At 40.8% G+C, this 260,099-nt stretch overlaps 4 protein-coding genes across 9 annotated transcripts; 1 reads left to right on the top strand and 3 right to left on the bottom strand.

Moving 5' to 3' along the window:
* Positions 1 to 39,137: 39,137 nt before the first annotated feature.
* Positions 39,138 to 78,716, bottom strand: AP3S2 (adaptor related protein complex 3 subunit sigma 2). Of its 4 annotated transcripts, none has more exons than XM_020965211.2 (7): positions 78,578 to 78,663; positions 73,091 to 73,201; positions 69,042 to 69,133; positions 68,560 to 68,671; positions 67,721 to 67,792; positions 49,845 to 49,952; positions 39,138 to 40,644 (listed from the first exon to the last, which is right to left on the bottom strand). In XM_020965211.2, exons 2-7 carry the CDS (start codon positions 73,160 to 73,162, stop codon positions 40,516 to 40,518), a joined length of 585 nt encoding a protein of 194 aa, XP_020820870.1. In that variant the 5' UTR covers positions 73,163 to 73,201; positions 78,578 to 78,663; the 3' UTR covers positions 39,138 to 40,515. The 4 variants fall into 4 exon arrangements, with proteins under 4 accessions (XP_020820870.1, XP_078007254.1, XP_020820878.1 ...); XM_078151128.1 differs by having other exon boundaries at positions 73,091 to 73,229; positions 78,578 to 78,651; XM_020965219.2 differs by lacking the exon at positions 78,578 to 78,663 and adding an exon at positions 78,312 to 78,571.
* Positions 78,717 to 79,587: 871 nt separating this feature from the next.
* ARPIN (actin related protein 2/3 complex inhibitor) lies at positions 79,588 to 104,447 on the bottom strand. Its single transcript, XM_020965202.2, has 6 exons — positions 104,290 to 104,447; positions 99,587 to 99,662; positions 93,719 to 93,851; positions 86,389 to 86,595; positions 85,739 to 85,902; positions 79,588 to 82,170 (listed from the first exon to the last, which is right to left on the bottom strand). The coding sequence occupies exons 1-6, from the start codon at positions 104,379 to 104,381 to the stop codon at positions 82,162 to 82,164; spliced, it is 681 nt and encodes a 226-aa protein (XP_020820861.1). The 5' UTR covers positions 104,382 to 104,447; the 3' UTR covers positions 79,588 to 82,161.
* A 43,702-nt stretch (positions 104,448 to 148,149) lies between these two features.
* On the top strand, positions 148,150 to 232,092 carry ZNF710 (zinc finger protein 710). Of its 3 annotated transcripts, XM_078151126.1 has the most exons (6): positions 177,587 to 177,690; positions 178,626 to 178,678; positions 220,913 to 222,395; positions 224,374 to 224,565; positions 225,465 to 225,639; positions 228,197 to 232,092. In XM_078151126.1, the coding sequence occupies exons 3-6, from the start codon at positions 220,941 to 220,943 to the stop codon at positions 228,364 to 228,366; spliced, it is 1,992 nt and encodes a 663-aa protein (XP_078007252.1). In that variant the 5' UTR covers positions 177,587 to 177,690; positions 178,626 to 178,678; positions 220,913 to 220,940; the 3' UTR covers positions 228,367 to 232,092. The 3 variants fall into 3 exon arrangements, with proteins under 3 accessions (XP_020820897.1, XP_078007253.1, XP_078007252.1); XM_020965238.2 differs by lacking the exons at positions 177,587 to 177,690; positions 178,626 to 178,678 and adding an exon at positions 148,150 to 148,324; XM_078151127.1 differs by lacking the exon at positions 178,626 to 178,678 and having other exon boundaries at positions 177,585 to 177,690.
* Positions 232,093 to 237,319: 5,227 nt separating this feature from the next.
* On the bottom strand, positions 237,320 to 259,889 carry IDH2 (isocitrate dehydrogenase (NADP(+)) 2). The gene is made up of 11 exons (XM_020965263.2): positions 259,657 to 259,889; positions 246,862 to 246,953; positions 244,783 to 244,948; positions 242,681 to 242,841; positions 242,456 to 242,599; positions 241,743 to 241,879; positions 241,350 to 241,501; positions 239,749 to 239,861; positions 239,378 to 239,475; positions 238,720 to 238,812; positions 237,320 to 237,772 (listed from the first exon to the last, which is right to left on the bottom strand). Exons 1-11 carry the CDS (start codon positions 259,778 to 259,780, stop codon positions 237,685 to 237,687), a joined length of 1,368 nt encoding a protein of 455 aa, XP_020820922.1. The 5' UTR covers positions 259,781 to 259,889; the 3' UTR covers positions 237,320 to 237,684.
* Positions 259,890 to 260,099: the final 210 nt, after the last annotated feature.

The following is a 260,099-nucleotide window of genomic DNA, read 5'->3' as shown; positions in this document are numbered from 1 at the left end:
AAAAACAAAACCAAAAAAAAAATCAATCTGGGAAGCAAGATCCTCAGTTTCCAGCCAAAATAGAAAAGAAATGCTATTTACACTCATTCTAAGCCATACCTAAATAATATGCCTTAAAATGCTTAGGGCTGGGCCTATTATTGGCCATTCAATGAAAGCCAGAATAATTTGGGTTTAAAAGTGTGGTTAAGCAGTTACATTTAAAACACAATGGGCTTTTTTTAAAAGACTACTTTTCAGAACTAAAGGTTAAGAAATCGAAAATGAAAACTGCACATCACAAAAGTAAATTGTCTCAGCTTTTTAGGAAGGAGAGAAGCAAGAAGGGGAGAAAAGGAAAAGAAGCAATTTGAGGGAGGAAGAGCTGCACAAAGTCATCAGAGTCTAGTAGCAAAACAAAGGTCAAGATGACTGGCAATGGAGTTTTGAAGTTTTGTGAGTTTTGAAAGGCCAAAAGAATGAGCATCCTGGCTTCTTAGCTTCTCAGATGACATCCCACATGTAACAAGTTCTCTCTGGCCTCACTCTCCTAGATCTGACTCCACCTCCTCCTTAGGATTTAGGACTATCTTGAGGGGCTCATGGGGTGTCTCTTCTGCTTCCATCAGCACAAGTGCCCACTGACTGTGTTTCCTCTTCCTTACTCCCCTTTCCCTTAGATGCTGGTGATTAGCACCTCAATTAACCAGTTAATATCAATTAACTTTTACAAAGTTATGTTTACATCAATGATGTAACAACAAAAGTACATACATCAGTTCCTACATACCATGGGTCTTATAGTCATGTTCAGATACACATGACCCCAAGATGAGTCTGAGTCCTTATTTCAGCTGCTATCACTGACTAAACCTACAAGTAAATGTTAGAAGTGGGATTTGAATTGATTCCTGACTGCAAGCTTAGCGCTTCAATCAGCATGAGAGACTTAATGAAACAATAATGAGTTATTATAATGTAGCTGAATGTGACAAAAATTCATGGTGGAATAGCAAATGGCCAAGAAAAGCAATATTTTGGGAAGAAAAAAATGTTGTATAAAGCATGAGTGGAACTACATAAGCAAGACATAAACAATGCAAGACACTGGCCCCATGCCTGGTATAGCTAAGAAGTAATTTTTGCTTTTTTTTTTTAACAAAACTTGCTGGGAAAATTGGAAGATAGTTTGCTAGAAATCAGATTTAGATCAACATCTTACAGTATATATAACAATAAACTTCAAATAGATATTAAAGAATATGACAAGATGAGGTACATTTCACAGATTTGGCTAGAGGGAGAATTCTTTTTTTTTTCCCCCCACTTAACAGTATTTTATTTTTTCCAATTACATGCAAAGATAATTTTCAACTTTCATTTTTACAAGATTTTAAATTCCAAAATTTTTTCTCCCTCCTTTCGCTCTCCCCCTCCCCAAGACGGCAAACTAGAGGGAGAATTCTTAACAAAACAAAGGATAGAGAAAATCATGAAAGACAAAATAGGCCATTTCAATCACATAAAACAAAAAGGTTTTCACAAATAGAATCAAGAAAGAGAGAAAAGAGAAAATGAAGATTTGGGGAAATGTCTTGTGTCCAAGATATGTAGAGAACTGATACAAATTTGTCAAACCAGGAATTATCCTCCAGTAGATATAGTCAAAAGATATAAATGGTTTTCAAAAAAAAGAATTACAAACTGTAAATATGCAGAAGTCAGTTACATTGGACTGGCCAATAGAGGAATAGGATATGGGCTGACCTTTTGAGTCAGACACCCAAACTTGGGAGGCATAGACGAAAGGATACCTGTTGCTAGAGTGATTGGCAGAAATTACTTTGGTAGTTCAATGGAGACTTGTCTCTGAAACTAACTGATGGTGAGTACTGTGGAAGTCATTAGGCTATCCTAGTCTTGTGATTTAAACAGTTTGGCTCAAAGACTTTATGGGGTATGATATCAATTCTATCCTGCCATTGCCAGGATTTCAAAAGGCACAGTGAAAGATGGGTGAGAAAAGTCAGAGTGGTATCAATGGCTCTTTAAGACTACAGGCCAGGGTGATAAAAGAAGCAGAATTAGAAACAATCTGGAAAACAGTCTAATATTTGCAAAGGTTAAAGAGGAACTAAAGACAGAACAAAAATTACTGGTGGCTATAAAGGACAGAACTGATACAGCAAGACAAACAATTAGTGATGTCAAAGGTACACTGGTAACACATATCTAATCACAGCTTCAGTACAGAAATAACAGTACAGTCTAAAGCATCACTCTAATCCAGGCCTTCTTTACTTCCCACCTGGAATATTACAAAGCCTTCCAAATACTGGTCTCCCTGCTTCAAGTATCTCTCCAGTCCATTCCACTCACCACCCTGCTGCTAAAGGGATTTTCCTTAAGCTTAGATCAGACTATATCACTCTCCTGCCATTAAAATTCAGTGGCTCCCCATTGCCTCTAGGATCAACTATAAATTCTTCTGTTTGGCTTTTAAAGCCCTTTACAACTTGGCACCAACCTATCTTTCCAGCTTCATTATATATTATTTCCATTTCCCGTGGTCCAGACAGAAACTGGCTTTTTCTCTTTCTCCCACAGCTCCTTTCTCTCATGCCCATGGATGGAGGGCTGACCTTGGATTCAGGAAGAAAGACTGAGTTTTTGAGTCCCGCCACACATATTGTGTATAGAGAGACCATGCCCTGGGCCAATGAACTCTTTCACCTCAGGAATCTTTTCCCCACCCCCCACCCTGCCTTGTTGGTAAGTGCCTACCATAGCCAACCTCCTTAAAGTGGATACCGTATCTAGCTGGCCTCCCTTTACACCACCATTCTTGTCTTTAACATCACTACCCCTTGTCCCCCCTCAGTCTTACACTCGTCTTGCTCAGAAATCATAATCAAATCAATATGGCCATTGCTACTAGAAAGGAGTCTCTTTACCACCACTATGACATCCCAAACCAAAATACTCCTGCCTGACTACCCCATATGCATTACTTCCCCCTATTAAAATATAAATTCCTGGGGGACAGGTATGCTCACTTTTTTGTTCGTATCCCAGCCTTTAAGCATAGCTTGGTAAAAAGTAAATGTTCAATAAATGTGTTTTCATTCATTCTAAGACTATAAGTTACAAATAATTTGCCAGATCTTCATTGGGATACAGAGTTTCAAAATCAAGTCAAGACAACAAACATTTATTAAGTGAGCAATTACTATGTGCCTGGAACTGTGCTACACCCTGGGAATACAAATACAAACAGAAAGACAGTCCCTGCCCTCAAGAAGCTTACATTCTAACGAAGGAAGATACTACATAAAAGGAAGCTAAAAAGCTAGGGGTGAGAACAGGCAAGGAGAGGTGAAGTTGCCCACCTGGGGCATGGTAAAGAAAGTCCAGAGAGTCCAGAGTGAAGCATGGAGAGGTTATGTAAACATGAGTGACCTGAGCATCCTCCTTAAAGGGGAGGTTCTGGAAGGAATCAGCCAATCATCGGGAGAGGCCCTGAGATAGGAGGTATTTCCTGCGGTTGAAGACTGTGGGTAGAATAGAATAAACTTTCAGGTGAAGAGGTTTTTTGAGACGGTAGAGAAAGTCCTGTCAGAGGTGCAGCCTGGAGCTTCTACACTAAGGAAATCAGATGTGTGAACTAGGTTGCAATAACCATAACAGCCCACCTAGGCTGACAGTTTCAACTATTCAGCTGTCTTTGTCTACTACAGTATAAAACTGAAGCAGTGGACAGAGCACAGGACCTGGGGTCAGTATCACCCAAGTTCAAATTCAGCCTAAGACTCTTACCAGCTGTGTAATCCTGGACAAGTCACTCAATTTCTGGCCGCCTCAATTTCAGCATCCAAAATGGGGATAATAATATTAGCTATCTCCCGGGGTTGTTGTGAAGATCAAATGAGACAGTATTTGTAAAGCGCTTTGAAAGTCTTAATGTGCTAGCTATATAAATGCTGGCTATTAGTATTATAAAACTGCCCAGTCCCTCACATCCACAAGTCATCTGATGGTTTGGATAGGGCTTGTTAGGTGTGCAGCCTAATTTTCCTAGAACCAGACAAAGACAAGGGATACAGAAATGGGTTTATTTATATGATTTGCACATTTTCCAATAAAGAATAGCTTAATGTGGGTGTGGCTATGTTTCTATTCTATGAAACACCACATTTAAGTCAAATAATTTGCATCAAAAACAGGATTAATAATTAAAAAATGATCTTTCTTAGTAATCATTATCTTGGAAACTCAGAGCTTCCCCAACCCCTTTCCTTTCAAAATTCAGTCCTTCTTCCAAAGGACATTAAGATGTAATCTAAATGGGTCTATTTCTACTCCTGATGTTGCCTAGACTGGTCTGGGAGAATGTGGATTCCTCCCTATTGTCAAGACAAGTGATATGGAAATTGATTTCTTTTACCTGATTTGAGTGACTGGACTGATTGAGTGAAGGACTGAAAGACCTTCATTTTAATATGGGCCACCTCCCAGAGTTGATTGGCATCCCTTCGGAACACCAGTTACTCTTGGAAGGGCATATAGGCTGTACCCCCCAAATCCAATTTGAGCCAGTTTTGGACTGAACTCCCATGCAAGGCTGTCAAGCCAGCTTGAGAGAAATTAAACTGTGAATACACACACCCCAATTTCATTTGTCTCTTTCTCAGAGCTGACTCTGTTCCAAAATTGGAGTTCTTTTTTGGGGGGGTTCACACTATTATTATTATAAAACTGTCCAGTCCCTCACATCCACGAGTCGTCTGATGGTTTGGATAGGGCTTTTAAAAGTGTGCAGCCAATTTTCCCAGAACCAAAGACTAGGGATGCAGAAATGGGTTTATCCATATGGTTTGCACATTTTCCAATAAAGAATAGCCCAAGGTGGGTGTGGCTACGTTCTGTGAAATGTCAAACTTAAATCAAATAATTTGCATCAAAAACAGGATTAACAATCTTGGCCAAAATTTTTTTTTAAAGTCCCTAAATAGCTGAAAAGGCTATCACAAAATCCACACCCTTGACTCTAATGGAGAAATACTCAAGGCCTCATTCAGAATCTATTGGTTTAGGGGCAGCAAGGTGGAGCAGTGGATAGAGCATTGGCCCTGGAGTCAGGAGGACCTGAGTTCAAATTTGGCCTTAGACACATAACACTTACTAGCTTGTGTGACTGTGGGCAGGTCACTTAACCTCATTGCCTAACCAAAAAAAAAATGGAATTTATTGATTCTTACTTTGTGTGCAATTCTAACTAGGTCCATTGAAGGACCTTCAATATTTATTTAACAAAGGGAAGCCACCAAGTCCTAAAAACATGAAGTAACTTGTTTAGGGTCACACAGGTTGTAAGTAGTATAACAGCTGTCTCAAAGCCCATTGGCCTGAAACTGTCTCCTTATTGGTAGAAATGCCCTGCTCTGTGTGAGGAACAAAGCCGAGCTAGCAAAAGCAAGAGAGCTTGGGCATTTTTACAGTCTTCTTCAGGACTCAAGTTTAGCATCAAGTTCAAATGCTTTGGGTGCTTTACATATGGTATCTCATTTGACAGCTCATTTGATTCTCATAACAGCTCTGTGACACAGGTGCCATTATTTTAATTCTCCTTTTACAGACAAAGAAACTAAGGCTGAGAGAAGTTAAGTGATTTGCCCGGAACCGCTCATCTAGTAAATGTCTGAGGAAGGATTCAAACTTAGGTCTGGCTGATTCCAAGTCTACTCACCCCTCTATCCACTATGCCAGCTGCTAAGAATAGCACCCTTTTTCAATCATCTACAAACAGTCATTTAGCTGTTGGCACTCTGAACACGAGCTGTATTCATTGACCAGCAAGTTAATCCACAACCAGTGCCATAACCATGTTGACATTTTCTCTACAAATGAGACCCCGGAAGGCAAAAACAAACCTAAAGGGAAAAGAAGTTTATAGGTTTTATTAGGTTTATTAAGTTTATAGGTTTTCTTAGAGGAGATAAATAAAGAGTCAACGGAATTAAGTTCACTGCGTGCCCATAGACAAGAAGAAACATCATTTTATAGGATACTTGGTTATCTTGCCTTACAGTGCTTAGATGAGAATACACGTCACAAAGATGATTGTAACTTATATACCAACATTTGTTGCAGAGAATGGAGTAGAGAAATCCTATTAAGAATTTGAGATCCTTCCTGCTCCGTCCCCAAACCAACTCAACATCTGCCTTGACATTCAATGACTTTAATACAAATATAGGCACGTGGGAGGTTGTCTCTTCCTGTATAATATATCATATGTCTTCTACAGATATATAGGTACACATATACATATATGTATATACATACATATGAAAATATTGTTCCAGAATAAGAAATAGAAGAAGCCAAAGGCTTATAGATTACTCAGAAGTCACACCCTTTTCATCATTAATATTTTTTTCAAGAAGGGAGTCAGGACCCAGAACTTCCTTGAAGTGGCAAACACTGAACAACCTTATCTAAAATTTTATTTCATATTTCATAACTCTTATCTTCACAGAAAGGAAGGACTTGTTACACAGAGAAGACATTTCATAATCCATTGTCCATGCTCGGAGAGATCATCGGACTGTTTATATGGAAAAGTCAAAGTTTATATCAAATTATTTTAAAAAGGATAAGGTGAGAGCAAGATGTGGTGTGAAATCATAGCAACTCTAACCTGACTAATTTAAATAGGCTTTTTACTCTGAAAAATGGGAAATGGATGAAAGCAAGTATGTTGATTCTGATTATATTAATTTCTTCGAGAAGTTTAAAGGATGTGAAATAATGACAACAACAAGGTCAAAAGAGAACAACAAAGGTATGGAAACCATTTCAGACAGCAAATACTTGATCTCCCTGTCAATCAGAGTGACCACTGCTATTCAGTCCTGTCCCACTGTTCCTGTCCCCATTTGGGGTTTTCTTGGCAAAGATACTGGAATAGCTTGCCATTTCCTTCTCCAGCTCATTTTACAGATGAGGAAACTGAGGCAAACAGGGCTAAGTGATTTGCCCAAGGTTACACAGCTCATAAGTGTCTGAGGTCAGATTTGAACTGACAAAGATGAATCTTCCTGACTGGAGGCCTGGAGCTCTATCCACTGAACCACCTCACTGCCCTAATCATAATGGCAAAACATCCCAAAATAACATAGGTTTAGCGTTATAAGCTTATTTGTAAACAAAATGACAGAAGATTATAGATAGGATCCTCTCACAAAATAGCAAAAAAAAAAATTGAAGGAAAACAAGTCTGAAGGTTGGCATGACATCCAAGAAAAGCAAAGCCTTCTTGGGAACGGTTACAAATGAACCTAGAAGGACAAAGCGTAGTTGTGAAATGGAAAAGGTCTTTTAATGTTTCTATAGCCATCTGTTCCCATGATTGGACAGTGTGCCACATGTGCAAATAAAAATAACATATGAGCAAACAAAGAGGAAAAGTGCCCAGATCTGGCCAGATGCATATGGAGGAAATCTGTGTGGAGCACTGCAAAAGTGAGGATGTCAGTAACTATCTAACTATATGCCTAGTTGTTTGCAACAGGGGTTATAGTTTCATTTCTATTGATTCTTTATGAGAATCATCTGTTCCCATCCAGGGTATATTTGATTAAACTATAACAAGCGAATAGGCAGGATTCCTCAGACAATTCTCTAAATAGACTGTCTCTTCATGGACACACAGTGAATCAACAATACAACATGGTAACAAACAAATAAACAAAAAGCTACTGCAATGTGAATTACAAGAGGGACAGAGCACTGCACACAGGAATGTCCTGCCATAGTTGGTGCTAGTCAGATTCCATCTAGAGTATTGGCTTTAATTCTGGGTGTCATGGTTTAAGAGGGATATTGACTGGAATGCTGAATGAATAGTATCCAGAGATACGTAAGTAGGATGGTGAGGGGGCATCAAGATCATGCCATGTGAGGGTCAATCAAGGAACTAGGGACGTCTAGCCCAGAAAGAAAAGACTTAAGAAAAAAAAGAAAAGACTTAAGAGAACATGACAGTTTTTTTCCAAGTATTTGAAGGTCTATCATATGGAAGATAGATTAGACTTGGCCCCAGAGGAGAGAAGTAATAGCAATTTGTAGAAATTGAAAAGAGGAAAACAGACTCTATATAAGGGGAGAATTCTTTTTTTTAAGTGATATTTTAAAATTTATTTTACTTATTAACAGTACCTAATCCCTTTTTGCTCTTGCTAAACTTATTATTAATTATTAATATTTTAGTGGGAACAATGTGATTTAATGTGTTTCATTACTTTAAAAAATGGTGTTTTAACATGTAACTCGAGGCTCAAGCCAGTCATTTATGTAAGATCTTCCTTATTTGTAAAGAGAATAATCTATACGTCTGCCTGAGAGGCAGAGTTGGTAAGAGCTTGGGAGAGGGGAGATTTGGGTCTTTGGGCTTCTAGAGTTTTTCCTTTGTGAGACATGCCATCCCCCAATTCTGGGCATTTTCCCTGACTATCTTTCATGTTTTCTCTCCTTATTTCTAACCCCTCTCTTCCCTGGCTTCCTTCAGGTCTCAGCTGAAATCTTACCTTCTGCAAGAAACCTTTCCTGGTCCCCATCATATCCTAGTGCCTTCCCTCTGAGAAGACCTCCAATTATCCTTTATTCATCTCATGTAGCAGGGCTTTGGCGTATGTCCTTCATGTGTTACATTGAGATACTATACCATGGATAAATGTTTATCTTCAGGATCAGGTAGGGTATCGACAATGAAGTAGTTGATCTCTCTTCAATCCACATCATGACATATTTTCTCAATTACACCATTTTGAAGGTCATAAGGGGAGAATTCTTAATAAAGCTATAAAAAAAAGGAGATGATAGATTCTCCTTCCCTGGGGGGTCTTTAAGTAAAGGATAGATAGCTACTTTGGGGACATGTTGCAGAGAAGCTTCTTCTTCAGGTAGACTGAAAGACCTCTGAAGTCCCTTTCAATTCTGAGATCTTGTAATTCTGTGACAATTAACTGAGTGGTACAAGATCCTGATTCGTTTGTTGATTCCACAATTTTTTAAAATGTTTTTTTAGAGGCAATAGGGGTTAAGTAGCTTACCTGGGGTCACATAGCTAGTAAATGTCTGAGGACAGATTTGAACTTCAGGTCTTCCTGACTCAGAGCTCAGCACCCTCCACTGTGCCACCCAACCACCCAAGAAAGAATGCCTAAGTGCTGCTATTTCTTTGGCTCTCCCTGAATCTGTAAGTAAAAGGTTCTGGATAGTCTCCACACTAACTTCTAACACAGGCATTCAAAGTTCTAGTCGCTAGTTGCTCTAACTTTGATCTAGCCTTGGCTCAATTATATCTCTTAAGTGTCTGGCAAACTTTTCATCCCACCCAAGTAAGAAATGGAGAGGACCAATAAAGTCAGTCAATAAATGCCAACCGTCCTTTACTCAACTTTCAGAACTCAAGCATCTCCAGCCAACATCATTTTTCACAAAGGTGGAAGCCTCAAGAGCCAGTTCAGGAGAAGGAAAGACAGGCCAGATCCCATGACTTGGGGGATTCTTCCCACCCCACCCCAGGACTAGGCCAGATCCTACAGCATTGAGGATCTGTTTGTTTCAGCATCCATGCTAATGAGATTGCTTCTTCGTTGCTGCCTTAATTTTGCTGGACAACTACAAAATCTTAGGAGCAGAAGAGATTGTGAATAGTCATTTGGTCCATCCCCTAGTGCCAGTCTAAATTGGTGTAGGAAGAAGAACACTAGATTTAGAGTCAGAGAACCCAGGTTCCAATCTCAATTCTACTGTAGTACTTAATTCTCACTGACCAATACTTACTGATTATTGCAGGTCAACGTCCTCTTTTCAACTTTATTAGAAAGTATTAGACTTTAGATTTTAAAAAAAGATTAAATTTTAGAAAGTATTAAAAAGTTGCTTAAAACAGGGAGAGGTTAAGCAACTTACTCAGCATCACATAGCTAGTATATGTCACAGTCAGAACTTGAACCCAGGACGTCCTGCTTCTAAGGGAAGTTCTCTATCTACTACTCCCTTAGGAGCATGCCCTTACCACGAATTAAGCTGAGGAGAAGGAGGGCTAGTCTTTTCAATTTCTCTGACCCTGAATTTTAGAGGCAATGTAGGAGAGGCAGCAGGTTGTAGAGAATAGAAAAACAATTTCCAAATGAGGAAGACCTGGGTTCAAGTGTTACCTCTTACTGGCTGTGAGACCATGGGCAAGTTACCAAACCTCTCACTGTTCTAAGCTGCTCTTCTAAGAACATAAATTTCAGAGAAGGCACCGACCTGCTCCATGCCCACGAGTTCCTGAAACCTATAAAATCATAGGTCCGTTCCTTAACACTATTCCTGTCTGTGGTATTGGGCAAAGAGCGTTGGACTGGGAGTCAAAAGGACCTAGATTCTGGTCCTGGCTTTGCCTCTAGTTAAGTGACCTCAAAGAAGTTATTTCATCCCTTCCTTCTATTTGAGAAGGCTTTTTCCCATGACTAAAATACCAGGATGTAAACTCCTAGATCAGAAGCTCAGTGTAAAGTTCAGATGAAGTTCAGAAATTGTCCTGCCATTTTTCGAAAACATGAGAGCTTTACACTGAAGGAGTACTTAGCCTGTAAAGAAAAAGGCAGCTATTACTTTTTATTACTATTTATTTACTATTTTTATTACTTACTATTTATTGTTTTTATTGCTATTTTATTATGCTACTATTACTAACTAATGGTCATTATATTAAAAAAGACTTTTATCTAGCTGAGTCAGATTTGTAGGTATATAGTAGATGAATATAATATAGACAGAAATATAGGGATATATAGTAGGGTGCTAGCAAATGCTTGTGGAGAAGGGAGTGGCAAACCATTCTAGTATCGTTGCCAAAGAAACTCCAAATGGGGTCACGAAAAGTCAGACATTACTGAAAAAGACTGGACAACAACAACAAATGCTTGACAATGTACTTGGATGTGTTCAGGCTGGTCTTGATCACTTGGCTCACAAGGAGAAATCTAACCCCAACCTGATCTGATTTTCCATGTCCCATCTACCAGTTTGGACCCCCTCCCTCCCCCACCTCCCCACAATTTCTTTCATTTAAAGACAGCAGTTTCCTGATCTCTAGATTTCTAGTCAGGTTGGAAGGCTGTGGTCATTTCCACTTATATACCTACCAGCCCTAAAACCTCAGGGGAAAAAAAACTGTTTCTAGCCCTTCTGAACCCCTTCATTCCCCTTTCTGCAGGAATACTAAGATAAAATTCATCTTGTGGTCACTTACTCCCCTGTCCTCCTTTTTTTTCTTCTGATACCAAAACAAACAAACAAACAAAAACTCAGTGCTCTCCAGAACCTCTGTTAACTACCTGTGGCTCAAATAGAAGACTTCTGCTGCCTCTCCTTGTCCCCTTCCTGATTCAGCATTCAGTTAATGTTTTCAAGGGGCAGTCAGGCAAGAAATGCCACTGGGGAGGGTTTCAGAGTTGTTTTCCCCAAAGATCCAAGTTCAAAGACCTTTAATTTCCCAGATGTGGATGGGAGAAGACCAAAGGTCTCAGCTCTAGGATCACCCTTATCTCTCAGATTGTCTTCCAGTTTTGTTCATTTAAATCTGCTAATTAAACTATCTGTCTGGGTCGATTGTTGATTTACAGAATCATGGAACCTCAGAAGTCATCCAACCCAATCTGTAATCAAACAGAAATCCTTTCTGTGACATTCATGGAAATTAAACATCTGCTTAAAGGTCTCCTTCAGTATGCAGCAAGGAAATACATGCCTGGCAGCCCATTCCACTCATGCACAGCTCTAATTATTAGGAAGTTTTTCCTTGTATCAATCCAAAATCTGCCTCCCTGAAACTTCCACTCACTACTCCTAGCTATGCCCACAATAACCAAGCAGAATCACTTGAATCCTCCTTCCATGTGCCTGATATTTAGAGTCAGCTTATGGCCTCTCTATTCTCCAGTCATTGGCACAATTTTAATAAGTATAAATATTTATTATTATAAATTAATATACATATTTATTAAGTATAAATATATTCTAAGTAGATACTGGGAAAAGATACAAAATTTAAATAAAGGAATCCACTCATCAAGTAAGGTGATAGGACTACAAACACAATAGGTATAATACACAACTGTAACCTGAGTCCCAAAGCCCATTGGTAAGAAACTCTCTCCTCATTGGCAGAGATGGTTAGTTCCTCTCATGTCAGCTTCTTCCCAGAGTCTTATTCTCCCTTCAGCGATTTTAAGTGAGGTTAGCATCATCCATCTTTTCTCTTGAGGCTGGAAGCCAGAAGTACCCCCAAGCTACTGCAGGGCCCCAAGAGATTCGAAGATACTCTCCTCTATCTTCTCTTCAACTCCACCCCACTCCTCTCCGCCAATGAGGAAGAGAGTCCTATACCAACAGGCTTTGGGACTCAGTTACTCAACAGTGGTAATCATAGAATTTTTTAAAGTGCTATATTATCGTTCTAGATCGGGAAGGGACGTCAAAGGCCATCCAGTTCAATCCCCTCATTTTACAGAGGAAACTGAAGTCCAAGGAGTTCAAGTGATTCACCCAGGGTTACTCAGTAAGTGTAAAGTGTAATACGTGTGTGTAACACAGTATGCAAGATATTGTGTGGGTTGTCTAAATATACAGACAGCTTGTGTGTGGTTTGCATAAATGTGATTTGAGGTTTGATCCACTTCTGTGGAGAAGAGTGAAGCTAGGTGCCTTGTCTGCACCACCAGAATGCTAACTGGGGATGGGGAGGAGAGCATTAGGGAAGGTGGGAAAGAAGCAGGAAGGCCCCAGAAATATTTCTGAGGTTCGGCACTCATTCCTTCAGTATGTGAGAAACAAAATGGCTTAGAATAATATCTATCTGCCACTCTTCAAATATCTCTAGTCTTAAGGTATGGGCCTGGGTTTAGGGGTATAAAGCTGTTTCCCAGGCCACTCTTAAAGGGAAGAGTAACCCTTAACTTATACTTACCAGCTTAGCTCCTTCTCCCCAAATGCTGGTTACATAGAAGACCATCATAAATAATGAATGAGTAGAGTACACCCATTTATACAAGAAAACAGCAAACAGAAATCAGAAAAGTTTTATGGATTTGAATAGATGAAAGAATACACATGCATAAATGAGCTCTTAATCTGGGAGTGAAATGAGATCTCAGCTCAAGCCAGAAGGAAAATAACCACCCCAAAGGACATCTATTCTAGCAGTCTCTAGAATCTCAAGCAAATCCAGAGATATGATGGTGCCAACTTCCTATACCTCGCTGTCATTCCAAAGTCTTTCCCCTTTTTCCTCCCTGTAGCCAACCTCTGTCCATGTGTCTCCCCAACACTAATGCCAGGAATCTCTAGAACCAATTTAGTAATTCCCCTTAAACAGGTATGCACAGTTGCACTTAGCATTCTCTTCAACAGTCAGGTTCACATCCCCTGCTACATATGCAGTAGCATGCAAATTATCACAGATTGAGGGGGAAGCTGGGTTACATAAGCAATCAAAGGATGAATCTGAACCCAGGTCTTCTGACTTCAGAGTCGGTCCTCCTTCTACTATACCAGAACAAAATAAAGTTTCATGAAGGACATAGTTTTTGAATTGAGCTTTAAAAGACGGGTAGTCAACCTAAATTAATTTACTTATTCAGTGCCATACCAATCAAACAACCAAAAATTATTTTATAGAGCTAGAAAAAATAATAATAAAATTCATCTGGAAGAACAAAAGTTCAAGAATAACAAGGGAATTAATGAAAAGAAATGCAAGGGAAGGTAACCTAGCCATACCAGATCTTAAATTGTATTATAAAGCAGCAATCATTAAAACTACTTGGTACTGACTAAGAAATAGAGTGGTGGATCAGTGGAACAGGTTAAGCACACAAGATACAGAAGTCAATGACTATAGTAACCTACTATTTGATAAATCCAAAGACTCTAGCTTGTGGGATAAGAACTCACTGTTTGACAAAAACTGCTGGGAAAACTGGAAAATAGTATGGCAGAAACTAGGCATAGACCAGCATCTTATACTGTATACTAAAATAAAATCATAATGGCTACACGATTTAGATATAAAGGCTGATACTAGAAGCAAACTGGGAGAACAAGGAATAGTTTACCTGTCAGATTTTTGGAGAACAGAAGAATTTATGACCAAACAAGAGACAGAGAACATTATGAAATGCAAAATGGATAATTTTGATTAAATTGAAAAGTTTTTGCACAAAGCCAATGCAACCAAGATTAGGAGGGAAACAGAAAACTAGGAAAGAATTTTTACAACCAGTGTCTCTGATAAAGTCCTCATTTCTAAAATATATAGAGAACTGAGTCAAATTTATAAAAATACAAGTCATTCCCCAGTTGATAAATGGTCAAAGGATATGAACAGGCAGTTTTCAGATGAAAAAATTAAAGCTATCTATAGTCATATAAAAAATGCTCTAAATCACTGTGGATTAGAGAAATGCAAATCAAAACAACTCTGAGATAGCACATCACACCTATCAGATTGGCTAACATGACAAAACAGGAAAATAATAAATGCTAGAGAAGATGTGGGAAAATTGGAACACTAATGCATTTTGGTGGACATGTAAACTGATCCAACCATTCTAGAGAGCAATTTGGAACTATGCCCAAAGGGCTACAAAAATGTACATACCCTTTGACCCAGCAATACCACTTCTAGATATGTATCCCAAAGAGATTATACAAATGGGAAAAGGACCCACATGTTCAAAAATATTTATAGCAGCTCTTTTCGTGGTGGCAAAGAATTAGAAATTGAGGGGATGCCCATCAGTTGGGGAATGGCTGAACAAGTTGTGGTATATGAATGTAATGGAATACTATTGTGCTATAAGAAATGATGAGCAAGTAGACTTCAGAAAAACCTGGAAAGACTTAAATGAACTGATACTGAGTGAAGTAAGCAGAACCAGGAGAACACTGTGCACAGTAACAGTTACAATGTGTGATGACTAACTTTGACACAGTCATCTCCTCTCAGCAATGCAAAGATCCAAGACAACTCCACAAGATTCATGAAGGAAAATGCTATCCACATCCAGAGAAAGAACTATGGAGTCTGAATGCAGATGGAAGCACATTATTTGGTCTCCTTTTCTCTTTTCTTTTCTTTTCTTTTATTTGTTTTGTTTGTTTCTTTCTCATGGTTTCTCCCATTGGTTCTAATTCTTCTTTATAACATGACTAATCTGAAAATAGGTTCAATATGAATATATATGTAGAGCCATTATCAGATTGCATGCTGTCTTGGGGTAGGGGGAAATGGAGAGATGAGGAGAAAATTTGAAATTCAAAATCTTATGGAAGTGAATGTTGAAAACTAACAATAAATAAATAATTTTTAAAAATCAATAAAATAGATAAACCAAAAAAAAAAAAAGACGGGTAGTCAACAATCAGCAAACATTTATTAAGCACCTACTATGTGCCAGGTGCTAGGCATAAAAAGACAGATATAAAACATTTCTGGCTCTCAAGGAATTTATATTCTATAGAGGAAAACAATGTGTACAGATGGAGACTGAAGAGGAATATCCCATACTCCACCTCCAAATGACGTAACTAACAGATGTTCTGTGACCTGATGCTTTTATTAAGTAAGAATATCTCTTTAAGTTACACAATCTATAATGAACCAATCAAAGGTATGAAATCAGTGAGCACCTCTGTTGTGAATTAGTAAGTCGAACAGATAAATTAGATATGAACAACTTAGTTATTCAATTTGGGAAGGAGTGAGGTGCTTGGAGACATTAGATAACTAAATGTATTGAAAGAATTAGATACGTTTCTGTGACTATATCAAAGAAGGAGATCCCAGCTGGATAATTCATTTTTTAAAATTTTACTTTATTTTATTTTCAGTTCCAAATTCTCACTTTCCCATCTCCCCTTCCCTCCCAACCACTTCCAGGCCAAGAAAAACTGAACCCATTACAAATACGTTATAGTAAAGCAACCTTATTGGGCTTTTGGGACAAATTTCTTTCTGGAATGGCTGGACCAGATCACAGCTCCACCAACAGTGCATTAAAGTACCTATTTTCCCACAGCCTGTCCCAGCTTTAGCATTCAAGCAACTGCTTTGGGAGTTAAGCTCTGGGAACATTTGGAGGAGCCAAATCCATGTACCTGTAATCAGAAGGCACTCAACTGGTAAGCCTCTAAACCCCAATTGAGGCTGAGAGAGGACAAAGTAGACACATTGAGCAAAGATAGCTTCAGGGAACTTGATCTCTAAGGGTAGAGAGAAGTGCACCTTTTGGTCCTGACATTCAGAGCCAATCAGAGAGCTGCTCACATCTCAGATAAACTTCATGAGAACTCCAAGGAGGGATGAAAATGACTTCTATCCAACCAGGATGTTACCCCTTTGCCATATGTGTTCTAGGCCTACTCTCGCCTCAGCTCTGTGTATACTTGTGGAAGATTGAATCATAGACTTTTGGTTTTTGTTTTTTGTGGGTTTTTTGTTTTTTGAGGTAATCTGTGTTAAGTGACTTGGCCAGGCTCACACAGCTAAGAAGTGTCTGAGGTCACACTTGAACTCAGGTTCTCCTGACTCTAGAGCTGGTGCTCTATCCACTGTGCCACCTAGCTGCCCTGAATCACAGACTTTTGGGGGGAAATGTTTTGTACCAGTAGTTCTTACTGCAACATCTTAGGAAATGCTCCTAATTAAAAGCTAATTAACCATGGGTAGTAAATTTCTATCAGTTGGATAATTAATGGGGAGCAAATTGGTGAGGCTTATATATGGCAATATTAGAAATCTTCCATACCCTAGAGTTAGCCCTAGAATCCCAGGGAGAGAAATAATTGGGCACCCTCTGAGGCCCCAATCCACCAAAATGAGTGGAGGTCAGAGGGTAGCCTAGTGACAGAGAAAGGAGTAAAGAAACCTGAACTTTGAAGAAAACTGAGGATTCTAAGAGGCAGAGGTGAGAGGTGGGGCTACATTACCCACATGGAAAAAGCCAATAACAAGGAAGGAAGGTTGGAACAGCAAGAAGACCACCGTGGGTGAACAGAGAGGAGTAATGTATAATGGGATAAAAATTATTCCAGATATCCATTGATTAGGTACTGCTGACAATCCTGTGACCCAGATAGTGGTTATTTGCAGATTTTATTTACAAGTTCATCTGGATGAAAAGTTAAACAGCCCTTTGCACCAGCTTTGGCCACCTTATATAGAATGGGAATACATAAGCAGGATAGGTTCAATAGAATTTTACAGAAAGCTAGAGGGAAAGATAAAAGTATGCATTTCAAAAGGAAGAAGATAAGGATTTTACATTAGAAAGGTCAGGGGCGTAGTGGTTAGAGCACCAGGACACTATCTTCCTGAGTTAAAATCCTGCCTCAGACACTTAGTAACTGTGTGATCCTGGGCAAGTAACTTAACCCCACTGGCCTTAGCGGCAAACCACTCTAGTATCTTTGCCAAGAAAACCCCACAAATAGGATGACAAAGAGTCAGACAGGACTGAACAACAACAAAATCAAGAAGGCCAGAACAGGAGCCATGGTTTGCTCCCCAACCTTGACTACGCAGCTGATATAATGGAGGCTGTGTGTAATGTTCTCTTCGTATCACAGTGGTAGCCAGATCTTCTTCCTATCCTAGTCTTCGTCTTACCACAGTGTCGGCCAGAGCCAGGAATTCTCTTGCCACAATTATAAGGCTGAAAAGGTAGTTTGAAGGTAGGTCATGAAGGGCTTTGAATGCTAAACACAGGAATTTGTCCTAGATCCTTGAGATGATAAGGAAGCTTTGTAGTTTATTGAGCAGGGGTGTAACAGGGTCAGAGCTATACTTTAGGCACTAGCATTAGGGGCAGTTTGGAAAGGTTTCTTGTAGAGAAGAGACCTGAAGGAATCCAGGGAAGTCGGGAGGCCTCCTGGGGAAGAACAGCTTTCCAGGAATGGAGGATGGGGGTGAAAATGTACAATCTCTTGTGCAAGGAACAGCAAGGAGACCGTGTGACTGGATCACAGGGCCACAAGATAGGAAGGAGTCAAGTTATGAATGCCAAACATATTTGATCCTGAAGGTGATAAGGAGTATCATTGGAGTTCATTAAGTAGGGAGGTAACACGATCAGAACATGAATATATTAGTAGGATGGGTACAATGGAATTTCCTAAAAAGCAGGAAGGGAAGATAAGAGTGTATATGATTTTGGGGTGTGTGTGTGCGGGTGTGGGTGTGGGTGTGTACACATATATATATATATACACATATCTGTGTATATATACATGTATATGTGTGTGTGTGTGTGTGTGTGTGTGTGTGTGTCTCAGAAGGGAGAAGATAAGATTCTGCATTCAGGAATCTGCCCTTTAGGAAGATCATTTTGACAGCTGAGAAGATGATAGACTAGAGTGGAGAGAGGCTTGAGGCAGGCTGATTCACTAACCAACCATTATAACAGACCAGGTGTGAGGCAAGGAGGGCCGGTACCACGGCGGTGTCAATGTCAGAAGGGACAATGGGGCACAAACTAGAGGTGTTGTGAAGTTAACATGTACAGGACTTGGCAAGGAACTCTCTGTTCTAGGTTTTTTTGGCAATTGGGGTTAAGTGACTTGCCCAGGGTCACACAGCTAGTAAGTGTCAAGTGTTTGGTCTGAGGTCACATTTGAACTCAGGGCCTCCCTACTCCAGAGCCAGTGCTCTATCCGCTGCGCCACGTAGTTGCCCCCTGAACTCTCTGTTCTAATCAAACTTGCCTGCTAACTGTTCTCCAAATAAATCCGGCATCCTATCGCCCATTTTTGCTTTTTGCACAGGTGTAGGAAGCACTCCTCCCTCATCTCTCCCCTCTTTGAATTTCGAGCTTCCTTCAAAGCTAAGCTCAGGAAACACCTCCTGTAGGAGGCGTTTCACCCTCCAGTTGTTAGGGTTCTCTCTTTCTTGAAATTACCTTGTAATTTCAGTGCTTTTTATTTATCGGTGTACATGTTATATCCCCTCAGCGAAAGGTAGGTTCTTTGAGTGCAAAGATCCATGATTTCTACCACAGATTGAAAGTTCAAAGGAACCTTGGAGGTCAGCGAATCCAATCGCCTGATTTTACAGATGAGGAAAACAAGGTCTAGAGAGGTCACATGAAACTACCTGAAATCACACAGATAGCAAATGGCAGAGTCAGGATTCTAACCCAGGTCTTCTGACTCCAAAACCATCTTTCCACTTCACCTCATCTTTGTATCCCCATCTAGTGGAGTGCCTTGCACGTATTAAGTAAGTCCTTAATAAGTAAATGTTTGGCATTAAGCTTGTTGAATTTTCCCATAAAAAATTGTTTTCATGGTACCCTACAAGTTAAGCCTGGGAGGCTAATCACCATTTAAAATTTTGCTTCCATGAAGAAGGATATTCCAAGTTTGAAACTACTGACTTATAAATGAACTCTTACATACTCCTACAAAGTGTCTGACTGAGGAACAGCCTGCATGCTATTAATCAAGAGAGAAATTGGAGTAACAAGTAGTTTAGCAATTACCTTCTTTAGGTTTTAGAGGGACTTTTTCCCCTGTAAGGGCAATTAAATTCCTAATCTGGGAGGTTTGGGGGAGTAAGAATTAAAAAATTAAAGGGTGAGCCAACCAACCAGGATTAAAATAGGTTGGAAATATAAAAAAACAAGACTTATGTGTTGTTTTGTCAAGTTGAATTAAATACCTGTTAAAGCCTAAATATAGCTTGTGCTTCCAAGATTTCTTCAGGCAGGAAAGAACTGAATTTTCATTCCAAATGTGGAGGGTTGATACCCACTATGGGGAAATCAGTGTACTACGTAGGAATACAGGGTTAAGATGTGCTTTCAACTTCATATTCTAAAAGGAAGAATCCCACTGCAGCCACAATTCCCCTGGGTAGCAATGGTAGAAGTGACTGGTGGTTAACCAAGTAGTATTTTCCATTAGGAAGTCCTGAGGGCTTTCATCCCAGTCCTAGTGCAGTAATTGCTCTGTCAACTCATGAGTCTTCTCATTAATCCCCTCAGACTCTGGAACTCAGCCAGCCCACAGAGATTGCCTCTTTTTTTCTTTTTCTTTTTTTTTGCCACATTTAATGGCTCATTGATTTTTTTGTAGATAGTATTTTATTTTTTCCAATTACATGTAAAGATAGCATTCAACATTCATTCTGATAACATTTTGAGTTCCAAATTTTTTTCCCTCCTTCCCTTCCCTCCCCCCTTCCCAAGACAGCAAGCCATCTGATATAGGTTATACAGGTAAATGCCTCTTTTGTAAGACCAGTGCAGCAGCTTAGATGTGCCTTGGAGCCAGCAAGAGCCACTAAATGATTTTGAAATCTGATTTGGTTAGCACTCTCATTACTTACGAAGACTCTCTTGTCCATAAAATCTCTAAACTGGGCTCTACTTTGTCCTGATGCTGGGAGAGTCAAAACTAAAATGCATTCTATAAAGACATGCCATTGAAGAAAGACAAGGGTCAACCTTCATGTTAAGAACTCTTATGGAGGGCTTGAGTACACCTTATTATATTTTCTCACTTCTTTTGGCTTATAGCCCCCACCCAGGATACCTCAGAAAATATATCCATGGCAGTCTTCAATATATGTAGATTGATTCCCCATTTGCAAGCATACAGTTCACAATCTGACAAAATTTTACCAACATTCTTAGTTACTAAGAGTAATGAAAACAAAACTGAGTCCCTTGAGTGAGAAAATATTTGTAACACAAGACTGGCCAGTATTCCCATTATACTACTGCACCCTCAATGGCCATTACACATTCATTAATCCTAAAGTTGTATGTAAATCTCTAAAGTGAGAACTGCTCTGTGATTCTATAGTTCTGTGATCTGTATCAAATCTTTTAATGATTGGTTGAAAGAATGAACAATTCAATCAATTATAAAATTATAGCATTTCAAAGTGAAGACTTCAGAGGTCATCAAATTAAATCTGAGTCTGACCAACACTTCCCTCTACAACATTGCCAAACAAATACTACAAAGAATGTAGTGAGTTCAAATGAGTATGAGGACTGGGATTAAAAAAGGTGGACCGGCATTGAACTTGGTCATTAGAAAGTCATTGCTGACATAAAAAAATTCATATAAGTAGAATTGTAGAGATGGAAGCTAGAGTGCAAGGAAATATGGAGAGAATGTGTGTGACCCAAAGAGTGCTATCATGCAGGCCTTGCTAGAAATTGTATGCACAATTTGAGAAGCTTGGGGATTTCAGACTTTTCATTTAGAAACCAATGATGCTGCTTGCTATAGTAAGTTCAAAGCAAAATTAGTCTAAAATTGGAAAAGCCCTGAGATATCATTAGTTTATAACCCCTCTCATTGTACAGATAAGGAAACTGGTCAAGGAGATCAAGTGATTTGCTCAAGGTCAAACATGTTTATTTAGTGAGAGCTTGAATTAGGACCCCATCTCCTGACTGCCACTCAAACATTTTTTCCACTTATAACAAGCTGCCTTTCTAAGTTAGCTCTCTATTTCAGCACGAGAGCCATCCAACTTTTTAATTTCTGGATGGATTGGAGAAGTAAAATAGATTTGGAAATGGGCAGCTCTGTCTCGGACTAACTAGATAATAAATTCTACTTGACTGATTGAGAACACTATGTCTTCAAAATTCAAACCAATAACAATAGGAGACCAAAAGAAGATGCAAAGGCTTCAGCTCCATGGTACATACAAACAGATGTTGAAATTCAGGAAATTCTGTTTCATAAAGAAACCAGGAAAAATATATCACTAATTCAAGTCTACCAAAATTGTACCAAATCTCAGAGTTGTAAGAGACATCAAAGACCATCTTAACCATTGGTTCTCAGTCTGTGGGCCATAGCTCCCTGAGGACCATAGAGTTATTACAAGAGTCTTGCAGATCTTTAAACACCCCAAGCATTTTATTTTGTAGACTGAATAAATGTCTTTTGCATGTGTTTGTTACTCCCGGCCCCTCAGACATACAGATGCTAGTGTGATGAACAAAGGACTCTATTCAAAAGCATTTCTGAGTTCATAGTTGCTTCTTGTCATTATGTATTTAATGAATCACCACATAAGAATAGTATAACTAGCATGTGGAGGTCTGCAAAATGTTTTGACTTTTAAAAAGGCATCCTTATTGTTAAAAAGTTCATTCCTTTACTGTTCTTACTCTCTATGATGCCCTTCTCAGTTTGGAAGTTCCCTCTCATCCTATGTCCTTCTTACCCTGGAACACCCATCCAGCTTTGTGGCCCCCTTCTCCCACAGGTGAGTTCCTCCCAGAATGAAGTTCCTCCATTTTGACAAAGGCCAGCCATTCTTCATTTCTTTCCCAGCTCTGCTTTTGACTCTCTGGACTTCATCACTATGTCTTGATGGGTGCCTTTCCCTTTCCCTTTCCTTTTCCTTTCATGTGTTGTCTTCCCCTATTAGAATGTAAACTCTTTGAGGTCAGGGGCTGTGTTTCTTTTTGCTTATATTTGTATTCCAAGCACTTAGCACGATGGATGTCTGGCATATAAAAAAGTGCTTAATAAATGCCAGTTGACTTGACTTAAAAAGGCTGGGAACCCCTAATTTAGTGCAACTTCTATCTGAATAGCAATCTCTTCTATGATATCCTACCAAGGGATCACACAGCCCCTGTTTGAAAGCCTCTACTGAGGCAAACTGAGGCAGCATTCCACTTTTGATCCGTTCTAAACATTAGAGGCTGACTCTCAACCAGGAGTCAGCTCTAGGACAGGTTTTAGTCCTCCATGCTTTGCCAGAAAAAAGAACATTTCTTTCCTCTGAAGTCCACACATACTGCCCAGGATTCCCAGAATTTCAATTAAGGATTGCAGATAATCCAGCAGTAACATTCCAACCCTACAAGCTCATCCAAGCCACCGCCAGACTGAAGCTAAGGAGATGATACATTGATCTTAAATTAAAATGTCATATAATTCAAATTTGGCTCATGCAAGCCCATTACTCTTCACTATAATCCCCCTAAGACTTCTGTGTTTGTATCACACACAAAGCATAGAGCTTCTGTAAACAGTTGGGTTTTAGCCTAGTCTTTCCTTTGGCTTCTGATGTCTTTAGAGGTACTAAGTCCAACCCAAGCCATTTCGTTTGTCTGTAGCACAGGACCTCTTCCTTTTACTAAAAAGTGAGATAGTATAAGAGAAAGAGCCTTGGATTTGGAGTCGTGGGAGGCTTGGGTTTGAGTCCTGGCTGTGCCATTTAAAGGTTGTATGACCAGGGGAAAGGCATGGGATAATGGATTTAGAATTGGAAGGGATCTTGGAAGCCATCAATTCCCACCTCTTACATGTGAACGAATGGAGGCTAAGACAGGACAAGCAACTCTTCTAGGATTACACAGTGAGCAAGTGACTGAGGCAGAATTTTTAAAAATTAAATTAGCTTTGGTTTTTGGTCTGTGTTTTCTTTTGCAACATGGCTGATATGGATATGGGGCAGCTAGGTGGCACTAGGATAGAATACCAGGCCTGGAGTCTGGAAGACTCATCTTTCAGAGTTCTAATCTATCCTCAGACACTTACTAGCTGTATGACCCTGGACAAGTCACTTAAGCCCCTTTAACCCAATTCCTCATCTGTCAAATGAGCGGGAGAAGGAAATAGCAAATCACTCCAGTATCTTTGCCAAGAAAACCCCAAATGGGGTCACAAAAAGTCTGACATGACTGAAACGAATGAACAACAAAACATGGATTGTGTTTTGCGCAACTCTACATGTATAATCTAAATCAAATTGATTGCCTTCTCAAGGAAGGGAGAGGAGAGAAAGAGAGGGAGTTTGAAACTTAAAAATTTTTTAAATGAATGCTAAAAAAGTTGTATATGTGGTTTAAAATATTTAATTAAATAAATACAAATGTATTGGGGGAAATTAAATTACTTATTTTTTTTCAATGAGTGAAAATCCATCTTCTCTCCCTCTTAGCCCCTTCTTCCATTGAAAAAGAAAGAAAAACAATATCTTTAAGAAATAACACATAATCAGACAAACAAATAAAAAATCCTATGTTGGTCATGTCCAAAAAATATGTGTCTCTATCTGGCCCTGAGTCTACCACTTCTGTCAGGTGAGTAGCATGTTTTATCATGAATTCTGAAGTAGAATTCAAACACAAGTGTTCCTCACTCTAAATCCAACACTCTATCCACTTTGCTTTCCAAGTCACTTAATATTTCTGAGCTTCACTTTATATAGGAGGATGGATAGACTTGAAGTACCCAGAAGCCCTAGGTTTGAATCCTGCTTCTGACACTTACTAGCTGGACAGTTCAAACTCTCTGAGTTTTAGTTTCTTCGTCTGCAAAAATGAGGATAATAATAACACCTAACACACAGGGTTATTGCTAAAACCCAAATGAGTTGTCATATGCAGAGAGTTTTGCAAACCTAAAACTATATGTGTCAGCTATTATTATTGTTACTAATTTGTTTTATTATTACTCATTTATAAGATGAAGATAATGAGATTTGTCTCCCTCCTTGAGTTGTTGAGAGAATTGAAAGAGATTTAAGGTACTATATAAATGCAAAATGTCATTAATGCTGCCATCATTCTTCTCCTCTCTACGCTCCCCACCCCAGCCTGGAAGGGGATAGGAGGGAAGGGGAGATAATAGTGAGTGTCTCCCAAGGCTACCCTGGACCCTCTTCTCTTTTCTCTCTATATTACTTCATTTGGTGGTCTCATCAGTTTCCATAGATTCAATCATCTTTACACTGATGATTTCCAGATCTGTTTATCCATAATTTCTCTCCTGATCCCCATCCTCATATAACCAGCTGACTATTGGACATCTTGAATAGGATGTCTTGTAGATATCTTAAACAACAAGTATTTTTAAAGTACCTACTATGTGTCAGGCACTGTGCTAATCCTCCAGGGTACAAAGGCAAAATTTAAACTTCTTCACAAGTATGAGGGAACTGTGGCAGGGATAGCAATCAGAAAGATGTGGCAAAAATCTATGCAAGAATGATGAGGAAGAGGTGTGGGTTTTGGGAAAAGAGAATCATTCTGTATTGAGTACGTTGAGTTTGAGATGCCTCTAGTAAATGCAGTACAAAATGTCTATGAGGCAGTTGGTGATGCGGACTAGATCACAGAAGAAAGATTAGGGCTGGATACATATAGATTAATTATTTATTGATATCTGTGGCACTTCACGCCTAGTCTCCTTTTCCCCACGGATTCTGGTCTCTCCCTCCTCCAATGCTCCCTTCCAAATGGCAAGAGCAACAGCTGTAGTCTGCCACTCCACACGGTCCCAATTTTGGGGTAAGAACGGGTGTGTGGTGGGGTTTGCTGTATTACTAAGCTAGCAATGCCTGGTGCAGCAGCATAGTACCTGATCTTTTCCTATCGTTAATTTTAACCCAGTTTCCTTCAAACTGCAATTCCTGAAAGAAAACAAAATCCTTTTGAAGAGCCAGAACCATCTTCTCTCTGCCCCAAGGCCCCAAACAGGCCTTGCATAGGCAACATTATACTTGTATCTGATCTAGCTCAAACAAGAATTTTTCAGAAAGTTCTGAATAGTATGTAAATGTACTCATTTGGCTTTCCTAAGCAAAATGCTACAAACACTGTTCACTAGTAGCGCTAAATATACTAGGAAAGATTTAAAATGTTTTGCAATTCCTTGAGACTAAAGCCATCTGACATTAATTTTCCCATTTTCTGGCCTGGTTAGTATCTACCCCTCTCATTTTGTCTGAAAGCTCAAGCATGTGCTCACCATGTCACCAAGTTATTTGCCCCAGGTCTCTCTAGATAGCAGAAGCAATAGAAGAGTTTAAAAAAAAAAAAAAACAAATGCAAGTGTTTACCCAACCAAGTGCCTCAGAGCAAAGGCTGTAACACTGGTTTCCTGCATTGAGATGATCCCTTACCCTGCCCTGGAATCTGGCTCTGCCTCCAAGCTCTGCACCCAACCACTAAGATTTAGCCAGCCCCAGAAAACAGAAGGCTTTAGGGCTCTGCAGGACTTCTCAAGTTCCCCTCAGCACTATGGTGCTGTGGACCTGGAATAATAATGCTGGATACCTTGGGGGAAGGCACGAAAGATTCCTAGAAAAAAAAATGGTTTCATCGCAGCTCCTTAAGTCTCAGGTTCCTGGGGTCAAGTATTGCTACAAAGTGGCTGCTAAAGTGAACCCCTAGCAAAAACTGGGAAAACTGGAAAATGGTACGGCAGAAACTAGGCATAGACCAACATCTTACACCGTATACCAAGATAAAGTCAAAATGGGTACACGATTTAGAGATAAAGGCTGATACTATGACCAAACTAGGAGAGCAAGGAATAGTTTACTTCAGAGTTTACTTTTACTTATGGAGAGCAGAAGAATTCAGGACCAAACAAGAGATAGGGAACATTATGAAATGCAAAATAGATAATTTTGATTACATCAAATCGAAAAGTTTTTGCACAAAGCCAATGCAACCAAAATTAGAAGGGAAGCAGAAAGCTGAGAAGCACTTTTTACAACCAGTGTCTCTGATAAAGGCCTCATTTCCAAAATATATAGAGAATTGAGTCAAATTTATAAGAATACAAGTCATTCCCCAATTGATAAATGGTCAAAGGATATGAACAGGCAATTTTCAGAGAAAGTAAAGCTATCTATAGTCATATGAAAAAAATGCTCTAGATCACTATGGATTAGAGAAATGCAAATCAAAACAACTCTGAGACACTATGTCATACCATCAGATTGGCCAACATGACAAAATACGAAAATGATAAATGTTAGAGAAGATGTAGGAAAATTGGAACACTAATAGATTGTTGGTGGAGTTATGAAGTGATCCAACCATTCTAGAGAGCAGTTTGGAACTGTGCCCAAAAGGCTATAAAAATGTGCATAGCCTTTGACCCAGCAATACCACTTCTAGGTCTGTATCCCAAAGAGATCATAAAAAAAAAGGTAAAAGGACCCATATGCACAAAAACATTTATAGCAGCTCTTTTTGTGGTGGCAAAGAATTGGAAATTGAGGGGAAATTCCCCATCAATTAGGGAATGGCCAAACAAGTTGTGGTATATGAATATAATGGAATACTGTTGTTCCATAAGAAATGATGAGCATGCAGATTTCAGAAAAACCTGAAAAGACTTACATGAACCGATGCTGAGAGAAGTGAGCAGAACCAGAAGAACATTGTGCGCAGTAACAGCTACATTGTGCGATGACTAACTTTTATAGACTTACCTCTTCTTAGCAATGCAAGGGTCTAACACAACTCCAAAAGACTAATGATGGAAAATGCTGTCCACATGCAGAGAAAGAACTATGGAGTCTGAATGCAGATAGAAGCATACTATTTGTTCTCTTTGTTTGTTTCTTCTTTCTCATGGTTCCTCCCATTGGTTCTAATTCTTCTCTATAACATTACTAATATGAAAATGTGTTTATTATGAATGTATATGTAGAGCCTATATCAGCTTGCAGGCTGTCTTGGGGTGGGAGGAGGGGACGGAGTGGAAAAATTTAAAATTCAAAATCTCGTGGAAGTGAACGTTGAAAACTAAAAATAAGTAAATAAAATTTAAAAAATAATAAAGTGATGCCCTAAAGATGTGCTTCTTCCTTGAAACTGGGTAGCTGTAAGGGGCAGCTAGGTGGCGCAGTGGATAAAGCTCCAGCCTTGGAGTCAGGAGGACCTGGGTTCAAATGCGGCCTCAGACACTTGACACTTAACTAGCTGTGTGACCTTGAGCAAGTCACATAACCCCGATTGCCCAGCAAGAAAAAAGAAAAAGAAACTGGGTAGCTCCAACTGGTTTAGGACATTTCCATAGTTCCATAGGGTCCTTGGTGTACTACTAGGAAGTTAGGAGGAAGCTAGCGTCAGAACTAGGAATTCAGTCTAAGGGAAAAACTCCTTTCCTTGATGGTAGAATTTATGCCTTCTTCCTTTCTCTTTGACTTTTCATACATAATCTTTCATTAACTAATGCTGCTTTTACCCCCAAAATGTTTCTCCCATCTATCTCCTTCTTTCTACTACCACCACCCTAACTCAGACTCTCATTACCTCTGCCTTAGTGTAATTGAAAGAGCTCTAGACTTGGACTCAGAAGATATGGGTTCAAACCCTGGATGGAAATCTTGTCATCTGCCTTGACACCTCTTCACCCTTACCATTCAACTGAAATTGCCCTTTCTAAGGTTACCAATGGACTCTTTGTTTTCAATCTTTTTTTTTATTCATATTGGATTTTGCTAAATTCATTGGCCTTTTCTCAGCCCTCCTCCTTCTTGACTTTTTTGTAGCTATATGCAGCATAGATTAGAGAGGAGAGCATGAGGCAGAGAGAGCAATTTGCAAGCTATTGAAGTAGTCCAGGCAAACAGTGATGAGGGGACTAAACAAAGGTGGTTTTGGTATAAGCAGAGAGAAGAGGATAGATATAAGAGATATTGAGGACACAGAATCAACAGGATTTGGCAAGTGAATGGATATTGGGGCGAGGTGTGCGATCTTGTGTGTGTGTGTGTGTGTGTGTGTGTGTGAGAGAGAGAGAGAGAGAGAGAGAGAGAGAGAGAGAGAGAGAGAGAAGAGTTAAGTAACTCAGAAGTTGCCAACCTGGATGCCCTAAGTGCTATCTTTTTCCACTGAGTAAACATGATTATTATACTCTCTCAATCTGATTTACATTTCATTATTGCATCCTTTTTTTATTTCCCTTAAAAGACTTCGAATTCCCTTTCCTTTCAAAGACTTCAAATTCCTTAACGCAAAGTCTTGTTTATCTTGCACACACTTCATTATGCCTGGTCCCTTATCCTATACAAAGTAGATCCTGAATAAATATTTATTGACTTGAACTTAGGACACAACTGGAGATCTCCAAGGCAGGCAAATACGGCCATTGTTTATGCTTGCTGTTAGCAGATTCCAGTCCATGTTGGCTTCACTCTCTCTCCCCTGCAACAGTTCTGGAAGAAATTAATATTATAAGAAGTAGGGTTCGATTCATCAGGCATTTGCTGGGTGCCTACTGAATACTCAGCACTATTCTAAGACTTTAGGTGGCAAAAGGACAACAACAATAACAATAACAATAATAATAATAAATTTCAGTACTTCAGAGATCTGTGATCTTGCTAGTTTGGGAAATTCCTGTGTTGACTGATCTCAGTCCCTCTTTATTGAGATGGTCTCAAGAAGTGCTAATTCATGAACAGATTCTCCAAACTTATCTAGGCTAAGCCTCAGACAATGAACAAGGCAGTCCTACTGGACTCAAGCATTTCCAGCTTGATAGGACCTGACAGATTTTACTGATATGACCCTCAAGAACCCAGGTTCACTTTCACAGCATCAGAATAGGACTTTACTGAAGGATGTTATTATTATAATAATAGAAATTATGGTCATTATTATTCCTCTACAAAAGTCTTAATGTCTCATTATGGCGTAAGGGTGACCCTGGTTTCTACCAGTGAAGTACTAGCTAAGGATAGAGACGTTCATTTCCAGAAGGCTGACCACCAGCCACCCACCGTGTTTCACAAAGACCATCTCCTAAACAACTGAGAAGTTATAATCTCATCTGCTTAAGGGGAGACAACACTCATAATAATGATACAAAAGATCCTTGAAGTATTATTATCATATTCTACAAGCTATGGTTTCTGCCCTTGGAAAGTTTATAAATTAAAACTACTCATATTCTGAAAAAAAATAATAGGTAAAGTTTGCACTTCGTAGCAACCTCTTGTTAACCCTTTCTTGAACAATTGTTTAAACCAGAGAGATCCTCTGTGTCTTTCCCAGGTCAGAGACCCTCTCCCTCTCCCTGTTAACCCTTCTCATCCCAGTTCAGATTTCCAAATTCAGGTGTTGAAAAAATGCTGGAAAAAGTAGGGAAACCTGAATTACATTCTGTTTGCAGAAATGTATTAACTATGTAAACTCAGGCAAGTTATCTTATCTCTGTTTGCTCCAGTTTCCTGATGTGTAAAGAGAAAAATGATCATGGTACTCACCTCCCAAGGTTGTTGTGAAATCTAAAAATATAATGATTGTAAAGCGTGTAATACAGTGCCTGGCATATACTAAGCACTACATTATTGTTTCTTTAATTGAATGTAATTGTTCCACGCCTGATAACTCTAAAATGGGTTTTAAATGCCAAAGGTAATAAAATCAATTATTTTTTTATATGAGATAATTTGGAAATGCAATTGTTGTCATCTGAAGTTTTGTTTCATGTTTTAAATACATGTTATTGTTTATATTATTATTGTATTTCTAAATTCTCTTATATTATGAAATTTGAGAGTAATTTTGTTGTAACAAAAATGCTGTTAGATGGGGCAGCTAGGTGGCACAGTGGATAGAGCTCCAGCCTTGGAGTCAGGAGGACCTGAGTTAAAATCTAATCTCAGATCAGACACTTGACACTTATTAGCTGTGTGACCCTGAGCAAGTCACTTAACCCCGATTGCCTCACCAAAAAAAAAAAAAAAAGAAAGAAAGAAAAGAAAAGAACTATATACAGATGTATATGATTGACTTCCAAATTTATCTGTCATGGAAATTCAGGCTTTGAGTATGTTTAGCAATAAGTTCTCAAAATTGGATTAAGGAAGTTACACATAAACTGTATGGATAATGGTAAAGAAAGTGATGTTATTTTCCCATTATTAAAGAATCTGTCTGATAATTTTAAAAGACAGAGTTCATTTTTACAGCTTGACCCTCCTAAATTTTTAAAAGATTTTTGTATCAGGTACAGGATTTAGGTAAGGAGAGAAACAAGTGGTATATGAACTGAAATTCTCTGAATTTTCAAAATTGGAGAACCAAAATTAAATGATATTACTAACAGAATTATTTAGGAACCTCTAGATTTGGAACCAGAGAATCAGAGCTTTTTTAGAGCTGTCCTGAGAAGATATCTAGGGACCAGATGACTACATGAGGCATCTGGAACTCAAAATGTGCTGGTTAAATGGACATTGAGAGCAGGTTACAAGGATACAAGGAAACTTGATGTCAGTTAATATTGGTGATAACCATTGTATTGCTTTGGTCTTTTGTTTCAAGATGTTTATGTTTAAGTTTTCTTGGTTACCTTGGTGACATGTAATTCTCCCTTCTCAGAACTAGTCCATTGTAAGACCTCTAAGTAGTTTGATCTGTACCTGACTTAATGTAATTATGCAATTATGGGAATTGTAAGAAAAATTTTATTGCATTGTTTGAACCTAGCCCTTTATGTCTAGGAAACTGGATCATCTCTATGTGTTATTTAGAGACTCTTAACTAAGGACCTGTGTTATGCTGACCAGAAATTCAGATTCAAAGATTGATGCAAGTAGTCCTTCTGACTACTTCCACAGCTGTCAAACTTGTGAGTGTGGCCTCCTGGATCATCTGAAGAAAGCCCCCACTCCTGAGTGGACGGCACAACCCTCCAGGGACCTTAAGGTTCATCTAATATGGACTCAGAAGCAACAGATATCCAGATGAGACAGCTGTGCCAAGATTCCAGATGAGGGCTGAGTATACTGTCCTTTTTTTTTTCCTCTTCCCTTTTGTTATGTGCCCAACCACCAAGGCCCTAATTCAGGTGTGTGTTGGCATTTTCTCCCTCTACATTCTCGTTGCCCTTGTCTTTTCTGTTTGCAAGCAAACAACGGCTAGCAATGATACCTGGGACATACTTCCCCATAGATCCCCTCAAGCAACTAACCCCTCGGGCAACATCTCATCCTGTCTAGCTGTGTAACCCTAGGCAAGTCACAGTCGCAGAACCTAGTTTATAGTGTTCAATTCCCATACAGTTGACAGAAGTAATAAGGCTCTCTGTAAGATTAATGGGCGTGAGAACGGAAAGGGATGAGAAAACAAATGTTTATAAGTAGAAACAAAGACCTTGGTATGAGAGTAGTTAATGGAGACGTATCAAAAAAGACTCTGCTGTTCAGTCACGTCCAATTCTTTTGGGGTTTTCTTAGCAAAGATACTGGAGTAGTTTGCCATTTCCTTTCCCAGCTCATTTTACAGATGGGGAAACTGAGGCAAACAAGGTTATGCGACTTCCCCAAGGTCACACAGCTAGTGTGTCTGAGGTCAGATTTGAACTCAGGAAGATGAGCCTTCCTGACTCCAGGCCTGATACGGTATCCGTTGTGCCTGCCACCTAGCTGCCCCCAAAAAAGACTCCATGAGCTTTGAGTGGGTCCAACCATCTTAGAAGACAATTTGGAACTATGTTTGTTTGTTTGTTTTTAAGTGACTAAAATACCCAACCTACCAAGTATACTGAGGAATCTAGTTCATGCAGAGACAGCTTCCTGGAGTTGCTGAGGAGCTTATTACCAGAGAGGTTGAAAACCTGTAAGTACATTTGAGAGACTGGTGCATGTGTGACATTCTAAAACTGGTTCTGATCATCTAACCACATGTGCATGGGAGGCTCTCTGATTCTCTGTGGAGGCATTCAAAAGGCTTCGGTCAGCTACCACCAAGTCTCTTGCTTCAGTCTTTTTGGCCACTTTGTTGTGTGACTCCTTTGCTAACGGTGAAAAACAATGCTATAGGAAGAGAGGACTTGGGGCCTTCTTCCCTCTCTGAGGCCATATGGCCCTGAGAAATGGGCCTCTGGGTTTGTTCTTTTATGTTCTAGGTGAGGAAATTACAGCCTCCAATCTTGTGGGCTTTTAAAGGTCCAGAAGACACCCTGGTGTACAGAGTCCAGGTGTGCAGCCAGTGCTGAATCAACATCCTTTGTTGATTGGATCATCTCTGTGTGTTAGATGATGTTCTAGTGACCTTCCAGTCCTTAGCCAAGATGAGAACTCTAATAGGTATTCTGCACTTGGACATAACCTTGGTGGGACCAGTGCTATATAGGAACTGAGCTAAGAGTATATCCCCCAAGGTGTGTGTGGGGAAATGTTTGCACATTTGTTCTTGCTCTGACTTTGAAGTAAATGTCCCTTCGTAAAAGCTAATTGACGGTGTCTGGTTAAATGGAACCAGGGTTCTCATCATTGGCACCTAACAATAGGGAAGAACACAGCTGATGGAAGTTTGAGCCAATGGCAAGAGAAGAGATACCACTAAATCCCTCAAGGTACCCTACAATGGAGGTACAGGTATAGCAGGTCTGGCTCTGGGAGAATAAGCCAGAGCATTCCCTGAGGACAAAACCCAAAATGTCCTACATACAGATGCTTGCTAACAACCAGTTCTTAAAAAGAGATATATGATACATTTTGAAGTTTAATCTGCCTTAGTAACATTTTCTCCATCACTTTAAGTCTGGACAATCAACAAAAGAGTAACTCAAGCCTTGATTTGAAGCATTTTGCTGATTTTCAAGGTTTACAAATGTTTATTCTGAAATATTAACAATCAGCTCAACCTGTACATATAGTTCTAGCACTCTACTACATCTACAGTATGGGAGGGAGGGAAGGGCATCTCCTATGGGCACTATTGCTCACCCTGGGCCTGGAGGTGTAGGTTAAGTATATTGTTTGCCCCCCCAATGCTGGACTAGTGAAAACCTATTGTAAGAGCAATGAAGGGGTGGGGAACCTTCGGCCTTAAGGCCACATGTGACCTTCTAAATCCTTAAGTGCGGCCCTTTCAACTGAATCCAACTTTTACAGAACAAATCTGAAAAGTTCTATAAAATTTGGATTCAATCAAAAGGCTGTACTTAAGTATTTAGAAGGTCAAAGGTTCCCCACCCCTGGCCTAGGCAATATTAATGCTTTAAATGAGCTTCAGATCTACTCAAGCTAGAAACATTAAACTGTATCTGATTTACATAAATCTCTATAGAGCTTGAACCTTGAGATTTCTCCACACAGCAATAGTTCAAATACTTTAGATAGGTACTTAAAAATAATTATGTGTGCTATGCTGCAATAGGAAGTATGGACAAGCAGAAGTAAAAAGGAGTCAAGACTGAATCTTAGAAGTCTGACTTGAAGAGGAAAAAGCTGGGTACTTCTCCACCCCTGTTGAATCCAGCAGGTAATAGCAACAGGTAACATAGAAAAAGGTGTAGCTTATTGTGTGGCCACCCAGGGAAACTCTTGCTTCGAGGTGGGGGCTGGGGGACGGGGGAGAAGGCATAACCCTGAAAATACCATTTTTATCATCTGGTGCAGCTATACAAAGGTACCTTGGAAATAGTTGTTTGCTATCTGGTTTCAGTTAGATAATCATTTCACTAATAATCATGACTCTCTTTGACAGCTGCAAAATTTTCCATGTGAGGTCTAAGGTTATTTAAGACAAGAGCTCACAGGGAGGGGAGGGGCAAACTCTAGTACCTTTGGAATGGGATCAGGGACTGGAATATAACATCTAATATCAGATGTCCAAATAAAGAGGCTGGGTAGAAACCTTCAATTTTATTGTTCTGGTTAAAAAGAAACAAAAAACACCATCAATAAAAACCACCACTACCAAGGAAAAAAAAAACCCAGCAATCTCATATACCAGGAAGTGCACTGGCTTCCTAATGTACTAGAATGCACTGAAATTGTATGTGGATGCTCTTTACTTCATCTGAGGAATATATCTGTATATTACTATTATAAATTTAGAACGCATAGAGTGCTGGGCTTGGAATCAGTAAGACTCGAGTTCACATTTGGCTTCAAACACCTCCTAGTTGTGTGATCCTGGGTAAGTCACTTAACCTCTGTTTGCCTTAGTTTTCTCATCAGTAAAATGAGAATAACAGCACCTAATTCTTAGGGTTGTGAGGATCAAATGCAATGTTTTTTAAAGCACTTAGCATAGCACCTGGCATCTAACAAGCGCCATATATCTGTTAGCTATTATTATTATCTTCCATCTCTGTGAGAATCAGTTTTATATTTTTGGAAATCATTTTTTACTACCAAAAATTACATCTGTTTAACTGTTCTAAAATGAAGGTACTGATTTCCTGTTGAATTTGGTCCATGGCAAAATCCCTCTTTAAAGTCAACAGTAGCCAGTAGGCATACTTGTTTTCCACTTTTCTGACACTGCTTTTCCATTTGGGATTATTCTTATTGGAAGTGTTCTTCATGACCAACACTGAGAATATCTAGTTTTTCCAGGAAGAAGTTCAAGTGTGAATCTAAAAAACAGATCTTGAGAAATATGTGACATCACTTAAGTTTACAGGCTTTGGAAAGATCTTTGACAAATTTTCAGTAATTGTTAGGTTGTGACTTATAAAAACAATTTTTAAAAATAATTAATTTATTTTTGGTTTCCAACATTCACTTCCATAAGATTTTGCGTTTTAAATTTTCTCTCCCTCCCTCTCCTCCCCCCTCCCCAAGACGGCGTGCAATCTGATATAGGCTCTACTTATACATTCATATTAAACATATTTTCACATTAGTCATCATGATGTAAAGAATCAGAATTAATGGGAAGAACCATGAGAAAGAAGAAACAAAATGAAACAACAAAAGAAAAGGAGAAAACAGCATGCTTCCATTTGCATCCAGACTCCAAAGTTCTTTCTCTGGATGTGGATAGTATTTTCCATCATGAATCTTTTGCAGTTGTCTCAGATCCTTGCATTGCTGAGAAGAGCCAAGTCTATCAGAGTCAGTCATCATACAATGTGGCTGTTACTGTGCACAATGTTCTTCTGGTTCGGCTCATTTCACTTAGCATCAGTTTGTATAAGTCTTTCCAGGTTTTTAAACAACATATTGTAGGATTATGGTTCTTAACCCACTCTGCTATCCACTTTTATTTTGTGGGAAAGTTCATCCTATTCACATTCACAATTATGATTACTATCTATGTTTTTCTCTCCTATTTTCCCCCATTTATGCTTTTCTCTCTCCTTTCTTCCTTTCCCTCCTCACTAGTTTTGCTTTTTACCACCACCTGCCTCAGTCTGCCCTCTCTTTTCTTTCCCCTTTCCCCTCCTACTTCCTATAGAGTAAGTTAGATGTCTATATCTAATAGAAATTATGTTATTCCCTCTTTGAGCCAAATCTGATAAGAGTAAGGTTCAAACAATGCTTATCTCCCTCTCTTCTTTCCCTCTACTGTAACAGGTTTTTGTGCCTTTTCATGTGATATAATTTACCCTTGTCTGCCTCTCCTTTCCTCTTCTCTAAGAACAATCCCTTTTCACCCCTTAGATCTTTTAACATCACATCAAAGTCAACTTATACCAATGCCCTTTGTCTATGTATACTCCTTTTAAATGTTATAATGACACAATTCTCAAGTTACAAGTGTCACCTTCCCTTGCAGGGATGTAAAGTTTGCCTTTATTAATAACATGTTGTTGATTGTAAAAACAATTTTATGAAACTTCTTTAACTTCATACAACTCTTCTTCAAAATGTTCATCTTTCATCATTTGCCTTGCAAAGGAATCAATAATATCTCCTCTTCGATTTTAGTCTGTTCATTGTTCAGGTAAAGAAAACATATATTATTTTGATCCATCACCTTGACAAAATTTTTCATTAAACCAAATCTAATGGTAAAGAAAGCCTTTCTTTCTCTCCCTTACATTTAATTATGAGGGTGGAAGGAGAGAGAAACACACACACAAAGAGAGAGACACAGAGAGAGAGAGAGAGAGAGAGAGAGAGAGAGAGAGAGAGAGAGAGAGAGAGAGAGAGAGAGAGAGAGAGAGAGAGAATCTGCATTTTGAGTCCATCACTTCTCTCTCTGGAGGTGGCAGCCTGTTTCATCTGAGTCCTCTGGGATCTGGGATTGTGACTAGTTATTGTGTTAATCAGAGTTACCAAGTCTTTTTAAGTTGTTTGTTTTTACAATATTGTTACTGTATAAATTGTTTCCCTGGTTCCATTCACTTCACTTTGCACGCATTCATACAGGTCTTCCCGGGTTTTTCTGAAACCAATGATTTAATCATTTCTTATATTCCATCACATTCATATGCCATAACTTGTTCAGCCATTCCCCTTTTTATGGGCACCAAATCGGTTTCCAATTCTTCATCATATTTATTCCAAGTTCCTGGTGGTTTTGATATAAACAGTTCTTCAACAGTTTTAATGTAAAACATATTGCATAACTGATGACAGTTTGAGATACTGTATATTATGTTATGACTTAGAGGAAATTCCTGATATGTCTGTTAAGCAAAAACACTTATCTGTTCAATGTTCTTTTTGTTATCTCCAACAAATTACAGGAGCTACAGGAAATTCATGATTAAATCTTAGTCTACAGTCTAACAAAAGTGAATCAGCACAAATGAAGGTCCACAGAATCTTAGTTATCTCCACAGTGCCAGCTCCTACATTCCAACCTCTACCTCCAACCTAACTCAAGCTCCCACCAGGAGACTATGCACTTTTGATTGGTGAGATTCAACGACTAAAATTGTCTTGCCGAGACCTATTAGCTTCCTAACCATCTTCATGCCATGTTGCTGTATCTATACCCCCTTTCTAACTCCAGCTCTCAAAACAGTAATCATATCAACATTAGTATTCCCAGAAAGAACATATCAATCAGTTCCTTATGATTCCATTTGACTTCCCTGCCCAAAACACTCCCCTATTTAAGCTGTCTTCCAATGTTCAAATGTAAGCTGTTGAAGAGAGGAACTGGTGTGCTTACTTGTATTTGTATCCCCAATGCTTAGCACAATGCCCAGCATACAGTAAGCACTTAATAAATGCTTTTTCCTTCTTCCTTTCATTCATTCATTCTCAAGCCTTATACTAATTGCAACCAAAAGAGTTCACATTCTTTACTGGAGTAAAGTTTTTTTCCCCCCCTGATACTTAAAAGTTAACTCTGCACATACCTAACAAAGATTTGGTGGAATATTGAGAATTTAAGTACATGATGCATTTACAAAGTACAAAACCCTTGACTAAAAAGGATTACAGATAATAACATTTACCAAATGACACCCAGCATACAAATGACAGAACAGTTAGCTTCACTGAGCTATTATATAATGACTGAACTTCATTGTATGACTGAACATATATGAATATGTCCCATTATGCCCTGCCACAAATATGGAACATAAATTAAGACTTCACGTGGCTTGGGGGAACAAGCCAACTAGTGACCTCTAACTGTCCTTAACTATTTCTCCACCTCTGTCTTCAAACACATAACACTTACTCCTACTCCTATTACTCCTCATACTCCATATTGCTCCTAATGTGAGTATTGCATAATCTATATCAAAATTCACATCACTCATTATTTCTGCTTACATTTTAAAATTTAGCATTTAAAATACATATAAGGCAACAAGAAATTTCCCTGTGACATAATGTATGTCAAAAGGTGTCACCTATCTTTATATCAAGCAGATTTGCTACATTCTCTGACAGATAAAAGAGGTCATTTTAAAATAATACCTTGGGCTTTTGGAAAGAGCACTGATTTTCCAGTCCAATTCAGGTGAACTGAGTTCAATCAAATCCTGATTCTGACATCACTACCTGTATATTCTCAGAGACTTCAGTTTCCTCAATTGTGAAATGAGTGGACTGAACCAGATGGCATCTGAAGTCCTTTTCAACTTTAAATCTATATATTAGTAGCACCCAATAAAGTAAATGTCTCTGTTAACTTCAATTTGTCGTCTAAGGAGGACTAAGTTATCAAAGAGAACCTGCTCTACAGGAACCTAATTTACTTCCAGGTCTGGAGTCAAAGTTTAGCCCAGGTAGGCATACTGGCACACAGCAGATATGAAATGAAGCACACATTTTTCAGACACAGCCAACGTATTGATTCGTTTTGCACAATTATATCTATTTATTATTAGGGAGAGCTCTGGGGAGGGGTTAGGGAAAGTCAATGCGATATGACAGTGATTTTCTTTCAAAGAAAAATGTGGTGGGGTGAAAAGACCAAGAGTCATGAGTTGCAGAATTCAAATATGGACAAAAATATTCTTCAACCATAGTTCTACAAGTAGAGTAAACTTACCTTCTCAGGAAGCTTAAAAAACAAAATAACAGCTCAGTTCCCCACACCCTCCCTCAGAGGGAAAGAGGACAGCACACACAGTTTTATACAAAACAGAGGTTCCACTTAGGTTGAAAAATTTATTACTACAATTAAAGGAAGCATGTGATCACACAGGTAACACAGTGTGCTGTGTTTTGCAGCCTCTGATCAGGTCCAGTGGAAAGGCAGGTGGGGAGGACAGGAATTGAATATTCCTAAGTGCAGTCTAGCTACAAATTTATCATAAAAAAAGATATGCAAGTCATGGAGGAGTATTTATTACCACAGAGGAGAGGGACGCACCCTATCTTGGAACGCTTTAAACGTATGAACACGTTATCCTCAACCAAAGATCAAGCTGACATTCCTCATTACAGTCCTTGCATATCTCCATTTCTCACCCTGACCCATAAACACAGGGCTCCTTTACTCTTACCAGATCCCTGTCCTAGCCTTTTATATGGAAATTGCAATGGGTTTGTGATATAGAAGAAGCAGAAGCAACATTCAGTACTGAACTTAGAACTGCCAACTGAAGGCAAGCCAAGGGAAGATTTCTCACAAAAGACCACAATAGAACTAGAAGCCTAAAATAATCCAAATATCATCTCACATTAACTGCTACAAAAGTAAGTCTCCCAAGACCCAAAAGTACTCCTTCAGCCAGGGCTATTACTTAGATAGGGAGCTTATTAGATCTATCATCTGTTGAGAAGTTGGGTGGTTGAAGACCCATTGTCAATCCATGGATAAGCAGCTGCTGTCATGTTTCTGACTATGGATTTCTCATAAAACACCAGAGAAAACAGATCTTGGATTCTTGACAGATGAGAAGATATTTTCTTGGGGAAAGAAATGTTATTTCTATAAAAAGGCATGGTCAGACAGAAGAATACTGGCTACAATCACCTTAATCCAGCTAGCAGGTGATTCAGATTTTTATGAAAATTAGCCCCCCACACCTATCATTTTCTGATAGACTTCAGAGGAAAGCCAGCTTTCCTGAATCTGAATCTAAAGAGCTGATCCTTGGCACCTAGCAAAAAGTATAATCACCACAAGAATCTTGTGGCACTGAGAATAATGACTCTCTAGATATCTGCCCCACTAGAATCTGTGGGGACCACCTCAAACAACCACCACCCTCAGGGAGATTCAGCATGCAGAAGAAAATGCATTTGAGAATGCTAGCTGATTTGCTTAAGTGGGATATGCATCCCCTACATGAATGTTGTACCCATAGGCAATGAAGAACTTCATGCTGGACATGTGCACAGAAATCATGATATGACATTGACTTTTCCCTAACCCCACATCCATGAGTCTGCCCAAACAAAAAGAGACCAGGCCTTAGGTTGTAACGCCACTAAGACTCAAATTCTGCTCAGATCCACGATCAGCCTGGCCTTGGGTTTTCGAAGAGATTCCTTTTTGCTTGATCTGTCTAACGCTACTTCAGTCCTCAGACAAACTGAGAGAGGTTGGGAACTTTGATGTTGATATCCCCAATATTGATGTTCCGAGGAATCTCAGGGAGATTAATGTTCTTCACTGCAGATACAGCCCGAGCAGGGGCTGCTGAAAGGCCGCCCTAGTAGAGAAAAGAGATACAAACATAAGACAAAAGGACTACATCATCATAGACTCTTGAGTTCTTGTTTAATGTTAAAAAACAGAAGACAAACGAATGCTCATGGTCAATGCTAAACAAATAAAGGTCCAAGGATCGATGATGAAACTGAGGAGCAAAGAGGCTAAATTGGCCTAAGTCATGTGAGTATTAAATACCAGAGTCCAGATTCAAACCCAAGTCTTTTGATTTCAGATCCAAAGCTTCCCACAGCACCATGGTACTTCCCAGTTCTGATTTTCTCCATCTCACTCTTCAAGTATAACAAGCAATTCTTCATATAATAATCTCAAAGTCCAGTGTAAGGAACTAAATTCTGCACTTCATTGGATATGGTTTCTCCATGCCTTAAGGCCAGGCAGATGTGTTATTACATTTGGAGAAAGATCACATACTTTCTTCTAGGCCAGATATCAGCAACTAGACTTTCATAGAAAACTAACAGTCACAGAGAAACCTTTTTTGGAAGGGAAATGAAACTATTGCTTTATTTTCAGTCATTTGCCAATGGGATTGCAAGGGACAAGAAAGAGTTGGCTGTTGGAAACTTCACATGGATATATTGCGGGAACCGATGACACGCATGTGAAGTTGGAGAGCCCTAAAGTGCAGTACAACTGGCAGGACTTGTAATGAAAAGCAGATGAAGGCAGCTGGTGGCCAAAAACTCCCCATCATCTACAATAGGCATGGGGAGGAGGGGAAGAGAGGGGAGATTAGGACAGGGACAGAGGTTGTCAGGGATGTTTCTCAAGATCTCTTTTTTCTGACTATTCATTTCCTGTATGTTAACATAGAACCTACCCTCACCCAGAAAGTCTATTTTTCCATCAGCTATAAAACCACTTGATCCTGATTCATTCGCTATTTCTAGCAGCCTGCCAACCAATACTCTTAAAACAACCACAACTGCCACTATGGCAGTAGTATAGAAAGAGTTCCACATCATAAACTTCCAGGCTTCATGGAAGAGAGAATTTCTTGTAGCTTAGCCAAATAGAGTAATTTAATTGCTTCAGGAAACTGGGAGAATTCAAGGGGAAATTTAGTATGTTAGATTCAAACATCAACATTAACCCAAATCTAGGTTCTTACAAAAGATAGGAAACAGAGAAAGAAGCAACTCTGATTTTTTCAATGTCATCTAGCAAGGCAGCTGAAGTAGCAAACTATCCAGAAGGCAGCACATGCCAGGCAGATCAAACCAGTGCCCTGATCTTGACCACATCTTCCTTTAGTTCCTAGTGGAAGCAACCCACACCACCATATAGCCCCAGGAATAAAAAATCAGCTCCCCTCAAGCCGCCAGCCCTGCTTCCAGCCTACTTCCACAACCATTATTCAAGGGTGAGATCCCACTGGAAAAATCTCACCATCTCAAAAGAACCAATGCCAACTACCACCACAGGTCAGATGAGCCCAAGTGTCCTCCAGACAATCCACCCTGCTTCCAGTCCTTCCTATGGAGATGTCAATGGTCCTCTTGCCTTTTTAGGAGCTACAGCTGCTAAAGAGCCAGAAAAGTTCTTGCCACCAAAGGTCTTAGCACAGTCAAATACATCAACATGAGATTTAATTATGATTTTATCAATGAACATGGCACTGAAACTAAAAAAAGGCATCACCATCTGCCTTGCTGCTGTACTCCAAGGAATACCTAGCCTCTCACTGGACTCAAAGCTGAAGCCTACTACGTGTGCTCAGGCTCTTTGAGATTGAGAATTCTCTTACTTTTCCATGTGTCCCCAGCTCTTAGGACAATGATTTGCACAATTATCACTTGATAAATGCTTGTTCATTCATCCATCCATCAGAGGGGGGATACTTTTCCCTGAAATGGAATTGTTTTAACTCTAAGTGTATGCTCCATTAAAGGCAGAAGACATACAAAGCAGAAATTTTCACCAGAATCTAGGTTAATCCAGGGCTCCTCCAGAAGGCCTACGGTATGGCATAGTTACGCAAGTAACCAAAGCATGGACTAAAACACCAACAGTCAGGGGTGGCTTCTCTCCTTGACATACTAATTGGCTTTCCCACCAATACTACAAGCATGAAAAGCCTGCCACTTCCAATTTCCTTCCTATCTGTTTGCTTTTTAGGTTTGGCTGCTGGTATAAGTAGCTTAAGAGGCAGCTAGATGACTTAGTGGGTCTGGAGTTGGCAACACCTGAGTTCAAATCTGACCTCAGACACTTCTTAGTTGTGTGACCCTGGGCAAGTCACTTAACCTCTGTTGATCTTAATCCACTGGAGAAGGAAATGGCAAACCACTCCAATATCTTTGCCAAGAAAACCTCATGGACAGAATTGGTGTGCTATGGTCCACAGGGTTATGAAGAACCAGCCTCATGGACATGTAGGAATGACTGAAAAACAACAAATAAGTAGCTTAACTGGAATAACTACTACCCATGTTTGTATACTGTTTTATGACTACAGGGTGCGTTGTATAAATTATACCCCATAAAGCCCCAAAAAAACTTTACGAGAAAGAGAAGTTATCCATTTTATAAATTAGGAAACTGAGGCCCAGGGAGACTGACTTTGGAAATAAATTTTTGTCACAAAGCTAGGGAATTGCCCTAGTGTCTAGATAAACATGTACAAAGTAAGCTAATAAGCAAAATTAACTAGGCATCTTAATGAAGAGGGCAAAGTTAGGCCTTTCACATAACCTTTGACCCAGCAATAGCACTTCTAGGGCTGTATCCAAAGAAATCATAAAAATGGGAAAAAGACCCACATGTACAAAAATATTTATAGCAGCTCTTTATGTGGTGGCAAAGAATTGGAAATTGAGGGGATGCCCATGGATTGGGGAATGGCTGAGCAAGTTGTGGTATATAAATGTAATGGATTACTATTGTGCTGTAAGAAACGATGAATAGGTAGATTTCAGAAAAACCTGGAAAGACTTACAAACTGATGCTTAGTGAAGTGAGCAGAACCAGGAGATGTTGTACACAGCAACAGCCATGTTGTGCAATGATTAACTTCGACAGACTTAGCTCTTCTCAGCAATGCAAGGATCTAAGACATCTCCAAAAGTCTCATGATAGAAAATGCTATCCACATCCAGAGAAAGAACTATGGAGGTTGAATGCAGATCGAAGCATACTATCAGCCCCCTTTTTTTTCTTCTGTTTTGTTTTGTTTCCTCTTTCTTGTGGTTCTTCTTACTGGTTCTAATTCTTCCTTACAACATGACTAATGTGAAAATATGTTTAATAGGAATGTATATGTAGAGCCACTGATTGTAAGCTGTCTTGGGGAAGGAGGAGGGGAGGGAATGGAAGAAAAATGTAAAACTCAAAAGCTTATGGAAGTGTTGAAAATTAAAAATAAATTAATAAAAAAATATATGTGAAAAATAATTTGGGCCTTTCAGTGATAGGAATCATGGAGAATTGGTGGGATAAGATGGATATAGTGACATCCAATGATATATACTTTATTCAAAAGGAACAGAACACATAAAAGAAGTGCAGAGTGACACTAGAAATTATAAACATATCTTCATGTAAGGAAATCCAGGAATTAGAAAAGTAAATAATGTTAGCAAGAATGATTCTTTAATATGGAGTTATACTGTGATAGGACCACATAGCCAGGAGAAAATAGACAAGGAATTTGGGAAACAGATAACAAACCTGGCACGGAGACGTGGTATAGCAGTAATGTGGAACTTCAGATACCCACATATTTGCTGGAACCCTGTTCCAAAAGCAAAGCAGCTGATAATTCTTGTCTTGCCTTAATGATAATTTAATTGTTCAAAAAGTAGGGAGAGTGACAAACGAAACTACTATTCTGGACCTGATTCTGAAAAATATGAAGGAACTTGTTGCTAAAGTAGAAATGATAACCTTGAGAGGAAGTTACTATTTTGTATTAAAAGCTATGATAGAAAAGGAGAGGGAAGATGGGTCTGACATGTACCCTAGATATACTGAAAGATGACTTCTCAGAGTAGGATGTCACAGCCAAATTTTCTACAGGGAAAGCTGACCCAAGAGAGAGAGATTATTCTTAGAACTGAATTCTGAAGGCAAAGCATACAATCTTGATGTGGAAGAAAAAGAAGGAGTTGTCTAAAGAGACTGATGTGAATGAATAGAAAATTTACTATTACTGATTATTATAGACGGATGGAAGCAAGGGTTAACAAATGAGAATACAAAAGCAACCAATTAACAAGCATTTATTTAGTGCTTCCTATATAGCAGGCATAGAATCAGGTGCTGGATACACACACACACACACACACACACACACACACCACACACACACACACACACACACAGACATCTGAGCTCTCAAGAAGCTTATATTCAATAAGGAAAGGAATGGTAGTGTTGTAAAGGAGCAGGAGCACTGAAGCTTTTTCAAAATGAGCAGAGGGTGGGGATGAAATTTTTTTATGTCTTTTTTGTCTTGAGGAGTAATCTTCTCTCCAAATATTTTTCTGAGTTCCAAATTCTCTCCCTCTAATCCCTCCCCCACCCACTGAAAAGGTAAGCAACGTACTCATTACACACACGAAGTCATGTAAAACATATTTCCACAAAAAAAGGCAAAAGAAAGAAAAGAAAGTGAAAACAATATGCTTCAATCTGTACTCAGAGTTCATCATTTCTTTCTCTGAAGGTAGATGGTATTTTTCACCATGAGTCCTTTGTCATGAATCATTGTCTTCATCATTAAACTATTGCTATTATTGTGTACAGCGTTCTCCTGGTTCTTCTCACTTCATGTTGCATCAGTTCGTATGTCTTTCCACGTTTTTCTGAAACTATTTCCCTCATCATTCTTTTAATAGTATTTTATTTTTTCCAATTACATGTGAAGATAGCTTTCAACATTCACCTTTGTAAGATTTTGAGCTCTAAATTTTTCTCCCTCCCTTCCCAAAGACGGTAAACACTGATATAGATTATACATGTACAATCATATTAAACATATTTCTACATCAGTCATGTTGTGAAAGACTCAGAACAAAAGGGAAAACCACAAGAAAGAAAAGAAACAAAAAACAAAAAAAGTAAAAATAGTATGCTTCCACCTGCATTCAGACTCCACGGTTTTTTTTCTCTAGCTGTGGTCAGCATTTTCCATCATAAGTCCCTTGGAACTGTCCTGGATCATTGGGTTGTTGAGAAGAGCTAAGTTCATCATAGTTGATCATCGTACAATGTTGCTGTTACTACGTACAATGTTCTCTTGGTTCTGCTCACTTCACTCAGCATCAGCCCATAAAAGTCTTTCCAGGTTTTTCTGAAATCCGCCTGCTTATCATTTCTTATAGAACAATAATATTCCATTACATTCATATACCATAACTTGTTCAGTGATGCCCCAATTGATGGGCATTCCCTCAATTTCCAATTCTTTGCTACCACAAAAAGAGCTGGTATTAATATTTTTGTATATGTGGGTCCTTTTCCCTTTTTTATGATCTCTTTGGGATATTGCTGGGTTAAAGGGTATGCACATTTTTATAGCTCTTTGGACATAGTTCCAAATTGTTCTCCAGAATGGTTGGATCAGTTCACAACTCTACCAAAAATGCATTAGTGTTCCAATTTTCCTACATCTTCTCTAATATTTGTCATTTTCCTGTTTTGTCACATTAGGCAATCTGATAGGTATGTTGTGGTATCTCAGAGTTATTTTGATTTGCATTTCTCTAATCAATAGTGATTTAGAGCATTTTTTTCATATGACTACTGATAGCTTTGATTTCTTCTGAAAACTGCCTGTTCATATCCTCTGACCATTTATCAATTGGGGAATGGTTCTTATTTTTATAAATTTGGCCCAGTTCCCTGTGTGTTTAAGAAATGAGGCCTTTGTTAAAGAAACTTGCTGTAAACTTTTTTTCCCGGTTTCCTGCTTTCGTTCCAATTTTGGCTGCATTGGTTTTGTTTGTGCAAAACCTTTTTAATTTTGTGTAATCAAAATTATCCATTTTACTTTCCATGATCCTCTCTATCTCGTTTGGACACAAAATCTTTCTTTATCATAGATCTGACAGGTAAAACTTTTCACGCTCCCCGATATGCTTATATAACCCTGTATATCTAAATCATGTGCCCATTTTTACTTTATGTTGGTATATGGTGTGAGATGTTGGTCTATGCCTTATTTCTGCCAGAATCGTTCCAGTTTTCCCAGCAATTTTTGTCAAATGATGAGTTCCTGCCCCAAAAGCTTAGATCTTTTGGTTTATCAAACATCAGATGACTATGCTCATTTATTTCTGTATATTGTGTGCCCAATCTATTCCACTGATCTACTGTTCCGTTCCTGAGATAGTATCAAATTGTTTTGATTACTGCTTTTTAACATAATTTGAAATCTGACGGGGATAAATGTCAGTAACTACAAACAGAGCTTTTTTTTAAAAGCTATGTTATGAGACAAGAGAATGCAGCTAGGTGGCACAGTGAATAGTGCTGGGTCTGAAGTCATGAAGATTCATCTTTCTGAGTTCAAATCTGGCCTCAGACACTTATTATGTGATCCTGGGTAAGCCACTTAACCCTGTTTGCCTCGGTTTCCTCAACTGTCAAAGGACCTGGAGAAGGAAATGGCAAACCACTCCAGTATCTTTGCCAGAAAAACCCCAAATGGGGTCACAAAGAGTCAGGCATAACTAAAAAAATGACTGAACAACAACAAAAAGAAGATGATTTATTAAAGGAGGGAAGATGGCTACTGGGGAAATGGGGAGAATGATGATAACAGCTCCCCAGGGAAGGAAGAACTATTTAAATCTAATTTTGCTTCTGTTTTCCTCTAGTAAGAAAAATGATCTTCAGATTAGAAAGAATCATGTAAAAATGGTTAACTGGGAGTTATCTCCTCACCCAAGACAAGTGTGGAGAGAAGAGAGAAAGAGAGAGAGAGACAGAGAGAGAGAGAGAGAGAGAGAGAGAGAGAGAGAGAGAGAGAGAGAGAGAGAGAGAGCGCGCGCATGAGCATTCTTAGCTACTTTCAGTAAGTAAAACCATAAGAACTGTTCAAAAACCCAGCACTCTTGCCGAGATTTTCTCTGCAGACTCCTTGCCTGCCACTTTGCTACCCTGGAGAAATGTCAGTCCTAAGGTTTCCTCCTCACCTTCCTATGCCATTTCACCTAGACCTCCCCAACCCCTTCACTTTCTAGGGCCATTTTGTTGTTGTTTTCCTCAAACAGAATGCAAGCCTGTATTTGTGTCCCCACACTGAGTGCGATGCCTGGCATACAGTACCATAAGCACTTAATAAATGCTCTATCAATCATTAAGTCTATCTATAGTTGAGAGGGGCCTCAGAGGCCATCTAGTCCAACCCCCTCATTCTATACATGAGAAAACCAAAGAGATCAAGTGACTTGCCTAAGATCATCCAGGTAACAGGCATCACAAGAAAAGATGTGAACCTAGTATCTCTGACTCAAGGCCAGAGTTCTTCCCTCCGTACCTGTCTGCCCCTTCACCAGATCTGGATGAATCACACGCCAATATTAAAAGACATGGAGGATGTGACTGCTGAGTTGTTTTCGGCAATCTCTGATAAATCACAGAGATCAGAAGAGGTGCTATAGGACTAAGAGCAACTGTTACATTTTCCAAAGAAGAGAAAAAGACAATTGTAGGGTGTGAGCTTGACTTCAATTCCTGGCAAAATTTTATAACACAGGATTAAGGACTTACTTTGACACCTTATGGTGCTGATGTAAGCTAGGTTCTTGAAGATTATGCCAATAGGGCATAAGCTCTAGCAGCTGGAATGACTTAAATTGTAGTCCCAGTGATGGACTACATGTAGGTTACTTCCAGGGATTGGCCTTGCTAGGTTTAGAGAGGCTTATCAGCAATTTGGCTGCAAGGGGATTAATTTTTCAGCCACAGAGACTCTTGAAGATGGTCTATTTAATTGATAGACGGTTATGATCTGCATCTATGAAAGCAGTAACCAAACTGATAAAATCAGATTGACAACATAATGACATAAAGGAAAATCTGCAAACATTTAGATAGGGAAATGATGATTATTAAGAGTCATCATGGCTTCATTAAGAACAGGTCATGCAAAATTAACCGCACTTCCTTTTTTGACAAGGCTATTATATAGGGAAATACTTTAAGCAAAACATTTGATAATCTCACATTCTATCTTTCTGGACAAGACAGATGCAGGCTAGATGACAATTAAGTGTATTTGGTAGTGGCTGAATGACTAGATTCAAAGGATAGTTGTTTTTATGATTAGAAAAAGTTTACATTTTAAAATAATTTAATAATATAGATACACATAAAGTCGTAAACTTGGTTCAAAAAAACAGATTCACTAATCTAGGACGTGGAAACTGTGATGAAACAATTGCTATAAAAAAGATCTGAGGGTTTTGTTGAACTACAAGCTCAGTAGCAACACAAAACTAATGCAATCTTAGGTGGCTTTAAGAGGGACAGTGGAGAAGAAGGGAGACAACAGTCCCACCTGAATCTGTCAGACCACTCTGGGAGTCCTCTATTTAATTCTGTGTGCCACATCTAGGAAGGCCACTGAAAAACCTGCACATCTCTAGGAGGCGGAAAGGATTCCACACCATACCCTCCAAGGGTGAGGAAGAGAACACTTCAGGGGCACATGATGATTATCTTCGAGTACATGAAGGGCTATTATGGAGAAGAGTATGTACTTAAGCTCCAAGCACAGAACTAGGAGTGAGGGATGGAAACTGCAGAGACAGATTCGACAAAGGGGGAAAAAAATGAATAATTCAAATCATTCCCAAATGGTGTGGAATGCCTTATGAGATAGGCTTAGCATGCCCCATCAATGGATGTTTTCAAGCAAACCCTGGATATCCACGGTTAGGGCTGTGATGCATAAGGAATTCTTCTTCAAGTACAAGTCGAACTGGACAGACTCTGAATTCCTTTCCAACTCTGAGATACCTTGACTGAGCCAGGACTCCAATCCAGGGCTTCTCCTTCCTCATCTGGTGCTTTTTCTATTACACCCCGCCCATCCCCACGGAAGAAGAAAAAGACAGCTGTAGGAAGGCAAAGTGAAGTAACAACTCTATATATCCCCTCTGCTGGCTGTCTTTCTCTAACAAAACCATACTCACCCCCACTGGAATGGAATCCCAAGGGCTTACTCACCTCTGATTTCTCCAATTTGTTTTGAGCTTCAATTTGAGCCACAATTTCATTCATGTTCGTTTCCAGTACCATACCACCCATAACCACCTCTTGCAGGATGTAATGAACCTAAAGAAGAGTCAAAGATAAGAAGAATCAGAGCTCCTGGGTCTGAGCTGGGGATCTCCCAAACAGCCTCCGGGGCTTTCCTGCAAACTGAGAGTGAAAAAAGGAAAGCTAAACCCCAGCTTCTAATCTTCAGGTCATACATTTCTCAATTGAGGACAGGATGAGTTTCCACCAGGTCTCGAGCAAATCACAATGACTAACCTCATTTTAAGCCACATCTAGTAGAGACACTGAATTATATACAAGGCCCAACTTATATGGACTTACCATTAATTCTGGTAACAGAACAAAGTCACATTCCTCCTTTCACCATGGCTGAGAAGTAACTTCATACTAGTTCTATATAAAAGATCTCCTAGGTACTAAAACCAAGTGATTCAGGCAAAATAAAGTTACTTCCTTACCTCTACACACCCTGGCAAAATTCATGGCAGGGGATGAGAAACCAGATTCTTCCCAAACTATTTTTCTTTCTTTTTTCTCCTTCAAAATAACGATTCATTGATAGCATTTATTTTTATATCACCTATATTATCCAAAGTATGCCTTCCCACCAACATACCCCCAGAGATATTCTATATAAAAAAGAGGGATAAAACAGTTCAGTAAAATTAAGTAATATTCTTAAAAAGTATGACATCATATATATACATATGGCACATCGGCAGTACCCCACCTTTACAAAAAAGCAGGGTGGGAGTGGTGAGAGGGAGGTACCTTTTTGGAAGCCAAGCTTAGTCAATATAATTTCATAATCCATCTACTTTTCAAGACTTATCAGTAGAATATGGCTCTGTTTTTCACACAAAAGGTGGAGGACATTCCATATCCTATAGCTACCAACTCAGAATAGATCCACTCATCCTTTCTAACAGTTACATACTTTGTTCTACAAGGGAAAAACTGGCACAAGCACCAGAAGGCCCAGAAATGTCCAGTTTGGGCTCTGACAGGTGATATTTAACATTTAACAATAGGTAACATTAGTGAAACACCATTTCCATAATACCTTTTATATGACATTCACTATAGGAAACAACAACAACAACAAAAAGGTAATAAGATGTTTCCAAATGTTGCCAAAGAGCTTACAGTCTGGTTTGGGAGAACAGACACATTCTAAAAAGATAACCTTAGGCACTGCTAGACAGGAACTCAGTACAGCGTAGTAGAAAGAGACCAGCATGGTCACTGTGCCCTGTGATCTCTGGCAGGTCAACTAACCAATCTCTCTCAGGTGCAGTTTCCTCTTCAATAAAATGGGGATAGTTCTAGCCTTGCATCCCTCACTGTGCTGTTCTGAGGACTCAATGAGGTAAGGTATGTGAAAGTGCTTTAAAAGCTGTAAAATGCTGTTCACATGTCAAGTATTATTGAGCAACTGAACCTAATCAAATCCAGAGAACAAAGTCATGCTGGAGGCCTCACGATTTTAAAAAGTCATGGATCAATTCAAGATATCCCCAAAGAGGGACTCTTGAGAACAGAAAAGATAGCCAAAATTTAAGTCAAAAAATGATTTAGAAACTCCGTTTTCTTATCTATAAAGCAAAGCTGTTGGACTGGAAGATTTCTACAGTGTCTTCCAGCTCTATCTACACCTTCAGTTCTATAAATCTTTACAAGAATGGTCTATGCATGAAAACAAGGAGTGTTTTAAGGAAAACATGATAAAGCAAAGTTAGGAGGAGAGCAAGAATAGTTAACCTGTTAGATCAATGGAGAAGGGAAGAATTTAAGAGACAGAGAGCATTATAAGTTATAAAATGGATAATTTCTATTATATTAAATTTAAAAGGTTTTGCACAAACAAAACCAATGCAAGCAAGGTAAGAAGGAAAACAGAAAGACAGGAAATAATTTTTACAGAAAATGTATCTGATAAAGGCCTCATTTCTCAAATATGTAGAGAACTAACTCAAATTTATAAGAATATAAGTCATTCTCCAATTATCAATGGTCAAAGGATATGAACAGGAAGTTTTCAGATGAAGAAATTAAAGCTATCCATAGTCATAAAAAAATATTCTAAGGGGCAGCTAGGTGGCGCAGTGGATAGAGCACCGGCCCTGAAGTCAGGAGCACCTGAGTTCAAATGTGGCCTCACACCAAACACTTGACACTTACTAGCTGTGTGACCCTGGGCAAGTCACTTAACCCCAATTGCCCTAAAAAAAAAAAATATTCTAAATGACAACATGATAAAGGAGGAAGCAGGCTTTGGAGCATGCTCTTCTACACAGAGGTCATCTTCAGTATCATACAACTGACTCAAAAGTCTACAAATATAAGATCTTACTATATCTATTGTTTGTTGATTTGAGAGGAAAAAAATCTGATTAAGTGGAACAAAATATTAAGAGTAAAGGCTCTCCTCAAACAAGATGCCACCTAAGTATATGTTAAAATCACAGGATTCTAATCTGTAACTTTATATATACATACATGTGTAAATAATAATAATAATAGCTAGCATTTATATAACACCTTAAGGTTTACACAACACTTTACAAATATTATTTCATTTTATCCTCATTACAACCTTGGGAGGCAGATGCTATCATTTCACCATTTTACAGATGAAGAAACTGAGGCAGAGTAGTTAATTGACTTGACCAGGATTACACGGCTAGTAATGTCCTGAAGCTGAATTTGAACTCAAGTTTTCCTGACTTGAGGCATAGTGCTCTATCCACTGCACCACCTAGCCCTGTACATGTGTGTCACACACATATGCAGCAGGCTACTTGCTGCAGCAAATGTCTATCTTTACGACCAATATTCTCCTGGTCATCTTATATGGCTATATATCATGGAACACCAGGTCATATATAATCAGAAAAACAGGTGAACTGTATATCCACTGCAAGTGGATATACTAGCTAGATTCTTTATGGCAGATTTACTGAATCTCACACACACACACACACACACACACACACACACACACACACGAATCATACAAAACACACTGTGTAAAGGAGTTGTAATCTGCACTAAAATTTATGATTCAACTGAACTCGACCTGCCTTCTCACCTCTCCAAGCATTTACACAGGCCATTTCCTATGCCTTGCTCCCTGAAGCAATGATATAAAATGACTAAGTGGCTGCCTCTATTCCCTTGGCCCTAGCACCTGGCCCCACACCATTCTCCCCAGGAATCTGTCAATGTCACCTACCTCCTCCTGGAACTTGTCTTCCTCTACTTCTATACTCTCCTCAATCTACCATCTTTTCCTCAGTGTCTTAGGGATTAGAGGAGTCAAGGATCGGGAGTCGTTGCTGTGCCATGGAGGAGCAGTACACCAGAGTCTCTGCATGACAGATCACTCCTATCTGGGTATGTCTATATTGTGCTGTCACAGGGCCTGGAGGTCCATGCCTTTCACTTGGGATACTTGAGGTCAGCAGTAATGGGCATGCAACAAGCCAGATAGGATTCTGAGGTCTTCTCATACCTTGGACGAGCATCTCCCATACTCCAACTCAACTTGCCCCAGGAGCTATAATGCCTACCTGTGTCTTTGGTCAGAAGGAGGGCTGAGCACAGCCACTACTCTCCATTGCTGCTTTTAAACCATCCAAGTACCACCATCCCTCAATGATCTCTGTTCTTTTGAGGTACATCTAGTCTTCAAAATTTATCATCATTATCATTAACTCCTTCCCTCTCTGGACACAAATACCAAGAGGTATCCATACTCCTCACAAAGGAGTATATTCTACCTATATTCTACCTATTCTACCTATATTCTTTTTATTTTTCTTTTTGTGGCAAGGCAATCAGGGCTAAGTGACTTGCCCAGGGTCATACAGCTAGTAAGTGTCAGGTGTCTGAGGCCACATTTGAACTTAGGTCCTCCTGACTCTAGAGCTGGTGCTCTATCCACTGTGCTACCTAGCTGCCCCATTTCTACCTATATTCTTTTCTTTTTTTTTTGGCGAGGCAACTGGGGTTAAGTGACTTGCCCAGAGTCACACAGCCAGTGAGTGTTATGTGCCTGACACTGGATTTGAACTCAGGTCCTTCTGACTCCAGGGCCGGTGCTCTATCCACTTTGTCTGCCTATATTCTTGATCCCATGTTCTCTTACCTCCTTCAGAGGCTTGCTGCAATAGTCATTGGCTTTCTCTTATGTGTTTATTAGTGAAAAACAACTTATTGTACATTGAACGTGAGGCAACCACCAAACCAAACGAATATTTGGAACTATTTACACTGGGACACAAATTTCTAAAAGTAGGATATTCAAAGCTTCTTCTGCCCTTTCCTGTTTGTTCATTTATAACTTTACTTTATTTGTATCTCAATTTCTCTCTCTCTAATGGCTCTTACAAATTCTCAGGCCTTCGCAACCATAACAGAAATCCTTCCTTTGACCTATCTCTCTCCCTTCCTATTTACTAGTAAATGTCTTCAACAAGTTGCCTATATCAATCTTCACTCCAGAGGATTAATGAACAATCAACACACAAGCAGTTATTAAACTCCTATGGGCTAGGCATTGAGGATACAAATACAAAAAAGTGAGATGGTCTCTGCCCTCAAAAACTTACATTCTATTAAAGGACAACAACATGTTCACAGGTAAATAAATGCAGGTTATAGACAAAATAAATACACAGAGATTTGGCAGAGAAGGGATAGTACTAACAACTGGAGGAACAGAAAAGAGGCATCTTGAAGAGGTGGTATTTGAGCTGAACCTTGGTTTTCCCGGAGGACAGACAGGAATTCTAAGCAATAGAAACAATGCCTGGAACACAGGAAGCCTTAGTAAGCTTGCTGACTGGCTCCTTTCAGCATAGGTAGTACACCCTGGGGTGCAGAATGGCACACGTATGGTTAGACATTGTCAATGTATACATTTGTTTTCTTTTCTTTTTTTGAGGGGATGTGAAAAATTTGCCCCCATACACATTTAAAAGCATTTTATTTTTTCCAATTACATGTAAAGATAATTTTCAACATTCACTTTTTTAAGATTTTAAGTTCGAAATTTTTTTTCTCCTTTCTTCCCTCCCTCCCCTCCTCTCTCCTTCCCTCCCTTCTTCTCTCCCCAAGACGGCAAGCAATCTGGTATAGGCTATACATGTACAATCATATTAAACATAGTTCCACATCAGTCATGTTGTGAAAGTAGAATCAGAACGAAAGGGAAAAACCACGAGAAAGAAAAAACAAAAACAAAAAGCAAAAATAGAATGCTTTGAACTGCATTCAGACTCCATAGTTCTTTCTCTGAATGTGAACAGCATTTTCCATCATGAGTCTTTTGGAATTGTCTTAGATCATTGCATTGCTGAGGAGAGCCAAGTCTACCATAGTTGATCATTGCACAATGCTACTGTTATTATATACAATGTTCTCTTGGTTCTGCTCAGTTCACTCAGCATCAGTTCATGTAAGTCTTTCCAGGTTTTTCTGAAATCTGCCTGCTTGGGGCAGCTAGGTGGTGCAATAGATAGAGCACCAGCCCTGAAGTCAGGAGGACCTGAGTTCAAATCCGGTCTCAGACCAAATACTTGACACTTACTAGCTGTGTGACCCTGCACAAGTCACTTGACCCCAATTACCTTAAAACAAACAACCAAAAAAAAGAAATCTGCTTGCTCATCATTTCTTATAGCACAATAGTATTCCATTACATTCATATATACCACAATTTGTTCATCCATTCCCCAACTGATGGGCATCCCCTCAGTTTCTAATTCTTTGCCACCACAAAAAAGCTGCTATAAATATTTTTGTACATGTCAGTCCTTTTCTATTTTTTGTTATTTCCTTGGGATACAGACCTAGTAATGGTATTGCTGGATCAAAGGGTATATCGATTTGTTTTATTTAACTGTACCTCTATATTAGAATGGAGGGTTCTTCTGTGTATGTGTGTGTGTGTGTGTGTGTGTGTGTGTGTGTGTGTGTGTATGTGTGTGTGTGTAGTGACAGCAATGTTTTTTAAAAGCATCAATGAGACACTAGCTGTGTGACCCTGGGCAAGTCACTTAACCTGACTGCCTCGCCTACCCCCTAAAAAAAGGACCAATGAAATATTTTTAGAAGATGTCTTTATTTGACACCTCTACTTCCTCACTACCTACCCTCTCCATCAACCTTTTACCAACAGCCATTTGCCATCATCACTCCACTGAAACTACCCTCTCCATGGTCACAATAACTTCCTAAGCCCAAAATTCAAATTTGCCCAATTTAAGAATAGATTGTACTCTAAAAGTTCATATATAACTCAATGGTTTGGAAATTTGAATATATTTTCCCTTAAAAAATCATGTTTAAAATAGTGGTTAGATCTCTAGGTCAGTCTACAAATCTATTTAACTCATAACATAGCTTAATATATTTAATTAAATATAGTATTAATGGTATTTATTTCATATATACTTAACAATCATTTTATAACTATGGGAAATTTCAAGTTTCAGCTTGAGACAATCAGAAACACATCCCAAACATTTACAGCAGCACTAAGGACTCCCAAGCTAGGGAATAGGGTTGAAGGGAGAAACAGAAGATACCATGAAGTACCACTATGTCAATCACTCCAGAATGCTCTTAATTAGGGAACAAAGGGCACCTGTTTTCCCCTAGAGGAGGAGTAGGGAAAATGGGCTATGACCTCTCCTGCCACTAATTCTTAAATATGGATATTTATCAATATAGTCTTCTACTGGGAGTTGCAAAGTAATAGATAATATTTCACATATCACAGAGCTCTACATCAGAGGTGTCAAACTTGCTGGTGGGGAGCCAAGTGACCCATCAGATTAAAATGCAATTGAGAAATGTTTAACAAAATAAATAATAATATAATAAAAACATAGATAATGTTAATTAGTGGTTTTCTAAGCCAAAATGCAATCTAAAGCAATCTGTTTCTATCTGAGTTTGACACTACTGTTCTAGATAAATTGCCAGAAAGCTGGATTCCTGATAGAGTGATCTTAAATACAACAAAGAATTATATTGATGTTACCTAATAAAATAAATGTTAGAAACTGTCTGAATACCAATTAAATAGTAAAGTGCAAAGTGCTAATTAACTATTGTTATTAAATCAAGAGAGTTACAATATTACAGCATATAAACTTTCCAAAAAAGCCCGAGATAAAAGGTTAACTGTGGGTTTCTTTCTGTCACTCAGCACGTACTCCAGTGATCTATGACCAAAAAAAAAAAAACCTAAAACATAAAGCATTTTATATTTTACAAAAGAGCCTTTACAAGGGGCCTGTTCTTTTGACTCCTTCATGGTTTAGTAGGTTTTAATGGTCAAACAAGATACTTAGCACAGTGCCTGGCACAAAGTAGATACTTAATAAATGCTTGTTCCCTTCCCTTCCTCTTTCCTCTTTTAAGTGTCCCAAGTAATTGCCTTCTAGGAGAACAGTAAATGTTCTGTGCTTGAGGATGTGTTAAATTTCAGTTCCTCTGGGAAGCTTAGCTATTCTGGGAAAAGCTTTAGAGGGTACTCAAAGCAAAATCAGGAGGAAAGCTCACAGAGCCCAGTTAAACATAATCTCTAGTTCTCATATTTCAACGGATGTCTAATTACACATTTTTAATATGAAGTGAAAAAAGAGAAAAGGATCCAGAAATATTATATGATCCTCCCAGAGCCCCTTGATTACCTTCCTCTTCTATTATCTATCCAACTAAGAATTACTTCTTTCATGGTGTGTTTTATAGTCTTCTCTCTCTGTTCCTGCTGTTATTACTTGGAAAGGTAAGGATCATTCCCACAAGAGGGAGAGGAGTCAAATCTCTAGCAATCTTGAATGTTTTATCTTTTTGAGGGAACCTAAAACCTAGTGGAAGGCAGCAACATCAACAACAACAAAATGAATACAACAGAGCTGGGGAGTGGGAAGGAGGATGTTACAAGTAGTTAGGAGGGAAGGGTGCCAAGAAAGACTTCTATAGGTGTAGCTTAACTGTTAGTGGAGTTGTGAACTGATTCAACCATTCTGTAGAGCAATTGGGAACTATGCCCAAAGGGCTACAAAACCACGCATATCTTTTGACCTAGCAATACCATTACTAGGTCTGTATCCCAAAAGAGGTAAAAAAAACAAAAAGGAAAAGGACCTATATGTACGAAAATATTTTAACAGCTCTTTTCTGGGGGTAAAGAATTAGAAGTTGACTAATTCTTCCTTAAACATGACTAATGTGAAAATATGTTTAATAGGAATGTATATGTAGAGCCTTTATCAGATTGCACATAGAGGGAGAGGGAGAAAAATTTAAAACTCAAAAGTACATGGAAGTGATTTTTGAAAACTAAAAATTAATTAATTAATTTAAAAAAAAAAAGAATCAGAAGTTGAGGGGATGCCCATCAATTGGGGAATGGCTAAACAAGTTGTGGTATATGATTATGATGGAATACTATTGTACTATAAGAAATGATGAGCAGGATGCTCTCAGAAAAGCCTGGAAAGATTTATATGAGCTGATGCAAAGTGAAATGTACTGTGTACAAAGTAACAGCAATATTGTAAGATGATCAGCCATAAATGACTGAGTTATTCTCAGCAATACAATGATCCAAGACAACTCTGAAGGACTTATGATGAAAGATGCTATCTATCCCTAGAAAAAGAACTGCTGGTGTCTGAAATACAGATCGAAGCATACCTTAAAAAAAAAAGCGTCGCTTGAGCAGAGTTTTTGAAAGGAAAAATCAAAGACAGTGATGGGGTGAGAATACAAGGGAACAGACAGTGCAACGGTACAGAGATGGGAAATGGAGCACCATGTGTTAAAATTATGAAGAGTGAGTTTGGCTGGAAATGATGTAACATCTACATGGCATACATGGAAAATGAGGAGGCAACTGGCCCAACTGGCACAAAGAGTTTGTGTTTGAGAATAATAAATGATAAAGTGAAATGGTTAAGTTGGGGCTAGGCTACAGAGGATTCTAAACACAGCAGAGTTGAATCTTGACACAAGAGGTATTAGGAGCCACTAAAGTCTTTAGCAGAGGAACAATACAACTAAAAGGAAACTAGACTGACAACAGTGTTCAAGGTAGTTTAGAGAGAAGAAAGATGTCGTAGTAATCCACAAATAAAGTTATTAGCATCTAAATTACAGTTAATGTGATAGGAGAAGAACGAGTGAAAAAAGATATCAGTAAAATTTGGTGAATTTTAAGAAAGGAGAAACAGGAAGAGTCAAAGATCATTCCAGGGTTTCTACCTGGGAAAAAGTGTATCACTGAAAGTTACAGGAATATTAGGAAGAGCAAGTATTTGGAAGACAAGAGTGAGGAAGGTTTATCAGCCATGCTAAATAACTGATTCTACCATTGGTTTTTCAGGACAAGCTACTTCATCTTTTCTTCAATTTCCTTAGCTATGAAAAGGACTAGTATTCCCATTTCACTTCTGAAGGTTTTAAAGCACTACTTAAAATAAAAATGATTGTAAAACTATTGATGAGTAGACTATGCTGTGGAAATATGAAATACTATGAAGATCCACAGAACAGCTAGATTGTGCAGTGGATAAAAGTCTGGCCTGCAGTCAGGAGGACCTGAGTTCAAATCCGGACTCAGACACTTCCTACCTGTGTGACCCTGGGCAAGTTATGTAACCCTGTCTGCCTCAGTTCTTCATCTGTAAAATGAGCTGTAGAAGGAGACAGAAAACCACTCCAGCATCTCTGCCAAAAAAAACCATAAATGGGGTCACAGAGAATCAGACACAACTGAAATGACTCAACAACAACAAATGAAGATCCATGTTGAGAAGCGATGCTTCAGAAACTGTTCATTATAAACCCTGAAGCAAATAAACAAGGGAAGGGTCACAATGGGGGTAAAGGGAGCAGGCAAAACAGGTAGGAGGGACAAGAGGACTTCTGATACACCAGCCCAAAAACTGAAATACTTACACCCCCAAGTATTCGGAACCAATGGAAATCAAAGCCTTCCTACCATTTTCACTGAGTCTTTTAGAGTTACCCACCTACTGTGCAAAGTCTCTTTGCCAATTCAACAGAGATAAGGCCCCACCAAGTTTTATAAATACTCGTTTTCCTATCTAAGATGCAAACCAAGTATCATTGTTTGATCCCAGTTCTACCACGTACATAAAAATACAGAGCTAACTATGTGTTCTCAGGTTCATAAAATGATTAACCTTTTTAAATTGGCTAGTAAGTGGTGGTGCTGAGAGCAGACTCAAGTTCTCCTGTCATCCTTCCCCCAAAACCACCTTATCCTTTGGACATCTCCATTTTTATCAATAGTACAATTATTCTTCCAAGCAAAATAATTCATCATTGTAGTCAACCTGGTGATAAGTTTTTCCTAACTCATCTTCCAAGCACCTAAGCTCAAAACACTGTAATTCTTCCATCTTCTTCTCCACACCCACTGAGCACTCAAGTTCTTTCTACCTTTTTTTAATGTCTCTCCTAACCTCCCATTTTTTTTTATCACCTTTGCTAAACACATTAGACCAGGCCTTTATCACTTCAAACTGAGACTACTTCAACAGTCCCCTGTGTTTTCTTGATGCCAGTCTCCCCTCCCTCTAAACTAAATGCAACAACAATTTTAATAAATGTAAGCACCAGCTATATATAACTCACTATGCCAGGCAATGGAGGAGACACCAAGATGAATTTTAGACATGGTTCTTGTTCTTGAAGGGAACAGTCAGTATAAGACACACGCAAAAATTACAATTAAAAACAGAACATAATCGAGTTGAAAAGTGCTGAGGAAGGAGAGATAATTTCCAAGAGAAGGAATATAGAAAGACTTCATGGAGGAGGTGCCATTTGAGCTGGGTATGAAGGCTGAACAGAACTTCAACAAGTTGGGGTTTTTTTTGGGAAGCAGTGTGATATTACATTATAAATATAAATTAGCATGAGATTATAGAGAGCCGTGAATGCCAGAAAAATTAGTTCTTCTTCCTTTAGGAAATGAGAAGCCACTACAAGATTCTGAGCAACCAATCAACAAGCATTTATTAAGTACCAGCTGTGTGACATGCACTACATTAGGAAAAAGAATGACATAATCAGATTTGTCCCCAAGGATAAATATTCTGGCAGTGATATGAACAACGTGCTGGAAGGATGGAGCCTGGAAATGGGGAGGCTGGTTAGGCTACTACAACAGTCCAATCAAGAGAGGATGAGAAAATGTACTAAAGGAGTGACAGCAGGAGTGAAAATGAAGAATGAAGATATGGTATCACAGAGGTAGAACTGAATAAATGTGGATGGTATAGGAAAGGAAGAAGTCAAAGATGGTACCAGGTTTCCAAGCTTAGATGACTTAGGTGATTAGTTAACAGAAAAAAAGAAATCAAAGGAATAACAAATTATAGGGGAAAGAGAGCAGAAATTCAGTTTTGAACATAATGAATTTCCAGATGACAATGAGACATCTAAATAGAGGTGTCCAGAAGACAACTGGCAACAGATGGCTAATGTTCAGGGATATAAATTTAGAAGTCTTCAGTATAGAGAGACTCAGGCGATGATGTGGGTATATGTGATCATCTATACTTCTTTGAGTATGAGGTCAGAATCAGAGTTGGGGTTTAAAAAGACAAAAATGGTTCAAATGGTTGCTGTGGAGAATGTGATAAGGAACTCAGGAAACTGAGGTGAATAAAAGGACCTGGAAACAGCAATGAGAGCCTATCTGAAGTTACGCAGCATAAATTTATAATGGGTAGAATTAAACATTTTGCACTTCTTCTTTAACAATCCTGAGTAGCTTCAGGGCATAGAAGGGAAATCAGGATGATTGATTGAGGATAATTTCCCCAAAATACTACTTCAAATTAGCAATTTTGGTCAAAAAGAACAGATAATGAAACAAACTTCCTCTTACTTGCTAGAGAAATAGAGAACTATGAAAAGGAATAGTCTATGCACTATTAGTCATAATCATTTTTTTGGTCATTCTGCTTAATCTGTTTAATTGTAACTCACTGTTACAAGGTTGGGGGTGGAGGGGATGAGAGAGAATAAAAGTGGCATAAAAAATAAAAACAATCAAAAAAAATTTAAAATGCTGTTTTACACATATCATTTTCCTATTCAAATATGTTCACTGGCTTTCTATCTGCTCTCTCTCATATACTCAAATGGATCTAACATCTCATAGATACAGATGTTTCCTCTAATAACCCAAGTTGCAGTCCATTCATATCTGCCCTGGGAGATTCTTGTCAATGTCTTTTCATAATTTTAGCACACAGTCCTCTCAACATGCTAGAGGACTCCACCATTTCTCCTGATGTCTTGAGGATACCAGTGGAGAAATCAGGCTGTCTCCCTGTCATCCTTCACCCTTACCACATAACCAGGGCACCTTTTCTTCCTATCACAAACTGTCTTGGTGACATCTTTGTTTTCTGTTCTTCAAAATATCTAACTGGTTTTACATTGTAAGCTGCTCACACCTACCATGCAATTATCCACTGCTCTCTGTGTGACATTCCTTTTCCAGTCCTTCAGAGACTTATGTTCTTATGTCTCACAGCCCTACAATAGCACTGGTAGAATGTTAGTATTAAAAATACGGCTCTTTCTTTGTTCCTGGGAGAAGCTTAGCATCATTAAAGGAGCCTTGCAATTCCTGAAGCCCATTGACCTTGCTGTCTTCCTCCTGTTTAATTCTGGGCCCAACTTTGTCCACTTGCACCATCTATTTCAGATAACACAAGCTCTATAGGTTTTCCATCCAAATGAATGCTATAATCTGGACAAAATATTCTTTGTCTACTTGATGTTTCCTATATGGATGGTCAGGATTTACAGATTGCTTCCAAGAGGCTCTATAGTGCTCTGGAGCCTGAGGGCACATCCTCCACAGGATATACCTAACTACTACAATAGAAGGAAATCCAAATTCTTGGCACTTAAGGACCTCCAGAAGTTGATCCCAAACTAACTCTTTCTGATGTTACATAAATTCAACTGGGCCTCCTCATTGCTGCTACATGATCCTTTTAAATGTCCCTAAATGATTTACTATCCTACTTAACTATGTGGCTTTTCTAGACTTTTTCATCTCTTCAAACCTTCCATGGCTAATCTTTTCCTCACCCTCTCAGCTGAGAACTTTTCTCATATTTCACTGGAAAAACTGAAGCCATTCACTGAGAGCTCCTTCTTCCCTTGTCATGTCACATTATTTAAATGCCTTCCCCTATCATCTCCTCTGTTACTCCAGACTCACACAAGAAGGAGGCCCTTCTCTTTGCCAAGGCAAACCCCTCTACATGCACAAGTGATTCCATTTCATCCCATGTTCTCCAAAAGATTCCCCTCAACTCCTCAACTCTTCTTCAAACTCCTGTCTACTGGCTGCTTCCTTGTTGACAAAAACATCCACGTCTCCTCCATCCTCAAAAAATCCTCAACTGATCTGTCTGATAGCTATAGTGCTTTATTTTTGCTTCCTTTCATAGCAGCCTTCTCCTTGAGAAGACTGTCTAAAGTTGGTGCTCCAATTCTACCCTATACTTTCCTAGAAACAGTTTAAAGAAAATTTAGGAGAATTTTATGTGCTGGATTATTCTATAGAGCTATTTTATCATTTGTAGCCCCATTAGAAAACTTGTATACTGAAAATATCATCCAGGGACTTTTGCTTACAATGAGTCATATAAGATCCCAGCTTTCCCACATATACTCTGACAAAGAACCAAAATGGACATCAGATCAAGTAATGATTGAGAAATCCAAAAAGAAATAAAAAGTATATTTCTTCATACAACTCAGGACCAAAAATTAAAAATCAATCAATCAATCAATCAAATGGTCTGAAGCCTGTGAGCTTTTGAAAAGGGGCCCTAGCTAGCCTCCACAAAGATAAGCAAGCCAGAAACTTGCCACTGTTCTGACCAGTGAAACTCCTGGGGGGCCCTGAAGCTTTCAGTGCTAGAAGAGAGGACCTGCAGCGTTTGGAAGGGGAAGCTGCTGGGGTGAGAGGTGATGAAAACTCACAGTGCTTTGTAGAAAAAAGACCAGACATCTGTACTCTTCTGACTGGATTTGTTCCTAAGGACCCGGCAGATCACAGAACTCTTACCCTGAATGATCCAGGGGGTCTTGCCAGTATTATGCGTGTAGACATATAAGAGGAAGTAGAAGACAGTGGTAGGAGACCAAGAAACTGAAGGTCAGGATCAAATGTGACTTAATTAAGAGTGTGGGAGGGGAAGAGGAAGAAGTCTAACTCTGGCACTAAATCACAAATGAGGAACTAAGGCAGGAAAGATGACTAAACAAAAAATACTGAACATTATAAGGAAATATTATGGGTTAAAACATGCTCAAGATTTAAATCCAGAGGAAGTGAATAATTCCACAATAACTATAAGCAAAGCCTCAGAGAAAAAACAGCTTGGTCACAAGGACAATGAAAGTACATGGAAGAAATGAAGCAAGAGATAAAAGATTAAATTATAAGTCAATTAAGAGTTTTGGTAGAAAGAATCATAATGGGAAAAAAATAACTTCAAAAGACGGTGGAAAATCCTCCCTAAATAACAGACTCTGAAAACCAAAATGCAGCAAAGAGGACTCAGTGACTCCATGAAAGAAAAAGAAATAAACAAAATCTAAAAATTAATTGAAACATAACATTGGCAACATAGCAGAATATAAAACAAATCCCTTCAAATCAGCAACATTTCTATATATTATTAATAAAATCTGGCAGAAAAAGATAGGAAGAGAAATTCCATTCTAAATAACTAGAGAGTCTACAAATATATAGGGGTTCACCTACCAAGATACATATAGGAACTATATAAATACAACTATAAAACACTTTTTTACAGAAATAAAGATGAACCTAAGTAATGGAAAGCTACTAATATGGATAGGCCGGATCAATAGAATAGAAATGACAATACTTGGTGTCCTTTGGTATAGGAACTCAGGAAATTTTCCTGGACCTTGACAGGGATCACTTAAGATACTAAGGTCCCTGAAGAAATCTGGTGTGTCCTGTGTAGAAAGGAACACCTAGAAATTTTGCCTTGACCTCAGTCAGACATCCTTATGGGCTGAGAGAATCACAGAAGAGTTTTACCTAAAACAGTTTGGTTTCTCACCTAATTCTGTAGGGATGATTTCTAGTCAACCCGTGTCCCTAATCTCCGTGGGGAGAGGACTCTTAGACCCATTTTTGGTTCTGTTTTAGCACTTGGTAATTGACTTAGTTCAGAGTAGAAAGGCTTCTCTATAGGAGAGAAAGGGTGAGGACCTGCTCCCACTGGAGTCAATGAACCAGTGTTACTACAAGAATCAATCTACTATAATTTTAAACTGTGTTATAATGTATTTGGAAGTATGGAAGAATGTTAATTACCAGCTCTGATTATGAACTGTGCTACATAGATTTTTCCAGAGGCACTGGGGAAGGCATTCAAAAAGGAAATGAAGAATGGCCCCAAGCACTAAAAAAGCTTTGTCAAGCACACTCTAGTAGATTTTCTGAGAATAGCAAACATCAAAACTGGAGAGAGAGTATAAGGGTGGAAGTGACTGCGCCCACTCCACTTAAAGTGATAAAATGCCTTAATACTTTAACAAGGAGAAAACAAGTCTCAATTAATCAATCTCAGCCATAAGCTTTCATTTCAATCAGTCAAACACAAGACTTGAGACTAAGTAGAAAATTTCTTGGAAATGGAAATGACGACGATGTTGCACAGTAATCATGTTTGGATTGGTTGAGGAAACTTGGTCATACGCTGGGGTCATTTATAAAATATCTAGCTAGTTTAGAACCAGGTTATTCCAGAGACTGAAGTATAGCATTCCAGTAAAAACTGGAATGCTATACTTCTGAGGAGAAACCACTCAGGGAGGTAGGGTGAAGAGAGGAGGAGGGGCCCCTAAAGGGCTAACTTTAATCAGATAAACCTGGGAATGGAGCCATTACCCTCTATTTCTAAATTTAAAGCAATAAAATACTTAAATCAAGAACAAGGGTGACATTTCTAGAGTCTTATTTTTTTTCCTTTATCTTCTGTATTTGAAGAGATTAAGTCTGTCTCAGAAAAAGAGAGATGAAATCAAAGATGAGTTTGAAGTTCTACCTAACAAAAAAAATCTTAGGCAAGATACCTTTCTGACACTCAAAGATGGCTGTGGTTTCTGATTCACTTCCTGCATTATTTGTTGCTCAACAATCTCAGGGATGGCAATCCTTTCTGATGACACATGAGTAAAATATAGTAAACCATCTAATAAGTGATAAAAAGAACTTGTGACATCAACAATATCCTTAATGGAGCCTTACATGAAGATAAGAACTTGTAAGGAAGAGCCACAACAGCTAGTTTGTGGCTATTTACTTCTCTTCAAGAACAAGTCTTATAATATGCCCAAGTATTTGAATTGCTTTATTACTTTATAAGAATTTTTACAAATGTTCAAAAAATTATACTAGAATGATAAGGCCAGTAATCACAGAGGGCAGGAACCATTACGTTCTGTGACATTCTCAGAACCATTTATTCTTGGCTTTGTCTCTGCAGTAATATGACAGGGAAGCAAATTTTCACTTTAGGTCTCCTTGCTAGATACATGATAGGAGAAAAGAAGCTTTAACAACTAGCTTATTCAGCATATAATACAAAGAACTGCAAATATTATACTAATAGCCCTTTGAGACTTTTAGGATCCTTTCTCATGAGGAAAGGGGAGAGTGGCTGCTCAAAAGTTTCCCTAAAGGCTCTGAAAGCTGGTATAACTATCCAAGAGTCCAAAGTAAAGCAGAGAAAGGGGGAGCAGAAGCCATGATTTTTCTGCACATGTTCTAGAATGTCTTCTAGAATTACAGGAAGGTCCAAGAACAAAGCCACATAAGAAAACTTAGTTCCATTACACAGTTTTTCACTGAGTTTACTGACAATCCAGGGCAATAATGCTGAGACAAAGAAACTTATTCAGAATTGAAAGAAAATTTCTCCAAAAACAATACTATCAATGATTTGCCTAGGAACATTTAATCTCATCACAAGAAAAGTCTTTTAGTGGACTCTAACTTATCTCAAAGACAAAATAAGAGTAGTCTTATGTAAGCAGATGTCCAAAAGAGCAAGCTCACAGTTGAGATAACAACATGTATATGCGTTTGTTCTGGTAATATAATATAGGCTCAAAGTTTCATACTGTCTTCCAGGTTCCACCTTTAAACATTTCATTACATCAGGTAGCCTGCCTTCCCAATAGGGTAGGGATAGCTAAACCATGTCCCACAGTTGTAGTTGTAAGATGGATCTAAGAACAAATTCTCTGGCCCATCCCCATCTTCTTCCCATTCGAAACCTGATCTTATCAGTCTATTCTCTTATTGGAATACAGCACAACCCTGAATTATGTCACTGTCATTTTAGTAACTACACTCTCCATGACAAATTCATTCTTTGAAAACTACAGCAAAAGTCCCCGTGGTTATAGTAAGCTTCAATTTGCCTCTGGCCAAAGCAAAGAATAACACTTTATAATCTGCCTAAATCTCAACCTAGTATCCAATTATTCTGAGTTCACTGAATGTCCAATTCTCTCTGCACAGATGAGCAGAGGGTACACAGAGTTTAAAAATAAAACACAAACTAAATATATTAAAGGCAGCTCTGGGAGCATTCCTAAAGTAGGAGATAGAGAAAAGAAGAATGGGTAGAGAGGGGTGGAAATAGCCTGGAGTTCCTAACTTACTGGGAACTTTGTTCTGGGACAGGATGTACCTTATCCATGTGGAAGATCAAGTCCAACTCACACACATTTTCAAAACACTTGTCCAGTGTCTCTACAAAAACCTAGAGAAAGAAGAGAAACAGATTTAAATCAAAATGGAAGGAGTTCATGTATTCTTGAATGTAAACTTGTTGGGGAATGGGGCAACTGTAATTTAAGCTTACCCCTTCCTCTCAAAGGAATTCCAGCAAATGATCTTGTGTACTAGGCTTTTAATACAGTATTAACTAAACATGGGAATGAAAAAAGCTTCTGGGGAAAAAAAATCTCATATTTTAATATGGCCCTGTTATTTACAGGCACAGGTAGCATACTTTCTCCTTTCACAGGGTACCCAAAAGTTTTTAAATAACAAGGAGTTTCCTCTCTATTTGATCACCAGTTCCTTAATCTAAACTTTTGTTTGCCTGCTTCCCAAATTTTACCCAGTGGGTTGTTCAGAAGGACTTAACTCATAGCACCACCTGCTGGTCATCTGACAATTCTGTCTTAGGTATCGACCTTAACACCAGTGAAAGGACCCACCAGACCAGTGACTCCAAGGGAAACCATCTGTGGAGCTTTCCACCGAGGCCCCAGGAGAACAAAGGCACAAAAGAAATGAATAATGATAGTGTGGGGCAGGCAACTTACAAGATTAATCACCACTGGCTAAAGCCTGGAGCCATTTTACTATCACCTCACCCCAGGATCCCAGAATGATAGCTCTAGAGCCAAGAGGGAGCTCAGAGGACCATCTAGCCCACCAGTCATTGGTTTACCAATAAGAAAATTAATGCCCAGAAAGTTAAGTACGTATTCTGCTTCTCAACAAGTCCATCAGACATACCTGAATGAGGTCCAAGATCCCCAGTTCACTTTCTGAAGAATCCACGCAAAACACAAAATACAAAGTGGCATAGTGCCGGTAAATCAACTTGTAGTCAGAACCGCCAATCAAACTGCAGGAAAAAAAGACAACCCCCAGAGATAGCTGAAATACTGTGCTAGAGTAAATGTGATTTCCACTATACCACACTGCCTAAAAATGCACAGCACAATTCACCAGACTCACATTAAAATCGGGCAAGTGACACATACCCCTCCTCACAGGGAGAAAAAAGGGGACCACACAAGGGAACTGAATTTACAAGCACAGATAAGCCCTGGAAAAATTAAACAGGGCCTCTTCATGAACATCTCTGTCGAGGCTAAAGCCAAGGTACATCCTGAATCCAGCCTGACACTTAAAGAGCACCAGCCTGAAGTCACAGGACCCATCAGCTGACCAGACCTTGAAGTAAACGGAGAAAAAGTAAGCTGCTGGCTTACCTGCCCCCCTCTAGGAAGTTACATATGTTGTCATCCCGCTTGAGGACAAGGTGGAAAGTCTCCCGGACAATCTGCTGTTGAATCTCTTCTGGCTACAGGAAAAAAGAAAGAGGCAGACAAATCGATGGGTTTGAGACCCAAAGGGGCCACAGTTATGAGGGGAGTGAAGAACTACCAAAATCTGTAAAGCACACCACTCTGCTATTCCATAACACTGGAAAGGAGAAGTTTCCAGTCTTCACCATACACCTTCCCTACCATGTTCTTTTTCCTCTCCTCTAGTATCATCAGGGATTCACACGACTTGCCCTAGAACAGCAGTTCTCAAACTACTTGGTATCAGGGCCGATTTACATTCTTAAAAAACTGAGGATCCCAAAGAACTTTTGTCTATTTAGGTTATATCTATTGGCATTTAACTTTTTAGAAATTATAGCTAACAAATTTTTAAATATTTAGCTATTACTTTATTTAAAATAATTACATGTTGATATAAATTTTTTTATAAAAAATAATTATATTTTTCTAAACAAAAAAAATTTAGTGAGAAGAGTGGCATTATTTTGCAAATTTTTACAAATCTTTTTAATGTCTAGCTTAACAGAAGATAGCTGGATTCTCATATAAATGCTCTGTGAGATGTTTTGGTTGATGTGTATGAAGAAAATCTGACCTCACACAGATATGTTGGAAGAAGGAGGAATACTTTAATAGGCAAACAATGTATTGGTAATGTTATTATGAAAATAGTTTTGACCTTAAAGGATCCTGGGCTCTCCAAGAGTCTGACAATCACTCTGAGAGCTGCTGCCCTAAAACATCAAGTAGCTGCTGGTCAAGTCTCCACTTCTAGCATTATCATGAACTATAAAATAAATAGTTCCATGAATACAATGAGACACAGATCTTGCAACACAACTAGCCCCAGCTCTATCTCTTGATTAATCTTTTTTGAGACTTTGAACGGTACCTTCCCATACATAGTTACAATAATACTTTATTGTCCAGGTCACGTAACAGCAGTAAGGACTATCTCAAAGTTAAACCATTAATCCAAAGAGAAAGTTGAAGACATAACATTCTACTAGGGATCCAGGAAAAACCTCTTTAAACATGGCCATCACTTCTCGTTAAAAGTAACTTATTAGATCACGCCACTCTTTCCTTAATCAAAACTTGCAATCACTGAGGAGGATAAACATGGACATTTAGCAATGTTCCAAAAATGTAATTCTTAGAACATTTAAGCACACTTTGACCTCCCCAAAATATATTTCCTTAGTCTGCAGACTATTTTCCTACAATGCTCATAACCAACAACTTTACAGCAAGTATAGAATCAGAGGCCTAATTCCCCAAATACTTCTTTAGAAGAACTGTCTGCTGAGCAAAAATATACTTGCTCTTGTCACCCTGTCCCCATCTTCTAGCAATTGCCAAAAATACACATTTCTATAGGACATTTTAGAAAAATCCAATTAGCCATTTCAGCATTAGGAAGCAACTGTCCCCTCTAACCTCACGATGTCTCTCTGCCCGATACATCACATGTGTAATTTTGTCATATGAGTAAGGTTAAGCTTTGCTGTCTTTCAGAACAATGTGTACTCCTTGATAATTCAAGTTCTGATTTAACCTTTTAAGACTTTTCTGTGGAGATAAGTCTATGTGTTTGAACTCCCAGTAACAATCCCTCTTCCTAGCTGAATAGCTGAAGCAATGAATGAGACCTTGAGACCTAATGAGCAAACCTCAAGGTGGCATTCACTTCCAGTAAGAGCTTAGTGGATAGATAGTTAAATCTCAATCTGAAGAGCTATCACCATGGGAACTGACCAAAGTGTCAAAAGATTTAAATTTTTTGTTTTTTCCAGGAACTCTGATTTGCTCTGAATTTACCTTGAAGATATACCCTACTTAGGTGTGTATTTCTTTTTTATATATATAACATTTCACATTTATGTAGCATCTTAAAGGCATTTAACTATGTGACATAGGTATATCAAATATTATCATTTTGCAGATGGAGAAACTAAGACTCACAAAGGTTAAGAGAATTGTCTAAGTTCACATAACTAGGAAGTGTCAGACTTGGGATCTGAACCCAGACTCCTCCTGACTCCAAGTACACCTAGCTGCTCTTGGATGGTTTTGGTTAGAAAAGTAGAGTACATATCCTACACTTTCAAAGCACAAGGACTCACACTGCAGCCCAACAGTATTGTTTTCTGGGGATCTTTGCTTCTACCAGAAGGGTACTCCCCTTTACTTACCTCCACCTTTTCATTGATTCTGGATGGCTTTTATTCTATACTAGCATATGGAGATAATAAGGGACCTAAGTTAGTGATGATGAGTAGATGAGGGGTATGAGAAAAATAAATAGTGGAAGAAAATAATACAATTTTAACTTAAATCTTGTCTAACTTACAAAAACTCAAATGGATCAGTGATCTCATGGACTGGATGTTTCTCCAAGGCTGCATATTGTGAACCATCTATATCTGCCAATTCTGTGCAATTCTTTTCAACAGCCTCCCATAATTTGCAACAGAAGTTCTACTCAAAATGTCAGAGACCTTCCTGAAATTCTGATACATCCAGAATCCAGGGTAGCACCCAGTCTGTCCATCTGTTATCATTCCTTGACTAAACCATATAACTGGCCCATCTTCCTGTTATCTGCAACCTCAATAACATCTTTTCCTTCTGTTATTCTTTGAAGTTATTCATTGCTTATAGTTGCAGCCTGCTCACAGGCACCATATACCTCACCACTTACCTCTACCTTAAGGAAATTGCAAAGTCATTCTAATGACTCTAAGCTTCTCCTCAAAATAAAACCACATCTTTTAAATACCAATATTCTACTAGTGTTCTTGTATGGAGTTATTTTAAGACATGAGACATGGAACCCTGTACCCTCTGAAGAATTAAAAAATGATTATCAGAGGTCAGTGGAGAGACGCATGCTGGTTTTGAGACTATAGGTAACAGATATAATTTACATATTTCCATAAAGGCTATACACACACTTTTATCTTTTTATTTCTTTGTGGACCACCAATGAATTGATGCTACTGAGGTAAATAGCTTTTCATCTGGCACACAAACCATCCCAGAAGTTAGCGAGATTTGGGAAATGCTCTAAAGGTGTGGGTCCAAATTCAGGTTCTTTTATATCTCAGGACAAATAGCTGACCCTGGCTTGGCAGCAGGACAGGAAGTCTAATGCTATAAATCTCTCATCTACAATGTTATCACTTCATCTTCAGATGTCAATCCATTTGAAGCTAAATCCTGTGGGGTTTGGTCTAATGAAACCAACTCACTTTTTTTTTTTTGGTGAGGCAATCGAGGTTAAGTGATTTGCCCAGGGTCACACAGCTAGTAAGTGTCAAATGTTTGAGGCTGGATTTGTACTCAAGTCCTCCTGACTCCACGACCGGAGCTCTATCCACTGGAAACCAACTTACTTCTAAAGCTTCTAAAGCTTCAAGAAACCAACATTAAGACATTCTAATGTTTAATGTCATCAAATGACCCAAACTCCTCAGGACTAACTTTGTCTTCCTAGGATCAGGAGTGGTATGAAGAAAATCAGGATAGCTCATGATTGCTAATAGTAAAACCAGACTCTTTCTTCCACCTCTCTCATGAGTGGATATATCCAGAACTAAGCCCATAGGGTATGTGCCTACTTGTCTAGTACAGCAGTGTAAACTTAAACCTATAATCAGTTCCTCAGTATTTTGGACTATCCATGATCTAAACCCTGAAGATAACAGAGTATTTATACCAGTGAAGATTCCTTTTATGATGTTGCTACTATGGGGATTATAACTGTCCAACCTACAACAAAAGAGACTGAAGCAGAGCTCTGAGCCAATGGCACTTTAGTAAAAAGTCCATGATCCCCTCTAATGAAGTGGACCTCAGACCTTCCTCACAATCTGAGATGCTGCCTTCTTCCAAGACCTTGTTTTTATACGGTTTCCAGATATGCAAAAAAGGCATGGTGAAATACAGAATCTCTTTGGTTGACAAACCTTGCTCCTGAGCGCCAAAAATGACAACAGGACAGGAGGGAGAGGGGGGGTATCACAGGCTGGCTGAAGCATAGGGCATCTCCACTGACTAAGTGGTCAGAAGATGGTCACCTGCTCACATTGGACAAGAGAGAATGGTCTGGAAATACAAAAACAAATTGGAAGACTTTCCAAAGCATCAAGGCATCCCACTCATGCTGGGTTTAGACATGGAATCTGAGTTAAAACAGCATGGAGATATCTTTGTCAGCATTCTAGTGGTTGCACAAGTGAGCTTCATAACCTGGTAAACAAGTAGTGAACATTACATTAAAGTTTGAGGCCCACTATAAGAACCTATCAATCCCTCTATGATTTATATAGTATATCAAACTGATTAATATTGATTGGAATAGAGCAGTGGTCCAAATGTATTATTTCTCACACTACTATCTAGAACAGGCCTACACGACCTGTATCCTGCTTATGGCCCACAAAAAAGGCAGAGGAAAACATCCTCCGGCAGGTTGGGCAGGCCTGATCTAGAACAAGGATTCTTAACCTACAGTCCATACAGTACCGATGATGAGAATGCTGCCAAACTCCTGAAAAAGAGGTGATGGACTAAATATGCAAAATGCAAATTTAAATATGCAAAAAAAAATTTGGACATGGCCAATATGAAAATTTCATTTGCTCAATTTTGCATATTTGTTACAAGGATTTTCTTTTTCTCTTTACTATATTCTCTTTTACCAGTTAAGGTTAGGGGAAAATAGGAAGAAGAGAAAATAAAATGTTTGTTAATTTTTAAGAAAAGTTTTTAAAAAACCACAATGAAGATCAGTGAGAGCTAACCCCTTAGGAGGTTATAAAAATTCCCTCTCTAGAGGGTGCTGGACCAATCCTTCTTTGGGCTTACAATACAGGGCAGAGGGGGAAATGAAATTTCTCTCCTCTTTCCCCAACCCCTGACCAGAGGCCCGTTCCCAGCTCCAGGGGAAGTACATCACTTTAGCTCTTTGCCAAAACACCATTTTCAGCATTCTTGAAACCTTCTCTTGCGCCACTTCACCCTTCTCTGATGCTGGATGAAAACCTGATCTTATTACAAAGGTAGAGGGAAGTATTGGGTTCTAGCTATAGCTCTTGTCACAGAAGAGGGATGACCTCAGGCAAATCACTTCATGTCTCTGAGCCTCAACCTGTAAACTGTCTGTTCTCTAGGATTCCTTTCAGTTCTGCCAATATACACAGCCCTGACCCACAGAGAAAAGTATCAGACTCAAAGACTTATCTCAAAGATAAGCTAATAGAAAACGCTGGGAGGTGAGGTGGTGGGGGGAGGGTTTCTTCATAGGTAGAGAAAATTTCCTAAATTCTTACATAATGCCAGAGAGTCAACAGAAAAACCTAGCACTGAAACACAGATTTGAGGAATTCATATGAAAAACAAAATACCCAAAGCAGGGCAAATGTAGGACCTAAGAAAAATGAAGATATGGCCCTATGTCATCTTTTAAATCCCAAAACACCATCTCAACACTGCTAATTTAAACTACCATAAGATACTATGTTCAATTTGCTTTAATCAGCTTCTAAGGTAGCATTCTGAAATATTCCTGATCCAAATTACCCTGATAGGAAGCTAGATGGCAAAGTGAATAGACAGGTCCTGGAGTCAAATCCAGCCTTGGACACATACTAGCTGCATGTTTACAGTTTCACCTGTTTGTCTCAGTTTCCTCAATTATAAAAATGAAGATAATACTAGCATCTACCTCCCAGAGTTGTTATGAGGACTTAACATAGTTTTTGCCACACAATATGTGCCATATAAGTGATAGATATTATTATTATTATTATTATTATTATTATTATTATTATAGACACCAAAGTTCTGGAATCAATCCCTCGGCCTCTGTTTCCTCAATTATGAAATGAAGGAATTAGACAAAATGGTCTCAGAGTTCCCTCCCAGCTCTAGATCTATGATCTAAGTGCTATGAATTGTCAATTACTACCTATCACTGAAATTGAAAAGAATTAGGAAAATTCTCTCAGGTTAAAATTCTTGAATTTGTCTGGGAAGCTACTCTAAGCACTAAAAAATTTCTTCCTTTTGGTCCACTTGCTATAAACTTGAAAAATTTTGACCCAGATCGAGTACCTTAAACCTGTTCTCAAAAAAGTCTGGAAAAAAGGAGCTAGGGATGACACCCTTCACATCAAAAATGATGAGAGGAAGGGATAAGAATGAACAGAGGTAAGAGAGAAAGATTCAAGTTGTAACCCTTCTCTCAACTGGACAGGGTAGATTTATACAATAGGAAGAGAGGACAGTAGGTAGTGGACTGCTTACTCACACCTAACTAATAAGGCTGTGAAAAATAACTCAAAAGAAAAGCTTGGCATAGGTTAACTTTATCACTGAATGAGGATTTTTTTCAATAATGGCTACCCAAATTTAATATAAAGTTGATATAAATATAAATATATGTTTATATGATATGATATAAACATAATGTTACTATAAGCACTGACTAACCCCTTGACAAAACATATATAGTATGTTAATAACAAATTCTTTTTTTTTTTAAGTCGCTAAAACCTTTCCCAAATTAAAGTCTGTTTTATAAGAGGACAGAGGTGGGGAGATACATATCTAAACTCCTGACCAAGAAAAAACAAATACCAATTGCTTATATGCCCTCAATCATCTAAACTTTATGAGACTAGGAGAATGTTCAACTTAGGTATCTGGAGAACTTAAAAGGAATGAATGTTGCCTTCTTCCCTCTTCATTGTTCAAGGGTCTTACAGCACTTCTTAAACCCCATGGGGTCTAGACTCACAGTTTTAAGAGGCGCTGAAGGGGTCCCAAGTGGAAAAAGTTTAAGAAGCCCTTTGTGACTACATTGGCTTCCCACTGGTCCCTGAAACCAAGTAATTTAGAAACCGTAAAAAACAAACGATTGTTTGCTATATTTTCCAGATGTTACTGTTGTGAAGCATTTTGGAAATCAATTCATTGGGTGAATATCCTTAATATACTGGGCAGCAAGGTGATGAAGTAGAGTGCTGGCTTGGGAGTCAGGAAGACTCCTCTTCCTGAGTTCAAATCTGCCCTCAGACACTTAATAGCTGTGTGACCCTAGGCAACATGCCAGGACTATCAGAATTGACATTTTCGTTTGTTATTCTTCAGTTGTTTTTGTCACGACTCTTTGTGCCCCCATTTGGGGTTTTCTCGGCAAAGATACTAAAGTGGTTTGCCACATCCTACTCCAGCTCATTTTACAGATGAGGAAATTGAGGCAAATAGAGTTCAATGACTTGCCCAGGGTCACCCAGCTAGTACATGTCTGAGGCCATATTTGAACTTAGGTATGCCTGACTCTAAACCTGGCACTTTATCCACTTTACCCCCCGACTACCCCGAATTGACATTTACCCACAAATAATTTAAATAGCAGAACCTGTGAAGTCCCACTAGCTAAGGTATTTTTATTTTAATTTTTTAACATTTTTTTAAATTTTGAAATCTAAATTATGTCTCTCTCTGGCCACTCTTCCATCATAAGATACCCATTTTACATATTAAGTCATGCAAAACACATTTCCATATGGCTAAGGTATTTTAAAAGGCGGTGTTTGGAGTTTAAAAATTATATTAAAAAATCTAAGCCATGTTGAATCTTACCTCTCTTTCAAAAGCTCACCTCAAATGTTACCTTTTCTATGCAGCCGTATCTAATCTTGCTCTAAGTGGAAAATGATGGCTCTCTTACCAACTTTTTTCATAACTCTTTTGTAGACATTTCATACACAAAGTATTCTATTTTCTATTAGTTATTTCTGCATCTCTTATATCCTCCATTCAAATGTCAACTGCTTGGAGCCAGAGAACTGTCTTGCTTATCATCTTGTACAACCATTGCCTTACATTTGGTAAATACTCAATTAATATTTGTGGAATTAAATGGACAAATCAAATTTTCAAAAGATGCTCTCTGCCTCTCTGGAAGACAGGATTCCATGACACAGGCCTAAGTGTGAGTAGGGCAAATGAAAAGTATCATGAAGGACCAAGGGAAAGAGCTAAGATGTAAGAACAGGAATCTGGTAATGACATGGTAACGACAGAAGAGTAAGAAAACATCTCAAATCAATAAAAAGAAAAGAACAAGTACTGACATTTTTATGGCATACAAGTTTGCAAATCACTTTACATACACTATCTCTTCCATGCCTCATAACAACCCTGACAGACAGGTACTACAAGTACTAGTCCAATTTTACAGATAAGGAAACTGAGACTCATATTAGTTAAATGACTTGAACATAACTAGTAAATGGTATTAGAGACAGGATTTGAATCCAGGTCTCCTGACTCCCAAATCCAGCATTGTGGTCAGTATGCCAATGCAGCATTATCCACAATGCTTTTCTTTTCTTTCTTCTACAGTCACACAGCTACTGTCATGTGTCTGAGGCCACATTTGAACTCAGGTCCTCCTGACTATCTACTGCACCATCTAGCTGCCCCTCTGCCCCCTTTTTTTCTTTTTGTCCACCATGCTTTTCAAGGAAAAGGACCTAGTCCTAAAAATCAGACTAGCTGGGGATAAGGGTTTAAATGCAGGTGGGCATATAGCAAGCCAGGGCAGAGGGCCACTGACCTAAGAAGGTCAAAACCAGGGAGGCTTAGAGGCCTGGAAGGGGACATAAAATAAGGAACTACTATCTCCAGTTTGCCGTGCCATTAGGATAGGGGGCTTCAATTCAATTCAATCAACATTTATTAAGCATCTACTAAGCGCCAGGCAAGGTAGTGCTAAACTGGAGATACAAAAAGAGGCAAAAGGCAGCCCCTGCCCTCAAGGAACCTATAATCTAACGGGGGAGATACGGGGGAAGGCAACACGCCAACAAACATATGCAAAGCAAGTTATGCACAGGATAAATACGGAATGATTAGCAGACAGAAGGTACTTGCAATTCCATAATATTGTTGGTTATGGTACATGGCAGTAGCATGACCACTGACAACCTGAAACGATTTTTATCCTCAACTATCTCGTCCAATCCCCTCCCATTCACGCCTATTTTACACGTAAGGAAACTGAGGATCCAAGAGACTAAGTCGCCGGTCCAAGGGTGCACTGGTAGTGTCGGGGGAGGACCTGAACGCTGGCAATCAAGGGCCCAAGGTTCGAATCCCAGCCCTGCTAATGCCTACCAGTACGCCCTGAGCCAGTCGCTTGCCCTCTCTGAGCCTCAGTCTCCGCCTCCGTAAAATGAGAGCAGAAGACCAAGTAATCTCACTATTCCGGGATTATAAAACTCCAATCCCTGCCCTCTTTCCACCACACCCGCCGCTTCCCGGGGTCACGGGAGGACTCGCGCGGCAGGTGTAGACGGGTAGGGAGGGGTCAAGGGTCGAGTGGCAAGGAAGAGGAGGAAGAGGAGGAGGTCCTGCCGCAGCGCGAAGAGGGCCGCACTCACGAAGCGCTGGTAGAAGCGAACCAGCCGTGGCTTCCCATGGTTGTTAAACACCAGAATCGCCTGGATCATCTTTCCGGGCCAACGCCGCCACCGATTCTCAAGCACCGCTTCCGGCTCCTTCCGCCAGGACTGACGCTTGCTTCCGGCCCGTCCCTTTGCCAATAGTGTCCCCCCAGAAAATATAGAGACTGCGTTTAAGGCCCGCCCCCTTCCCCCGTTCCTCTCAGCGTGGAATTCTCCCTGGCTGGGACTCAATTTTCCCACCAGCTTTTTTGTAATCCCTGGGAACCTATCACTGACCTTTACAACACCAAATAAATAGGGCGCCCCCACACTGATGCCCAGCGTCTGGGGGCATTTTTCTTCCTAGTCCAGTGTTCAAAGACCCATATCCCTGCCCTGCTCCAAATAAACTAGATGGTTGGACATGAGAAATAAATAATAGACCCTGGCTTTGTGCAGGGCCTGGAGTCAGGGGGAGCTGAGTTCAAATCTAGCCTCAGACCCTCACTAGCTGTATGACTCCAGGCAAGTGACTTCATCTCTGTTTGCCCCAGGTTCTTTATCTGTAAAATGGGGATAATAATAGCACCTACCTCACAGGGTTGTTGTAAGGATCCACTTGTGCTCAGCATGGTATCTGGCAAACAGTAGGTGCTATATAAATGTTAGCTATCATCATCATCATCATCATTATGAGGCATAAATAACATATCCTGTCTTCATTGGAGTAGACCCAGAGCTGGGGTGGGAGTCAAGAGGATTTGAGTTCAAAGCCAGCCTCCAATACTCACTAGTTATATGATCCTGGGAAAAATCACTTAACCTCTACTTACCTCAGTTTCCTTAGCCATAAAATGGGGACCATAATAGCACCATCCAGGATTGTTGTGAGGATAACACAAGATAATAACTATAGAGTACCTGGCACATAGTAAATATTACATAAATGCTATTATGTATTATTTGCTCCCATAAGTTTATCCACAAAATAATCTTGTAAGTATAGCAGGCAGTGAAATGACTTATTGTTTAATCAGTAACAAAACCAGGGTGGTTATATATACAGCACTGGACTTAAGAGTACATAAGACCTATGTTCAAATGTCACCTCAACTAATAGCTAGCTGTATGACCTCAGACAAATCAGTTAAGCTCTCTGGGCCTCAGTTCCCTCATCTGTAAAAGGAGAGGGTTGACAGGTCTATGGCCCTCTGATCTTCATGCATGCTCAATTCTACCAGACTAGGCTGACTTGACATTAAAGTCAGAGCCTCAGTATGACACAGAGTTTATTTATACTCAAAGCCATAATCCCCAGAATCAAGCCTCCTCAAAGACAGGTGGGAATATGTAACTTCCATAATGTGAAGATAGTTTCTAACCCTAACCGTAATGGTTTTTATAATTTTTTTCATCTATTGTGCACAAGTTTCATAAGAATTGAGAAAATGCATCTTCTTGCTTTTGGTATGAAATACTGCATATACTGTGGGACACAGAAAACTTGCTTTTGTTTGTTTACTTCTGTTTTCTTTCCTGACCTTTGTTACAAAGGATAGTTCTCTGGAAGGGATATATTCAGGAGGTAAGGTGACATAAAAACAACAGGTATCCGTCCCCCATCAATAAAAAACAAAATAAAAAAATTTAAATACACGTGATGAAACGTGCCTTTTAGGTAGTGGATAGGGCCCAGAGTGGTCCTGGAATCAGGAAGAAGACCTAAGCTCAAATCCAGCCTCAGACATTTACTAGCTGTGTGATAATGGCCAAGTCACTTAATCTCTGTTTGCCTCAGTTCTTTCAACTGTTAAATGAGGATATTAACAGCACCAACCTTGCAGAGTTGCTGGGAGGATCAAAGGCGATAATAATTGTAAAATGCTTAGCACAATGTCTGGCATATAGCAGGAGCTTTATAATGCTTATTGCCTTCCCCTTTGGAAGAAAATCATATAAAAGAGTTTAATCCATCAGTGGCACTATTTCAAGGATCCTGGAATGTGGAAAAATGGGGTTCCATCCTGGGCTATTGGATATTTTCTACTTGCCCATCTAATACTGAGCAGGAAATCTTCAGACAACTACATCATTTTTCAGAACTTTCTTTTCCTTCAGGACTTGTCTTTCTTAGTAACCCTAGCTCGTAACATAGTGCCTGGCATGTAGTAGGTGCTTAATAAATGCTTATTGACTGCCAGAACTGAGCTGTGAAGCAAAGGGCCAGTTACTACCCAACTTCATGTCCAGTCCAGTCTAGGGAAGGGCAATAGAGTCACTTCCAATCCCAAAGTTTATGTTTGTATCTCTCTACCTAGTGTAATACCTGGCACAGAGTAGATATTTAATAAATGTGTGCTGACTGATACTCTCAGCATGTTCTGGATAGAGGTTAAGTTATGGAGATGCCCAATGCCCCACCTGGGCCCTGCTCCTTTTTCAGGAAGAGTAGTTCAGATTCTGTTTTTCGTAGCATATTAACTGGCTAGTCAGCAACACCAACACTTAGAAATCACTTTCAATGAACAGAATCCTGAAACTAAGGAAGACTAGTACAGTTACTGGCACACAGCAAGCACTTAATAAATGCTTGTTGACTCAAACTGACTCGAACTAAGAATCACACACTTAAATCAGTGAATTGTTTTGTGTTCTCTTACCCCCAAATTTACTAATTAACAAAAACCATTGATAAAATTAGCTTGTGGTATAAAAGAGGCATAAATTTTACAAAAAAAACCCAAAACATTGTAGACTGGTAGGGTTAGTTCTAGAGCTATGGAACAATTAGATACATCAGCAGAGGTGGATAACTGCACCCCTTTGGCTCTTCCCTATCACTCACCAAATTAGTCCTGGCCAAATTCAAGGCATCTTGGAATCAGAAGATGGAGATTAAAATTGCCAGCTTCTGGGAGGGGACAATTACCGGAGGGATAAGGTAAAATTGGGGATGAAAGCTACAGTATAAATGGAAATACGGCTGCATTGACAATAGAGGTAAGAGGGGTATGGGGCTGTGGGAGACAGTATATGAATCTCTGCAAGGCCATAGAGAAGAGGAACACAGAGGAAGGAGAGAGGAACTGATATCCAATTTCAGTTTTTCAGGGACTCATGCAGGAAGTTAAAGCCAAAATGACCAATAGGGAATTCACCAACTTGTCCCCATGAGCCACTGTGTCTCAGCTGAGTGAATCACTTTTGTTTCCTCCAAGTGTAGTTAAAAATAATTCTAATTCATCTTGGAGGTATCTGGTCATTCCCCAAGATGACTCTTAGGCCACCTGAAGGAGGAAATGGTGACCATTCCCTGGACAAGAACTAAACTTGGGGAAACTCTAAGAAGAACGGGCCTTGAGCCACAATGAATGCACTTGCCCAACCTCAACAGGATTTTAGCAGAGGTGGGCCAGCCTGAAGCGTATTCCAACCACCTGCTAAAATGATGTGATGACATCTTCCCCTCCTACTGCCACTGTTCCGTAAGAAGCATCAAAGATGAAATTAGGGTGAAGGGATTCAAAAGAAGTTTCATGCTGATAGCAGCCACCAGAGAGATGCTCCACTTCCTGCTACTCTCAGTCATCCTAGAGAAACATTAAAAAAAAAAATAGGACAGTTATTAACAGAGCATTATCTGAAATGCTCAGACTGGTCAAGGATTAGACTGCAGCCCATCATCTCAGAAGATCAGCAAAAAGACTCAGAAGTCATTGATGAGAATTATTCAAGAGTCTTGGGACAAGCGGAGTATTAGGTGGATCAAACTATTGCCACAATCTCACCCACCACCTCCCCCTCAGGCCCAGGGGGAGAAGTCCAAGAACTCCAGGAATTGGAGCATCCCTTTCCCAAGGTCACTGGCCCTGCTTTCAGCCTGACCCCTGCAGCCACCAAGTGTTGACCAATTTCCTCCATTGGGCAGGGAAACCCAAGAACCCCAGGATACCACAGCCACCCACACCCCACTGGCTTTGGTTCTAGCCAACCCTCAACAGTCATCGTCCAAGGGAATAACCCTGGAGGAGATGCAACCTAAAAACCATCTCTGTAGGTGACTGCATTCCCTGCCTACTCAGCAACCGTGGTTGCCAAAAACCCAGAAGAAAAAGTTCTCTCCACCAAAGGGCACGGCATTACCAATCTACCCTGCTGCTGCTCCCTAAGGCCCACCATGCCTATCCATCAGACTTGAAGCTGAAATCTCCTAGATATACTGTCTTCTCCTATTAGAATGGGGGCTTCATGAGAACAGACACTGTCTTGCTTTTCTATATTAGAAAAATGCTTTGCACATAGTAATCGCCTAAGAAATGCTTGTTTATCCATTCATGCCGTGGAACATCTGGCCCTAGGAAGTGGCCCAGTGGTTCTCACCTTTTTAAAATCTGTAACTTGCTTACTTTTTAATAGTTTTATCAGCTGGTAAATTCTCAGTATGGAAACTGCCTCTATCAATTATAACATACTACCTTAGAAAGGTGAGAAATGACTTGCCCAAGGTCACATAGCCATTATGCCTCAGAAGCAAGCCCTGGACTCAGAGCTAACTGACTCCAGGGCTTCCTCTTCTAAACCAATTCATTAGGACAAAATACAGCAAATACCATCTAACCTGACTGCCATTACGAAAATAAATAATAATTTTGTGATTCATCTGCCTGGAAAAATAACCCACTGTTGTGGTTACTTTTCTTTAAATACTCAATTGAGAATTTTTTAAAAATATAAACTCAAATCATCAGTGAAAAATACACATAAAAAAAGAAAAGTCTGTGAATATGTCCTGCAGACCAATTAAAATTGGTCATTTCAATGAATATGAGGAATTCAAAGAAAGATGGAAGGAGTTGGTGGGAGGTTGACTGAATAAGTAAATAAAATTATCATACCCCATTTAAAATAAATGATAAAATGTCCTACTACCTTAGCCAGGTGAGAACACGTCAAAAACAAATAATCATAAGCTTCAGACTAAAGAAAGAAAAAAAATTCCTTGAGCAGCTAGTTGGTTTTTTTTAATTATTTTTATTTTCCAGATGAAGAAATTAAGGCTGAGAGGTAAAATGATTTGTTCAGAGTCACACAGGGACTAAGTTTCTAAGGGATGATTTAAACTCAGGCTTTCCTAACACTGAACCCAACACTCTACCTAATACACTACCTAGTTACCTCTAATGTATAATATGTATATTCACATATATACCAAAATACTTCATTAAGACGAGGATCTTAGAATTTATAAAGAATTTAGTGGTAGTAGGAGATGAGACTGGATTGAATCTGGGAAATGTTATGGTGCTTTCAAAGTTGATCAACTAGGGTTGCACAGAACTGTTTTCTGATTAGCTGAGGAAACTCGGTAATGCCCCATGGGGTTTATATAAAACCAGGTATCTAATTGAGAACCCTAGAAACTGGAATAGAAAGAAGAGAGTCTTCCACCTAAATCCTCAAGAAGGAATCAGTTAGAGGGGAGAAGCAGAGCTTTACAGCCTTAGTCTCTATCTGCTTTCTCCCCTTCCACAAAGGGACCTCATGAACTTCTTCCTGTCTTTCCACTGATGTCCCAATGGTGCCTCTGGATCAGCTGATGACAGAATCTGCTTCAGGAGGCAAGGACAAACCATATTCAAGACTGTCCAAAAAGCCCAATAGAAAAACTGTAACATATCCAATGTTACCACCCTGAAGTCAACAAGATTCAATTCAATTCAATAAACATTTATTAAGCACCAATTATGTGCCAGGCACTGTGCTAAGCACTAGAGATACAAAAAGGAGTTTATAATAGAATGGGGAAAACAACATGCAAACAAATATATCAAAGCAAGCTACATACAGGATAAATAGCAGTTAATTAACAGAGGGAAGGCACTAGAATTAAGGAGGGTTGGGAAAGACTCCGTGTAGGAGGTGGGATTTTAGTTGAGAGTTAAAGAATAATCTCTCACGTCCCTTCCAAATCCGAGCATTTGTGGTTCTGTGAAATATTTTGGTCAAAAAAAATTTTTTTTACTATTGATACTCATATAAATCCCAGCACCTAGCAGATTGCCTGACTTTCAGTTGGTGCCTCATAAATGCTTGCTGACTGACTGACTGATTAAACTACATGCAACAAAAACCGTTTTCAGGATTAAGGAATTATTTTTGTTGAAACACTTAAGGCTGAAAACTTTGCAGACCCACTTCCAACTCTGCAGCTTTGGGTAAGCTGGGGAGTGGAGGTAGGGAGAGGAGAGGGAGAAAAGAGGACAAATCAGGCGGCTTAGGGTAGCACCTGATGATTAAGGTTAACCATTTGGGTTTGCTTTATAAAAAGCTAATGCACTTACTAGCTGTGTGACCCTGGGCAAGTCACTTAACCCCAATTGCCTTTAAAAAAAAAAAGGAGGGGCAGCTAGGTGGCCTAGTGGATAGAGCACCAGTCCTGGAGTCAGGAGGACCTGAGTTCAAATCTGGCCTCAGACACATAATACTTCCTAGCTGTGTGACTCTGGGCAAGTCACGTAACCCCAATTGCCTCACACAAAAAACAAAAAACAAAAAACAAAGCTGATGCAGTGTCGTTCATCACATTATTCAATGAGTTTCATATAGTAGCAAGCCTGTGTGTGTGTGTGTGTGTGTGTGTGTGTGTGGTGTTTTTAAACAATGAGGAAAGTCTCTCCACCATTAAAGATCAACTACTGTTCTGAACCTTGTAGCCCAAAAGAATTGGTCAGGGTACTAAGGAGTTAAGGGACTTGTCCAGGGGTCACAAAGCCTGAGCCCAAGTCATTCTGAATCCAAGGACTTCCCTCTATTCACTCCTCAATACTGCCTCTCCTAGAGATGGATCACCACAAAGTGGTTAATTCCACTGTATGCTATAACCACAGTTCAAACTAAAAATTAGGAAAGTCCCTATTCACCAACCTCACTATACCTTGAAGAAATTAGAGGTGCTTTGTACGTTATAATATGACTAATAAATCAATGTTTGTTAAATTCAATTTGGATTCTGTCAGTTGCTAACTCTCTCCAAAACTGCACAGAAGAACTAACAAAGCTGGGATTTAAATGCACAACACTCTTCCTTGTCTCCACCCCCATCTCTCACCCTCAACTTTAAAACTCACCACAAGGGGTCAAGAAGCATTCCCAACTTACCCATTCATCATCCTCCGCCCCATCCCCTTGGCCTCGAACCTCTGACGCTGCTCCTTCTGAGGATTTCTGCGCCATGATATTGTCAGTCCACGATGCACCTGTCTGTCCATCACCAGCAAAATTACACTTGGTCACTGTTCCAGCCTCAAGTTTTGCTAAGGAGCCTAAAAAAAGAAAGGGTTAGAATAAATACTATCAACAGGGAGGAAAAAAAGATTCTTTTCTATTCATGACAGCTGGTTCCATTCTCAAAAAGTCAATCAAAATAGGGTTGTGCAAGCCCCCAAGCCCACAACTTACTACCATGGATATGTTCATCACGTAGATACCAACTTGGGTACTAGATGGTAGTTCTTAGATCCATGACAAAAATCCCATAATATCATGACACATATCACCCAAAAGAGCTTGTGAGAACCCACTGGGGACTAAGGGCTCTCAAAGGATTTGTCATAAAACTTAAAATGTCCCATGAAATGTCCACAGAAAAAGATCTGCTGGGCTTCTGTGAGTACTGAGGCAGGATGGGGTTGCCAAAGAGGTGAGGCCCATCAGAGCCCCTCCATTCACATAACCAAGATGTGGGGGAAGATGAGCAGTGAGAAAACTGGTAAGCCAAGGGGTCTTTGAGAAAGGAAATTACCACTCACTTATGAAAGGACTATCGCCCTGGGTTTTTAGACGAATTTCTGCACCCAGCTCTAGCTCAATCTTCTCCATCTCAGTCTCTGGAATCCAGAATGCCAGTGTCTGGTCCGGAGTGTGGCTTCCCGTCATCGCAAGCAGCTCTGGCTTTTCCACGAGCTCCTTCAATGCCGTGGGCGAGAGTCTGTCCGTGTCACCTTTGGCTTCCACCTCTGACCCCCAGACCAAACAAGATTCTGTTATCAACCTGGAACTCCCAGGCAAAGCAAGAACAAGAAGCCTGTGGAATCCAGGAGCAAACAGAAGCCCTTCCTGCTCACCTAATGATCTAGCCTGATCCTGCTTTCTGTTCGGAAGTCTTTCCAGGAGCAATCTGACAGTTTCTTCTTATTGTTAGGATCTTAAGACCCTCAAATTCCAGGGATTACATCTTGTCTGTTTTATCAGAAACTCTCAGCACTTAAGGAGAAAAGACCTACTCTGATATTGAATGTATTTTTATGAGGCAGCTGGACCCCAATAGCATGCAGGAGTAGGGTATAATGGTTAGAGAAACTGATTTGGAGTCAGGAAGATCCAACCCAGCCTCAGATACTTCCTAGCTGTGTGACCTGGCAAGGCACTTAATTTCTGTCTACCTTAGTGTTCTCATCTGTATAATGGGGATAATAATAGCACCCACTTCCCAAGGATGTTGTAAGGATCAAATGAAATAATATTTATAAAGTACTTTGCAGACCTTAAAGTGTTATATAAATGTGAGGAGGAGGAGGCAGCAGCTCGGTGACACAGTAGATAGACTGTCAGGCCTAAAATCAGGAAGACTCATCTTCCTGAGTTCAAATCCAGTCTCAGACACTAACTATATAACTCCTGTTTGCCACAGTTTCCTCATCTGTAAAATGAGCTGGAGAAAGAAATGGCAAAACATTCCAGTATCTAAGAAAAACCCAAATGGGTCACAAAGAGTAGAACAAGAATGAAAAATGACTGAATAACAGTGGTAACAGTAATAGGAGCAGCAGCAAGCAGTATATATTGGAGAGGGAAGATACTGGGGTCTAGGAGGGCCAGCAAAGCCGCTGGCACACTAATCCAGGTTTGACTAGAGTGAAAATGGAAAGAAAATGTAGGCAAGGTAAATATTTAAGCGGATGAAGTAGGGAAGACACCACGTTCTAGTCCCCCCACAAGTGCTCACTGAATACCAATTATGTACCCATTGTTATGCTAAAGACAACGGGGCTGTGGAAACAGTATATGATACAGTCTCTGCCCTCAAGAAGCTTATAATCTAGTGAAATAAAACTACTAACATGTGAACCAATGAAACTCTGTGGAGAGGTGGGGTGGGATGTGTGTGTGTGTTTGTGTGCGTGTGTGTGTGTGTATGTATACATATACCTAATATAAAAGACAAATGTATATATGTCTACACACACCCCCCAATAAAACAAAAGGAAACTACTATAATAGTAACAGTAGTAGCAGCAGCAGTAATGTTGGTAGAAATATCGATAGATAACTATAGATAGATATACATATACCTATTTATACATATGTATACATGCACATATACATACATATGTATACACACATACATACATATATAACAGCTCCCTTAAGAAGGTGAAACCTCAAAATCAATACATTGAAAGCTGGAAGGGACCTCAGTGACTATCTGGTTCAGTCCATGAGTAAAATCCACAAGAACTGGACCCAATTAAATACATACAAAAGAAATCCATGCTGGACGGGGCACAATTTTAAAAAGTCAGGGATCAATTGTCAAGATATTCTAAAGAAGGAACGATTCCAAAAGAGTTTGAAAAGATCACATTTAGTTCTATGACCCAATAAAAAGGTGACTAGAAAGAAATCCATGTCTCCTGACCCATATGGGCTTTATGAAAGCTTTCAGATAGGGTCAGCTAGGTGGTGCAGTGGATAGAGCTCTGGCCTTGGAGTCAGGAGGACCTGGAGTTCAAATCTGACCTCAGACACTTACTAGCTGTGTGAACCTGGGCAAGACACTTAACCCTGATTGCCTCACTAAAAAAGAAAAAAGGCTTTCAGAAGCACCTACACAAATACTGATAGCATTCCTCATGAAAACATGAGAAGGAAATAGGTAAGTTTTTACAGATGACTTTCCAATGCATACACATGTTCAAAGTCATACTGAAAGGTATAGGGAATACGCCTACTCTGTCCATTTTTTGTTACCAAAAAAACCATTTGAATGAGTAGAACAAAATAGAGCCTCAAACGCTCTCTTGAAAGGAAGTGTCTTCCACATGTGTTAATATCACACAGATTCTATGACAGAACTTTCAGTGATCTGCTGAGGATCACCATGAAGTGAGACATAAGACAGACATATGCCCAATAAAAGTATTAGCCAAAGTCATGGAATTAGATAGTCCTCATGGTGTACTGGAAAGAGCACTATACGAAGTCAGGAAAATACGAGTTCAAATCCTGCTTCTAACACTAACTAGCTGTGTTAGTGTGGGCAAACCTTCGTTTCCTCATCTACAAAATGGGAGTATTAAGATCCATAGTAAGTTGGAGGGATTTTGTGAAGATCACGTAACATAATATATGTAACATACTTTATAAGTTTTCAAGCACTATATAAAGGTCAGTTATTATTGTCATAAAGGAAGCTAAAAGATAAAGCCACTATTTGGGGCAAAGTTCTTCAGATGCTCCTTTTTGTATAAAATATTGTGTTCATCTGCAACAAAACCTAAATTTTCTAAATGAGGACCATATCTGCTTAAAAAAACCCCAGTGTAGCTTATCCATTTCTACCAGAAATAAAGTAGAGGAAAAATACAGATTGTCCAGATATACGACTTTCAGTTGGACTGGTAGCACACTGTTGGGCCCCCAGTCCCATGGGTACGTGCATCCTGGACAAGCACCACAGTCAGACAATGAGCTGGGCCCACCACTGAACAGGAGGAGGAGAACATCAGGCTGGAATGAATTTGGGAAATTATATCGTACTTTCAATTATTCCAAATGCCTCACTGACACAAAAGCCCATCCATCTAGTCAACATCATAATTCTTCTGGTGATGGGGCAGATGATGATGATGATGAGATATATATATATATATATATATATAGATGATCTAATGGATAGAGTAACAGGACTGGAGTCAAGAAAACCCGAGTTCAAATGCAACCTCAGACACTTCCTAGCTATGTATATTTACCAACATGACCCTGGGTAAGTCACTTAACCTCTGTTTGCCTCACTTTCCTCACTTGCAAAGTGGGGATAATGACAGCACCTACCTCCCAAGGTTGTTGTGAGGATCAAATGAGATATTTGTAAAGTGCTTACTTAGCACAGTGTCTAGTACACAGTAGGTGCTGTATAAATGTTAGTGATGATGATGACGATGATGTCAAAATGGCAGTGAATCATGGCATACCATAATCTCAGAAGAGTCTAAAACTGCAGGTGACCCTTAAGCCCATCAAACTGGCAAAGGCTGAAATATTCAAGACTGACAGGGCTATGGAAAAACAGGCATGCTAATTCACTGACAGTGGAGGCATGAATTGGTCTATTTCCAAAAGCAATATGAAATCACATAATAAAAATTACACAACTATTCCTGTCTTTCAACCCAGTTATTCATTAAGATGTTTCTACTCCAGGGAGGTCAAATGACAACAAGAAAAGACATTATCTTTATACAAGTTTCCAAAGAAGCCCTATTCATAAGAGCAAAAAGTTGGGGACAAACCGGGCACCCAGTGCCTAGAGAGTAAATGAATAAATTGTGGCATATGGATGAAATGGAGTATTCTTGGAATGACAAATATGAAGAATTCAGAGAAATGTGGGAACATTTCTATGAAATGATGCAGAAAGTAGATGCAAAGGACACTTCATACAGACTACAACTACGTAAATGAAGACGAACTCAAACAGCAACAGAATTCAGGCTACAACAATGCTCAGTGTTGTAGTACTTTGTATGAGTTAAAGGGCACAAGCATTTTTCTCTTTTAACAAATGGTCATTACAAAAGCAAACGGTAATTTACACCACTTAAAGTCACAATCCCTCCCTTGTGCTCTTCAGCTGAATTTTTGATGGGGCATACTTTGTTTTTGGTTTATTTGTCTTTCGGATTAAAACAAAGTTTATCAATTAATTTTTTTTTCACCTATCCTAAAGGCCAGTGGATAGATGTCTCGTAGGCTGCAGAATAGTATCAATGATGACTTTCAAGTGAAGAGTAGCATAAATGTATTCTCTGGGAAGTAGTAAAAGAGATGGTTTAGTCACATAGAAAAAGTGAGGGATAAGAGAGGGCGTATGTGCTATACTCATAACTCTGACGTGGCTAAAGAGTCAGAGGAGGATCTCCAGTGCATTGGGTAGGTCCTCCATGGAAAATTTACAGAAAGACATGGGCAAGAATCCCACAGGATAAGATGATGGGGTTGGGTCACAATCTGCACAATGGCGGGGAGTAATCATACTGACGAGCTCACAGAGCCATCAAAAGTCTAAGTAAGTGCTAAACTGTCTGTTGCACATTATGCCTGCCGTAGTTTAGACAAAGGTGACATCAAGGAAGACCTGGAGTAGTCAGGAAAGGTTTCCTGGATGAGACAGGACTGGATGTAGGCCATGAAGGATAGACAACATTTCACTAGGGGAATGGGAGCGAGAATGGTATCCAAGGCAAGGACAGATAATATGAATGAAAATCATGGAAACAGGAATTAGCATGATGTGTCTGTGAAAGGCCAGCCTCACTAAAGCTGACAGTGGAAGCTAAAAATACTTAGAAACATTGTAAAGTTGGATTGGTAGGGCAGGGACATGTTTCATTTTTATCTTCTTTTCAAAGCAACCTTGACATCTCTCTCCATTTGTTATTTACATTTATTAGTAAACTTTAACCCTAATATAGGATTGTGACTATACCTTAGCCTTTACAGAGTGGTAAATGAGCAAATGAGATGATAATTGTAAAGCACTTAGCACAGTGCCTGGCACATAGTAGGTCACCATCATTATTGCTATTATTACTAGGATACTCCATGAGTCAGGGACTAACTCTGGAATGAAGCCTAGTTTCTTGCTACCCAAACCTATGGCTAATCCAATGAGCCACACTCCCTATTCCCCTATTCTTATATCTGTTAGACAGTAAAATTAATCTAAATCGGTCTATATTTTTCTCATCTATGCAAATCCCATGGGAGATCAGGGTCAGGAGAACTAAAGATTGATTGGATGACCTACCCCATTCAGCTTCATCTTTGTAGAGGAGCAAGGATAGCAAAAAAGGTGAGAAGAAAATAAGCAGACCAGTTGTCATACTGTCAGACTCCATCATGTCTAACATCACATTAGATGTCTCTTGTATTGGCAGGTTATCCCTGCCTCAGAGATGAAAGCTCTAGATAATCCTGAGGGAAGAGAAGTGGTAAGGGGCAGCAAAAGGAGATGAATCCTCCTCCTCTTAAGTGATTGTCTCTGAGGGGCTTGGCTGGAACCCCTTCACAAATTAGACTGGTCCGCCACCTGACTGAATCAGCTTGCTCTTTTATTCATAGACCTTGAGGTGTTTCTGATTCTCTCAGCCAGTCACAATTATTTCCTGTGTGGCATCATCTAATTTTAATCCAATGATCAAAGCACTTTATTCCTCTCAAACTGATTAGGCAATTAAAAGTTAACACTTTTAATTGATTCAGTTAGACTGCCTGAGATTTCTTTTGTTGTTGTTGAGTCCTATCTGACTCTTCTTCACCCCATTTGGGGTTTTCTTAGCAAAGATACTTCAGTGGTTTGCCATTTCCTTCTTCAGCTCATTTTACAGATGAGGAAACTGGGGCAAACAGAGTTAAATGACAAGCCCAGAGTCACACAGCTGCTAAAAGTCTGAGGCCAGATTTAAACTCAGGAAGATGACTCTTCCTGACTTCAGGGCTGGCACTCTGTGCACTATGGTGCCACCTAGCTGCCCATATTAATTGGATTAATATAATCACCCCCTACCCTTACAACTGTATTTCTCCTTCCTCAAATAACTCATACACTTACACACACACACACACACACACACACACACTCACATAAACATTCTAAGGGAGAGATCTGTGATTTCATCACTGTATAAGATTCCTAGAAAACTTTTCACACCCACTGCAGGTCAGCATTGGTTCTGGAACTCATATGATCTTTGACAGTTGCTTGGGCCTCTTAGAGGTGAAATGATTGCCTCAGGGTTACACACAACCAGTCTATGTTTGAGAGAGACTTGAACCCAAGTCCTGACGACATGACTCTGAGGCTTGTTATTTATCCACTACAATGCCTCATATATATTTTTTTTTTTGGTGGGGGGGGCTAGGCAATGGGGTTAAGTGACTAGCCCAGGGTCACACAGCTAGTAATTGTCAAGTGTCTGAGGCTGGATTTTAACTCAAGTCCTCCTGACTCCAGGGTCAGTGCTCTATCCACTGTGCCACCTAGCTGTCCCCTAATGCCTCATATTTTGAGAAGAATGTGGAAAGGAAAAAACAAATGTGTTTCTCCCACTTAATTTTGTGTCTCCCTTCTTTTCCCCTGTGAAGAGTACTGACTGAAGACTTTTCTCTAAATGGAACTCATTTTTCCCCGGCCAACATGGATAAAGGGCTATATTACAGAATCAGCCAGTCTGTTTGATAGTGTCTAGAATAGAAAAAGAGGATAGGTAGTCAGTATTTTCTCCTCTCTGCACCCATCTATCAATGCTTCTCTTATTTATCAATTCGGACTTGGAGGATAAGATTGGCAGGTTAACCAATATGCCCCCAACCCTGCAGGGCCCCCCAACCAAGTTATATCTTAGGCTGCAAAAGCTTTCAGATGGTGTGTCTGACTTTTCAAGACTCGATTTGGGTCTTCTTGGAAAAGATAATGGAGCAATTAGCCATTTCTTTCTCCAATTCATTTTATAGTTGAGGAAACTGAGACAAACAAGGTTAAGTGACTTGCCCAAGGCCACACAGCTAGTAAGTGTCTGAGGTTAGAATTGAACTGACAAAGATGAATCTTCCTGACTAGAGGCCCGAAGCTCTATCCACTAAGCCCCAGTTTTTCAAGACTGATTTGATGCTAAAATGAAACTTCCAAGGTGTGAAGAAATCTAGAAGCAAGGGAAAAGAAAGACACGGCTGGCAGAAGGGATAATGATAAGGAAAGCCTGGGGGAAGGGGGTGTGTGAAGGGAAAGAGAGCTACAGAGAATAAGGCAGAAGAAATGTGGATGCTTAGACAGCCTGGAATTGTGCAAGAGATACCTACTATACGAGGACATGAGGAAGCCTGTGTTCACTTTCCTGGTGTTGCTGAAGTTTGGTTCTATCTCATTCCCCTCAGAGTCGAATTTGCGGTGATGGATGCGACTGGGTCTGATGTACAGCACATAGTAACGCTCCTAGAGTTAAGCAGAGAAAAAGTAAAACAGGCTTCCCTTCTTTGTCCTACCTGCTTCTGGGGATTGGCTTGCCCCATCAACATTTTCTGCCTTCTCTCTGTCCAATCAGTCTATTACAACTGCCCGCTCAGTGTTACATGCCACACCTAGTACCCAATTCTAATGATCAGAGCCAGGAGGAAACAGTCCATCGTGGCTCTGGAACTCTGACCCTATAAACTCTGATTCTCCTGCTGATATAATTCTGATAAGCAGGGTTAGACTGTATATGAACCAGAGCTGGAACTAAGCTGGGGTGACCAGGGCAATGCCCCAAATGGTGATACAGGAAGAGGGACTGTTTCCTCCCACCTGTGGAATACCTGCTATCAACAGGTCTCACTCCCTTGCCTGGCCCAGGATGCCACCCCCCACCCCAAGATCCCATTACTTTCACACACCTTCTCCTAGGGCTGCCTCCTGAAGTTTTATTTGCTGCCTAGCCACACTAGAATACTGAATACCAGCACAGAAACAGAGAGGAGAGTAATGCAAAAAAAATTTCACGCAAAGAAAAGCAACTTTTTTATTGTTGTTGGAACACAGAATTGGAAACAAAATGGATGCTTGTCTATTGGGGAATGGCTGGGAAAATGATGGCATACAAATGTAATAGAATATTATTGCACCATGAAAGAGACAGATTCACAGAAAACCTGAAAATTCTTATGAACTGATACAGGGTAAAGAGAACAGAATCAGAAGAACAATTTTGACAATGACTAGAACAATGTAAAGGAAAACAACTGATTAAAGCCACGACCAATCATGACTCCAGAAAACTGATGATGAAGCATGCTTGTGTTCTCTTAATAACAATAGCTAATATTTATATAGCGCTTACTACTTGCCAGGCACTGTGCTAAGTGCTTTACAATTACTATCATATGCAATCCGCACAACAGGATTAAATAGCTGAGATAGCTGCTATTATTAACCCTATTTTACAGATGAATGAGGTTAAGTAACTTGCCCAGGGTCACACAGCTATTTAGTGTCTGAGGCCACATTTGAACTCAGGTCTTCTTGACTCCAGGCTCAGTGCTCTACCCACTGTACCAGGTAATAGACTGGAGGCGTGGAATGGGACATCTATTTTTCAGAAAGTTAAAAAAAATTACCATGTCAAAGAGAAAATACTGCAAGCAGCCAGAAAGACACAATTTAAATATCATGGAATCACAGTCAGGATTACACAGGACCTTGCAGACATTAAAAGACCACAGGGAGTGGAATATGATATTCCATAAGGCAAAGGAGCTTGTATTACAACCAAGGATCAACTACCCAGAGAAAATGAGCATGATCTTTCAGGGGAGGAGGTAGATATTCAATGAAATAGGGGACTTCCAAACCTTCCTGATAAAAAGATCAAAGCTCAAAAGAAAATTTGATCTTCAAATACAAGAGACTCAAGAAAGACATAAAAAGGTAAACGGGACAGAAAGAAACAACATGTTATTAATAAGGGAAAACTGTTTACATTCCTACGAGGGAAGATGACACTTGTAACTCTTGAGAACTGTATTGTTACTACTCCATGTTAAAGGGGTATACATAAAGGGAGTGGGTATAAAGTGACTTAGATGTAATGATAAAAAAAATCTAATCAAGTGGGTTAAATGGATCTAAGTAGGTGGATTAATCTGATCTAACTAAGAAAATGTACTGAGAAAAAAGGAAAGGAGGAGACAGACAAGGGTAAATTACATTACAGGAAAAGGCATAAAAACCTGTTACAGCAGGGGGAAGGAAGGGAGGGAGATTAGCATTGTCTGAACCTTACTCTCATCAGATTTGGCTCAGGAAGGGAATAACATAATCAGTTAGGTATAGAAATCTAACTTGCCACATAGGCAGATAGAGGGAAAAGAGGAAAGAAAAGGGAGGGAGGATAGAAGGGAGGGAAGAAGGAGTAAGGGTAAAGGGGAAGAAAAGGGAGAGGGCTAACAGAAGGGAGACGGGACTGAGGGAGGCAGTGGTCAAAAGAAAAACACTAGCGAGGAGGGAAAAGGAAAAAGGAAAAAGAAAAGCATACACAAGGGGAGAGGGGGAAGGATAGAGAGAAAGACACAGGCAGTAATCATAACTCTGAATGTGATATATGAATGTAACGGAATACTATTGTGCTATAAGAAATGATGAACAGGCAGATTTCAGAAAAACCTGAAAAGATTTGTATGGTCTGATGCTGAGTGAAGTGAGCAGAACCAGGAGAATGTTATATACAGTAACAGCGACCTTGTACGAAGACTAATATTGATAGACTTAATCCTTCTCAGCAGTACAAGGATCTAAGACATCTCCAAAGGCCTCATAATGGAAAATGCTATCCACATCTAAAGAAAGAACTATGGAGTTTGAATGCAGATCGAAGCATACTATTTGCTAATTTTTTTCTTCTGTTGTGTTTTGTTTCCTCTTTCTGGTAGTTCCTCTTATTGATTCAATTTTTTACTTACAACACCACTAATGTAAAAATATGTTTAATAGGAATGTATATGTATAGCCTATATCAGATTGCCTGCTGTGTTGGGGAGTAGGTGAAGGGGGGGGGAATTTTTAAACTCAAAAGCTTATGGAAGTGATAAATCAAAATAAATTAATTAAAATTTTAAAAAAAGAAAAAAAGAAAATGGAAGTAATGACACTTATACTACCTACCTCAAAGTGCAGTTGGGAGGAAAGAGCTTTGCAAATTGTCAAACATTACAGAATGCAAGGTTAATGTGTAATACCCTCAGCTGACACCCAAAGTACCATTATTACAGTTACAGGGAATAGCACAAGGAAAAAAGATATATGACATGTGTGGGTTTCTAGAAAAGGGCTTACCAGATTCATCAATGACAATAAACATCCCTGCAGTTTATAGGAGGACCTTAGATATTATCTAATCTATCTTCATTCATTTGAGAAATTAGGAAATTGAAGCCCAGAGTGGTGACTTGATTTGCCTAGTATCATACAGCTAATTAGCACACCTAGGTGCTACCCCTGGAGCTGCCACTCATAATGATGCTAGCCCCAAGCTGAAGACCTTGGGAGGCACCTATCACAGGATGCCTTCCCCGTTAGTCATTTCTGTGTCCTTTGAGCTATTGAACTGTAAGCCTGACACATATCAGACAATAAATAAACTTCTTTTTAAGTGAATGAAAACTGAAAAATTATCAAATTAGGTAGCCATAGAGTTATTTCTTACAATGTTTGTAAAGAGTCTGAAATAAAGAATCTTAACCCATTGCTGTATGAGGAATTTAACAGAGAAGTGACTAGTACTAAGCACCCACTGTGAAAGAGTAGAGAATGAGAAACTCCTTACGGAGTTTTGGCAAATCATCAGAATACAAGCTCATTAAAAAGATGGGTAGGAGAAAGCCCATTCTCTTTCAAGTTTAGGGCTGGTCAGAGTCTCCTTTTATCAAACACTGATCCCTTCTTTTTTATTACTAATGTGTTCATCACTAAGGCCCTGAGACATGACAACAGAAAATTACATCCGTCAATGGATAACAGGAAATGATGACAGACTTATTAGAAGGGATGTTTACTATAATGCCAAAAGGATCTGTGATTTACTTTTTCCACCAACTTTGATCATAACCTTTCTGCAGCATGCTATATAGTCTTTGAGGATTAGTATGACCCCAAAACTAAGAAACCTGCTATCAAGGTGCAAATAAGTTTCTCTGAACTTTGTCGGTCCTCAGACAACAGATCTATGCAGCTATAGTAAAGATGTACTACTCTGATGCCTTTTTGTAGGTGGAGGTAACCCTACTACTGCTTAAATGAACTTGCCTCAGGTGTCAAAATTCCTAGTTACTGCTCTGATCTGACTTCAGTTTCATACATCACTTGCCCCCCAGACCAGTACTTGGTGTATGTGGGCTCACTAGCCTATCACAAACCAATTAAAATATTACATATTACAATGATAACAAAAGAAAAGAAATCCCAAGGCCAAACACAGAAGGAATGACAGCCTCAAAACCACACTGAGCCATTCAGTCTCAAATGAACTCTTTACAAGCTCTCAATCAATTGCCTCATCAAATAGTCTATCAGAGCCAAGCAATCTCTGTTATACCTGGCCTGTATCACAAAAAAATGGCCTACTGATACATCCCAAATGACTTATAAACCAGGAATCATCTACTTTCCAGTACCTTTATTTATATTTAATTTTCATTTATTAAGTATTTAATTTAATATTTATACTGAGATATTTATGGTTACTTAAGTTACTTAGTTTAGGTAACCTTATATACCCTAGGATAAATTGGCATATATGTGTGTCTGTGTATATAAATGTGTGTATATATGTGTGTGTGTGTGTGTGTGTTTGTATGTATTTATACATACACATATATCAAATTTTATAGTATATAATATATAAACACATCATTATATATCATATAATACCATAATTATATATGATCACATTATAATATATAATTATACAGAGAGAGAATCAGTTATAATTTTTATCTACTATGCTTGTTAGTTCCTTTGGGGATTTGCTGTGAACTTTTCCCTCCTCTTGTGTGTGTTGGTGATGATAGTATTCCTTTTATTTCTCCCTTGCAATTGCTTAAAAGTCTCCATGGAAAATACAGATTTCTCTGTGTTAGGTAAAGTAGGGAAAACAGGTTAGTATGAAAAGGGACAAACTGAATGTCTGTCCTGGGCCTCATGCTCTGTGTGGGCCCTTTAAGGTGTTCTATCCTTCATTTGGGCCTGGAATCTCCTTTATAATGCCCTGGGGCTTCATATTGCTAGAAGTAATAATATAATTACTCCATGCAGAGACAGCTCGCTCCTTATCAACTACTAGGGTCCCAAAGTGTATTTTTTTTGTTTGTTTTTACTTTTTTTTGGCGAGGCAATCAGAGTTATGTGACTTGCCCAGGATCACACAGTTAAGGTCAAGTGTCTGAGGCCAATTTTGAACTCAGGTCCTCCTGACTACAAGGCTGGAGCTCTATCTACTGTGCCACCTAGCAGCCCCAAAGTGTTATTTTTTTGGAACACATTTTTATTGATATCTTTTGTTTTTATATCACCTCTTTCTAACTGCATCTCTCCTATTACCCTTTCCTAGAAAGCTGTCCTTTATAATAAAGAATGAGAAAAGTCTGATCTGGCTGTGCCTTGGCTTTGGAAACACCTGGGTTCAAATCCTGCCTTGGACACATTTTATATACATACATGTATACACATAAACATATATACACACATATATGTGCGTGTGTGAGAATGCATATATATAGCACCTGGAGTCAGGAAGCGCTGAGTTCAAATGGATTTTTAAATGATTTGAGATCCAGTCTCAGACACTTGATAGTCGTGTGACCCTGGGCAGGTAACTTAACTTCTATCTACCTCAGCTTCCTCAACTATAAAATGAGGATAGTCACAGCACCTACCTCACAGGATTGTTATGAGAGTAAAATAAGATGATATTTGCAAAGCATTTAGCACAATGCCTGACATACAGTTGGTGCTTAATAACTGCTTACTCCCCCTTCCCTAAATATCTCAATATAAATGTTGGCCCAATCAGCTGCTGCCCCCAAGTGGCATATTATGTGCTCATATGTGCCTCCCTCTCCACATGGCCTGAATCTCCCGAAGGCTTTTCCAGTTAATGTTGCACAGACTCCCCCCGCTCAAGAGTACAACATGCTCACCTTTTTGCCACTGGCATCTGAGATATTATGACGAGAGACGTCAACCAGTTCTCCCTCCAGAAGGATACCATTTCCCCTGGTAAAAAGAGGACAAGGTGAGATCAGCCTAGCTGTAAGTCTTTAAGAAGGAGCCATAAGATGAAGACTCTAAGTTACAAGCTATACCGACACAGAGCTGTGACCTATGTCATCCACGTCTACCCTTGTTACCCAGGGCCAAAGAAAAACTATACAGAATGAAAAACGTCCCTTCTATTTACCCAGTGCGCTCACTCTTCTAAGGATTTCAGAGGCAAAAGATATCAATAGCTGATATGTGTATTTTGCTTTAAAGCTTGAAAAAGATTTGATATGCATTATGCCATTAGACCATAAGGAAGGAGCGAAAAAAAGGTAGACAAGGCCTAGTTATCCACTTGTCCATTTGTACATCTCCAACAGGCAGCTGGTGATGGGGACTAGAGCTGAGGAGAGGGAAGAGGGCTCATGAAGATCTGGGAATCATCTTCATGTAGAACACACACACACACACACACACACACACACACACACAAGGGACAGAATGGTGGTAGAGCAAAGGGTTATTGTTGATTGTTTAGTCAGGTCCAACTTTCATGCCCCCATTTGGGGTTTTCTTGGCAAAGATACTGAAGTAGTTTGTCATTTCCTTTTCCAGCTCATTTTATAGAGGAGGAAACTGAGGCAAATAGGGTTAGGTGACTTGCCCAGGATCACACAGCAAATAAGTGTCTGAGGCCAGATTTGAACTTGGGAAGATGAGTCTTCCCAGTGCTCTATCCACTGTGCCACCTCAGTGCTCCAGAGGAGAAGGTAGAAAGCCCTAATTCTTAGGCTTTTAAGATAGAGAAAAGCTTGTTCCAGGGCTCAACCAATCTTGCTTGCCTGGTCACCACAGCAGTGCTTGGCATTTTGAGGAAAATGTTTCCCTCAAACTACAGAACTGTACTTCATTCTTTCCACTTACATTTCTTCTCAGTCATGCATATTTAAATTATACTAATGATGTAACATGAAAAGGCTGTGCTGCTGGATGGATGCCCAGAGTAATGTGAGCTCAGCCCTGACTTCACCTACAGTAGCTCCAGCATGGGTTTCCACTAAGTCCCATACTCCGAGGAAAGAGATATACAGCAGAGAGGTTATTGGCCACCAGGGTTTGGGCTCTTTCCCAGTTACCCAGGAAATAATCTAATCAGATACTGTGAATCTCCCCCAACTGAGTTTGTAGAAGGTGGCCTAGCCTCAACAATAGCTATTATTCCATCTATTATCTGTCCCAACTGTGGTGTCTACATGTACACAGGGGAAGGGTAATGACACACTCCATTAGGAACACACATCAAACGAGGTACATTAAAAGCTTCCACAGGGGCAGCTAGGTGGCATAGAGGATAGGGCACCCCCCCTAGAATCAGGAGGACCTGAGTTCAAATCCAGACTCAGATACTTACTAGCTGTATGACCCCTGGCAAGTCACTTAACCCTGATGTCTTTCCTCTGTCTTAAACTGACTTTTTCCTTCCTGGTCATAACCTCTACAAGCCTTTGCTTTTCTTTTATCTCCTAATGTTATGCCTTCTCAAGCTGAGAAGCAGCAGATTATGGCAAAGATTTGCTGCCTTTCTCCACAATCACCACCACTTTTTAAATTTTTTTTCCTTAAAAGATGAAAATTAATACACTCCCAAGTTTCAGGGCTAGCTCCTAGACCCACGACAAATTCATCAAGCCCCGGTTTAGTCAATGACTACGTTGTCTACATCCTCTCTAAGACTAAAACTTCTTGAGAAACAAACGTTCTCTAGTTTAACCATGTAACATGTAGGACCAAATTGCACAAACTCAGCACTCCATGCAAATCAAAAGACTACAATGTTAATACTGTTACAGTACTTTGTATCTTAGCAGCCATTAACAGGACATTCACTATCCCAGCAGGAAGCTGGCACAAGTTGGCAGAGGAGGTATGGTCTGCACTGGGGAAATATTAAGCAATTAATAGGGTGTTAGACTGAGAGTCAGGTGCCTTTTTGGAGCTCCCCTCCTAATTCTTGATGAGAGATGTACCACAAGTTATTTTGCTTCTCTGTAATTTGGCTTTCCCATCTGTCAAAGCAAAAAATAATTCAGACCCAGATTATAGGGGAGAGTTACCTAGTGCTGGATTGTTTTGTTATTTAAAATACTTAAATCAGCCTCCTCAGTGCCATAGTGATGCAAAGCAGAACAAAAACAGTTTGACTAGAGCTCATACCACTGCAGTGCTTATGAACTAGTGCCCTTTGATCAAAGCACAGGAATCACCCAAAACAGATACTGCAGGATCTTGATGCCAGAGGTATTTTGTTTCCATTAAGTTTTAAATAATCCCTCTGGGGTGCCAAACTTTCCATAAATCTCCCCTCTTTCTCACAAAGTCTAGTTAGAAGCAACAAGGGGACACAATGGGGAAGGAAGGCTTGTTCTGCATAAAAAATTCACACAAGGTCAAATTTGCTAAATTTGACTTGCATGGGGGGAAAAAAAGGCCTACAAGTGATGCAAGTTAAATTTCAAGTGCTTTAAAAAAAAACCTGAACTGTTAGTGACCAAAAGCTAGAAATCTACTTAATGTCAAAATAAGAGCAATTTAATGTAGTGTAGTTGGAAGAACTGTGTTCAAATCATACCAGAGACATTATCACTAGAGCCACCAGAGCTCTTACCACTATTAAAGGGCAATCACATGGGAAGATCAGAAAACTCAAATTTATCATGAATTAATAAATTTTCCTAATATAGTTATTCTATGGGTGCTAGCAAAATGCTAAGCTTAAATAGTATGTAAGCTCTGAGGGCAGGAATTGTTTTTCCTATTGTCTTGGATGCCCAGTGTAGTGATTTGATTTAGTTTTAGGTAATTTTCTGAGGCAATGAGAGGCCAATCAGTCAATCAACAAGCATTTAACCTTAATAAACTGGCCACCCAGTGGAAGCCAAAGGATACAAAGAAAAAGGAAAAGCAGTCTCTGCCCTCCAGGTACTTACACCCTAATGGGACAGACAGGTATACACAGTGTGGATGGAAGGTAGCCATAGGGGGTTGGACAGAGCCAGGGAGTCTAAGGCAGAGGTGAAGGTGCTCGCTCTCCTGAGGACTCCAGGCACTTCAAAGGCACAAGAGAGCCCATAAGTTTCCTTTCTGAGGAAGAGAAAATAGGCCAGTGTGGTAAGATTGTAGCCAGCATGAAGAAGAGTACTGTGCAGCTTGCAGGCCAGGTTATAAAGAACTTTAGAAATACCAAACAGGAAACAATGGGGAGCCACTGGGGTTTATTGAGTAGAGCAGTAATATGGTCAGACCTATACTTTAGGAAAATCATTTGGTAACTCTATGGAAAAAGACATATGCATGTGATGTGAAACAGGGAGACCCATCAGGAGGCTATTACAAAAGACTAGGGGAGAGAAGATGAGAGCCTGGACTTAGGTTTCCAATCTGGAAAATGGGAAGCCAGTGGAATCCTCCAACTAATAGGGAAGAAGTTCAGGAGAGGGGTAGGTTTTGGCAAGCAAATAAAGAATTTGGTTTTGGACACACTGAGCTTGGTTCTGTGGTTATTAAGCTGTAGGACTTGACCCCAGAGCTTTCCAACTCTGGCCTGCTTTCTATTGTGGAAGCCAGAGTTCCTCAGACCTTAGGCACAGTAGGCACTTAATAAATGCTTTCAAAATGAATACTAAACATAGAAACAAAATAAGGTTACTGTCCATGGCAGCCTTGCCACTGTTCCATGTGACCCTGGCCCATTTACCGATCCTTTTTCGCTCCTCAGGGTTCTACTGGTACAAGAATGGTCCCATTAAAAAGTAAATTGTCTGAAGGGAGAGCACTGTGAACTATGGGGCAGTATTAAGACTGGAAAAGGAAAGAATTTGGGACTTGGTCTTTAGATATTTGGCATGAGTCTCCAGACTTCCACTGCCCTCCAAGAGTCAGTTTTGGGGCACTTAGATGGCAAAGTAGATAGAGCATTGGCCCTGGAATCAGGAGGACCTGAGGTCAACTCTCACTAGCAGTGTGACCTTGGGCAAGTCACTTAACCCCGATTGCCTCCCCCCAAAATAAAATAAAATAAGAGACAAATTTCTCATTAGCAACTTGGAGATACCTCACCACTCCACCGAAGCAGACTGAGGTGAGGACAGCCTCTGTACCTTAAAGGATTGTGTAAATGTGAATATTAGGGGGAACCGGAGCCCTCGAAGGGCTCAGTCGGAAGGAAGGACATGCACGGGACTCGAGCAGTGGCATCCCAAACTCCAGATGTTGCGCACACTTAAGTTAACCCAGGTAGATTACAGCACGCTTGGGAGTCCAGTCTTTAGCCAGGATGGATTTAACATTGCTTGGGCGCTTTAACCATTAAAAGTCATTTTTTTCCAAAGAAGGAAAGCAGTACAGCAAAGCTGAGGCACCCTCTGTCCCAATGCAATGACCTTGACCACTCCTCCCAAGCCCCCTTCTTCCCCACCCTCATTCAGCTGGGAGGAAAGGAGCCGAAGCCAAAGAGATAGAGAGGGGCAGCAGAGGCCCCGCCCCGTCCCAGTCTCCGGGCCAGGGAAAGACTCCGGGTGCAAAGATCCCGGAGAGCAACTGCCGGAGCCCCAAGCGCAGGACGGAGCCCAGACGGGAGCCCTACCGCTGGTACGCAGCCGGGTCCCAAGAGCCGGGCAGCCGAGTGCTGTGCACCGCCTTGTTCCGGAGAGCGCTGTCGTGATAGATGCGGCTCATCGGGATAGAGGATGGGATTTAGTTGGAATGATTTTGCAACTACTTCCTCCCTGGGATGGGACGATGGAATGCTTGAGGTGAGGGGTGATGAAGACGTAGGGACCTGCTGAAGGGTAGGTAAAAGCAGACAAGTCTCAACTTTCAGGACACACGGAGATCAAACTCCCGCCAGTTCAGCCCAGCCTAGTCCTCGAGGCCAGCTCTGAGAGATCACGGTCTATATCTTCCCTACGCCCCAAAACTCTTCTCCTCCCTGTTTCTACGGAATGGTATGGTCCAGGCCTTTCCTTTCCAAGATTTGGCTTTAAAGGAATAGAGCCCTTCCTAAGAGAACTGTGCAGTGTACCTTCTTCCCTGAAGGGGCGCAAAACTGAGCCCGGAATGGATTCTCTGACTATAACGAAAGAGAACACGGATTAGTGTGTATTTATAAGTAATAAATTAAACGAAGTAATAAAAAATCATGAATTAAGACCAGAAAACAACTCCATGCTTTCCTTTCTCCATGTTAGAAGACCACAGATCCCAGTTATGAATGAGTATATCTCAGAAGAGAGGACAGGGAGAGCTGATCTCAAAAGCACCAGAGCCCTAAGGTAGAGGATGATGGCTGTATCCCAAAAAAAGTTGTCACATGTTGCCTGCCATTGAACTCAGCTGCTTCTGAGCATATGGTATACTTTTTTTTTTAAGTTTTGTTAAAGAACCAGGAGAAACCATGCCATCTTCCTCAAATAGAAGGAAACCTGAATTGAATCACAAGGCAAAAGGCATGAGTTTCCCTGGCTCTGCCACTGACGATGTGACTATAGGTAAACTTCTTAATCTCTGGGCCTAGATTTTCTTATATGTAAAATTACAGAGTTGAACCTCTAAGGGCCCTTCCTGTGCTAAATCCTATCATTTCTCACTAACTGAGCTTGGGCAAGTCAAGTCACTTCACCTTCCACACCTAGAATTTCCTTCCTTTTAAAATGAGAGAGTTACATGGTTTTCCCCTTTTGTTCTGATTCTTCTTTTACAACATGACTAATGTGGAAATACGTTCAATATGATTATACATGTATAGCCTATATCAGATTGCATGCCATCCTGGGGGAGGCAGGAGGGGGAAATTTAGAACTCAAAATCTTATAACAGTGAATGTTGAAAACTAAAACAAAATTAACTAATTAATAAAAATAAAATGAGTGATTTAGACTAGATGCTATCTAAAGCATCTAAAGCAGCTCTGAAATCCCCTGATTCCAAGTATTGTTCTGCAGGGATGGAATTCTTAGCCTGGGGCTCTTGTCAAGCCTCTTAATCCTTTGGAAAAGGACACAAACTTCCTTCCTCAGTTTAGTCTACAAATATTTCAAAAGATTCATGATTTGATCAATGTGGGTACTCCCTCAATTCAATTAAATAGTCACTTCCTAAATCTCTTAATTCACCCAAATCACAACCTTCTACTTGCCTTAGTAGAATTTCAGGCATTGCTATGGCCAAAAATAATTGCCACCTACTTTAACTCTGGTCCTTGAATAACTAACACACCGATGCCAAGTCTTTCCCCCCAAAGTTTTAAGGTCTGGCTTCAACTTGGAGAACCCAGGTTCACCTTTACACCAAGATAGGCACTGGAGGACTTTAGTGGGGGAAATTAAGGTTACAGATGAAGAAACACAGAGTTCCACACAGTGAGTAGAATCAGGACCAAATACCAGTTTATCCTAAATATACTAGATATATACAGCCTCCCACAAATTGTATTTCCTTCTACTTGTAGAGGTAATAAAATTTGAATGTGTGTGCATCACATGTAAAAGTTGTAAAATAAAGCCAAATTGAGGTACACAAAAAAAAAAGAGAGAAAAGAGAAAAAATGTGTCCTCTGGCTTTATCCCATCTAGAGTGTCTTATTCCTTACCATTTCTCCTTATTTACAATCTAGTAGGCAGGCAGGTAGCATCAGAAAGTGATTTTGATAGTGTCAATTAAGTATTATTGGCTATTTTTCCATATTAGGATCCCACCTTTTCCTGACATAAAAATAACACATTCTACTTTTTAAAAATCTGTAGATTTCAGTAAAGGGGAAGAGGAACAGATGCTACAGTGTGCCAACATCTTGGCTATTAAATAAGTACTTTATGCTTGAACAATATAACTAAAAGGATGACAACATTCTTGACAAAGGAAGAAAGGAAGAAGAAGACGAAGAAGAAGAGAAGAAAACAATTTAGCAAAGTGATAATCCTCAGGCACAATCGTATCATTATCTTTCTGTGGCACTCTATCACCATAATACAATTTCTCCTTGGCATCACTGCTGAAGCAGAAGAGATTGAGTTGATTGTGGTCGTACACACCCTAAAATCAAACAAGTCCTTTAAGTCAAGGGAGTACGATGAAAAGTCTAGGAGAAACACTATCCAAGGGTTGAAACTGCATCAGGGTTAACTGAGTTAGTACCCATTTCTGGCCAATGAGTGTTTGTCTCTTGCAGCAGGATGCCGATGATTAGGGTTCATCCATCCATGAGACCTCTTCATTGACAGGGTCAGGCACTAGAAGGTGACTCATGGGGAGTAGTCCCTATCATACCACCCCCTCCCCAGGAGATTTCATCCATTCCTACACATGCAATCCTTACCTTTATGAAGAAGATTCCTAAATCATGTCCATTATACAGCTTGGTTCAGATTCCCCATTTCTAATCTTCCTGTTGTATATCTCTATCCAGACATCTCTCCATCACTTCAAACTCAAGATGTCTAAAACTAAACTTATCTTCTTCCCAAAACTAGCTGATTCTCTATACAATCCCAAAATGTCGATCTTGAAAGAGACATTAGAGATCAATATGTATAACCTGCTCTGTTTTACATGTAGCATCTTCTATAGGCTTTCCCCAGCTGGCACTGGCAGGTTAGGTTCCTGGAAGGGCTCCTGACAGCAATGGTCCTAGGAGTCTTTTCTTCTAACAGGGTAGCTCATTGGAGCCCCACCATCGTATTTCTACTTAACATTCAGCCAGTAGATTCTGCTGGCTTTTATAAAAGGCATTATTTAAATGATATAGAAAGATACAGAATCTATGAGGGGAAAGTGTGGGTCCATACTTAAAATACAATGGTAGTAAGGCATATACATAGGGAATACATGTGGCCAAGGCAGCTCACAACTCTGAAACAGCTGGGTCTCAGTGTCTTTTCTCTGGAGAGGCTTTATGGGGTTCACCATGGGGTGAAGCATTGGTGTTGGTGATGGATAAATTGTTCCACTGCTAGGCTGGGTTGGCTCTTCACAGGTCACATTGTCTCCAGTGGGAGGGCAGCTCGCCTGGACCTACAGCATCTCAGCCAAATGGTTCAATCTACTGCTGGGTTGGGTCAAGACAGTTGCTGCACTGCTGGATTAGACTAAAAAGGCTGGATGGAGCCAGATTACCAAGGGCTTTAAGTTCCAAGCAGAGAGGTTTGTATTTTATCTTAGAGGCAATGGGGAATGACTTATGGTTCTTGAGGAGGATAATGACATGCTTAGATTCATGCTTTAGGAAGATTATTTTGGCAGATGCATGAATGGAAGCTGGGAACCCAAAAAGAAAGCTGTAGCAATAGTCCAGGAGAGAGGTTATAAGGACCTGAACTAGGATGGCACCTTAACATATTTCATCTTCCCTGTGAAATCTTTGGTTTTTTATCACATCACATGGAAGTGATCCCTATACACCTATAAATTTTTTTGCTACTTATATGTTATTTATTATGTATTGCTTGTACTATAATTATGTGTATAAATAGAATGATGAAATCATAAAACGGGACCCAGAAGGGATACTAGAAGCCATCCAACTCTCATTTTACAGTTGAAGAAACTGAGGTCCAAGAAAAGTAAGTGATTTTCTCAAGTTTACACAGGTAGTCAATGGCAGAGATAGGATTTGATTTTTCCACCATACCACACTACCTCCTACCTTCCCTGCTAGATTTTAACTGTCTTAAGAGTAAGGCCAGTTTCTAATGCATCTTTCAGAGCATCTTATACATAATGGATACTCAATAAGTATTTTTAAACAAATTACATCACAAGTGGCACAAATGTGTAAAGTATATGAATTCAAAGATTTAAGCAAGCCCCTATCCCTCTTTTGCATGCCTCATTTGGACAACCCATGCTGAGTACATCCCACAGTTTAGAGGCTATCCCTTCCCCCACATTGTTCCAGATTCCTAAGGCCTGCTGAGATGATGTCAAAAGATAGAAAGATCTGCATTGCTATGAGGAGACCTCAACCTGCTCTAGGGGAGGGGAATCCATTGTAGATAGGAGAATGGGATTCTGCAAGCACAGAATGGCACATTCTGGATATCTTTTGTGCAAGGATCACTATGTGGGTTGACCTATCCTGTGAGGCCATAATGTGCTTTCATCAGCAAAGTCACTGGCAGGATTGAAGTAGATCCTTCCCCTTCCAGCTTGCCTTATCCCACCCCCTTGCCCCTCATCTTCCCTCTTAAACTAGGTTCCCTCTAGAATATAGACATGGAATTGAACTTCATCATCTGAAATTCGAAGAAGTCCAGATATGTCTTTTGAACTTCATAGCTCAAGGAGCTATCATTCATCTCTTACCACTCACTAGTCTCAAATGATCAAGCTATGTGCTTTTAAGTTGGTACTGTTTTAAATGGTTAGATTCTTGGTCATTGCTCATTGTGAGGATGCATTTCCTTCATAAGTTAGTAATATACTTTTTCCTTTCAGTTAATTTTCGGGCAGTTTTCCTGCCCCAGACTGACATTTCAGTTAAAAGCTGCCATGGAATTTGTTGTCCTAAGCAATGTCTCTCACTCTCATCCAATTGCAGAATATTAGAGGTGAATCAGTAGTCATCCAAAATGCTTGAACACTATCTTAAGATATAGCCCATTCATTGATAAACAGTCCTGTTTGTTAATTTAATTTGTGCGTTGAAGTTCTTCTTTCTAGTATTAAGTGAAGATCTGCCTGCTTATGATCTTACCCACTGGCCCCTTCAGAAATTGTTTTGTTTAGAACCACAAGGCAGAGGATGGGGTAAATGGAAAGTTGTGAATAAGGAGCATCTCTTAGGCCAGTTTGGTTGGAAAGGGGAGTAAAGTGAAATAAACTAGAACATAGGTGGGAACCATATTATGGAGGGCTAAATGCCAGGCTAAAGAGTTATATCTTATTCAAGAGACAACAAGGAATCATTGAAGATTTTTAAGTAAGGGAGTGAGTGATGTAATCAGATTTGTGTTTCAGAAATATGATAGGGGCAGCTAGGTGGTATGGTGGCTAGAGCTCCAGCCTTGGAGTCAGGAGGACCTGATTTCAAATCCAACCTCAGACACTTGGCACTTACTAGCTGTATGACCATGGGCAAATCACTTAACCCCTATTTAAGCCAAGAAAGAAAAAAAAAGAAATGTGATAGAAAGCTTTGTGGAAGATGCATTGGAGAGAGCAAAGAAGAGAACCAGAGAAAGCAATTAGAAGGTTAGTTAAAGAATCCAAGCAAGAGGTAATAAGGGGCTAAGTTAAGTCAGAGGTTTTGTGAGTGGAAAGAGAAGGACTGATAGAAGAGCTATTGTGGAGGTAGAATCAATAAGATGATTGGATGGGAAGGAAGAACCAAGGATGACTTTGAGGTTGACAACCATGATGAGAAGATAGTGGTGTTCCCCAACAGAAGTAGAGAAGTTTGAGGGAAGAATGGATTTCAGGGGAAAATATAGTAAGTTCTGCTGTAGACATATTGAGTTTGAGATGCCTGTGGAACATCCAAGTGGATATGTCAAGCAGGTAGTTGGAGATGGGGGGACTGGAATTCATGAGAAGGATGAAGACCTCATGTATACCTGGTGGTTATCTTACTAGAAATGATCATTGAACCTATCAGAACTGATGAGATCTCAGAGAGAGAGACAGTATAAAGAAAGAAGAGGAACCAGTACAGAACCTTCGGGGAATCCCACAGTTAGCGAACTGGAGCAGTTTGCGTCAGCAGAGGAAACTGAGAATCAATCAATCAACAAGCACTCATTAAGGACCTCCTACTGCCTGCACTATGCAAGGCACTGGGGACACAAATACAAAGAATAAAACCGTCCCTACTTGTAAGAAGTTTATATTCTCATGGGGAAATAAGTGTATGTGTGTGTGTGTACATATATGTGTGTGTATATATATATATATATATATATATATATATATATGTATGTATATGCACAATACATACAAAGAGAATAAATACAAATAACTACAAGGTAGTTAGAGAAGGAAGGCACTAGCAACTCTTCAGAGGGTGCAGGTGGGGATTGGGATCAAGAAACCTTTGGTGTAGAAGGTGGTGTTTGAGCTGTCTTAAAGAGAAAAATTCTGTTAGGCAGAGCTGAGGAGGGGGTATATTCCAAGCTTGGGGAATAATGAAGAAAGGCAAAGACATAGAGCAGGAGATGAAATATCACATATAAGAAAAGAGAGGGCCAGTTTGACTGGATCTCAGAATACTGGAAGTGGAGTAATGTACAATGAGGCTGGAGATGAGTTAGGGCCAGATTGTTAAGGGCTTTAAAAACTAAACAGTGGGTTTTATATTTTATCCTAGTCAATAGGGAGCCATTGGAATTTATTTTATTCAGGCATACCTTGTTTTATCATGCGTTGCAGATAATGCATTTTTTACAAATTGATGGTTTGTGGCAATTCTGCTTCAAGCAAATCTATTGGCACCATTTTTCCAACAGCATGTGCTCACATCGTGTCTCTATGTCACATTTTGGTAATTCTTATAATATTTTAAACTTTTTCATTATTATTATATGTTATGCTGATCTTTAATCTGTGAGTTTTGATGTTACCATTGTAATCATTTTGGGGAGACACAGATATGCCCAGATAAGACAGTATACTTAATCAATAAATGTTGTCTGTGTTCTGACTACTTCTCTGACCAACCATTCTTGTCTCCTCTTTCAGCCTGCCTATTCCCTGAGACACAACAGGATTGAAATTGGGTCAATTAATAACCCTACAATGGTCTCTAAATGTTGAGTGAAAGGAAGAGTCAACCAATGGGACAAACTTCATTATTGTCTTATTTTAAGAAATTGCCACAGCCACCCAATCATCAGCAACCAACATGCTGACCAGTCAGTAGCCATCAGCATCAAGACAAGACCCTCCACCATTAAAAAGATTATGACTTGCTGAAGGCTCGGGTGATGGTTAGCATTTTTGAACAATAAAGTATTTTTAAAGTAAGGTGTGTACATTGGGGTTTTTTTAGACATAATACTATTATACACTTAATAGACTACAGTATAGTGTAAACACAACTTTTACCTTCACTAGGAAACCAAAAAAATTCGTGTGACTCACTTTATTGTGATATTCACTTTATTGTGATGATCTGGAACCAAACCCACAATAGCTCTGAGGCATGCCTATTGAGTAATGACACGATCAGATCCAGCCTAAAAGGAAAAATGTAAAGGATAGACTGGAGAGACTTGAGGCCAGGTGAGGAGACCAATTAGTAGGCTGTTGCAATAATTTAGGCAAGAGGCGATAAGGGGTTAACCTAAAGTGGTGGCTATGTTTGTTGGGGAAAGAGATCAGATTGGAAAAATAGTGTGGAGGTAGGAACAATATGGTAACTTTGGATATGTTGGGTAAGTGAAAAGGAATGGTAGAGGACAATGTTATGGTCATGAACCCAAGAGACTAGAAGAATGGTGGTAGCTTGGGCAGAAATAGAAAAGAAGCAATCAGAGAGGTAGGAGGAGAACCAAGAGAGTTATCCATGCTACCTACATATATATTTACTCACTAAATGACTCCTACTCCTTGGGGAAACAGAAGGGAATATCTGCCCAAGACAGAAAATCACTTAATACTGCTCTATTATGGGACCAGAGCCAAATTATCCTCAGATTAATGGCCAAAAATATAAAAAACCTATAGAATATTAGAGCTGGAAGGAATCCTACTCATCCCCTAGCCCACCCTTTTGCATTATAAAAGAGAAAACAGAGTACCCAGGTCAGAGAACTGATTTTCCCCCAGGTCACACAGTGAATTAGTATCAGAGCCAAGACAGAAAGAGTTCTTGTTCTGGGCCCCACAGTATCCAATTCCACATGAATCCTAGGCAGTAGAGAGAGTGAGACTTTTTATCATGGCTTGGTCAGTAACAACCATTCCTTTGGGAGCTGACCTCCCTCTTTAAGGAGCCTCCTAACCCAGTGATAATGTCATATAGGTTGCTGCAGACACTAAGCCCAGTTTGGCTTCATTTTTGTTTTCTGTGCTGTGCAGCCTTTCAGAGATTTCTTTCAACATGATGCTTTATCAAGGCATATCAAGGATAATCATAGGAACCCCCTGATCTGCTGCTCTGGGGCACCTTCCATGGAACTTGCCATGCATACTCTGTTTCTGTGAAGATGGACATGTGGTCAGTCTCAGCACTGAAAGACTTCTATTCATTTTACATTATATTTCTCACGTATGTTGCTATTTATGTATTTTTTGTCTCCCCCATTAGTATGTAGGCTCCTTGAGGATTAGGGCTATTTTAGTGTGTGTGTGTGTGTGTGTGTCTGTGTTTTCCTTTCTTTTTTATCCTCAGTGTTTAGTTTAACACCCAGTAAGTACTTAATAAATGCTTGTTGATTGATTATGCTTGGCAATGGTACAACAATCACTTATTAGTCCATTGGGGAATTCTGTCAAAGTTAATTAGCAACTAAGCCATAAAGAGCTGCCCATTTAAGAAGCTAAGAAGAGAAGAAAGACCCAACCAAACTCTTCCTCCCTTGGACTTCTAGAAAGTGGGAACTTCCTCTCTGGCCTTCTAGCCTCCATAATGGCTATTAGTATATAGCAAAGAGAACATGTGCATGCCTAGATAATCTGGAGGCTGTACTTCAAGTCCCTTGCAGCATCTTCTTTATATATTTTACCCTTAGCACAGGGGTCACCAAATAGTAATCCCAAGAGAGAGCTATTTCTAGGCTTGGTGACTAACTCCATGATTTTGAGAGGTTCAGAGTTCTTAACACTGGTTCCCATTGTGATACCTACAAAAGGACCACTTCCTGAATGAGATGACAATTACCTACAAGAGGACTCAACAGCTGAAAGAACTAAGGAAGCCCAAACCATAGATAGCCCTTTCCGGCCAGAAGATCTAGACTTTGTGAGCTGTTTGTACAGAACAGATATGAGATATTAGATATCTATTATGATATGAGATATATCTATTATGAGATATCTGTATCTATGAGATACCTATTGAGAGAATAGAATAGGTACGATGGGTTATTGTTTTAGGTTTTATTTGTTAATGTACACTTATGAGTAATTTGCATTTTTATCAGTTCTTTTGTGGCAGAAGGAATAAATAGCTGTCCTATGCCTGATATTTGCTTCATACATTGTATACTTTTTCTAGAAAAGACACTGTTAATCCCTTTCCAGGGGAACCCTAAACGTGAGCCACACCTAAGTTGCTCTGTTTTTGCCTCTCCTTGTATTCCCAGTGTTCAGCACAGTGCCTTGGCACATAGTAGGTATTTGACAAATACTTGTTGACGACTTAACTTTTAGGGGTCAGGCTCCCACAAGGGATGGTGGATAGGATACTGGATTAGGAGTCAAGAACTCTTACCAGCCATATGAACCTAGGCAAGTCACTTAACATTCGCCATTTGTGGCTTAATTATTCCAATGTGACTTCACTTAGGTTTATGCCAAGCGTTTCCTTATCTGTAAATTACAAGGGATTAGAGTTGGAATTGATGGCTTTTGAGGTCCTTTCCATCTCTAATTCCATGATCCTCTGTGTCCACAGGTAAGACATGATTATTAATAACAATATGTAGTATAACAACCTAACCTCTCAAAAAGGAGAATCTTCCGACATCCCAAAGGCCTTTTGCTCTCATACTTAAGAGGCAGGTAGGTGGCACAATGGCCAGAGTGATGGACTTGAGTCAGGAAGATCAGAGTTCAGATTTGACTTCAGACTCTTACTGGCTGTGTGACCCTGGGCAAGTCACTTAATCTGTAGACCTCCATTTCCTCCTCTGTAAAAAGAGGATAATGATAACTCCTATTTCCCAGGATTGGTTCTTGTGAGGATAAAATGACACAATATTTGTAAAGCATTCTGTATACTTTAACAAGCTTTAGATAATGCTAGCTATTGTTACTGTTAACAACCAGAAGACAATTACACTGGGATAGGTACAAACATTATGGATTCAGGTTGGGGAGGGATCCCCTTCCTTTGATTCAGGAGTAGGGAGGAAAGTGGAATATGGAAAGGCTTCCTGGAAGGAACAAAACCTAGCTGAGCCTCGAAGGTCAGACTAAATCTAGGAGACCCCTGTTGAATGAATGAAGTTATTTTGTTAAATTTCTGAGGCTGCTCTGAGGGGACAGGAGTGGTTTCCCTCAATAGGCTGAAAGCAGGACTGTGTCAAATTTCTTTATTAGCTGCATGTGTTGTTGAGTTCTTTTGTTTTTACATCCCCTACGTTTCCTAATCTGTCCCTTTCCCCTCTCCTCTCAGAAAGCCATCAAACTGTGTCTGATTTAATCTTTAAATCTCTGCCAATTCTAGACCAGCATGCTGCACCCAGCAGGTGCTTTAATAAATGTTTGTTAAATTGAATTTTTGATTGAAAGGATCAAATATTCATTGCTGAATTATTCCAGTATTACATCACTGGGGTTCTGTCGAGTAACCTCACATGCCCCATCTCAGATTCAGCCACCATTTAACATCACTTAAGCTAATGCATAGCCCCAGCCTCACTCTGTCCCCCCAAACACCTTCTTCTGGGAACCAAACTGATGAGAAAGTCCATCTTCAATGCTCTCTGAATTTCCCTGGACACACAACTTCTACATCCTCCTAAATAAATAATACTATAAATAATAGTACTAAATAAATGCTAGCTATTATTACTAGATGTAAAGTGCTCCGCAGACCTTGAAATGCTTATATAAATGCTAGCTATTATTACTACTAGCTACCATTGTTACTACTGGTGCAGCCAGGTGTTGCGGTGGATGAAGTGCCAGGCATGAAATCAGGAAGACCTGAGTTCAAATCTAACCTCAGACACTTACTAGCTGTATGACCCTGTGCAAGTCACTTAACCCTATTTGTCTCAGTTTCTGCATCTGTAAAAATGAGCTGGAGAAGGAAATGGCAAACCACTCCAGTATCTTTGCCAAGAAAACCCTAAATGGGGTCACAAAGAGTTACACACAGCAAAATTACTACTACTATATTTGAAGTATTCTGCAAACTTTAAAGTGGTTATATAAATGCTAGCTCTTATTATTTTTATGATTATACGTAAAATGATCTGCAAATTTTAAAGTACTAAATAGATGCTGGCTCTTATTAGAATTACTACATGGAAAGTGCTCTGCAAACCTTAAAGTACTTAAATAAATGCTAGCTGTTATTAGTCAATAATAAAATGTTGATATTACTGTTGAACAGCCTGAACGGACCACACAGCAAGTATTTGTCACAGGCAGGGACTGAACCCATATTGTCCTACTTCCATTGGCAACTTTGTACCAGCTAAATCACATTGCCTCTCATATTTAGGATTATAATTATTCATTTTTCTCCTACTACCATCACCTATTTCATTGCTTTATTTGTATAAATACAATCCACTTGATTTCACTAGAATCAATCCAGTCCTAGTCTTTACACACACACGCACACACACCCCCCTGCACACTCGCACGCCTCCCTCCCAATATGAAATGCAGTACCAAATATTACTGGTATGGGATTTTCGGCACTCCTTCCCCTGCTCTACATAGGAAATTTTGAAAATGCTGTTTATATCTTTACTGACTTCCCCCAACTCACTCTTCATCTTTGATACCCAAACTCCAATGGTCTAGACCACAAGTCCAAATTTGTTTATTTTGTCTTTGCAAATCATTTTGCAACTGTTTACTTGATCTTCCTCTTGTAAAATGAGAGATCAAAGAAACAGCCTGTGCTCAAAAAAAAAATTACATAGTCAAATTCATTGTTTTAAAGATGCTTTATCTTGGTAAAGATAAACAATAAAGATAAAAACAACAAAACTTTAAAGATAAAACTTTTTGGTTTCTTAGATGGTATGGATATTAAAGATATTGTATCATAGATTTAGGGCTTGAAGGGATGTTAGAGAGCATCTATACCAACTCCCTTATTTCAGATGAGGTACTTGAGGCCTTGTTATGAGAAGTGATAGCCTTAGTCACATGGACCCTCTAGCTTCAAATCCAGTGTACTTACCACCACACCACACTATCCCAGGCCCTCCTCAGCTTTGGTTTCTTCTATAGAAATACCAAGAATTAATCAGATGAGTTAAAAAAAATCTGTACAATTTCCTTTATTTTCCCATATATCATATTCCATTTTTTTCTTTCTTTTATTTTCCTGAGTGAGAAATCTTTTACAATTTGGAGTGATGGTTTTTAGTATATGATATGTTTCTTCTCTGTCACTGACATTTTGGCATTCTTTGTGAACTTATTCACGTTAAAATGTCTTGTGATAGAGTAAGTTTCATTTCTAGAGCCCTTGATAATATAATTTCATTTTCTTTTATCTTTCTGGTATCTTCTCTTCAGTTTCTCTTAAGACATAATATTTCTTCATCATGCTGCAACTTTTGTTTTTGCTTACTTATTTTTTAACCAATCTTTTTTTGTGTGAGGCAATTTCCCTTATGAAAATTGTTTTGTTTTTTAGTTTTTCCTTTATTTAGCAAACCTCCTGCTGAATCTGAGGTCCTGAAGATCTGGGTTCGATCCACTAAGCAATATCTTTGATGTACTTAAAATAATTCAAGTCTTTTATTATTTTATTTTATTTATTAATTGTCTACTGTATGCAGAACATTGTGCTAGATACTAGGGGAATCATAGGACTTAGATAAGACAGAGTCTCTCCCCTAATGGAACTTACAATTTAATAGGAAGGCATGATATGTATAAATAAGGTAAAGCAAAGACATGATAAATGCATTACAAAATTACACATGTAGTATTATGTGAGATCTGAAGGGAAAAAGAGCTTTGCCAACGAGGGCAGAGGAAACCTATGAAGGCTTCTGGAAGAGAGGACATTTGAGTTGGGTTTAAAGAATGGGTAGGAATATAGCAGAAGTCAGGAAGAAAGAGGGTATTACAGACATAAGACCAAATATGAACGAGGTCATGGAGGTATGAAAGTGTGGACACAATAGGGATGAGGGAGTAGTCAATTTGGCTAGAATATAACACTTCAAAGAAAATAATAGGAGGCTGGAAAAAGCAAATTGGGGTCACATTGTAGAATGCCCTGATTGATAAACTAAGGAATTGGAACCATAGTTGCTAGACAGATTATTGAGGAATTTTGGTATGCATAAAGAAGATGGATGGTTTGTAGTAGGAAGAGAGTGGGGGTGGAAAGATTGTTAAGAGTTTATTACACAGGGCAGCTAGGTGGCACAGTGGATAGAGCACTGGCCCTGGATTCAGGAGGACCTGAGTTCAAATACGGCCTCAGACGCATAACACTTACTGGCTGCGTGACCCTGGGTAAGTCACTTAACCCCATTGCCTAGTCAAAAAAAAAAAGAGTTTATTACAACAATCTAGTTAAGTGATATATACTTGGGTGATAATGCAGTAAATGTAATGCAGATGATGCCATAAAAGTAATGTCAATGGTCAGTGAAAATACAGAGGAGGATGGACTTAAGAGTCACTGAAGAGGGAGAGTTGGTAACTGATGGACCATCTGAGGTGAGAAAGAGAAGAGTAAAATAATTATTACTTTGGTTGGGATCTCCTCTTTCATCAGCATAGCCATGGAGATATAGTGGGGGAGAGAGAGAGAGAGAGAGAGGAGAGAGAGAGAGAGAGAGAGAGAGAGAGAGAGAGAGAGAGAGAGAGAATGCAGACACCAGGTATACATATCACCCGGAGTTGTCTAGGTTTCCAAAGCTGTTGGCTTTGAGGGGAACTTCCTTCTGCAGAGAAACCATGCCATTCCACATGCTTCTCTTGGCAAACCATCAGAGAATAGGTCATTGGGTGTATCTCCCTACAAACAACAGCAGGAAAAACAAACAGAGCTGAGACCTCATTACAGATGGTGCATGGGAGGAGCCGAGGTAGGACCACAGTGAATGAGCTCACTTTCTTTTCTAAACCCTCTGCAGTCTAGCTCCCAACCTCATCATTCAACTGAAACTTCCCTCTCCAAAGTTACCAGTGTTCTCCTAAAAGACAAATCTAATAATAGCTTTGTCTCAGTCCACATCTTTTTTGACTTCTCTGTGTCATTTGCCAGTGTTGACCACCTTCTCCTCCTAGATGGTCTTCTCTCTCAAGGTTTTTGAGATCTCTCTCTCTCTCTCTCTCTCTCTCTCTCTGTATCTGTCTGTCTCTCAGTTTCTCTGTCTGTCTCTGTTTCTCTCTGTCCCTTTCTCTCCTCTCTCTCTAGGTTCTCCCTCATACCTGTCTGGCAATTCCTTCTCAAGTGTTCTTTGCTAATACTGGTAGTGAATATCCCCTGAGGGTTTTTTCCTGGATCCTCTTTTCTGTATATACTATTGTACTTGGTGACCTCATCACCTTCCAAGGATTCATTAATCATTTTTTAATGATTCCAAGATCTATATATCCAGACCTAATCTCTCTCCTGAGGTCACTTCCAACTACCTGCTTGACATCTTCATCCAGATATCCTGTGAGCATCTCAAGCTCAACATGTCCAAAATAGAATTCATTCTCTTTTTCCCTAAACCCAGGCCTCTTCCAAACTTCCCTGTTACTGTCAAAAGCATCCCTATTCTCCCATTTACCAAGATTCACAACCTTAGTATCATTCTTAACTTCTTACTCTCACTCACTCTATACTATTCAATCAGTTGTCAAAACTTGTCATTTCTATTTTTACAGTGTTTCTTGTATATGTCTGCTTCTCTCTACTCATGCTGTCATCACCCTGATTCAGGCACATATAACCTCTTGCCTGGACTATTGCAACAGCCTCCTGACTAGTCTCCCTGTCCATTACAATCCACAGCTGCCAAAGTGATCTTCCTAAAGCATTAGTCTGACCATCTCTTTCTGTTTCTGTCTCTCTCTGTTTCTGTCTCTCTCTGTCTCTGTCTCTCTGTTTTTCTCCCTGCCTCTCTGTCTCTCTTTCTCTCACACATACATACACACACACACACACACACACACATCCTAATCATTTAAGTCCAGTGGTTCCTTATTACCTGTAAGATCAAATATAAAACTCCTCTATTTGGCATTTAAACCTCTTTGCAACCTGGACTCATCTTATTTTTCCGTTCTTACACATTACTTCCCTCCACACATTCATTGGTCCAACTAGACTGTCCTATTTTGCTGTTCTTCATACAAAACATTCAGTCTCCCACCTCCATGCATTTGCACTGGCTGGCTGTCCCCCCATGACTGGAATTCTCTCCCTTCTAACCTCTGCCTCCAGAAATTTCTGTCTTCCTTCAAGACTCTGCTCAAGCCTAGCATGGTGGTATATGCCCATAATCCCTGCTACAGGAGGGCTGAGGTTGGCAGATTTCTCGAGCTCAGGAGTTCCGAGCTATAGCAAGCTAAGCTGATTAGGTGTTGGAATTAATTAAGTTCAGCATTAAGATGGTGAACCCCTGGGGGAAGTACCAAGTTGCCTAAGGAGGGGGTTAAACTGGCCTAGGTTAGAAACAGAGCAGTCCAAAGCTTCTGGGCCTGGGTTCGTGAGTAGCCCCTGCACTTCCATCTTGGGTGAGATAGGGAGACCTAGTGAAAAAAAGATGACTACTCTTGTGGGACACTTTTCCTAGTCTCCCCTACCTGGCTGAGCCTTCCCTTCTAAATCAATTTTTCATTTACTCTGTATGTCTCTAGTAGGTACCTATTTATATGCATTTTGTCTTCTTCATAAGAATGTAAACTCCTTGCAGATAGAAACTGTGTTTTTTTCTTTTCTTTGTATTACAAGCACTTAGGGCAGTGCTTGGCACATAGTAAGTGCTTAGTAAATGCTTGTTGACTGACTGATTGACTGACTTGAGGCCAAAGATTATTATGCTTTTTCCTTGTTTTCCCAGTATTTACAATGCTTGGTATATACATACACACACACACACACATATGTATACATAATATACATATAATAAGTGCTTGTTGATTGGCTGATTCTCAAGGTGGATCAGAATCCTCAAAGGAGCAGAGAGCAGATGAAGCCAAACAAGTAGAATCAGGGTAGTGTTTATTTGTGTCCCTATTGAGGGTTTTCCTGGCAAAGATCCTGGAGTGGTTTGCCATTTCCTTCTCTAGCCCATTTTATAGATGAGGAAAATGAGGCAAACAGAGTTAAGTGATTTGCCCAGGGTCACCCAGCTAGTAAGAATCTGAGGCCAGATCTGAAGTCTTCCTGATTCCGGGCTTGGCACTCTATCCACTGTGCCACCTAGCTATCCCAAAAATCAGGGTTGATAAGACTACAAAAGTCTAGAACATAAATACACGCACGTGCAAACATGCACACACTCCACTACTCAGGTAGCCAAGGGACCTAGACCAAAATAGCTCTTCCATAAAGAGGTCTCACCCGGCTCTCTTTCTCCTATTTCTTTCCCAAACCCACAGCTTAGCTACCACAGGTAGTTGGAAATGACCTCAGGAGAGAGATTAGGGCTGAATATATAGATCTTGGAATCATTATAAAGATGATAAATGAATTCTTGCGAGGTGATGAGGTCACAAGTGAGGTAGTACAGAGAGAAAAGAGGATCCAGGAAAAAACCTGAGGGGATACTCGGTGAGAGAGAGTAGAAACAAGCAATCTGAATATAAAGTGGTGATTCTGGATGACTGGGAAGTAAATTAGAGTGGCAGCTGTCAGGAGGAAAAGACAAAATTAACTGTCCACATAGTTCTGAATGGAATGTGGCATGCTGGTATTTTGTAGTGTGCTTTAAAAGCTGTACAGTTGCCAGGATTGTTTCCTGCCTTATCCTGCTGGTGAGTAGAGGATCATGTTTGGTGGTATCTCATATTTTGCAAGTATATTGTCAGTCATATGTGTCTCTATCAGGGATGGGGATTCTTACCTCCAGGAGTTTACTTGGCTGATCCAAGGGTCTCACTTCCAGGCATTTTCCAATCTATGTGGTGGCTACATTCAGTACCTCCAGGTTTCAGCCATCTATGGAGAAGTCTTTTATGCTTCTTGTAATTGTTCACTCTACTCCTCCTCTTCAAATTATTATGTATAGCCCTATCTGTTTATATACTATAACCTCTAGGGCAGCTAGGTGGAGCAGTCAATAGCACTCAGGTCCTGGAACCAAATTCAGCCTCAAACTCTTACTAGCTGTGTGACCCTGAGGAGGTCACTTAACCCAGATTGCCTCCCCCGAAAAAAAAAAGACTGAAATCACCACCCTCCACTCCTCCATGTAAGTTCTTTGAAGGCAGAGATGGCTTTTTGCTTTATCTTTGTATTCCCAGAAGCCATAACAGTACCATTCATATAGCAAGAGCTTAATAAATGCTTGTTGGATTGCAAACAGCAGGAATGGAAAGAATTTGTATATTTAATCTCCCATAAGTAATTTATTCAGTGGTGACTGAGTTCAGAAGTTCTGGGAAGTTTTCTTATAATATTTCTTGCATTATACTGGTCAGGTTGTTTTTAGCTTTTAATGTTCTTCTGGGAGACCTATAATCCTTAATCGCCTCTACCCATCCTAGCTCGACAGTCAATATGTTTTGCTTATACAGAGATCATATCTTCTTTTGCCGTTATTGCTTTTTGCTTCTCTTCTTCCAGATTATCTTTTATTTCTGTGTATTTTGCATTCCCAACTTATTATTTTCTCTTTTGTTTCTTTGGTGAGGTTGCCAGCATGGATTCATATTTTTCTGATCTGCCAATTACTTCTGCTATACATGTCATAAATTCTGCTATCGTAATTTTTATTTCTGTTTTAAACCATTCAGAAACATCCTGCTGTGGTTCCATGTTCTTTGGGGAATCCTCAGGGTTCTCTGCCTCATCAACTATTGATTCACTTTCCTTTGTCTTACAGTTTTATTCACAGATTTCTGGACTTTTTTTCTAACCTGATCTGAAGGCCATAATCCCTTCTGTTGCTAATGTCTTCCCTGTTGGTTTAATTAATTAAGTTGTCTTCCTCCTGAGATATTCGGTAATTTTAGCCTTTTTTCTTCTCATAGTACCATATCACTCACTTTCTGACTCCTTTTCCTTTGAGTTTTCCCTCTTTTCGTTGAGGTCCCCCTAACTGGCTAGACCTTGACGACATCTCAGACTCCTATACTGTGCAATTCACAGTTCACTGTCCTCGATGTCTGCCCCAAGTGACTTCTGGGGATGCAGAACTGGCCTCATTGGATGCGGGGCTCTTTCCCTCAAGCTGCATGCTACATGTGTCCTGCCCTAGTTCCCTCTGTTCCTCAGTTTCTCAGCTCTGTGTTACTGTAGAGCTCAGCCATGTGGCTGTCCCACCGAGAGCTGGGAGCAGAAGGCCGAGGTTGGGAGGGGAAGGTAAAGTGGACTTTTCTTTCAGGCCATTGGTTCACTTGCCTGTAGAGGGCAGTGGGGAAGAATGTGCTGAGGGAAGGGTTAGAAATTTTCCTTCTTTGATGTTAGTTCATTGAATTGTTATCCCCTTTGGTGTCATAAGACTATAGAGACAGCTTAAATTGCTTTTTAAGGTCATGAGGACCAAAGAAAATGTCTAGTCTTCCACCTAGTTGACCATGTCCATTCAATGGTAACTGAGTCTCAATCTTTTTTTTTATGTATAACGTTACCAGTGTGTAGCAATGTTTTTTTTAATTTTTTAAAAATTTATTTTTAGTTTTCAACATTCACTTCCATAAGCTTTTGAGTCTTAAATTTTCTCTCCTTCCCTCCCCACCTTCCTCCCCAAGATGGGCATGCAATCTGATATAGGCTCTACATATACATTCCTACTAGACATATTTTCACATTGTTCATGTTGTAAAGAAGAATTAGAACCAATAGGAGGAACCACAAGAAGAAAGAAACAAAACAGAAGGAAAAAAAAGAGTAAATAGTATGCTTTGATCTGCATTCAAACTCCATAGTTCTTTCTTTGGATATGGATAGCATTTTCCATCCTGAGACTTTTGGAGATGTCTTAGATCCTTGTATTGCTAAGAAAAGCTAAGTCTATCAAAGTTAGTCATCTCCCGAAGTGACTGTTACTGTGTACTTTCTCCTGGTTCTGCTCACTTTACTCAGCATTAGTTCATGTAAGTCTTTCCAGGTTTTTCTGAAGTTTGCCTGCTTATCATTTCTTATAGCACAATAGTATTCCATTACATTCATATACTACAACTTGTTCAGCCATTCCCCAATTAATGGGCATCCCCTCAATTTACATTTCTTTGCCACCACAGAAAGAGCTGCTATAAATATTTTTGTACATGTAGGTCCTTTTCCCATTTTTATGATCTCTTTGGGATACAGACCTAGAAGTAGTATTGCTGGGGTCAAAGGGTATGCACATTTTTATAGCTCTTTGCACACAGTTCCAAATTGCTCTCTAAAATGGTTGGATCAATTTACAACTCTACCAACAATGTATTAATGTTCCAATTTTCCCACATCTTCTCCAGCATTTATCATTTTCCTGTTTTGTCATGTTAGCCAACCTAGTAAATGTGATGTGGTACCTCAAAGTTGTTTTGATTTGCATTTCTCAATCAATAGTGATTTAGAGCATTTTTTCATATGACTAGATAGCTTTAATTTCTTAATCTGAAAACTGCCTGTTCATATCCTTTGACCATTTATCAATTGGGGAATGACTTGTATTCTTATAAATTTGACCTAGTTCTCTATATATTTTAGAAATGAGGCCTTTATCAGAGACACTGGTTGTAAAAATTCTTTCTCAGTTTTCTGCTTCCCTCCTAATCTTGGTTGCATTGGCTTTGTTTGTGCCAAAACCTTTCAATTTAATGTAATCAAATTATCCATTTTGCATTTCATAATGTTCTCTGTCTTTTGTTTGGTCATAAATTCTTCTGTTCTCCAAAAATCTGACAGGCAAACTGTTCCTTGCTCTCCCAGTTTGCTTATAGCAATCAGCCTTTATATCTAAACCACGTACCTATTTTGACTTTATTTTGGTATAAGGTGTAAGATTTTGGTCTATGCCTAGTTTCTGCCATATTCATTTCCAGTTTTCCCAGCAGTTTTTGTCAAATAATGAGTTCTTATCCCAGAAGCTGGGGTTTTGGGGTTTATCAAACAGTAGATTACTATAATCATTGACTACTGTGTCTTGTATACCTAGCCTACTCCACTGATCCACCACTCTATTTCTTAGCCAGTACCAAGTAGTTTTGACGATTGCTGCTTTATAATACAATTTAAGATCTGGTATGGCTAGGCCACCTTCCCTAGCATTTCTTTTCATTAGTTCCCTTGATATTCTGGACCTTTTGCTTTTCCAGATGAATCTTGTTATTTTTTTTTCTAGCTCTATAAAATAATGTTCTGGTAGTTTGATTGGTATGGCACTGAATAAGTAAATTAATTTAGGTAGAATTGTCATTTTTATTATATTAACTTGGCCCACCCATTATTTTTTCCAATTATTTAGATATGACTTTATTTGTGTGAAAAGTGTTTTGTAATTGTGTTCATATAGTTCCTGGGTGAGTCTTGATCTTTACCAGTCTTAGACAACTTTAAAATTATTATAGTTGCTGAGATTATTTCTTCCTTGATCACGCTGATGGGTAGGGAGTCAATTCTTGTAATATTTTATATTTTACAGAGTGGTATCAGCCCTGTCAAAAGTAGTCATAGTGAGCCTAGCAGTTCTGTGTCTTTAAAACTAAAGCCTCAGGATATTAATCAGCTTAGTAAACAAACAAACAAAATCAACCAAAGTATCATCCTGAGTTATCTAATACTTGGGTTTTGGCTTAAACATTCTAGTTTTCCTGCTGAGGATGCCTATTAGATTTAAAAAATATGCCAAATCACAGTTAGGGTGTCTGATGAACTGTTGGGAACATATGTAACTCACCAATCTGTAGGCACAGTGGAAACTGGAGATTGTTTAAAAACATTTCCTTCTCTTTCAGTTTTATGTGACTGCAATGCTTTTCCTCCAAAGGGGCTGAGGAGTAACTGTGTTTAGCTCATTTGTGAAAGAATTAGAGATATAAACTTGCTTTAAAAAAATACCTTGATAACTGTATTTTAATACAATTGGTTTCCTTTATAATCCTATGAATTTCATTTTATGCGTGAAAAAACCTTATTATGAGGATTTCATTGGCTTCACCAGACCGCTAAAGAGTCCGTGACATAGGTTAAGAGCCTCTACCTGTAAGGCAGCTTCCAAAATTGGTGCTGTCCAGGAACTCTCCTGCCTCTGTCTAGAAGGCTAGATTCTAGTATCACCCTGCCTAGGGGATTCACAATCTCTCTTCCTCCACCCAGGAATATATGGGTCATTATCTATGAACAGGACTCTTAGGTCAAGTAGGCCCACACTCTGCCATGTACTTCTACAGATCTATCAGTGTCTTGGTTGCTACCATCTCAGTCTGAGAGTAAGCAAAAATATCCACCTCCATCATGGGTTTTTACCACCAGTCATTTACCTCACTGCTCTTGGTGGAAGAAAGTTGTTCATGGGCACAGGCTGTCCAAACTTACCCCCAGAAAGCAGGTCAATTCTGCTACATGTGGCTTAAGAGAGAGCTTAAGGGTTTGTTAGCTCACTCTTTTTTTTTCTTTTTAGGCAATTGGGGTTAAGTGACTTGCCCAGGGTCACACAGCTAGCGTCAAGTGTTTGGTGTGAGGTTGGATTTGAACTCAGGTCCTCCTAACTTCAGGGCTGGTGTGCTATCCACTATGCTACGTAGCTATCCCTACCTCACTGTTATAAGCCACAGAGTAGGGGTGGTGCCTTTCGCAAAAATCTGTCTCCCTGAGTCTCAATCAGCAAATCATTAGGAGTTCTTAGTGTCCTACTAGCAAGCTAAGTGAACATAGGCAACATATTCCATAGGGTCATGCTCTTCAGATTCCTCCGAGCTCATGGCCTGCAATCTCAGCAAGTTGGCTGGGGAGCTCCTAGGTTAAATAAGGACTCCCTTGATTAACCCTCCTTATATTTGATACTCTGAAAGTATTTTTGAATAGAAACAACATTATAGGGTAATTTTGAAAATAACATATAGAACTCATTATATACTAAAAAAAACAGATGGCAAGAAATAGGGATTCACAGTTTCATATAGAATCCTCTTTTGTGTTCTGCTATACATATGGAAATGCCCTTTTTTGGTGGTTAAATTCAAAATAAAAAATTTATGTAAGAAACAGAAAATATCAATAAAAACTTAATTTTAAAAATTAATGGTGATAATGACACCCTATAGTACCTTCCAATGGTCTGTGGTGTGGATCACATGAGGTAATATTATGTAAGACCTTTGAAAAACGACATTTATATAGTAAAAGAAAAGACATTATTACTACTATTACCACCACTACTACCAATAATAATAATAAACAAAATTGAAAAATAAGGTAAAAAAAGGTTTTTTCAATTTTTGTCTTTATATCATGAATACTGGCACTTAATACTGGCACTTTTAATTTAAAAAAAAAACCTTTTCCTTTTATTCAGTTAATGAACATTTATTTTTTCTCCCTCCCACTTTCCCCCATCAAAAAAAAGAAAAAAAGAAAAGAAGAAAACAAATCCTTGGGACAAATATACATAATCAAACAAAACAAATTGCTGCATTGGACATATCTAAAAATATATATTTCATTCTGATCTTGAGGTATTGCCTTTCTAAGATGGCTCCAGAATAGAAAGTGAGGCTGGTGACTTTGCACAGTCCTCCTCACTTGCAAGTCATGGAATCACCTTCCTGTTGTCATGGTCCTGTTTGAGAACAAAGGATAAAGCTGGGAGTAGTGTGAACTGCACTGGGCCAATTGGCCAGTTCCAGTTGGGCAATGCATCCTCCCTTCTTTCTCCCCTCTCTCCTCCTCCTTCCTCGGTCCACATATGGGTGCCCTGCTCAAAGAATGTAAATGTTGATCACGGAAACCTTGGAGTCTAGCTAGGGCTAGATTTCTTTCTTAAGGATCCAGCCTTAAACCCTAATCACCCTGGCTCTATTAGAGCCAACAATAGGTCCCAGCCCAAGCCCCACCTGGTCATTATTTGGGCCCTGATGGCTCAGAGTGATTATAAATAGCAATTGTTTCTGTTTTGGCCAGAAATCCTGAGGGTCTTCCTCTCCCAGACTGATTTTTTTTGACTAGGTAAAAGAAGCCATTCTTTGCCACATTTCTTACCTAACCCTAATTACTGAATGGGCATTGCCTCAGTGAATTTGAGACCTGGGAAAGACCTTAGCTAAAAAAGGTCTCCCACTGCATGGGGCCATCTCCAATCATCCTGATCTATATCTTGCCACTATATGGCTCTGGAGGAGAAAGTGAGGCTGGTGACTTTTGCGACCCTCCCTCACCGAAATCTAATTCACTTGCAAGTCATGGTATCACCTTCCCGATGTCATGGTCCTCCACGAGAATGAAGGACAAACAACTATAATGTTTTATATGATTACACAACCTATATCAGATTGTTTACTGTCTCAGTGAGGGAGAAGGGGTAGGAGGGAGGGAAGAAGAGAATTTAGAACTCAAATCTTTTTTTAAAAATGTTAAAAATTGTTTTTACATGTAATTGGGGGGAAATAAAATATTTTAAAAAATCAAAGGCATATTTGCATCTGTTTCTAATGTTGAATACTCTAAGATAATTTATTTTCATTTTTCTTACACTGGCAATCTAGCTTTTCTAAAACCATTCATAAGAGTCATGGGATATTCAATCTTATAATATTTCTATCCTCCCTGTCAAGCTTCTTAACCATCCATTAGGCTAATCCTACAGAGTCAATGGAATCACACTCCTTATCCCATTAAAAAAGGTTCCCCATGTATGCCTAAAATCATCCAAGACTGGCCATCTAATTACCCAGCTCCCTTTTCTCATTACAGCTCTTTCCCCATCTCAATAATAAAATGAGCCACAAAGTCATTGTAATCAATTTCTGACAAGTAATTCCAAATATTTTGGGACAGACCTGGTTCAGGCAAGACTTCACTCAACTTACATAAAGGAAAAAAGGATCTTCCAAATCTCATACAATTTAAAATTTGGTTGTCTCTTAACAGAAGGAGGTAGGCCTGGCCTTCTCCATCACCTGGATTTATAGATGCAAAAATCTTCAGAGGGATCACAGGATTGTAGATTTAGAGGAGAGATCATTTCCTCAAAGCATCACAGAATCTCTCAAAGTTGAAAGTGACCTCAGAGGTCACCTAATTCAAGAACTCTCTCTACAACAGACCTGATAAGTGGTCATTTAGCCTTTGCTTGTAGATGTCCAAGGTGATTTGCCTGTCAGCCAGTTCCACTGTAATTTTTCTAAGATGAGTTCCTGGGATGATCTGAAGGAGACCTGGGCATTTGATTCAGGGATATGATAGGAACTTTAGACTGCAATTCAGATAAGAGTTTAGGGACCCAGAGCAGAGAAAAGGAGTCCAAAAAAACTGACTTTAAAATGCTGAAGGGCTTATCTAACTAGAAGGCTGGGTGTGCCTGGCTGGGGTTTACATCATAAAAGAGCTAACGCCTACTAGGCTTTTATAAAGAGCTTATAGTTCCCTCCTCTTACTGAGAAGCAGCCTTGTAGCAGCTTTGGTCCAACAGATGGCAGCAGAGAGTAGTTAAAGATCAGCACGTGAGTAGATAACCAAAGACGCAGAAGAGATACTGAGTCGAGAATTAAGTTTTTACCCCAAAGGAGAATAGGGCAGCAGAGAACTCCACCTCAGGCAAGAAAGTAGCTCATCTGATGATAATGCAGAGACCATCTGCAGTTCTGCAGTGCTGAAGATGTGAGTTTGCAACAGCCTCACTTGTTTTTCTATACATGTGCTAATTCATATGTTCCCTGGCTATACACATTCTTTACATTTGTATTGGTACATTCTATGTAAGTTCTATGAGTATCACCTGATCATATGTGTTCTTTGGGTGGTAGTGTGGTCTCTTATGACAAAGTGTATTCCCTATGGGTATGGGGGGACATGCAGTGACACAGCTAGGTGGTACAGTGGATAAAGTGCTGGGCCCCGAGTCAGGAAGACCTGAGTTCAAATTTGACCTTAGATATTTGCTAGCTGTGTGGCCTTGGGCAAGTCATTTCATCCCGTGTGCCTCAGGTTCCTCATCTGTAAAATGAGCTAGAGAAGGAAATGGCAAACCACCCCAGTGTCTTTGCTGAGAAAAACCCCAAATGCAGTCATGAAGAGTTGGATATGACGGAACAACGAAAACAGAGTATGGGGGGAGAAATCATTCATTTTTGATACTTATTTTGTTGTGCCATGTAACTAAGTGTTTTTGGCTTAAATCTATGTCTTTTAGTTGGCCTACCAAAAGTAAATTCATTGGTGTGGGCTCTTGAGCTCTGTAGTTTTGTTTGATCTTTGAGGTGCCTTTTCCTGGGCAACTTCTGGAGGTAAATATGTAATTAAGCCCCTGGTTTCTACACTCACAAGGCAGCACATTCTACTTTGGGAAAACTCAATCGTCAGGAAGTTTTCACTTACCTCAAGATTAAATTTGACTCTTTGCAACTGATACCCATTACCCCCAGCTCTGCCCTCTAAGACAAAACAGAATAAAATAGTAAACTCCTCCATATGAACAACTTTCAAATATTTGAAGACAACTATCACATCCCTCTTAAGTCTTTTCTCCTCCTGATCTTATATAACCAGTACCTAGTCCAACCCATTTATCTCATAGTTAAGGAAACTGAATTCCAAAGACATGAAATGATGTAGCTAAAGTCGCACAAATAACAAATAACAGCTAGAATTAGAACTCAGGTCTTCTGACACCAAATCCACCTCTCTTTCCATAAAGGTCATGCTATGCCTAGTTCTAGAACTAGAATCTTCTCCCTCCCAGTTCTCCTTCTGCTCCAATCAGTCAACAAGCATCTATTAAGCACTTACTATGTGTCAGACACTATGATAACTCACTGTCCCTGCCCTCAAGGAATTTACATTTTAATGGAGAAGACAACATGTAAACAACTATGTACATACAAAGAGCTATTCAGCCTAAATGGGATGCAATCCGAAAGAGACAGGCAGTCTTGCAGAAAGTGAGATTTGAGCTGAGTCTTGAAGGAAGCCAGAGAAGCCAGGAGGCAGAGATGAGAGGGGAGAGCATTCCAGGAATGGGGGATAGCCAGTGAGAAGTTATCAGGTTCGGAGATGGAGGCCAGTGTTCCTGGATTATAGAGTCAAGTGTAAGAAGACTGGAAAGGTAGGAGGGGGTGGAGGGAGGTTGTGAAGGCTCTAAAGCCAAAAAGAGATTTTTTTTTATTGGATCCTAAAGGCAATAGGAAGGCATTGGAATTTATTGAGAGTGTGTGTGTGTGTGTGTGTGTGTGTGTGTGTGTGTGTGTGTGAGAGAGAGAGAGAGAGGGAGACAGAGAGAGAGAGAGAGAGAGGTAGAGGTGATCAGCTAGCCCTGTGCTTTAGGAAGATCATTTTGGTAGCTAATGGAGCATGGACTGGGGTGGTGGGGAGAGTGTTGAAGCAGGGAGACCACCCAGAAGGCTACTGTTAATAATCCAGGTTTGAGGTGATGAGAGCCAACACACAGCTAATCCCAGAAATGATTGGCCTGACTTTGTAAAAGTAATAATATAATTACATTCATTTGAGTCAGTCCAATTCAACAAGCATTTATTAAGTGTATGCTATGTGCAAGGCACTGGGGATTAAAAAAAAATTATAAGAAAAAAAAAGATGCAATTCCTGTTGGTCTACAAACTAAGACAGACAGTCAGATAGAGGAGAAAGGATACTGCATGTTGGAGACTAGTCTTCTCATCTGGAAGAAGAAAATAAGACCTGTGCTACCTATCTCAAGCTAAGGAGTTTCAACTTTATTTTTGTTTTATTTTAGGCTAGGCAATGGGGTAAAGTGACTTGGCCAGGGTCACACAGCTAGTAAGTGTCAAGTGTCTGGTCTGAGACCAGACTTGAACTCAGGTCCTCCTGACTCCAGGGCTGGTGCTCTAGCCACTGCATCACCTAGCTGCCCCCTACACTTTACTTTGTAGACAATAGTTGACCACTGAAGGCTTTTGAGCACAGAAGTAATATGGTCACACCTGTGTATTAAGAAGGTTATTTTGGCAGGTGGGGGAATAGGATGGAAGTAGGGAAAGGGCTGGAAAAGACAGATTAGAATCAGAGAGACCTAGTAGGAGACTCCCGTGTATAAACTAGGCAAGAGGTGATGAAAGTCTCTACCACCATGGTAATATTATGAGTGGAGAGGGGGGAATGGATACAAGAAATGTAATGCTTGGAATTTATATTTTATTATCGATGGTTTTTATTATTTAAGAAATAATGATGGGGCAGCTGGGTGGTATTCGAGGGCCAGATAGAGCACTGGCCCTCGAATCAAGAGGACCTAAATTCAAATCCAGTCTCAGACACTTACCAACCGTGTGACCCTTGGCACGTCACTTAACCCCAGTCACCTCCAAAAAATAAAGATAATGGTAATGCATATCACAACTCCAAATTTATTTTCTTGCTATGTTTTATTTTATATTAATACTAAATACTTATTCTTTACAGTTTGTTGCTCTCATAGTTTATAACTTTCAAAAGTTAGGATGGGAGACAAAACTGATGGGTTTAATTATATAAAGATAAAAGAATTTTGCACAACAAAAAAGCAGTATCTCCAAGAAAAAAAACAGATTAGAGGAAAAAAATTTTGCAGTAAATAAAAAAACTAAAGGTCTGACATCCAGAATGTATATGGAATTGATATAATATATCAATAAGAATAACAATCCTTGCTCCCCAAAGGAACAATGGTCAAAGGACATGAATAGATAGTAGAAATACAAGCCATTAGTAACTGCATGAAAAGATGCTCCAACTTCTTAAAATTTCTTTTTTACTGTGAACTCAACAATCACCAGCAAATGCAAACATTTCAATATACAGAGAAAAAGGAGGATTTTATAAGAAACTGAACTTGTGCTTATACATACACATACACACACACACATTTGTTGCTGTTGAGTCCTTTCGGTTGCATCCAAAAATGTCTTTTTGTGACCCCATTTAGGGTTTTCTTGACAAAGATTCTGGAGTGCTTTGCTATTGCCTTTCCAAGTTCATTTTACTGAGAGGAAACTGAAGCAAATAGTTAAGTGACTTGCCCAGGGTCACATAGCTATTAAGTGTCTGAGGCCAGATTTGAACTCGGGAAGATGTGTCTTCCTGACTACAGGCAAAGCAGTCTGTACCCTGCACCACCTAGCTGTATATGTATATATATTATAAATATATATATGTATATGTCTGTGTACATATATATGTACATGATATATATTTTATATACACACATATATACATACAGATATATGGAATATATCTCAGGAAATTATGTATATACATTAGGAAAAACAAAGAAAATTAAGAAATGTAAGGAAGACAGGGACTAGTTATGTGATTTCATTGGTATAGGGAATCCCAGATAAAGGCACTTTTTATGCCAGTGCAGACTGGTACCATATTTTAAACTTCTAATGCTAAAGAGTTGTGCAAAGTTTAAGTGACTTGCTCAAGGTCACAAAACTAATGTGTACTAGAGATGGGACCTGAATCTTGGTTTTTCTGGCTCCAAAGCTAACTTTCTCTCCCTTATATCATACTGTCTTTAAGAAATATGTATTACATTTAACAAAATAGCAACAAAATTTCTCTATTTGTTTGAGTACCTTTATGTACTTTTTTCTCCTTTTTTGTTTTCTTCTTTGCATTCTTAAAAGGTTTTACTGATACTTTTTTTTTTCTTTTTGTAAATCTATCATTACCTACTAACCTATTCCCTAATCCTAACCCTCCCTTGTAACAAATATACATACTCTAGTAAAACAAATCAACACCTTGGCTATGTCTGAGAATGCATATATCATTCTGCATCTCTAGTCTTCTAGACTTCTTTGCCAAGAGGTAGGAGGTATATTTCATCTAAAGTCTTTTGATGTCATTATTGTTAACTGCTTTGATCAGAGTTCTAAGGTCTTTCAGAGTTGTTTTCTTTCACATCATTATTGTAGTCATCGTATAATTTGTTCTAAAGAACTCATTTCATTCTGCATTGGTTCATATAAGTATTTCCATGTTTCTCTATTGTCACATTGTCATTCTGTATTGTCTCCACGTCACATTTGTCATTTATTCTGGTGCAATAATATTCCATCATATTTATATAATGTGATTTGTTCAGCCGTTCCCTAGTCAAGGGGCAACTATTCATTTCTTGGGTTTTGCTACAACAAAAAGGACTACTATAAATATTTTTGTATACAGGGTACTTTTCTTCTCCTTGACCTCTTTGGGGTATATGCTTAGTGGATGCATCACTGTATAAAAGGATATATTTAGTTTAGTAACTTTTGGATATGGGGCCAAGCTGATTTCCAGAATGGTGGAACCAATTCATAACTCCACCAGCCCCACACTGGTGTGCCTGCCTCCCACAGGTAATTGCTGTTTTCACCTTTCCATTCTTATCATTATGTTAGGTAGGAGCTAGAACCTCAGAATTATTTTCATATGCATTTTTCTTTGTAACCCAAGTCCCAGGTCCATAGATATGGGACTGCCTCCTTATCCTTTGAGATCAATGCTCTGAATCTGAGTGAGGAACAGGGTAGAGTTGGTGAGAGTGGGAGAGAGGAGAGTCCCAGTCTCTTCTGGCCTCTTGAAGCTCTTGGGCCTCTTTGGGTTCTGCAGTTTCTTCAGGTACTTCAGGCTTCCCAGCTTTGAGGGAGAAAATGAAAGATGTCAACTCCACTTAAGGTTGCTGAAGTTTCTCTGGGAAGAAGCTGACATGAGAGGGGTAGCAATCTTCATCATGTCCCTACCTCTAGCTTGCTACACTAGAGACTTCATTGGACCTCTCTCTTGGTTGAACTGAGTTTTTACCTTTCTCCCAATGGAAGAGCTCTTTCACTCTGGATTGTCTGACATTCTTCTCTTATGTATACTTTCTCTGACTTTTGTTTTGCTATCAACATGGATAAATGGGTGTCTTTGCAACCTGCTATGTGGGTTCATTGTGGGATTGGTATTTGGTGGTAAGGAAGTCTAGCCTTGAATATAGAGCTTGGGGTTCTCCTTCCACATTAAGAAACAGTGATGAGAAGTTTAGCTTGAATCTGAAAACTACATCCCCTAGACTAATAATATTTAAGGAGGCAGATAGATATAATTATAGTTCAGTACCCCTCTCTCTGAAGAGAGCAGAGTGGTCAAGCTTCTGGCCCCAACCTCCTTCTTCCCCTAATGGCAGGAAATCAAGTCTCCCTTGGTAAAGGATGGGGGGAAAAGAGGCTGGAGATGTCTATTCTGTCTCTCTTAGAGCCACACAAAGACACCCTCATGCTACATGTAGGGACAGCCTTGTTACAATTTATAATTAGTGATTTGGAAGATTTTTCATGCAATTGCTGATAGTTTGCATTCCTTCATTTGAGAAATATCTATTTGTGTGTTTTGACCACTTTTTCCTATTGGGGAATGGCTCCTGTTTTTTATGTGTGCATCAGTTCTTTATTTATTGGATTTTCTTTATTTCCCAAATCTATCTATTTATTTATCTATTTATTGGATATTAGACCTTTATCAGAGAAATTTGCTGTGAAGATTGTTTCTTTTTTTAGTTTGCTTGTGAAGACATATAAATATACTAATTATTACCCTTGTACTAGGCACTGTGCTAAGTTTTGAGGATACAAAAAGAAGAAAACAAGACAGTCCCTATTCTCAAGGAGCTTATATTCTGATGGAGGAAAACAACACATAAAGGAGAGCTTGAAAGTCCAGTCAGGCCCTATCCATTTTATCTTTTGATCATTGATTTTTTTTCATCACTCTATCCCTTTAGCTATTGTTGTGGAAGGTATTTCCTTCCCTTCTTTATTTTTTTTTAATGAAATAATCTTTTCTGTTTAGGTGATGTATCCATTTGGAGTTTATTCTAGAGTATGATGCATGATATTGATGTAGACATGATAAAACCTAATTTATACCAAACTACTTTCCGGTTTTCCCAAGAGTCTTTTTGTCCAATAGAAAGTTCTTACCCCCATTTGTTGGTGTTCTTGAATTTAATCAAGAGGATAAGATATATCAGTTGCCTAATTATCAGAGAAATGTAATTCAATACAATCTGAGTACCTTACACACATTAGAATGGAAAAATAGGGAAAAAATTATAAAATTCAATGTTGGAAGCTCTGTGGGGAAACAAGCACTCTAATTCACTGTTGGCGGAAGTATAAACTAGTTAAAACATTTTTTGAGAACAATATAAGAAAAGTGTCACTCACAGTATCTTGAGCTCTAAATACCTTGATGAGCAGAGACCCTGACAGAATTTTGTCACCAACTGACGATTGGTCCTACTGATGATGACTGGTGTGAGTTGAACATCACATGGTGACTATCCTGTGATACTCATTTGCCTGTATATTGGTCTAGAATTCTTAGGTCTGGATTGATCCTCTGTCTTGGGAGATTTCTGTTGTTTAGAAGAACAGCTCCTTGGCAGCTGCTTGGTAGATGTTTTCTCATTTTCTGTGTTTCATACTGTCTGTTGACATAGTTTGAAATAACATTTTTTCAAGTTTTATAAAAATTCAGAAAAATGCCCTGTTCTTGGGATATATTTGCTACACATGTCTAACCTCAGGTGTTACCCATTCGTACCATGACAGCAGTCTGACTCTAAGTGACCCACTATCCCCATGGGAATATATTTCTTTATAGTCCTGAGCAAACAAGACACTCAGATGCATTCTATAAATGTGGAAATCCAGGATAAGAAATCTCGAGCACCTCTGAATATACCAAGCACAAATAAGATGTGTAGGAACTCAAACCTGATTTGGTATAGTTTCTTTTTTTTTTTCAAGTTCCTTGTTTATTTTGGTTTTTAAAAAATAATTAATTTATTTTTAGTTTTCAACATTCACTTCCATAAGATTTCAAGTTTTAAATTTTCTGCCCCTCCCACTTATTTCCCTCCTCACCCCAACAGTGTACAATCTGATATAGGCTCTACATATATATTCATGTTAAACATATTTTCCCATTAGTCATGATGCAAAGAACAATTAGAACTAATGGGAGGAACCATGAGAATGAAGCAATAAAACAAAACAACAAAGGAAAAGGAGAGCAAAGAGTATGCTTCCATCTGCATTCAGACTCCACATTTCTTTCTCTGGGTGCGGATGGCAATTTCTATCATGAGTCTTTCGGAGTTCTCTTAGATTCTTGCATTGCTGTGCAAATCTATCAAAGTCAGTCATCCCATAATGTGGCTGTTACTGCTCACAATGGTCTCCTGGTTCTGCTCATTTCACTCTGCATCAGTTCATGTGAGTCTTTCCAGGTTTTTTTTAAGTCTGCCTGTTCATCATTTCTTATAGCACAATATTCCATTATATTCATATGCCATGACTTGCTCAGCCATTCCCCAATTGATGGTCAATTTTCAATTTTTTGCCACCACAAAAAGAGCTGCTGTAAATATTTTTTGTACATACGGGTCCTTTTCCTATTTTTATGATCTCTTTGTGATATAGACCTAGAAATGGTATTGCAAAGTGGTATCAAAGGGTATGCACAATTTTATAGTTCTTTGGGCATAGTTCCAAATGGCTCTCCAAAATGGTTGAATCATTTCACAACTCCACCAACAATGTATTAGTGTTTCAATTTTCCCATATCTTCTCCAACATTTATCATTGTCCTGTTTTGTCATGTTAGCCAATCTGATAGGTGTGATGTGGTACCTCAGAGTTGTCTTGATTTGCATTTCTCTAATCAATAGTGATTTAGAACATTTTTTCATATGACTATAGATAGCTTTAGTTGCTTGATTTGTTGCAATTTCTTTGGTGTATAAGTGGTTATACATAAAATTAATGTCCTAGCCATTGGCTATTTTTGTCTATAGGTGTCATGCCTCCCTCTGGAGAAAAGGACCAAAACTGACTTTTCTTGCCAAATTCATTAGTATTTTTTTAGTCCTCTTTCTCTTTAACCTTTGACATGACTATCTTCTTCAAATTTTCTTCTCTAATAGAGGCAGCTAGATGGTGCATTGGATAGAGAGCTGAGCCAAGAAAACTTGAGTTCAAAGTTGTGGTATATGAATGTAATGGAATACCATTGTGCTATAAGAAATGATGAGCAGGCAGACTTCAAAAAAACCTAGAAAGACTTGTATGGACTGATGCTGAGTGAAGTGAGCAGAACCAGGAGAACGTTGTACACAGTAACAGCCATGTTGTGCCATGACTAACGTTGACAGACTTAGCCCTTCTCAGCAATACAAGGATCTAAGACATCTCCAAAGGTCTCATGAGGGAAAATGCTATCCACCTCCAAAGAAAGAACTATGGAGTTTGAATGCAGATAGAAGCATACTGTTGGCTATTTTTTTCTTCTCTTTTGTTATTTCATCTTTCTGGTGGTTCCTCCTATTCTAATTCTTCCTTACAACATCACTAATGTGAAAATATGTTTAATAGGAATGTTTATGTATAGCCTATATCAGATTGCATGCTGTCTTGGGGAGTGAGGGGGAGAAAAATTTAAAACTTATGGAAGTGATCGTTGATAAATCAAAATAAATTAATAACAAAATTTTTAAAAGAAGACCTGAGTTCAAATCTAGCCTCAAATATTTACTAGTTATATGACCATGGGCAAGGCACTTAACCTCCATTTGCTTCAGTTTCCTCAACAGAAAAATGGGGATCCTAATAGTACCTCTCTCTGAGGATCAAACGAGATAATATTTGTAAAGTGCTTAGCATATGGTAGGTGTTTAATAAATGCTTACTTCTTCCTTTCCTACTCACTGCCATAACATGGTATTTTCCTTTCATACTTCCCTGCTCCTTTCCCATCTACTCTGCTGGCTTACCTTCTTCGACCTTAGCCTAAATTGTGGGTGTCTCTAAAAGCTTTACTGCCTAACCCCCAACTTGTTTCTTTTTATGGTCTCTCCCTTCAAGGAGCTCATTTACTAAGAAGGAAGAAAAGAAGGAAGGAAGGAGGAAAGGAAGAAAGGAATGAAGCTAAAAGAAATGAAGGAAGAAAGGAAGGGAGGGAGAGAGGGAGGAAGGAAGGAAGTAAAAAGGGAAGAAGAGAACAAGAGAGGGAGGGAAGAAAGGAAGGGAGAGGAGAGATAGAGAGGAAAAAATCAAGCATTTATTAAGGCTTTCTATATGTCACTGTACTAAGTGCCCTGGATACAAATAAATGGAAAAGACATTTCCTGTCCTCAAGGCATTTACATTCTAAAGCTGGAAGGAAATACAGAAAAGGGAGAAGGGGTCACGTCTTGCTGAGAGATATTCTAGATTGAGTAGGTTGTTGGGATGATTGGATATTCCTGAGCCAGGAGATGCTGAGGGAAGTTCCAAGATCAGACAGCAGCAGAGGCATGGTTTTGAAGGCCGGAAGTCAGGAACAGAGACTATGATCCATGCATGCAAAGACCATCCATGGTTCTAGAGAACCAGTGATAAAACATGCTCTCTAGCTCCTGACAGAAGTGATGGATTTAGGCAGCAGAATAAGACATATTTTTGCATACAATCAATGAGGGAATTTGTTTTACTTTATTATGTATGTTTGTTCCAAGGAATTTTTTTTTCTTTTCTCTATCAATGGAGGAAAGGGTGGAAGGAAGAGAAAACAGATTTCTGTTCATTTAAAAAAACAAACACTTTAAAAATAGAGGTTAGGGAACCTATAAGTGTGGACTATTGCATGCACTTTCAGTATATGTCATATATTGTTAGTTTTGCTGAACTGTTGGATGTAATCTAAAAATTTTTGCAATACAAACACCAAGAACATGTCAATAAAGCTTTTAACAGAAAAAAACCCAAAAAGCTCATTCACTTTCACAGCTTCAACTATCCCCTCAATTTTGATAACTGCTTATTTGTATGCTCGATTTGGAGTCAGAGGACCCAGATTTGAATCACAGCTCTACACATGTGCCCTTGGGCAAGTTACTTTTTCAAATCTCAACTGTTTCACTTGTAAAAAGAGGTAGTAGCATTGGAAGCACCCTAAGGTCATTTCGAGCTCTAATTCTCTGACCCTATATCCCACCACCTCCCCAAACTCCATATGACCAACACCAAACTCATCCTCTTCCTCCCTCAAACTGTCTAATGTTACCTCTTTCTTTCATGGCTGTCAACATCATCACCATTAATTAGGGCCTACTATATTTAATTGAAGTCTTTTTTTTTACTTGTCTCTCTCTTTCATCTTTTATCTAATCTGTCATCAAGTCTTTTCATTCTTCCTTTGAAATATTTCTAAAGCCCTCCCATGACTCCTTCTCTTACTGCCCCTTCTCTAGTCTAGGTTGTCATCACCTAATACATGGCAACAGATAGTGTCCTTACTACCTGTCTCTCTCCATACAATGCATTTGATATACTACATCACAACTTTCATTCTGTTACTCTTCTACTCAAGCACTTACAATGGCTATAGTTACTTGTTGCTAACTGCAGCACGCTACCCTGGGGAAAGTGCTCAATTTGACATCAGAGAACCAGGGATCAAATTCCAGCTCTGCCTCTTCATACCCATAAGACCACAGGCAAGTCACAACCTCTCTGGGGCTGTTAACCTTATCTGAGAAAAGAGGGGGTTGGGCAAATGACATCTTTGGTCTTTCCAGTTCTAAATCTGTAATTGATAGGTAATATATAATTTCTTCATATAATACATAATTTCTTTATATACAATCCATATTGTATATATGTATAACATATAATAATGTAATAATGATGTATAATATAAAATTATAAATATGAACATGAAACTAAACTGCTCAGCCTGACTTTCAGGACCCTCCACTATTTGATTCCAATTTACTTATTCAGTAAACCTCAGTGGTCCTTACTTAACAAGCACCCTCTTCCCTGGTCAATCTGGTCTTTCATTATCCCCTACATGTGCCTTCCTAATTCTCTCCTCCATGCTTTTGCTCATGTTTTATACCCTCCCCTTGAGCCACTCCAATCTAATCCATCTTTCTAGGCCCAGTGGAAGTCTCTCCTCCTTCATTTAGCCTCTCTTGGCTATTCTGTCTTCTAACAAACTCTCCTTGTTCTGAATTCTGATGGCACTGAAAGTTTACACTTTACTATCAAGCATTTGATTATATAGAGGCTTTTATTGTTATGAAATGTATTTTATTGTACATAGACTAAAACAGAAAAGAAATAAATCAATCAGCCATCTCCTAAACCTCTTCCTAGTTGTCCTCCCAGATATTTGAATATGACCAGGGGGACTCTCAATCACATGAACCCCACAGCTTATGGAAAGAGAATAAAAGAAGGGGAAGATATTTATCTCCTCTCAGGTTCTCAAAGGAAAGCTGGGAAGGCAGTGAAGAAAAATCATTTTTCTCTTAATCTCAAATTTGTAATAGTTGGTAGTCTCAAGAACTCAGGATCTTCTTTCCTGATAGGACCCCAGTTCCAGGTTCAGGTCCTCTTCTACAGCACTGGTCATTCATCATTTCTGCCATTTCAGGGCAGCAATGGTGATGGCCTCTTTACATCCTGCAGTGCTCTCAGTCACTAGCCATTTGTCTCTGGCAACAGCAAACAATGTAGCCATAGCTCTGGCACTCTGATTACTCCCAAGGAATCCCAGGAGTCCAAGTTCACCATCAGTGGAGAAAAGGGAGGAAGCTAGCTCTTAATGCCACAGTGTACAGATCATGGCCCCTGCTTCTTGGGTGACCGCATCAGGACCATTTCTATCGTCCTCTCCCCGTTCCTAGAGAAAATCAGGGCAGTCTCACTTCTGATGGTATGTCACAAAGGTTTTGGTCTGTTTTCCATTATGGAACCCCTTTAGGCTCTGGGACACCACAGAAATGAGAAAGGTGATGTAGAAACACCATCTACACTACCTCGTAGAGTTGTGAGGGAAGCACTTTGAAAACCTTAAAGTACTATGTAACTGAGTTATTATTATTAAATTCCATGAGTCTATAGTCTGGGCTAGTTTGATCTCGTTAGCTTGGCCAGTTATACCATGATGCAGATGAAGCCAAGATCACAAAATCCATTGCTCAGATTGTATGTATAACACCCATCAACCACCTTGCAAATATGAGCCTTGGTTGGACTAGAGGTCCACTCAGAGTTCCTTTCCAGCTGTAGCTTATGATCCTATGGAAGTGAGACCAGACAAGAGGTATTCATTACTTAGTGAAATATATAATCAGTACTGGAAAAACTAATGTAGGTAATGTTCTACACTATACTACTCTAAGCAGTATAGACCCTCAGGGCCCTTATCCAACTCCTACTGACATCCCTCAGATGGCTAGGTATCTCTTCCCTTCAAGGTTCTAGGGATACCCCTAAGGGGTTGGGATTATTCTCTAATGTTTGGACTTAAGTTCCCATTCAGCACATTTTCCCCAATACCAATCTCCAGTTATAGTTATCATTGATTGAACCAGTGATTTAAGAACTTCAATATCATTTACCCAATTAATATTCATTATCTTTTACAAAGGGATATTCACTTAGAACACATAGCAAGAATGGAAGTACAAACATAACCCTCCTCTCTTAAGAGAGGGGCATACTCTTCCCTATACCACCTTAATCCCTAGGAAGAGTGAGTTCAAATTTAAGCTATTGCTACAAAGCATTTGTCTCACCAAGTTCACTTCTGAATATAGCATAGCCAATGGACAAATTGTTCCCTTTTGGCTGCCTATATGCTGGGTCAAGCAGGAAGGTTGCCATCAAACTATGGCACAAACCCCAGTCCCTGAACCCCTGGTACTCTCTCAACCTTTAGAAGCACAAGGTCAAAGCTTCATCTTCTCCATCTCAATAATGCTTTACTTAAGGCAGAAAAAAATAGATAACAGGGACAGAAGCAACAGCAGTGAAGGCTTCGTACTGACCCTAGTAAGGAGAGTAAGTTATTTGTACTCTTCCTCCCTAGAGGCTTATAGCAGTTTTTACCTCCTTACTTGAATACAACAAGAGAGGAAAAGAAACTCAGGTTGAGTGATTGAGGCCTTTGTGTACACACCTAATTCTGGCTCAGTAGCAAACCAAAAGAGCTAGCTCTTTGAGAAACAGCAAATAGAGGGGATGTCTGTGCATGCTCTGAAGTACCTACGGGGGAACTGCAGCAGGCCACTCACGCTGCACACATTCACAAGGGATTTTATTGGCCAGCCCTCCACTGGCCATCCTATATCTATGCAACTTTTCCCCACTATCGTACTGCTGTGAACTTTGAATCTCTACTGAGACCACCCTCTGTGGCCCTACACTAATAGCAGCCTCAAAACTGGATTTCTAGCCACTTCTATACTTATCATTGTTATCTCTGATCAATCTGTTCTCTTATGAGCCACAAATTCTACCCACACTGTCTGCAGCCTCTCAGGTGGCTTACTGAAAGTTACAAATACAACATTTAGGTGCTGTGAAGTCGTTCTTGGTATCATAAAACTGACTGAAAGAGGTAGAGAATACAGAAGTAGAGAATGAGATCTGAATTGTCCCCCCAAGTGGTACTCAACTTGAATCAAAAGACCAATGGCCTTGCCAGTTTCCCTCTAACACAGGATAGCCTTTCTAAGAGGTTATAGTATCCTTATTGGGTATCATAAGGCATTTGGCTGGCAAATGCCTACCATTCTGGAAGCAGCATGTCCTCCCCTCAAACCCAATGGATTCTATTGTGCTTATAGTTTGTTGACCATAAAAAATAGTCAGTTTGGTAGAATAAAACATTGCTTTGGAGGCTCTCCTCCAATAAGATGTCTACCATGCATAAGTCAAATTTATATAAGATTCTTTGAAAGATATAACAACAGAGAGAACCTTGTTCAAAGATTTAATAACAGAGAGAACCTTGTTCAAAGACTGGACCCTTTGATTATTAGTATTAAACAAAGCATAAAACAGGGAGTTGTATGCTCATGAAAGGTGTGTTTACCACTGTCACAGAGCAGATCCACTGCAGATTCCAAGTCAAAGCAGAATTCCATATAGATGACGGGGAGGGGAACAGAAGAGAAGGTAATGAGCATTTACTAAGTACTTACCATTTACAAGGCATTGTACTAAGAAGCTTTACAAATACCTCATTTAATTCTTACAACAACAGTGGGAAGAAGTAGGTACTATTCTTATTTCCATTTTACAATTGAGGAAACCGAGGCAGACAGTTTAGTGACTTGCCCAGGGTCACATAACTAGTAAGTGTCTGAAACTGAATTTGAACTAAGGTCTTCCTAACTCTAGGTCCAGTGCTCTATCCATCTAGACACCTAGCTGTCTCAAATGGTAAAGTCCTCCAGATAACTCTTATTCGCACATGACATTGTGGTGATTGCAGCAAGGCCTAGAAAATTGTGGAGACTCTTAAAGAAGACTCAGAATCACTCAAAAGCATTTGGCCTAACTATCCACATAATAATCAAACAGATAAAGAATGCCTGTTGCCCAGGCTATGATATGAATTGGATAGATAATCTATAGTGATTGTCCCTCAGTTCTGCAGCATTTGTCCAGTACATATGTATGTACATATGCATATATGTACAAATTGAAGTGTTTTTAATGACCTCAAGCTTCTCCTTGAAACTAAGACCCATTTTTAAAATACTTTGTGTGGGTAACATGTAAGAAGATTGCAAATGGGGAAGTAGGTTATGAAGGGCTTTGATAGCCAAACAGAGGATTTTGTATTTGGTTCTGGAGGTGAATTGGAAGCAATCATTTTGCTGAAAAAAGTAGCACTAGATACATCGTCCTCTTTGGGTCATAACTTCAATAACGACATAATTTTTATGAAATCAGAAGGAAAAGAAGCAGAAGAGGAGGAAACAGTAGGAACAGAGCAGAGTAAGGAAATAACAGTAGTTTGAGGCTTAAGACACAGCTAATGGCAGAGTGGATAGGGCGCTGGGCCTAGAGTCAAGAAGATCTGAATTCAAGTCCAGTCTCAGACATTTACTAGCCATGTGATCCTGGGAAAATCATTTAACCTCTGTCTGCCTCAGTCTCTTCAACTGTAAAATAGGGATAAGAATAGCACTACCTCACAGGGTTGTTGTGTGGATCAAATGGGAGGTTTGTAAAAAGCAAAACACAGTGCCTGGCATATAGCAAGCACTATATAAATGCTCATTCCCTTTCCTTGAGGAGGAGAGCCTAGGAAGAATAAAAGAGATAGGGAAGAGAAAAAAGGGGATAAGAGCAGGGGAAGAAGTAAAGAAGGGCCAACATAGCAAGGACATAATCATTCCTGTCTCCGGACCTTTGCTTGAGCTCATCCCTCACCTGAATACTTAGGATTGATGGGTTTCAACTTGAAACAAGGGAAATCTTCCTAGAGCTTACCTATTCAAAAGTTGGAGAGGCTGCCTTGCCCGGTAGTACAGTCACTGGTAGTCTGGATAATCAAATGCTGGGGATGTTACAGGTTACAAAACAGATTCCTGCTCATGGACTTTTTGGACTAGGTAAATGCTAAGGCTTCTTCCAACCCTGAGATTCTATGACTACCCGGGCTTCTGCTCTCTACTCCCCCTTTCTGAATCCTATCTATACTCCCAGGCCCAGGTCAAATTTCACCTCCGTTAAATTCCCATACATTTTTTCCCCAGCCACTCTAGTGCATAGTGATGTCTTCCCAAGCTGATCTCCATATTTACTATCTGCATCATAGATCAAAACACAGACTATTGGAGCTGGAAGGGACCTTAGAGGTGATAGATATAGTGTGGCTACAGATTCATGAAGGAGCCCCAATGCCCAGCAATTTTTTACAGTTACACAAAACTTTTTACTATCAAAGGTCCTTCTAAAAACCTGTGGACTTGAAAAAAAAACTTAACTCTTCAATCTCCCTGTGTTCTATTCCTCTCACCTTGTAGGACTCCAACCCCCAGTTTCTGAAGAGTAAAAGCTGAGACTCAAGCCCATGTCTCTGGACTCCCTAGCTCATTACTCCACAGTGCCTCCTAGAGTGCAGGATTTGGAGTAGGGAATCATCTGCTTTCAGATACTAACACCATTGTGACCAAAGGCAAGTTATTTAACTCATCTATGTAAAATGTGGATAATTCTTATACTTAAAAAGATCTTCACTGGACTGAAATAAATCCAATGAGGTAATAAAATTAGCTAGCATTTACATAGAGCTTTAAGGTTTGCAAAACATTTACAAATATAACCTCATTTCACAACATTGGGAAATAAGCACCACTTTCCTTATTTTACAGATGAGGAAACTGAGGCAGGCAGTGCTTCGGTTGTCCAGGGACACCCTGCTAAGTAAGCTTGATCTGAAGCCAGGTCTTCCTAACTGCAGATCCCCAGCTCTATCCACTGTGCACCTAGATGCCAAGAATATATGTAACACAATTTGAAAAGACTTTTTAAAGTCTTATGTAAATGTGAGTCATTAAAATTTTTTGTATTGTTTGCTATTTCATATCTAAGTTCCTTCAGGAAGGGACTTCTACTTCTGTGGAAGCATAGCACCTAACAATGCTAAGTCCTCAAAAAAAAATACTTGTTGAATTAAAAATCGAATTGATAATGAGGTAAGCCCACCACTAGACTATTTTCCTACATTTCTTCTCCCAACATCCCTATAAAAGTGCTGAAGGTCTGGCCGATAGGTATTGGTCTGATGCAACGTTTCACTATTAATAATTTAAAAACAACCACTCCTCAGAAGAGAATGAGAGGGACATTCTGTAGGTCTGTCTCTCTTATGGGCAGATTATCCTTTGAGAAAGCCCTTTCCACCTTATACGTCTATAGTGTGTTTTCTCCTTCCAGGACTAGTTAGTTTGTCTGCCTAGCCCAGTGGATAATCTATCATTACCTGCTGGAAATCTGTTTTTAAGGAGCAACTTTTGAGTCTTGAATTCTTCCTGGAGATTGGAGGTATGTGTCCTAGAAGCATTGTTCTTGTGGAGTTGTAAGAAGAAAGGGCTCTGAAACGCTCATTAACCCAGTGGCACCTTTCAGAAAGCTGCCTCAGACAGCAAACTCCAGGAATATTAGCCCCCTTGTTTTAAAATGACTGAGGAAGTTAGTGATGAGAAGCCAGAGTCCTTTCAGGTCCATTCTACTACCTCCTCCCAAAAAGCTCAAGCATCAGAAGCAATGCCTCTTATAGCTGCTGGGAGTCAGCAAGGAGTTTTAACCTTCCCTGTACTTATCTGTTCCTGAAAGACACATCATCACTTCCCTGTCTTAGGAGACCTCACCCATAAACAGGGTTAATAGCAGCACTCCCTTCACCAGACACTTGCCTGTACTAACTCATTAGTAGCTGGCTAGTGCTTTGAAAATAAGAGTCTTAAAGGTGGCATATTTTTTCAAACTGTTAAATGTTCTAAATACATGTTTGTCCCATAGGCATAAGCCCTGTTTGAAAAAAACAAAAACAAAACCTCCAGCTTTATTCTCTTAGAAGAGAGGTTTCTAAGACTTCCTCATCTATCTCCACCCCTCTCTTGAGCCCAACCCTATTTTCCTCCTCCTTGCCATTTACAAAACCCCATTAACTTTTCTTTCTATAGGATGCACAAAGCTTAACATCTCCCCAGGACTCTGTTCCCTCCCCAGGGCTGGCAAAGCTTTCTTTTCCCCCTCTGCTTCTATTGTATTTATGGTGGCCAGAAGGCCCTATGTCCCCCAAACTCAAGTCACCCCATTTCTACCTAAGTCTCCTTACATAAAAATAGGTCTCCCTCTCCCCCACACTCTTCAGCTTCAGTTAAGTTTTGTTCCCTTTTTCTGCTCTGATGTTTAAAAAAAGAAGAAAAGAAAAAGGAAAAAAAAAGGCGTGACTTGATTTTCAAACGAAACTCCCACAGCAAACAAAACCCTTTTAAAGAAAAGAGAAAGGAGGAAGAAGGAAGAAAAGAGGGAAGAAAAAAGGGGGGGAACCCCCCTCCAGGCTTTCAATTAGAGTAGGAGAGTTGAACAGAAAGAAAGAAAGAAAAAGAAAGAAAAATCCTTTCTGTGGTGAAAAGAGAAAAGAAAACTTAGGCTGACCAGGGAGGGGGGGAGTATTAAGGGGGGGGAAAGGAAGTGAGAAAACAAAAGAGAGATAAAAGAGCTGCTTTTCTCTGTCTCTCTTCCTCTCAGAGCTGGGTTAGGAGGAGCTGTTTTGCATCCCTTCACGTCAGCCCTGCCTCATTCCCTTCTTCCTGAGAGGGAAAGAGAGAAAGAGAGAGAGGGAGGACAGAAAGGGGGGAGAGAGAGAGAGAGAGAGAGAGCGCGAGAGAGAGAGAGAGAGAGAGAGAGAGAGAGGGAGGGAGGGAGGGAGGGAGGGAGGGAAGAGGAGAGGGAGGGAGGGAGAGAGAGAGAGAAAGAGAAAGAGAGGGGAGGGAGGAAGGGAGGGAGCGGGGCGGGCGTGCTCGGAGGAGAGCCGGCGGTACCAGCACCCACATCAGGCGGTGGATAGCCAGAAGCGAGCCCTCTTCCTGCGGCCCCCCTCCCCCGGGTCCGGCGGAGGGACCCCCCGCCCAGGTCCCCGGAGGAGCCGCTCCAGAAGCCCAAGGGTGAGTCTCCAGCCCGAGCCCGTGGCTACCCCCCCCTCCTCCCGAGCGGAGACAGACCGCGAGAGCCCGGGGAGGGGGCCGGCGGGGAGAGGAGGGGGGAGGGGGCCGGCGGAGAGAGAGAGGGGGAGGGGGAAGCCCGGAGCCCAGTCCGTGCGGCCCGCCCCCCCGGGGGCTCCCCGGGGACCGGCCCCGCCACAGGCCCGGCTGCGGAGCGGCCAACATGTCGTCTTTGCCTTTCACTTCCACATTCCCTCATGCCGGGAAAAGAGAGCGAGAGAGAGCGAGCGAGAGAGAGAGAGAGAGAGAGAGAGAGAGAGAGAGAGAGAGAGAGAGAGCGAGAGAGAGAGCGAGAGAGCGAGAGAGCGAGCGAGAGAGCGAGAGAGAGCGCCAGAGAGAGAGCCGGGGGGGGGAGAGAGAGAGAGAGAGAGAGAGAGAAGAGGAGAGAGAGAAGAGAGAGAAGAGAGAGAGGAGGAGAAGAGGGACAGAGGGAGAAAGAGAGAGGAGAGAGAGAGATGGCGTCTGGGGAGGAGAGGAGGAAAGGGGGAAGGGAAGGAAGGAGGGGGAGAAGAAAGAGGAGAGAGGGAGGGAGGAGAGAGAGAGAGAGGAAGAAAGAGAAGAGGAGGAGGAGGGGGAGGCGAGGAGCCGAGGCCGGGCGGCTGCGGCAGCTGTCGGCTTCCCCCGCACGTGGGTGTCCCCGGCAGCCCCGCACGCTCCTCTCCGATCATCAGTCTGGGACTGGAAGTTTCTCCCCCCAGCACTGATGGTTGGTCACAAACTTTCTGCGTGTGTGTATGTGTGTGTGTTGTGTGTGTGTGCGCGCGTGTGTGTCTGTGTCTGTGTGTCCTCGCCGCCGGCAGCCCCGGGAGCTGGACCTCCGCCAAGGCTGGCTGGAGCCAGGGCGAGGGGGCAGCGGGGAGGGACGCCCCAGCGTGCCCGCCCCGAGGGCCCCTGGCACAGGGTGGGGGAGCCCGCCCTGCCGCGCGTTTGCGGGCTTGTCGGCTGCCGAGATGCACAGGGTCAGTTACCTGTTGAAAGGGCTCGCCCGGCTGCAGCCGCAGGGCCAAAGAGCCCCGCTGCGGTCCTCTGTCTGGCCGGGTCCCCGGCTCCCCTCACCCTGGTCCCCTCGCTCCCTCTTTTCTTCCCCTTTCCTCTCTCTGCCTTCTTTTTCTCTCCCCCCCTTCCTTCTATACATTCTCTGCCCTCTTTTCTGTCTCCCTCTTTTCTTCCCATCCCCTGCCCCATCTTTCTTCCCCTCCCCCTCTTTTCTTCCCTTTCTCATCTTCTTCCCCTCCCCCCTTTCTTCCCTTTCTCATCTTCCTTCTTCCCTTCCCCCACTTCCTTCTCCTTCCTCTTCCTTCTCTCCCACCCCCTTTAACTTCTTCATCCTCATTCTCCCCTCTTCTTCCTCATTCTCCCCTTCCCTCTTTCACGCTTCCTCCTCCTTTCTCCAATCCTTCTTTCTTCCATTGTCACCCTCCTCCCTCCCCTTTCTCTCCTCCTTCTCTCCCTTTCTCCCCCTCCTTATTTCTCCCTCCTGCTGGCATCTCATTCCTTCTCTTGTGCCTCCTCTCCTCTCTCTCCCGCAGTCTCCCGTTCTCCCCTCCCTTCCCTCTCCTTTTCCTTCAGCTTTCTTTTCTTCCACCCTACACCTCCCCCATATTTTCCTCTGCCTCCCATTCCCCCCCCCCATTTTTCTCTGTTTTCTCTTTGAGACAGTTTTGGGGTATGTGTAAAAAGGGGTTGCAGAAGGAAGTCCCGGCGCCTGTAGGATGGGTGGGGAAAGTGGCAGGTCCTTTAAACTCCTGACTTGTTAACAAGTTTGTGTGGGTTTTTTTTTTTCCAATATGCCTTTTAAGATGACTTTTATGGTTGTTGCAACTGCATCCCTGTAGTCAGAGAGTAGTTTGAAAAGATTTAAGAGGCAGAGGAGAGGCTTCCGCGGGTTGAAACTAACCCAGAAAAGTAATTAATTCAAATACATCTGTTAAGTATTGAAATCGCTCAGTGGGGCAGTTTTAAAGAGATGGGGGACAGGTGAAGTTGGGGGGGGTCATTTAAAATGCTGCCTGAATGGTTCCTGGTCAAACAGGAATAGCTTTTGAATAATGAGAAAATTAATGAAAACATATCACTGAGATAGGACTGAAGAGGCTGCTCAGATCTTATCCTCGGGACTGTGGGAACTGGCACTATTGTGTGGGCTGAATGGCTCCAGTTTAGGGAAACAACATAAACAGTCCCTGGCCAAACCCTGAGGAGTCTGGACTGTCCAACTTACTGAAGTCCTAGAATTCTCACACAGGTACAGTGAAGAAGGACTTTGTGCCCTTGGGAGAGTCAGACATCTGGCCTTGAAGTTGCTCACTCTTTCTTGTGCTGGTTTTGTACAGGTGTAGTTTAAAAAAAGTCAAAGGTCATTTCTTCAAAAGAGAAAGACTGTTGGACTCATCTCCACAGTGACTTTGCCATTTTTTTTATGAAGCTCAGGACTTCAGGGTCAGGTGGAAGAAAAAAAATATTCTTAAGAATGAACAGGAATAATTTATACAGCTAATTCTAATGATCAAAGCAGCTGAATTATTTCAGTTCCCATCTGGCCTCTGCATTTCTTTCTCACTGAAAATAAATGTCATTGCTTTTAAGGATTCTCTTCATAGCTTATGACCTGGCCCTTTGACTCAGTGCCCTACTCTAGTCACCTGTAATTCTTGATCAGACCAACTAATTAGTAACTGAGTTATTAAAAACCTTTTCCTCCTAAAATGGACTGTATAATGTGAAATTCCAAGATAAGGTAGAGAAATGGGAGTCAGGAGTGGGAGCCATGACAGTTGTTCTCTTTAAGGGAAAGAAGGGTCAAGTGGACATTTTCGGATTGGTTATCTTTTGACCCATATTCCAAGCCAATTCTGTTGCTTGGGAGCTCAATTTAAAAGTAAGATATGGGGCTAGGAGCCTAGAGTCTGAAATATTTTATTTCTTTCCTTCTCCTGTGTAGATTCTTTGGGTGTCTCCTTTCATTTTGGTGTTACATGCTTATTATTGTCCTGGCATTACATGATCATTGCATGCTTGTGTTATTTCCATTCTGGATACATTTTCTACTTGGGAGACTTATTTTAAGCATATTGTCTAGAGACATTGAGGTAACCAAGATCTGAAATGGTTTTAAAATGTGGAAGAAGGGAGAAAGGGTAATAGGACCACCAGAGATTTTGCAGAACTTCTATTTTGGGTTTGCTTTGGGGCTCAGAGATATTTCTAGTACCCTTTTGCCTGGGAAGCTTAAGTTTAAAATCATGCAGGATATTTAAGCGGCTCCATTTTAGTGTGTGTAAAAGGAAAGTGGTGGTGAGGAAGCAGGGGGCCTGCTAAGTGATGCACATTGGCCTATCGCACCTGGAATCCCAGGCCTTATGGAACTTCCACATTTATCCCCATGGTAAGTCTGGCACCACTGTGTTCATGCCCACATGTGGTCAATGACTCAGCCAATGGAAATCAGTTTTTTAGGGCATCTTATCAACCAATGTCCTGTGTAGTCAGCTGTCAGTCTAATCAGCTACTCATTGGCTCCAGTGCTGTTTTCAAAATGTCCCAAAATGCCAGATTGACCATTTTTAAATCAAATGTTTTTAATCAAGTAATTCATAATAATAACTAACATTTGTATAGTGCTTTAAGGTTTACAAAGCATTTTATAAACATTATCTCCCTTGATCCTGTGACACATAGGTGCTTTTGTGACTCCTATTTTATAGCTAGCCTATGTCACTGATAAGTTCAGCTGTGGACTCAGAAAAGAAAAGAGCACTAGGAATGATAAGGCCAGAGAGCTTCTCCCTAATCCCCCCCCCCCCAGATATTGAACTTTGTTCATAGAATCTTCCAATTATGGAAAGGTTCTTGGGCCTTCTCCCAGAAGAAGCCCCTGAATGACAGAAGGCAAGTAATAGGATGCAATAGGGGCCAGGAAGAAAGGTTTACATTGAGATTCAAAGAGGTACTAATCAGTAGTTCTACATCCTTAAGTTCTAGTTCTGGATAGGAGTGCTTACCTTGTCTTCACCTTGAGGAAGAGTCCAACAGGGCAGAACAACCCAGTGGACACTTCTTTAACACAGTAGCTTGAGTTTGAATTAGCTTCTGAGCTGGCTAGGAAGTTAGTGAATATAGGAGCAATTATCTCTTCATCTCTGCACCCTGAAAGTTATTTGGAACTTGGAATTTGGAGATTTATGAAGGTGAGAAGTTTTAGGGAAGATGACGATATTAGTAAAGGGAATTCTTTCACCTAGGAGTAACAATGAAGTCACAGATCCAGTGGCTCTCTCTGTGACACAGACCCCTAACCATAGAAAGTGGGGACATAGAGTGGAAAATGGTAATGTATTATGGAGAGTGTCACTGCTTCCTCTGCCAAAGGCTCCCATGGTAATGTAGGAATGGATATATACACATGAAGAATTGGAGTTACCTCATCTGTTAGATTGTAAGTGTTGTGAGAGAAGGAGCTATGCCTTTATCTAAAGATCTTCGCTTCCCCTATGGTGCCTTGCATGGAATAGATGCCTGTAAGTGTCTATTGAATGAACAAAGGATGTGAAGAAATGCCTTCAAGTCAAGGATGGTGGAAATGATAGGACACATTGTCTAAGTCACTTCTGTTTTATTGAAAGGTAGGGGTGGCATGAAATGAAAGCCTCCTCTCAAATCAGCTTAGTTTCTTATTAATAAAAAATAAAGGGTCCCAATTTATCAATTTTAAAAATGGGAACAACTTATTGAAATATATTTGAAATTGGTGGGAATTTTGAAGTATCATTGTAGGAAACAAAGATGCAGATGTTACTGTTGTTCCCCCTTCACCTTCCAAAAAAGAATCTTTATAGGATGTTCATTATCTAATTCTGTACATCATTATTCAGGTCCCTTCTTTTGAAGTCCAGTTCACTATGATCTTTCTGAATTCTTAGCAATTAGTTTACATGCCACTTATTGGGCAGTTTAATCAGGTGTTCCCTTCTGACGACCTTTGTATTTTGGTTTTATATTGTTGATGAATGTTTGTCCTGGGTCTTAATTTTCTTGTGTTTTATGTGTTGTCTTCCCACCTGGATTGTGAGGCCAAAGGCTATGTGTTTTGCTTCAATGTACATATATACTTCTTCATACATCAAGAATAGTACCCTGCACATATTAGGAGTGAAATATATATTTTTGGATTATTCATCTTGATTTTGAGTTCCCAATGACTTGGAAGTCTGAATCATTACAGAAGTTGGCAAGAACAATCAGAATTCAAATGGATGTGTATAATTATTCATTGCCCAAAGAAGCGCTGTGCTTCTTTGATATATCACTTAGCACAGTGCCTAGTATAGAGTAGGTGCTTAATAAATGCTTATTGACTTGAAATGGGATAGATTTAGCTGAGGGCAAAAGAAAAGGCCAAAGGTCTTTTTGACTTTAGGGGAAAATGATACTTTTTGCCCCTTAAAATATACAACTAATGGAGAATGAAATAATTTGTCATTTCCCCAATCTAGCAGACATCTCTGAACCTTTGTGATTTAGTAGTTAAGATCTAGGAAGTTGCTTGAGGCATGTAGAGATTAAGTGACACACAGCCAGTATCAGAGATAGGATTTGAACTCAGCTCTTTTCAATGCCAAGATCAGTACTCTCTTCACTTCACAAAGGAAGAAAATCACAAAGCTAATCAGTGATGGACAATACTCAACTGAGTTCTTGTCCAGGCATTTATTAGTCTAGTGGGAAAGTCTTAGTGTTGACCTATGGTGCTGGCTATCTCTAACAAACAAGTCACAATCCAAAATGTAGTATGTAAATTGGCTTTCTACAAGTTGGAATGTGTTTTCTCATAAAAATAATGTTATAAAATGTGTTTACATTCCTGGGTAACACACACATAAATCTATATAACCCATTTCAATATTTTATGGAATCATGATTTATTTAGTCAAAGAATGAACAACATAACCCTTCTCGACTTAGTAGTCTTCTTGAATTGCCTTAGTAGACAGTCTTGTTATGAGTTATCATAGCAGAAGGAAGATACCACAACTAGCATTTATATAGTGCCTACTATATGCCAGTCACTTTGCTAAGTACTCTATAGATAGTTGTCTCATTTGATCCTTACAGTAACCTTGGGAGATAGCTGTTATTATTATTATCATCATTTTACATATGAGGAAATTGAGATAAATAGAGGTTAAGTGACATGCCCAGGATCGTATAGCTAGTGTGTGTGAGGCTGGATTTGAGCTCAGATCTTCCTGAATCCAGGCCTGTTGCTTTCTCCACTGTGCCACCAAGCTGGTAGTCAAACTTCTAATGATGAGTCCCTCCAAACTTAGCTTAGCTTCTTTTCAAACTTTTCATAGTTTGTTGCTAAGTCTGAACCAAAGTCTTTCTAATTTGGGAGGATCTACCAGAGATTGTATTTCTCTTTAAAAGTCCAAGTTGTTTCCATGGCACTGTGAGGCATTACTTACAGTAGGATCTTACTAGAGTCAGTCAACTCAATCAGTCAGCTTGCATTTATTAAGGACCTATATGTCTGCACTGAGCTAAGTGTGGCAAAAAAACAGCCCTTGCTTTCAAGAAGCTCCTGGTCTTATGGGAGAGAGAACATGCAAACACTTATGTACAAATGATATATGAGGGGTATATTTGGAGATAATATTAGAGGGAAGGCACTGAGATTAAAGAGGATTGGTCAAGGTTCTTGTAAAGAGTGAGTCTTTAGCTGAGACTTGAAAAAAAGTCAGGAGGTGGAGATGAGAAGAGAGAGTGAGCGTTCCAGGCATGGAGCACAGCCATTGAAAATACTACCAGTGAAAACACACAGGAGTTGGAATGTCTTGTTCAAAAAACAGCCACAAGGTCAGTGTCACTAGTTTCAGCAAGGCTGAAAAGGTCGCAAGGGACCAAGTTATGAAGGGTTTTCAAAGCCAACAAGATTTTATATTTGAAGCTCCAAGGTGATAGGGAGCCACTGGAATTTGTTGAACAGGTGAGGTGATAGGGTCAGACCTGTGTTTTGACAGCTAAGTGGAAAAAATGTAGAAACCAATACTGTTGAATATTAGCACTTAACAAAAGAGAAAAATTACCTTAAATTTCATAAATATGGATTTTATTTTTTACTTCAACATTGCTTTTTTAAATTTTGAGTTCCAAATTTTCTCTCTACCTCCAGTCCCTCCTCCACTAAAAATGGATTTTATATTGAATGCTGGTGCTTAAGGAAAAGTAGCTTTAGTTAGAAGGGGAAGTAGATGGAGACTAATTCTTCAGAGATTCTGAAGGGCTTTAGATGTCAATGGCACTGATTCTAGATTATGCATAATTCACTTCAGCATTGATGGCTTCCTTTTCCTTGGTACAGGTATATCTCCAGCACTCATCAACAGCCCTACACTCATTAACCATGCTTAAGGTCCTTTTTTGTCTCATAAATGGAGTAAGGAGAGGGAGAGTTTTCTCTCATGCAGCTGGACAAGAGTTGGAAGAAAGTAGGGGGGAGGGATATAGAAGAGAAGAGGATTATAGAGATCCTGGGTATGTATATGAGAAAGAGGTTACCTGGAGTTGTCATGTTTTGTTGTGTTTCATTTGTGTCCAACTCTTCATGAATCCATTTTGGGATTTTCTTGGCAAAGATAGATACTCGAGTGGTTTGCTGTTTCCTTCTCCAGTTCATTTTTACAGATGAGGAACTGAGGCAAACAGGGCTAAGTGATTTGCCCAGGGTCACCCAGCTAGTAAGTGTCTGAAGCCAGATTTGAACTTAGGAAGAGATGTCATCTTGATTCCAAGCCAAATGCTCTATCCACTGTGGTGCCTGGATGCCCCATAAGTTATTTATAAGGTGTCATAAATAACTTATTGATATGAGTGAGAAGAAGGGGTGAGGCTACTCTATATAGACCTAAAATAAATAGAAAGTAAAGAAGGGAAGTGGTATGTCAGATTCTCCTCTACCAACTACTTGGTGATGTTGTTGGCCCAATACATTTTGGAGCAGGTAGAATGGAGTGGTGGGGACAAATGAGGCGCAGTACAACCATGTATGCACATGTGTGCGTGCATGTGCACACATATGTAATTACAAGTTATAAGTATCTTCATAGAACTATTTGTAATGACCGTCTGGGTTGAGAAGAAAGACAGCATATCTATCCCTAATAGATTATAAGCTTCATGAGGGCAGGGATCGTCTCATCCAAACTTTGTGTCTCCTACTACTTGGTTCTTTGTATACGATCATCATTTAATAAATTTTTGTTACATTGAATGTGCTTCTTCATCATTTGGACAATGACGAAGGAGTAAAGGAATATGCAGAGGATGTGGAGAAATATTGTGGTTGGGTAGACAATGCATTAGTTTGAGATCAGTGAGTAGGGGTAGAGAAAACAAAAATATCTTAACCCCGGGTAGAGGATGTTGTCTGTTCAAATGGGTCATTATTGTAAACCCTAGGTTCTTTTTTTTCTCTTTTTTTTTGTATTTTGTCTTCCTAAAAGAAAATCAGCCTCGTTTGGTATTCTAGATAATATTGTTGCCTGAGTCTACACTCTGCAAAAACAATAAATACCAAGTTTTAAAAATTTCATCGTCATCTAGCTGTTTCCCCATGTTTTTACATGCTCTGTTGTGCTCGTGTGTCAAAACATATGCGGTAGGTAATGTCAGGCACTGATCCCGGACCCCTGCCATACTCAGACACAATGAGGAGGATTAAGGATGGAATTTCAGTCTTACCTTTGAAGTTTTCAGCTTTTATCAGTCTATGTCAGAACTTTAACATTATTTAGAAGGAGCTAATGTTATCGTCTGTGAACTGGTCTCAGCTTCATACCTGCCACTGTCAAGCTCCATGAGAGAGCTTCATGGTGCCCATGGGCTGATGCCTGACTTTTTTTATGGAAGGGTTTTCATGACTGAAGTTTCTTTGTACTTTTGAGGTCTTTAGTTTTCTCCTGAGCCTGGAAAGAACTTGCCTCCCCCTCCTCCCAGTATGAATCCTTGTCTAGGGGTTCTTCTGGGAGGAATCTCATTTTAATTAAGAGTGTAAAAGTTTGTCCCTTGAACTTTCCCCCCTTAAAAAGAAGTGTCTCCCCCCCCAAAAAAAGTGCCTGACAAAACTAGCTGTACTCTTTTTTTTTCTTAATTTTATTTTATTTCTCAATTAACACAAATTCTCTCCCCTGCATGTATCTCCTCCGTTGGAAAAAAGAAAAACAAAACTCTTGCAACAAATACAGTCAAGCAAAACAGATTCCCACATTGGCCATGTCCAAAAAATATATGGTTCATTCTGCACCTTGAGTCCATCACCTCTGTCCAGAGGTAGCTTTCAGGATATGATATCTATTTCCCCTCTTTCTTATATAGAGAAATACTCTGTGTAGAGGAGGAAACTGGAGGTGCTGGCCGTACACAATGCCTGGCTGTAATTTATAAGATCTAAAACTCTGGATCCTGTAAAATACAGCCAGTTATAATATTATGGCTTCTTCCCTAGGGAAGAATTTAATGTCTTTAAGAGATATAAAATCATCCAGAACCACCTGCTCTCTCATGCAGTGTCATATTTATTTCTTAAGTTGTAGTCATCATTTCTTAAGTGAAGAGGAAAAAGGGAGTGTTTTAGCCATGGGTTCCACTTACTCTAAAAATGAATGTTCTGACTGTTGAGGAAATCTCAAGATCTATGTTGGTATACTTTTTGTGTCTATACTGTACTCAGAGGAGTGCTTGATCTTTTTGTTAAAAATGTTTCCTCTCCACCCTCTTCCATTTTTTTTTTGGTAGATTTGTGGAAGTGATTCGAAAAAAACTCTGTAAAGTACACTACAACAGTAAGGTTTGTGCTCTTTTGGGCCTCTATTGGAGACACTCAGTATATGTTTTTTGAATTAATAATTTTGAAATGTGTTAGGTCTTAAAAACTTTGCCTTTGACTATGAAGAAAACTGGAGTAATTTATATCTCCTTTCCTTCCTTCTTTTTTCCTGTTGGCTTGAATAATTAAGGTCCTGCCCAGTGGCATTTTTCCTTCAGTGGCATACAGAACATCTCTCTACCCAAAGTTTTGTTTTTTTAAAATTGCATGATTTAAGTACTCTTAATGCCCTCCCCTAGTGTTCCACTCCATTATCTTATTGGGTTCTATCTCATTATCCTGAAAAACTTCTGTATAATAACAGCCAAGTTCTTTTGCTTCAGTTAAGAGTTTGTCAGCATTTCTCTTAGAAACTCCTATTTTCAAGCCTTTATACCTTAGTTGTGTAAAAAAAAAAAATCTTTCCAGACAGCCACTTAGATTACCAGATCTCAGCCCATGAGCTCAACTTTTCCCCCCCTGCTCTTCTTAATCCACTTCTTTCTTTTCTTTTCTTTTCTTTCTCTTGTTTCATCTAAAGCACCACTGTTGTTCCATTCTAACATGACTGATAAAGTTTCATTTTTGTTCCTAAGCACCCCGAGACTTCTCTTGGCTCCCCACCTCCAGAAATGACAGTTTGCTTTAGCCACTGGTTGACAAGCATGCACTGGAAAGATGTGTGTTACTTGGGTTTTTTGTGTTGTTGTTTCTTCAGTGGAAATTTCCTGAGGATTTGGCTCTCTGCGGGTGGGCTGCTAGGCTGCCTCCCTCCTTCCATGCCTATTCCTCCTCCACTCTCTTAGGTCCCTGGCCCTCACCCTCCTTACTCTGGTCATAGCCTTCCTGAATACCCAGCTGCTGCACTAGGAACTCTTTAAGATTTTTTTTTAAGACCCTTTTCACAGTCCTTTGATTCCTTTTGGCTGAAAACTAATTCCTAGTCTTTAAAAATGTCCATGGATGTTTTTAGGGTGTATCTTTTCGATTGTGTTGTCTCTGGGAATAACTCTCCAGGGGCAGGGCAAAGAGCCCCAGCACAGACTTGTGGGCTAAGCCCGACTCCCCAGGACTTTATTATCTATAGAACAATCTCCAGATGGTACACCAAGGATTCCTCCAGGTTTTGTTTTGTTTTGTTTTGTTTTAGTGGGTTGGCAATGTGGAATAATAGCCAGTTTTTCCATAATTCCCTTCGCTCTAATTATGTCTCAGATCAGAGAGGCTGAATCAAAATGCTTTTTCTTCTTTACCTGTTCAAACTTCCGGACAGTGTTGCTCTTGTAGTACCTATCTTTTCTCCACACTCACTTGTGGAGGTCCACAGCTATTGCGCAGATTTGGCCCTCAGCTACAGCAAAGGAGAGAGAATGATTTCAAAACATTATAGGAAACTTGAAGGTCCAAATGTTCTTTGGAGTGAACACTTACAAAGCCAAAAGCAAACCCCTTGGCCTTCCCAGGAGACCATTAGAAATGCATTGCCTTTCCCCATTAGAAGCTGGCCAGTGATGTGGCCTGGATTGCTTTTTGCTTGGGGAGAGGGATTTAAACAATTCCTACTGTCCTTTAGCCATAAAAGCTTTCTAGGTTGTGACCCCCTCCCCCACTCCCAACCTGCATTGGGGAAGAGCCTTTGCTCAGAATGGGTCATTGTGCCATACACCCCTTGCATCTTGTATTTCTAGGCAAGCTAAGTCAGAGGACGGGAGGAAGGAGTGATAGAATTACCAAAGGAATAACACTTGCTTGTTCTAAATTTATCTTTCCTGTTCTTCGTTCTCTCCCTCTTCCTTTCCCTCCCTCCCTTCCGTCCGCCCTTCCTCTTTTTTATCTCCCCTTCTAAGAGAGTGGCCTTTCTTACTTGGCTGTTAGCAAAGGTTTTGGAGAGCCTCTTCCCCTTTTCTGTGCTCCACTATGACTTGGTTTATTCTCCCAGTTGAGGCAATGGGTATTTCCCTTTTTTCATCAACCAAGCTCAGTTCTTTCTCGGTGGTAGGGAAGGGGAAGAGCAGGAATCCGCCCTCCCTGTTTGTCTTTCCACCTCCCCTGAATTTCCTTTCGGGTTGTTTTTCTCCTGTGTCTTCACTCTATCTCTCATACCTGGGAGCTAGGGAGTTTGGTGCTTCTTTCCTTCGCTCTGGAGGTGGAGGAGAGGTGACTCTTCTTAGGGGGAGTATTTCCATGTGAATGGTCTCCCCTCCAAAGACTCTGTATGCCAGCTGCTATATGGATATTGGGTTGTTGTTTTTTAAACCCTTGAGATTAGGAACGTTTCATTTTATATGAACCTAACTGACTAACAGTACTGGAAATAAAAGGAGCAGGTTGGAGGAGGGAGGTTGGGTGTTTTCCCTTGGGGTGGTCTTTGTTTAAAATTTAATATGCTCTTCCTTTCTCTTAAAGAGCTAAAGAAGGATTCTAGCTCCTTTGTCATTTAGACACTTTATCTGTCTGATGGTTGAGCTGTTATCTTCTCATCTCTCCCTCTCTTTTCCTTAATGCATCGTTCTACCATGAACCCTCCCCCAAACATTTTCCCCCAATATTTGTGACAACCAATCCCTGCACACCTGCATCTTAAGCTATGCAGCTTGTTGGTTCATACCTTACCCAACTGACACCCTACCGTAACCTGCACCGTTCAGTTGTGTCTCATGGTGATCTAAGCCACAGCCAGCTTCCAGGTCAGAGCTTTGACGTCTTAAAGTTTGGAGGAAGAATCAGGAGCGAGAGGGTTGTGGTGGCAGGGAGATGTTTTCAGCTTCAGAACAGGCCGAGAGACTAAAACTGTTCACTCCAGCGGAAATCGCCACTTCAGATCTATTGAATGAAGTCTTGGACTTCTGGAAATTTCTCATCAAACAGGAACTTTCACAGCCATGCCTTGGGTTTATGACACAAGGCTCTGGCTCAAACAGAATAATATTACCCATTCTCTCCTCCTTTGTGGGCAGGAGCAAATTGAAAGACTTGTTTATGCCCAGAATATCTGGCCCTGACAAGTCATGTCTCTCCTTCAAGACATGGACAAGCCTCTGTTGCCTCACCGTCCAGTAAACTTCTAAAGGCCACCTAACTAGGGATATATTGACCCTCCATCTCAAATCATGAACTCCTTTTTCTCAGTAGCATCTTTCTGCCAGGCTGTAGAGTTGTATTTGCTGTTAAATCTGTGTGATCATATGATTTCGAGCATGGAATCCAAACCCCTCATTTTACAGATGAGGAAACTTCGAAGAGACACTTGTAGACATGAGGGCTGGAGGAAACTTTAGAGTAGCAGATGTCAACTTCTTGGTTGATTTCCTTCTCATTTTACCTAAGTCTTCTGATTGGAACCAGCTGTTTGCAGAGAAAATTTATGACATGCATTTTCTATGCTTGACTTTATTTCATAATAATCTCTGAGTTACAGCACCAAAATGATTATTTCCATGGTGTCACTTGTTCTAGATATGCATTTGATTTCCCCCTGCCCCCCAGACATTGTTAATATAGAGACCTCTCTTGAGATCTTGCATTATACCAAAAAGCCTTAGTAGCTAGACTCTTCCTCCTAGCAAGTAAAAATGACTATAAAATGAGAAACACAAAGCAGCAAAAGTAGACACATTTCTTTGAATTATAAATAAAAATGAGAATTAAAGATATCCTCTCTTCACTAGTAAGGATGGACCAAATTATTTATTGGATAACCCTTTACAAATGATTTTTTTTTAACAGGCTGATAGAGGAGTGCCTGGGCTTGGAGTCAGAAGGACCTGAGTTCAAGTTTGGCCTCAGACACACACCAGCTGTGTGACACTGGGCAAGTCACTTAACCTCTGTTGCCTCCGTTTTCTCAATTATAAAATGAGAAGAATAGCATTTACCTCACAGGATGATTGTGAGGTTCAAATAAGATACTATGTGTAAAATGATTAGTATGAAGCCTGGTACTTAGTAGTTGTTCTGTATTAGTTCTTGTTCCCTTCTCCCTCCTGAATTACCCTCCAAATGGTAAATCTGATGATTGAATCCTCTTGGATTCTTTATCATTTCAGAGATTCAGTTGTGTGCTTATACATTGATTGCTTAGAGAAGAGGGAAGGAAGGCCTAACTTATAGGAGACAGCTGATTTGAAAGTGAAAATAATTGAATTTAGCTTCAGAATTCATTGAGAGCAGCTGGCAGCATTCTCACCAGATGTGCCTGTCCTGTGTTCTGTCCAAAGTAAGAGAGTAAAGTTTATACAGAAAGTAAGCGTATATTGCCTTAGTTTCTCAGTGTCATCAGAGAGAGTCAGCAAGTTGTCCTTGAAAGTGTTTTGGATTTGGTTGGAGTTGAGAGTGGAGTTCGAATTAAGGTTCTGCTACTTAGAACCCTCAGGTACCTAAATGTGGGCAATCACTTCCTGTTTCTAGTTCTCAGTCCCTTCTCCTGTAAACTGAGGTAATTGGATTAGCTGACTTCTGAAGAGCCGGTTGCAAACCTGTAGTGCCTGTGTAATCAGCCTCCTCTGATACATGTACCCACCTCACTACCATACGGTATGTCAGAGCTGCATGATCCTTCATGTCCTGAGAAGGCACAATATGCTTAATAAATTTGAAAAATAATTTTCCCACCAGCCAGACAAGTTCATTCCGCTCATGTGATGAGCATCTGACTTTTGGAGCTGTTTATTTCCTCTGACTCAGTGAGGTCAGGGCACTCTTTGGTGTGTGGTCTGGGGCTCTTTAATGGCTAGGGAGAGATTTTTGATGACCCACATTATTCCCCTTCTCCCTTCCGTATTTGTGTGTCTGCATGCCCTTCCTCTCTGATATTCAGAGATGAGCAACGTCAAAGGATCTGGGTCACAGAAAATGGGTAGATAATATAAAAAAAAGGAGAGGACTCAAGGTAACTCTCTTTTTCAGGAACTTGCCCCTCATAGTGATCAAATTCAAATGTAAAAAATATCTAGTTGCACAGCCTGTGAATGTGTAATGTATATGCAAATCATATGCAAATAAACCTATGATCCTCCCAAATACCATATTTCACATACCTATCTGAATATTATTCCTGAGAAAATTCTAGAAGAGACTTCTGGGCTAGAAATTCTGACTTGAATCTTGAAAATATTCCAAGGTGAAAATATAACAAAATATTTATATATTTTGATCATGGTAGTTGATCTCTGACACTAGAACCACTGACTGGAATTTGAAGAAACTAGTGGCATTCTACTACTTTCTACCACATTTTTTTCTCTTCTACTTCATCCTTCTGTTTTTCTTTCTCTCCTTTGCATATGGCTTCCTGGTACCCACTGATTAACCCTGCTGTTCTTACTTAAGGTGAAGGAGACTGTTCATCTCTGGAGGATTGCTCAAATAGTCAGTTAATTGTCATAGATGCTAGTAGGGTGGCATTTTAAAAACATGACCACTTACATTAGCAGGTATATCCCTCAGCAGTACTACTGATGCTACAGGGAACAAGCTGTTAGCATACTGTCAAATCCAACATTTAATAAACACTCTCAAGGTTGAAAATGTGGGGGTTTGCTAGAGCCCCACTGGCAACGATGGCATCCGAGGCCATCTCTAGTCATCTTGATCTGTATCTTGCCACTGGACCCAGATGGCTCTGGAGGAGAGAGTGAGGCTGGTGACTTTGCACAGCCCTCTCACATAAATCCAATTTGCATGTAAGCCATAGCATCACCTTCCTGATGTCATGGTCCTCTTCAAGATCGAAGGACAAATAACAACATTGACAATGGCAGACCACAGATTAAAAGTAAAATTCCTTGAGTGGGTCACAGAAGATGCATTAGGTTCACAGGCTTATAAAATATATAAAGAGGAAGAAACACATACCAGAATTGGGTAGTTACAGTAGTTGAATCAGAACCAGAATGTTGTGATTTTTTAGTTGACCATTTCTAATGCAACTAATGTTTGCCCTTCAGTGGAAAACTAAGCTGTCTTCTTTTATTAACAGAAATAATGCTTCTTTTAAGAGTATGATGTAGTAGTGAGAAGAAATGAGAGAAACTACTATAGGAGTTGTCTACAAAAACCTTTTCAGGATATTTTTTAGTAAAGGACCTACTTATTGCTGTACGTGGTCCCCAAGGAGGACATATTAAAATAGAATGATTTTGGTTTTATGTTTTTATTGGGGTTTTATGTTTTTCATTTTAAAATAAAGGTTTCTTTTTGTATTCTTTTCTTCAGGTTCTGATACTACTATCGGTCTGATTCTCATAGGCTTTCCTCTCTCTGTTTTCACATCCTTCCCAGTGGGGCTTCATTGGCAAGTTCACCCTGGCAAGTGGAATGTTGAAGGATCACATAGATGTTTTTATAATGATTCAACAGGGCATCTTTAACTGTCGTCAAGTTGGCCAAACAGACAAGCTGAAAAATACTTGAGCTGTCCTAGTGAAAAGTGCCTTGCAACCATTTCCAGCTCATAGTATGGGGATGGGTGGGAAGTGACCTACTGAAATCTGCAAAGAATTTGGGTCTGCCAGACTACCCTATAAGAGACTTAGACTTTATATGTTTTATGGCCTATTTGTATATAGGCCAGAGAACCACCTTGATCACCGTAGTTGTGATCTGAGCAAAGTAAAATAAACAAATTCCTGCCCAAATGAGGACTTGTTCAGTGCTTTGTTTTGATCATCAGAGTAAAGTTCTCAAAGGCTAAATATCTCATAAGTATAAATGTATTAAAGTCAGAGTTGATTTGACATTTTTTAGCCAGAGTGGAAAGAGCTGCCTGAGCTAGAACTATTGGGTGTGTTTTTTACCTGCTTGGTCACTAAATGACTACATGACCTTAGGCAATTCACTTGACCCTTGCAGAGCCCAGCTTCACATCCTCTGTAAAATGACAACGTTACATATAATCTCCAAAGTCTCTTTCAGCCCTAAGATGATATAAGTATTTATTCTAGCAGTCCTTGTTCACTGTGTGACCCTGGGCAAGTCACTTAACCCCATTGCCTAGCCAAAAAAGAAAAAAAAAAAGGAATTCTAGCAGTCCTTGTTCAAATTGTGTAGACATTTGGATTGGTTGTGAATGACTCTGAATGAGTTTTCATACTTGAGCCCATCTGGCCATTCCCAGATAAAACTAGATAATAGCACAGAGGCACATTTCTAGATGATGAACATTTTAGCCTAAAAGAAAATCAAACTGGTTATATGGTATAATGCCGAAAAAAATTGATTGAAATTTCTACTTCCAAATCGGTGGTTTTAGCCTTATAGAGAGAGTTCAGTTTAAGGAGTTTATTTGATGGTGGTTTTGTTTTCTTGGTCTTGAGAAGAACTTTGCCCATTATGAGCAAGGGAAGTAGTAAAACTTCATTTGCTTACAATATTATCTATTTTAGAGTGCCTGCTTAGGGGAAACTTACCTTTGGGAAAGAACTGACTGGAAGAAAAAGGACATTTAAGCTGTTTATATAGTTTGACCTTTTCTTGGATCTCTGATCAAAGTGAATACACCCTCCATTAGTGCCTATCTATCTATCCATCCACAACTTCTCATCCTTTGTTTCTTGCTTTTGTCCTCTTATAAATCACCTAAAATATAGGATCTCCTTCCCTCCCCAACATGCTTGAGAACTTTCTCTGTTAGTGTTTTTTCAGTATGGCTGTTTTAATATCAGATATTTTATTGTGGAGACCAACATAGTAATACTTATCCTCTCCTCTCTGTTATTCTTTACACATGCCATGGGGCTGGCCCACCTCCTTTTCTCAACATGTGTATCCTTGGCATCTTTTACAGAATTTGTCAGACCAAGCAAACCTTGATCTTGACCTTTTTTTTTTTTTAATAAGACTTGTGATTTTGGGGGGATAGGGAAGTACCATTAAGGAAGTTGCCTCTAACAATGCCCATCAGCAAATGCTCTGAAATTTGTAGTTTTTAGAGAGTTCCCTGGGTGAGGGGTATTGAGAGGTTGGATTGAATGTCTTGCTCAGGATCACAGTCCAATTTAGAGGTAGAATTTGAACTCAGGACTATCCTGACTCTGAGGTTAGCTCCCTTTCCATCATTTCAAATTTCTACTTCTTGGGAATCCACAATAATAAAGTCAGTTAATTTGAGGTTGGTCATTAAAAGTCTTAATTGCTATGCTGGAGTGCTTGGTATGATTGAGTTGAAACACTTAAGTAGCTTTCAGATCACACTGGAAGTGATTTGAGTCATTTTTTTTCAGAGTTTAACCAGAAAATATTTAATTTGATTAATAGTAAGAACTTAAATTTACTTTCAATCTGAAGAACTTACACAGTGTTAATAAGTACTTAATGAGTGAAGAATATACACTAAGTCTGATATTTGCAAATTCTTCATTTTAAAAATCTGCTCTGGAGGGCATAGCAAGCTTATGTTTAGCTAAATGTGAATTGAATGGATATATAGGGAAGACACAAATAAGATTCCCCCCCTCAATTTTTGTCTCTTTTGTAGGGGGCCAGGCAAAAAATTAAATGCAAAATTACATTTTGGAAATATTAGAAAATTACAAAATTAAGGCTCTCCTAGCTATGATAATTAATATTTAAATTAACTAGAAATAGAAAATTCTTCATTAATGGTTCCTTAATTTATACAGTACTATTTGAGGGCTACAGTTCTCATAATAACTTTGTAGTTTCTGGATCTAAAGTTTGTTGAAAGTTGGCAAAAGTTGTAAAGATTCATGTGGTTTAAAAACACAACAACATAAAATGGACAGCAAAAGTAGTTGTGGGAAAGGAAGAAAGAAACTAACCCATCAATCAATGAGTGAAAACCCTAGTCAGGGAAAATTAGAGCTGAAAGAAGACTCCAGAGGTCATTTAGTTCATTCCCCTGCAGCTAAGCAAACCTCAACTTTAATTACAGTGACCATATTTCTCAGCCAAAAATAGGGACACATGGTCTGATAAAAGGATATTCTTTTTGCAAAGCCTTATTAAGAGTACTTAAAAAAAACAACAACAAAAAAGTACTGGCCTGGATTTCCTGTCACATATGGTTGCCTTAGCTTTAAGCCATGTCATATACAGGGAAAAAATGATATTATTGTAGTTAAATAGATATAAATCTATTTTTCTCCTAATCTCTTTCTCAGTGCCCTTTAGTTACATTGATCATATTTTCCTAACCAAAAATTGAGACTGAGGACCAATTATCTTTGCTTCGTTGCCCCATTTGCATGGGCTTTTATTTTAGGTCACCCAGCTTGTTCTTTGCAAGCTTTACAGCTAAAAAAAAAAAACTTCACGACCAATTGTCTTCACAGCTGTGCAGCAAACAGTACATACACACATACTTTGAATATCGGAAGTGGATGAGAATCGAGGGAAGGAACATAGGGGGATATATAATGTTGGCTAATATATGCAAGTTTTCATGAGTAATCTTTATGTTTCTTCAGCCAGTGACTCTCAATGGAGTTAGTGCAATGTATTTGTAGTCAGAGAACCAGGCTTCAACTTGAACCTTTCTATCTCTGTGATCTTGAGTGAATCCCTTTACTGTACTGGGCTTTAGCTTCCTCTTGTAAAATAATTGAAGAGGTTGGACTAGTTGACCTGTGGTATCCCTTCTGATTCAAAATACAGAATCCTGTGATCTGTGTGATTTCTTAATCTTTTGTGATTACACATGTTTTTATTGTAATGCTTAATAAATTTATTCATTTGATTACTATTTACCAAAATATTGGAATTTCTAGGACATTTCAGTAGTTTATGGCAACAGCAGACTATGATTTAAAGTCTGGACTAATCTATAGTTTTTCTTCTAAATGTAATTGTTCACAAAAGTGAAATTGTGGTTTATGGGGGGAATATTGTGGTGGTGAGTTTACCTAGAGTATTTGCCTCCATTTGCCTCCAAGCCCTGAATTGCCTATGTACAATTGCATAGCCATTGTGTGCATGCATTGTATACTGCCCATGTAGGATTTATTGGAAAGATAACTTTCAAGAAATAGCCATAAGGTTCCCTACATATTTTTAACGAGAATTACTATTGTTAACCTAGTTATCTAGTTCATTTTTCTGCACCTAGGCAAAAGAGAAACTAAACTAATTAGGACTGAGCCTAAAGACATTGGAGAATTAGCAAAATACTGAAACAAAGGAAAGCAGAAAGTGTAATGATAATATTTAAAAAAGAAAATAAATGGAATGGAATATATAAAATGGAAATAAAATGGAATAAATGGAAATAAAAATGAAATAGATGGAATAAAATGGAAAATGAGAAAAAAGTCCTAGTAATAAAAGGAGAGCTGGGTTTTTGGAAAAATAAGTTTTAGCAAACAGAAAAGAACAAACAAATAAGCAAACTATTGAAGAGTTGACTACACATATGAAAGGAATTAAGAAAATTAAATGGGATAACTGAATTCTGATAAATCAAGGAACTTCAGGATAATGGATGAATACTCACAAAAATATAAAACATCCAAACTGATACAGAAGGAGATAATTAACTTAATAGGCCAATTTTAGGGGGGAAATTAGGCAAGACATTAAAAAAAAAGGAATCTGATCCCTTCAGCTTCATAGGAGAATTTTTAAACTTTTCAAAATCAAATAATCGCTATACTACATAGCCTGTTTATGAATTTAGAAAAATAGGATATGCTACCTAGTTCTACTTGAAGCAAATATGGTGTTCAAACTTTAAAACCTGGTCAAGAGAGCACCAAAAAGGAAAGTTATAGATTGCTCTCATAGATAGGCACAAAAACATTTAATAAAATGTTAACAAATAGAACATGTATTGAATTTAAAAATTAGTCACGACCCAGTTACATTTATACAAGGCTTTAATATTTGAAAAGCATACCAATGAGAAAAATATTAAAATTATATGATGATTTAAACATATACAGAAAAGGTAATTAGTAAAATATAGTACCATTCATGATTAAAAAAACAATAAAATTATCAATTGAGCATTTTTTCCTTAACATTACAGACAGCATTTGCTTGACATCAAGAGCTGATATTATTGACCTGTGCATTTTCTCTTGGTAAGAACAGACCTCCTAACTCATTCAGACTTCTCAAGGAAAAAAAAAAAGGCCAAGGAGACCTGGAAAGATATAACTTCTCAGACCCTGAAGGGATAACAAAACACTTTTTGTTGTGAACAAAGACTTTCAGGAAAGGTTGTAGTCTAAAACTCAGGAATGTCTAATGTGCTCTTTCCAAAAAATCAAGCTCAATTAAAAAAACCCTGACATATTTAATGGAGAAATATTGGAAGCCTTCCCACTAAAAATAGGTACAAAATAGAAGGGTGTCTACTCCCACCACTTATTTGATATTAGAACATCAAAGGGATAAACTTTGATAATAAGTTAATACAATTCTATTTCCAAATAGTTATGCTAGATTATTGCTTATATATCATGTATGTGGGAAATCCAGGAGACTCAAAACAATAAAACAAGTCAATTTAACAAGGTATTATATTTAAGATAAAGTCACCAAAATCACCCTCATTCTATACTTGCCAGTACGTAGGATAAGAGTTTATTTTTGAAAATACTTACTGCAACAATCAAATATTAAGTATTTGGGTACTAATTTACTAGGAAATACAAGTGTTTTATTAAAATAGTTACAAAGTTGTCATGACAAAAAAGAAGAGCTGAACAATTAGAGTGATAGCGCTCACAGAGAGATAAAACAAATGATGTCAATACTAAACAAATTAAAGATTTAATGTAATGTAATAACAATTGTTATTATGAAAGTTAAGTAGTAGTAGTAGAAGTAAGTAGATAGAGGGTATGTCTTGAAGTTAAAGTTCTGCTTCTGACTTAACTGTGTGTTCTTGGCCAGTCAGTTAACCTCTAAGGGCCAAGGGCCCTACAATTAGAAGTTCTAGAACAGTTGCAGATCTACTTTAAAAGGAATTTCCTTGTAAAATTATATATTTAGGATACCCTGCCCCCCCCCGGATTATTACATAACTATATAAAATGAAACTACTTATGTGAGGGGAAAGTGGGCAAGAATATAAAAAAGTACTTTGGGAAAAAAAAAAGGAAAGCTTTGCCAGACTTGAAAACATTCTATAAAATAGTAGTTATCAAAGCTATCTGATTTTGGCCAAAAAAACCTTTTCTGATAGATCAGTATGGGAAAATAGAGATCCCCAAAACACAGCCAAGTCCATACAAAAGGTTTGTGTCTCAAAACCTTCTAATAATTCTAAAACCTAGAAAAAGAATCATTATTTAATGAATGTTGGTGGAAGAAATTGATTGAAATACAGTCAAATATAAGTTGAGATTAAATTCATCACTGAAAATTGTCCAACTGGATCATCTTGTTAAACATAAAAAGAAAAAAATCATTCAAATGTTAGAAGAAAAAAGGAGCAATATATTTATTACATGTGAAGAGGGAAATACATTCTTGTTTATCAGACAAATAGAAGAAATTAAGATGGATTTTGGTTAAAAAAAAGATTCTCTAGAACAAAAAAAGAGTACAATCTAGGTAAAAAGAAAAGTGATTAGAGGGAAAACCTTCATGATAAATTTATCAGTCAAAAAACCTTATATTCAGAATTTGCAAGGAGCTGATTCAAATTCAAAATGGCAATATCTGGTCTCTAATGGTCAAGGAATTTGAGTAGACAAGTTACAAAAGAATAAATACAAATTGTAAATAATCATATGAAATAATGTTCAACTTCACTAACAAATGTAAATTAGAAAGATTTTGAGGTACCCATCAAATTGGCAAAAATAAAGGAAACTGACAGCTCGTTTTATTAAATAGTCATTGAGCAAAACAGGTAGATTTATTCATTGCTGATGGCATCACAAATTAGAACAATGTTTTTAGGGAGCGATTTACCAGTTTAGAACAAGAGTTTTAGAAATGACTATAACTCAATCTTTATGGCTTTTGAGACAGACACCAATAGTCTTATTGGAATTCTACTTTAAGGTTACGTGTGTGCACGTGTGCATGCCACTCAAAGATATTTATGATGAAATTATTTGGTAGTAAAACAAAAATATAAAAATGACCTAAATGTCCAGGCAGTTAGAGGAAGGTAAATAATGACTGGTGGTGATTCTGTGATTAATATGAAGGAATGTTAAAAATTATTATATAAGAAGAATATAAAGAAATTATGCAAAACTATGCTTTTCTGAGAATAACAGAAAATACTTGATTCTTGGTGCATAGTAATTCCCTAAGGCATTTGCTCAGAAAGGCTCTTGTCTTTAGGATAATTTCTTCCAGGCAGTTCAGAGCCTATGTCTTTGCCCTTTAGAGTATGACACAGGTGTCAGCTGTTTTGGGTTTAACACCCAGTGTATTTATTTCATTTGCTCTGGGGCTGACCACTTTAGTTGAGCACCTGTTCTTTATCTTTTTAGATTGCTCTAACCTTGCCCGCCTGAGAGGGACTGAGGTATCTCTCTGTCTCTGTCTGTCTGTCCCTCTGTCTCCCTCTCCCCCCTCTCTCTTTATATAATTAAATAAAATGAAAACGTGTTGGGGTAAAAGTGAGCAAGAATATAAAGAAAAGGGGAATAATATATGTTATATATAACTATATATACCTGTGTGTGTGTGTGTGTGTGTGTGTGTGTGTGTGTGTGTGTGTGTTGCGAGTTTGGATATAAAAGTCTCCGGGAATTAAGCTGAATTTGAAAATCAGTCAATAACCTTTGAGCAGGCTCAATGAGAAGTATGTCTGGCAGGTGCTATTCTTGTGCAAACAAAGGCATCACCAACTGGAAGTTTCCAGATTCATCAGAACTAAAGCAGCTATTAATTACAAGCCATTGGGGCAGTGGAAAGAATAAGTTTCAATGGGCTTCATATCTCTGACATTCCACAGTTTTGGTTGCTGGTTGTAGTGGAGTTCTTGTCACAGCTAAAACTCTGAGGCCTCAGAGGAAAACTCTCTAAAAGAACCCCTTCCCCTCCTCCCCCATGTACACACATATACTTTTGTTTTATTTCTCAAATCTCATTTTTACTTACATTTTTTTACACCACCATTTCCAAATTCCTCCCCTACCCAGAGAGTCATCCCTTGTCACAAAGATGAAAAAAAGAATGAGAAAAAAAGCTGTTCAGCAAAAGCAACCAGTGTATCAGCAACTCTAAGAGTACATATGGTATTCTATACTTAATAGTCCTTCTGCAGAAGTTTATTTCTTCAGCTCTTCCCTGTGACTCGGTTATTACAGTTACATAGAGTTGGGGGGGGTGATTGTGTTTCATTTACCTTGTTTTGTTGTCATTTTTCTGATTTTGCTTACTTCAATCTGTATCAGTTCATGTCTTCCCATTAAAAAAAAAGTGTTTATTGAAGTCTTTTTATTATATCACCATAATTTCCACACACTCCTATCTCTTCCTGCTCCCAGAGAACCATCTCATGTAACAAATGGTATTTTTTAGGAAAAAAAAAAGAAAAGAAAAGAAAAAGAAAACTAGGGGAAAAATGAGCAAAACTGATCAATACATTAGAAAAAGTCTGAAAATATATGCAGTGCAATTGTGGACCTTTCTCTTCTGCAAAGGGGTGGGTTCAGGGTGTCTTCTCATATCTCTTCTTTTGAGCCATGCTTGTTCTTTCTAATTTTGCAGCATTCATTTTTGAGGTATTTTTTGGTGGGTTTCCTCCCATTGACATTGTTGATTTCATTGCACATATTGTTTTCTTGGCTTTGCTGACATCACTCTGCATCAGTAATGTAAATCTTTTCATTCTTCTCTGACATCCTCTCCTACATCCATTCCTACAGCCAGCATAATAGTATTCCATTACATTCAGAAAGCTCAATTTCTTTAGCTATTCTGCAGTCAATAGGCAGCTTACTTTGCTTCTGGTCCTTTGATAACATCAAAAAATGCTGCTGTGAATCTTTTGGTGAAAATAAGACCTTTCTTTGTGTATCTAACCTCCTTAGAGTATGTACTTAGCAGTGGGATTTCTGAGTCAAAGAATGTAAACCTTTTTTTCTCCCCTACTTTAGTTAACAACAAAATCAGTAGATTTCCACTACAAAACTAGGTCCCATTACTGGACTCCCCCTTTCTGAGAGCAGTATCCCTGCTTACCTACTGTAGCCCTACTGTGACCCCTTGATTGGTCTCTCGAAGTCCCCTCAGTTTTCCTTGTCCCCAAACCATGCCGGCATAAGTGCTACTATATCCTTGCCCTTTTGTAAGTCACACTTCAGTCCATGGATAAGCACCTGCATTGGGCCATGGAGGAAGAAGCTATGGGTTGGACTTTGGGGCAGACACCCACACCTTTCAGGTGTAGGCAAGGAGTCTGTTGCTGCAGGGATTGGCAGAAACTACTATAGTAATGCAAGTGGAGACCTGCCCCTGAAACAGGGGCAGGCTGGTGGTGAGGAGTGTGGGAGTCATTAGACTGTCTCTGTCTTGTGATCTAAACAGTCTGGTTTTCTCATTGTGTGGCCTCCAGTCTTCCCCCCACAGGGGCTGAGCTTTGCCCAGTGCATAGCTTTGGAGCAGAACTGCTTGCCTCGGCTACCTAGTGTGCCACCTCCTCCGCGTGCCTGCACTTCCCCTTTTACCCTGTTTGTCCTAAGCAGTATCACTTTGTTGCTTTTCACCTCACCAAGGCCTCTGTAACCAAGTTCAGTGGTTCCCCATTTAAAAATAAACAAACTATAAAGTTCCATTAATTCCTTCATTTAGAGGTGGGAGAAACTGGGGACAGGCAACGTCCTCTAAAAAAAAATCATTTGATTACATGTATCTGAGCAAAGTAAAGAGATGAAAGTTTATAGCAAACAAGGGCCAATGTGATTGGGGGGGAGGAGAATTAGGATGTATTCTGTTTTTGTTTTTTTTTCTTAAACCTAAATTTGGATAATTAAGCCTAGTTTTACTGTCAGGAGTCAGGGTGAAGGTCATCTGTCTAGTAAGAAAGGCATCTCATCATCTTATAGGGATGGTTTAGTAGAGAGAAAAAGGGGGCAATGAGATGACTTCAAAATTTCTCTCTAGCCTGGTGATTATTAGCACTAGTTCCATTTACCAATCAAGCAGCAAGCATTCAGTAAGTGCCTCATGTGTCAGGTACTATGGTGGGTGCTGGACACACAAAGACAAAAACGAAACCCTTAATCTATCACTTTATTATTTACAAGAGAGATTACTGGGTGGAGAGCTAGCCATAGAGCCAGGAAAGCCTAGGTGCTTGTCTGGCTTTTGACGTGTTCCATCATTATGAGCCAGTGCAAGTCATATCACTTCTGAGTGGCTGCATTTAACTCTCTAAGACTACAAGTTACAGAATTCTTCTAGAAGCTCTTTAGCAGAATGTGGAAATAGGGATTGTCTCGATATTCTTTGTATTTGTGTCTCCAGTACATGGCACATAGTAGGGACTTACCAACAAAACTCTTGTTGACTGATTGATAGGGATTTCCCTACAGTAACTTTAATCATAGGTCTGGATCAAAAAAAAAAAAAGGCATTTTCCTCACAAAAATCCAGTGGGGTAGGGAGTGCGAGGTATCATATTTTGCAGATGGGGAGAAAGTCAGGGAGGGCAGGTGCCTTGCCCAGAATCACATAGGCAGGACAGGGACTTGAGCCCAGGTATTATGGTTCTAATCCCTGGTCTCTTGGCACCATTTCTCACAGCCTTTTTAGAATGTACTGACTTTACTTATGTATGGCTTTTACTATGTGAGAGTGGCTTAATAAACCCATATGTAAGTTGGTGACCCCACATGACATCAGAATTCTTATTCATCACTAATCACCCTTAAAACAAGCTGTCTGTTACCCAAACAGCTCAAATATACAAAGGGATATTAGGTTTTTTAAAATGAGTATACTTGAATAGAAAATTTACTAAATTTCAGGGGTAAATTGCTTCATCAACCTACTCACCACTTCTAAGAGGTAGTTGACTCTGCATGGTTCTTCTCTGCATGAACAGTTTACTTTGGGCATCTGGGATGGATGACTTGGACTCCATAGGTAGACTGAGGCTCAGATGGGTTGAGTAAGTGACTCGCTCAAACTAACACAGCTAGTTAATAACAGACCTGTAGTTAGTACCCACCTCTATACTCTTCAGCTCCCTGTAGAAAACATCCATATCTTAATACCTGATGGCTGAATGAATATTATGACTGTGGATTCCATCAGAGAACAAAATCAGTGCCAAATCTACTGTCTTCCTCCTCCTTAATTTTTGTGGGAAGTGACTTTTGGAAAGACTAGGCTTGTTGTTCTTAGTGTTGCCCACTTAAAAAAAGATTTGATGGCACAACTTCTTTAAAATGGTCTCAAATCAGGGCTCTCCTTGGTAAAGCAGGACATCTAAATCTGAACTGGTCAAAATATGTTTGAGAAGTATAGTTGCCTACACTGTCCTGCTAACATGTGTTTTCCCATGGGGCTAGAACAGCTTCTAGTCTGAAGAGAAACAAGTGTTTCTCTTCCCTTTACCCATCCTATTTTCCTCCCCTTTGCCTTTTCTTTTCTTCTAGATGAAGAAAGCTCTGGAACTCCCTCTCTTTTATCTCTGGGCAACAACAACAAAAAAAATGTGCTTCATGGGTTTGCTATTTAACATTCTCCACCCACTGGGTTTGGTGCTGCCTCTGTTCTCTGTCAGACTTAACCTTCTGTAGGATGACAACCAGTGTGATTGGTTCATGGGTTACTGGTTCTTTTCACTGAAGCTTCTTCTGCTCTGCCCCCTCCTCTCCAACATCAGAGATCTCTTCTGAGGCCTTTAGGTGCCTCTTGTCTGCAGGCAGCATGGAGTCCATTCTCTGTGGTTTCCATTTGGGTTGTTACTCGCTCCCCTCCCCCCAACAGTGAACATTTTAAAAGTGCTTCAAAAAGATTGCAAAGTGCTTTACTCACGTTATATTGTTTGATCCTCACAGTAACCTTGTGAGGTAGGTGTTTCTATCTTTAGTTTGCAGATGAGGAAACTAAGGCGGAGAGGGTCACACAGCAACTAAGTGTTCTGGGTGGGTTTAAACTCAGTTCAATGTTATTTCTACTACACCAGGCTGCTTCTCATATGGTTAGAGGCTAAAAGAAAAGTAAGTCTTTCCCATCACTGTGACCTGTAAACCACCCCATTTCCCTTGGGGAAGAGGAGCACCTGGTGCCATGATGAGTATAAGGTCCTCTTGGAAAGGAAAAAAACCGGAAAGATGTGTCTTTCCTAGGGCTGGTATATTTATACAACAGGTGATGAGAATGCAGACTGATCAGGAGGCAGAGGATTGGACTTAAAATTAAGGTTCCTTTTATTCTTGTGATTCTATACTTACCAATCAATTAAATGGTCAACTAATACTTGAATGGATTATGTGTAAGGTACTGTGCTGTACTCTCTTGGGGTTAAAAATCTAACTGAAGGAAACAAGGCATAAACACATGAAAAGTTAAATAGCAACATAAGGGTTAAATTACAAGATAACAATACACAAAGCCCCAGTGGGACAGTCTGCATCATAAGGCAGTGCATGATTAATTGCCAATGAGTGGTATGGACGAGAGGTGCCATGAGTTCAGAAGCAGGAGAGATCACTGTGACCTGTCGTGCTCTGGGGAATCAATCCTTTGTGGAAGAGGAGGGGCTTGAGATGGCTCTTGAAGGAGGCATAGGGTTTGAATTTGTTAATGTAGATGTTAGAGGGAATGGTATGAGCAAAGGTGTGGAGGTGAGAAAGTACATTATAGGGAATTAAGGACACTAGTTTAGTTAAATTTGAAATAAAGAAATAGTTCTGTAAACTGGTGGTGTCAAACTCAGTAGAAATGGGGCCACTAATCTGTCCATGAGGATCCCTACAGGCTGCATGTTGACTTTGTTTTAAAAGGTAATGTTATCTGTGTTTTATTGTATTTTTAAAAATATTTCCCAATTACATTTTAACCTGATTTGGGCTGCACTTGAGACTGTTATGAGCTGCCATTGGAGATTTTTGGGTGGGAGGATGGCATGATAGGTATCAATGGTTAGGAATATTAACCTGAGGACAATATACTAGTTAAACTGGAGCCAAACTGGGAGCCATCTGAGCTAGACTTAGACCTCCAGCATCCCCATTCTTCTCAAAGACTAAACAGTAATTTTCAGAGTCCCCACGTATTAAAATGGAAGGTTCTAAAATGGATAGGGAGTAGGAGGGAAGCATGAAATTTTAGAAATAGGTTGTACCTTACAGGTTACCTAATCCTACCCCCTTTTTATATGTGTATATATACGTATTGAGAGAGAGAGAGAGAGAGAGAGAGAGAGAGAGAGAGAGAGAGTGTGTGTGTGTGTGTGTGTGTGTGTGTGTGTGTGTAAATGTGATGAAGGAACTGAGGCGTTGGACAGGTATGGCTTGACACTGGAAGAACCAGGAGTGGAATTCTTGACTGTCAATCTTCTAACTCTGTAAGTTAGACATTATCGTATTTTATTATTTTCATTTTACAGACAAGCCACAGAGGATTTAAGGGACTTGCCCAAAGTCACATTGCGAGGCAGTGGCAGAGCTAACTTCCAGCCAGGTGCATTCTCCTCTACGCCATCACTGATGTCATTGCAGCAACAGTAGCATAAAAGGATTGGGCAAACTTCCTGCTTCCACCATTAGCTTGGCTAAGAAGTGACACAGCTGAGATTCCCATCTTTTCAGATGTGAACCCAAGCAAGTCCCAGAAAACAACCAGAACAGGAAATAATAATAGTTGCTGACATTTATATAGTGCTAATTTAAAGTTTATAAAAGCATCTGACATACTTTTCAGGGGTTGTGGTATAATGGAAAGAGTGTGAGATTTGGAGTCAGAACCTAGGCTGAAATTGTGGCTCTGTTACTTTTACTACCTTTGTGATTTTTGACAAGTCAGTTAATCTTGCTCAGCCTCAGTTTCCTAATTTGTAAAATGAAGGGAGTTGGACTAGATGACTTTGAAGTACTACCTACATGCATTCTTGGTCCCATTTTACAGGTGAGGAAACTGAGGCCTAAAGAGATTAAATGACCTCAGGATCACATATCTGTAAGAGCCAGAGGTAGAATTCAAACTCAGGTCTCTCCTGACTACAATGTCAGAACCCTTTTTCACTATACCATGCTTTGGACAAATAGATACCTTCAAGGCATAAGGCAATGATCAAGGTGAGAACCTGGAATAAATCAATCAACAAATATTTATTAAGCATTTACTATATGCGAGGCATTGTGCTAAGCACTGAGGATACAATGAAAAAGCAAAGACAAAAGCCCCCACCCAAAATGTGGCAGTGGTTGTTCAGTCATTTGGGGTTGTCTTGGCAAAGATACTGGAGTGTTTTGCCATTTCCTTGTCCACTTTATTTTGCAGGTGAGGAACTGAGGCAAACAGGGTGAAGTGACTTGTCCACTGTCACACAACTAGTAAGTGTCTGAAGCTGGATTTGAACTTATAAAGATGAGTCTTCCTGACTCCAAGCCTGGCATGCTATCTACTGTGCCACCTAGTTGCCTGAAAGATGCTTACATTTTCATAGGTGTGAACACATGTACATAAAGAGATATATAAGATATGCAGAGTAGATAAAAGGTAACATTTATAGGGGAAAATGATAGCAGATGAGGATGGAAAAAAGAGGCCTCCTGAAGCAGCTAGCATTTGAGCCAAATGTTGAAGGAAGACAAATTTGAAGAGATAGAAGTGAAGTGGGGGGAGGAGCTCATTCCAGGCACTGGGGACAAGGCACTGAGATGGGAGATGGAGCACTGTGTAAAAAGAACAGCAAACAGGCCAGTATGTCTGGACCATAAAGTATATGGAAACAGGTAGTGTATGAGGAGACTGGAAAGACATGAAGGCTATGAAGAGCTTTAAATGCCAAGCACAGGCATTTATAGAGAAGGGACCACTGGAGTTGATTGAGTAGGGGGTGGATAGTGACAGGCTCAGATTCATGCTTCAAGGAGAATAATTTTGAATGGAATGGGGAGAGATTTGAGGCAAGGAGACCAATGAGGAGGCCACTATAGTAGTAGCATAGCAGAGAAAGAGAAGTGATAAAAACCTGTCCTGGAATGGTGGCTAGTTGAGTGGAGGGAAGGAAGCTTAGACAAGAGGCAAGATGGAAGAGTAATAAATCATGGTGTTAGGCCAGGGTGAGGTAAATAGTGAATAGTCAGATGAAGGACCAGAACTGAAAAGGAAACAGGATCTACAGTTAGAATCATAATTCAGCGTAAGGGTCAAATAAGGAAATATAGAAATGCAGAATGTGAATTTTGGAAGGAATCTTAGATAACACCTAGGCTAATCTTTTTTTCTTTTTTGGGGGGTGGGGGGGAGGCAATTAGGTTTAAGTAACTTGCCCAGAGTCACACACTTAGTGAGTATCTGAGGACCGTTTTGAACTCAGGTCCTTCTGCCTCCAGCACTGGTGGTCTATCCACTGTACCACATAGCTGCCCCTATGCTTTTAATTTTACAGAGAAACTGAGACTCAGAGGTTGTGACGACCAGGGATAAAGATGAGGTGTCAGAATAGTAACAACAATAATAATTAATGACAATAAAGCAAATTGGTGTAGCGCTTTAAGATCTGCAAAGTTCTTTACATGCCTATCTGTTAATTTTCAAATTAGCCCTGGGAGGTGAGTATTAATGATACAGAGAAAGCTTTGGAGAGCAGCCTTTGAATCCCTGATGGTTCTCAGGCTCTCTGGTTCCCTTTTCTATCAGTAAGTCTCTGATTTACTCCATCAGCCTCATTAGGCCAGACAGAGCCTGCATCTCATAGCCAAGCCCCACTAGTCAGACCTTTGCTACATGGGAGCCACCTGGGCCGAGGACAGGGGACAAAGCAGCGGTGGGGGAGTGCTAGGTGATACAGAAAATTCTTTTTTTTTTTAATATTATTTGCATTTTTCCCCCAATTATTTATTTATTTATTTTTATAGGCAGTTGGGGTTAAGTAACTTGCCCAGAGTCACACAGCTAGTAAGTGTCAAGTGTTTGGTCTAAGGCCAGATTTGAACTCAGGTCCTCCTGACTTCAGGGCCGGTGCTCTATCCACTTCGCCACCTAGCTGCCCCCCCGTACAGAAAGTTTTGCTGATGGAATACATATCCAACACGGCACCTTGGTTCCACTCTCTGTCCTTTTCTTCTCTACCCCATCCTCTAAGCTCGAGTCATACACGCACCCCTTCTGTGCTTAGTGTCTCCCCTATTCTTGCAGCACAAAAGGACATGGGTCAGGTATTCATAAGGGATTGGGTCAGAGTATTCTGACCTCAGGAAGGGTTGTGGTCCTTTTTTGGGTGTGTTTCCTTTTCTTTTTTTTTGTGGGGGGGGGAAGGGTATGGGTGGCTTGTTAACAAGAGGGGAATAATTGATTCATGGATTCTTTCATCTTGCTAAAATGGTCCTAGGAGAGAAACATTCAAGAACCCTTGTTTTGTGTATCTTCACAGTGCAGGCCACTGCACCTGGCAAGTTTTCCTACAAATATAACTGCTAGTGATGAGATGATGAGTAGCAGCTACCTGAATTCTTCCTGGAAGAAAAATGCATTGTGCAACTAAGGGAATTTCATGAAGCTAACGTGTAAAATAATATCTCATCTGTCTGGCATTGGGGGGAAATGAGGCATCTACATGCGGTGAATTTTCCAGATAATTAATCTTAAGTGCCAAAACTTTTTTTAAATTTTGACTTTAGATTGGAATAAGTTTTTATTTGAGAAAGATAGGAATCTATCTGAAATACATGTACTTCCTTACTCTCGTAAATAAGTTGTTCTCCATATAATTTAACCCAGAGGTTCTTAATCTTTTTTGTATGGACCCCTTTGTCAGTCTGGTGAAGTCTGTGGACACTTTCTCAGAAAAATATTTTTAATTCATAAAATAAAATATATGAGACTACATGGGAAAATCAACTACTGTATATTAAGATAGTTATCAATTTTTTTTTAAGTTCACCAATTCTAGGTTAAGAACCTAGGTCAAGAAACTTGGTTTAACCTTTGTTTGATGACTCAGAGTCATTCTGAACGTTACTTATTTGTCCTGGGCAATGATAACCTTGGTGCTTTCAGGACCGGTTGAGATGTGGAGATCTGTTTGCCCCTGTTGTAAGCAGCCCCAGATTGCTGTGCTTTTTGAGTTCTCGAGTCAGTCTATCAACCTGTCATTTATCACTTCTTAGTGCTGCCATTTTACTGGCTCTCTTCTCTTCCTCGGCTCTGGCCCTTCCAGGTTGCAAGCTCCTAATCTGCTGTGGTCTGAGCTCAGATAGGCAAATTTACTAGAGTCATGGACACAACAAAATGAGTGAAGGATGGTGGAATTTTCTTATGAAGAAAGCCCGTGGACTTTGCAGTGAGTGCACTGACTCTAAAACTGTTGTTTTCCTTATTTCTTGTTTCTCAGCTTAGGTTCCTAGGTAAAAGGGTCTCTAGATAATTGAGGCCATATCCTAATATATAAAAACTCAAAATGCCAATAAAAATTGGAGCAGATAGTAGAAATTTGTATGCGTGTGGGGTGGAATAGAATTTTTTAGTTTATGTTAGAGGCAGGAGAAAGGGTAGCTACAGTGCAGAGCAGCTGACAACTACCCTCTTTACCTGTGTGACCTAGTTACTGGGTCACATACATCATCTATCACCGATTCTTTTGGCTCTGATGATGTGGAGGAAGATGGCTCCCAAGCTTAGGGCTCTGTGGAAGGCCATATTGAGTGGTGGGTAGGGCTTGCTCTAAGGAGTTTCTCCTGTATTCTTGAGTGATGTGGGTGGCAATGAAATGATTTTAGGTAGTGTCTGCAAATCTCCTGGGGAGGTGGCTCTTCTGCGAATTAGATTTTGTCAGAGAAACATGCCAATATCCAGTTTTTCCCTTAGTACTTTTCTACTATCCCATTTTCTTTCTAATTGTGTTACTGAACTTCTGTTGCTCTTGAGGAGCTTTCTACTGTCAAATATTTGTAATGCTGCTACTTCCTTCTGTTTCTCTGCTGAATTTCTCCAAGGAGCATTCCCAGCTTTGATTTCATTTTTGGTGTCTTTAGAGCAGTGATTCCCGGATCTAGTTTTGTGACACTCATGGCATCTCCATTTGTTGCAAAAGGTATAGTGAAATTCTGCAAAGATTTTTCAACAGAAAATTAATTTTAACTTATTTTAATTAAAACAAATATTTTTGGGAAGAGAGGGTAACCGTGGATAATTAAATATTAGCAGGATATCAATACTCCAGAAGACCTGGGAAATAAGTTAATGATAATGATAATGGTTATATTTTCCTTCTGGCTGGTTGTTTGACCAAGTTCTGTCCAAGTTCATACTCCTCCCTGCTCCTTCCTTCTTTTTTCTTTCATTCCTTACCCAGATTCTTGATTAGTTTAGTGGACCTTCTGGGTATGTTTCAATTTATCAACATCTTTTCCCAGGTAAGCATAACAAAGACTGAATTCTCTGTTTTCCTTCCTCAAGAGCTCCATCTATTCATTTTTTTTGGTTCTCTTTTGGCAGACTTCACAGGCCAGGCCAGTCAAATTAGTCAAAGGGGCAAGAAGATATTTTGTCTAAAGGGACCAAATTTCAGATATCACAGTGAAAGAGAAAAAGTGAGCCCCTGGCAAAACGTTAAGAGCACTGGACTGGAAGTCGGAGGACTAGATTCAAACTCAGATTCCACCACTTATTAAGTGTGGGACCTTAGGTTATTTTACCTTTTGGGGGCTCAGCGTCCTCATTTGTAAAATCAGGGGGTTAGACTAGATGACATCTGAGATCCCTGCTGGTGGTACCCCTGGTACTGCAGTTAACTTTGTATATGACTGATTGTCTTTAAAGTTATGAAGAGAGAAGAAAGAGGGTTGGTGTGGCAAAAGTGAGTGAAACCAAACAAGGGATGGTTGTGGCTAGAGAGGGATAGACCAATCAGCTGTAAAATTTCCCTACAAAGTGGAAATATAAGGCCTGTGGCTTAGGAAACGTGACTCTTGCTGAGTAATACAAGATAGGAGACAGAGCAGAAAAAAAAGGAAGAAGAAAAAGCTAGGGAGTATTTTTGTAGTCTACAGTCAGAAAAGACAAGTAGTCCACATCTCTGACTGTTCAGCTAAATGATATTGACCTTACCCCCACCCCCCAGTCCCCTCTTCGGCCATTAATGAAAGGGAATCTAAGGTATTCTGAAATGCTTTTTTCTGAGACCACATTTCTTCTAAGGCCCATTTTCAGTTCAGAACAACAAACACTGTCTTATGTCCTACAATATCCAAGACAACTGTGCTGAGCACTGAGGAGTCCAAAGATTAAAAAATGAAAAAGTCTTTGCCTTCAAGGAGCTTCCATTCTACTGAAGCATATTTAAGCTTTGCAAGAATACCACGTGGTATGTTCTGCCCATTCACTGTCAGATACTAGAATGCCTTTCTACTATCGAGCAGAAGGAAGAATACCAGTTCTGGGGTTAGCCGCTGATGGAGAGAACCTAACAGCCGTGATCGGACAAGTGTTTTAAAGGTCCACCCTGAGGACTGAGTCTTGATTATAGCTGTCATCCTGGTGGGTGCCCACTCAGACTCCTGCCCTTTCTAGAACTTTTGTAACCATCAGACTCATTTCATTTCCCTACTTCAGAAGAACACTTAATAATATGTCTTTTTGAGTGATGAACCCAAGAAATGGAGTTTGGACATTAGAACACTAAAAACTCATAATGTGAAGCTACAAAATACCCTGCAAATTATTTAAATATGACCAGTGGCTTCTTCCCCAGCACACCAAATTGGTGCTGGGATCGTTAAAGACCTGAAAAAATCACCAGGAATAAGGGTAGTGGGGGTGAGTGTATTAGCTCTGAAATGAGACGGAATGATTACCTAGATAATGACTGAGATAGGAAGAAAAGTCTACCCAGTTTTCATTTGGAAGCTGCCATTAAATTTAAAGCAAGGATCCCAGTGTGAACTCACCATACATATATGCAGTGTTCTTGTGCTGGAGCATTTTAAAGAAGCAGCTTGGATGTTTTGTTTCTCTAGCCTAACTGAATTTATTTTCTTCAGTTTTAGGAATTAACTCCCTTTTCTTGCCCTCTTCTCTCTTATGCTCCCTTCTCTCTCTCTCTCTCTGTCTCTCTCTCTCTTTCTCTCCCTCTCATTCTCTCTCTCTCTCTCAAAAAGAGGAGAATGAAAAAAGAAGAAAGGATTTGCATTGTAGTTGTGATTGGCACATTCTCTGAATGAGAGGTCATTTCGTGGGGCTGTCTCTTTTCAAGCATTTTTTTTTTCATGCACACTGTATTCAAGGCGAAAACATTCTTTCTTTTCAAAGCTTCTCTGTCCGTCTCTTTTTCTCCAATCCACCCTCCCCTCCCTTTTATTTTTTCTTCCCTTTTCTTTACTTCTGCTGTTCTGGCTTTCACCACCCCCTTGGGGCTCGCTCTCCTTCTCTCTCTTGCTCATTCTTTTCTTTCCTCCTTACTCTATTCAGTTTCTTTTTTTCTTTTTTCTTTTTCCTTTTTGAATAGCTCCTCTATTTTCAGAGAAGAGGGAGTGTAGAGTAGAGAAGTCATTTCATTTCAGGGAAGAAGAATTTGAAAATTTTTATTTTTCTCTTTGTTTCATTTATCTGCAAAAATCATTATGTAGCAAAGATTTTTTTCCCCTCTTTTGAGAGGAGAAGTTGTTTAGAAAGGAAGTCAGCCAAACAACAGGTGCCTGGTGTCTAGTTGGCTTCATGTTTCAAATAAGATGCACAAAATCAGTCATCCCAGAATTGTTTACTAATAGACAAGATTCCTCAAACAGGACTCAGTTGGTGTTGGGAATTCATCTCTCCTCCTTCTTTAAATGCAAGTTGCTTGACTTTATGATTGAGTTCAAATATGGAGATATTTATCTGAAACAAATATTCAATTCTCCTTCCATTCTCTGTACAATACCTTATTTCAGTCTGCCTTAAGCAGGATAGGTTTAGTAAAAAGGCAGTGAGAAAATGAAGGGACTGGAAGCAAAAGAGGATATTTGACTGACATGGGTAATGAGGATGTCCTCTTGCAAATTCCACACATTGGAGAGCTTTCTGTAATGGTGTTTCTTGGCTGGGCCTACAACCCTGGGAAAATTGGCAATTATCTGATTTAATTCAAGCTGTATAGACAGCCAGAATGGATATTGCAGGCCAAATAAAATTCCCCTTTGAGGCCTGAAATGTCTAAATTGGTTGTCTTTATTTGTTAAAATAACCAGCTGATTGCTTATGCCATAAAGATACACAACTGGTGTGAGTTGGAGGTTCGGTAGGTTGGAGAAAGGCAGCTAGACTTGTAGCTAGAAGACCCAGGTTTGAATGTAGACTCTGTTCATAAATAAGTCAAATCTCTTTGAGCCTTAGCTTCCTCATCTGTAAAATGGGGTTTGTAATACCTCATTACCTATATCATTAGGTTGTTGTGAAGGCTTATAAATCTTCAAATGCCATATAAATATATAATTTTGGGGAAAGAAAGGACTCAGGCATGTCAATTCAGGGCTGTGCCTTTTTGAAAAGTGTAGTTTTCTCCCAGAGCAGGGGTTCTTAACCTGGGATCTGTCAACTTTTGTTGTTAATGCTTTTATAGCTGTATTTCAGTAGAATTGATTTCCCTTGTAATCCTATGTATTTTAACTTACGCATTTGAAAACAGTCTTCTAAGAAGGGATCTATCCAAAAGCTTCGTCAGTCTTCCAGAGAGGTCCATCACACACAAGCAGGTAAAGAACCCCAGCTCTGGAGGGAGGATAAATGCACAAGGCTATTATGTGTTAGATTTCCTTATTTTTCTTTAAGCATCTAGTTAGTCTGGTATTTGTGGGACCCGCACCCTAAACCGTGAAGAACAGGTTACACCTCCAGGCCTTCTTACTGTTCCTCATCCACAACACTCCCATCTCCTTGTGTCCTGTCACTGGCTGTGGCCCATGTCTGGTATGTACTCCATGCTTATCTCTGCCTCTTGGTATCCCTAGTTTCTTTTAGTTCACTCCTCCCCCCCCAAACCCCAGTGGCTCCTTTTTTCCTCTAGGATCAAATACAAAATACTCTGTTTGGCATTCAAAGCCCCATATAGCCTAGCCCCCTCCTACCTTCCCAGTCTTCTTACAACTTACTCCCAAACCCATATTCTTTAGTCCAGTGATACTGACCTCCTGGCTCTTCCATGAACAAGACACTCCTCAGAACTCCATGCATTTTATCTGGCTGTCCCCCTAGAATGCTCTCCTTCCTCCATTCCTACTACTGACCTCTAGCTTCCTTTAAGACCCAACTAAAGTCCCATCTTCTAGAGGAAGCCTTCTCCAACCCCTCTTAATTCTAGTGCCTTCCCTCACAATTATTTCTTATGTTTCCTGTATATAGTTTGCTTTGTATATATTTATTTGCATAGTGTCTCCTTTATTAGACTGTAAGCTCATTGAGGGCAAGGGACTGTCTTTTGCCTCTTTTTGTATCCCTAGGACCTATCAGTGCCTGGGACATAGTAGGCACTTGAATGTTTATTGACTGTTTGATTAGTACTTGTTAGAGTTAGCAGGTAAAAATATAAAATAATAATAATAATAATTAATAATAATACAACCATAACTTGGAGCAGCTAGGTGGCATAATGGATACAGCACCAGCCCTGAAATCAGGGGGATCTGAGTTCAAATCCAGTCTCAGACCAAACACTTGACACTAGCTGTGTGACCCTAGGCAAGTCACTTAACCCTAATTGCCTAAAAATATAAAAAATAAAAAAATAATAACAATAGAGTTAGCAGAAAAGACTAACCAGCAATATGTCATAGATCATTGCAGTATCTAGCATCCACTTTAGTTATGCCAGTCAACCAAACATCAAAGCATAGAGTTTTAAAATTTAAAATTACCTTAGAGATCACTAGGACACACACATAGAGATGGAAGGGACCTCAGTCAAGTCAAAAAACATTTATTAAGCACCTACTAAGTAATCAGGCATCTTATCTTATAAAGGCCTCAGGTGATTTAGTACAGCCCCTCTCATTTTATAATTGAGTGAACTGGGGCCCAGAGAGGTCGAATAGTCTAAATGAGTTCTCAAGGCTACACAGGTAATAAATAGGGCCTCAGACTTCCAATCCAAGGTTAGGGTTAGGGCTCTCTCCACTGTACCAGGTCATCCAGTCCAATTTTCTACTTAGTGGAGGAATCTCTTTCTATATAGTGTCCTTGATATATATTTAACCTCGATTAATTATCTCTTAGAACAGGAACCTCACTCTCTCATAAGGCAGCACTGTGAGCCAAGTTCCATTCCCATCTGATTTCCATTCATTGATTCTAATAATGGTTTCTGCAATCAATAACAAACATTTTTTAACCAATGTTGCTTTCTGAGGCCATACAATAAACCTATTACTTCTTTTATGTGATAGCCCATCAGATTTTGAAGATTGCCATTCTGTTTCCCCTTTAGCCTTCCCTTCTCCAGACTGATAAACATCTCCAATTCCTTGAAATGTTCCTCATATAACATGGTTTCCAACCCCTCATCATTTTTTTCACTCTTTTCTGAATATACTTTGGCTTACCAGTGTCTCTTGAAATGTGTCACCAGTAACAAGAATAATGACAGCTAATGACATTTTGTGTGGAGTAGTGGATCAAAAGCTGCCTTTAGAGTCAGAAAGCCCTGGGTTCACATTCTGCTTGCCCCTTCCAAGTACAGGAGGTGTGACCCTAGGCAGGCCACGTAGCTATCACTACCCTAGGCAGTTCTAGGATTCTGAGTCTAGAGGTGCTCTGCTTTGGTACGAATTCCTCCCTGGTAACAACTCCTTACACCATTGGAATCACAAATCTGATATGGATAGAGATAGCACTTTGCTATGTTATCTCATTCAGTATTCCCTTAAAATGCAAATGCCTCCGAAATGGCCTGATGAAATGGACCTGCCCCCAAACAAAGAGCTCTTCTTGTCCTGAAGATTTATCCTTTGGCTCTAGCCTTCCCCCTGTTTTTTCTTCCTAAGCAGCTTTTCTTACTCTATTGTAATTGTGCATATGAACAACTATTCTTCCTTACCATGTAAGAGAAAAATGAGAAATAGCCTGGTTTTAGTTGGGGGAAAAGGACAAGATTTGGAAATACTTGTTCAAGAGTACCTGTTTGAGCTTGAGTGTCTCATTTTACCTTTGAGAGCCTCGATTTCTTCATCTGTAAAGTGAGGAAGTTTGAGTAGATGACCTTTAAAGTCCCTTCCAGCTCCAAACTTTTGATCCACTGAGCACAGACTATGAACAATTAAGGCAAATCACAAGTACAGTCTCATATTGCTCACTTACTTGGCACAGTTTTAAACCTCCAAATTGTCATCCCCTTTAGGTATTCCCTGTTGTAACTCTTCTGTTCTAAAGAGCGTGGTCAGTAGATGATTCCTTGTCTTCTTGTAGCATTGTTTGGCTAGGAACAAAAAAAATTGCTTGGAGCAAAAAAATCAAACATTAGGTATGGTTCAGAATTGGGAGTTTGTGTTTGGTCTTGGCCCAAGGTAGTAGAGAAGGTAGCATTTGCAGTAGCTGACTTAAGAGCCAAGAGTGGAAAAGGAATCAGTCTAGTGAAGCCAGGAAGGGTCTAATGGCCTGCATGAAATGGGAAGGGAGAGTGAAATGTAAGTCTTGGTACAGTTCAGTAGCTGTCCCCCATGCTCAATCTCTTCCACTCGAACTGCTGACCTCCCTAGCTTCCTTTGAGTCCCAACCAAAATCCCACCTGGTATAGGAAGCCTTCCCTCAATCCCTTTTAATTCCAGTGCCTTCTCTCTGTTTATTATTTCCTATTTATCCTGTGTGTGGTTTGCCATGTATATATTTGTTCTAAATCACTTTTTTTTTTTTGCTTTTTGGTGAGGCAATCAGGGTTAAGTGACTTGCCCCAAGGTCACACAGCTAGTAAGGGTTAAGTGTCTGAGATATGAATATATATTTATTTATATGTTGTCTGCCCCACTTGACTATGAGTTCCTTGAGGGCAGGGACTGTCTTTTGCCTCTATTTGTACCCCAGTACTTAGCACAGTACCTGGCACATAGTAGACACTTAATAAATTTTTATTGATTGATTGACTAAAATGACAGATGGGTTAAGAGGTTGTAGTCAGAAGTGAGAACACCACCGGTTTTCAGAAATAGAGCAGAGCCTAGTAAATGATGGACTGAAGTTGTAGCACTACCAGGGTGTAACTGATATTAAATAGAGATTTAGGAGAATGAGGTAAAAAAGACAGAGATGTCATCAATATAAGTTTATTGTGTACAGATATTGAGTCATTGAGGATGATGTCCGGAGACATGGCAGAAAAGGAAAAATGCGATCCATGTGCTAAAATTGGAAGGTCCTTGGAAGGTCGAAATAGGTTTTGAAGGTGGTTAGCATCCATTCATTTAACAAATATCTACTGGGTGCCCACTATGCACAAGGTGTAAATGGTAAAAAAGATGAATGTCATGGACTTCTAATGATAAGTGGAAAAAAGCCTGAGATTTGATGAGATGGGTAGAAGGTTGACCCCTACCCCTCTATTCTGGATCAGGTCAACGTATGTAAAGTGCTTTGCAAATCTTAAAAGTGCTATATAAATATGCTGATTATTATTATTAATTACTCAGGCTGGTCTGGTGGTTTAGGCTCGTTTAGAATGAAATAAGACACTTATAGACTATTTAACATCTTATAAAAGTAAATTTACTTAACAATAGCATGGGAAGGATATTTAACAAAGATATAGCTTTGCTTCAGTTGGCTGCAGCTCTCTTCATCTTTATACAGAGACATATCTTGGAGCAGCTGGGTGGTGCAGTGGATAGAGCACCAGCCCTGGAGTCAGGAGGACCTAAGTTCAAATCCAGCCTCAGACACATAACACTTACTAGCTGTGTGACCCTGGGCAAGTCACTTAACCCCAATTGCCTCAAAAAAAAAAAAGAGATGCATCTGTTTCAAAAAGCAGCATGGAATCCATTAAGGCTGAGAAGCTACTACTTTTCCTAATAGTTTTTTAAGCCATACGCACCTGGGAAGCTACTTCAATAGTTCAGGCCTGATTCCATTGGACTAATCAAGTCTCAAGAATGATTTCACTGCCTTTTTGGAGAAAAACTAACCTAGCCTATGAGGCATGTTGCAAAACCAGCCTACCCTACCTGGAGTTACCATACTCTTCTTTGTGAGTCTGGATGAACACGGCAAGCCCTTCTTAAGAAAACAATAGGAGATGAAAAAAATTGGGCAGATCCAGGTTTCCATTAAGGAGAGGATAGAAAAAAAGAAGTGATAAATAGGTCAAGAGCAAAAAGGAATTTCCTCGTAGTAGAATAGAGCCTTGACAAGCCACTGAGGAAAAGTGTGGTGAATGGGTGATGTTCCAGCAGAAAAGGGGCAAAGTTGGATTGGTGTATAATGATTCAAGTGGAAGATGTGGTGAGAGCTTTGGAGAGGGTGTGGGAAACAAGGATGAGAGAGAAACACTGACTTGGCGTATAGATGATACAGTTCATTTCTCACACAGACAACAGAAGAACCCATGTGAAGAAATCACCAACCTTCATAAACTGTCTGGTAGAAAAGGGGGGACATTATTGCTGGTAATGGTTTTCTCATGGTAGCCCATTATGTATGGGAACTTTTATGGGGGATGGATACACTTTCTGTCTTTTCTGGAAACTGTCTGCACCTCAGATCTCTCGAGGTCTTTGTCCCTTATCCTGTTTGTCCAAGAGCATGCTCAGATGAGGGTGAGAGGGGATCATGGAAGAAAAATAGCGGATTTTAGTGTTATGGATTGTGAAGATATTGCACCTTTAGAAAACCTAAATTTAAGAGATAGTAATAAAAGAAATTAACCTCCATTCATCTATCTCGATTCTCCCCCCCCCCCAAAAAAAAAGCTGGAAAGGGCTTAGAGACCAGCAAGTCCAGAAAGCTTATACTTTTTGTGGGCAGCCTGAAAACTCAAAAGCTACCCTGGCAGGATTTAGCTAGCTCAGCTTGTCAGGTTTTTCTAGTTTTCGAAAGGATATCTCCTTGTACCTCATTAATGTAATAGAACAACACCATAAGATCGAATTGTCCCCAGAGTTTAAAGAGCTATCGGGCCCTGATTATTTCTTGAGCCATATATACCTTCCACAGGAGACTCAGAATCATAGAATCAAGGTGTCAAAAGTCAAGCTTGATTCTTGGATGTCCTCTGCAGCATCCCCAGCCAAGAATTGACAGATGGAAAGTTTTGTGAGGGGGCTCTGAAGTAGTTCCCTCCCACTGCTTCTTTGTCTCTGCCCTACCTGACTTGGCATATCTCAAAAATGACAGTGTGACTTTCTTGGGCTTGGGAATTTCAGAATAGTGCTCCCATACCGAAATGACCACATGCTCAAAATTAAGCCTGAAGCAATAATGACAGGAACATTCGATAAACTGGCTCCAAATTCCAACATCAGAAAAAGAAAAAAGATGAACTCTCAATGTTGAAGAAATATCATGAATGCTATTAACTTGTCATTGTGGGAGACCAAACTGAACTGGTCTGTGGCCTATAGGGCTTGTAGGGGTTGGGGTGGTGGTTAGAGTCTCATCAGAAAAGATTTGGACCTGCAGAGAAGCTTGGATTGGAAGCATGAAATCCAGAGCTAAACAAGAACCATTAGCAGCAAAAGTAGAGCTAAGAAATTAGTGATCAACCCAGGAAACTGAGAAGAGTCGGTGTGGGTCAGTGGCAAAAGGTCAAATAGACAAGGGATTCAAGGGCAGAGGGCATTATTGGTTGAACTGTTCAACTCTAGGGTCAGGACTGTGAAGTCCAAAGGAGGGTCAGGGAGGAGTGGAGGGACTTAAAGGTCATGCATGATAAGGATAAAGAATCCTGGATTTGGAGCGAAGAGGTCCTGAATTCTAATCTTAGCTCTGTTACTACCTGTGGGGCTTTGGTAAGTCATTTAACCTTCTCTAGGCCTTGATGTCTTCATCTGTAAAACAAAGAAGTTGGAATAGATGACCTTTGAGATCCTTTCTGACTTTAAATCTGTGATCCTTTGAAGAAGGAAGTTTAGAGTGAGAATTTGAGAAGCTCAGATACAGTTGTACACCAGGTTGTACAACTGGTACCCAATCCCATTTGTATGTATGTGTACATATTAGTATGTATAACTCATGGTCTGCCCAATATTGCACTGAAGGTGGAGAGATGAGCTTTATGTTAGCTTGACAGGTAGCTATCTGCAGTGCTGTAGACTCTTTCTGTAGCTCCACATCCAGTACTTCTTCCTAAAGCCTTTCTTTTTGGAGAGGCTCATAAGGAAGCAGCTTTCTGCATTCTTCTGATCTGTAACCCTGAATCCAAAAAACGCTGTCCTTAGGATTACAGGGCATCAGCATCCTCATCTCTCTGGTACATTGACTGGCCATCTGGGCGATGACTGGGGGAGGTGCCCACTGAGGGAACAGGAAGCATCTCCACTAAATGGTGCTGCGTTTTTTTAGAAGGAAGAAAAAAAGATGAGGCTTCTCTATCTAAACGTAGCCCATAACTTTCTTCCTTCCTCCACCTCTGTACCCAAGCTCTTTCACCAAGGCAAAATCCAGGAGGATTATTCCATGCTTCCACACATACCCCCACAAACAGCCCTCTTGTGGCTTTATTACCTTTGTAAGACTCTCTTTGATGTCTGTGATTATGACTTGATGTTGCCCATGTAAGATGTTGGTGATGAGTAAAATGGATCCCACCCTAAACCCTATTCCTCGCTGCATCATATCAACCTCCCAGAGCACCAGCTCTTCTTTAGAGCTTATCTGGAGTTCCTTGCCCTTTTCCCAGGACTTTCAATTAATTTCCAAACATTTGTGATCAGTGAAACCTAGCTCAAGGCAAGCACTTCATAGGTGGTGATTTGCTCTCAGGCATTCCACCTCTTACTTGAATCACTTTGGGTGCCAAGTTCTCCCTTCAGGAATTTCGCAGTCATTTTTCCAGGGAGGATAACCTCCTTCTCTGTCTCCCTTCCCTTCCCAGGGGATAGCCCCAGCTATGATACACTTCTAGGAATTATAGTGAGCTCTGCAGGCCTCCAGGGGAAGGAGCCTAGGTCCAAGTGTGTGCTAGAAAATGGATGTCAATTTACTTTTCTCTGGGGGGAAAGAAGTGACTCTTCCCAGGTCCATGGATACATTTCTTTTGGACTTTGTAATAATGTTTTCCCCACATTAGCCAGCAAACTTAATTTGAGGGGCTCTTGGTTTAAGTTCTTTCTAAGGAGTCCAGGGAATAATCAACAACAACAAATGCATTTTTGTGTCTATTTGCCATGTAGGTATACTGGTAAGAGGCAGTGGATGGAGAGTTAGCCTCAAAGCCAGGATGGTCTGGATTCAAGTCTTGTGTTGACATATACTAGTTATATGACCCTGGGCAAATTACTTAATTCTCTCAATGCTCTAGAAAACTTTCTAAGACTAAGTTGCAGAGATTGTGTCAACCTGCACTGGTATCGAGAATTTTCCTTACCCAAGAGTCCCCTATACTGATGAAATAATGTGTATATAGTCCCTATTCCCATAGAATTAAGATAAAACATTTAGCCTATATTTATATGAATCATTTGTTTGGGGTGGATTTTTTTTTCGAGGGCGGGATGCAGAGTAGCAGGTCTTCTTCTATTAGTGAATAGAGTCTATGTTGGTTGATTGAATGCTCACCGAGTTACAAGTGTTTAGAAGATATTGAAGACACGAACAGTCCTAGGAGAAAATAGATATCATGTTCCAGTTAGGAGACTTCAGCTGTTGATTGGTTGGGGAGGGAGACTCTTTGTTTCTAAACTATAAAGATGGATTTTGAAATTTGAGAAGAGACACCATTCCAGTTTCCAGAAACTAGTGCCAACAGGAACCCTGGGTGTGGGCTGGTTAATCATGTGAGGCTTGTCAAGAAGCAGGTGTGACTGGAAAGCCAGGAAGGCCCAGTACCAAGGGAAGTACTCTGGCTTTGACCAGGGTTTGGCGTGAGGCCTCTGTGATAAAGGGTGAGGAAGGCTGTAACTAGGGCAGTACAGGCAGAGCAGCATCACTGAGCATCATACAGAAGAGAGGCACACATCAGAAATGCTTGGATGGAGTACCTCAGTAGCTGTACCATTCCATAGGCCCAGACCTGTAGTCTTCTCTGCAAGTTTTATTTCTTAATATTTGTACTTTAGCACCTGAACTTGGTTAATTTTCTTCTTAAATGTTAAAAAAGTAAACCATACCTTTCTGATAGCCACCGTATAGTAAACAGCAATATTTCTTCAGTGAGCTGCCTATCGGTTATCTTTGGGAACAATAAGTAATTCCTTATTTGAGCCTTTGATCCAAAAGAACCATAGAATCGTAGAGTTGGAAAGCGCCTCAGAGACTGTCTCATCTAATCATTATCCAAATCATGAGTCTTGTCTACGATACTGGTGGATAAAAAGCAATATAGGATTGGATAGGGACTGGTGTAGGAAATTCCCATTGAGGCACTCTACCAATGCAAGATCAGCATTTTCTCTGCATCTAATGGTCCTAACACATGAATATGATCATGTACCGGTTAATATCCATAGTGGGGTAAAAATAAAATACTTTTTAGAGGTATGCACAAATGATCTACACTTGCTACTTGTGTTTCCTTACCACTTACTTCCTCTTAACCCTATAATCTGGCTTCCTTCATCAATATATCATCTACTTGTGAACGTTCACAGTGACCTTTTAATTGTCAAGTCTAATGGCATTTTTCTCAGTCTTTATTTCTTATATCTTCTTCCTGATTTCTTTGAATCACTGAATACTGCTGACCATACCCCCTCCCTTTTTTTTTTTGAATCCTACTTAGAGATACAGTGATAAAGTGAATTAAACTCTAGATTTAGAGTCATAAAGATTTGGGTTGAAATCCTACCTCAGACTTACTAGCTGTGTGACCCTGGGCAAGTCATTTAACCTCTACGGGCTTTGGTTTCCTTGTCTGTAAAATGAGAGAGAAATGGATTCAAAGACCAATAAGTTCCCATTCAACTTTAAGTATTTGTTCCAGTGATCATCCTACCTTGGCCTCATGATATTATATTCTCCTAATTCTTATTCCTTCATTGTCTTCACTGGTTCCTTTTCCTTCTTTGTACCCCTGGCTAACTGTCACCAAAGGTTCAGTCTTTAAAAGCCTTTTGCTCTTCTCCATTCATTCCATTAGAGAATTCATTCAATCTTAATTGAACTCTGACCTCTGAACAAAGGACTCCCAAATTTCAATGGCCAGCCTAAGCTGTTTCTCTAACTCCATTTCAGTTTTCTCTAGGATCCTGGACATCTCTACTTGGATTATCAACCATCATCTTCAATCTTAACCTTGCTGAAATCAAAATCATCACCTTTGTCTCAGAAACAGGTCTGCTTCCTGCCTTATTGTTATGAAGTGATAAGGGCCTGCCTGAATTTGATTCTGGTCTTCCCTCATTTTTTTTTTTGCTCTTCTACAGTAGGTAAAGAAAGGGAAAAATGGACAGTAGAGGTGCAGCAGAAGGAATATCTATTCATGTTACCACCATTCTCCCAGTCATTCAGCAAAGAAATGCACTGGATTTGAGTCACAGAACCCTGGAGTTTAATCCTACCTCTGACCCTGTGGGACCTTCAAAAAGTCACTTAACCAGTGCCTGGGACTTCAGGTTCCTCAACTGTCAAGTGAGAGGATTGGACTAGATCACCTCTGAGGTCCTTTCCACTTCCAAATGTGTAATCTAATCTTCTGGCCTTAAGAGGTTAAGTTCTCCTTCCTGCACATCTCCTGTATCCAGCCACCAACTGCCATGTGCTATCTAGTCTTCCTTCTGCTGTACTTCTACTGTCTTGTTCTCCCTTTATCTATTCACTGTTGAAGGGGAAAAAAATGAGGGAAGACCAGAACCAAATTCAGGCTGGTCCTTATCACTTCATGACCATGGCCTTCTTAACTGCCTTAGCACCCCTCCCTCTGATCTGTCCCACACACTGCAGTCACATTGACCCGCCTAAAAACTCACTGATCGTGTCACTAGTGAAAAAAAACCTCAAGTGGTTGCTTAATGCTTATGGGACAAAGTTCAGGCCCTTGAGCTTGACCTTCAGAAGTTTCTAGCTAAGTCTGCCTGTCCAGCTGATATTCATCCTGCATCCCCACTACAAGAAGCCTCTCCTTAGCCTGTTCTATTCACTGTGCCCCAGATATGACTGACAGAATTCTGTATCCACATCTTCCCTAAAGAATGCTTCTTGCCTGTTTTCAACCTAAGCCCTAACCATCTTTTACAGACACGAAGCCTCCACTAAAATCCTGCCTTCTCTACAAAGACTTGTCATGCTGTTTCAGCACCCAGGGATCTCTCTTCTTAGACCTCCTGTAGCATTACACAGATTCCAAGAAATGGAAAGGACCCCAGGAGTCACATGGGCCAGACCATACCTGAATAAGAATCCTTTCTCCAGGAAAGGGGTCATCTATCTGCCTTCTGCTTGAAGACATCCAGGGAGGAGGAATCCACTTCCAACAGAGGCAGTGGTTGGATACCTGTCATTATTAAGGAAGTGTTTTCTTGACCTCGAGCCAAAATCTGCCTGGCTCTCATTGCCACATGTTGTTCCTAATTCTGACCTCTTGGGCCAGGCAGACTGCACATTACTTCATCTCATACATTCTGCATTCTATCTGATCTGGCATGCTTTATGTTCCCAGTACATCACCTTACATCACCCATCTTCACGCTTTTGTGCAGGCTGTATCTTGCCCCACCCCCATGCCTGTAATGCTCATCTTCTTGTAATGTCTGCTTCTTAGAACCTATAGCTTCTTTCAAGGCTCAGATCTAGTGCTACCTCCTGTAAGAGGCCTCTCCTCATCTGTACAAGGACTACTAGACTTCTCCACAGTTGCTAGTCCTTCCGTATCTTCCCCCTCTCCAAATCCTTTATATTCATTTTATATAAGTCTTGTATTTAAATAGTTGGAAGCATGTTGTTTTCTCCTCAGTGGAATATGAGCTCCCTGAGGACAGGGATCAAATGAAGGGCTTTTTGGGTTGTTTTTTTTAAGGATGGCGAACTGAACATGGAAGGAGCCATTGGATAAGCAGAGATTAAAAGTGAAAGAAATTATGGAAGTGATTGTTGATAAATCAAAATAAATTAATAAAAAATTAAAAAAGAGAAGAAGAAAAGGGGAAAAAGTATAAGAGATAATGATGGAGGTAAGAGTAGAGGAGAAGGGGAGGGTACAACCTCTTGTTGGAGATAGGATAGGATCAAGGATACATATAGAGAGTTGGCCTTGGCAAAGAGATGGGCCACCCTGTCCTCAAAGACTGGAGCAAAGAAGTGGAGAATGGGAATGGGAAATTATCCAGAGGGGTATGAAGTGTGGAGAAAAGAAGAGAGAGCTCAAAGAGGGTGGTCTTAGTTTTCTTAGTAAAGGAGGAAGGTCTTCTGTGGAGATAAAAGGGGCAGGAATGGTATAGGGAGAGGGCCTAAAGAAAGAAGGGAAGTTTTGGAACTGCTGCTGTTTTGAAGAGTATGATAGTCAATCAAGGAAGGAGAAAAGGCTTTTTCTGTGCAACGGTGAGAGCCCAGGTGGCCTACTGCAAAGAGCTCTGAGCTTGGAAGCCTTGAGATTAAACCCTGCCTTTGACATTTACTAGCTCTTTAATCTTGGGCAATCACACAATCTCTCTCAGCCTTTCTTTGCCAGTTTTAAAAATTATGGGGTTGGACTCTAGCTTCTAAAGGCCCTTCCAGCTCAAAATCAAAAGCGTTTGATTTTAGATAACATAAATTTATAGTGGACCCACTTGACACAGTTGCATAATTTCCTCCAGTAATATATAAATAGGAGCAGAGAAGATGGGTCATGGGGGAACTCAGAGCTGGGGTTTGGTAAGATGTAAACTGCCATAGGACAAGTAGATAAGAGATTCAAAGGCCAAGGAGAGCAATTCAGCTGCCTTGGTGAACCTAGGGTCAAGATTATGAAGGAAGAAATGTGAGTGATGGAGAAGTGAAGGATGGGTGGCGGGTCTAAAGGTCATCATGAGAGTAAAGACTCGGAGTGTAAAAAGGGGAGGCATGGAAGACTGGAAAGTTTTAATCAGTTATGGATCATGGAAATAACACAATTGTGAATGATGCTGAGATCTGAAAGTGCTGTTATCTATATGGGTCATGTAAAGTTCATGGGAACTGAGGAAGTTGAATTGGGAGGCCAGGGTGTTCTAGGGGACACAAGTGTAGATTACACTCCTAAGAGAGATCAGTCAGCACTGTGGACCTGCTCATTTGTTTTGATTTCATCATGCTTTGCATTGCAAACTTTTCATGTGGGCATGATGTCTCTCTGGATAGATTGTAAGCTCTTCGAGGGCAGAGAATGATGTCTTATGCTGCTTTGTACTCTAATGAGCAATGATGCAATAGAGCGAGAGAAGGAAGGAGCAGTTATACTTACTCTATAGCCATAAGTAGGTGTTTTTAATGTTTGTGTGTGTGTGTGTGTTAGAGTGCACACTACTAAACACAAATCCTCTTTTTACCCTTGCTTCTCATCCTAAACTCGCTAGGAATCTATTAGGAGCTAAGTATTTTTTTAAGACCTTCCTTACTATTCTCCTGGCAAAATCATTACTTTGAGTGAGTGATTTGAAAAGAAATATTCCTTATTTTATTAACATCATATCTTACATGTGTTGGGAGAGGTGGGCTAAAAGGTAAGTGATGTCCAGTGTTTATATAGAATTTTTTTTTTGACTCTGAGAAGTTATGCCCTCCGGCTCAAAACCTTGGCATCATCTTTGATACATCATTCTCCTTCATCTTCCATATATAATTAATTCCCAAATTCTGTCAGTCTTTCTTTTGAAATGTTTTTTCCATTCTTAAACCCACCATCCTATGCTATTAATGACTTTACCACCTCATACCTGTATTACTGAAACAAACCTCTTAATCACATTCCCTGACTCCAGTCTCCTCTTTTCATCCCTCCTGCATACCTCTACCATCTACTAATACTCCTAAAACCCATGAATATCCACACTATTTGCATATTCTCTCTTGTACTTGAAACCCTTCCTCATCACCTCTTTCTGTTTTTCATCTTTTCCTTCCACAAAATCTTCTAGGATTGCTTAACAAAGCCTCTCCATTCCTGTGCTCACCATTATCATCTAAACTATTTTCACCTGTACCTGGATTACTACCACTGCCTCCTTAACCACTCTCCCAGACTTCTGTCTCCTTTTTTCATCTCTCTTGTATACCTCTGCCCAACTAATGCTCCTAAAACTTGGCTTTCATCGTATCATTCCTCCACTCAAAAACCTTTCCTGGTTCCCTATCACATCAAGACTGAATTCTTCTGCCTGGCTTTTAAAAGCTCTCTGCCAGTTATTCTTAACCTGGGGCATGTGAACTTGTTTTTAAAGTATTTTGATAACTATTTCAGTAGTTTCCTTTGTAATTCCATGTTTTTACTTCGTGTATTTAAAAATATGATTCAGAGAAGGGGTTCAAAACCTTCTCCAGACTCAAAAGAGGTCCATGAAACAAAAAAGATAAAGAACTTCTGGCAACTCCTAACTATTTGCTCCTCCTCCCCAATTCTCATCTTCTTCCCCTCACCTGGGATTCCCTCCGTCTATCCACATCCTCATCCTTTAAGCCCTTCGCTATGGCTCTGCCCCTCATTAATTTCTCCCTTTTCTGAATTCATAGCTTTTACCGCATAAATTGGTTGCAAATTAGATGTAGCTTTGTATTATTATTTGTTTTGTTGTTATTTTTTTTTTCATTTTCCAAGCTAAATCATAAGCTCCTTGAGAGCAGCAATCATATGTAAGACTTCTTTTACATCTTCCTCTTACTAGAATGTCAACTACTTGAGGACAGGGACTGGTTCATTTTTGTCTTTTTGTTCTTAGCAGCACCTGGCATTGTGCCTTGTACCAGGTGCTGCTGGGTGCATCATAATCACTCAATAAATATTTCTTGATTGATGGAAAGGTACTCGGGAACATCTGCCCCATCGGCATATTTCCACCTGTACTTCAGATCCTTCTTCATCACCTCCTTCTCTTTTTCATCTCTTCCTTCCCCAGTGTCCCAGAACTGCTTAAGCAAGCAATTTGTGCAGGATTCCTCTCCTGTAAGGGAGAAGTCCTCTCTTTGTTGGCTCAGCAGTCCCTCATGTTAGAACTTGCTGAGCTCAGGAAGTTTGGTTTTGCTAGCTGCACATAAAATGGAAGTCCTAACAGCACAGATCAACTCAAGTCCTGGAGACCCTAAAACTCAAGTGGGCTCACATAGAGTCACTGTTTCCAGTAGGCTGATCATTTTCACCACCCGATGTTTTGAATAGATGTTACAGATGTCATGTAGCATGATCCTTTGATTGCAACTAAAGAGAGAGGTTAGGAAGGAGGAGACTGGAAGTGGGGAATTTGCGAAGTGGCAATTTCACTTTTTGGATTATGAAAAAATGGGCTTTCTGTATGAAGCAGATACCAAGCAAGCACAACCCATACAACCAGTCATAGACCTGGAGGCCAAGCTCCAAAATACCGTGAAGAATGTCAGCAAAGGGATCTGAGGGGTTTTAACACTAGAAGGATCAAGCACATCAATGTATCAATTGATGCAAGAATTTTAAAATATCTCCTATTTGTGCAATGTACTTTAAATACTAATAATTACAAGCAGATATAATTTTACTTTGAAAATAAAAATTTTTTCATCCTGCTGATATACAAAGGTATGACATCAGTTGACACAGCTTGGTTCTTGAAGGTATTCTTTAATTCAGGTCCTTCTTTAACCTCCCCCTCCCTTCTCAGAATACAACAATATCCCTCTTGGGACCACCTACAGATTTCCACTATGTGGTTGTATCATTTAGCTGAGGGACAGGTTCTTCTGTGCTTGTGAGCAAAAGGAAAGAACTGAAGTATGGTGTTGGGTGTAAAAGGAGAAGACCTTTCCTACCTTGTTCTCTCTTCTTGTCTGCTTACATTTGCCAGTTGTCTATTCTTCATGTCCAAATACAAACCAAGACATCTCGTGCTCCTTGTGATCTGTATGGTGTGGTCAAAAGAGAGACTGAACTCTTCAGACAAACATCGTTCAGAAGCCAGGAAAAATTCCCGTAGGTGTACAGACCAGCATCAGCTGTGTTGCCAGTAACCTGGCAAAGCACTTTCTTGCTCTGGTTGATGCCTTCATGTTAATGAATGTGTTTTGGTGACATTCCCCTTGTTCTCCAGAACCAGTACCCAAGGTTAAATCACACCCAAACTTGTCTCCTTTTTCAGGTAATTTTTTCCCCCTGAGGACTTTGATACCATTTTCCATCAGCAGCGACTTTTCTTTCAGTCACTTTGAAACTTTGGTTCCCCGAACCCGATCTTCTTTGTTTACTTTCAGCGGCAGTTCATTCTATGTAAAGAGCTTTGTCTGTCCTGCAATTTCTGATTGCTCTAGGTTAAAAACGGAAATCTAGAAAGCAGTAAGGACACAGAGCAAGGCTAGTACTTTTAGGTTAGAGTTATGGCCATTCTCAGAGAGTGCTTCGAACCCTGAAGTCTGGCATAATTCCCTTCATCTCTGAAAGTTAAGGAAACACAGAGAAAGAGGGTCTGAGTTTGTTTCCTTTTCTTAAAGGAAGTTTAGGATAATGGGAAGAAACAACAGGACTGGAGTCTCTTCCACTGCCTCTTTTGTAGTTTTGTTGCGATTTTTTTGTTTGTTTAATGGTCTTTATCTGGGGTCAGTGAGTTTGTTTTTAAAAATATTTTGATAACTATTTCAATATAGTTAGTTTTAATCAATGTATTTTATACTGTACATTTATTTTTTCTTCCAATTTTATTAATTTATTGATTTATCAACAATCACTTCCATATGCTTTTGAGTTGAAACTTTTTTCTCCCCCTTCCTCCCTCCAGTCCTCCCCAAGACAGCATACAATCTGATATAGGCTTTACATTTACATTCCTATTAAATATATTTTCACATTAGTGAAGTTGTAAGTAAAAATTGAAACCAATAGGAGGAACCATCAGAAAGATGAAACAAAACTCAACAGAAGGTAAAAATAAGTGATAGGGATTCGACTTCCATAGTTCTTTCTTTGGATGTGGACAGCATTTTCCATCCCAAGGCCTCTGGAGATGTCTTAGATCCTTGTAATGCTGAGAAGGGTTCAGTTTAACAATCTTAGTCATTGTATAACATGGCTGTTATTGTGTACAACGTTCACTTGGTTCTGCTCACTTCACTCAGCATCAGACCATATAAGTCTTTCCAGGTTTTTCTGAAGTCAGCCTGTTCATCATTTCTTATAGCACAATAGTATTCCATTACATTCATATGCCACAACTTGCTCAGCCATTCCCCAATTGATGGGCATCCTCTCAATTTCCAATTCTTTGCCACCACAAAAAGAGCTGCTATGAATATTTTTGTACATGTGGGTTCTTTTCCCATTTGTTTGATCTCTTTGGGATACAGCCCTAGAAGTGCTATTGCTGGATCAAAGGGTATGCACATTTTTGTAGCCCTTTGGGCATAGTTCCAAATATCATTTCACAACTCCACCAACAATGTATTAGTGTTCCAATTTTCCCACATCCTCTCCAACATTTATAATTTTCCTGTTTTGTCATGTTGGCCAATCTGATAGGTGTGATGTGGTACCTCAGAGTTGTTTTGATTTGCATTTTATGATCAATAATGATTTAGAGCATTTTTTCATATGATGGCTTTAATTTTTTCATCTGAGAATTGTCTGTTCATAAACTTTGACCTTTTATCAATTGGGGAATGGCTTGTAACTTTTGGGGGGGGGTTAGGCAATGGTCACACAGCTAGTATGTGTTATGTGTCTGAGGTCGGATTTGAACTCAGGTCCTCCTGAATCCAGGGCCGGTGCTTTATCCACTGTGCCACCTAGCTGCCCCCTATACTGTATATTTAAAAACATTATTCTGAGAAAGGATTCATAGCCTTTTCCACATTGCCAGAGAGGTCTATGACACAAAAAAGGTTAAATACCCCTCATCTAAGGCAAAATGGAAATACTGATCACAAGGAAAAAACATAGAAGTCTTGTGTACAGCATAAGATTTCAGGCTTTACTGGACAAACCAGTGAATTCAATTCCTACCATGTGAAATATTGGTCCCCATATTCCCAGAATGAGCCATGCAGCTTTTATACAGGATCTTGACTCCCTCATGATATATGGGTGGCCTAAAGTTTTCAGAGAAGGCTTAGCTCCGGGGTCACTGAATGAGATAAAGCCCCCTGGGACTACCTCCAAAGGAGGACTCAAACCATTAAGCCCTTTCCTTCTAGAAATTTTGCACCAGTCTCTTCAGTTTCCTTTTTTTAGGTGGGGAGTAAAGAAACTTTCATTCTGACAGGCAGGAGGTCGAGACTGGAAAATGGAAACAGTAGATTCATCCCCTTCCTTGTAACATCAGTAGGGAGCCTGAACCTTAGAGGTGACCTGCAGAAAGGACTGGCATTGAACTGGAGGAACTGTGGCTAATGAAATAGATTTTTTTTTAAAGAAAGAGACAAATAAATGTAGCCCCAAGATGGCAAGAGAACATTGGAGGAGATGAAACGAAAGAAAAAGAGTGAGGGAGCCCAAAAGCAAAGGGAGAGAGAGAGAGAGGTTTGGAATATACATAGAGATGAGGAGATAGATGAAAGAGAAAAGAGAAAGATAAGAGAGAAAAGAGAGAAACACAGGACAGATCCACAGAGCAGAGAGAGGTGTTGCCAGGGAAACAAAGAATGAGAGAGAGGAGAAATAGAGAGAGTGGGGAAAAAAAAAAACAAGGATGGAAAATGCTAAAGGCTGGGGGTGGAGAGGAGAGAAGGAAGGAGAAGGAGGAGGCGGGTGTCTATGAGAGTGGGATCAGAATATGAGGACTGGGTGCTCCAGGAAAAGAATGAGGAGAAAAACTATGAATTCTAAATTAGAAGCTAGGAAAAGAGGAAAGGGTAGAAGGTGAGTAAAACTCACAGCAGCCATCCAGGAATACAATCCTCCCATTCCCTTCCATCTCTTCCCCCTCCCCCAAAGCAAACAAAAATCTTAACTAATACCTTTGGGATTCTTAACTTGTAAGATCAGGGAACAAAGATCAATTTACAACCTTGGGATTTTACCCCCCTACCCCTACCACCCCAAGAAAACATAAACTCATGGTCTTCAGCGTCAGGCCCAGTTTAGCAGTTTGAGAAATCTAGGTGAGTTTTGCCTATAGATCTGTGAGTGAATAACTTACATTTATAGTACTTTAAAGAGTGCAAAGCACTTTGCATACATTATTTTCTTTGAGCTTACCCTGTGAGATAAACACAGTCAATCAATAAACATTTTTATTAGGTACCTACTATGCGCCAGCACTGTCCTAGATGATGAAGATACAAACGTGGAACCGTTCTTTCCTCGAAGGAGCCTACATTCTATAGACGTGCATATAGAAGTGATTTCAGAGCTGGGGGCAAATTAAGAAAGGTGCTGCTTAAATTGAGCTCTGAAGGAAAGCAGGATTCTAAATAAAGGGGATCGGGGAGAGGGAAGCCTGTTCCTGTGAATAAGAGGCATCCTGTACAAAAAGCCTAGAAAAGGGAGATGGAATAACATGTGTGAAAACTAGCAAGAATGTCAGTTTGGCTCAACCATGGAGTGCAGGAAGGCGTTTTAAACCTGAAAAGGAGGGTTGGATCCAGCTTACAAAGGATTTAAATGCCAAACAACAGAGTTAATATTTCATTCTAGAGGCAGTCAGGGGCAGAGGAGTAACATGACCAAACCCATGCTTTAGCATTGACTGCAGTAGGATGTGAAGGATACATTGGAATGGGGAGACAGCAAGACCATAGGAGCCTATTGTAATAGTCCAGACAAAAGTGTTATCTCCTGCTTTACTTAGGTGTTATTGTAGGCATTTTACACAGGAGGAAACTAAGGTCCAGATAAGTTAAGCAATTTGCTTATGATTACACAGCTAGTGAGCATATCTACTCCAAATCCTTCATTTAACACATGGGATAGCCAAGTTAGGTGATTTGTCCAAGATCATGTAGCTGGTTGGTGGCAAAATCAGAGCTAGAATATAGGCTTCTGAATTTCCAGCCCAAGGCTTTTTTCACTGTACACTACTCTTTCCTGTTTTCCTGTGGTTAGCCTCTGTTAATATTTCAGAATTTGGAGGTATAAGGCAGTTCCAGTGGGCAGCTAGGTGGCACAGTGGATGGAGCACTGGGCTTAGAATCAGGAAGATTCATCTTTATGAATTCAAATCTAGTCTCTGACACTTAACTAGCTGTATTACCCTGGGCAAGTCACTTAACCCTGTTTGCCTCAATTCCTCATCTGTAAATTGAGCTGGAGAAGAAAATGACCAATCATTCCAATATCTTTGCCAAGAAAAGCCCAAATGGGGTCACAAAGAGTCAGTCACAACTGAATAATAGCAGAAAGGCAGTTCCTGGAACAAAACCTCTGTTAATTCGAAATATGCCTAGCATTTTGGAATTGGGGGGTGCACAAAGTATTGAGCAAAGAAACAGAAAATGAACTCTTTCTTCCACTTCCTATACATACCCCTATAACCCCAAACAAACTGAAAGCAGAGCTCTTAGTCTAGGGAGGGAGGCAGGACCCTCCTCCATGATAGGCCTGTCTTATTAAGAGAGGAGTGTGAATTTTAATTTTTAATATTTGTTATTATTTTATGATGATGATGATTTTTATATTTGTTTATTTTTGATAACATCAATATTTTAAACCTATTTGAAGGTGATGAAGAAAGCATCATAGGGCAGCGGGAAGAACACTCCTATACTGGGGAGATTTGAGTTCTGATCCCAACTATGCCGTTAACTAGATATTGTGACTTTGAACAAATACATTTAATCTCAGCGCCTCAGTTAACTTGTGTAATAGGAGGATGATGGACTTGAATGATCTTTGAGATACCTTTTTCTATCCCTCATATTTTGAATTTGAGATGATGTTTCTGGAAAAGGCTAACCAGAAAATGCTCAAGGTAGTATATAGAATCTGAAGTCAATGTGGACATTTTGCTAGCTTACTAAAGCCTGCCTTGAACTTTCTCCTCCTTTAGTAAAAAAAATAGATTGATTAGGGGTGTGTGTGTGTGTGTGTGTGTGTTGTGTATGTGTGTGTGTGTGGTGTGTGTGTGTGTGTGTGTGTGTGTGTGTGCATGTGTTTAGGTACTTGGGTATAGGATATAAAAGTACTCATAAATCAGTAGCTTTGAGGTTCTCAGATAAAAGGTAATATGTCAACACAATTACAAGTGGGTGTTGTGACTCAAACCAAATTATCCTCACTGGTTTTTTACTGGACGACTTGAGAGGTAGGTTGTATGGGATAAGGTAGAAAGAATGCTGGGTGTGGAGCCTTTCTCAGATCCTAACTCAGGTCTTTGTCTGGATCTTGGTCAAATCACTTAACCTCTGTGAGTCCCAGGTTCTTCAACTATAAAGGAGAAGGTAGGGCTGGACTAGTTCATTTCTAAGGTTCCTGACAGCTGAAAACCTATGAATCTGGCATTCCTGAATTCTAAGTCTGATAACTTGGACTTTAGATTGTGTAAGCTGGGTTTCCTAAACTTCAGTCTCCTTACCTTTCTGTAACTCATTTTGAAAAGATAGTATCCTTAGAAAGCCAGCATCTATTAGGATCTAATGAGTGATTAATCAGTATGTATGGCATGACTTTGAACAAGCCCTCCTACAAAACACAAGGTGGCTTCCCTCTGAAAGGCTTTGTTTTAAAAGAGCCCGAAGTAACCAAAGTCGAGGGTCCTCTGTGTATTTTTCCATATGTTCCTACTTTATTGGGCTTATCTGGGACTCCACCCCTTGCTTCTTTGGGTTAAAGGATAATTTTGAAGATGTCAGGTTATGACATATAGATTTTCCCCCCTTTTAAACATTTTTATTGATATCTTTTGTTTTTGTTACTTTCATTTCTGAATATATCCTTCCTCTCACTCCCCTGCCCAGAAAACCATCCACTGTATAAGAACAAGAAAGACAAAGGGGGAGAAAAAAGCAGTTCAGCAAAACTAACCAACCCATCAAATAAGGCTGACAATCAGTGTTCCCCAGCCATTGTCCCTCTACCTCTGCAAAGAGTGTGTTTTGTCATTTCTTCTTTGGGATCAAACTTGGTCATTATCGTTACAGAGGGTTCGGTATCATTTGTTTTGTTCTTTCCATTTATATTCTTGTGTGTTCTGTTTTCCTGATTTTCCTTAATTTCTTTTTGGATCTAGCCCCTTAAGTGGTCCTATGTGTGTCTTCTTTCTTCATATTTATCATTTCTTACAATGTAGCAGTATTCCGTTATATTCATCTTTTCTCAACCCATTCAGGTTGCTTGGGAGGAAGATGAAACCTCTAAGTTGTTTTGGTTTGCAGTTATCTTATTAATGATTTGGAGCAGTGTTTCCTATGGTTGTTAACTATTTGCAGTTCTTTCAAGAATATTCTCAGACCCCTGATCCATTGGGGGAATAGCTCTTAGTCTTATACATTTGTTTGTTCCTTATGTATCTTATATATCAGATTATCAGAAATGGTGACAAAGATTTTCCCCCACTTGACAGGTTCTCTTCTTATCCTATTCATATTATTATTAGTGCAAAAGCTTTTCAGTTTCATGTGAGCAAAATTATCTCTTTCATCTTTTGTGATCACCTCTAACCTTTATTGGTAAAGAACTCTTGGAGCCTTAGGAGCACTTGGATAAGTTAATGTTTTCCTCTAGAGTGTTTTGGATGTGCCATTTGGGTGGTAGCTCATGATTTCATCACAACCCCCCCCCCCAGTGTCTTTTGTGACTGCCCTGTGTGAGCTGACGGAGACCATCAGCTGTTTCATGTTATGAAGGTTTTACTGAAGTCCTAGTTTTCATGTCATAGCTGGTGAATGGGAGACAGTGTAGACTACAGAAGCAGGCCCATTGCTTTAAGAGCAGGAAAGGATCCTTCTCAGAAACATTTTGTACCAGAAGAGAACAAGGAAGAGGAAATGAAAGCCAGACCCAAGTTCCCCAGGAGAGGAAGAAACAATGCTAGAGAAATTCACACTCCCAGTAGAATTGGGGAGCAGGAAACCAGGGACCAAGGACCATTGCCTGCCGGTTTCCAGCACCAAGGGAGGCCCACCTGAGACTTTAGTGTAAAGAGATAGAGGAAAAAGATTTGTTGGCCTCTTGGATAGCTGAGGAGGCATTAGTGGCCCAAAGGAAACAGTATGAGCTTAACTGGCCCAAGAATCTAGGCGTGATCGTAGTCCATCCAGCCTTGTGGGGAGGAGGGGAGGGGATCAGGAAGGGCCCATCAGGGAGAAAATCAGGAAACACTGACAATTATCTTATTGTTGCTAAAGAGGAAGTAGGGGAGAGAGCTTCCTGAAGAGTAAGTGATTTATGCTATAGCACTAAACCTGAGACTCATCTGTGAAGGAAGTGTGGAATAAAAGTTATCTTTGAGTCAGCAAAGAAGTGGCACCCATATTGTGCAGACTGAGAAAATAGGGTTCTTATAACCAAGGGTGGGCCGTGGGATGTCCCTGGAGCAGTGCCACCCAGGGGCAGTTTGGGGGCAGTTATTGTGGGGTCTTTAAGCCCAGAGTGTTTAGGAGACCAGGAGGTTGAGGAGCACGGGGTTCCGCCCCTCTCACTGAAAAACTGTGTGAGGTTCACTTCCCCTTTCAGTGATTCCATTTCTTTTTATGTAAGGAGGAGGATGTGAGTTAGAAAATCTGGGTTGGAGTCCTAGCTCTTCCATTCCCTAGCCATGTGGTCTTGTATAATTCACTTTTTTTTTTGGAGGGGGGAGGATCTCAGTTTCTCTATCAGTAAAATGATGGGGTTGTACTCTATTGCTGAGGCCCCTTCCAACTTTAACATTCGGTGGTTCTGACATTTACGCTGCGAAGGTACAGTGTTAAAATATAGCATAGAGCCCTGCTGGAGAGCAGGATTCCTAGTGAAGCATAGCCCATTTATTTCAGGTAGGAAAGAGAGGGGGAAAGGAGCCTCCTTTTTAAATTGCCTTCTGATCAGATTAGACAAGAACCAATCATTTGCATACAGGTGCTACATTAACTCCCCAGGACTGCTAATCAGTTGGCTATGTGAGATGGCAACAGATGTTCCTGGGTGAAGGTAAAGTCAATTGGAGAGCCTTAGCCTCTCTGTGCAGGTTGGTTTGTTTGCAGGCTCAGGATGTGATTCTGAACCACCAGCTCCTAAGCTATAGCCACCCCTAGTCCCATGATTGTCCTGGACTTTAGTTAGTTTGGTTTTTCACCCAATAATAGGGTTGTAGTGGAGAGCTAGTCTGCTGCTTTTCTTTTCTTTCATCACAGGGGTGGGAAAAGCTGGGAGTCAGAAAGCAGAAATAGCACGAAGAAGAGGTAACCTCAGGTCCAAAGAACAAGCCGTCTGTACACTTTTTTTTTTTGGTGGGAGGGGAGAGTGGAGTCTGGCAGCCAGACTGCCTCCTAAAACAGCCCCAGGATGGCACCACCAGCTGTCTAATGGGTCTGAAGAGGGGGGGAGCACCGGGAGATCCCAGCCTTTCACCTACCTGCTCTCAGCCTGCCCTCCTCCATTGTAGGAGAAAATCCTAGGCATCCTGCCACTACCATGATAGGGTGGAATATCCAGTTGTCCTTTGCCCACCAGCAAGGTGTTCTGGAAAGAACCCTTGATATAATGACCAAGTGTGTCCCTGAAGAAGCGATGAGAAATCACACCTCTCTCCTTTCATTGAAGAGATGAGAGACTGTGGGTATGGAATGCTCTATGTGCCGTCAGACACAGTAGATGTGTTGGTTTTGCTGAACTGGTTTTTTGTTTGTTTGTTTAAAATATCCATTGTAAGGGAAGTTCCTAGGTGGGGAGGAAGAGGTGTCTTTCTGAAATGAATGTGATTTAAAAACAAAAGCTTTCCATAGAACTTGAAAAAATGTTTTTAAAAAGAAGTGCACTTGACTAGGGTACCCAAGTTTGAGTTTTGACTCTGTCACCATCTAGCTGTGTAACCATAGGCAAGTCAACTGGGGCTTCAGTTTGCTTACTACTCAACTGAGGGAAGCAGTCCCAGCTCGGCCCCTTATTGCCTGTGCTGCCTGGACTAAGTCGTTTTGCCTGGCCTCCTCACCTGTTAAATGAAGTGATTGCAGTCGACCTCCAAGGGCCCTGCCAGTTCTATGTCTGTCTATAATCCCATGATTTGAGGATTGCTAAGGTCTTTTCTAGTTCTAAATTTTCTACAATTTGGCCAGAACTGACTGATCCATCCACCTGGGACCAAAGTACTCCTCCAAGGAGGCAGGGCTATTGTTGTCAGTCTCCAGAAACAGAATGTTCTTTGTGTATCTGCTGGGAAAAAGGAGAAGTTAAAACAAAGAGAGAATCCTGAAAGGAAGAGAAATGCATACTTCCCCTTCTCACCCTGGAAAGCTGCTAGGTGGGCTTCCTGGATCACCACAGCACAGGCTCTCTTGCATGTCTCCTTTGTAAAGAAACCCCAGTGAGAAGGCAGAAGTGAAAATGTGCCAAAGAGCCATGAGTTTTTCACAACAGACTGGGGTTTCACTTCCTTTTTCTCACTGGGGATAAGAAGAGTTTCCCTTCTAATCTAAGGTAAGAGCACTAGAAGAATTTATATGCTGGGGTATATATTCTGAAATCCATAAATTTTACATATGCCTGGGTCTTTATTTCTCCTTCCCTTACAAGCAAGACCCAGGGAGGTACAAAGATAAATAAGACATAATCCCTTTCCTCAAAGAGCTTACAGTCAATCACCTAAAGAAGGCCCCACACAGCTGCTTCATAGTCTCAGCCTTTGCAGGGGAATAGGGACCCCACATTTATGAAAGGAGCTAGGGATGTGAGCATAAGATCTTTTATTCCCACAACCTCATGGACTCTAAGCCATATTTCAGAGTCATAGATTGAGAACAGAATGAAACCTTAGAGAGGCTTTGAGGCTGACCCTCTCATTTTATATTTTACAATTATGAGGAAAGTGGGGCACAGGTTTTTAAGTGATGAGTTACACAGCTATTGTCTCCGAATAGATTTGAACCCAGGTCTTCCTGATTCCAGGGCCAGAGTTCTATTCACTACGCCATGCTGGCTCTATTTTTTTAGCCTCAGATCTCTTTAACCTGAACTATTATCTCACTGCTGTCTCCCATCCTGTGCTGGAAGTTGACTTTTTGAAACTCAACGTACATTTATCCTCATTTACGAGTCATCTGATTAGATTTGACCTATTCAGGCCTATCAGATTTCCCCCACCCCCTTCCCTTCCTCCTTCTTACATCAAGGACCATAGTGATAATAATGATATCAAAGACAAGAAGAATGAGATAATAATGGCAGCTCTCATCTAAGTACTGTCCCATATCGCTTGTATACAAATGACTTGCCAGTAAGAACTAGTAGCCCTCATCTTTCTTTTAAACTCCAAACTTTGTATCTCTAGATACCTATAGGGAACAACCTTGGCCTGGATGTCTCCTTAACACTTTGAACTCAAAATGCCCCAAACGGAGCTTATTATCTTTCTACTAAAACGTATTCCTTTTTCTAACAGTGGCACCACCATTCACTCCATCCTCTAGAAGAGTGTGGGATCCTAGAAACCAGAGAGGGGGAAAGAGAGAGAGACTATCCAGGAGGAAGTCAGCAGTGTCATGCAGGAGAGAAGCAAAGGGGGCAGAGAACTGGGAGGCCATTGGATTTGGGAGGGCTCTGAATTGAGAGAAGAGTTTTAGTAGAATAATGATGATGAAAGCTAGATATGCCAGAGGTCAAAGAGGAGAAGAGCCAATTTTTCTTTCCCTTTTAACATATGAAATTACAGAATGTCAGAATTGGAAAGGCACCTTAGAGATCTTTTGTGTTTTTGTAAGGTTGATGATTGATTTAGAGGTGATTGATTCATTCCAACTTCCTCATTTTCTAGATAGAAGCAATTGAGACTCAGAGAGGTGATGACCTCTCTGTCCTGAGTCCCATGGGTGGTGTGGGGTAAAACTTGACCCAAGGTCTCCTGCCTTCTAGTCCAGCTTGTCTCTGGGTGTGTGCCTCAGAACTGTTGGTGTCACTGGATTCAGGCAGCTGCTTGCTTTCTTAGCCTCTGTAACAGGGATGTGACACAGATTCCATGTTTATTCAACAGCCTGAATGACGATCCACAAATCTTCCTCATGCAACAGTGGGTGGGATGTCATTCTAGGGTGGTAAATGTTCTGTAAATGCTGCTTTCTTCCCCTCTTCTCCCTCCAGGATTAGATCCATGTTGCCTCCGACACGCTGCCTCCCCAGCTGGGTGAATAGCTGTCTCACAATCAGTCTTATGGTCCATCCGCATTGGTACCTCTTGTCATAGAGTCTTGATGCCTGAAATGTTGTGGCCTCTGGCATGTTGTATGAGGAATCTCAAGACCCTAAACTGCCTTGGGTTAAAAAGAGCCCTCCCTTATGATTCTAAAGGTGCCTCACTGGGGTGGTGGGAAGAAGTAAAATGGAAGTGGGACAGAGGTCAAAGGAAAGAGGTAGTGTGGCCTAGTCATTCAGTAAACATTTATTAAACCTCTACTGTGTGCCAGGCACTGTACTAAATGCTAGGGAAACAAAAAGAGGCTGTCATATCATATATACGTTTGGAGGGCATACCCACATAGAGCCATTGGCTTATTGTGGTATGGCTGATGAGTTAGGGACTAGCATGAGTCCAGAGTAAACCTAAATGCTGCCTACATTTTCATCCCTGACATATCAGTTTCTCCTAACCTGATGGTTTTTACTAAGAGAATAGAGGCCATCCCACACATAGCAAATGAAGCCAGTGCTATGAGACAGCTCTGACTGGTAAAAACTAATAGGAACCAGAGAGAAAGTGTGAGCCTCCTTGAACAGACATATGGTAAGGCCAATAGGGAATTGGAGTAATTGGTCTAAAATAGGGATGGTCCTAGAGGCACTAGGAAGAACATGGGGAAAGCAAAGTAGTTGAAAGAAATGAGTTCACCCTCCTTGTGGTCTCAGCTCTTTGCTTTGTGGCTCTGCCCCAACCCTATTCCCCTATCCCCTAGCTCCTTCATCTTTCCTCAGACTAGTTCTTCTGTTACAAGTCTGCTGACTTTCCTGGTATTAGTAATTTTTTTGATGGCTGATACCTGGAGCCAAGTAGAAACCTTAGTTTGATGGAGAGTCACCTGCTCTCATCTTACACTTTCTAGGATTCGGGGACTGAGACAAATGAATGGGTGACACCTTCAAAGAGACCATAAGACGGGTTCCTCTGGGCCTGTCTCACAGGGCCATTTAGCAGCACATGTGAGAAGGGGGTGAACCTTGCCAAGGTCTAGTTGCTACATCTCTGTCTTCTATTCTGTAAAACCCCAAACCTTAAAATTTGAAGAAAAAAAGTGGCAACAGTGCATAGAGTGTTTTATCACAGGAACAAATTTCTTTCAAAGCTCCCACTCCACTGTGCCTCCCTGTCCCTTCCACCACCTCCCCCATTCCTCTCCCCATCCCCCCTCTCCATTTTATTCTCCTCCTCTGCTTCCCCTCCCCCTCTCCTCTTCCTTTGTTTCTCTGCCTCCACAGTCTGTCTCTCTCTCTCTCTCTCTCTCTCCCTCTCCCCCCCCCTCCCTCCCTCCCTCCCTTCCTTCCTTTCTGTCTCCCCTTCTCCCCCTCCTCTCTCTTCATTCCTTCTCAGTTTTTGTATGGCTTTCTCCTCCCTGCATTGCTCTCTTTTCCTCCCCGCCTTCAGCATAAGTCTCTAAACTGTAATCAGGCAGCTACTGCATTTCACTGTCTTAAGATTTACTTTCTATCAAAAATGGAGGAATGAGGATGTAGAAAACACAGCTCCAGTCAGAGGTTCATTTTGGGGAAGAGCACTAGCTGAATTATCATGGTGGATTCATGCCTCCTGTGTAACTATTGCTCTAGTCCTGGTCTGAGGTTCTCTAGGTCACTAGCATTCTGAATTCCATTTTCTCTTTGACATAATAGAGTAAAAGGAGATTTCTGATCCTCTTGGTGTTGAATTCGGAGCATTAAGTAGAAGTGGTTAGATTGAAGCTGCTTCGTTCTGGAAAGCACTATAGATTGGTTGGGCAGGGGAAATGAATCCTCAGACCAGAAGGCACAAGTTCCACATAAAGATGGCTTGGGTGGGGGAAGAGAGAGACTTCAAGCTTAAAGATACAGGTGGTTGGGCATCACAGTAGAATTCTCCTTCTCACCATGGAGGGAGAGATGGAGGAAGGGAGAGAAGATGGAAGAAAGAAAGAGAAGAAACCATAAATAGATCAGGGTACAGAAAGAGGAAGAGGCACAGCCCAGACAGCCCTGGCTACCTTCATTTCCTTCTCCTTATTCCTTTACTGTGTTCTGTACTCATTGACATCTAGGGGCCTTGTATGTGCCAAGCAGGGAAATGAATGGAGTTCACAACATCACTGTGAGATCCTAGACAAAGGTAAATGAAAAATCCCAATTTTCATTCTCTCCTGTTCATTCATTCAACAAACATTCGAGTGCCTGCTGTGTCAAGGTGATGTGCTAGCTGTTTCCGCCCTTAACTGCCAACTACTTGAGGGCTGTGGATTCTCTGAGGAAATGAATGTGTTGGCACTGTCTCTCTTTCAGCTGACCCTTTATTTTTTTCCACCTTCCATTTGTGCCCCTAGTTCTCTATTTTATTAGGGAACAGAGAGGCTTGTTTCTCCTATGGATTTTAAAAAAAACAGAAAGGCTGTTATGTTCTGGGCTCCCCAAACCAAGCTTTCAGACTCTACACAGTCCTTGCGATTTCTTATGTGTTGCTGCTTTACTTGCCCAGGTGGGTGGGAATTATCCCTTCGTCCCCTCTGAGCACTGTTGTTTCACTGCATGCAACTTATTCTCTAATTTAGGTCTTAAGCTTTTTCCATTCTCGACCCCTTCAGCACTTCCTAAACTGTGGTATGAGATTGAGACCCACAGTTTAAGTCACTCCTAGCAGAGGGTTGTGCATCCTTCGTGTGATGCAAAAGTGTGCCCTGATCTATTTATGATTTCCTTTCTTTTTTCCTTCTCTCCATCCCTCCTTCTATGTTGACTGGCCAAAAGATAAACTGACTTTCCTTGAAAGGATTACAACTGCTATAAAAGGACCCCATGTATCAGTGGTAAGTGGAAGTAGGGATTCCTACTCCCAAGTGGAAAAATGGGTCCTTTTAAACTTCCTATATGCTTTCTAGTTCTTGGTCCCAACACGAAAACAACTTTTCTTTCTGTAGGGACCATTGTAGTGCTATGTCTCTTACCAGCTCCTCCTTGCCCCCCAACACACACATCCCACAGTTCACTGAGACTTGCTTACTTTTGCTTTTGAAAGTATAGTTGTCTCTCCAGTCCCATCACGTCCTCTCTCTGACTTTCTGGCTTTTCCTTTCTAAGCATCTATTCCTCAGAGGTCCCTATGGGAGGAAAAGCTTCAGGAAGTTGCTGAGAGGACAGGAAGCTGCAGCGGCTGTCCAGCTTCTCTACTTAGCTGACCCTGACTTTGTCTGAGGAAGTCTAGAAAATTCCGTGTGGTATTTGCTTAAACCTAAAAACAGCATAGGAGACACACATGTACCCTTGGTGAGGTAGTTTTATCATCATAAAGCTGGCTTCTCCCAAAGAGGTTGTGAAAGACTAGTTGGCTCCCCCCTCCCCCATCAGACTTGTGATTTCATTTATCTTGGGAATTCCCAGTAGGAAATGTGTTCTCTGCCAGGGCAGATTGGTAGTTGCTCTGCGGTATCTAGTCTTAGAGAGCTGCCTGAAAACTGACTGAGAGGATAAGTAACTTGGAACCCAGTGAGATGGAACCAGATCATTCTGACTCCTAGGTCATCCACCCTATCCCTGGTGTCTTCCTTTATTATCATTATTTACATACATCCAAATGTACAAATGCTCCTCAGCTAGATTGTAGGTTAAGGGGTTGTGCCTTTTACATCTCTGGGTCCCTTCATAGTATCCAGCCCACTGCTTTGCCTGTGGTTGGTGTCCAAATAAAGATTCTTTCAGCTCTCACTTTCTCTAGCTCTGTATGTTGATTCAACAAGTTAGTTGGTAGAGCCTTCTTAGTTCTCTAAAAGGAGGGTGACTCTAAGAACTCTCTACTGACTGACTTGTTAGCTGGTCAGTTACTCCATGAGAACAGTAAAAGATAGCTGGGTGGTGCAATGGATAGCCCCAGGCCTGGAGTCAGGAAAACTCATCTTCCTGAGTTAAAATCTGGCCTCAGACACTTATCAGCTGTATGATCCTGGGCGAGTCACTTTGCCCTGTTTGCCTCAGTTTCCTCATCCATAAAATGAGCTGGAGAAGGAAATGGCAAACCACTTTAGTATCTTTGCCAAGAAAACCCCGAAAGGGGTCATGAAGAGTCAGACACGACTGAAAAAAAGTGACTAAACTATGAGAACACTGCCTGAGTTCTCTCTGAAACCTTGCCCTTGATTTCTGGTATTTCTTGGCCCTCGTAAGAGATGTGGATTACTCTCAGAGAAAGCTTCAGGCTGAAGAGAAAAAACAATTGTATGACAGAGGAAAATAAGCATAACAATAATAGTAATAGCTGTTGGGTTGTTTTAAGATTTGCAAAATGCTTTATAGACACTTCCTCACCAACAAACACGTGAATAGCTGCTTTAAAGTCTATGTGAATCATCTGATTTGATCCACATAACAAACCTGAGAGGTGTAGATACTTATTATTATCCTGTTTTACACATGAGGACACTGAGGCTCAGAGAGAAAATGAGTTGCTGCGGTTACATCTGGGAAGTGTCTGAGCTGGGATTTGAACTCGGGTCTTCCTTGTTCCGAGTCCAGTGCTCTATCTACTCTGCCACCTGCCTACATGAGGACCACATAGGAATGAGTGAATGTGCCTTCCTCTCTCTTCACTCTGTTGATTCCTAATCAGATTTAGATACAACTCTTCCCTGGATGAACCCTGGAGTATGACAGATTTAGTTCCATCTGGATCTCTGTCTCTCATAGAGGACCCGTTTGAAACTCTATTGTTTAATCTCCAGCATTGGTTTCAAGGAAGCTAAATTTCTTTCTTGCTTATTTTTAGCTAAAATGCAGGAAGTGGAAGCTATGCAGTGTTGGAGTGGGGGAGGGAAGTAGTGGAATCCATGTGTGTTTCCTAAATAAGCGCCACTCTTGTTAAGAAATAAACTGTTCCCCATGCCAGCATGGCACTGACCCAGAGCTGAAACTCCCAAGTTCCCAGACTCAGTGGTAGAAAGGGAGACGTTGGTGATTCCTGGTTGTCAGAATCAATAAATCTGCCGGTTGGGAGGGACCTTTGAGGCCATGTAACCCTACCCATAACTGAACAAGAATCCTCTCTAGGGCATGCCCAGCAAGTGGCCATCCAGCCTGTCCCTATCCATCACATGGAAGCCTGAGGCTTGAGTCTCTGGGAGAAAAGGACCTTTTAGAAGAGGCCACAAGATGTTGTAGGGGATGGGGTGGGGAGACCAAAAACATTTAATCAGAAGTCGGGGCCCTAGGTTCTGGAGGACTACTAATAAGCTCTATGGACCTTTCTCTGGAGCTGAATTGTTTTCCTTTGTGAAATGAGACTCGCCTGACCGTAACTTATTCTTTAAGGTCCCTTCCAGGTCTGGGCTTCAGCATGTTAGTTCTAATTGTGGACCTTAGGGATCACAGGACAGCTGAGAAATGTTCATTGGGGTGGAGAGGCAATCGGGTTTAAGTGATTTGCCCAGCTAGTAAATGTCTGAGGCTGAATTTGAACTCGGATCCTCCTTACTTCAGGGCTGGTGCTCTATCACTCTGCCACCTAGCTGCCTCCAGAATTATTTACTTTTTTAAAAAGCCCCATTACTAACTGGTTTGCCACCTTGCTACAAGACTACTTTGGGTCATCTTCCTGGTGCCATGGACTCAGAAAAGTGGCTTTTTCCTCTTTATCTCAGTAGTGAAGTATCATCAGCAATGTACTCCCGAGTCAGTTGTCTTGAATGCTGCAGGCATAGCGATTTATCAGGGTGTAAGCAAGTAGACAACTTAGAAGTTTAAGGACAAACTGTCCTGCTGGCTGAGAATCATAGGATCATAGGTTTAGAGTTGGAAGAGACCTTACAGGTCAGTTGGTCCAACCCTGGCATTTTACAGAGGAAAAAACTGAGGTCCAGAGAGACCATAACCTGTATAGTGTCACACAGGTAGTAAACAGCAGAACTGGGATTTGAACCCAGGACCTTGGATTCCAAAACCAGTACCCTTCCCACTGTACTAACCTGTCCCACAATTTTCTTTATTTCTTCATTCTAGCTTGTTTCTACTGTCTGCCCATGCAGAGCTCCCCTCAATACTCTATTGGCCTTCTGAGAAAACAGGTCACTCTGCTTGTTTCCTCAGGCATTATTCTCAGCACAGACTAAAATGGGACCGTCTCTTTCTTGACTCTCCATAGAATTGTGGAGTTTGGGGCTTAGAATGGCCCTTGGAGATTGTATAATCTATCCCTGTTAGATGAAGAGACCGAGGTCTCTCAGGTTTAAGCAACGTATCCCAAGTCACCCAGCTAGGAAGTGTCGGCACCTGGATTTAAGCAGCAGCTGTAATAGAACTAACTCTCTTCTCCCTCCCCCATTTCTGCCTCTGCTTTCTCTCTTCCTTTTTCACCATCCTCTCAGATCCTTGAGTCCCATGTGTCTATCTTCTCTTTATCGGTTCAGGGCTCCAGGGCAGTCAGTCCCTTCTCATGCATAGCTTGCTACAAGTAGTTATGCTAAGTGGAAAGACTGCTGAATCAGAAGACTTGGGCTTGAGTCCTGCTCTGTCACTAACAAGCCAGGTGATCCGTGTTAACCTCTCTGCACCCTGTGGCTCCCCATCTGTAAAGCAATAATGATCACATTCATACTAGCTCTTTCACAGAGGAGTTGTGAGGCTCAGATGACATTATGCATCTCCCAAACACGGAGGTGGTACAGCTGATAGAGGCTGGACTGGACGTCAGGAAAGCCTGAGTTCAAATCTGGTCTCAGACACTTTCCAGCTCTGTGACCACTGGACTGGTTACTAACTTTTGTCTGCCTTAGTTTCCTCAACTATAAAATGGGGATAAAAATTACACCTCCATCCCAGGGTTGTTCTGAGAATCCAATGAGGTGATGTTTATTAAAAGCTCATAGCACAGTGCCTGGCACATAGTAGGGGCTTAATAAGTGCTTGTTTCTTCCATATCAAATGTTATATAGATGTAGGCTCTTATTGTTACTTAACCCCCCACCCCCACCTTCAGTTTTATTGTTTAGTTTTACATTATTATCATATTTAGAAGTTCTCATAGATGATTCAGGGGTGGGGAACCTACAGCGTCGAGGCCACATGTGGCCCTCTAGGTCCTCAAGTGTGGCCCATTGGCTGAATCCAAACTTCACAGAACAAATCTCCTTAGTAGAAGGATCTGTTCTGTAAAACTTGGACTTGGTCAGAAGGCTGCACCCAAGGACCTAGAAGGCCACATGTAGCCTCAAGGCCGCAGGTTCCCCACCACTGGATACAATAGGAATTAAAAAAAAAAACATATTCAAGAGTATACATGCAGTATTTATGTGCAGTGGGATTGGAGTGGAGGGAAGGACACTCCTTAAGCAGTGTCACGTAAAGCTGTGTTTTACTTTTATTAAATGAACACCAGCATAAGCTGGACACCTTCACCCCTCCATCACTCACCACCTTATCCCTTTAAGACAGGTGGAGCAGGGTGTGAGGGCAGGTGTTTGTCATCATTAGGCTTTTTACATGGATTATAAAACCTTACTGAAAGGTGGTGGTTAGAGAACTGACTTCTGAGGCTGGAAGACCTGGGTTCCAATCCTACTTCTGACATATGAGCTATGTGACTCTATGTGGGCAAGTCACTTAACCTCCCAGTATGCCAGGCAACTCTCTCAAACTGCATTACTGATCTCCCTAGGGATAAAGGCAGCTCCTTCACTGGACACGGATAAAATCACAGGTTTGAGGGCCTCTAACGAGCCTGAGGAATCATAGACGCTCAGTATTTTAAGACCATCTCTTCCACCTCCCTTATTTTACAGATGTGGAAATTGAGGTTGTAACTGACTGCCCATGGTCACGCAGAGGAATAAGATAATTAGGTAGAAAGAGGACTTTGTGTGTGCATGTTCTTTATTATTAGTAGATTCTGTCTGCCCTGTCATAGAAGTTTCTAGTGACAGTCACAGAGAAAGAAGTCTTGGCCAGATGGTGTCTGTACTCGGCCCACATCAACCCTGCCCTGCTCTGATCTTGATTTCAGGCACTAACTCTCGGTGATGGTGATGCTGGTTGAGCATGTGTGATGTGTAGACTGGTCTAGATACACATACAGAGTGACTAACAGACTTCTTCCTCTTCCCCACAGCAATGAAAACCTAGCCGGATGCTGAGTGATGGAGCGCTTCATCGACTCAGGGACGCAGACAGAGGCGGTGGTGGTGCTCTCCTTGGCCCAGGCAGCAGTGTTGGGCCTAGTCTCAGAGAATGAGCTCTTTGGTGCTACCATAAGCCCTGAGGCCTTCTACCCGATGCTGGGACATGAGCTCTCTGACACGGCCGCTGTGGAACCAGAGCCCCCGGACAATGACTACCAGCTAGAGTGTGCAGGGGGAGTGCCGGGAGAGCCCCCAGAGGAAGAGGTGCTAGAGGTCGAGGCAGCGTTTGAGAAACACACCCGGAGAAAGAAACGTCCCCCAGTGAGACTGGTGCCCAAAGTCAAGTTTGAGAAGATGGATGACGAGGAGGAGGAGGAAGACGTGTATGAAGTGTCTGTGCCAGCTGATGAGAGGCAGGAGGCCCTGGTAGAACCCCCAGAAGAGGCCAGCTGCGAGGGCATGGTACAGAGCAGCTCGGTCAAGATGATCGACCTCAGCGCCTTCGGCCGAAAGTCCCGGCATTCCCGGCACCTGCAGCGGGCTCCCCGGCAAGAGCTGGATGGGGCAGCGTATAACGCCCATTTTCCAGATTCCACTCCAGATGGCTACACTGAACCTAACATGGTGCTGACCCGGGCTGGGTCTGAAGCCATGCATCCGGAGTGTGGATTTGAGCCCCACGTGACCTCGTTGAGTGATGCCGAGGCGCCTGCTCCCGAGTCACCGGAGCCCGTGAAGAATGACCAGGGCTTTGTATGGCAGGACCCCGGGGAGTTCGAGGCAGACCCCGCTGGCTCTACCGCAGACCACCACAAGAAGGCCCAGCTGGACCGGCTGGATATCAATGTCCAGATCGACGACTCCTACCTGGTAGAGGCGGGCGACCGGCAAAAGCGCTGGCAGTGCCGCATGTGCGAGAAGTCCTACACCTCCAAGTACAACCTGGTGACCCACATCCTAGGCCACAATGGCATCAAGCCCCACTCATGCCCACACTGCAGCAAGCTCTTCAAGCAGCCCAGCCACCTGCAGACCCACCTGCTGACCCACCAGGGCACCCGGCCCCACAAGTGCGAGGTGTGCCACAAGGCCTTCACGCAGACCAGCCACCTCAAGCGGCACATGCTGCTGCACACTGACATCAAGCCCTACAGCTGTCACTTCTGCGGCCGGGGCTTTGCCTACCCCAGCGAGCTCAAGGCCCATGAGGTCAAGCACGAGAACGGCCGCTGCCACGTGTGCGTCGAGTGTGGCCTGGACTTCTCCACCCTGACCCAACTCAAGCGGCACCTGTCCACCCACCAGGGCCCCACCCTCTACCAGTGCCTGGAGTGCAACAAGTCCTTCCACTACCGGAGCCAGCTGCAGAACCACATGCTGAAGCATCAGAACGTGCGGCCCTTCGTCTGCACCGAGTGCGGCATGGAGTTCAGCCAGATCCATCACCTCAAACAGCACTCGCTCACCCACAAGGTAATGGGGCTCATCAGCTCCTCTCCTCCCCCCCCACCCCCAATACGGGGGGGTCTTGCCTCCCTGCCCTCCTAATTTGCCTTTCTCTCACCCGCTCTGGCCTCCCTGCTCTCAGCAGCATACTTTCATTTCCACATTCTTGGTCCTCTGCCTTTCCAGTGTGTATTACCCCATGAAGAGAGCCTTATGGGAAGGGCACCAATTGAACCTGTTGTAGGGAGAGACCTGGGTTTGTGTCTCTTCATATAGAGTGTCTAACGGTTATGAGCCATGTGACCGCAGGAAGGTTGCTTAATTCTCCGAGCCTCCTCTTTTTCAGCTGAGGGAAGTAGTACCCCTAGTACCTAGCTCCCAGGGTGGTTGTGTGGGTCCCTTGAGATCTCACGTGCTTGCTAAGGTTTATCAGTTCACTATATAGACGTCAGCTGTCATGATTCTTCTTCCCAGAAGGGGCAAAGAGGACCATTTAGATCCACCTATCCCAGCTGAGGCAATTGCTTTGTCCCATAGTGACAACCCCAAATCTCACTCACTAAGGCAAAAGCTAAAGTTGCAAATTCCCCTTAAAGAGCAATAACTTTATATTTATATAGTTATACTGTGTCCATATTCTATGTGTGTATATAGAAACATACATGTGTATATATGTACATGTATACATATGTGCATAAACCTGTGTATCTATGCATACACGCACACACACACAAAATCACTCTTCTATTACAAACTCCTGGAGGCAAGAACCATCTGGTACCTATTCATCATTTATTTGACAAAGATTTATGGAGTCTTGCGGCGCACAAGGCATTGTTGGGGCGCAGTGGTCTTTTTAGAAGAGTTTCCAGGATAGTCACGGAGAGAAGCTATAAACACATGGAACAGCTGTATATAGTAGGAGACAGAATATGATGAAGTGCCAAAAAAGGGCTACAATTCAGTTCAACAAGCTGTTATTAGGCACCTAGTATGTACCAGGCACCAGAGATACAAAGACCAAAACAAAACTGTCCCTGCTGTCACAGATTGCTGTCTTGGGGGGAGATGACACATACACAGATAAAACAAATACCAAGTATATACAAAGTCAGTGCCCAGTAGTTTTGAGGGGAGCACTGAAGTGCCCCTGGAGTAAGAATCCTGTACCCTATTGTTCTGAATATAGGCTGCACTCCTAAAATGACGTATACAGGTATTGATGTGGCTTTCACGCAGCCAGTATTTGAGTGAAGAGCGTGACCTCTATCTTAACCAATACTGTGTGTTCTCTTGTGGATCCAGCATATTTTGGTGCTCAGCAAGTAGTAAACAATTAAACTTGTTTACTATGATCTTCATCAACAAATATTTATTCAGCTTGTACTCTTTCTGGCATATGGCATTAAGGCCTGTGGATGATGTGCAGATGGCAAAGACGTGATCTCTGCCCTCAGGAAGTTTCCATTTTAAATCTGTGAATACAGGACAGATAAATAGACACAAAAAGAGCAGTAGAGACATAGGCACACGTATCTTTAGACATCACCACGTAACTCAGGATCCGTTCCTCTCTTCAGGTAAACCCGTAGGCCCCTGTATACGCAGGCAGAGAAGCACAAGCCAATTTGGGTGATGTTAAAAGGGACCCAGATGAGGACTCTAGGATCTGATGGTTCTGGGAAGGCACCATACACTTTTAGGGTGGCATCTTCCTAGTAGCCTTCATGGCAAAGCTTGTCCCACTGGGCAAGATGGTAGGGGTCCCTTTGACTTTACCCCACTAGTCAGTCCCTTAGGCTCCTCTGTGAGATGAGGGGGCCAGACAAACTGACCTCTCAATACTCATCCACCTGTAACCTTCTGTGGACCTACGACCCTATGTTGAAGGAGGTGTATTTTATCCCGAAAAAGGCTCTCGTCCCCCCTGGCTGCAGCCATGTTCATTTGTGCTCCTCATAAGGAGAGTTCACTCATGTCCCTGTTGTGGATTTGATCCTTTCAGGGAGTAAAAGAGTTCAAGTGTGAGGTATGTGGCCGAGAATTCACCCTGCAAGCCAACATGAAGCGGCACATGCTCATCCACACCAGCGTCCGGCCATACCAGTGCCACATCTGCTTTAAGACCTTTGTTCAGAAGCAGACCCTCAAGACCCACATGATTGTGCATTCCCCTGTGAAGCCCTTCAAATGCAAGGTACCATTAGTATCACCCCTGAGCACCCCAAAGGATGTGCACCCTCACAGAAGGATAAGACCTCTCAGAAGTGTGGGACTGTCACTTTGGCAGAAAGCCAAGTCGGCACTGAGAGTGGGGCCTGGGCAGGCCAGCCTTCCCTTAGCTCTGGCTTTTGGGGGTGAGGTTGGATGTAAGAGCCATTGGTCAGCCAAAAGTCTTTGGCTCTAGGGTAGGGTAGGAGTGTCAGGAAGGAATTTCTACATCTATAGTAATGGAACCACTGTGGTAATTGGACAAAAATGGACAGTAGATGGCCATAGAGCAGGGGCTCTTAATTGGTGGTCCGGGTATCCCTTGGAAGGGCCCATGGAAGAATTGGTCAGGGTGGGGATGGGGGAGGTGGGAGTCAATGAATTTGGATGGGAAAAAAATATTACACCTTAATTGCAATGTAAGTGGTTTCCATGGTATTCCTGTGTGTTTTTATTTCGTGCATTTGAAACCATTTTTCTGAGAAGGGGTCCATAGACTTCACTGGACTGCCAGTGGGTTCCAGGACACACACAAAAACGTTAAACCCTGCTATAGAGTGAAAGACCAGTCCTTCAGCTTGGAATGGCTAGTGGGGAGGCAGTGGAGGGAGAAGTGGTGAGATGTTTGAAGGGGCATCAGCAGATTGAGTTTGTGATTTTGCTTCTCAGTTCCTTTTTCTGGCAGCAGCCATGTGAGGATGAGAGTGGAATGGCTCTGTGGTGTCACTGGGGAAAGGAAAAACAAAAAATGAACGAAATAAATCTGACAGACAACCCGATTTTGTTTCTGGCCATGTGGCCTTGGGCCGGAAGTCCCACCCTGGCTCCTGTTTGGGAGAGAAGCAAGGGCCACTCCCAGAGTTTAAGGATGTCATTTCCCTACAGGTCTGTGGGAAATCCTTCAATCGTATGTATAACCTTCTGGGCCACATGCATCTACATGCCGGCAGCAAGCCCTTCAAGTGTCCCTACTGCTCCAGCAAGTTCAACTTGAAGGGCAACCTCAGTAGGCACATGAAGGTCAAACATGGGGTCATGGACATTGGCCTGGATAGCCAAGGTAGGTGTGGAGGACTGGGCACCATATGGGGGGAAGGCTGGGGCAAGAGAACAGACCCAAGTCTGGCACTTGTCTGACTCTCATCCCAGTGAGGGCAGGGAAGAGACAGTGGGAAGACTGCTGTCTCTTCTACAGCAACCCCTAGAAACCTTTCTGTAAGGTCGCTGATGTTGGCAGGCTTATCCAGGCCATGCTAATTTAGATTTAGCAAACAGCTGCCCTGTATTGGTGGTGGTAGAATAGGATAGTTCAGTGGAAATGAGCAGCTATGGTGTGATGGAAAAGGGCATTGGATGGGGGGTGATAAGCCTAGCTTGGCCTTTTACTAGCTACATGACCATGGGTGAGTCACTTAACCCTCCAAGTCTGTTTCCTCATCTAAAAAATGGAGATCAAAAGGATCACCTAGGATAATATGTGCAAACAGCTTTGTAAATCATAAAGCACTATATAAGTGTCAGCAGTTATTATTTCAGGCTTAGGAACAAGACCACATCCCTTTGTAGAGAAAGAAAAGGGACCACCCTGGAGGGACACACCAAGTATCCGTGATCCAGGGAAGTGAAATCCAAATCTTTAGTTAAGCTTTGGGTTCCAAGGTTCTAAAGAGAGGTATTGAGCAGAAATTCCTAACCAGCTAGGCAGGCTGGGATGGAGAGAAAAGCATTGTTTGTATCTTTGTGCCCTCAGTACTAATGCCTGTCTGTAAATCCACAAGTACTTATTATGGGCTTTTATATGCCTAGAACTGTGCTGGGCCCTATTGAGAATATGAAAGAAATGCCTTGAAATTGCTTTAAATTTCATTACAGTCATAAGACTGAAAGACTTCAGACAATGGCAAATCATCCAAGACGGTATATTTTGGTGCAAAATCGTTTTGGGAGAGCCTCTAATTTTCATAGGAGTTTAGAAAATGAGGAGATCGCTGAGAGTCAAAGTAATCAGGGAAGGCTTCCTGAAAAAGATGGTACTTAGTGGGACCTGAAGGACAAGTAAAATGTAGATCAGGAGAAGGCATCCCAGGTGGAGGAGGAGGAAAGTGAACAGAAGCCCAGTGGTGGGAATGAGTATGGCATGCTTACAGAGAAACTTGTCTGACTAGAGCGGGGACTGATGAGACGTTCAGGGCTCTCCATCTATGACAACACATTGCAGTTCACTCATGCCCCATATTTCTCTCCATTGCTCTTTGAGTCCCTGATAATTCCAATTCTTTGGCTGTTGTGGGTTCCATGATTTGTAACCTTACAACATGTAGAGCAGTGAAAAGAGCACTGAATTTGAAATCAGGACCTGGGTTCAAATCCTAACTCACTACTTGTGTTACCTTAGGCAAGTCTTGCCACACCTCCTTTTGCAAAATAAAAGGTTGGATTAGATAAAGGTGGAGAGGGAAAAAGCATTTGTATTAGTACCTACTATGTGCCAGGCACTGTGCTCAGTGCTTTAAAAATATTATTTCATTTGATCCTCCCAACAACCCTGCAAGAGATCCCCATTTTATAGTTGAGGAAACTGAGGCAGACAGAGGTTAAGTGACATGACCAGGATCACACAGCTAGTTAAGTATCCAGAGCCGGATTTGAACTGCCAGGGATCTATGAATCCCTGGAAGAATAATGGTGTTAAAATGATGGATTTTTGCATCTGAGGACAACATGGAATTGTTGCAAGGGCTGTGCCCTTTCCCAGATGCAATTAGCAATTAGCCCATTTGTGAGGCTGGATCACTTGGGTTGGAGCCAGATTGGAGTCTGAAAGCCAAGCAGAGGAGGTCAGGTGTGCCACATGGGAAGAACTGTTGAAGTCTTTGGAGCATCAGCCAGGGTTTTCAGGTCATTCGTCCGGCAGAGGAGTGAGGTACAGAATCAGAGAAGGAAGAAGATGGTGAATGGAGGGAGGGTGATTAGAAGGCCTACGCCACAATCCCCTTGTGAGGTAATGAGAACCTGGATTCCATTGTGGTGGTCATGGAAATGGAAGAGGGACAGGGGAAGGTAGACATTTCAAAGGATTTGGTGACAGACTCCACTTGGAGGAGGAAAATGGGAGGGAGGCTGGGTCACAGATGACCGTGGGGTCAGCAGCACTGACTGCAGACCCAGCCTTGGGAAGCCAAGGCCATCCAGCCTGTCGTATTGGGCAGCTGGGTGTGCGGAATCCCATCGACTCTTAAGAGGTGCAGCTGACTTTCTGAGCTCCTTCAGGAGACACCTGGTGGCTAGAGCAGCACATGAGAACAAGTCAAGGCTCTCAGAACCTTGGGATGCCTCAGAAGAGAGCCTCCTTCTGGCCGCCTGAAGTATCTGGGCCGTCCAGAAGACAGGTGGACTCGTCCTGGATTGGCAGTAGTTGTTGACAGGCCCCACAGAATTAAAGAAGTTGTCTGTTCTGTCTTCTCTGCAAATAGTCACCGGAATAATGTCTCAGAACTTTAAAAATAAACGTGTTTAAATCCCTCTGTTTCCTGTTCCTGGGGGGCATCCTTTCTCCTTTGCAGCTAGTTCATTGTCTAAGCCTGCCGGGGTGACTGCATTTGACCGATCTTTTCTAGATCCCATGATGGAGCTGACGGGTACAGACCATGCGGAGCTAGACGGTCCACAGGAGATGGAAGACTACGAAGAGAACTCCTATGACTATACTGGGGTGGAGAACAGCACTGATGATAATGCACTGACTGAGCAGGCCATGAAGGAGATGGCCTACTATAATGTATTATAGCTGTGGGTGAGGGTGCTGGCTCCCCAAGGCATGCTCCCGTGGAGAGGGGAGAGGCACATTGGGGGAAGGGGGGAAGGAGAGAGAGAAAGAGAGAAGGAAAGATTATTTGGACTTGATGCTGTTCAAGAAAACAAGCTACTGTCCCACTGCTCTGAGCCCCTCCCACTCCCCTGTAGTTCATTGAACCATTAGGAAAAATTAATGTAGACCAAATGGAGATCTTGCCACTGGGCCCCAGCTGTGAACATGACTTGGTTTCCCAGTCTATCTCAATGAAGGATGACGAGGAGGAGTGGAAGGGGCCAAAGTCAGGGCCTGCCTGGCTCTAGTCCCCTTCGCCTGGATGAAGTAAAGTACAGGGAAGAGACGGGAGAAATGCCTTCAGGTGGGAGCATGGGGTGGGGGGACCTGGGGGCTGGGTCACCCAAGAAGAGCAGGGAGAGCTGCTGCCTTGGCATTTGGGGCCTCTCCCCCGTGACCTGCATTTCCGGCCAAGTGAGGCCGAGGCAGCTAAAATGCTGGGCTGCTCAGGGCAGGGGGCTGTTCTGGGAAGGTCTTCACCCTGTCAATCTCCGCTCAGGCTGTCTTGAAATCCCCAAACACTGGAGGAGGAGATCATCTGAGCCACATGTTGTATCTCTTCTTAACCTACCCCCTGGTTATGGGCCGGTTTGTCCTTTTGTGCAGTACAACTCTACCCCACACTTGGTTCCACAGCCCTATGAAAGGAGGGCCTTGTGAGGGGAGCTAAGTCCTTTAACCTTTGGGCCCAGGGGCCTATTCTCATTTCCCCAAGTGCACTACATGAATAAAGAGTTGACCCAGCCTCTCTGGACAACAGACTCGACTCCCCGAGACCAGGGGGGAGAGAGGTGGGAGCAATGTCAGAGCACCATGGCATTCCTTGTATTCTACCTCCTGGCTCCTCCCCGGGGCCTCGTACTGGGGAGCACAGCCCATCCAGGCACATTCAACATGTAGATTTTTACCTGCAGGAAAATCAGACTGTAGGAAAATGGAATGTATTCCTGGCCTTCCGAAGTAACTCCCTCTCCCGCGGGATGCATCAACCCCTCCTAACCAGCATGCCTCTTGTCAGGTCCCTTTACTCCATGGCACTGCTTGGAACAAACACCAGGAGAAGTGGTTTTCATATTGGTGTCCATAAGGGGTCGTGGTTTTTTGTTTGTTTAAAAAAAAAAAGTGGTTCATGCAGACATGTGCCCTATGATCTTGAGGCCCCCAAAGGCTCCTGGTAACATACAAAGCAGATTTGCCTTATCAAGTTGAAAAATCACTGACCTAGGGGAAGAGAAGTGGGAATACTGGGGGGCTGAGGGAGCAGGGGCATGGTTGGGGAAAGCTCCTGGGTTGACATGGGAATGGGTGTCCTCAGGGGGGAGGCCAAGGAAGACTTGTTTTTGTTTTTTGTTTTTTTGTTTTTGAGGGGGTGGGGTGGGAAATTTTAAAGTATTTTCTTATTCACATGTCCTAGTTTTGAGGATAGGGGCAGGCCAAAGTTACAGGGCTGCCAGGGGAGAGCGACATATTTAAAAAGGAAAATGAAGCCTGTACAAAATATTTGAGCAAATGTGGGTATTTTGAAAGTAATTTATTTTTTTTTCCTCTATGTGCTGATCTGTTGCATTTTATCTTCCCCCCCCATCCCAACGGAGATTCTTTTCCCCAAAAAAAGTTAATTGTTCTCATGTACTGTGTGTGTGACTTGTGATGCCCAAACCAGAAGCAGGCTGTACTGGATCTCAGGGCTCCAACAATGACTGTTGGAGTGTGGTGGACCAAAGACCGAGATTTGCTATCGCTACCTAAAGAAAAACCCAAGGGAGGGGGTTTGGGAAGATGAGTGGAGGAGGGCAACACAACACTGGGGAAAAAGAAGAGACTTGAGGTTTCTTCCACCCAGGCCCAGTCAGGCTCTGCCCTCCAGCTCCTAGGCCTTTTTCCTAAGGATCTGAGTTCATCACTCAACTTTTCTCATCTTACCAGGCTTCCCTCATTGATGGACAAGCAGGTGGCAGTTCTGGCCCTACCTAGCTGCAATATTCATTCATTTAACACCTACTGAACACTCCGTGTGTGAGGCATGGCCCCAAATACTGCACCCCCTACCCATTCCCACTGTCCTAGCACTGGTTTCTTCCACTTGGAAAGAAGACCCTCAAACTTGCCAAAGCAATTTGCTCACAAGCCTGAGGTAGTGAAGCCATGTTTGTAGGAACACAAATGTTCTTAGCCTTCCCTGCTGACCCTCTGAGGTTCCAAGGTCTTTCTGTCCTGTACCATGGAGGAAAGGAGATTAAGAAAACCCAAACCTCTTACAAATGGCAGGGAATGAGGTTTGGGAAAGGGATTGGTGAGTTATTTTGATGTGTCAGGCAGAAATAGAAGGCAGAAATTCATGGGGCAACCTGACAGAAACATTCTTGTAGCACAAAAGAAAAAAGAAAGAAAATAGCATTTGGGGACAAGAGCTAACCAAAGTGAAATGGAAACCCAAGCCCTGCCCTTGACTCTAATATGAATCTGTGTTCTTAACACACTGAATAGATGGCGCTAGACAATTCTATAAGCTTACCTAAGCTTACATAGGTAGCAATGGGGATAACCACTAAGGGCATTACCATCTCTGCAAGAGACAGTCAGCCATCCACAACTTTTGCCTAATTCCTATCCTTGTGCAGACCCATTAGCTATCTATCCTTTCTCTGCTAGGTTTTCTTCTGTGATTGTTGGGCACTGCCGTACTTTGCCCTGATCAGAGCTGCCTCCTCCCCCTTGAACTCACTTCTACAGTTGGTGAACTAAATCTCATCAGTTCCTAAGCCTGGCATCATTTCCAGTACCATGGTTCACCAGGCTCGCTCGTCCAATTTCTAGCTACACACTGAGGGGGAGGAAAGCCCTCAGACCCCAGCCTCCAAAGTTTCCACTCTCACTTTCAGGTGGCAGATGCCAGCCCCTGTGGAAGACTTTATTCTGCTAAGCAGAATGGTATCCTTCCCCACAAACTACCTCTTCCCATTTTATCTTTATCCCCTGGTACCAAAAAGGAATCCTGTATCTCCTCCCTCTTCTCATAAATATGGTGGCCTTGGCTTTAGAATTGGGAAACTGCTGAGAGAAAAGGCTTGAGTCCCCTTCCCCCAGTGGGAGGAATTTGTTTTCAAAGGGGACAGGGTGGAGAGAGGCAGAATCTGCTCCGACCCTCACACAACCCTCCGCCACTCACACTCCTCCTTTCCTACTCTCTCCCTTCACTGGCCCCTTGGTTCTTCTCCTGTTCCCTCTTCACCCCTTCCAGCCCTCCCACCAGCACTGGCCCCCTCTTCATTGTACTTGAAAGCCACAGTGCTAGTGCCTTTCTTTCCTGCCAATGAGACTGAGAAAGGCGACGGCACAATTCACAACTTGGGGTGCAGTATTGGAAAATCCCCCCCTTCCTCATCCCTTTTTCAAACACACACACACACACACACACACACACACACACACACAAACACACACTCTCACAAGGAAAAAAGGCATGCAGCCTCTCAGTGACTTTGGAAAACTTCTGTATGAATCGCATTTTAACTTATTTTGATGTGTACACAAAACAACAGTTTAGAAATTCCACTTGTGCAAAGCCCTACTGTGTTTTTTATGTTTTCTGTTTTAAAGAGTTGTTTACTTAGCAATAATTATAATAAATGAATATTCTTTAGAGAGGTGACTCTTGAGTGTTTCTTCTCCAAGGGAATGACATTAGACCCACAGAATTTGGCGGATGCCAAATTCAGTGATGGATAAGTTATCTGGCTTCACACCTTCCCTCAAGAATAACACCAAGTTCACAGGAAAGCTTACTGTCCTGAAATCTCAGTTTAGAGTTAGACTTCTGTGTATGGGGTGTTCAGGGAGCACCAGCAGCTCTGGTGTGAGGGCTTGCCAGAGCGTTTTTCAGGGCTGCTCATCCACCTTTGGTGTTACCCAGCTGTCACCCAGCTCTCACCTGTGGCTCCAAGAAGGGGCAGCATGCACAATGACCACAGTCCCGTAAACTGTGTCGCAGATGGGCTAAACCAGGGTGAGGAGAACTGAAACCTGTCAGTGACTTAGAGGGACATCTACCCCAAGCACGTGAAGGCTTGGCAGGATGGATGGAGGAGAACAATCTGTTCCAGTGGCCATAAAGGCAGCTGAAGCAGGTGCCGTGGGATGCTCAGAGCTTGGTCAGACTTTGAGGATGCCAGGGTCATCTGCTGCATCCTGGGCCATCACCAGTTGTCTTGACTTTTGTTTTGCCACTGGACTTTGATGACTCCACTACTCTCTCTCACTTGAATCCAATTTACACAAAAGTCTAGACATCTCCCATGATGTCACTGGTTCTCTTGCATGATCAACAGGGCGAGTCTTCTATTACAAAGGCTTCCTCCTCTCTCTGCTGTCCATGTCCCTAGAACTATTGAGTAGCCACATGGAATAGGGTGCTTGAACAAGAACAAGTCCAAGGACCTGAGTTCGAGTCTAGTTTCTGCCATTTTCCCTTGGCCTTGGATATATGTCATTTGATCTCATTTTCACCAATAAAAAGAGGAGTTTGAACCTGTGAGGTCTGTCCTAGCTCTATTTTAGAGGCTTTGAAAGCCATTTAATACTTGTGTAAATTCTGAGCAAGTTACTTAACCCTTTGGGCCTCTATTACTGCAAGAAAGGGTGTGTTGGACTAGAAGGCAGAGCCTTTCAGTTCTACCGTGCTATGGGGTAGCTAGAAGAGGGGCAGGTGGTGGGCCCACAGAAACATGATCCTCCTCAGTAATAGCGGACAAAACCTTTGAGTTTCTCTCTCTCCACTCATCACTCAGAATCTGAAGTCGGTTCTCAAGCCCCGGGGCCTTGCAGTTGTGGGCTGGGGTCCAGCTTTGCAGGGGTTTCTGCCACAACTATTTGAATGAAAAGGGAGGTGCCAGGACTACAGAAGGGGCTGCGGAGGCTATGGGATCCTGTCCTCTTAGAGATTCAGTAAATGAGGCCCAAGGATATTACTTGATTTTCCCAAGGTCATAAAGGAAGCATACATCCCATCAAGCTCTTTAGGCAGCTAGGAGGTGCAAGTGGATAGAGTGCTGGGCACTCAGGAAGACCCAAGTTCAAATCCAGCCTTAGACACTTGGGCAAGCCTGTTTCCTCAACTGTCAAATGCGGATAACAGCACCCACTCTGCAAGGTTATTGGGAGGATCAAATGCGATAATGTTTGTAGAATGCTTAGCACGGGACCTGGCTTTATATAGCTAGATTTAATAAAGGCTTATTCCCTTCTCTTCCCCTCTCCCTTAATCATGATTGAAACCAGATCACCAAGTTTCTTTCCCAAGGTAAGTCTGAGTCCCCTGAGGTTCTTTTGGTATAATATGTGGGCATTTTTATGGTCTGTGAAATAGGTTACTGAAAGGAGATGGGAAACTGGCCATAGAGTTCTTTAAACATGAAGCAGCTAGGTGGCGCCATAGTGCACAGAGTGCCAGGCCTGAAGTCGGGAAGACGAATCTTCCCAAGTTCAAATCTGGCCTCAGACACCTGCTAGCTCTGTGACCCTGGGCAAGTCACTTCACCCTGTTTGGCTCAGTTTCCTCATCTGTAAAGTGAGCTAGAGAAGGAAATGGAAAACTACTCCAGGATCTTTGCCAAGAAAACCTCAAATGGGGTCACGAAGAATTGGACACAACTGAAAAATGAACAACAGAACATGAAGCAGAACCATCAGTGTGAACAGATTAGATGCAGATGCACTTAAAGGAAAGGAGATAATCTAGACCATATTTCAAGATTCACGAATTCGACCAACGTATATTGGACACTTAGATTTATAGGGATTATTAGGAGAGTCTATGAACAAATTTTTTTTGTTAACTTTCAATATAATTGATTTCCTTTATAATTGTATTTTATGCCTTTAAGAACATTTTGAGAAGGCGCCCATGACACAAAAATGGTTAAGAATCCCTGACTTAGAAGGTACTAGGGGAGGGAAATACAATGGATGAGAGGTATTTTGCCCCAAGTTTTCAACCTCCCAGAATTCCATGATTATAGGAGCAAAGTAGAAAAATTAAGATCTGAGGCTATGAACCATCATGGAAAAGAATCAAAGGGAAGAGATGCTTGGTTAAGGCAGGAAGTGTGAGGATAGGGAAGGAAAAAGTAGGACATGGCCAATCTTAGGCTGTATTAATGAAAATCACACCCAAAACAAGGGGAAATAATCCCACTGTATTCTGAACTGGTCAGACCACACCTGGAGGTAGTGTTCAGTGCTCGGTTTTACAGTTTTGGAGAGTTTTTGATAAACTGCAACATATTTGGAGAAGGATAATAAAGATGGTAGGTAGTCTGCAAACAGCACCATGAGGAATAGTTGAAGGAACTGGAGATGTTTAACCTAAAGAACAGACAATATAGAAGTGGATGGGATAGCTAACTTCCAGTATCTGAGGGGTTTGTCATCTTCATGAATACTTAGACCTAGTCTGTGTTACTCCAGAAAGTATAAGTAAGACAAGTGGGCAGAAGTTACAGGAGAGTGTATTTTAGATAGATCTAAGACACAACTTTGTAATAAAGCCATCCAAAGCCGGAATGGGTGACTTGGTGAGGCAGGGAGCTAGCTCCTTGTCCCTGGTAATATATTCAAGCAGGGGCAGAATGACTACCGGTCAGAGACACTGTAGAAGAGATTCCCATAGTGAGAATTGTATGGTCTCTTAGGTCCATTCCAGCTCTTAATGAGTAATGATCTATCCCAACATTTGTTGTTGTTCAGTCATTTCCACTCATGTCTGACCCCTTGGGGTGATCCCATTTGGACTTTTCTTGACAAAGGTACTGGAGTGGTTTGCCATTTCCTTCTTCAGCTCACTTCTTTTAAAAAATCATTTATTTATTTATTTTTAGTTTTCAACATTCACTTCCACAAGATTTGAGTTCCAAATTTTCTCCCCATCTCTCCCTTCCCTGCACCCCAAGACAGCATGCATTCTGAATACCTCTTCTTCTAATCTGCCCTCCCTTCTATCACCCCCCCCTTATCCCCTTCCCCTTCTATCTTCCTTTACCTGTATCTTATTTCCCAGTTGCATGTGAAAACAATTTTTAACATTTACTCTCACTGCATTTGGCTTAAGGAGGGATTAACATACACAGTCAATTAAGTATGGAAATCTATCTTACCCTACAGGAAAATAGGGAGGAAGGGAGTAAGAGACGGGGGATGATAGAAGGGAGGGCAGATTGAGGGAGGGGGTTATCAATCAGAAGCAAACACTTTTGAGGAGGGACAAGGTCAAAGGAGAGAAAAGAATAAAGGGGGCAGGATAGAATGAAGAGAAATATAGTTTTTCACAACATGGCTATTATGGAAGTGTTTTGCATGACTACACATCTATAACCTATATTGAGTTGCTTGCCTTCTCAATGAGGGTGAGAGGAAGGGAGAGAATTTGGAATCCAGCTCATCTTACAGATGAGACAGAGTGAAGTGCCTTGCCCAGGGACACACAGTAAGTATCTGAGGCTGGATTTGAACTCAGGAAGATGAGTCTTCCTGACTCCAGACCCAGTGCTCTATCCACAGTTTTGTTTGTTCAGTACTGGGGGGAGGGAAAGAACTAATGATCTAGGGTAGGGGTTCTTAACCTTGGGTCTATGGTCCCATAAGGGATCTGCAGATAAATTTTATGAACTTGGGTGGGGGAAAAATCTTTTTTTCCTTTAACTGCTACCTAAAATTGAACTTTTTCCCCAGTTAAAATTTAAAAAACAAATCATCACTCTGAAAAGGAGTGTATAGGCTTCAGTGTACTGCCAAAGGGGTTTGTTGTTCTATCTTTCATTTTTAAAGAAGATCAATGATATCACAGGTGATGTCTTGACTTTTTGTGAATTGAAGTGAGGCAGAGCTGTGCAGTCATCAGCCTCACTCTCTCTTCCTGAGTCATCAAAGTCCAGTGGCAGGATGCAGGAAAAGTCAAGACAACTGGCAATGTCCCAGGATGCAGTGGATGACCTTGGTGTCTCTCACACTTGACCCAACTCTAAGCACTCCACAGCACTGACTTCGGCTGCCTTCACGGCTACTGGAACAGACTGTTCTCATCTGTCTATTCACATGTGTGGGGTAGACGTCTCCCTAACCCACTGACAGACGATGCCTGTCGGTTACCCCAACCTAGTTTAGCCCGTCTGCCAAAACGGTTTACCAGAGTGTGGCCGCTGTACGTGCTCCAGCGTCCTGGGAGCCCCAGGTGAGAGCTGGGTGACGGGCGAACATCCACCAAAGGAGGGTGAGCAGCTCTGAAAAGGGCTCTGGCAAGCCCTGACACCAAAGCTCCTAGTCCTGCCTGAACACCCCACACATCTCACCAAAGGGGTCCAAGACACAACAGAAGATTAAAGGTTAAGAACCCCTGTTCTAGAGATATTCTGAGGGTAAATATCAAATTCACATGGCATAAGCAATGAAACGGACTTGATAAGGAATAGAAGGAATACAGATTCAAAAATAACATCATCAAAGAGAAGTGGGGAGATCACTGTTCTTTTACTCTTTTTAATGATTGTTGAGTGGGTGACCCATATCAGCTTCCCTTGGAATAGAGGGAGGAGAGATAACTGCAGCGTCTGGGACTTCTCATTTAAATGCCACCCACTGACGGAAGACATGGGAGTCGAGTTGCTTTCAAGCTACCCAGTCCTGCGGGTTCCAGTCTGCTCCTAAGTGACCACTCCAGGGTCTGCTGAACTGGCCCGCTCATGGGGCTTATGGTGGTGTTTATCCACCTGGACCCTTCCACCATTCCTAAGTTTATTCCAAGAGACTGATGAGAAATGAGTCCCTTGAAATTGCTCATATGCCCTACCCCCCTAAAATACAAACACAGCAGACAGGCAGCTTTGTAAAGAGAGTTTAGTAGCTAAATATGGCACAGTGTGTTCAGAGGATGGCATATAAATTACAGTATGTGAAACATCAACTTTGGCTGAGGCAAAACATGCCTCGAAACTCATACCTCACATACCCTCTAGGAAAAAAAAATCTTTTAAAAACCCCCCACCCCACCAGCTTATAAAAAGTATCCCCAGCACATATTTCCTGTCCAAATTTCCAAGTGAAAAGGTTATGGATCCTTCCATGCTGAGGGAGATGGGGGGGGGAGAAGGGAGGTTAGAGAAGAGAACAGGAAAGGTGTTATACCTGCCCACCTCATGCTCTACTCCCACCTCCTAACCTGCAGCCAGAGCTGCTCCCTACCAACACCTATTTCTGGCCCAGAGCTCTGTCTAAGTTCTTCTTGATTGTGTCCAGGAAGTCTTCGGTATTTATATAGTGCTCATTCAGCTTCACACTGCAAGCAGAACAGAGATAGTGAGCCCCTGGGAGGAGCACTTGCCTCACCTAGACCCCTGAAAGCCTAGTTGGAAGAGGTGTAATCAACAGAGAGGAAGACCAGCTACCAATGGAGGAAGGAACCAGGACTGAGCATGCAATCTAAGAAGGACGTAAAAACTGCATGCATTGTCCTCCCACCTCCATCCACTGGACACTTAAAACTTTGCCATGACACCTGCGGTTTATCACTGAGTAAATACTGAAGGTAATGGAGAACGTTTTTCTGGCATGTACTGTGCATGCATTTGTAAAAAAGTAGGATTCAAAGCATGACTTTCATCACACCTCCCTGTGTTTTGTGACCATGCTGCTTTTCTCATGGTTCTAGGGAGTCAGATGATCCCCGCCCCGCCACTCCCCAGGTCCCTTCTCCAACCCTTCCCTGTCTGGATGGCAAAGAATTCTTTGGATCCTGGAGAGCAGCCTTCTTGTTCCCAAGACAGGCTTGCCCAGGCTCAGAGGAAGAAGCTGGCAAGAATGTGGCCACCCAGGTTCAAGCAGAGAAAGCTTCTGGCTGCCAATTAATTTTTCAATATGAGGCCCTGGGCAGTCATTTAAAGGCCTGAGTTGTAGCAAGGATTTTGGGATTAAAAAAAAAGATAGCCCAACCAGAAAGGCCTCTAATCACCCCTCCTCACGGGGTCTTGGCACCCTTTTCTGAAGGGTTTAACAGCAGTTAAGCCCTAGGAAGAAGACTAGGACAAAGGGAGTGACCATCTCTTCTTTACCCTCAAGCCACACGGCCCCTCTCTAGCAATAAGAGGCTTGTGTATTTATCTCTGTGTCCAACTCTCTCCTTTTCCCTTTTTCTCCCCTCTTTCTTCCCTGTCTCTCTCTCTCCTCCCTTCATCCTCTCCTTCTCTGAAAGAATGCCCAGAATCCCCACCAACAGAGGCCACTCACTTGCTTAGCCCGTGGATACAGCCAGCGAGGTCCTTGGTCATAGCTCCGCTCTCTACCGTTGCAACACACACCTTCTCCAGAGTCTGTGCAAATCTGGGGAAGGTCATTTGGGGTTAGGACCCCAGCTGATCTGGAGCCAAGGACCTATTTCTCTCTATCCCCAGCTAGCCTCCTGATCAGGATCCCTGGATTAAGGGGTCAGGTTCACCTAACCCTTCTGACTACTATGCTTTTCTAGTGCTAGAAGCAGTCCTGCAACCAAGTTACCTGACCCTAACTAAGGCAAATACAAAAGAGTAATTTATTTACAGGGTCAGGCCTTACCTCTTGTGTACCACATGGGCTGTTTCCTCAGAATTTCAGTGGATTCTCTGGTTCAAAGGCATCATAATAGAGTCCTATGGGCTCCTGATCCAGGAGAACCCTATCCCAGCCCCATGGGACATTGAAGGCTACTGAAACACATACCCAACTATTCCACCAAGAAAATCCAGTAACTGGGGGAGGCTCTCCGTAAGCTGCCAGTAAATCAGGTAGTTAAAAGTGATATTAGCTCAGTGGGGCCAAAAGTAGGGCACCAACTAGAGAGACTGAAAGGCAAAGTGGGAGCTAGGCTCAGCACATGTGCTTCCCCCTTCTCTCATTGTCCCAGGCTTACTTGATCAAGTCCTGGTTACCATCCAGCTTTCCTCGGTGCTCTAAGCCTCTTGTCCAGGCAAAGATGCTGGCAATGGGATTGGTGCTAGTGGGTCGGCCCTGGAAAGAGAGGAGACATGAGAATAAAGGATGGAGGAACCCACCCCTCCAAAAAAAAATCCCTGAACAACAGATTAGACAAATAGCTCTGGCCAAAAGGTAGGAGGTCACGGCACCCACATTACACAGGCATAGGTCATGGCTAACCCCTGCTGTGTGGATACAGTAGATCTGGCTCTGGGTCCCTAGTGGTATCTGTAGCTGCTCAGAATCCTTTGTGGGAAGGGGGGCATTCCAACATAACTCCTGGAGGGGTCAGGTTACCCCACTCACCTTCTGGTGCTCTCGGTAATGGCGAGTGACAGTTCCATGAGCGGCCTCCGCCTCAATGGTCTTCCCATCTGGGCAGACCAGCACTGAAGTCATTAGGCCAAGAGAACCAAAGCCTACAGAGAGGAGTGAAGAGCCTTTTTTCAGCACCACCTTCCATTCTTCCCTCCTAGTCCCACTGACAATCAAAAGCAGACCTCAGATTCTCCAGTGTAACTGTCATTGTACCCAAGACACAAGCCAGCCCCTATACCTGACCACAAGGTAAGCTCCTCAAGGCCAGAGACAAGGATCTCATCTAAACTTTGCAAGAGATCTCCCCCAGTGCCTTACAATCCCTTGCACAGACTAGGTGCCTAATCAATCTTGGCTGAATTAAATTACTAGGGAGTGTCTATTGAGGGCCCCATCAGACCGACCACATGGCACTTCTTGTGCTATCAGTATCCAGTAATAACAGTTACTGGATATGCCCCCCATTCAGCATGCTTACCCTACAACTTTCTCCTCATTTTTTACAATAGGATGAAAAGGTACCCCCTTCAGTATGTGAGATAGAGACTCACACCCCATGGCCCTCCTTCCTTCCTTCCTACCCACAATGATTCCATCAATCTTGACCATCAATCCCCAACTAGTATTTCAGCCTGTCCAAGGCTGTTCATCAATTACCAGAGGCAGAGCTTAAAGGATTGAGTACAACCTCACAAAGCAACCTCAAGAAGAAGAGAAAAAAACATGACCTAGGCCGAACACTATCACAAATGGCTAGAAAATTATTTGCTATATTCCAATTTGCCTTTTTAGAATACTATACAGTGCTAAATTTGGCCAATTTGAGATTCCTCTCCTTCCTATACATTCAATTCAACTGAACAAATATTAAGCAACTATTAATGGCCTGTGCCAGGGCCTGGGGATAGTAAGAAAAATGAAACAAAAGCTTGCCTTCAAAGAGTTGACCTTCTGCATGAACACAGAAAACTAAATAAAAGGTAGTTTCAGGAGAGAAGAAAATACTAACGATTGGGAGACAGGGAGAGATCAGGAAACGCTTTCCATAGAACAGAGGTTCTTAACTTGGTATCTATAAACCTTCTTTTTAAAATATTTTGATAACTGCATTTTCACATAATTGGTTTCCTTTGTCATCCTACTTATTTTTATGCATTTGAAAACATCATTCGGGGTAAGAGCCCTTGCCTTAGAAAGTGACATGTGAACTAAGCCTAGAAGGAAGCTGAGGATTTTAAGAGGCAGAGGTGAGGAGAAAATGGGACTACAATCCAGGAATGGGAGGCTGGGGGTGCAGGGGTTGGGGAATAGCAATCTGTAGGAAGGCATAGAGATGGCAGATGGGGCCCTGAGTTAATAGGTCAGTTTGCCTGGAATGTAAGAGGGACAAAGGGGAGTAGTAAGAAGTCAGCACAGACAGTTAAGTGGGAGCTAGCTTGCAGAGGGGTTTAAATGCCAGTATAAATGCTAATTATGATTGGCATAACTTCTCCTCAACTCCCAAGTTGAAGTCCCACCAACAGACCCCTCCAATCACAGCCACACAGCCCTAGGAGAAGTCCTATTTTGAAACATCATCTTCAACATACCCTGGGCTAGTATATCAGATTGCACGTCGCCATCATAATTCTTGCAGGCCCAGACAAAACCACCTGAAGACTTGAGTACTTGGGCTACCATGTCGTCAATGAGTCGGTGTTCATACCAAATCTTGTTCTTGTCAAAATCTGTCTTATAGTGCCTGTGGAGGCAGAATGTCTGTCATGGGGAGTGGAAGTGGGATGAAATCAGTAAACCCGGGCCTGAGTCTAAAGAGGGGAAAGCAGGTAAAATGGGACCCTGGCCTGACACTGGGGCCATCAAAGAGCCACTAAGCCAGAGAAGACTAGAACGGGAGAGCTTTGACCTTCATCTGCAAAGGACCTAATAAAAGGGATGGATAAAAAAAAAAACACGGAAGACACCTCAAAGAGACACATTACTTGTCAAAGATTTCCTGGAAGATGTCTTTGAAGCGACCATCATAGGCCTTTAAGATGGTGTTCTTGGTGCTCATGTAGAGGGGCCACTTCTTCTGGATGGCATACTGGAAGCAACTATGTGCAAAACCTGAGATAGACTGAAAGAACAAAGATCAGGCCCTCAGCTTGGGCTTGTTGGCAAGCACTGTTCAGAACTGGACTATGCTAGTAATTCCCCTTTCACCCTGCAAGCCCAAAGCAATTGTGTGTTCGTGATTGGATACTAAGATTCTGGATGTCTGAGAACAGTGATTTATCTTATGTTACCAGGTGACAACCCCACCCATCCCTACTCTACCCTGGACTGTGACAGAAAGAAAATCTTTACTTCTTAGGTCAGGTTTACTCAAGGAAGAATACATTCTTATATTCCATATATTCAAAGTCTCTCTCTCTGTCTTTGGTTAAGAAATGTCAAACCCCCAAATCTGACTGGGGAGGCAATATGGTTCATGGTTCAGTGGGAAAAGCATGTGCTCTGGAATCAGAGAATCTCGATTCAAATCCTGCATCTGATGCTTACTACCTGAAAGACCCTAAGCAGGCAACTTAATCTCTCTAGGCCTCAATTTCCTCATCTGTAAAATGGAAGGGAGGAGGCAACCAGGGACCAAAAGACAGTAAAGTGAAGAGAATAGCTAGGGACGGTGTTCATCTTAAGACGTGACTCTTACCTCATCAGTGTTGTACATGCCCATGCCCACACCTCCAGCAGGGAAGTTGTAGACTTCCCATTGCTTTACACCACTGCCATCTTTTGGAGTAAACACCACCTTGAAAGTGCCCGCCTTGTCTACAACAAAGTCAGTGGCCTTGTACTAGAGAAGGAAAAACATAACTGAGTTACCTGGGCACTCCTACTGGGTTGAGCCACCTTCTAATTTCCCCTGTATATTCACCTGATCACCATGTGCATGCCTGCCAATCGTGATGGGTTTTGTCCAACCAGGAACAAGGCGCGGGATGTTTTTGCAGATGATGGGTTCCCTGAATACTGTTCCCCCTAAAATGTTCCTTATAGTCCCATTGGGGCTTTTCCACATCTTCTTTAGCTTGAATTCTGTAGAAAAAGCCAAAATAAACAGCTGGGAGATTGCAGCCATGACAGGCCAATTCATCCTACCCAACACTTTCCAGCCAAAACCAGTCTGGCCAAACCTAACAGGAAGGCCTAAAATGGTTTTGTGTAATGAAGGATAGGATTATAAATTTAGAGCTGGAAAGGAACTAAAGGATCACCTAATGCACCTATACTCTCTCCCCATACTCCCATTTTATATATGGGGAAACTGAGAGGCCTGGGAGAGTGAAGGGACTTGGTCAAGCTAATAAGTTATAGGGCTGAGATTCAAAGCCCAGATCCCCTGATCCTAACGTCAAGGGTCTTTCTAATCACCATGCAACTTCCTGGAATCACAGACAAGGAAGGGATAATTCTATCTTGGGCAGAAGGGTATAGAAAAAATAAGTGGGTAGAGATATTAAGGCAATGAATTAGGTGGGTGGGGAACAAATGAAGTCATGTCAAGGGTGGAGAATATATACAACAACTTTGAGGGGGTGGGAGCTGCAACTTTCTGAAATTCTTCTATTTATCGAAATGTAACATTTTACAGAACTGTAGAAAACACCCATAAGATCCGAGGTGCATGATCATGGACACATGGCTTTAATAAAAAAACAGACCAAGAAGTCACAGTAGTCAAAACTGGTGCCTTATCAGTTCTCTTAATTCAACAAGAAACAAATAAAACGCTTACCAAGAACACTAAAATATAGCTTTTACACAATAAGCACTTATTAAGCACCTATTATTTTACAAGGCACTAGGGGATACAAAGGAGGCGGCCAAGTGGTTCAATGGATAGAGCACTGGGCCTGGAGTCAAGACCTGAGTTCAAATCCAGACGTAGACACTTACTAGCTCTGTGACCCCAAGCAAGTCCCTTAACATCTGTTTGCCTTAATCCACTGGAGAAAGAAACAGCAAACCGCTCCAGTATCTTTGCCAAGAAAACCCAGTGGACAGTATGGTCCCCAGGGTCATGAAGAGTTAAACATGACTGAACAAGGGGATACAAAGGCAAAAATGAAACAATGCCTACTCTCAAGGAACTTATATTCCTATAACATAATAATAACATAATATAATATATCCTCTCTCTATCTAATATAATATATATCCTCTAACAAAAGAGGAGACAACAATATCAACAGAATACATACAAGATCAATCCGCACAGTGAGGGGAAAGGTCACCATAAGTAAGCAAAATGAAACACCAGAAAACTCCAGAGACAGCAAGCGACTGGATAATGGCAGGTTGTGCCATACTATTATGATTACTATTAGTTAGTATCTCTACTCCTAAGTATAAACAACATGATATGATGGTATGATGGGACACATGCTGAATGGGAAGTCAGAAGCCCGCATTTCTAGTACCAGCTTTGCCACCTAACTAGTTGTTGTAAGCAAGTCATTTAACCTTTCTGAGCATCAGTTTCCTCACCTGTGAAATGAAAGGGTTGGACTCAATACTCTACAAAGGTCCTTGCCAACAGCAAAACTGTATTTTTCTTAATGAATTCCCAGAAAGATGAAATGACTTCTCACTTTTATGTGATGGCTGGTCTGGCAAAATGCTGCTGCTCCATCCACATCTACCACCACCAACCCCTGCCCCCAATGCCTCACATTACACAGCACTTCACTGTTTTCAAAGCACTTGAGACATCCACCATCTTTTTAACGCACAGGTCTGGCCAGGCCATTCCTTTGCCCAAGCTCCAGCCCCCCATCCCCTCTAGGATAAAAGACTCTACTATTTGGCTTTTAAAGCCTTCCACAGCCCAGCTCTGTCGTGCACTATTCTCTTTTGGATATTCCATATCTTTTCAGCCAAACTGAACTACTTGTTCCTAGCTCCATGTCTTTGCCTTAGCCATATCAGTTGGAGTCAGTGCTCCCATTCACACACACGCACTTGAAACCCACATACCTTCCACACGGGCTTCATCCGGAGTGATGGTGGCACACTTGACGGCGACGCTATATTTCTGAGTGGCTAGTGCCGAGTCAATGGTGACCTGATCATCTGTCTGGTCACGGTGTGGGAGCCCCAGGTCAAAGTATCTGAGCTGTACATCCACGTGGGGTAGGATGAGCTAGGAAAGAAAGAGACAAAGTCATCGATTCAGTCAAAGAAAAAGAGCTCAGTGAACAGAGAGTCAAAGAGGAAGTTATCATAAGGAACATTAACTATCAGGGAAGATAAGGACAAGGGATGGACAGAAAGTACATTCAGGTTGTGCATACAGAAGTAAGCATCTGGGATACAGAGCACCTCATATATGCTGTCAGACTCCATCAAGGTGTTGATTACTTTTGTTGTTGTTTGCTTTTTTGCATTCTTTTTTGTTAAATTCTTTTACAAGGCATGGCTCTCTGAGTGAGAGAGGAAAGAGGGATAGATAACCAGGAACGAAAGCGATATAAAAACAAAATACAGAAATAAAGATTTTTAAAAGAAAGATAAATCTAAATAACAGTTTGATAATCTGGCACATTCAGAATGATCCTTAAACCTCAGGAAATGAGGGGTGGAGAACCAGCTCGGTCTGACAAAGTCAAACTCATGAGGAAGCACATAAAGGGCACTCTCCTCTGGTTGGTGTAACCTTTTCAGAAAGGGGAAGGATGCATTTGAAAATGAAGATGAAATAAAACCAAAATATATTAATAATTGTTTTTGTTAGCTTCCACATTTGGAGTAGAGAACAAAAAAAGTATCCGTTCAAAGGAAGCACCATAATGGAAGCCAGTTAGAAGTGGAAAGAACAGGGTATCTGGATGGTCAGCACTGTGGCTATTCATTGCTAACTTTATACTTGATATGGGAATTCACTCAACTCATTGCAGTTGTGGCCCATTCACCAAACTGGGCATCAGTGTGGTACAGAGGAAACACCACTGGCTCTGGCGTCAGAGGACCTGAGTTCAAAGCTTACCTTGAATGCTAATGACTTGGACAAGTCATTTAACTCCCTGCGGCCTCAGTTTCTTTCTTCATTTGTAAAATGAGGGCATTAGACTAGATGCCCTCTGAGGTCCCTTTTAGCTCTAGACCATGAGCAGCCTCATGGTGAAGCTCCTACAAACTCCAAGAAAGTTTAAGAAAGCCTCAAGCTTCCAGAAAGCCACTTCGGGGCTGAGAGGAGGACACTAAAGCTGACCGCTCCTAACAGTGTGAAGTATGGGCCCAATAATGAACTAACGTGGGTGTCATCTAAGAACCAGACTCACTAAGTTCAGAGAGACTCTTCATTAGGTCAGCTACTGGGCTAGGTGAGGTTTTCTGGCCACAGCAACTCACAAAGACCATGCGCTATTCTAAAGGAAGACAACTGTGATGTGCACTGGCAGAAGGAGAGCTCACATCAACAAAATTATTATAGGGGCAGCTAGGTGGTACAGTGGATAGAGCACCGGCACTGGAGTCAGGAGGACCTGAGTTCTAATCCGGCCTCAGACACATAACACTCGATAGCTGTGTGACTGTGGGCAAGTCACTTAACCACAATTGCCTCACTTAAAAAAAAAAAATGAGGCCCATTAGGTGGCCCAGTGGATAGAGCACTAGGACTAGAGTGAGAAGACTTAAGTTCCAATCCAACCTCAGATACTTTCTAGCTCAATGACAGGGGCAAATCATTTAACTTCTGTGTGCCTCAGTTTCCTCATCTGTAAAATGGGGATAATAATAATAGCACCTATCTCCCAGGGTTGTTATGAGGACCAAATCAGATAATTTTTGTAAAGCATTTAGCAAAGCACGTGGCACACAGTAAATGCTATGTAAATGTTAGCCATGTTGTTGTTTTTTAATTCCAACTAGGTCTAAGATACAGTGCTAAAGCACCACTGTCTAGAGACAGGAAGGACAGATGATCTGTCCTCCAAGACTAAGAACGCGAGTTCCACCAACACAAAACGGAGAAGGCGTTGGGGCGCGGCAGGCTGCTCAGGCCTTCCTCTACGCCTGCGTTCCTGAAGGCAGAGACACAGCAGGAAGAGCTACCTTGTCTTTGATGAACTGCCAGATGATACGAGTCATCTCATCTCCATCCATCTCCACCACAGGCTTGTCCACCTTGATCCGTCTGTCTGCATCTAGAATCCCATCACACACACACACACACACAATCAAATGCACTGGGGAGCAAACCGAGACCCGTTTCCACTCTCCAATCCCCCCACTGCCATCTGTCTTCCAGAAGACAATCCTCATCCTGCACCAGCAAGAGCTTCTGAGAGAAACGGCAGCTCCCAGGGACAGAACCCCAGAAGGTGGACCAAACACGTTCTTTGCAGTCACCCTGCGAGGAAGCAGCTGCAAGCATGAGTGATCTACTCATGGTCCAGATTTGTGATTTCATGATCTGTGTATGGAATTCCTGGGCAGGAAACTCCTCCCAATATAGATCAGCAAATGCTCTGCATTTCCAGTCTTAGAGAGTCGTTGGGGGCAGGGAGGTTAAGTGATTCTAGATCCTGCCTGGTCAGAGGCAGGATCAGAATATAAGCCTTCCTGACTTTATTTTATTTTTGTTTTGTTTTCAGAGGCAATCAGTGACTTGCCCAGGGTCACACAGCTAGTAAGTGTCTGAGGTTGGATTTGAACTGACGTCTTCCCGACTCCAGGGCTAGAGTAGCCACCATGCCACCCAGCTGCTGCTCTAAGTCTTCCTGACTTTAAACGCTGGCTCTCTAACCACCATCCCATGTGCCCTTTTCATCCTCATTTTATAGCTGAGGCTCAAAGAGAGTGACTTGTCTATGGTTACACAGTCTCAGAACTTAAATATCTACCCCATATCTCCTGACTCTAAATCCAGTACTCTTTCCAAAATACCACATTGCTTCTCAAGAGGCAGCTGGGGGTGGAGTAGATAGAGCTCTCGCGAGTCCAGGAAGACCTGAGTTCAAATCCAGACTCAGACACCTACTATCTGTGTGACTCTGGGCAAGATACTGAACCTGTCTGCCTCAGTTTCTTCAACTGTAAAATGGGGATAATAATAGCACCTGCCTTGTTGTAAGGATCACATTGAAAAAATATTCTGTAAAAGTACTTGGGCACAGTACCTGGCACACAGTGGTCTTAATATAAATGTTCATTCCCTTGCCTTCCCCTTCAAGTGTGTGCCCCCCCCCATACACATACATACACCCACATTCACATATACTTCTCATCCTAACTCTTTACAAAGGAAACTCTCTGAACAGGGGCTTTTTGACTTAAAATGGAGTTTCTTGAAGGTAGAGACATTTTCCCCAGTGTTCTGCCAAGCAGTTTATGATGTCATAAATATCTCTGGGCTCAGTGAGAATTATTGCCTATACTGAGAAGGTCATAACATGTAGAGGTATGACATGGCTCAACCTCTATTAATTAGGATCAGGCTAGCTAATACCTACAAGATAGGAACCTATACAGAAAAAAGAAGCAGGACAATCAGGTGGCTGGCCTGCCATGGAGAGGATGTAAACCAATCACTCAACACACTACAAAATCCGTTCCATAAAGGCTGTCTTGGGGTAATACAGAGAACAGTCTGACAAAGATGTAATCACATCAGAAGAGGAGAAGCAAGTTCCCAGAGAATCTGGACAGCATTCTGAAAGAGAATCTGGGGGAATCTGGGCCCTGGGAGAGAGGCACCCAGCAGGAAGCAGGCCTCTTATAAGGAAGCATCTGCTTGTGATTATTAAAAGCAGTCCATGGGGGAAAAAAAAAACAACAATAAAACACCCTCATACACAGCAGAGAGCAGAAAGGAGTTCAGAAGAGGACATAGACAAGCAGGACAATTTTCTTACTACCATATTAAATTTAATAACATACTCTTTTTTTAAACTTACACGTACATACACACTTTAAAAAATTATATGCTCTTTTAAAAAAACACACATGGGGCAGCTAGGTGGTACAGTGGATAGAGCACTGGCCCTGGAGTCAGGAGGACCTGAGTTCAAATCCAGCCTCAGACACTTGACACTTACTTGACCCTGGGCAAGTCACTTAACCCCATTGCCTAGCCAAAAAAAAAAATCCAAAAAAACCAACCCCCCCAAAAAAAATTTAACATAACTGGGGGCAGTAAGGTGGCGCAATGGATAGAGCACTGGCCCTTAAGTCAGGAGGACCTGAGTTCAAATCCAGGCTCAGACCAAACACTTGACATTTACTAGCTGTGTGACCCTAGGCAAGTCACTTAACCCCAATTGCCTAAAAATAAAAAAACTAAAAAAAAACAACACACATAACAGCTATTTCATATGCAATCCTTTTCTATTCTTTGTATATTGAAATGTTCATGTATATTGATGTTTAAGTTCATGATAAAAAAGAAAATTTATAAAAACATTTTTTAAAAGTAGACCACTTATTGAAAAATAGGCATAAATTACTAATGTCTATTAAAGAGAAATTTGGTAAAGCAAGTGCCCACTTAGCAAGGGATAGATGTAAACAGTTTAAGAAGGCTAGTCAAAGCAAAAACTATGGGATGTTAAGTTACAAGCTTGACCAAACAAATTGTAATGGTAGTAATGATTTATTATTATTATATTTATATAATAATAAATTATAATATATAATATTATATATAAATAATAAAAAACTTAAATAATATGAGATTTCTACTGACAACGTTACTGCCTGAGGAGGATATGAAGATGATAGTGTGGTGTGGTGGGAAGATCAGGGAGACTGAGGCCTCTTTCTGTCAGTTACCAGCTAGGTGACTTTGGGCAAGTCACTAAATGTCTCTGGGTCTCGGTTTGCTTATTTATTTAAAAACGACAGCAACAGCCACTTCACATTACTTATCTTTCAATGCTGTCATGAGGAAAGAACTTTGTAAACCTTAAAACACGACATAAATGTGAGCCCTTATTGTTCCAAATAAAAGGTAAAACACTCTATACATATTTCACTCCTTTGTTAACAATTAAAAGACAGAAGACTGACTTTGAGGCTATTTCTTCAGACTATCCAACCCTGCTGTTCCACCCAACATCTGAAAATGACACTTAATGTCATTGACGTTATGACACTCTAAACAGAGCAGAAGCTCTTAACTAGGGTCCTTGAACTTAATTTTTTTTTTTGTAACTGTATTTCAAAGTCATTTGAAATGCAATTTACTGAGGGAGCTAGGTGGTTCAGTAGATAGAGCCCTGGGCCTGGAACCAAGAAGATCTAAGTTCAAATCCAGCCTCAGACACTTACTGGCTGTGTGACCTTAGGAAAGACACTTAAATTCTGTTTTCTATAATCCACTGGAAAAGGAAATGGCAAACCACTCCAGTATTTCTGCCAAGAAAACGTCATGCATGGCATCGGTGTGCTACAGTCCATGGGGTCATGAAGAGTCAGACACAGCTAAATGACTGAAAACACAAAACGTTACGTATTTTATTTTATGCATTCAAAAACATGATTCTGAGAAGGGGTCCATAGGCTTCACCAGACTGCCAAAGTGGTCCATGACACAGTCCCTGGACTAGAGCTATCCTTTTCCCTAATCCTGGATTAGGGAATATATGGATATAGCTCAGGAGCTACAGAAAAGGTTTTAAATATGCTAGAGGTCACGTAATTATAGAATCTTGTAATCATTATAATAAATAAATATAGCCAGCAAAATAAATTCCCATACTGGCCATGTCCAAAAATGTGTATCTCATTCTATAAGTCATCATGTCTCTGCCAGGAGGTGAGCAGCATTCTTTGTCATCTGGCCTTTGGAATCACAGTTAATCATGGCACAGATCAGAATTCTTAATCCTCTCAAAATCATTTGTTTTTACAATGTTGTTGTAATAATAAAAACTGCTCTCCTGCTTCTCCTCACTTCACTCTGCATCAGTTAATACCAGTCTTCCCAGGTTTCTCTGAAATGGTCTCTTTCTTCTTTTCTTAAGAGCATTATAATAGCCTTCCATTACATTCATATACCATAATTTATTCAGACATTCCCCAACTGATGGGCACCCCTTGGAATCTAATCCTTTGTGAATACAAAAAGAGCAGCTATCAATACTTTTTGTACACCTAAGACCTTTTCCTCTTTCTTTGGTAATTATAGAACGCTGAAACTGGAAAAATCCTTAGAGATCACCTAGTTCAACCCTCTTATTTGACAGAGGAGAAAAGAGAGGCCCAGAATGGTACATCGACTTGCCCAAGGTCACACAGCTAGTTAGTGTCACAGCCAAGACTAGCACCCAGGTTTCAGCCTCTCTATTGCTCTTTCATTTTTCACAAGTTCTCTTATGAGTTAATCTGACAGCAGCCAATCAAAAACAACCCTAAACAAAAGAAAGAATCAGCTACAACTTTAAAAACCCTATACTGTCGAGAGTCACTCTGGGACATGGCATAGAGGTTTTAGATTCTGGCCATGCACCAGTCATTCATCAAGCGTGGGCGCTAGTCACAATAATTGTTATGGCTAAGTACACTGCAGAGTTCTTTGTCTTGCAGGCAAAAGGGCGCCTGAGACCCACAGGACTGGCACCCACAACAGTGGCCTAATGACCTATCCTTCCTGGTATGCCAGAGTTCACATGACCACAACAGTCCACACACCTAAGCCTAAGTTTACACTTAGCTTGACATACATTTGGGCCCATGGCAAAAGGTTATCCAGATGACCCCAAAGGTTTTGCCTTCATGCTTTAGTTGCCCAATCTGTGAAATGGGAAAAAAAATTTGCCCTCTAACCTCATGGGGATTTACTAGAAACAAATGAGAGTCCCAAAGGACTAATGATGAAACACACTATCTGCCTCCAGAGAAAGAACTGATATTAATTGAATATAGACTAAAGCATGCTATTTTTTTTTACTTTCGTTTCTTTTTCTTTTATTCGCGTCTTCTTGTACAAAATGATTAATATGGAAATGTTTTAGATAACTGCACATGTATAACCTACATCTGATTGTTTACTATCTCGGGAAGGGAAGGCAGGGAGAGAGAATTTGGAACACAAAACTTTAAATAAAATGTTAAAAATTGAAAAAAGAAACAAATGAGAGGAAATTGAGGATGTGAAGAAGGCAGTCTGAGCTCCCTCAGAGATTCTAAACACAAGGTTATAGATGTGTAATGATCTCTAGACACAGTATTGCATAAGTCCTGTTATCTTCTTGGAAAGTGTCTGGGATAAAATTACCTAAGTGAGAAAGAACTTGGAAGAAGACAACCAATGCAGGATCCAGCCAGCTAGGACTTATTTTAAAAAAAATATTACCCAAGGTTCTAAGCACCTGCACCCACTGAAACCTAAGGTTTCCAAAATCTATTTTTATTCCTGAGCCTGAGATTCACAGTCAAAGCAAGCTGAACTGGAGGTAGATACTCCCTCAGCTCACCTGAGGCAAATAGATTCTGCCACACCACCTAGAAGGGGGGCTAAGAACAAAGCCCCTACAGCTGGACCACGAGAAAAAGACAGGCTGGGAGGAAGGGAGGAATTAATACAGTCATATGTTGCCCCTACACCAGTGCTGAGTGAGCATTCCAACATGCACATATTTGAATAAAGGGTCAAGAACTGAGATAAAGTCAGGGAAGCACACAAGAACGTTGGTCTAGGAATATTAGGGAAGGGAAAAACAGGACCTGACAGTAGTTTCTCAAAGAACATACTTTCAGGTAAATGCTTCATAAATGACTTTTGAAAGTCATGGTGCATAATTAAAATAACTCTGAGGTACCACCTTCTACCTATCCGATTAGCTAATATGACAAAACAGGAAAATGATAAATGTTGGAGAAAATGTGGGAAAAACTGAACACTAATGCATTGCCGGTAGAGTTGTGAACTGATCCAACCATTCTGGAGAGCAATTTGGAACTAAGGCCAAAGGGCAACCAAACTGTGCATGCCCTTTGATCCAGTAATACCACTAGCAGATCGGTATCCCAAAGAGATCATAAAAAAGGGAAAAGGACCCACATGTATGAGAATATTTATAGTAGCTCTTTTTGTGGTAGAGAATTGGAAATTAAGGGGATGCCCATCAGTTGGGGAACGGCTGAACAAGTTGTGGCATATGAATGTCATGGAATATTATTGTGCTATAAGAAATGACGAGCAGGCAGATTTCAGAAAAAGACTGGAAAGACTTGCATGGACTGATGCTGAGCAGAGCCAGGAGAAAAATGTACACAGTAACAGCAACATTGCACAATGACTAACGTTGATAGACGTAGCTCTTCTCAGCAATACGATGATCTCAGGCAATTCCAAAAGACTCATGATGGAAAATGCTATTCACATCTAAAGGAAGAACTACGTAGTCTGAATGCAGATAGAAGCACACTATTTTCTCTTTTTTTTCTTTCTCATGGTTTTTCCCTTTTGTTCTGATTCTTCTTTCACAACAAGAGAAATGAAGAAATATGTTTAACATGATTATACATGTACAGCCTATATCACACTGCATGCTGTCTTGAAGAGAAGAGAGGGAACTCAAAATCTTATAAAAGTAAATGTTGAAAACTAAAAATAAATAATTTTTTAAAAAAATCACAGAGCATTACTGTAATGGAATATTATTATGTGAATACAGAGAAACAAAGAAGGAAGCATTCGAACTGATGCAAAGTGAAATAAAGCAGAACCACAGAAATAACATAGGCCATGACTCCAATGTGAACCACAGAAAAACAATAAAAACTGAATTCAGAAAATTATAAGGACCAAGGTTGGCCCCAAAAAGGCTACATTGCTCCCCCCTCTTTTGCAGAAGTGGGGGACCACAGATGTGGCACGCTATATATAATGTCGGACTTTTTCTGATGTATATGATATGGGACACAAGGGAAAAGGAAGAAAATATTTAGAAATGTGGGTGGCATAAAGGTGACATAAAAACAAAAGTCTCAGTAAAAAATTTTAAAGAAGACATCGAGTGAATGAACAAGTTCAGAATGAATGAACTCAATTGCAGGCCTCTAAAAGGAAGTACTTCACTCCTCACCCATGATGGAATTTATGCACAGAGGTATCTACAATGAAGACAGGTAAAGATTGTATGTTATTCTCTCTGCCTCTATCCTTTCCCCTCTCCAATCTATCCTCTATACAACTGCTGTATTGATATTCCTAAAGCAAAAAGTCTATGTCACTGCCCTTCTCCAGAAGCTTGGTAAGTCCCATTATCTAACATTCATCACACACTTACCACTTTTTTTTTCTTTTTTCAGGCAATTGGGGTTAAGTGACTTGCCCAAGGTCACACAGCTAGTAAGTGTCAAGTGTTTGGTCTGAGGCCGGATTTGAAGTCAGGTCCTCCTGACTTCAGGGCCGATGCTCTATCCACTGCACCACCTAGCTGCACCGCACTTATCACTTTTGAAAACAATGGAGAGTAGCGGAAAAAATGAGAGGCTTGAATAAAATTAAGTATGTGGTAAATTATGCTATTGAATTAGGATTTTTGGAAGAGTAGGAGGAAGAGAAGGGGAGGAGAGAGCAAACAGCAGCCTTGATAGGGCTCTCTCTTGCTTCTAGGATAAAATATAAACTTGAGGATAAAATAACCAGCATCTATATAGTACTTTAAGGTTTGCAACGTGCTTCACAAACATCTCATTTTGTCCACACAACAAAGGAGGTAGGTGCGATCATTACCCCCATCTTATAGGAGAGGAAACTGAGGGAGACAGACGTGCCCGGGCTCACACAGCTAGAAGCAGCAGAAGCCAGATGTGAACTCATGTTTTCCTGCCTTCCAGTCTAGCATTCTACCCACTGTCCCAGCTAGCAACCGGTGTGGGGCATTTAACTCCTTTCCAACCTGGTTTCAGCTTAGTTTAATTTCATGCGTTACTTTCCTTCAAGCACATTAGGCTCCAGCCAGATTGTTCTCCCAGCTGTTCTCTATATATGGAATTCCATCTCCCATCTCTGTTATTCCCTGTATCTGTAATTGGCTCCCTCCCTACAGTCACCATTTAACGTCCTTAGCTCCATTTAAGCCTCAAATTAAGTCTTACCTTCTACAAGAGGCTTTAAAAATTTTCCTGGTAGCTGGTTTATTTTACATCTACTTTGTAATCTATCTAGATTTACTTCTCTGTGTATATCCCCACCCAAATCCCCCAAAAGAATGTAGTAAGCACCTCAAAGGCAAAGACAGTTTTGCTTGTGTCTTTGTACCCCGAGCACCCAGCACCAAGCGAGCATGTTGCCTGGAGCATAGTAGGCTCCTAATAAATGTTTGGTGACATGGCCCCAAGAAAAAACAGGAGAAGTCATATCCTTCCCATACCTTTTCAGAGGCAGGAGATATACAAGTATGGAACATCATACATACTTTCAGATTTTTTTTCAATATATTAATTGACAGGGCAGCTAGGTGGCACAGTGGATACAGCACTGGATTCAGGAGGACCCGAGTCCAAGTCCAGCCTCAGACACATAACACTTACTAGCTGTGTGACCCTGGGCAAGTCACTTAACCCCAATTGCCTGAAAAAAGAAAAAAAAAGTGGTAAGTGTGTGATGAATGTTAGATAATGGGACTTACCAAGCTTCTGGAGAAGGGCAGTGACATAGACTTTTTGCTTTAGGAATATCAATACAGCAGTTGTATAGAGGATAGATTGGAGAGGGGAAAGGATAGAGGCAGAGAGAATAACATACAATCTTTACCTGTCTTCATTGTAGATACCTCTGTGCATAAATTCCATCATGGGTGAGGAGTGAAGTACTTCCTTTTAGAGGCCTGCAATTGAGTTCATTCATTCTGAACTTGTTCATTCACTCGATGTCTTCTTTAAAATTTTTTACTGAGACTTTTGTTTTTATGTCACCTTTATGCCACCCACATTTCTAAATATTTTCTTCCTTTTCCCTTGTGTCCCATATCATATACATCAGAAAAAGTCCGACATTATATATAGCGTGCCACATCTGTGGTCCCCCACTTCTGCAAAAGAGGGGGGAGCAATGTAGCCTTTTTGGGGCCAACCTTGGTCCTTATAATTTTCTGAATTCAGTTTTTATTGTTTTTCTGTGGTTCACATTGGAGTCATGGCCTATGTTATTTCTGTGGTTCTGCTTTATTTCACTTTGCATCAGTTCGAATGCTTCCTTCTTTGTTTCTCTGTATTTCTGGGAGGAATGAGGGATACATGGGGAAATTTAGCTGCTATAAAAAGAAAATACATCAATGAAAATGTATTTTTAAAAATATGTTTGGTGAAGAAATGAATGAACTGTCCCTACTCTGAGAGCATTTGTTCCCTGAAATTTCCTGTTCACAGAGTGATCACACCAAGCAACACTGGTGAAGCAACAGCTGTCCTTATCTGTTGGATGTAATCCAAAAGGGAAATCAGCTGAGAACTGAGGTGAGGGGTGGGTCATAAATGTACCAGGGGTGGGGAACCTGTGGTCTCGAGACCACATGTGGCCCTTTAGGTCCTCAAGGGTGGGCCTTTGACTGAATCCAAACTTCACAGAACAAAAGGGGATTTGTTGCCTATCCCATCCGAGCCATCTCTTCTCCTTAAGCCACATCACCACTGTGATCAGAGAAGCTTGGAAGCTGGAGAGGCCCTGAAGAGTAGGGGGCAGGGTGAGAAAAGAAGTCCCAGGGAAAACAAGTGCCGGAGACAGTTCTATGTCTAAGTTTAAGCTGAACTATTCCCCTCCTTTCCAAAGGCAATTCTCTAAATTTAGCAGTAAAGTCTCAAGCAGCAGTTCTGGGCTATATACATATCCAAGACGTATTTTGTTGTAGTACTAGAAAGAAGCAATGCTATGATCATGCAGCAAAGAGATGGGACTGTTTTAACCAAATAAATAATAAAGTCACATCCAGAAAAAAGATGAACGCTTGAATCCTTTAGCCAAACTCCTTTAGCCAAAACGAAACAGATGTCTACTGAAAATGATATTCTGCTACCAGGCTACCTTCACTCCAAGTCTGATGTAACTTCTTTTGTAAACAAACACCTGTCCCAAACACCTGGGAAAGGACAAAATACTGGGTCACCAATATTCTGTCTCTTGATATTGGCAATAAGAAATATATTTACAAATGTTATTTTCTCATCTAACTCAAAGCCTTGGAATAAACCCCAAGATACCCTAGTAGAACATAAACTCCTTGAGGTCAGAAACTGTTACTGTCTTTGGAACCCTAGTTTCTAGCACATAGCAGGCACTTAATAAATACTTGTTGAACTGAATGAACTTTGCTAATTTTACCTTAATGATTAATCATAATGACTTCTTGATGATGGTCAGTCAACTGTTCAGTCTTTCAATCAATGAACAAGCATTTATGATTACCTACTATGTGCCATGCACTGTGCTAAAAGCTCAGGATGCACCCCCCCTAAAAAGGCAAAAACACAGTTCTTATTCTTAAGGAGCTCACTTTCCAATAGAGGTGACTGCATGCAAACAACTAGGAGGTCAGGAGGCAGAGATGAGTAAGAAGAGCATACCAGGCTCAGCGGGCAGCCATGGAGATGGGAAATGTGTCTTGTGCGAGGAACAGCCAGAAGGCCAGTGTCACTGGGTCACAGAGTAGGAGGGAGGGCAGAGAAGCGTAAGAAAAATGGAAAGGTAAGAAAGCCAGGTTATGAAGGTTTTTTAAATCCAGAGAATTTTCTGTTTCTTCCTAGAACCAACAGAAAGTAGGTTTAATGAGTAGTGGGGGTGCTTTAGGCAGCTTATAGTCTGGCAGCTTATATTTAGGGTTTAGAATATGAGGTTTTGGGGCATGAGATTTTCTTCATACTTTAAGAAAGCATAATCTTGGAATTCTCCCACTTCCACTGGATTTTACTGAGGATGGTGCCACAGGACACTTTTTATTTGAGAAAAGGGGGAATTTAGGACATGTGAGGTGGTCAGTTTGGAATTGCAAACCTGACCATACTGTGTCAGAAAAGTCCTTAAGTGTGAATGTCCTTTTCTCTATATTCCAGGGACTGGAACCCCCCCCCCCAGGAGTTTTGGTCAGCTGTTGGGCCACCCAGTTAAATATTGCCTCTTTTCTCTAGGTAAGGCCTAACGCATTTCCTTTTCCCATTCTGGCTCACAGTCCAGTGCTCAATGGCTAAGTCAAGGTCATGAGTTTCCTTAACATGGAGGCCAGAAGGCTCCACTTGTTCCTTTTACTATTTCCACTACTAGGACCTAGGAAAGTGCTAGAGAAATTTAGATTTGGTTCCAATGACTTTCCCAGTCTCCTTTTCTGGAGACTGGGGGGGTGGAAGGTAAAAAGAAATGTACTATTTTTCTTCAAGAGGGTTTGCTCTTCCCTCTTCCCTATCCTTACTTCTGGCTACCTAGATAAGAATTCTTTTGGGACTATGAGAGTGATTTCCAAGAAAGTAGCCTGTAGGACAGACTGCAGGTCTCCTATGACACATTCAAATAAGTTTCTAACAGCAGGCCTACATTCTTTGAGGGCTCTGTGTGTGTGTGTTAAGGGGGAGGGAAGAGAGAATAGCAGAGGAAAGAGAGAGGATCGGTGAAGGAGGAAAGTACTGGGTAAGGCAGTTAAAGTAAAATATCTCAGTAAAAGAAAAAGGGATGGTTGGCTGCCAGGAGAAGAGAAAATGAAAGCTAAGGCCAGAAAAGGAATCTGTCAGTCTTAAATAAATACCAGTTTTGTATACTACAATTTTTAAACAAAAGAAAAGACAAAAACCACCCCACCTTCCTGTAGCCATCTACTAAAAGGGCCCAGAAACAGCTGGCAGCTGACGTGGGCCTAAAATCTGCTCTCCTAGGGGAAGAGAGAGGTCTGCAAACTGAATTGAGGAAACAGGCAGACAACACAGCTCCCAGTCAGCCTTTGTCTGTGTAGCAGCTGAGACTGTCCCCTCTGTCCTCCCAGTTGTTAATGGGGACCTGGGGGTGCTGCTTGTCTGTTAGGGATCAAACAGCAGCTGCTTCCCGCCTGACTTCTTGTTCACCACACCCCAGTCCTTTCCCCGGGGTAAGGCGGGGGGGGGGGGGGGGGGGAAGCTACCTTCCCTGCGGAGCTCAGGCACCCATAATTTAAACCAGGGAGGCACAGAAAGCATAATCTTTCATGTACCCCAGGTGGGAGGCCACTGGATCATAATTTTTAGCCTTAGGGGTCATCTAGCCCAACCACTTCGTTTCACGGATGAGAAAACAAACCCAGAAAGATTTGTGACTTGTCAGAGAACCCAAAAGTAACAACTGGCAAAGCCAGAATTCAAACCCAGGTCCTAACTCAAATACAGAACCCCTTCCACTTCACCACACTGCCTGCGTGCCTGCCTCCCTAAGGACTAAGGTCCTCGCTGAAAGGAACGCAGATGTAGGGGGGGGGGTAGAGTAAGACTGACCCTGGCACTAAGAGCCTGGACCAGCGGACACCAGTTGCTGCTGCCCGTCAAGTTCCCACCCCCTACGTTATGGGGCAAGGTTATGGAGAACAGAAGGGGGGGGTGAGGAGTAGAAAGCATGGTGGAGTTGAAAGCAGAACTCCGCAAAGCGTTGCGATCCCTTTGTGTCACGGCCCTCCCCCCCCCCACCTCCGACCTTGTCTGACACCCGTCAACAGGCCAAGTTCACTGCCGCCGGCTCTCGGACCAGCCACACTCGCCCCTCACCCCTCTCGAGGTGGGCGCGATGTGCACCCAACCCTGCTCTCCCCACCCCTCCAACGTGGTGCGCTCTAAGACCCGCAGACCCTCCCTCTGGAAGCCGCCACGTCCCCGAGTTGGGTTAGCCCGACTGCAACCCAGCCCTGGGCCCTACGTGGCCCCGGGTCCAGGAACGCCGCCTGGGCCACTCACAGTTGCGGCGTGGTTGCCCTCCCTGCAGGCTCAGGGCTGCCGGGGCCAAGGCCCCTGGGGTTCTGCCCAGGACCGAGGAGGAGGTTCTGCCTAGGGAGCGCACAGCGTTCAGGTAACCCGCCATCCCGGAGCACACAGACGGAGCGGAGTACTGGGCAAGGGCGGGGGGGCCTCGCGCAGGCTGAAGCCGGGTTGGGGGCGCCCCCGGCCGGGAGCGGAGGTGGGAGGGAGGAGGGACGTGCACGGCCTCGGCTACCTATTGGGCAGCGGGCTCGGGGGCCGGGGGCGGAGCCTGGCTGGGGCGCGCGGGCAGCCCGCGCTTTCGTGACCGTGGAGACCTCAGACACGCATTGTAAATGTTTGAGCTGGGTTGTGATCGGGCCCTCGGGTCTGGGAGCCGGGGGGGAGGCGCGGCTGAGGCCACCCGCCCGCCTGCCGCGCAG

This window comes from Phascolarctos cinereus, unplaced genomic scaffold (assembly GCF_003287225.1).
Source record: "Phascolarctos cinereus isolate Bilbo 61053 unplaced genomic scaffold, phaCin_HiC Scaffold_3;HRSCAF=262, whole genome shotgun sequence".
Lineage (NCBI taxonomy): Eukaryota > Metazoa > Chordata > Mammalia > Diprotodontia > Phascolarctidae > Phascolarctos > Phascolarctos cinereus.
Note: the sequence above shows the minus strand (reverse complement) of the source record. Positions and strands in the feature narration are given on the sequence as shown.

Coding starts and splice junctions, on each gene's coding strand:
- IDH2 (XM_020965263.2), bottom strand. CDS start 259,780: ATGGCGGGTTACCTGAACGCTGTGCGCTCCCTAGGCAGAACCTCCTCC. Junction 244,949..246,861: donor GGCAGTTCATCAAAGACAAG/GTAGCTCTTCCT, acceptor TTTCTTTCCTAG/CTCATCCTACCCCACGTGGA. Junction 238,813..239,377: donor GGTAACCAGGACTTGATCAA/GTAAGCCTGGGA, acceptor GACCTTCCCCAG/ATTTGCACAGACTCTGGAGA.
- ZNF710 (XM_020965238.2), top strand. CDS start 220,941: ATGGAGCGCTTCATCGACTCAGGGACGCAGACAGAGGCGGTGGTGGTG. Junction 222,396..224,373: donor AGCACTCGCTCACCCACAAG/GTAATGGGGCTC, acceptor TGATCCTTTCAG/GGAGTAAAAGAGTTCAAGTG. Junction 224,566..225,464: donor TGAAGCCCTTCAAATGCAAG/GTACCATTAGTA, acceptor ATTTCCCTACAG/GTCTGTGGGAAATCCTTCAA.
- AP3S2 (XM_020965211.2), bottom strand. CDS start 73,162: ATGCTTCAGCCAGCCTGTGATACCCCCCCTCTCCCTCCTGTCCTGTTG. Junction 68,672..69,041: donor AACTTCCTAGAGGGGGGCAG/GTAAGCCAGCAG, acceptor TTTTTCCTGCAG/TTTGATTGGCGGTTCTGACT. Junction 40,645..49,844: donor ACAAATTGGAGAAATCAGAG/GTGAGTAAGCCC, acceptor TTTCTCTACTAG/GGCGGCCTTTCAGCAGCCCC.
- ARPIN (XM_020965202.2), bottom strand. CDS start 104,381: ATGAGCCGCATCTATCACGACAGCGCTCTCCGGAACAAGGCGGTGCAC. Junction 99,663..104,289: donor GACCCGGCTGCGTACCAGCG/GTAGGGCTCCCG, acceptor TCTTTTTACCAG/GGGAAATGGTATCCTTCTGG. Junction 86,596..93,718: donor CTTCCTCATGTCCTCGTATA/GTAGGTATCTCT, acceptor TCTGGGGGTCAG/AGGTGGAAGCCAAAGGTGAC.